At 42.1% G+C, this 288,358-nt stretch overlaps 1 protein-coding gene and 1 pseudogene across 1 annotated transcript; one reads left to right on the plus strand and one right to left on the minus strand.

Moving 5' to 3' along the window:
• The first annotated feature begins 17,102 nt into the window (after nt 1-17,102).
• TMCC1 (transmembrane and coiled-coil domain family 1) lies at nt 17,103-222,206 on the plus strand. Its single transcript, XM_044078627.1, has 4 exons — nt 17,103-17,277; nt 33,769-34,700; nt 175,561-175,696; nt 221,205-222,206. The coding sequence occupies exons 1-4, from the start codon at nt 17,239-17,241 to the stop codon at nt 221,517-221,519; spliced, it is 1,422 nt and encodes a 473-aa protein (XP_043934562.1). The 5' UTR covers nt 17,103-17,238; the 3' UTR covers nt 221,520-222,206.
• A 35,026-nt stretch (nt 222,207-257,232) lies between these two features.
• On the minus strand, nt 257,233-257,940 carry LOC122807563 (annotated as a pseudogene).
• Between the last annotated feature and the right edge of the window lie 30,418 nt (nt 257,941-288,358).

Genomic DNA, 288,358 nt, shown 5'->3' on the forward strand with positions numbered 1-288,358 from the left:
AGGGAATTGTTATGGCTAGGCTTGTATAAGCCCTAGGGCCGATAGCCTAGTACCAACCTATGAACCTGTATTTCTTCAGCAGTTCACATCTGAGTCACCCGAGCTGTCCAGTACACCATCTTCCACCTCCATAGGGCTCTCCTTTGTTTCTGCTTTTTTCTTTTTTTCTGCTTGATTCTCTCTTCTGAGAGCTTTCTTGTCCTTCTGTTCTTTTGATATTTCTCTCTTCAAAATAGAAAAACTAAACGTCTGGGAACCAATGTGCTCCATAGACTAGATACAAATATAACATAGAAACAGCAGGGAGCACTCCGTCAACTAAAGTGTTAAATTACAAATAAACCACAACAGCAAAGCATTCAAGCAAGGCTCTTTGTCGATGCATAAGGACTCTGCAACAAACACACTTTATACTCTTCACCAGCCTATTAACCATTAAAATCAAGTCACATGATAAACTATATTAAAGTGCACTATGCCGTAAATACTTATATGAAAAGACAATTATAAAAACATATGTAAAACGCATATAACGAATATACATAACTAAGCTACACATACTTAATAAAATATATGTACAGACAGCCCAGATATAGTCATATACAATCATGCATATTTTTAACTACAGATACTGTTCTGATAGTTAAGACCAAGTTTAGTGTCTGCTCTAAAATAATTAATCCATTTATACTCTGCCATTTCTGTTTTTATAAAAATACCCCCCCCCCACAGACACTCCTAAATAATCTGTAGAATCCGAAACTAAAATTTATGATTACTTCCCATATTCTGTATGTATTTATAAAGAACATTAATTTCAGTGCCTGTTCTAATACCTGATAAATGTGAGCGAATGAGTTCTTTCAATTTTTGGTTTGTTTTACCTATAGAAAAAACATTACATGCTACACAGTTCGCAAGGTAAACAATGTTTTCTGTAAAACCGGTAGCATATACATAAAACTTAAATATTTTCTTTGTGATAGGATGCTGAACGTAGTGTTCCGTGTTGATATCATTACAAAAAGTGCAATTATAACCAGGATAACCTCCCCTCTTCTGAACAACTTTATTCCTACTACTGCAGTGCATATCTTTATAACATAAAAGCTGCTTTAAATTTCTCTCCCTCTTATAAGCAGGTCTAGGGTTTTTTCCAATATTATTTCTAATATCTGGATTCAACTTCAGTATAGCCCAATTCTTATCAATAATTTATTGCACACTTCTAGTATGTCTGTTGTATTTCATCAGATATCTAACATGACAAAACTGTGGTCTATCCTTTTTGTCAAAGCTATTAAGCATATCAGCACTTTGATTCATTAAAGGTTTACTTGCACCATCATACTAATCTAAAATTAAACTAAAATCACTTACTAATTGGTCATTATAACCTCTTTTTTCAAAATCATTGTCCATACTATCTAAATCTCTTCTAAAGTCATCTTCACATGTATTTAATCTACTTGCTCTTAGGAGCTGACTTTTAACCACACTTTTTAACGTGTGTCTAGGATGCGTACTGTTTGCATGAACGTAATGAGTGGCTTGAACCTTTTTTTAAATAGTTAAAAGTCATTCCCTTGTACTATAATAGTGATATCTAAAAAAAATACCTTAGTATGTGAAAATTTCAAATCAAACTCCAAGAAATTATTAGTAGTGTAGAGCAACTTAAATTCTTTTAAATCAGTGGCATCACCAGTCCAAATAAGAATGACCTCATCAGTGACATAATTCGGTAGTTTATGCTTCAGCCATATGTGCTCCCAGTTTTCTACATTTGAACCTTTGACTTTTGGCATCAGCAGTGCTCTCTTTGAACCACTGTGCATGGAATAAAAATCAGATTAGCTAATCTTGTTCCTGTTATATTCATTTTGTGTTCCGTATATCAGTTGTACTTTGTATGCTAGTGTTTTCTGCTTACGTTATAGTGATTGGCTTAACTGGCTCCATTTGCCTTGTGGCCCAAGTCCTAGCTTAAAAAGGATCAGCTTGGACTGGTCTGACTATTAAGTTAATAAACACTAGGTAAGTAAGAAGGTAAGTAAAATGTTGATCAGAGCAGAACCCCCAATGAGAATGAATTCATGTACTTCCTGTTGGTGGTATAAATGCACATCTGCATCTGTCAGATGGGATCCTGCATCCCATTAACCCAGTTACTTTATTCATTACAGCTCTAAATTTTGGGTGCAGTTTAGATGTGGCATCTGAGCCTGGATTAACAACTACATTTATGTCTTCCTGTCATGTTATAGCACCCTGGAACGCATCTGTTTTACTTTTCTAAGCTTCCAGGTGTGTTTTGATTATCTGCTGGAAAATAAAAATGTGCAACTTTTATTAAGTGTCTTCTCCAAGAAATCATATGCTGCAGAGAGAGACCATTTCTAAAAAAGACAGGATAATCTGATTATAAAATTGTTTTACATCGGAGTTAGTAAATTAAGAAGCTGTGTGAACAGTAAAAGTCCAAAGGACATAGCCTTCATGAACTCTCTAAGTACTTAAGAGATTGCCTTGTGTGTTTGTATATTGTATAAAGGTTTATTTTAGATAATTTGCTGTCTTGTTGCAGGCTGTCATGAGGATTCTAGGTTAAGTGCAGCTGATTTATGAGAATTGATTTAAAGTGTCAGAGGCCCTTTTTAGGTGAAAAATAGGGGAAGCCACCTCAAGCAGTAGACCCATATTGAGTGGCGTACCCCTGGGTTCGGTCTTGGGGCCTCTGTTATTTGGGATATACTTTCCTGAGGTACAGGCCAAAACCAGTGGGCTATGGGGTGACCAAGTTTGCAGATGACTGCAAGTTGGGAGCTGTCATCAATTCCCCTAGTGACGTGGACATCCTCCAAGAGGGTCTCACCCAAACAAATGACTGGTGCCAGAAACATGGCCTCAAGCTGAATACAAAAAAATGCATCATCATTCCCTTTGGGGAGAGAGATGTCCCCACAAATTATCACATTAATAGCAACGTTCTAAGCACGTTGTCAGTCGTGAGGGATTTGGGCACCCAGACTGATAGCAGCCTGACTTTTGACCACCATGTTGCTTCCATTGTACAGAAAGCTTTCTACATGGCCCATCTCATAAGTAAGGGTATCTCATCCGGGGACAAGGAGGTCATAACATCCCTGTATTCTTCCCTTATAAGGCCCATTAATTGAGTACAACGCCCCATTTGGCATGTACCTCGCAAAGCACATGCAGCAGCTGGAGAGACCACAGAGGTTCCTCACCAGGAGAATCCAGGGCCTCAAAAATCTACCATACACAAATAGGCTAACAGCCCTATCCCTTTACTATGTTTCATACAGACACCTCAGGGGTGACCTCTGTCTGGCATTCAGGGCAATCTCGGACCCTGCCTTGATGGAACTGCTGCATATCTGCAAGTCAAGCTCCACTCGAGTAACCTGCACACGCAGCCTCACCGAGGTCTGTGACATCAATAGGACTTGCTAGTGGGACAGATTTTGTCCCAGAGACTCCCCCATCTGTGGAATAGACTCCCTCTCCACATCAAGCAGAGACTGTCACAAAGGACCTGGATGAGGGAAAGTCAGTACATACAGCTTACTTTGACTTGGCCAAGGCCTTTGACACAATCTCCCACTTGGGCATCATTAAAAAGCTAACACAACTTGGCGTAAATCCCTATCTCATCAAGGGGGTGGCCAGCTGGATCACTGACAAGACCCTCAAATTCAAAATAGGCACCTTCACCTCCGATAGCAGACCTGTCAATAGTGGAGTTCCCCAGGGATCTGTCCTGGGCCCCCTACTGTTTGGCATCAATTTCTCAGAGGTATAGGCAAAGACAAAAGGCCTATGGCTGACCAAGTTTGCTGATGACTGTACGTTGGGTGCTGTCATTGACTCCCCAAATGATGGTAACACTGCAAGAGAGTCTCACAGCAACTAATGACTGGTGCCAAAGTCATGGCCTCAAGCTAAATGCAAAAAAAATGTATCATCATACCATTCGGCAATAAACACAACCCCTATTGATTACCACATCAACGGCAGTCCCCTAAGCACACAACCTGTTGTGATGAGAGACCTGGGCACTGAGGTTGATGACCTCACATTTAGCCATCTTGTAGTGGCAGTGGTCAGAAAAGCCTTTTACTTGGTTCATCTCATAAGTAAAGGGATTGCATCCAGAAAAAAGGGGTTATTACCTCTCTATACTCCTCCCTCATTAGACCAGTAAGTTGAGTATAACGCCCCATTGGGGATGTACCTCTCCAAACATCTGCACCAACTGGAAAGGCCACTGAAATACCTCACAAAGAGAATCCATGTTCTCCAACACCTGTTCTATCCAGACATGCTCATATCACTAGCACTCTACTCAGTATCTTACAGATTGTTCAGGGGTGATCTGTGTCTCGCCTACAAGGCAATCTTGGACCTTGCCCTACTAGAGATGCTCTATATCCGTAAGTCTAACTCCTCACGCACTTCCTGCTCAAAAGGCCTGAGCCTAATGTGTGACATTAACAAAACCTGCTGGAGAGACAGGTTTATCTCCCAGAGGCTGCCCCGTCTCTGGAATAGACTTCCCATACACGTCAAACAGACCACCTCGAGTGGATGGGAAACCACAAATTTGTCCCAGGGGTTCCACCAGTGTCCCTCATTGACTTTGGCAACAGGTGCTGACTGAGGTTTCTTTTGGGGGGTAAACTCTGGCTAGGCTTGTAAGGGCCCCAGGGCCATTAGCCTAGTAACCTCCTGTGTGTCATTTGTTTATAGGACTTTATGTACTTCTACACATTCTTCTACACATTTTTCATTTCTGATTTTTTTTTTTGTCTCCATATGACCCCCCCAGCTAGCTACTGTGCCATATTGTGCCGTGGCAATAAAAGGAACCTGGAGCCACCCTTGCCCATTGTATTTAGGGATATGGAATGTGCTCCCATGTGTGCATAATCATCTTTCCATCTCCAGCATGTGGAATGCTACTTCACATGATGTGGAGCAAAAGGGCAAAATATGGAACACTTTCTAATAACTTCAACTAGCAAGCTCACAGCATGGTTATTAACCATTTTTCCATACGTAAAAGTTAGTTTGATGAATTAGTGTGGTTCGGTAGTCCTCCATTATTATCTAACATGGATATTTGTTAAAGTTCTTAATGAATATTCCCAACCCTTTGTGTGGATGCAAATTTTTTAACAGTCCAAATAAGGAACATTTCTTATGAAGTACAGTTGAGAGAGGTATGTCAGGAAGGAACTGTTAGGATATAACAAAACAGAAAAACATGAAATATTGAAATGCAATAATACAACCAATGATTATCCTTTATGATGGTTTGATTCTCGGGAAGGTATGAAAAGCACAGGCATCCTCTAGAAACAGACTCATATATGTATTTGAGCTTTGACATCCTGTTTAGTGGTGGGTTGTGTGTGTGGATCATGGTTGCCACCTTTGTACATGCCCAGTGTGGAACATTTGTTTTGTACAAAAGCACAAGCCTTATAGTAAACACCTGTAAATGTATCAAATGGCAGCCGCATTGTAAGACGGTGCGAGAGAAGATGTCAGGCTAGCATAATAAATGAACTAGTTAGATAGGGTTTTGTTTCCTGATAACTGCATTTGTTTTGCGTGAGACGTTCATTTGCACTGGATCCCTTCATAGGCATTTATGTGAATTAGCACATCAGTTAAAAGTTTGGATTGAAATTAATTATCTGTCGATGACTGACCTTTTAACAAGTTGTATAATGAAGCGTTAATATGAGCACATGGGGAATAGTAAGATATTCTGTTGCCTGCCTGGTTTAGGCATGTTTTTTTTTGTGCAATAGTCATTAACAGTTTGTGTCAATCAGTCCTGTTTATTTTTCTTAAAGGCAAATACCAATCAATTTGTTTAACTGAATGTTTTCAGCTGTTTATAAGAATCCTATAAGTCTTTGCTCCTTTATTTATTGATTGATTGACATTTGATTATCAGGAAAGTACAACTGGATAGGTGACCATTTTCAGTGGAAGCCTGGAGAAAAAAGCTCCAAAGTATTGCAAAAACATTTAAGAAAAATAATTTTACAAACTTCAAAATTAATGCAAAAACATCTACAGTTTAATTACACCAGATTAGACATAATGGTTAAACATAGATACCACTAATAAAAGTAATGTCTTTCGGCTTTTCCCGGTTATGGGTCGCCACAGCGGAATGCCAGACCGCTTATGATCGGCAGTAGATTTTTACAGTGCAGAGGTGCCAGCCCTACGGCCAACCTTCAACGAAGGCACACCCATTCACGCACGCACCTACCTGCATGTCTTTAAACGTCACTCAACTGCGGGGAGGACATGCAGACTCCACACAGAAGGTGCTTCAGCTGAGAATTGAACCGGAGAACCTCTTGCTGTGAGGTGACAACGTTAACCGCTGCAACACCGCGGCCTCTTATAGATACCACTAATATGACAATAATTTAATAGATACCACTAATATGACAATTTAATATTTAGAGAAAGTTTTTGCCATTTCAGACAAATAAAAAGTAAGTTAGTTTATTACAAACAGGAATTGTGATGTCAAGTTAGAGGGGAAAAACAGGGTTATGGCATATTTAGATAGTCAGGGAAGTGAAGTTAAAAAATGTGTCGTCATCCCCTTTAGGAAAAACCCAGTTCCTATGATTTACCATATTGATGGTAGTCCACTGAACACAGAAGGCGTTATAACAGATCTGGGAACACAGGTTGACAGCAACCTCTCTTTTGATCACCACATTGCCGCTGTGGTCAGAAAGTCCTTCTGTGTGGCACATCTCATTACTAAGGGTTTTGCATCCAGAAAGAAAGAGGTCATTGTCTCCTTCTACTCTTCCCTGATTAGGCCAGTCATCGAGTACAATGTCCCATTTGGCATGTAGCTCACAAGACACCTGCAATAACTGGAGAGGCCACACAAATACCTCACAAAGAGGATCCTAGGCCTTAAACACTTGTCCTATATGGACAGACTCAAAAACTCCAACTATTCTCTGTCTCATATTGCCTACTTAGAGGCAGTCTCTGCTTGGCTTACAAAGCCATGTCTGACCCAGCTGTGCTAGAAATGCTACATCTAAAGAAATCCCAATCTGTCCGCACCACACGCTTCAGAGACCTCAACCTCATTACCACAATTAACAGAACATGTTGGAGGGACAGGTTCGTAACCCAGAGACTGCCCATGCTTTGGAATAGACTTCCCATACATGTTAAGCAGAGCACCTTGCTGACCGTCTTCAAGAGAAATCTTGATGAGTGGATGGGAAACAGAAAATTCACCCCAGGGATAACTCCAGTGGTTCTACTCGACAGAGGCACTGGGAACTTAGGCTGGGTGGCACTATGCCAGGGAAATCCTATGGCTAGGCTTGTAAAGACCCCATGGCCATTAGCCTAGTACACACCTATGAACCTATAAAGAAGGGGGAGCAAGGAGTTGTAAGGTACAAATAAGAACTTATTCATCTTTGGGGATTTAGTTTATCCTAAGGTTGGAAAAAAGCAGAGCCAGATTTTTGCTAGAAGTTTTGCAGACTGCGTTTAAAGGACTGGAGAGGAAGGGAATTGACCTGATGGCTGTAGGTACGAATTTCCAGGCCTTAACAACATGGTATAGTCAATATGTTGCTGAGGTGTGTGTACGCTCTCAGGTAAAAACAATTATTCCAAATTCTAAACACTCCTCCCAAAAATACTTTGCTAAGAAGCAAGTTTGCTCCGGGAAAAAAACGCTTCTCCCAAATTCTAAACACTGCCCCCAAAAAAGCAACATAGATTAAAACAACACTTTTGCGTATTTTGAATATTTGTTTCAGTGATCTTTTTTTTTCAGAACTTGTTAGTACGCTGGCAAATGATTATTTTCATTGTGTTGCTGATGGGATACTAGGTGATTTGAAAGTATTTCTCCTAACTTTTATTTATGTTTATGTATTTTTGTTAATCCAGTGGATATAGTGAAACAAACTGGACTTTTTGTTTTTTGTACAGCTTGGACACAAGGAAAAAGTACTATAGATACAGTGGTGTTAAACATTTGCAAAGAGGAGGAGTAACTGTATAAGATGTGAAGATTTTAAGCAAGGTTCAAATGACAAATTCACCACTATAACAGGTACAAGCAAGCAAAATCTGAGGGTAATGCTACTCAATGCTAGAAGTCTAAACCTCAAAATGCATTCACTCGAGGCACTCCTTAAAATGGAGAACATCGACATCTGTGCAGTGACAGAGACCTGGTTCATGGCTCCAGAGAGCACCCCTGCATTACCAGGCTGTAATTCATACCACACCTTTCGGCTACCTAACCTGGACCAAAACACTAAAGGCCGAGGTGTGTCCATATTCATTAAGGATATCCACACCTCCAGGGTAGTTGCTCAGCATAATGCATCCAAAATTATCCAAGTGCAACGAACTCTGGGCAAGACGGCAATCCAAATTGTAACTTGCTACAGATCCCCCACCATGCCCCAGGATTCCCACTCCTCAATTGTTGATACACTGGAAAATATTAGGGTACAACCCAACACCGTAATAATGGGCGATTTCAACTACCCTACCATTAACTGGGAAAACTACTCATGTACCACCTCTTTTACTCAACATTTTCTCGAATTCATAAATTCCAACGCCTTGGATCAACTTATCCACACCCCCACCAGGGGCAGCAATATCCTAGACCTGATTATTACCGACATGGGCGACCGGTGTTCCACACCAGAGGTCAGTTCCTCATTGGCCAGATCCGACTACAAGCTAATCACCCTAGACATCCTCATTCCACCCCCACCCCCCAATTAGGGAAACCACCGTAAAATATTTCTCCAAAGCCAACTTCATGCTTCTTAAGACAGAAGTGGCAAACTTCACAACACCCATGCAAATGGACAATAGAGGCACGACTGCTGAATCCTACACAAATGCACTTTATAAGCACTTACACGAGTGCATGGATCATGCTATCCCTAACAGAACCAAGATGTTATCCTCCAAAAAAAGGAAGCCAATCTGGTGGTCCCCTGCCATAAACAAACTCTACAATAGAAGAAAGAAACTGTTGCAAAAAAGAGTAAAATCCCATGATTGGAGGAACTCCCTGGTCAGTCTCGGTAAGAAGCTGAGATCCCTCATAAAATCCTCCCAAGCTAGTTACGAAAACAAAATTGCCACTGATTCTAAAGACAACCACAAAGCATTCTATAGCTATGTCAAGAATCTTAATGGCAACACTCAGATCTGCTGTGAGTTACAGCACAATGGCACTAAATATACAGAACCAACTGATATTGCCAACATCCTGGCAGATAGGTTCAGTGCTAACTTTACTCCCCTCTCACCCCTGGAAGAATGCAAAGTTTGTGTAATCACAGCTGCACAGGTAAAAATTACACTCTCCAAAGCCAAGAACACAGCATCCATGGGACCTGACAACATCCCAGGCTGTGTTCTACATGAACTACAGAATGAACTGGCACCCCACCTAAGCACCATGTTCATTCATAGCCTCACCTCAGGCTTTGTGCCCACTGAATAGTGCACAGCGACGGTTATCCCACTCCACAAAGAGGGAGCCACCACGGACCCTGAGAAATACCACCCCATTAGTCTAACGAGCCTGGTCTGCAAGGCCATGGAACGTATCATCATGGAATTTATAAACAAAGACATTGGTAATCTCCAAACTCTGGACCCCACCCAGTTCGGGTTTGTAAAAGGCAGATCATGTCTCCTAAACCTGCTAGACTTCTTTGAAGCAGTCACCAAAGCCGTAGGCAAAGGTAAGGTGGTTCACACAGCCTATCTAGATCTCACCAAGACTTTTGACACCATCCCTCACTCAGGAATTATAGATGAACTCACTAAACTAAGTATAAATACCTATGTCACAAGATGGGTTGCCAACTGGCTCACTGACAGAACCCACACTGTGAAAGTAGCAGACTCCAAATCCAACTTCAGACCAGTGACAAGTGGAGTACCACAGGGTTCAGTTCTTGGTCCTCTCCTGTTTGGTGTCTACTTTTCTGAAGTACAGGCTAACACAGAAGGTCTTTGGCTGATGAAGTTCGCAGATGACTGCAAACTAGGAGCCATAATCAAAACTCCTAACGATGTGGACATCCTACAAAAGGGCCTCACTGAGACAGATGCCTGGTGTCAAAGCCATGGCCTCAAGCTCAGTGCCAAATAGTGCATTGTCATCCCCTTTAGTAAAAACTCTGTACCCATGAGCTACCACATAGGTTGTAGTCTACTTAACACCAAAAGTGTGATGAGACCTTGGGACACAGGTGGACAGTAGTCTTTCCTTTGATAATCACTTTGCCACAGTAGTCAGGAAATCCTTCTACGTGGCACACCTCATCACAAAAGGTTTCTCATCCAGGAAAAAAAGAGGTAATTATTCCCCTCTATTCGTCACTTATTAGACCCATTATAGAAAACAAGGCTCCTTTTGGTATGTACCTCACAAGACATCTACAGCAACTGGAAAGGCTGCAGAAATACCTCGCAAAGAGGATTACCGGCCTCAAACAGATGCCCTACGCAAACTGTCTCAAAATCTCTAACTTTACTCCATCGCATATCGCCTACTCAGAGGCGATCTCTGCCTAACGTACAAAGCTATGTCAAACCCAGAGCTGTTGGACATGCTTCACTTAAAGAAATCCCAGTCCCTCCGAGCTACACGCTCTAGGGACCTAAACCTTGTCACCACAATAAATGGAACATGCTGGAGGGATAGATTCCTGTCCCAGAGACTTCCCATACTCTGGAACAAACTACTTATCTATATCAAACAAAGCTCCTCATTAGCACTCTTCAAGAAAAATCTTGATGATTGGATGGAAAATAGATAATTCACCCTGGGGATCACCTCTGTGGCTCTGCTCGACAGGGGCACAGGAGAATTATTTTCTTGGGTGGCAAAAGCCAGGGTACCTTTTTGGCTAGGCTTATATAGGCCCTAGGGCCAATATCCCAGTACCTACGTATGAACCTATAAGATGAAAGTGGCAGCACTTTGCATATTTGATTTGATTTAATTTAATTTATCTGTTACATTTGCATTTATTTGTATTGTCTGGGTTTGCAGACACCATCCCTCCAGTCTTGGTTCAGTGCAGAAATCAACTACTGACCATCCTTTATGATAAGTTTGATTCTTGGTTGCCACCTTTGCATATGCCCAGTGTGGAACACTTTTTTTACAAAAGCACAAGATTTCACAAGGCAAACCATGCCCACAACAAGTGCAAAAAACTTTGTTTTTTTTGTTTTTTTCAAAATAAAAAAAATATGTATTTTTACAGAATTTGTATTGTCTGTATTTTTTCATATCATGTTAAAAGTGTTAAAGAAACAGAAAAAAATGTTATGCAACATTTAGAGGAAGAGAAACAATGTTTTATTCTAAAATCTTTCAAAGTTTGCCCCCCCCCCCCCCGACACGACACAACTGACCAAGGAGATAATTTGGGGACTAGAGGGATGTGTTGCTGCTACAGATCCCTCTCTATGCAGAAAAGTCCCTAGATTCTCTCTTTGGGCATTATCTATATGTGATAAATTTCTTCCTAAATCTTCAGTATATCATGCATTGACGTCATAGAGACATGCATATTACTACATTGGCCCTGATGATATGTTTGTTACACATAAAGTTTGACTCTGTGCTGTACCTGTTGTCACCATCAAAGGTACAACATTTTTGTGAAGGATACCCTTCTCATGAGATGGTAAGTAAATTATTAAACCATTGATCTATCTTGGACTAAATAACCATCTGGCAGTTTATCGAAGCTGTACCACTGCTGTCTCAACCGTGTGTTGCCAGATCTGTGTCACTGCTGTCCCCAACCTGTCACCCATACCCATTACCAGTCCCTGATTTTGTCTCAGAATTTTGCTTTCTCCCTCCCAAAACCTATTGATTTGGGGAGAACATTTAGTGGATTACATTTAAATAATGACAATTGTTGTAGAAATCTTTTCTTCAAACAATGCACAGTAATTCACATTTTGTTATTCAGTCAACTTTTCAAATTAATGTTTTTAAGTGTGTCCCTGATTTGAGATATTTGTTCCTGATTATTTCTGTATTTGTCTTGATTGTTGGATTTCACATGTAAAGTTTTTTTTTCTTCTGAGCTTTAGTACCTCAGAAACAGTGTTGTCATCAAACAGAAGTGCCTTGAGGTTGTCAGCTGCTCACATCCTAACTGAATTATGAATGCAGTCCAACTAGAATAGCGGGCTGATTTTTAGGCATAGGTAGGAGTGTCGGTCTTTCAGCAGATCCTTTGTAATTCTTCAAGTTTCCTGATGGTGACAGTGAAACTAACTCATTAACCCCCCCCCCCCTCCCAACAGCTGTAAAACAAGAAACAGGAGAGTTGGATGTCTGCATACTTGAGTAAGTGATAAGTGTGAAAGCTTAGCTGTTTGTACATTTTTCTTTCAGTCCTTTGTTGACTCACTGGCCACTCCCAGCAGAAACTAGCTTCTGTCAAGATGCTGGCAACTGATATACTCTCTGACTCAAACATTATAGTAAGTGCACATGGGGCTGCTCAGAAGTTTAAGACGGTTTCACATTAGTGAGTTTATAGTACTGTTTATACTGTAGCACACACCATTCTTTAAACAGCACTAGATAATGCACATAAAGGTAGGGTTACCACCTGTTCCTGTTTGCGAGGGACAGTCCCTCTTTGGGCAGTTGTGTCCTGCGGTGGGAAAAAAATAAAAAATGGTAAATGTCCTGAGATTTTAGGACAAAAAATTCATATGTTTTCTCTAATAGTTGCATAAAACAGTTATTTTGTATCTGAAACACTGAAATATTGTATGAAATAGCATAAACAACTCAAATGCTACAAGAATAATCTTTTATTTTGGCAAAACAGTGAAGTTCTGTCCTTTGCACTGGCCGTTGGTATGTTTTATCCTTCAAAATTTCACATTTCTACAAATAATGTCCCACTTTGGGCATTTGAGAAGGTGGCAACCCTACGTAAAAGTAGATTTTGCAGTGATCTGCTCACTTTCCTTTGCACAGCACTTACCTGACTATCCTGTTTCCACTGCACTGCTGCCCAGCAGTTTGCTTATTTTCACTTTTTATTTGCGTTGCCTCCATTTACCTATTTTACATCTGGCTTTGGTAGCCAGGTAAACTGCATAGTAATGATATGTAAACAAAAGCCTAATTAGACTGAAAGTCTGCAGACTGGATGTTATTATTTCATACATACAGAAGAGCGGAGATAAATAAAGCAGAGAGTGCTGCAGTTTCATTGTTAATGGTAAGTAGTGCTGAGTGGTCCTGAACAGTTCTTTAACCAAACTCCCACTCCCAATTATTGGAACCTGTGATGAAAAAAAAAAAAGTTTTTGACATTGCTTTCAGTAAAATTCTCAAAAATATGTTTTTATGGAGGACAGGTGGACAAGCCGCACTGCAGTCCAGGGGACCTCAGCTGCTGGTTTCCTACCAGTACTGGGTGATATGGCTGAGTTTCTTGGTGGTCACTTTTGGCTGTAAGCTTAGTAAGAACTATGAACTCTGCATTCACAGACTTTAAAATTGTCTGCGTACCTTGGAATATGGGCAGTGTCTGTACCATAGCTGCATTTATCCGCTAATGCACAGTTCAGACAAGTGTTGCTCGACCCTACCTAGTCTTCCTTCCCTTTATGTACCCTCAAAAGGACCATACTTAGTACCTCATTACACCTCTCTCTCCAATGTGTCTACTATGCATTTTCACAATTTTATACAAACAAAAAATGTTTATTGTTGACCTATTGAACTATATCAATGTAAAATTGTTACTTAGCTATTTTTTTAATGCAACTTTAACTTTATGCATGTAACCCAACATATGTGAATCATTTTGCTATAGTGCTATTATATCAATATTGCTTAAAATTGTACTTGTTTTAAAATGTATTACTGGAGCTTTTCTCCTCGGGTCTCCACTGAAAATGGGCCACAAGCCCAGTTGGACAAACCCGGTTAACAAATGTCAATAAATAAATAAAAACAGACATTTGTCAATCACACAGTTTGTCTGATAACCATTGCAGAGTGCTAAAGAGGTTAGGAGGCATGAAAACTTCCCTTTCCCGAAGCAAAAGGCTATGCTGATTGGACCGGTTGTATTTGTACACTGTTACTTCAGGTATTTCACAGGTTGAATACTCACACTCCTGTCACTCTCTAACCTGTGAAGTACTGCGACAATGAAAAATGCTCACTGCTCAGTAGTTCAAAGTACCTATATTGCTGAATTGCTGACTCCCAAACTGTTTCGTTACCATGACAGACTGCACCTTGAGCACTATGCTACAGTCTGGTGATAAGCAGTTCAGACTACATAGCACAGTTGGAGGGAGGGTTCCAGGAGTTAAGGACACACCTGAGGTGCAGCTGGACCCTTTCCTGCATCCCCTTTCACTGGTAGTCTTTACAACAGAAGAGGAGCCATGGGTACAGGGTTAAGATATACAGCTGTTACCACGTGGTCCCCTGTGCTACATTTAATTGTGGAGAGGGCAACTGTTAGTATGTGGCCCCCTCTGTAATTACAAGTTCAGTCGACCACAGAGGAATGCTCATTTGCATCTTAGTAAATCCCACCCAAAAACATTTTCTGAAATTTTGGAATTGTAGTAACTAGCAGCAAATTTGAAGTGGTACAGTACTGACAATGTAATATCAGTGAGGTAGACATAAACACGCACTACAAATAAGCCTGTTCTGTGTTACAGATGTGCTGTTACACATTAGCAGTGGCAGCATAGTGGATGGTGTAGAGCTACCACGTGTCCATGTTTAACAGGACATTCTCTGTTGTGTACTGCAGTGGTGGTGGCAAATGTCCTGGGATTTTTTAGACAAAAATATTTCATAAGTTTCCTGTAATAGTTGCATAAAACAATTAACTTTTATCTCAGACACCTAAAAATATATGAAACCTCTTAAACTCTAAAAGAATATGATTCTATTTTTGCCAAAAAAAAAAAAATAAGCCTGGTCCTTTGCAGTTGTTGAGTGAATAAATGGCTTGTCCTACAAAAGCTCACATTTTTTTAAAAAATGTTCCACTTTTGGCATTTGAAAAGGTGGCAACCCTGGGTTGATGCATATTTGTTTATAAAGACCCACAAGGCAGGAGAGCATTTTTTTCTAATTTAAAGGTTGCCTAGAGCACAGGTCGGATTAAATAAGTTGCGCAGTATGCATGTGGAAGTTCCACCACATGCACAACAATTAGCAAGGCGTATCCTGACTTTGGATTTGGAAGTGGTGTTATAATGATATTTAGATGTAATGGTAGTCCATCTCTGGGCCTACCTTTTGGAGAAGAGCTAAAAATCTCCATTTCTGTCACTGCATTTTCTTCAGCATGTAGCAGAGTCCATGAAATGCCCCATATTGCTTTTTCTCTGCATTATGTTGATGCAGCTGACAGAGACGAATGCTGTATCAGTGGCTAGTACCAGAGGTTCTGGCACATGCCAAGATGGCCCTTCCTTCACCTTCCAGCATAAGAGTTTGTCATCTAACCTAGTTCCCCAACAGCACAGCTAACCGCCTTTCACCAGTGGTCTTTTGCCATAAGCCTGAAGTCTGAGCATTATTAAATCATGCTCCTTCAAAGTTGCTTCTCATATAATGTTGTTTGGTTAGCTGTAATGACAGTGCACATGGATTTCCTTTTTAATTATGCCAGCAATACTTGAAAACAGTGCTAATGTGCTGCATTGTCCAACACTGACAAAGTAGCAGCTTCTTAGTTCGACAAACAAGGGTTGCATGCTGCCATGTACGTCTAGCACCTGCAAAAATAAGTAAAAGTTGTATTGCTGAGCACTTGAAGTGTGGTGAAGTTTAATTTGCTGTTTGTTGGAGTGGGGATATGTAGTATAAAAATAATAAAGAAAAACTGTGTAAAAACATTACCCCTCCCCCAAAATTTATGGAGTCTGTCTACAGAAACTCAAATGTGCTTGTTTAGTCACTGCAGAAAAAAAGCTTTCAACCTGAATCTTGCCAATTTTTAATTAGTGTAGTATGGAAGTCTTGCTCCTTCCACGCTGGACACGAGTTTCAGTACCTTGTCCTTTTACTTTCAGATCAGTGTGTGGCACACAAAGAATTTTAGGAGGGAGTTGTACTTCACGTGTTTAATAATTTCACTGTCCACCTTACTCTCGATAGTTGAAATGGATGTATTTGAATTGTACATTACAGGTCACATTTTTCCTTTTAAATATTTTGGTGAGAAATTACTACCATCTTCCTTGTCTCGTGTAAGATGTAAAATGGTAGGAATTTTACAACATGATCATAGGGCATTTGCAGGTAGGCAGTTTTCTTCAGACTTGGTTTTCTTAACAGATTTCCAGCATTAAAACATTTGTACTCCTTTCTCAGTACACTACTTCCTTAAAGCTCACTGCTGTACGCTGAAGTAAGCACGCGGCAATGCAAGATTTAAAGGTAGGGTGTTGATGAGGTAATCGGCTAGTGTAAGGCTTGGCAGATTGCCTGGCCTCTCCTGCAGTCCACTCAGTGCCCATTTTTCAGTGTCTCTGTGTTATAACTTAGCTACAAAAGTTGTTCATATCTGCACAGCAGCTTTGCAAATACGAAAGATGAGACTAAGAGTTTTGAGTCAGGTAATAGCACTTCTGCCTTCCTTTGCAACATGGTATCACTTAGACCGGAATGTTGCTTGACACTAAGATACCCCCCCCCCCAAAAAAAAACAAATAAAAAAAAAAAAAAAAAAAAAAAAAAAACTAAAACACACACACAATTATTGTACTCATTTTAGTTAGAGTTTCTATCTTCCACATAAAACTGCTTGCAGAACCATCAAAATGTTAGGGCCATTCTTGTGTAAACTGACCTTTGTTACTTTTGAAACATTAAAATAAGTAGACTTGGTTTTCTAGGGATGATGTCATTGTTTATTTCTTTTTTACTGGTGCATGCTTTGATCATAGCACCTCCCCTGGGGGAGGAGGTAAGCAGTGAAAAGTAAATGATTCATAGTTTCAGGTGTAGCTGCTTTCACTGGTACATGGAGCATTTGTTTAGCTGTGTTTGGAAGTGAAACAAGGCAACACTGTTACTGCACAGTGGTAGTTGAGAGAGTCTTTCTCCTGGAGGGGGACATGCTCTGGGAGAAGATTATTAAGCAGAAGAAAGGAAAGGTAAGATAGAAAGAAGTGTTTTTTCCCCAGAGTTTGGTAAATTTGTTTTGTGCTCTTTAGATGTGTATCTGTATAGCATTAAACAATGAAAGAAACACTGTCCTCTGTACAGTGTCTATGATGAAGCCTACAGTATAATAGTTTTTTGTTGACTTTGTTACTTTCATTATCCATTCAGTGTTGTATCCATTATTTATGCACAAAATGAAACTGCAAGTATATTCTGTGACCAAAAATATTTTTCCGTTTGAGAATTTTAATATTTTGCATTAATTTATTATTCATTAATTTATTTTACTCTGAGACGGTGATACCTGTGCTGTGTAGATGGAAGTACTGTTTTGTCCTTTGACGTTGTATCATTCTTTTTTCAAGAAACTGCTCTGGCCTCAGGACTTTCTACAAATAGTGTTGTACAAACCTTCCCACAAGTAGGATAGTTTTTGTTAAATGTGATCTAATGCTATTAACCAAAGTAAATGCAGGGCATGTGCTAGTGTAGTTTGTTGCAACAGTCTTTTTTTTTGTTGTTGAACTGTTAGCTGAGTGAATTGTTTTTCTTTGGCATAGTGAGTCACTTGTTCACTTTTGATGTTAAATGCTTTCATGCCATCCAGTTTACAGATGGAATTTTACACAAGCTAGCTCATAGTGAAAGTGTGTGAAGTCTGTAATTCACACATGTCATGGGCTGCCCTGTAAATGTATTTTTGTTAACTGCAGAGCTCCTATAAAACTGATATTTAAGTCATTCCTGTCTTGTGGACATCTGTATTTGTAGGTGGTAAGGTGTTTCTTGGTTGATTGACATCTCATTCAGGATATGACAGGCAGTAGTACTGTACCTGTTGAAGATATTGTTACCAGACTGGTCATCTGAAAACTTCTTTCAGCGTGGCTGTTGGACAGTGAATCTCAAAGGAGAAAAATCCAGTGGGAGTTAGCAGGAAATTGCAATAAAAACATGCTCATATCTCGACAGCTTTGCAAGTGAACTGACTGAAACTTCAGAAGTAGGTTAATTGAAACCTTGCTTATATTTCCAGAGGTGTGCTATTCAGCTCACATCTCAGTACAGTGAATGTATTTCTAATGAAGGTTGCCAGGTTGTAGCACATCATATTCCAAGCACACTGACATCTGCATATCACTTGAGTTCCTGCCGGGGAGGTGCTACTGCTGCAGAAAAGCTAAACGCAGTCCATAATTCATAGGTTCATAGGTGTGTACTAGGCTAATGGCCCTGGAGATTTTACAAGACTAGCCCATAGGATTACCCTGGCATTGTGCCACCCGACATTAGTTCGCAGTGCCTCTGTCGAGTAGAGCCACTGGAATGATCCCTGGGGTGAATTTTCTATTTCACATCCTCTCATCAAGATTTCTCTTGAAGAGGGCCAGTGAGGTGCTCTGTTTGACAAGCATGGGCAGTCTCTGGGTTATGAACCTGCCCCTCTAGCATGTTCTACTGATTGTGGTAATGAGGTTGAGGTGTCTGGAGTATGTGTGGTGCAGAGGGATTGGGATTTCTTTAAATGTAGCATTTCTAACAGAGCTAGGTCAGACATGGCTTTGTAAGTCAAGCAGAGATTGCCTCTAAGTAGGCAATATGAGACCGTACTTTTGCGACCTCTCCAGTTGTTGCATGTGTCTACTGAGGTACATGTCAAATGGGGCATTGTACTCAATGACTGGCCTAATGAGGGAAGAGTAGAGGGAAACAATGACCTCATTCTTCCTGGATGCAAAACCCTTAGTAATGAGATATACCACATAGAACGACTTTCTGACCACAGTGGCAATGTGGTAGTCAAAAGAGAGGTTGCTGTCAACCTGTGTTCCCAGATCTCTTGTAACGCCTTCTGTGCTCAGTGGACTATCATCGATGTGGTAATTCATGGGAACTGGGTTTTTCCCAAAGGGTATGTTGACACGTTTTTGGCATTGAGCTTAAGGCCATGGTTCTGACACCAGTCATTGGTCTCAGTGAGGCCTTTCTGTGGGATGTCAGCATCACTTGGGGAGTTAATAATGGTGCCCAACTTGCAATCATCTGCAAACTTTGTTAGCCAGGTTCCCTTCGTGTTGGCCTGGACTTCTGAGAAGTCAATACTAAACAGGAGAGGACCCAGGAATGATCCCTGTGAGACTCCTCTCATGACTGGTCGGCAGTCTGACTTCAAGTCAGCTACTTTCACCCTGTGGGTTTTATCTATGAGTCAGTTTGCAACCTACGTAGTGATATAGGGGTTGATACCTAGCTTAGTGAGTTTTTCTATGATTTCTGAGTGGGGAATGGTATCAGAGGCCTTGGCCAGATCAAGGTAGGCTGTATGAACCACCTTGCCTTCATCCACAGCTCTGGTGACTGACTCAAAGAAGTCGACCAAGTTGAGCAGGCATGATCTACCCTTCACAAAACCAAACTGTGTTGGATCCAGAGTTTGGCAATTTCCTATATCCTTGTTTATTAGGTGCATGATGATGCATTCCGTAGCTTTGCATATCAGACTTGTCAGGCCAGTGGGGCGATAGTTTCCAGGGTCTGTAGTCGCTCCTCTTTTGTGGAGAAGGATGATTGTAGCGGTGCGCCATTTGGTAGGGGCAAAGCCTGAGGTGAGGCTGTGATTGAAAAGGGCATACAGATGAGGAGTTCACTCTGTAGTTCATGTAGAACACAGACAGGGATACTGTCAGGCCCTATAGAAGCTGTATTCTTGGCCTTGGACAGTGCTGTTTTAACTTGTGCAGCAGTAATACTGGGTGCCTGGCAATCTACTGGTATTGTGCTTGGTCTTGGGGGGGGGGGGTAAAGTTGGCACTGAATCTGTCAGCTAGTATATTGGCAATATCTGTTGGGCTGTGTATAGGAAGTACCATTGTGCAGTAGCTCAGAGCAAATCTGGATATTGCTGTGGAGATTCTTTACATAACTATAGAAGGCATTGTGGTTGACTTTACTATCTGCTCCAATTCTGTTTTCTTAGCTAGCTTTAGAGGATTTGATGAGGGATCTCAACTTTTTGTAGAGGCTGATAAGGGAGTTTTTCCAGTCTTGGACTTCACCTTATTCCGCATCAGTTTCTCCTTCTCTTGTATAGTTTGTTTATGGCAGGGGACCACCAGATTGGCTTCTTTTTTTTGGAGGAGAGCATCTTGGTTCTATTGGGTATGGTGAGATCCATGCATTTGTGTAAGTGTTCATACAGTGCATTGGTGTATGGTTCGATGGTCATGCAACTGTTCTCCATTTACATGGGTGCCGTGAAGTTAGCCACCTCTATTTTTAGGAGCCCAAAGTTAGCTTTGGAGAAGTTTTTCATGGTGGTTACCTTTGTGGGTGGGGTGGGTGGGAGGGATGTGGATTTCCAAGGTGATTAGTTTGTGGTCGGATCTAACCAGGGAGGAGTTGACTCTTGGTGTAGAGCAATGGTCACCCATGTTAGTAGTGAGCAGGTCAAGGATGTTGCTACCTTTAGTTGGGGGTAAGAATGAGCTGGTCAAGGGCATTGGAAATAATGAATTGCAGAAACCGTTGGGAAAGTGTATTGATACATGAATAGTTTTCCCAGTTAATGGAGGGGTAGTTGAGGTCACCCAGTATGAGAATGTTAGTTGCACCCTAATATTCTCCAGGGTGCTTAGGAACATGGAGTGTGAGTCTTGGGACATGGTTGGAGACCTATAACATGCTACGACTTGAATTGCTGTCTTACCCACTGTTAGCTGCACCTGAAGTATCTCTGATACCTTATACTGGGCTGCCAGTCTGGAGGTGTGTGCATATTTCCAAGCTTCCAAGTATTCAGCTCACATCACGCTTCCAAGTACAATGTTGCCAGTTGGCTGTTCATTCCATCTGTTCATCAACCCTTCAGCATTTGGGCCACTAGTAAAATGCCTTGACTATTCCTCATTGAGGCATTCCATGCTATACATTCTAGATACAGATCATGAAGGATGTACAGTAGCCATTATAGTCAAAATGTACAACCTCAGCTTAATTATCTGTCTTATTCTCCAAGTATGTGTACACACAAAATGTGAGTGTAGATTTTTGAAATTATTGTTGAGAGCACCTGTTGAAATACCTAGTTTCACAGGTAACACATCTGCAGCTATCTTGCCTTTCTTCTACCCCAGTAGGGTAGCAGCCATCCAGATTTACCTGCTTTATTTCTTCTGATTTTCTGTTTCACTGCATGTGTCTGTAGCAGTGTCATTTTTTTTTCAGGCTGTTCTTACTGGGGTGCCCATTTTTTGTCCATTGTATTAATTTTTGCAGTGTGCTTTACTCATTCAGAGATATGATCTCTAGAACCAAATGCAACATTCAAGACGGAGTCATAGCACATGTATGTAAAGTCATCATCAGTTGTGTTTTGCTTGCTGAAACTCCTTCCCTTGCACCAGTATTTCACTAATTCTCTCAGTTCCCTGACTTGCTTGTAGTTTAATATGAGCAGCTGACCTTGTTGATTGAGGATGTTGTTATTGCACGTTTACACTCTGCCTTTCTGGTTCACAGTTTTGTACTATTTTACATCAGCAATCAGCTTCCATAAATTTGTTGATCACTATACCTTTTTCAGTTGTATTTTCATTCTTTGAGTTATTTGAAATCGGGTGCTGTTTTTACGGTGAGGCAGCATAGATCCCAGCACTGCACTGGTCTTTCTTTCCTTGAAAAGAAACTTTTTGCCTGCCTCATCTTAGCAATCTATTTGGCTGATTACTTTGTCATTATAGCGTTTAAGCTTGCTTCCACATTATCCATGCATTTCTGTAGGGGGGGTGGAAAGTAATAGAAATTCCCTTGGAGGCGGAGCACCTTGCATGTCCTTGACCCAATCCTTTGGGTTAGTTGCTAAAGAAGTGGAAATCATTTGGTTATGATCTCCTGTGAAGCTGTACCACCTTTTTTTGTTTTGTTTACCAGTTAAAATATTTTTCTGTGTTGTTTTTGAAATCTTCCTGTCATAATATATGTTCTTCATATTAATCACTGCTGCATTAGCCTTAACTATATATGGGTTCTATCCTACCAAGGATGTAACAGCCGGTCAGCTTCCAAAGTTTCAGGGCACCTTCCACCTGCCCAAACTGTCAAGCAGCTCAAGCTGAACTGACTAAAAGAGAAGTTCAGGCACGAAACCCTTCAGATCTTTACTGCCACCAAAGGCTGTGCTCCTTTGAGGCTCTTGAGGATTGACAGTCTGCTTGTGCTGTCCTCAGCTGGATAGATGGGCTCCCTTTGGGGGAAAAACTTCCATGTTTTTTTATTTTTTAATGATGTTTTATTACTTTCCTCTTTAGGAAAGTTATTTTAAAGCTGGGAGTGTTGTGTTTAACGGTTTGCCTCGAGACTGTAGCATACTTTTAAAAAGAGCACTTATTTCTTTAAGTTTAAAAGTAGTGATATCTATCTGATAAACTATTTTCTGTGGAGCAATTGTGGTTATTTTAAGGTTGTAGGGCTGCCATAGTGTTTGAAAGTGCTTTTTACCATGCTTTTATGTCAAAAAATAAATAAATTACAGAACTTTTTGTAGAATGGTAATTTTATTTGCATTGTTCCTTGTTTTCCCCAGGATAGTGGCACCATTTTTGGATTGACCATGAAACATATTGTCACACCCACGGTGTGTCCTTTTTCCTGCCATAAAAAGAAAAAGTTTAGCAATTTGCCTCAGTTGCAGGTGGGTGACTTTGGTGTGGCCATTCTTTGTACCTCAGACCACTCATCTTTTACCCCAGGTCCCTCTGGTGTAACACCTAGAGCCACTATGGACCCAGGGGTTAGCCACGTCCTCTGCAACTGTTGGGGTCCCTCAGTGATGAGCAAAGGAAGACCACTCTTGTCGGTCCTGGGAGAGGGAACAGGGAAGGTTTCCCTGTTGTGTCAGAGTGCTGTACCCATCCCTGAGTAAGCAGCGACTGCTGTTAGTAACATACCTGGTCCCATTTTTCCTGTCAAAAAGAAACCGAAAATCAAGGATGCATCTACTCCTCCTCAAATTCCTTTGTGTAGGAGTAGCCTACTGGCTCAGGGTTTGATTCAAGCTGTTAAATCTTTATTGTAGAGTAGTTTACAGTAAAAGAAAGAGAGCTGCCACATTTCCTGAAGAGAGTCTAGAGTCTGATTCTGAAGAGGAAGATGTAGGGACAGATTCAGGGTTTTCTGCTTCAGTCTCAGAGGAGAGCTCTATTTCTGATTCTTCATTTGGGAGCTTCTCTTTCTCTGAGACCATTGCTAGAATGCCAGTGTTTTCAGTAAGAGAATACTGAGATTTCTCAGTCCCTCAAAAAGTACTGAAGAGTTGTTACAGAAGGATTTTTCAGAATCAACACTTGTTCTTCCTGTCCTGTCTGCTTTAGTGGATGTGTGTGTTACTGCCTGCAGTTTTCCTGATAGTCAACCAGCTGTTCATAAAAGGCAGCTAGGATGTTTAAAGTTCCTCAGTCTTTTAAATTTTTATACACTATTCCCAAACCTGTCTCAGCAGTTATAGTCTTAGTTGACTTCTCTGCTGTAAAGCATGTTTTAGAAAGAATAGGACTGGAATTAATCAAGGATTGAGAAACTTATGGATAGATAGGGGAAAACGTGTATACTTCTGCATCTTTGAACCTCAGAATTTTAAAAAGTTTATTCTGACATATTGTGAAAGTATGAGGGATGTTTTATCTTCATTTTCTTCCTGCGAGTAATCTAGTGTGCTTAAATAACATAGTTTCCTCATTTGTACAGGGGAGACAGTTATCTGAACTATCTTTGGTCCCCGGGACCTGTTTAAGTGATTACAGACAATACCACAGTGAATGTGGTACATCAACAAACAAGGTTGAACCAGGTAGTACCCTCTTTACAGACTAACCTCTACAAGGATCCTGCATTCCATCAGAGCAATATTGTCTGGCAGACAAACTGAGTAGGACCAGGGCAGACCCTCATAAATGGAAACTAATTCTGACTGGGGGGGGGGGGGGGGGGTCTTCCAAGATTTGATCCATTTATGGGGATTTCCTGAAGTAGACCTCTTTTACTCCAAAATTCTGTTCCAGGACTCCATGCAAGAAGGGATGGAAATCAAATGCCTTTTCATTTTTTGGACAGGAATGTTCCTGTATGCCTTTCTACCCTTTCCCCTAACAACCAGGCTATTTCTGAAAATCCGAATCTCCAAAAATAATTGTGATGCCTCCCCTCTGGCCCAGGCAACCGTAGTTCTCCTTTCTTTTGGTAATGTCCAGGGGCAGTTACTGCAAGGCTCCTCACAGAATGGATCTACTCACACAAGAACAAGGGTGTTTGATACACCTCGACATCAGTTATCTTCAGTTGACTGCATGGATGACAGGGCCTTAATTCCTTTTAGGCACCTGTGTTTGGAGGACGTGTAGCAGATACTAATGGAGGCAAAAATGCCTGCTACTAGAAAAGGGCAACAACATAACCAGCACCCGTTCAGGGCTACTACTTCTCTGTTTTCGCGATATTTGTATGAGTTACTATCTTATAGCCTTTCTTATTCCTCTGTCAGCGTTCATTTTATCACACATTTCAGCATTTCTGCCCATTGATCCTCCTCTTTCAAGGCAGTCACATGTCAAAATATTGTTAAAAGGGGTTTTGTATAAGAGGCTTCTAAGTAAACTGGTTGCTCCTTTTTGAGATCTTAATTTTGTGTTAGAGAAGCTGACACTTGCTCCTTTTGAGCCAGGTGATCTGGCTGTCTTGATGTTCTTAACATGGAAACAGTTTTATTGATTGCTCAGACCTGTGCAAGAAGTGTATCTGAGTTGCAAGCTTTTATGGTGAGTCAACCCTACCTCATTTTCCGCAAGGACAGGATTTCTTTGAGAACTAATCCTTCTTCTTTTATGTCTAAAGTGGTATCAAAGTTTACGTTAAGTCAGACTATCCATCTCCGTTTTTCTTTTCTGAACCTAAAAATGAAGGATAAAGGATATAAAGTATACTTCATGCCTTGGATGTCCACAGACAGCTCAGGTGCTGTTAAGTATTTTAGCTCATCAGATCAGTAGTTAATTTCTTGTGAAGGTAATAAAGGGACAACTGGTGTCAAAACAGACCATTTCCAAATGGTTGTCTAAGGCCATTGCCTTTGCTTATACACACCATGACAAATCTATTCCAGACAGTGTCAAGACCCACTCTACAAGGACCTTGTCTTCTTCTATGGCTTTTTGGAAAGGGTTGGATTCTAGAAGTGTTCTGGAAGCTGCTAATCGGTCCTCTGTGCATACTTTTACAGAGCAGTTTAAGCTTGATTCTTTCTGTAGGTTTAGATTATGCTTTGCTAGGACCATTCTCCAGAGTCTCTTGGACCTTCTCTTTCCACCTTCCAAATACAGTTAACTTTGGTGAATCTACTCAGATAGCTAAGGTTACTGCAGCAGTACTCAACATGGAGAACATAGTACACTTGTGTAAGTTGAACTTACCATAACAGCAGATGTTTGAATGATCACTGCTGCAGTAGCTGCTCCCTGTTTCCCTCCATTCCCCCTTTTTGGTGTTTTTTTTTGTATGCCAGGGTGTGGCCATTTATTTTTAGTTATTTCTAGCCTTGTCTTTTCAGGGCTCAGCCTCCCTCCCTCTCTCTGCTGGCAAGAAAGCTCCGAAGGGCTTTGCACCAAAACTTGTGTTTTAGTCAACTCTGCTTGAACTGCTTGACTGAGTGCATGGAAAGTGCCCTGAAACTTTTGAAGCTAGTCAGCTGTTATGTCCTTGGCAGAGATGACCCATACAGCTTGGGGTACTGCAGCAGTGATAATTCAAACTTCTACTGTTGTGCTAAGTTCAACTTGTACAACTGTAATTCAGGCTAATCATACTACATTTCAGGGTTACATCTATCACCCTGCACTGTGAAAATTAGAGACCATTTAGCTGATACTGCAGGAGCCCCTCCTTGGCCTTCACCTTGTCTGACTCTGTTGCTTGGCCTCCTGTTATATTTCTTCAGGTATGTTACCAAAGAAGCACTACTCCCACCCCTGACCCCCCCACACACTTCACTGTACAGAAATATTAAGGAGTACTTCACCCACCTTTTACCACGCAAGCGTACCTCTTGACCTCTTAGCATAAGAAATCTGGATAAACCCAAAAATAACGGGGGACACAGTCCCCAAAATAGGGACAAATTTTAAATATTGCTGTTATAAATGTACAAAGTTGCTAGAAAGAAGATGTTGCACAAGTGCATTTTCTTACAGATATGAAGTCTGAAACTGAAATGTCATGAAGTGTGAAACTGAAATGTCTTGTCGTTATTTAATGACTTCAGTCCTCAGTGATGTGCCAGAAAACCACAAATTTTATGAGGGGAAAAGGCCAAAAAAATATGAGTCATAAATCTGATTATTCTTTGAAAATCAGGACAGTTGAGAGCTATGCTTGCAAGAAATGTTATCCCCACCCATGCCTCGTGCACTTCACATTTAATGGTCTTTTTTCATTCTCTATGAAAGTTGAAGTTTACTTTAAGAATATCTGTCTCTTCCTGGTTAGCTGTATCCCCCTCACATATTCCTTCAATTTTTTAGTTTTATTATTTTTCTTTTGTATATCTTGGCTCTTTTTATCTTGGGTGAGCATTTGATATTCTAAAAGTCATGAATGACTGAAAATGCAGACTTGTACAAATACTGAGATTGAGGTTTCTCGGAGTATTCCCTTTTCTTAAGGTATGCCAGTCTCACAGTTGATATAATTAAGTTTTGGGAGTGTGGGAGGCTTTCTCTGCTCCCCCAAGGGAAAAAAAAAAGATTAAAGGCAGCTCTCATCTTGTCCCATTTATTATTCCCTGCACATTCACAGTGTTGTATTTTTTAATTTTTCATGTACCAGTCTCCTTCCATATGGTGTTACACTTTTGGACCCTTTCATCCTTTTTGTTTTACACTGTAATGTCTTGTTTATACTCATTTGCTTAATGTTTATGGTTAGATGGTGAAGGCTGATTGCATTTGATTCATTAAGTCTTCCAGAATTTTGCAGCTGGCTGTTTGTAGCTGCTCTTTACTATTCTTATTTCTCCGTTTCCGGACATTATTAAACTCCTTTGTAGAACTTAATTTCACCACCCCTTCCAGCAGAATATTCATTATGCCTTGGTTCCCTTTGTGAATATGTCATGCTTTTCAAGTTTGCTAGTGCTGTACCATAATACATAGTACTTGCATACCTCATCCCAGACACACACCTCACATGACTTCTGAAGCATTGTTGTAATTACCCAGTACCATAATCTCCACTTTGTTCCAGCCTTCTTATTGTTGGTGTGTTTTTTCTGAATTGAAAGTGCTCATTTCACTGAGAAGTCTGAAGACAATGCTCACAGTCAGTACCCTCTGGTTTAGTTTACAGAAGTATTAGACTTATTTAATAATGTTTCAGAAATATTGAAATGACTGACATTAAATCACTTCATGTATTACATATTTTATTGACTTAAATTTAGATGTGACTGGCCCCGTGTTATCACTTTTATTTTAAACATTTTAGTTGCTGTGTTTTTAGTTGAAGGCATTCGTTTACCCTTTACTACTTGATTATTCTGTTTTTCTTCCGTCTGCAGCATATCTGATTTGCAGGTTTGCAGTCTTTAGGTCATGCCTTATAATGAACAATGACTTTGCCTATCTTGTCCATAACTCTGCATATCTGCAGTATTGCCATTACTGTATGTTTCTCCCTTACAGCCCTTATTTCCTGTCCATCTCCTCTGAACAGAAGCTAACCTGGTATTACCATTTCATAGTTGCCTATATGTTGTTGTTTAGTTTTGCTGACACCTTGACCAGTATTTTTACTGATTGTCTGTGGGTCTTAAATTTCTCTCTTAATGTGCTAGAAATAGCAAATGTGTTCTTACAGATTTTGTTGGTACTTCATATCCGCCTTGACCATCTTTACCAAATGGCGTTTATTTTAGTCTAACTTTAGAAAAGGAAAGGTTTGGTAAGTGGCAATCACTTACACTCTTCGACTTGTAAATTCTACTTTTAGTTACTAACAAAGCTGCAGTATGTCAAGCACGTATGCATGCTTTTGTTTTCTGACCATTTTGGTATCAATATAGCATGTAGCGCAAACCAACACATCCATTTGCTAAAGTATTCCTTACGTTGCAGTGAACCTTTTCCTCCAACTGCATGTTCTTTATAAAGTGTTGTCTTTCTCTGCCGTGTTAGCACAGGTTGTGTTAGGTTTACTTTTGTACCCTGCTGCATTGCTTATTGTTTTGCACCAAATAGGGTTCTTGTATTTGTTTACTTCCTCCTGTGAATGGACCGAATCTCATCCCTAGTCTGAAATACTATGAGTAAAGATGCACTGTCTGCCAAGGGCTGTGTTTTCCCTTCTGGGACATGTATGCATGCTATTGGTAGTTGAAAATACCCTTATCCAACCAGATGAAGTCCCAGACATTTACCATCCTTTCTTTAAACATTTTTTCAGTCATCACATACAACTTGAAGGGACACATCTATAACCATGCCCCACACCCCTTCTATTGACCACTGTCTCCTTTAGAAATCTTGTTGCTAAGTGCTTTGCATCACTTTAGTAGCTGCAGGCATAGTCTTGCATCTATTCATGTTCTTGATCTTTTTGGGGGAGGGGGGGGGGGCTGAGTTAATATTCTTGTCTGATTCCATCCCATTATTTGCTTGTTATCTCTCCATCCTAGGAAACTATGTATGGTGTTTGTGTCTCCTTACATCCATTTTCAGCCCGTCTTCTTTTCAGTAGTATGTCTTTGTAAAGGTTGTGTCTTCCTCCTATAATATTTACTCCCCACTAGTGTCCTTGCTAAAAGAATCTCGAACTGCTGGCTTAATGAGCCTGTCAGTAGTCCCCCAATATGGTAGTGTTCTCTGTAGAAGTTGCTTCTTTCTCTCCGCCACCCACTTTCAGTGGAAACCTGACATAGTTATTTACACAGACCAGGGAAATTTTGAGCAGGATACCTGGGGAAATCCCCTGCTATGTTTTTGATAATGTCCCTGGAATCTTTAACTTTTAACTAGGTCAGGAGTATGAGCACATCGTCCTTTAATGCAACATTGACGGTATTACAAGAACAACTGGTGTGAAGATAAAGCCACAGCCTTTGAATCTTTGGAGCATCAAAGACGAGTTTACACCGATAATGACTTGGTCATATGACTTGAAGCTTTCCTTGTGTTTTTATGTGAGAAAGATTCATCAAAATTGCAGACATAGTTCCCATTTCTGTTTTATTTATTTTATTCTGTATGTGTAATTATGTAGTCCACTAGCTCATCAGTACTGGTGCTATAAAAAGTTTATGCTGCAGTTGTTTCTTAGAGAGGGAAAGAAAACCCCACAGCTGATGCTTGTATGCCTCAGTTATAAAGATACTGGCAAAACAGAGGTGAATTTACACAAAATTGCTTGCACAGCCATTTCCAAGATATGCAAACCTCTCAATTGTCCCTATTTTGGAGAAATGTTCAGGCCTCGTAGGATGTCCCCCTTTTTGGAGGTATATCCCTGTTTTCAGACTTGACTTACCCCTTCACACAATTTTCAAAATCCCCCTCATCACAAACAATTTTTGAAGCTATCTTGCACACAGAAAACCATTTTACCTATTCATATTACTGGTGGTAGCAATAATTTAAAGAAAGTGGTTGCACATTTAACAAATCCCTTTTACTAAAGCAAAAGTAAATGACCTTGTGTGGTAGAACTTTTCTGTACACTTCATGGAAGTGTACAGATTTTACACCATCTGTTCAATAATTTGCTTATATTTTCCCATCATTTTGCCACTCTGTTTTTAAAATATGTTTGACTAGTATCCCACATTCCTACCAAAAGTGGGAAGAGTCATATACTATATGGTATTCAAATGTTTATGCTTATTAGATGTCCAGATTTTGAGCTGGATTCTCCTGTTTTTCAAGGGCCTTTCTTCTTCTTCTTCTTCTTCTTCTTCTTCTTCTTCTTCTTCTTCTTTTCGGTGTCTACAAGGTTGTGAAGTATACATGGGAGCTGTGTAATTTTCCCATGGGGAAGAATTCAGCACCTCAGAATTTAAATGCACAGTGACACACAAATCCTTAATTGTTCAGTTAGAACAGTAAGCCAGACAGCTTAGTGTGTTCCATGGTCCCAAACTACCTTCCAGTGGAAACTGTATTTTGCTTAAATGCTGCCTTATTTACATGTTTTTGAATGGAGGCTAGTCTGTTTTGTGTTTAAAGTTGGCATGCCTTTTTGTAGTTTTTGCACAACTGTTTTTCCCGTGTCCATGTTCTTGATGTATTGCAAATGTGTGTATTTTCTGTGTGTGTGTGTGTGTGGGGGGGGGGGGGGGGTAACTTCTAAAGAATACTATGTATACCTTTGTGATTCATACCTCTCAAATGTCCAGATTTTTCCCTCATATTTTTGGTCTGTTCCTTATAATATTTATGGTTTTCTGGCAAATCACTGAAGATTGAAGTCAATAAATTTCAGACTTTATAGTTTTCAGAAAATGCATGCAGTACAAGTCCTGCTATTTTAACAACTTTCTAAGGTTTTAAGAGCTGTATATAAAATTTGTCCATATCTTTTGGCACCCCATTATTTTAGGCTTTGTCCAGATTTCTTATGCTGAGAGGCCGAGAGGTATGTAGTGCATTTTTTTTTTCTCAAACTCAAATGAACTTGAGATACCCATGAAGCCAGATGACATCAGCATCTCATTGCACATTTAAAGAATAAAATACACAATTACTCTTAAGTACATATAGTGACATACATAAAAAAAACCTTATCATAAACAATTCAATTAGAAAATAACTAACAATGGACCCTTGTCATAATATCGAAGTCCCAAAAGATCAAGCCAGGAATATCAAATACCTTGAAACTTGAACAGCAAACTACAAACAGAACACCTGCTTTTTTGTAGGGGCAAGCTCTATGCTAATTATATATACAGTCTCTGAGATTGCACTACAGTGGGGAAAGGAACAAAAAACCCAATCCCCACTGTACAGTGATTCTACACAATGACCGTTCATGTTGTTCGAGCTTCTGGGTTTTCGATATTCCTGGCTCAGTCTTGTAAGGTACACTCTAGTGGGACTTCAAGAATATAACAAGTATATATCTGTTTCTCTCTCTTTCTCCCCTTCTATCTCTCTCTCTCTCTCTATATATATATATATATATATAGGTTGGTACTGAGCTATCTGCCTGAAGGCATATATTAGCCCAGCCACGTTGTGCGGTATTCACCGCCCCTTTAGTAGTTCCCTAGACCCTTGTACTAGCAGCTAGTACCCTTGGCCCCTATCTAGTAGTGCTGTTGGTGTGATCCCCGGTGTGAACTTTCTGTTACCCATCCACTCATCAAGGTTCCTCTTGAAGAGTGATAGTGAGGGGCTCTGTCTTTTATGTAGATCGGGACCCTGTTCCATAGTAAGGGAAGTCTCTGCGAAGGGAATCTATCCCTTCAGCATGTTCTATTCATTGTTGTGTTGAGGTTTATATCCCTAGAGCGTGTAGCTCGAGTAGATTTGGTTTTGCTAAGATGGAGCATGTTCAACAATTCTGGGTTGGACATGGCTCTGCACGTTAGACAGAGATTGCCTCTGAGAAAGCGGTATGCAACAGAGAACATTCTTAGCTTTTTCAATCGTGCTGCATAGGGCAACTGTTTGAGGCCAGTAATTCTCTTGGTTAGGTACCTCTGTGGTCTCTCCAGCTGCTGGAGATGTCTAGCCAGGTACATTCCAATTGGTGCATTGTACTCAATAATGGGTCTGATGAGGGAAGAGTAGAGGGGCACCATTACATCCTTAGATCTTGATGCGAACCCTTTCATGATCAGATGGGTCACATAGAAGGATTTTATAACCACTTTGGCAACATGGTTATCAAAGGAAAGCTGGCTATCTACTTGGGTCCCTAGATCCCTTATTTCTTCTTCAGATTTCAGGGGATTACCTACTGTGTTGTAGTTTGCGGGTACTCTGTTTTTTTCCAAAGGGGATTACTACACATTTTTTTGCATTTAGCTTGAGACCATGGCTTTGACACCATGCATCAATCTCATTTAGGCCCTTCTGGAGGATCTCCATGTCGGCCGGAGATTCTATTATAGCACCCAGTTTGCAGTCGTCTGAAAACTTAGTCAGCCACAGCCCTTCCGTGCTTGCCTGTACTTCTGAGAAGTAGTATATGCCAAACAGGAGGGGCCCCAGGACAGAGCCCTGAGGCACACCACTCGTTACTGGTCTGGATTCAGACATAGATCCTGCTACTCTTACTTTATGGGATCTGTCTGAGAGCCAGTTTTCGATCCATCTTGTGATGTAAGGGTTTATGCCCAGGCTGGTGAGCTTATCAATAATACCCGAATGGGGAATGGTGTCAAATGCTTTAGCAAGGTCAAGGTAAGCCATGTGTACCTCCTTTCCCTTATCTATAGCCTGAGTAACTGTCTCAAAGAAATCCACCAGGTTCAGGAGGCATGATCTGCCCTTGACGAAGCCGAACTGTGTGGGGTCCAGACTGGAGGTTCTCAATCTCTCCATTTATGAGTTCCATAATGATTCTCTCCATAGCCTTACAGATCAGACTGGTCAGGCTTATTGGTCGGTAGTTCCGGACCACCGTTGCCGTGCGCCATTCTCTGGGCACATATCCTGTGGAGAGGCTGAGACTGAACAGGGTATTAAGATGCTGGGTTAATTCCTTTTGGAGCTCGCGTATGACACAGCCTGGGACACCATCTGGTCCCATGGAGGCAGTGTTTTTAGCTTTAGATAGAGCCTTGTTAACCAATGTATCAGTAATAATTGGACTTACACAATCCCCTGGAATGGTAATAGGCCCTGTAGGTGGTGAGGGGGGGAGAAATTTGCACTTAACCTGTCAGCCAAGATGTAGGCAATGTCAGAAGGGTCAGTGTATTTTGTTCCATTTATATGCACATGCTTAGTATGCCAATGGGGAGGGTACCTTGGGTATGTATGAGAGTTTTGTAGATTGCACACATCTGCGTTTACTTTGATACACTTGTTTTTGCTATTAGTTTAAGCTGTTTGCCTGCCATTTGTATTGCTTCGCTGTTTTGGTCATAAACTTTGGCATACATTACCCCGTAAGTGATCTTCATTTAGGTGTTCTGAGACTTTTTAACATCTGTAAGGAAAAATGTGGATTAAAAGTAATTCTGGGTGAGCTGTATGTAAGGACTGTGTTGGTTATTTTTCTACATGTCTTACCTGGTTATTTTTAGTTCTTGTAACCATTGCTAACTATCTGAAAACCTGGACTGATGAAAATAAAAGAAGCTTCCTTTATGCATGTAATACTTTGAATAGATTTCAAAAATTTACCTGTTTTGATTTTCTGGGATGTTGAATTATTCTTTTTATAGCAGGCATGAATTTAAAGCTGACATCTGACTTTGTTCCTTTTTCTTTTAGATTGAGCGATTAGAAGTAAACAGCCTGGCACAGGCAACAAATGCTGTGGCCTGCAGTACTGATGGAAACGTTAACGTGGATTGTGTTGATGGAACCCCAGACCCCCAGCGGACTAAAGCCGCCATAATGCAATTACAGCAGAAGATTCTTAAGCTTACTGAGCAGATTCGCATTGAACAAACAGCCCGGGATGACAATGTCGCGGAGTATTTGAAACTTGCCAATAATGCTGATAAGCAGCAGAGCACCCGCATCAAACAAGTCTTTGAAAAGAAGAACCAAAAGTCGGCACAGACTATTCTGCAGCTGCAGAGAAAATTGGAGCACTACCACAGGAAATTGCGGGAGGTGGAGCAGAATGGGATCCCCAGGCAGCCCAAGGATGTCTTCAGAGACATGCACCAAGGCCTGAAGGATGTAGGTGCAAAGGTCACAGGCTTCAGCGAGGGGGTAGTGGACAGTGTGAAAGGTGGGCTTTCCAGTTTTTCACACGCCACCCACTCAGCTGCTGGTGCAGTGGTTTCCAAACCTCGTGAAATTGCATCAATAATTAAGAACAAGTTTGGCAGCGCAGACAACATATCAAATCTCAAGGATGGTTTGGAAGATGTGCAGCCAGAAGATGCAAATAAATCTTTAGGTGTCCTTAGTAATTTGCCGAGCCTCAAGTATGGCAGTGAGGATGATGACTGTTCAAGTGCCACCTCTGGTTCTGCAGGGGCTATTAGCACTACAGGTGCACCAGGGGGACCCCCTAGCTCCAAAACAAATACTCTGGAAATGCAGAGCTCAGGGTTTGATGCAATATTGCACGAAATTCAGGAGTTAAGAGAGACACAGACCCGTTTGGAGGAGTCATTTGAAGACCTGAAAACTCACTATCAAAGGGAAAATACATTAATAATGCAGGCTTTACAGGAGGAACGGTACAGGTAAGGATTTGTTTAAAATGTATTATGTAAGACATTCCACATTAAGATCCTTATGCTGTTTTCCATTTACATGTCAAGAGTTGTTCATTAGTGGTGGGGTGCTGACACAAGACCAGGAAAACTGCTGTCAATCACCAGGAAGTTACTGTCTTTCTTTACTTCCATACATTACTTTACCATACAATACTTCCGTAATGTTTAGATGAGTGAAATGGGTAGAAACAGCTTTGGCTAGTGATTCGTCCAATAAGAATAGGGTTTGGGGGAGGGACTGCCAGCAGAAAATATGATCCCAGAAAGGATAGTTTTATGGTACAAGTGGTAGTAGAACAAGGAGCAATTTGTACTGTTTTTATTTACACATATTTCAGCCATCTTCTTCACTTACCTGCATGCCTGCTGGGCTTGCTAATGTTAGGGGTTGCATACTGTACACCACTGTTTCCCAGATTTTCACTAATCATGTACTTCTTGTGAGATTTCTTACCAGTGTATTCAGAGATAATTTGGGGATAATGATACTAATGCTAGTTTATCAAGACTAGAGCCAATGCTCATGTCCTAAAATATTATACATGCATACTACATTGGAAATCATGTTAAATAAAAACTAAAATAAAATAGCTGTGTTAAACTGTAGAAAGTAGTTCCTCACTACACTTCGTAAGATACACTTAATTGCATTTCTTTCTTGTTTTACTTTCTGCTGAGAACCATTTTTGGTCTTCATCTTGAGTCCTCAGTTTTGCTATAGCTCTGCCTGTTACTAGTGCTGAAGGGCAACACTTGAGCCCGTTTTGCTTGGTACTCTACTGGGGCCTTGTGTCTCTTAATCAGTGACATCATGGCCACACTTTTTTTTTTTTTTTACACTTGGGACAACATTTCTTGCAAGCATTAGCAGTGTTATCAACTGCAATAAAAGTGTTTTTAAAATGTAGGTGCGTATCCAAGTATCAAGAATAATAAATGCCTGCATGCACCCCCCCCCCCCCCCAAACCTGGTACACAACCATCTTGCAAGCTTATAAGTCATGTGATTTGCATTCTGGTCCAGAAAGTTGTGTGCCCTAGATATAACCCAAGTTCTTTCTTAGAACTAGTTGTGGCTTCTGGTGCATTCACGCTTATTCCAACACACCAACTCCAGTCCAATTTATTTACTTGAATACAATTTTCAACTTTAAAAATAGTTTCTAGAGTTGTATGTCCAGGCATAGGATGACAGAATAAAAGACTGTCATGTATTTCTTTATGTAACTCATGCCTAGAAAACACTTAAAGCAATAGCAAAAGTCGTAGTTCCAGTGGGTACATCATCTTTTTAGTATGTAGTATTGACTCTAACTTGTGCCAGTGATATGCCATTTCTGTGATTCTGGGATGATGAGTGTTACTTGAAAGGGAAATGCAGTTTATAACTTTAGTCGGTTTATCTCCATTCATCACTTGTCCCATTAGTTTATCTGCAGGTTTTCTAAAGTTTCACAGTCACTCCAACAGGTACAGATTTTACTGTTAGATATGTCACACAGTGTGAAGCTTCCAAAGCTTTCAACCCCCCCCCCTTCCATCAAAATATGCATTATTTCTGAGAAATTTGGGAATCTCTGCATCTGTTTTTGAAAAATGTGTATAGGCCTTTACTGGTATTCTTTTTTTTTATGTCAAAACATCATTTGAGGTTGAATTGTTTCATACTTTCATTTGTGATTTGTAACAAATCACACATAGCATAATAGAGTTTCTTCATAAGTTAGTACTAGGCTATTGATTTGGTGGATCATTTGTTGCCTAGCTGCAAGATCCTAGTTTGTAAGTACATATCAACATGAATAGTTACTAGTTTTTACCCCTTTCAGTGAGGGTTTTACGGGGGACATACCTGCGGTGTATCTGCAATTTCCCATCCATTTGTCCAGGTTATGCTTAGTATGCCAGGGGCACTGTTCCATAAAAGATTGATTGTCTGGGAGAGGTACTTGCCAGCAGATCCTGTTTATGTTTTGGAGGATTTTTGGATCTCCTGAGCAGGCATTTGTTTTGTGTGCGTGCGCAGGAGGTCACTTAGGACCGAATCCTTCTAGGCTCTGTAGGCTAGGCAGATGACGTCCCCTCTAAACAGTCTGTATGAAACAGAAGAGAGATGTTTAAGGTGGTCTATGTAGTTCAAAAAAGACATGCCCATTATTGTCTTAATGAGGAAGGGCTGCAATCTCTCAATCTGAGTCATGTGCTAGACAAATGCATCCCAAAGGGAGGAATTGTTCTCTTGGGTCTGATGAGGGAGGAGTAGAGAGAACTGATTACTTCCTTTGACCTAGGAGATGTACCCCTGGTGATTAGTCTGGCAAGATAAAAGGAGTTCCTGATTACAGTGGATACATGGTGATAAAAGGATAATTCAAGTTTCTAATGACTGAGTCAGTTTTCAAAGGGGTAGGTGCATGGGTTCTTCATTCTCAGTCAGCAGAAGTCCGAATTTTGAGTAATCATCATATTTGCAGACTTTTTTGTATATTCTTTGCAGTCTTTTTTGTGCTTGCTTTGCAGGCAACCCTTTTGTCTCTCTCATGATTCTCACTTTTTAATTACTTTATCATTGCAAATGTTTGTACATGTATTATCACATTCTTTCCCATTGTCATTAACGTTTGCATTTCCTTTATTATTTTCTGTTGTGCACTCCAATCATTCCTCTGTTATATACCAAAGGGTTTAAGAAGGACAAAGGGGAGAAATTTTGTATATTGACAGACTGCACTGTAAAGGCAAGTGTCTGCACTACATGTGTACAGTATACACCCAAACAGATGTTACTATGGAACGACTATTAGCTGTGTTGTTACTGACAACACCAGCTGTACAACATGGAAACTCTGCCTTTGAGACGGTCTGTATATGTTATAAGCTTTGAGTGATACCCATTTCTGCCCCCTGCTTGCAGTGCAGACATGCAAAATAGGATGTTTGTTGCAGTACGTGGTACCAAAACTTTAAACCTGTTTCTACTGTACTGCTTTCTAATATATTCAGTTTTAATTTGTTTTTCTGTAACTAAAGTCAATGGGGTAAGGTGCAATAGAAAAAGTTGCTGTGTACCCCATGAAAACCCTTTGCATTTCTCAGTTTTAGAAATACTGTTGTAGTTGTGCAACTTGTCCAAGAGATACGTTTACAAAGATTTGTCAGAAACAGGGCAAAAAACAGAATTCTCACATAGGGAAACCTCCTTTGTAATTTGTTATTATAGCCTGCTAAGTGTAAACTCAAAGCATGCAGTCTTAATTTTCATAGTGTCAACTCAAAGCATGCAGTCTTAATTTTCATGTTACTGAAACAATTTACAAAAACTGTACTTTTTTCATCTGTCTTTAAGAGCTGAGTCCCTTTACAGTCCTCCATACTCCTCTGTTCTACTGTTTTGTTTTGATAAGCAACCATTATGTCAATAAGTACATTTGTTCACACACCTGTTCTTCAGCCGTTTGAGTGGGTTGTAGGAGCTAATAGGTCAGCAAGTACCACTTGTTAGTATTCTACTAACTTTCTACATAAATGGTGTGATGGGCTGAGCATTTTTCAAATATAGCAATAGATACAAAATGTTGCATTCAGCTAAGCCAATCCAACCTGCAGGTTATAAAAGGAAAAAAGTCACTCAGATCAGACCTATCAACTCTCCAGATTCTTGTAGAATGTCCAGATTTTTACCTTATATCTTTGGTCTGTTTCTCATAAAATGTATGGTTTTATAGCAAATCACATGTAGGGGTCAAATGAGGATTAAAGTCACTAAGTAATAACATACATTTGAGTTTCGGACTTCGCATCTTTAATCTAGCAACTTTCTAAGTTTATAAAAGCATTATTTAAAAGCTGTCCCTATTTTTGGGCCTTTGTCCCCTCATTGTTTTAGGGTTTGTACAGATTTCTTGCTGTGAGAGGTTGAGAGGTATGACTAAGATGCAACCTGTAGCTGAGACATGGTGAAGCTGATATTCTAACTTAAGTTTAGCTGCTGCATATGTATAATACAGTGACTGCACCAACAGCTAATGTGAAGTGTTGCAGACTGAAAGGTGCAGTTTCTATTCAGGATAGTAACGTTATAATTTACTTCTCTTAAAAAGGGTTTTCATTTCTGTAGACTGCAACTGTAAGTATAAAACTGTATCTCTGTGTCTGAACATTTTATCTCCACAGAATCATACAGTTTGGTAAAAGGTTTGTGGATGTTGCAGGCCAGATAGTTATAATTATGAATTTTTGGAAGCTGCTTGCCGTTGATTGTAGCTCTTTTTTTGTCACAAGCATGCATCCATCCTTGAATACACGTAGTGATTGTTTGATGCTGATGATTACATACCTCTCAGCTGTTCCTAATTTTGATTTAAACCTTGGATTACACTTGTATGACAATAATTAGAGTCGTCACAGACTTCTTTCACTTCTGAAAATCCATGCAACTGGATTATACTAAAGCATCTCCCCTTAGAGGAAGCTGTAACCTATTTTAACAACAAATTTATTGAAATCCTAGACCTACATGCTCCTGCCCGCCTAATAAGAACAAAAGGTAATAATGTACCTTGGCTTTCCAAAGATACAAGAACAAAAATTAACAGTAGAAATAAACTATGGGCTACCTGGCGATCTACCAAAAATCCCCATGATCACAATAAATATAGACATGCACGGAATGAAACAAAAAGACTTGTCCTACTGAATAAAAAACACTACTACTGTAGGCTACATATGAATAATCAAAACAATCCTCAAAAATTCTGGGCTGGGATCAACAAATTACTTTATCCAGGTAAAACATCGACACCAAACCCGGCTGCCAACTCAAATCAAACCCCAGAACAGGTTGCAGACAGCTTCAATCATTTCTTTACTGAAACTATTCAAACTCTAGCCACCCAACTACCTCAAAGCTCCCTTGATGAAATGAACACTAAATCTAAAAGCCAAAACCTATTCTGCTTTCAGTCTGTATCAACCTCCTTTATATGCAAGCTAATCAAAAAACTAAAACCCACCACCCTATCTGCTGACCAACTCCCAGCTGAATATCTACAAATGACAGCAGATGCTATCGCCTTTCCAACCTCTATCCAAATCAACTGGACCATATCTGAAGCCAAAATTCCCAATATCTGGAAAACATCTTATGTTATTCCATTACATAAAGGAGGTCCCTCTACTGAATACTCCAGTTATAGGCCCATAGCCATACTCTCCCCACTTGCTAAGATCATGGAGAAATGTATCCAATATGCTGATGACTCCACTCTGATCTGCTGAGCCACATCTCCAGATGACCTAAAAATGGATACTCAGGCTACTTTTACTGTTATAGAAAACTGGCTATCCAAACGTCACCTACTACTAAATCCCAAAAAAAACAAAATGCTCATATTTCCACCAACCCAAAGGTCTATACCCTACTCCTTTACCATACAAGCTATTGATGAGACAGTAATTTCCCCGGACCCCAATACCAAGCTACTAGGTGTAACCATAGACAATTACTTAAAATTTGGCCTCCATGTAAGCCAGATAATCAAAACCATCAACAAAAAACTTGCTTCACTCTACAGAGTTAAAACCTTCCCCACCCCCATAGCTAAAATAGCCATTGCACGCTCGCACCTACTCTCAACACTCCTATATGCCTCCCCCCTTCTAGCAAACATAAGTAAATCTGAACTAAATAGACTTACTACCTGCTATAATCACATTGCCAGGTTTGCTATGGGCTCTCCTTTTAGAACCCACCACTGCATTAACCTCAAACAGCTCGGATGGTTGGAATTTCCCAATCTCGTCAAGTATAACTTTCTAATATTGGCTAATAAAATCCTAAAGAACCCAAATAATACTCTAGTCCTTAGTAACTACATCCTCCCCCATAAAAACACAAGACTGCTACGTTCATCCAATAAGTTACATATACAAACAACTAAAATTAAGAATGCTGCTGGCATGGCCCTATTTGCAAATTCTGGAAGTAGAACCTGGAACAAACTTCCAGGTGCCATTACCATGCTCTCTTCCCCAGACCAATTTAAAGCCTCAATCAAACAACATCTGGAAGTAAAACGGATATGCCACTGTGACAAGCCTGACTAAATCAACATAATGTATGTAATTACTTATCTAATCTGATATTGTTATCTACAACTAACCTCAAAATGGAAATTTGTAACACTGGCTGTCTGAATGTACTTCTACCTGTATTCCCTTCTTAACTACACCTTTAACTAAAATTATAATATTATATATAATCAATGTTTTTCTTTTTTTCTCAACTGCTTTTTGTTCTTGTATTGTGTCTGGAGCTTATCTCCCCGGGCCTCCGCTGAAAATGGACTTTGCTTCCATTTGGACTAACCCGGTCAACAAATGTAAAATAAAAATAAATAAATGTTAGTTCACATTCTCTTACTCTGTCAGCTTTTAGTTAGCGGTACTAACTAAATTCCTCCTTAATCCTGGAGGCAAGTGGTTTGCAGCTATGGTTAAGAGGTATGGGTGATGATGTAGGAAGAGCAGACACACAGTTTGAGTCACCAACTGTTCAAACCAGTGTCTGAGTGAATCTGCTGACAGACCAAAATGCCTTCCTTCCCCTTAACACTTGTGGTCAGTGTGCACACAGGCCAAAATGCCTTCCCCTTAACATGCGTAGTTGGTGTGTCCACAAACCAAAATGTCTTCCCCTTGCCATGTGTAATTGGTGTGCCTGCAGACCAAAAAACATCACCCTTACCACATCTAGTCTGTGCGCCTGTGGTTCTACTGCTATGAATCATTTCATGTAGTGGCACACGTTAAGGCTTTAATGTATGTTATTATTTAGTTGTCTTTACCCCAGTATACTGAGCATTGTTGGGACCAGTGGCCCTTGAAACCGTGTAATATGGTGCTTTTTGGTGCAGTTAATCAAAATATCCTTCAGGAAAGTCAACAGTACATGATATTAACAAAAATAGTAAAGGTATTTAGATAGACAAGCAGACTGCTGTGAAAAAGATATTAATCAGGTATCCTTGCATGGGAATGAAGAGCATTCCAGACTGGTAATCCATAGTTGATGCGTACATATGAGATCACATGTGTATATATATATAATAATATGGGGGACTTTTGTCATATTCTTTGATAGTGCGAATTGCTTGGGAAATTTATCAGATGCTAACTCAAAAGGAGAAAGGTCAAGTGATTCTGTTGCAGTGTGTGTGGGATTAGGTTTTACTGCCAAAGCTTTCATATGTATCAAAAGCTGCTGCATTAGGGGTGGGAGAGTGTGTGTGTGTGTGCGCACTGCTGTATGTGATGTGCATCTGAGTATTTTGTGGAGTGGTAGTGTTATGGAAAATGTTTCTCCTAAGATAAGTTGTATGGTTGCGGTTGGGTTTAGGGGCAAGGTTAAGATTAGCACACAGTATGGATGGATGGGGAACAAATCCCCCTGCTCACACCCTTAATAATGTTTGCTAACCCTAATCCTGCTCCTGCCCCTAACCATACCTGTTAACTTCTTTGCACAAGACATCTGGAGATCAACAAATGCTGGAAATCTGGGTCAGTTTATAAATAGTAATTCACTTAAAAAAGTTAATAGAACAGCAGGTTTTGCATTAACATGCATTTTCTCAGTAATAAAGCACATGATACTCCAGTGTCTCTCATTATTAATTGACTGTAATGCTCAGTGATTTTCCAGAAAAATAAAAAAGTATACATGGAAACATGCAAAAAATATGAGGCAAAATCAGGGACCTTCAGACACGTTAGCAGTTGAGAGGTATGTTCTTAGTGCAACCCTGTACCGTACCTTAGGGGAAAAAAACTTTCCATAGCACTTGCAGTATTCAGGAAGTGTGTCTTAAGTTATTGGCAGGGTTGATTTTGGTTATGTGATTGCAAGAGGAAACTGTTGTATGAGGAAATAGACAAAAAAATATGAAGGAAATATCTGGACATTCTGCCAAATTCTGGGCAGTTGAGAGATGTGTTTGTATCATACTTATGGCCTGTTCCTTGTAAAGTTTGTGTTCTTCTGACAAATCACTGAGGATTGAAGTCACTAAATGATGATGGACATTGGTTTTCATACTTCATATCCTTTAGAAAATGCATGCAGATGCAAAACATGTTGTTCCAACAACTTTCAAAGTGCAATGTTTAAAATCTGTGCCTGATTTTTGGGCTTTATTATTTTTTGGTTTGTCCAGAATTCTTCAGCTAAGAGGTTGAGAGTTGCGCGTTAGACACTTGCAAAAAATGTTTATTATAGGTTTATAGGTTCATACTAGGCTATCTGCCCTTGGGCATTTATAAACCTAGCCAGAGTGTGTTTGGCTTTCGCCACCCATTTTAAATTAATTTTGCTATACCCTTTTTCGAGGTTAGTATACTGTGCCTCTAACAGTGACACAGAAGTGATATTAGGAAGATGAAAGTTTGTGTCCGGCATTAGGTCAGGAAATAAGCATTTCTTAGAGGAAAAGAGTACGAAATCAGAGTGGGGGAAGTAACTTGGGGGGGGGGGCAGAAATTCTAAATAGATTGTTTTGCATCAGTGTTTACTAGACTGGCAGAAGAGGGTAACAGGCTGGGACAACAGGACATTAATAAGTCAAGGATGGAGTGATAATGGGACAGGGGCAGAAAAGGCACTGAAGGGGGCTAAGTAAAGATGAGGCACAAGGACCAAATGAAATTCTGCTAAGATTTCTAGACATGGTTACAAGGATATGGGCAGGTCTCCGAAAAAAACTTTTTAGCAGGTCTGTTAGAGGAGGAGTTAGATCCAGGAGGAACAGGTAGGCAGATGGTAGGAAGGAGTTAGATACAGGAGGAAATTATAGGCAGGCGGTAGGGTTTCTACTGTTCAGGGCAGTTAGTCTGACCTAGTGGTGTTGCTGATGGAAATTTTTGCCATTTTTCTAGAGAAGAATAGGCTGCTTAACAGTTTTCGCCATGGATTCACCGAAGTAAAATCCTGCCCTGCTAAACTGATTGTACTGCTTTTACTGGGTTATCAGGGATAAGGACAATGGGTAAGTCATGTGGATGTGATCTCTCTGAATTTCAGAAGTCTGACTCATTCCTACACTGCTGAACCTTGCAGTGATGGAGATAGTAGGATTGGGCAGCATACTGTTTAGACAAAGAAGTGGTTAAAGAACAAGGAACAAAAGATACATTGTTTGTTGGTAGTTATCAGGGTCATAGAGGGACAAGTGCTATTCTGTAGTGTTTTGTCCTGGGCTTAGGCCTTTTCAAAGTATATTTTCCTGACCTCTTACAGGTTATGGAAAAGTCCATCAGTTTATTTGCTGATGCCATCAGGGTTTATGGAGGTGGGTGACATCAAATGTAGAAACAGACATGAGAAAGGACATCAAAAGACTGTGGGCATGATGTTGGCAGTTTTGTCATTGTTTTAGCCCTTCTAAGTTGTGTGTGGTTATGTATCTGTGCAACAACGTGTTTAAGGCAGACTACCCAAATGGAAGAGTCAGGCTACAGAAAAAAATACTATGTAGTGCTGCTTCAGAGGAGCAGTACTTCAGGGGCAGAACACTGAGCGTGAGGACTCCGACTGAGAAACCCTGTGTATAGTGTGGCATCCAAGGAGCAGTAACTTCAGGGGCAGAATGCGCGATGGTACTCATTTGAAATGTCGGGACCTGTTTGAGTCCTGAAACACAGTGACTGACTGGCTGGCTGAAAAAATGGACTTAAATATATTAAGTCTGAGATGGCCATTTTCCAGAATGTTCCCATTTCTCCTATGTATGTTGATCTTGGAGTTGGTATATGTAAGTTTGGGAGGTGCAGGGGGCTTGTCCATCTGCAAAAAAGAAGTTTAATGAAGAATGGCGATCAAGATTCATTCTTCTCCTGGATTTTCACCATTTTTGTTTGCTGTTTTGGCAGCGTTCGGAATAATGAGTGCTGAAATGCCAACATTCTGAGAACTGAAAGGCCAGTGGGTTATACTGACAGGAAAACAAAACCAGAGTGCTTATTCTGAAGGTGCAGTAGCAAAAACAAGTCTAATCCTTTTGAGTATGTCCAAGGTAGTGAAATTCTTGGTTAGGAAGGTAGTAATGCCTTTCTGTCAGGCATTGGTAAGGCCTCGGTTGCAGTATTGCATGTAGTTCTGTAGGCCTTATAGGGAAGTCACAGTTCAGTAGTTGCTGAGAAAAATTACTTGGCTGGAAGAGAGACTGAAGATACAGTAAATAATGCCAGGCTAGGAGATCTCATTCTTTTTCACATGAAAAGTGGAGGTGTATATGATACGGCTACATAATGCACCAAAGGGGAAGTATGGGAGGTACATCATAAAGGTAGGATAAGGTGGCGGAAAAAGGACATGACCATGCAAATGAAGGACAGAGTGTTATGCTTGATGTTGGAAAATGCTGCTTTTTTACTGAGTAGGTGGTTTGTAAGTGGAAACGTTATTAGAATGGAATGTCCCGAGGACAACTGAGGCTTTTAAACAGGCCTAGGACATAAAGGAGAAAGCAGCTGATTTTGGTTGACTACAGCAGTTGGAAGAGACATGTTAGTGAAATGCCTCCCTAATGGTTGTTTATGGTAATGTTAACATCCATCCCCACAAGACACACACACACACACATATGCACATTTCCATAGTCTCTCCTTCTCTTGCCTACATGACTCTGTAATAACAGGAATTTAAAAATTATTTTGTGGGCTACACAAACACAAAGTCTACCTGATATTATCCTGCTGGTAGGACATTTTTCTTAGTGTAGTCCTGGACATAAAGACTATGAGCATTATTTTTTGCATATAGTCATACCATGTGGCTCCATTGGTAGCATTAATATTGAATACATATTCCTAGAAGAAAAACAAAAAAAAAAAAATGAAACTGTGTACCCTCCTTTTTCAAAATTTCCTTTCTTGCCTGGCAGGAGCACCATCCTGAACCATTACTGTGCTTTTTGATGGTATCAGAAAGATTAATTACCACATATAAAGTTAGCGCTTGAGACTCCAAAGACTGTTTTTCCTTAATTTTCACAGTAGCAGTTTAGAGACTGTAAAATGTGTGTGTGTGTGTGTGTGGGGGGGGGGGGGGTACCTAGGCACATAATAAAGGGTAAGAATATCAGTTGTGAAATTGTGAGAGAGAAGGAGAAAGAGATCAATTGTTAATGTTGCAGCAATATATGCTCTCCACATGGGGCATGCTAGATCATCTGGGATGTGGTGACATTCAATATCGTAAACATAATTGACTTTAACTCTTGAAAGGCTTGGCAGTTGTTTGCAGGTCGATTTAGCAGCGATCGTTGTAGCTGGTAGGGTTACATTGGTGATGTAGTAAAAGGCTTGCATGAGTGTGTTGATTCTGGTGATACATTCTTGTTGTGATTTATGACTTGGGATTTTTGTACTTTTGTGCAAAACACTCTTATGTGAAGTAACACTTGCTGTGTGTTTTATGCAGTTCTCCAGCCAGATACCGGAGTAATTCATTTGGTAGAACAAATTCCCCTTTATTTTAACAGCACATTCCATATTGTTAAAACACTTATTTTATTCTGAGTCATCAGTATGTATTTTTGAATACTTACCCTCACAGCCTGCAGTCTTTTCAGAAATAGTTGCTAGCAGTTGCCTGCTACTTCAGTGCTGCTACTGCCAGGACTTGGGTGTACCAGACTAAATTTGTTACTCATGTAATGCTTATTGAAAATGTAGAGTGGGTGTCATTGTCTTAATGCACCCGGATTTGCAGGAAATGGATAATCCTAATTTCTCACTAATATGAGCAGCTTTTTCTTTTCTGCTTACAGGTTACAGTCTGCAGTAAACTGTCTGCAGTAAAGGCAGAGGATAGAAAAATGTCCTGTGGCTGTCATCACATCTTTCATTGATTTAGCAAAGTCTATTTTTTGAGGGTTTGATGCCAATATTTGTTTATGTACTACTGTTTATGTTGGCATGTGGGTAGTGACATGACCATGTGGACTGTAATTCATGGCCATTGGATATTCAAGATTTACCTGAAGCATGCAGTTGTGTACTTGACAGTGCAAGGAATTTTTTTTTATTACTCTGTTGTATTGAGAACAACTAACACCGTGGAAGAAGAAGTACAACATGGTGGAGCTCATTTAAAAAAAAACAAAAAAACAGTAGGGCATGATTACTCTGTGTCGTAAATTGGAATGCACAGTTCTTGGGAATGACTTTTCTTTTTTCTTCGCTTGTCAGGGCTGTCTTGTACCATTTGAACACCAAAACATGTATAACTAGGTTCACGTGACAAAGTATTTAAGGTACCACAGCAGCCTAGATTTTCTGTTTAGATCTTCTTTTTCTCTGGTTTTGGTGTGTACTTTTTGATTAATTGATCTGATTAATGATCCAAGAACCTACATCATGCTGTTTACAAGTTTTTACTCTGCATGGTTGTGCCACACTATCGTTTGCAGATTATTTTTGCAGCAGGCTAATGTGACCAAACTACAGATGTCTTGGTTCAGCCACAAAACACTTTAACTGTTAAATAAATAAGGAAACTCATACTGCAAACAGCAATTATTTAAAATGTCTGTAATCAGTTTAAGCCTGTCTGTTGGAGGGATGCCTGCTAGCGTATCAGCGGGAGTGGTAAGCAATAGGTAACTAGCCCAGAAATTGTAGTTGTTGGCCGTTTGGACAGTTTTTCCATCTCTCTGAACTTCTGGATTTAAAAGCCCGCATTTGCACTTGTTCCCTCCTTCCTTTAACTAGTCTAGTCCAGATACAGATTTGCTGTTTCCAGGGCTGTTTGTAAAATCCTGAGCACCCCAAGCCTTTCTGTGTTGGAGGGAAGCCTTCTAACTTATCTACCACATAAGGAGTGGTTCTGGCCCAGGAATTGTAGTTACTGGCCTATCTACCACATAAGGAGTGGTTCTGGCCCAGGAATTTTAGTTACTGGCCTTTTGGGCAATTTTTCCATCTCTCTCAACTTTCTGATTTAAAAGCTACATTTGCACTTGTTTGTTTCCTGTAACTAGTCTACTTCAGATACAGATTCTTGGTTTTAGCACTTGAATTTGCTTATTCATGCTCAGCACTTGTTCAGAAATTGTTGTAAGCACTAAGTAACCTACAAATTACTACAAAGAATGTACCACCAGAATCAACTTACTTAACCTTCCTCATTACCTAGAAGAAACAGTGTTTGTGCTTACTTTCCTCACTTGCTTAGAGAAAAACAGCTCTTGTACTCGTCTAGAGGAAAATAGTTTTTTATTCAGGCATGTCCAAGGGTCAGCTCTCAGTGTTCTCTCCTGTCTAACTGATGAATCTGGGCATCTTGGGGCAATGTAGCAATTGCCTCATGTACACAGACAACCCTGTCCTCCTACCACCCAACGCTACAACCTGTGAGAGATGCACTTATCTAGCCAAACTGGAGGTAATGCTCTCTCCATCCAAGACTGAACTTGACAGTCAAGAGGACACTTGCACCACACCACACTCATCACATAGTCTCACTAAACCTACACCACCAAAATCCACACACAGAAACACAAAAACATTCGTGGAGGCTCTCAATAATAATCTTCTCAAGCAACAGAGACCTCCAATGCAGAAACCCAATCAACCTCCACCCCGCAACACAACCAAAATCACACATAGCCCACAGACTCAGTGTGCCACTCAACCACAGCCCATAAAGGCAAAACAACGTACCCAACACACTAATCATAGGTGACTCTGTAGTCAGGCACACTGATGTCCCACTCACCAGGCTAAACAAGGAGAAAGTTACTGTCAGCTGCCTGTCGGATGCCAGGATCTGCCACATAACCCATGCACTTAAGTGACTATACAACAAGTACAAATGTCACTCTGTCATTGTCCATGTTGGTGTGAACAGCCTGAGATGTACCTCCGTAGACTACATGAAAAGAGACATGGAAGAGCTCTCCGATCTTGTAGCCCAGGCAGGTATGACCCTAGCCCTGAGTAGCATCCTGCCGTCGCCCAGAATTATACCGCAGTACAAAGACAAAATGATTGACTTCAACAATTGGCTAAGCTTCTGGTGCCATTCTAAGGGGATCCACTGTCTGTCTGCCTGGGACGACATGGTCGACAGACCACGATGCTTTGCCAGAGATGGCCTGCACCTGTCACCCCTGGGATTCCGGATACTGGCTAAGGCTGTTGCCACCCCTATAGTGCCTTTTTTAGGCAAGGTTCAAATGACAAATTCACCACCATAACAGGAACAGGCAAGCAAAAACTGAGGGTAATGCTACTCAATGCTAGAAGTCTACATCTCAAAATGCACTCCCTCAAGGCACTCATTAAAATGGAGAACATCGATATCTGTGCAGTGACTGACCTGGTTCAAGGCTCCAGAGTGCACCCTTGCATTGCCAGGCTGTAACTCATACCACACTTTTCATCCATTTAACCTGGACCGGAACACCAGACAGAGGTGTGTCCATATTCATTAAGGATATCCACACCTCCAGGCTAGTTGCTCAGCATAATGAATCCGAGGTTGTCCAAGTGCAACTAACTCTGGGCAAAACTGCAGTCCAAATTGTAGCTTGCTTCAGACACCATGCACCAGGATTCCCACTCCTCTTTTCTTGATACACTGGAAAATATTAGGGTTCAACCAAACACCCTAATAATGGGCGATTTCAACTACCCCACCATTAACTGGGAAAACTACTCATCTACCAACTCCTTCGCTCAGTGCTTTCTGGAATTCATAAATTCCAATGCCCTGGATCAACTTATCCACACGTCCACCAGGGGCAACAGCATCCTAGACCTAGTTATTACCAACATGAGTGACCGGTGTTCCACACCTGAAGACAACTCCTCGTTGGTCAGATCCGACCATAAGCTAATCACCCTAGATATCCACATCCCACCCCCACCCCCCATTAAGGAAACCATGGTAAAAAATGTATCTAAAGCCAACTTCGTGCTTCTTAAGACAGAAGTGATGAACTTCATGACACCCATGCAGATGGATAATACAGTTACGACTGCTGAATCCTACACAGATGCACTCTATAAGCACTTACATGATTGCATGGATTGTGCTATCCCAAACAGAACCAAGATGCTATCCTCCAAAAAAAGGAAGCCAATCTGGTGGTCCCCTGCCATAAACAAACTGCAACAGAAGGAAGAAACTGTTGCAAAAGAGAGTAAAATCCCATGAGTGGAGGAGCTTTCTGGTCAGCCTCAGTAAGAAGCTAAGATCTCTTATAAGATATATATATATATATATCCAATAAGATCTTCCAAAGCTAGCTATGAAAACAAAATCTCCACTGATTCTAAGGACAACCACAAAGCATTCTATTGCTATATCAGGAATCTCAATGGCAACACCCAGATCTGCTCTGAGTCACAGCATAACGGCACGAAAATTACAGAACCAACTGATACTGCCAATATCCTGGAAGATAGGTTCAGTGCTAACTTTACCCCCTTCTCACCCCCTAAAGGGCCCTTACCTATATAGGAAGAATGCAGAGTCCCTGTAATCACAGATACACAGGTAAAAGATGCACTCTCTAAAGCCAAAAACACAGCATCCATGGTACCGGACAACATCCCAGGCTGCGTTTTACATGAACTTCAGAATGAACTGGCTTCCTACCTAAGCACCATGTTCAATCATAGCCTCACATCAGGCTTTGTGCCCACTGAATGGCACACAGCAACAGTTATCCCACTCCACAAAGGGGGAGCCACCACTGATCCCGGGAACTATCGCCCTATTAGCCTAACGAGCTTGGTCTGTAAGGCCAGGGAACGTATAATCATGGAACTCATAAACAAAGACATTGGTAACCTCCAAACTCTGGACCCCATCCAGTTCGGGTTTGTGAAAGGCAGATCATGCCTCCTGAACCTGATCAGTTTCTTTGAGGCAGTCACCAAAGCTGTAAACGAGGGTAAGGTGGTTCACATAGCCTATCTTGACCTCGCCAAGGCTTTCAACACCATCCCCCATTCTGGAATTATAGATAAACTCACTAAACTAGGTATAAATTCTTACGTCGCAAGATGAGTTGCCAACTGGCTCACTGACAGAACCCACTCTGTAAAAGTTGCAGACTTTAAATCTAACTTTAAACCAATGACAAGTGGAGTACCACAGGGTTCAGTCCTGGGACCTCTCCTGTTTGGTATCTACTTCTCTGAAGTACAGGCTAATACAGAAGGCCTTTGGCTAATGAAGTTTACAGATGACTGCAAACTAGGAGCCATAGTCGAGTCCCCAAATTATGTGGACATCCTACAGAAGGGCCTCACTGAGACAGATGCCTGGTGTCAGAGCCATGGCCTCAAGCTCAATGCCAAAAAGTGCATTGTCATCCCCTTTGGTAAAACCCCCTGTATCCATGAACAACCACATAGGCGGCAGTCTGCTTAACGCCAAATGTGTGATAAGAGACCTTGGAACCCAGGTGGACAGTAGTTTCTCCTTTGATAATCACATCGCTACAGTAGTCAGGAAATCCTTCTATGTGGCACACCTCATCACAAAAGTGTTCTCATCCAGGAAAAAAGAGGTCATTGTTCCCCTTTACTTGGCACTCATTAGATTCATTATAGAGTACAATGCCCCTTTTGGAATGTACCTCACAAGACATCTGCAGCAGCTGGAAAGGCCACAGAAGTATCTCACAAAGAGGATTACTAGCCTCAAACAGATGCCCTACACTGACTGTCTCAAAAAACTCCAGCTTTACTCCAGAGCAAATCGCCTACTCCGAGGTGATCTCTGCCTAACATATAAAGCTATGTCAAAGCCAGAGCTGTTGGACATGCTGCACCAAAAGAAATCCAAATCCCTCCAAGGTACACGCTCTAGGGACCTAAATCTTGTCACCACAATAAACAGGACATGCTGGAGGGATAGATTCCTGTCCCAGAGACTTCCCATACTCTGGAACAAGCTACCCATCTATGTCAAGCAAAGTTCTTAATTAGCACTCAAGAAAAATCTTGATGAGTGGATGGGAAATAGGAAATACACCCCGGGGATCACTTTTGTGGCTCTACTTGACAGAGACACAGGAAAATAACTTTCTTGGGTGGCATAAGCCAGGGAACCTTATTGGCTAGGCTTACTTAGGCCCTTGGGCCAATAGCCTAGTACCTACCTATGAACCTATATAAGCATAATTCAGACCAGATCATGAAACAAAAGCAGAAATGCTTTTGTGAATGCAAGATGTGAAAGTGACAGAGGGGAGTTCTTGCCCAAGTGATGGGGGATAGTGTTGCAGGTGGGAGACAGTTTGTACTTATTTATTTAACATTTGTTTACCGGGAATGTCTGACTTGGAATAAAGCCAATTTTCAGCGGAGGCCTGGGGAGAAATGCTCCAGATGCATGTCTTTGTAACATGGGAGGAAACCCACATGAACACAGGGAGGACATGCAGACTCCTCACAGAAGGCACCCCAGCTGAGAATTGAATTGAAGAACCTCTAGCTGTGAGGCAAGAATGCTACCATTGTACCACTGCGCCGTCCATTTTATAAATGAATAAACTTTATTTATTTTATTTTATTTTACATTTGTTTACCGGGAGAGTCCAATTGGGAACAAAGCCCTTTTTCAGTGGAGGCCCGGAGAGAAAAGTTCGTGTACCTGTAACAGTTGATGAATATAATTTAAAACATGCAACATTTTGAGACAATAATATACAACAATAGAAATATATACAAGAATGTACAGAGATTTATACAATATGGGGATGTAGGGATATCTAAAAATTATATTCTTTGTATTCATTCTTACAGAGAATGACAAAGAGGGTATACAGAGAGTATGAGAAAGAGGAATAATACAGGTTAGAGGGTTGATTTACTAAAATAAGTTAAAAGCAAGGCTTTTTTGGGCTGGTACATGCCGGTATGGCATACTGGCACTTCTTTTGCCCTGTTTCTTTAAAAAAAAAAAAAAAAAACAAAAAAAAAAAACTTTCTTTTTTTAAGGGCGTTTTTCTTTAAGAATGCCCCTTGCGTCGGGTCGCACAGATGTGCAACCGATTGTCTACATCTTCCTGGTCCACGCGTGCAGAATTTGAATTTCAGCGTTTTTGCTGTTTTTGCAAATCTCTTTTCCCTGCAATCACACCTTGAAAAGACATCATCTCTGAAAGTTTGTATTTTCTGATACGAGTGTGGCAGCTTGTGTATTTTTCTGTTCAAAAATCGTTTGAGTGCTTTATCAGTTTATTTTCTTCAGAACTCGTTTGTGTACTTAAGCATAGCGCAACAGAAAAAAATAGTTTATTCTGTCATATTGGATTTACTGGGAATGAGGAGCTATGTGCATCTCTATTGGATGTCTCCCAGCAGATTGCTTTGGAAGTAGTCTGACCCATTCTGGCAGTCCAGCTGTTGACACTAATTCCTGCAAATAAGTTGAGGGTAAATCTTCCTCTAGAAATCTACCTCCTAGTATAATCTGAGAACCACTGACTGTAAAACAAATCAGTGCTGTAGAAAACCTTGCTTTTTGGAAGAAGCCGCAGTGGTGCAGTGGTAGTGTTGTCGCCTCACAGCAAGATGTTCTCCCGTTCGATTCTTGGCTGAAGCGCCTTCTGTGTGGAGTCTGCATGTCTTCCCCACAGTCGAGTGGCGTTCGAAAGACATGCGTGAATGGGCATGCCTTCGTTGAGCATCGGGCTGGCACTTCGGCACCATAACAATCTACCGCCAATCATTAGCGGACCGGAGTTCCACTGTGGCGACCCCTAACCGAAAGAAAAACAACTGTAAAGAAGAAATTATGATTGTGAACATTATTCACTAAGCCATGTGTAGAATTTTAATTGGGTTGTATTGGCACATATTTGTTTCTGACCAAGGTCGTTTACATGTACAGCATAAACATGTCAGACGTTTTTAGAATTTATTTAGAATGCAGTTAAATTACTGACTACTATTTTCAGAGCCTAAATATTAAAGTAGGATCTTTATATTTAAGTGTCACAGTATAAATACACAGATTTGATCAAACACAGTTTTGTTTTTGTGTTTATTTGGGGGGAATTACAATATTTTTACAGTTGGGGAGATTATACTGCAGGTTATTTAACAAGTGTTGCAATATTGAAATGTGATTTATAATATAAGGTATTTTGATCTGGTGATAAAAAACAAAAATGTATTATTTATTCTAAAAAGTTTTGTAAAGTCTTTTATTTTGAAGTTTGTAGAATCGTTATAAATAGATTTGATAACATTTTTACATATTTTGTCAGGTATTTTGGAAGTTACAAGATGACTCTGTCATCTTAAAAAAAAATCAAATAATAGCGGACATTTGAGCTTTAGACTTCATATCCTCCAGAAAGTTCATACTAATGCAAAACTTGTTGTTCTATCAACTTTCTAAGTCTGTAAGGGCAATATTTAAAAGGTGTACTTATTTTTGGACATTTGTCCCCCCCCCCCCCCCCCACTATGCGTGCCTTTGTTCAGATTTCTTGCTGTAAAAGGATGAGAGGTATGGGGGAGGGTCTAAGAGAGAGGTAGTGGAGGATGTATGTGTAATACCTCTCAACTGTACAGATTTTCAGAGTGTCCACATTTTTGCCTTATATTTTTGGTCTGTTCCTCATAAAAATTCTTTTTTTTTTTGAGAAATCACCAGGATGATCTAAGGATTAAAGTAACTAACTAATGGCATGCATTTAAGTTTAGTTTCAGACTTCATATCTTTTAGAAAATGCATTCTAACACAAATCCTGTTGTTCTAGCAACTTTCTGAATTTATAAGAGCAATATTTAAAATGTGTCCCTAGTTTTGGGCCTTTGTCCCTCCATTATGACAGGCTTTGCCCAGACTTCTTGTGCTAAAAGGTTGAGAGATATGGTGTCTGTGTGTGTATGTGTGTAAGAGATGGGTAACATACCCGTCAACTGCCCATGTTTTTGCAGAATGTACAGATTTTTGACCCATATTTTTGTTTTTCCTCATAAAAAGATTGAAGTTGCTAAATAATGACAGATATTTGAGGTTTAAACTTCATATCCTTTAGAAAAAAATGCATACTAACACAAATCCTGTTATTCTAGCAGTTTTCTAAGTTCACGAGAGAAATATTTGTAATCTGTTCCTATTTATTTTAGACTTTGTCCAGATTTCTTGCATTAAAAGGTTGAGGTGTGTGTGTGTGAGACAGTGAAATGCCCTAGTTAGGGTTAGCAGGTGGTTAGTAATTTGCTTAGGCTCAAGCCCTGTACCTTAGCTACAGGAAACAAGAGCCTGAATCCTCTACCCAAAATATGCAACTGTTTTGCTTAGCAAATGGTATCACTGTTGTGTCTTGAGTTTTAAAGCAGTGTTAGTAGCACAGCAGGTAGCATACTTGTGTTCCGATGCAGAAGGCTGTGGGTTGTATTCCCAGAGCATGTAGATGAATTGCTGATACTGTGTTGGATTTTAAGAGGGTGGGGTGTTGCAGTTCTGAGTATGTCCTTTTTTGGATAAGATGCCAAGTAACCATGAACCTGTTTTAGTTTGCCATCCATTCCCAATTGCAATATTACCAGCTTACATTTTTAATATAACACAGACAATTTATTCTTCACAGGCAGCAGGCAGTGAATTTGTAGATGAAATACTTAAATATACATTTTTTTGCTAGCAGCAACCTTTTCATTAGTTACAGTCAGATCTTTTTAATGTGGAATTATTCAGATGACCTGCAGAGACTGTGTATATTGACTGATATTGGTGGACTGTAATGACAGAAGTTTGAGTGGCCTTTTAGGGTTGAAATGTTCTGAATTGGGCAGTTTTGGCATTATTGGTTCATATGTTTTGTTTCTTTGCTTACTGGCTATAAATTTAAAACGGGCTGTAACAAGTGGTGATGTATTATACTAAGGGTATAATTTAATTATTATATATTATAATTTAATGCAATCAGGAAGGTGAATCAAATAAATTTTACATGGTCCTAAAATGTGTGTAAGGGGTCTATGATTTGAAAACAGCCCAAAGGTAAACTTAATTTGCCACTGGCCAGATGCATTTTCTTTGAATGTGGGTTTCAATGAATGTGAGTTTCAAAGTCACAGAAGTGTTAATGCTAAATCTGTTTTCATTGTGAGACTATATTGCTTTGTTTAGCATATGTCTATCAGTGTTTGGGGTGGAAATTTTAAAATAAAAGTTTTAAATTAAATCCAAATATTTGAAATTGTTGTAGATGTACATCAGAAAGCAGTATGTACACTGAGAGTTTTGAACAGTGTTTATGGCAACTGGGGAGAAATAGCCAAATAATGGGACACTGGAATGGCTGTATGGGGGGGGGGGGGGGGGGGGGGGTGACCCAAGTGCAACATATGCATACCACCAGCTGTTTGTTTACAAAAAAAAGGACTGGTTAAAAGAGTTTATTATAGAAGGTGTTCGTAGAAAATGGTTGGAGAAGGAGGAGAGGGAAAATTTGAGATCTGAGGGGTTAATTAAAGAAATTGGTCTAAGCAAAAGTGTGTGGGGGTAGAGAAGGATTTAGCAAGGAGTGTTACATGAACAAATCCAGTTTTTACTAAGGCATTTAAGACATTAGGTAGTTATATGACCAAAAAGTGGAAGTATTCACACTTTATAGAGCATGGTAGGCTCAGTAAAACACGATTTGATGTACTTTTATGGCTGGATGTAAGGACAGACAAATTTGGTCATCTAGGGCATCAGCTTTCTAGTCGTCAAGAACACAAGCTGTCCTGGATGGTACAAAGTTTTGTAGCGTTTTTGTTGAAATGCAAATGCTCTGTGTTGAGATTACACGGTCAGGATCACTTGGGTCATTGTTAGACACGCAGCATCCAGAGGCTGCGCTGTATATCCAGTTGTTCGTGTCTGTGTTACTGAGCCGCAGACTGTTATGTGGCAGAACTGCTTCAGAAATGAATGTAGGTCATTTCTTTTTTTATTTATTTTTTTATTTTTATTTAAATTTTTTATTTAATTTCTTAGCAGCATTTACATTCTTTACCCAAACGTGTGCCTATGTTTGAGAAGTTGTTTGCACATGAGTATAGTAATTCATGCAGAGGCTATGAATTGACAAAAGTATATCTTATGGTAGTTGATTAGGAAAAGGACCTCAGTGGTGGTGTCCTTGAATCTCTAGGTGCAGACTGAAAAGTTGATAGCTAATGCCATAACTTAGAGGGTACACAAGTTATGATACCAATCTGTAGGTCACTGTTGAGGCTGCCATTGGTGTACTGTGGAGACTCCATAGGGATAAGACGATCCTAGAGTTCATAGGTTCGTAGATTTGTGCTTGGCTAGCTGCCCTTGTGGGCCATTTTAAGCCTAGCCAAGAGGAAGACAATGAGGGCAGTTAGGGGGTTGGAGGTAAAACTGGAGAAGAGGACTGTATTTTAATGGAAAAATGCTGATACATAGTTTTTGTGTAATACATAGGACAGTAAAATGAGACTGAGACCAGTTATAAACAAAAGTGATAAAGTATTATTTTTTTTGGGGGGGGGGGGGTGGGTAGCATCATGCATAAGTGGTAAAGAGCAAGAAATCACACTGTTTCAGGATGACACGAGATGCTTGGACGAAGGGGAAATGTGTAAAGCTGTGCACCTGGGTAGACTACACTAGTAGTTGTCACTTTTTGCTGGCTCCAATGTGATTTTTTTTAAGAGACTTTCATATTTGTACATGTGGTACCAGAAAAACCATGGCAGCACCATCTAATCTAGGTTTGTTGAGCAAAATGTATTGTCTTTATTGTTTTATACATATTGCTGTAATACTTTTTAGCAAAAAGTACAGACACCAATCAACTAGCAGGTATAGGGGGTGAGTTTATCTACCCTCTGAGGTGTTCCTTGATAATTATACCTTAAGGGTTTAGAATGAGGAGTTTGTTTGTGGGACAGCAGAGAATATGCATGTGGGAATAAAATTATTTTGAATTAACTCCCTTGTGCTGTGTTTTACATAGCTACATGGAATGTTTGCTTACAGGGCAGATTTGTAAAATTAAACTGAGATTGATGCTTCAAACTGTGGTTGCTCTGGGTTACTCATAGTGATCCTTGATTCAGTGGTAGAAGTATCAGTGGCTCAATGGATAGCACCGTGTATTTGGTGCTGTGAGTTCTATTCCACCAACATGTACTTGGATTAATTTTCTAGTATCGGCACTGCAGTGTAACGTGGGGGGGGGGGGGTGCTGCACACCTAAGTGTGCTATCCTTCAGAAGATATATTAAACCAAGATCCCATCTGCTTGAGTTGGCGGTTGCCCATGTAGATTTGAAAGATCCCATGGCACATACTGGAGAAAAAAAAAAGTAGAGGAAGTTCCCAGTACCCTGGCCAAATTTCTTGAAGTCCATTTGAATACCACCTCATGTTTCTCTAGTAGAGAGGATGCTGGCCTATTGGCACTAGCCCAGTCAATAGATAATAAAATTAAATGAAATCAGTACATTTTCTCAAATTAAAATATCTGAGCAGTTAATAAGAGTAGTTGTAGAGGCAGTAGCACTTCTGAAGGATGGTGATGCCACTTGCTCAGAGGGAGGCAAACTCGGTGCTTACTCACAATCATATAGCCTGTGGTTATAAAGACCAGTAATAACCTAGTTCTTCATGGTTGAAAAATTATTTGCTTGATATTCATGCAGAACGCCTCTTGGTTGTTTGTAAGTTGCAGTATCAGAATGGATTGTGGACCATGTAAGAATAGCCTTACAATGTTGCAAAACTGTTTGACTAGTGAAACGTGTCCACCACAGTAACCTGCTGATTGTTGTAGGAGTATTGTTAGATGTGCACATTGAGTTAGCATTGCACTATTTCACTGCATGCGCACATTGTTTACATCAGAGCCATAGCTGGTGCTTCTCGCACGTGGTGTAGCTCACCAGTCTGGCACCCTCAACTATAACTTGAGGAGCAAAAAAACAAGGACCACAGTCTGGCTGGTGATCCTACAAAAGTTTAAGGAACAGCCAGGTCCCTTTTTTGCACCCGGCTCCTCAAGTGAGCTAGAAAAAAATACAAAGACTTTTTTCTGCTTTAAACTGTAGCAAGCCGCTTGCTTACTGGAAAAGAGCAGTATTGAAGTTAATTTCTGACCAGCTTTCAGAAGTGCCGGTACAGAAATTAATACCAGTACTGCGCAACACCTAACATCTTATGCCCTGAGCAGCTGCCCCCTTGCCATTCTAGCTACACAACTGTTTTACATCTCCCCTCTCATCTCCATAAGGTCCTCTGGCTGTTATCTTGACTTCCATGCCCACCCATCCCCTGAACCCCCAGCTGCTCCCTCCAGGTACTACTGGCGTAACTGTTCAAGGGTGGATTCCCTAACTCCTTGCAGTGATCCATAATTCAGTGATAAGTGTAGTACCTCAGGGCAAGAGGTCTTAGATTCAAGCTTCCCATGGAGCTTAGAGTCATCATCCTTGTAATGGCTGGTCAGAATCCCTAACAAGAGGAGCGACTTGAGTGGAGTGGCAAGTACAGAGATGTCAAGGACTTTGCCGCCCCCCCCCCCCAAATAATCTTAATAGATGCTTACAAGGCTCCTAGTTTCTACCAGCTGTTACACAGGCATTGGGCTTCCTTAAACCCTTCCTGAAAGATAGAAGAGCTGTCTGTTGCCAGTTTTATCCGGATGTTCTTCGTGTTTCACTGTTGCAGTCATCACACTTGGAGGTTATCTGCCTGCAGGCAGCCCTCAGTCGGCCCGAATACTAGAGACTTAGTATTTCTGCGTCGGATGCTGTCGCTCCAGGAATTATGTCAGGTCGTCAGGGTTATAAAAATAGGCAGCCGACACCATTACATCAGTCTTTTTTGCTGAGGAGCCCGAAGCAGAAGCAGTTCGCAAGTGCTGGTCGGCCGCTACCTGAATTTTTGTTTACGAATTTAATAATCCTGAAGTCTTCTAAAGCTAAGTACCCCGTTGGGGATCCTTTTTTCTTGCTCAAACCAATGTCAGAAAAAGTTAACAATTGTCTTGCCTGAGGAAACAAATACCTCACAGAGATTTTCATTCTTACTGCATCACCTGTTTCGGCCCAGACCACGACGTCCCTCGCTGTTGGTTTTGTGCCATATTTAACGCACGAACCATTCGTCATCAGGCTCTGTTTGTTGCTAAATTCTTTCGCTGTTGATCTCCGTATTCTGAAATGGCTTTAGTAAGCCATCTGACTAACGATTTTCTGAAAAACTTAAAGATAAAGCCAGAGACAGACTGCATAGGTCCAAAACTGCCAACGATGATTCCGTTAAGCTAGTCACCAGTCCACCAATACTCAGTGAGGTGCTTTCACAGTCCCTGATGCCCGCTTCAATGGATTTTCAGGCCTCTACTGAGACCCATTCAGAGTCCGGTATGCCACGAGACTCTTCATCGACTATGGAACCTGCGGATGTCTCTACCTTGGATGGGTCTGGAGCCACTGAGTAGGCACCGACTTCTGAGGTAGTTATATGCTCAACCAATGTTAGACTCAAACCAACGACTTTTTTAACTAAAACTACCGAGTTTCTTAGGCCCAGAGTACGCACTATGCCTAGAAAACCAACAACCAAAGTGCATGCACCTGCTCCCATGCCACAAAAACAAATGCTTAGAATGGCTGAAGACCTTGTTATGCTGATTAGGGGAAGTCAGCCTTCCCCTGCTAAGAGACAGAGTCCAGTCCCCTTCAACTTCTACAGACCAGGAGTCCGATGACTCTGAAATTTCTGGTTATGAAGACATGCCCTTATCTGCTTGTGAGGATTCAGATGCAGAGGAATCCATTCCATCTGCCTCCCCTCCAGAGGATTTTCTTTTGGTGAAACCTTGCATACCTTACGAGAGCATTTCCACTGGGAATGCCAAGACTATCCTCAGTCCAAAAAGAGACTCAGAGAATTTCTAGAGCTGCCTTAACACAGGCCCTTAGCAGTACCCCCTGTCCTGGATGTTATGGATGATGTTTTTATGGAATCCAGTCTTATTCATGACACACTACCTCCTGCCCCTAGGAAACCCGACAGGTACTACAAAGTACCTGACACTCACAAATTTCTTTTCAAGAATCCTACTGCTGACCGAAAGATGATTTCCCAGGGGCCTAAAGGTATCAAGGCTACTACAGCCAAGAATCCCACTCCTTCGGACAGGGATTGCAGAGCTTTGGACAGATGGGGTAAGAAGTATACCTCTGCAACTCTTGCTATTAGGGCATTGAATTGTCAGTTTCACATGCTGAAGTACCAGCAACATATTATAGAACTTATTAAACAAAAAGTGGCAACCTTTTCAGACTGTGCAGAAAGTAAAGAATTGCAGGAGCTTATGCATTCTGCAAGCCAAGTCAGCAAGCATACTTTGCAGTGTGGCTTTGACGCCCTAGAAGCATCTTGCTGGGCAGCTGTCACTGGCTCTCTACTGAGAAGACATGCTTGGCTGAAGGAGCAGACCTTGCCAGACCATGTCAAATCAAAGTTACTAGACGCTCCTTTGAATAAGGACTGTTTGTTTGGCACCAAAGCAGAAGAAGTTCTTAAAAACATGGAAGAAAAAGCTAAGTCTATGCTGACTGTTAAAGAATTCTTACAAGTGCAACCCCCTAGATTCAGTAGGTGTTGCCATTCCAAACACTGGTCTTTTCCAACCCCCTCCAGGCCTTCTCAAACCAGACCCAGGGGAAACAGACCACCTAAACTTCAGTCTCAGGGTATGCAGAGATCTAAGCAATGGAGTGCCCCCACTCCTAAAGCAGGGAGTGGTAAGCTACCTCCTTATGGAAGAAGCTCACATTTACTTTTTTACTCCACTCCCCAGCCCTGCCCAATTGCTTGTGCCCTTAGGAAGAAAACTTGCCCTTCATGCAAAAATCTGGATGTCCATCACTCAGGACCGGTGGGTCCTCAATATTGTATCCCAGGGGTACAGATTTTATTTCCATTCATTGCCAACTCCAACTCCAAGCGGGTTTCCAGACCTTCCTCCAAACCAGTGGGCAGAGGCTCAAAAATAAAAGTACTTTCCCTGCTCAATATCGGAGCTATTCAGCCGGTTCCATTAGAACAGAAGGGTCAAGGATTCTACTCCAGACCCTTCCTGGCACCCAGGAAAGAGGGCTCTTGGCACCCAATCCTGGGTCTTTCCATTCTCAACACCTTCCTGGTGGTACCAAAATTCAAAATGCTTACCCTGCAACAGCTTCTTCCTATGCTAGCCAAGGATGCATAGTTAGTCACCCTAGACTTAAAAGATGCCTATCTGCATATCCCCATATGGGAATCATGCAGGAAGTATCTACATTTCAGGGCAGGGTCTATGCATTATCAGTTTTCTGCACTTCCCTTAAGCTTATCTACTGCATCCAGAGTATTCACAAAATGCCTGGCTCCAGCCATTGCATACTGCAGGCAGAGAAATATCCAAATTTTGTACTTGGACGACTGCCTGATTCAGGCGGACGGTCAGGAATTGCTGCTGCAGCACCTGACATTTGTGAAAAACCTTCTTGCTTCCTTGGGGTACACCATCAATTAAAAGAAATCAAAACTGGTACTCAGTCAGAAGATTGTATTCCTGGAAGCAAGCTTGGACACAACTTTCCAGATGGCATTCCTCACCTCAGAAAAACAAGTTTATCTGACAGACTATGTCAAACAAATGGCCACCAGAACTCAGCTAGCCGCAAGAAAAATACTGCAAGCCCTAGGGTTTCATGGCTTCATGTATACTGCTGATTCCATATGCAAGACTGCATTTGAGGAAACTCCAGTGGTACTTAAAAAGTCTTTGGTGCCAACATTCTCAGGACCTGGAAACAGTCAATGTTAAGTTGTTAATCTCGCCTTCATTCTTGCTGGATGGGTTCAGAGCCGAACCTCGGCTCTGACTCAGCCTATTACTAAAGCTCGAGAGCTATTTTTACCGGCTCGAGGCTATCCTATGTCCCATAATGCTAGGCATGATATACCCAGATCTCATTTGCCGCTTCAGCTACGAGGGTGCGTCTTTTTGCCGGCTCAGGTTGTATTAAAATTTTTTCTTGGTTTTAGTCAGCTTTTTGGGTTAAAATATTAGCGATAGTGTTGTATAGTTACTACCCTTTAGATCCTTGTTTAGGATTCCCTCTTAGGTAGTTTTGATAGTTTTTTTTCCCTCACCTAATTAGGCCCTAGGCCAATCCCCTTTCATACCTTTTGTCTGCAGTTCTTTGTGTGTGCCTAGTTAAATTGTATTAATAAGTGTGAGGTTTTGTTATATTACTGGTCTGTTACAACTTTTTTTTGTGTGTGTGTGTGTTTGGTGATTGTGACTAGACACTCCCTTAGTTATCCTTGTCTGCCAGGGATGTCTAAAGACACTAAGTTCTCGGGCTTCAAGAAGTGTGACTCGTGCTGTCAGAAGATGTCTCTGACAGACGGTCACACTTCTTGTGTATATTGCTTGGGCCCTCAGCACCTGCAGGACTCTTGTTCTGTCTGCCAGGCGTTTAGCCCAGGAGTCCTGCAGGAACGCAGAAACAAGCTTATTTTGAGAGGCTTGTTAAAGCCTGAAGGTTCCCCCGGCTAAGCCTTCGTCGGGTAAACCTAAGCCCGCCAAACCGTCGGCTCCATGTTCGGAGCCGTCGCAGAGCAGCGCTACTACTATCACTACATCGGTTCCAGCCGGAACCGATGATTCGAGGCCTCGGTCGGCTCTGACACTGCTGTCGGAGCCGTCTTTGAGCAAGAAGCGTTCCAGGTCTCCTTCCCTGGAATCGGTCCATTTGGCTCAGAAGTCTCCCTTGCTATTGGAGCGGAGTCACAGGTCTCATTTCTCTCGGTCTTCCAGGCTGTCGGACCATGACCTCGAGAGGGTGGTTAGCAGACTACTTAAGTCGCAGGCGCTGGCCCAAATGTTGCATAGGCCACCTCATCAGGCAGTGGCTTTCATTACTCCCTCTTCGATTCCTCCTCCGACTCTTCCTGTGAGTTCGGAGCCGGAGATCGTAGGGGTCGGGAACGTCGGAGCCGATACCACCCCTTTCGGCTCCCTCGTCGGCTTCGATCTCTTCCTTGGTTCCATCCTTGGAGGGATCCGGGCGCTGGGACTCTCTCATCGGCTCCGAGGGGGCGAGTGGCATCGGACCCTTGTCCGACCCCGTTCTCCCTCTCGGAGCTTCGGCGCAGGTGAGTTCGGCCCTGACATCGGCCTTGGAGCCGTCCCTCTTGGTGCCGGGAGGAGTCCTTGTCTCTTCGGAGCAGGTACCCCCTTCCCTGCCTGATAGGGGCACCTTTGAGGTCGTGAGTGTGCTGGCCCCTGTGCCTGCTCCACGGTCTGCTCCTTCTGCTCCTCCCTCTATGGTGCCTGCTTCAGTCTCTACCCGCTCTCTTGATCCCGAGCGTGGAGAACCGATGCTACAGGTAGCCCCATTGGGCGTATCCTCCTCTTCCAAGGCCTCCCCTGATCCTTCAGGGGAACCCCCTCGAAAGAGAAAATGCAAGAGGAAACATGTAGACTCCCCTGAGTCAGTCACTTTGGACACTGACTTGGATGACTCAGAAGGGTCCCCAAGGTCCCCCTCTGAGGATGTCTGATTTTCTGACATCCTAGAGATTCTTAAGCAGAGGGGAAACTGGTCTGCCCTTAACCCTTCTGAGGACGAGTCGGTGTACCTGGATGCTTTCGGTTCTCGCCCTTCCACCTCCTGGGTGTCTCCACCTTTCGACCCGCTCATGGATGTGGTGGCTTAAAAGGCGTGGACGGCTTTGGATACTATGGAACCAACTCTCCGGAGGCCTACATAATTTATTACAGCCCCTTCTGACAAGCAGTTTCTAACTAAGGGCGTCCCTGTTGATGCCATGGTGGTGGCGGTGGCCACTAAAAAGGAGTTGGCTCACCCTTCGGTACCTGTCCATCCTCCTAATAAGGAATCTAGGACTATGGACAGGTATGGCAAGCGGATGTTTTTCTCAGTGACCTTTGCTATGCGGTCGCTGAATTATTTGTGCCATTTCACCCGTCTCCAGAGAGACCTTCTCAAGGAACTGGGCGATACCTTACAGGACCCATCAGCTGCGGTGCATCAGGAAAAGATCAACTCCCAGCTGGGGACCCTAAACTCTACTGTCAACTCCTCCATGCGGCTCATTTCCTATGCAGCCGATGGAGCGAGTAGGGCTGCAGGCATGGGCGTCGCTCTAAGGAGACACGCCTGGATGCGGCTTTGCAATTTTGCTGACCCCTTCAAGGCGTCCTTCACTAGCACCCCCTTTGATGGTTCTGCCTTGTTTGGACCTCAAGTGAAGGATACATTGACCAGGTGCGAGCAGGAAGGCAAGACTCTCTCTGCTGTAGGAGTCTGTTTTTCTACCCCTTCTAGACCAATACACTAAGGGTCAGAAAGGTGGGAAAATGTGGTTCCGCAAACCTCAGGGAGTACTGCCTGACGCACGTGGTGAGCTTCCCTCCAGAGGCAGAGGAGGAAACAATAATAGACGCCGCCCGAGGGGCAGGGGGGGTCCGCAGAATCAGGGTAGCAGAGAATCTTTCTCTGACAAACCCTTCCAGCACCCCTGAGGAGCTGCCTGAATGTCCACCTTCGCAGGCAGTCAGGGGAAGACTATCACTGTACCCAGAAGCCTGGCATTCCCTCACGCAAGACAATTGGGTACGGTCGATCATATCCGAGGGTTACAAAATTCCCTTTATTCATACCCCACAACCACCAAAAGGGCTCCTTCCAGACGTTCCACCCGGTCTGAGGGATCAAGCAGCACTAGAAATTTCAAAGCTGCTAGAAAAAAGAGCCATCCAGCCAGTCCCAGCAGACCAGTAAGGATCCGGAGTCTACTCCAAGTTCTTTTTGGTACCAAAAAAGACAGGGGACTGGAGACCTATTTTGGATCTCAGCAGGCTGAACAAGTCTGTTCAAAGAACGAAATTCCGGATGGTCACACTTCAGTCCATTCTACCCTTCCTGGGTCAGGACAATTGGATGTGCTCTATAGACCTTCAGGATGCATACTATCATATCAAAATGAACAGGTGCTCCAAGAGGTTTCTCCGCTTTCGGCTGGGAGCCAGTCACTACCAGTTCTGAGCCCTGCCCTTTGGCCTCACCACAGCCCCCAGGGTGTTTACCAAATGCACGGCAGTGGTTGCGGCTCACATGAGACGAAAAGGATTCCAGGTGTTTCCATACTTAGACGACTGGCTCCTTACTGCCACCACCAAGCGTCAGCTACTTCATTCCAGAGATTATATCCTCCAAATTTGCAACGAGCTAGCTATCTCTACAAACTCCGAAAAGTCTGCCTTGTCGCCTTGTCAGTCTATTACCTTCATAGGCGCCATTTTAAATACTGTGGAACTGTCAGCAAAACTGCCTGTACAAAGGATTTCAGACATTCAAGGTCATGTTCAAATCCTACTACAAGAGAGCAGAGTCCAGGCCAGATTCGTACTAAAAACCCTAGGTCTCATGGCAGCAGCAATCACATTACTTCCCCTAGCTCGCTTTCACATGCGGATCCTGCAATGGATGCTGTTTTCCCAGTGGTCCTTTCAACAGATTCTAATGTCACACAGCATTCTAATCACTCAGTCATGCAAAAGACACCTTTCATGGTGGATGGTCTCCCCTCAGGTCAGACTCTTCATCCTTCCTCCTCTTGTGGCTGCTGTGACAATGGATGCCTCCCTGATCGGGTGGGGGTGGGCATTTTCAGGGCAGGACAGTCCAGGGCACATGGCAGCCTTTCGAAAGCCACCTGTACATAAATGTCTTGGAAATGAGAGCAGTGCTTTTAGCGTTGCAGGCCCTTCAAGACTCTCTACCCACCGGGACTGTTGCAATTCAGACAGACAATATGTCTGTAGTGTGGTACATCAACAAGCAGGGCAGAACCAGGTCCTACCCCCTATGTCGAGAAGCACTCAGACTGTGGCAGTGGGCAATCTCTTCTCAACGGTTTCTGGTAGCAATGCATATCCCCGGGAAGTCCAACATCATAGCAGACAGGCTGAGCAGAGCCATTCTCATGCCCCATGAGTGGTGTCTCAACCAGCTAGTAGCAAAAAAAATCTTCAGGAGGTGGGGTCAACCTTGCTGCGATCTTTTTGCAACCCCTCAAAACAGCAAGAGCCCAGACTTCTTCACCCTCTTCCAGGTCTTCCCCCAGAGATGCTCTAGTCCACGATTGGCCCCGGGGTCTTCTGTATGCTTTTCCCCCTTTCCCTTAATTACTCAGCTAATCCAGAAAGCAACTGTTTTGAGATCCAGAATGATCCTTGTTGCCCCCTACTGGCCTCGACAAATTTGGTTCCCGTTCCTGCAACGCCATCTACTGGAACAGCCCTGGCATCTGGACCCAGTGCCAGATCTTATGACACATCAGTCGGGCGGGCTGCATCAATCTCTCCAATCTCTCAACCTCACAGCTTGGTTGCTCCACTTCCAACCCTAGCCAGGCTTCCCTCAATCTCTCATTCAGTTCGTGACATCATCCTTGCTTCGCACAAGTCTACTACCAGAAAGACTTATGCTAGCAAATGGAAGCGTTTCTCTGTTTGGGCAGGGGAGAAACAAGTTGACCCTTTTACAGCCCCTGTCCATACAGTCTTAGATTTTTTGGCAGAACTTTTTCAAATGGGATCTTCTTCAGCCACCATCAGAGTTCAGTTGGCAGCCATTGCGAATTTTCACGTTGGATTGTCAGAGACCAGCATTATGTCACACAAACTTTGTAAAGCCTTTCTAAAAGGAACCCTCTTACTTAGGCCCCCGATAAAAGATCCTCCCCCACCATGGGACCTAAGTTTGGTGCTGTCGTCTTTAATTCTCCCTCCCTTTGAACCTGCAGCTTCCTGTTCATTAAAGTTGCTCTCTTGGAAAACTCTGTTTTTAGTAGCCATCACTTCAGCGAGAAGGGTATCAGAACTTCAAGCCCTTTGTGTTCGCCCTCCTTACCTTGTTTTTCACAAAGATAGAGTGTCACTTAGGACTAATCCGTCCTTTTTACCCAAAGTACTCTCTGAAAAAAATCTGAATCAGACCATCGATCTTCCTGTTTTCTTCCCATTTAATACCAATAGGTCTGAATGGAAGTTACATTGTCTAGGCGTTCACCGTCAATTACGCTTCTACCTAGATAGAACCAAACAGACGAGGAAGTCTGAACAGCTTTTCCTGTCTTACGCGGAAGGGAAACAAGGCCTGCCAGTTTCCAAAGTAACCTTGTCCAGGTGGTTGACCTCTGTTATCATGTTGATTTACCAACTGAGGCATAAAGAGCTCCCTATTAAGCCCAGAGCTCATTCAACCAGAGCATTAGCCTCTTCAGTAGCCTTTCAGGCAAGATTGCCAATGGATTCCATTTGTGCAGCGGCCACATGGGCCTCTCCTCATACCTTCATTTCTCATTACAAGCTGGACATGACCTCTAGAAGTAGGGCTGATTTTGGTTCCACTGTACTCAAGAGTTTGTTCCATTGAACCACCCAGGACTAAGGTGCTAGGGACGCTGTCCCATCCAGCAAGAATGAAGGCGAGATTGACAACTTAACATTGAGAAGTTATGGACTTACCATAACGTTCCATGTTAGTTGTCTTCTTTTCGCCTTCTTTCTTGCGTCCCACCCTCCATCCCCCTAGCCTGGCAAGACTGGGAGTATCCTCTGAGATGCGTTATCATGAGAGTTATCTCCTTAGCTACCTCTTTCTTTCTCTTGGTAGCTCTTATAAGAGTTTTGTATACCTACATGTATAGAGGTAGATTTATATATATATATATATATATATATATATATATATATATATATATATATTCTCAGTTATGGTGGGGACATGTATGTCCATAGTGTTAGCTATCAAACGAGATCTGGGTATATCACGCCTAGTATTATGGGACATAGGATAGCCTCGAGCCGGTAAAAATAGCTCTCGAGCTTTAGTAATAGGCCGAGTTGGAGCCGAGGTTCGGCTCCGAACCCATCCAGCAAGAAAGAAGGCGAGAAGAAGACAACTAACATGGAACGTTATGGTAAGTACATAACTTCTCATTCCTATCATACCCTGTCTAAGGACAGAGTTCCTCTGGTGGGCAGAAGCATGCAACCACAACAAAGGACTGCCATTTACTTAACTCCAAGCCACCCAGACCCTAACCACAGATGCATCAGACTGTGCCTGGGGGGCACACATGGACAGAATATGTATTCAGGGCCACTGGAGCCCAAGTCAAATTCATCTGCACATCAACCAAAAAGATGCTAACTGTACAGAATTCCCTGACAGCTTTCAAATCCCTAATCTTTCCAGGACAACTGCTAATAAAAACAGACAACACCACAGTTATGTGGTACATCAACAAGCAGGGGGGAACCCATTCCTACCCATTCTGCAGGCTAGCCATGGCCCTGTGGAACACGGCCTTGGTCATTCAAGTCCATCTGCAAGCTCAGTTCCTGCCAGGCAAACAAAACTTACTGGCAGATGACTTGAGCAGAAATCTCCTAGACCCACACGAGTGGCAATTGGAGCACAGCACCTTCAACCTTCTGATCCAGAAATGGGGGACCCCAGAGGTGGATCTCTTTGCCTCCCCCTACAACTACCAGCTCAGCAAATTCTGCACCAGGAATCCTCACAGCGGGGCCTGGAAAGTGGATGCCCTATCTTTTTAGTGGGCAAATCTCTCAATCTATGCCTTTCCCCCTCTGCCCCTCCTTTCAAGAGTATTACTCAAGATAAAACAGGACAGACCAAGGACAATTCTGATTGCCCTGGACTGGCCACATCAGCACTGGTACCCACTCCTGTGCAGCCCAACATCGGTGCCACCCTGGCACCTACACCAGAATCCAACCCTCCTCTCTCAGCAGGAGGGACAGATTATGCATCCACAACTGCAGACCCTAAATCTTGCAGTCTGGCTTATTCCTTGAATTCACCCCCAGCGACCTTAAGCAAACAGGTGTTGGACCTCATTCTTGAAGCCAGAAGACCCAGTACAAGAAAATCCTATGCTGATAAGTGGAAAAGGTTCTACTCGTGGATTTAGTGTAAAGAGGAGGACACGACATTGCCCTCTCTGCCTCTTATCCTGGATTACTTAGCAGATCTACTCCACAAAGGCCTGTCCTTCTCCTCCATTAAGATACATGCCTCAGCCATTTCTTCTCATTATAACACTACACTGAGCCACCTCTCTTCTTGTACCCTCTTATCAAACAGTTCCTGAAAGGGGCAAACAACTTAAGGCCACCAAGGAGAGCACCCACCCCTGCTTGGGATCTTAACTTTGTACTGGAAAAGCTCACCCCCCCCCCCCCTTTGAACCTGTTGCATCAGCAGAGTTAAAATTCCTGTCTTGGAAAACAGCCTTGCTTCTAGCCATCACTTCAGCTAGAAGAGTGTCTGAGCTACAAGCACTGATGGCTGTGGAACCCTTCATTATTTTCCATGCTGACAGGGTTTCCCTCAGGACTAACCCTTCCTTTATGCCTAAAGTGGTGTCCACTCTGGCTCTCAATCCATCCATCCATTTGCCAACCTTCTTCCCTAATCCTCAAAGTAAAGGGGAAAGGATCCTGCACTCTTTGGATGTGCACAGGCAGCTCAGATTTTACCTTGATAGGACTAAGCTCTTCAGAAAATCTGACCAGCTACTAGTCATCTTTGCAACAGGGCCAGAGGGCAAGGTAATTTCAAAACAAACTATTTCCAAATGGATAGCACACTGCATCCATTTCTGCTTCAAGCACCGTGGGAAACCAACACCTCAGGCAGTCAGAACACATTCCACTAGGGCAACATCTACCTCTACAGCATTCCTCATGGGAGTCCCTACCAGGGACATCCTGGAGGCTGCTACCTGGAGTTCTGTACACACCTTCATCAAGCATTACCACTTGCCTATCTTTTTCAAATCCAGGGCAGGATTTGCTACAGCAGTCTTGCAAGGCATACTGGCCAGCCCTCTCTCTTCTTGACTGCCTCCACCCTTCTTCAGCTTTGGGAATCCACCCAAGTGTGATGACTGCAACAATGAAACACGAAGAACATAGTACAGTTGTGTACACTTACCATAAATGTAGATGTTTCAGTGTATTCACTGTTGCAGTCCTGGTTTCCCTCCCTCCAGCCCCTTGGTTTTCTCTCTCTCTCTCTCTCTCCCTCCCTCTCCTATCTATGGCTATTACTAACCCCTTCTGGGGTATTGGTATTTACTTTTTACTGGTGGTGTTTTCCCCACCATAACCTAGCTCCCTATTCGGGGGTCTTCTGACGTTTGGGGCAAGAAAAACTGACAACATCTGACGCAGAAATACTAAGTCTCTGGTATTTGGGCCAACTGAGGGCTACCTGCAGGCAGATAACCCCCAAATGTAATGACTGCAACAGTGAATACACTTGAACATCTACATTTATGGTAAGTGTACACAACTGCACTTTTGTTACCCTGCCAGTGGTTGAGTTTGTTCTTGAACTGGAGTCAGCAGTGACTGAAGTGGCCACACTGCTTCTGCTCTGTTAGGCAGACTTGGCGTGTCCTTACTTGTTAATTATACTTGTTTACACATACAGTAAAGTTCAGTAAATTGAGTTAATCTTAAAAGCATAACTAACTGCTTTATAGAGGCTTTTAGAGGGCAAGTGAATGCCTTCATGTGCAGCTGTAACTTACTGGAGTGATCACTGCCATACTGTCATAAGTGGTAGAACGATGCTAAGCTCGCTTATTTCTAGTTAGTAGTGATGATCACTGTCTCACAAGCAGAAAAGAAGAGATTTCATTTTGTTCAGACCATGCTTGCTTCCCTCAAATACATCAGAAGCTTGCTTGTAAGTTAGGGGATGCTAAATTAGGGTACACAGCAATTGAAAAGAACCCCAAGGCAGTCACTGTACTAACAGTGTATCATTCGGCATTAGCAGAGAGGACAGCAGTAATAGCCAGCAAATAGCTGGGCTGTGTTCTGTGGGACATAGATTCTATTTATAAGAAAGATATACTCCCACTGTTTTTCTAGTGGTGAGATCACATCTAGAGAATTTTATGCTGTTCTGGAGACCTGACCGGGAAATGAATGGGAAAACATCCAGGAAATGATCACAAGAGTTATCAGGAGTGCGTAGAGAGAGAGAATTATGGAACTAATTAGGAAGTTCTGTGTTTGTTTCTGGTGTCAAATCAGTGTACAAGGTATTATTGTGAAAAGTGAATGGTTGGAACTAAGGCACATGGAGAGAGGATGGAGGTGATGGTATGAGATTAATTTGCGTATACTTGTTTTAACCTGATCTGATCTGATAGATATTTTTAAGGGAGAGAGTTGTGGATCCTGAGAGCACAGCTCTTATGTGGGTGGTTAGTTGTGAATCCTCTCTGTACCTTTAAGGAGGCATGAGACAGCTGAAACATGGAGTGATTCTGGCTGGGAAGATACAGCATCCACGTGTTAGCTCCTAAATGAGCAGGCTAGATATATTCCTTCCATTATCATATTATGTAAAACAGTTATCAGCTGTGTTACTGACAATAATTCTTTCAACACTATAGACAAATTGGGTTTGACTACGGTTTAAATGTATTCACCTTCCACCAGCACTTTATAATGTGCTTTAAATAAATACTTTTGAGATGCCACATTATGTTTGCATTGCACATTTCTATTGTTTCTCCAAACTTTGCAGACGTGTCCCATATTAATGTGATTACTGGCATCTAATTAGTTGGACAGCAGTGGTGGTGCAGCAGTTAGTGTTGCCGCCTCACAGCAAGAGGCTCTCCGGTTCGATCCTCGGCTGGGGTGCCTTCTGTGCGGGACACAGGTACATCACAGAACCATTGGCCATATTTGTAGATTACCACCTTAAGAGATTTTTAGGTACATTAAAGCATATTCCCAATGATTCATGGGATTTTCTTAGGAATATGACCAAGGAAAAATTCAGTGACACAGTAATTATGGTTACACTTAACATGGTTGAATTATTACCCAGTATTCCACACGGGTTAAGCCTTGAATGGTTCCAGGAAGTATTGACAGAAGTCAGATATTTGGATGCCAGTACTATTAATTTGATCATGGAATTTTTAGAAACTACATTGCAAAGTAATTATATGTTTTTCAATAGAACTAGTCCCAAAACCAAGGCGAAGGCAAAATATCAGACAAACTGCTCCAGTAGTATTCACCAAATGTTATTTGTGTAAGCGCTTTCATAACACAATGTTACTTCCTCAGACGCATTAAAAACAACTACTAACTGCTTAATATATATAAATAAAACAACTGAGTCATCCAATCACACTGCGCAGATTTCCCTCCATTCCATGAACCAATTTAAAATTAGTAGTAATAATAGTAGTTAAGACCGAATCATATGAGTTGAAATGGATCTTGCGTCTAGGGGCACATCGGGGCTCTGGACTGAATGATATGGTACCCCTTAAACCAGTATTGAAGGAATGAGAATCAAGCGTTGATTCATCTTATCATATATTTATTATTATTATTTGTTACTATGTGTAAGGTTGATTATTTATTTTGTTTTATGTGATGTATTGGTGTTATAAAAATGCTAAATGGCAGTGTGTCATTCTTCCAGATATGTTTCTTTAATTTTAAATTGGTTCATGGAATGGAGGGAAATCTGTGCAGTGTGATTGGATGACTCAATTGTTTTATTTATTTATATTAAGCAATTAGTAGTTGTTTTTAATGCCTCCGAGGAAGTAACATTGTGTTATGAAAGTGCTTACGCAAATAAAATTTTGGTGAATACTACTGGAGCAGCTTGTCTGATATTTTTGCCTTCTCCTTGGTTTTGGGACTCGTTCTGTAAGTTTATATTTGCTCATTAAACCCTGTTCTAGGGATCTGTCTTGGGATTTATGCTGCATATGTTTTTCAATGGTGAGTACTACAAAAAGGAGAGTGGTGTGGCTATGGTGGCGGCATGTGCCCCCCTATATGCCAACCTAGTGCTATACCATTGGGAGAAAAGGTACATTATGGAATCCAGTTAGTTCAGGTATATAACATATTGTACAAGATTCCTAGATGATCATACCACACGTTTAGGCCAAAGAACACGGGCCGAAACACAAAAGGAGGGGGTGTATCCATATTCATCAAGGATACCTACACCTCCAGGTTAGGGCGCAGCATGATACCGCTGAGATCATCCATGTGCAACTAACATTGGGCAAATCTGCAATGCAAATTGTGGCCTGCTACATATCACCCTCCATGACCCAGGTACACCACTCCACCTTTCTGCAGACACTGGAAAACATGAAGGTCCTACCAAACACCCTAATATTGGGCAATTTCAATTACCCTAGCATTCGCTGGAAAAACTACTCAAGTACAAATTCCCAGGCCCAGCGCTTCCTGGAATTCATCAACTCAAACGCCCTGGATCAGCTGGTAAACTCCCCTACCAGAGGTGAAAACATGTTGGACCTGGTCATCACCAACATGGGCGACAGGTGTTCCACACTGGAGGTCAACCCGTCACTGGTTAGATCAGACCATAAACTAATCACTCTGGATGTCCACACCCCACCACCACCACCCCCAACTAAGGAAACCACAGTAAAAAACTTTTCTAAAGCAAACTTCACCTTACTTAAGACAGAGGTGGTAAGTTTCACAGCCCCCACGCTAAAGGATAATGCTGCCCAAGATGCAGAAACCTTTACAAATGCACTCTGTGAGCACCTACAAGGATGCATGGATCGTGCCATCCCTAGCAAAACCAAGACTCACTCCTCTAAGAGAAGGAAACCAGTTTGGTGGACCCCTGCAATAAACAGGCTATACAATAGAAGGGGAAACTAATTCAGGAAAAAAAAGCAAATCCCAAGAAGGAAAGACATCCCTGATCAGTATCAGTAAGAAACTGAGGTCCCTCATGAAATCATCCAAGGCTAACTTTGAAAGAAAAATAGCCAAGGATTCAAAAGATAACCACAAAGCCTTCTTTAGCTATGGTAAGAATCTAAGTGGCAACTCGCAGATATGCACTGAACTAGTGCAAAATAGCACAAAATATACTGAACCCACTGATATTGCCAACATACTGGCATATAGATTCAGTGCAAACTCCCCCCCCCCCTCACCTCTAAAAGGGCCCACAACAATACCGGAAAAGTGTAGTGTCCCAAAAATCACAACCGCACAGGTGAAAACAGCTCTTTCAAAAGCCAAACACACAGCATTAGTAGGACCAGATGGTGTCCCAGGCTGCGTCTTGCACGAACTACAGAACAAACTAACCCCCCACCTAAACACGCTCTTCAACCTCAGCCTTTCCACAGGCTACGTGCCCATAGAATGATGCACAGCAACAGTTATTCTTCTCCACAAAGGAGGGGCCACAACTGACCCTGGTAACTATCGCCCCATAAGCCTGACTAGCCTGGTCTGCAAGGCTATGGAGCGCATCATCAAGGAACTCATTAACAAAGACATTGGGAACCTCCAAACACTTGACCCGACCCAGTTCGGCTTTGTTAAGGGCAGATCATGCCTACTAAACCTGGTTGACTTCTTCGAGACAGTCACCAAGGCCATAGACGAGGGAAAGGTGGTTCACACAACCTACCTTGACCTTGCCAAGGCTTTCAACACCATTCCCCACTTGGGTATTACAGAAAAACTCACCAGCCTGAACATAAACCCCTACATCAAAAGATGGGTTGCCAACTGGCTTACAGACAGAACTCACACGGTAAGAATAGCGGGCTCCAGGTCCGACGCTAAACCAGTCACAAGTGGTGTCCCACAAGGCTCAGTCCTGGGACCCCTACTATTTGGCATATACTTCTCAGAAGTACAGGCAAACACAGGAGGTCTATGGCTAACCAAGTTCGCAGATGACTGCAAACTGGGAGCCATAATTGACTCTCCGGCTGACACGGACATCCTCCAAAAGGGCCTTACTGAGACGGACACCTGGTGTCAAAGTCATGGCCTCAAGCTAAATGCCAAAAAATGTATAGTCATCCCATTTGGGAAAAACAAAACACCCACGAGTTGCCACATAGGTGGCAGCCCCTTTAATACAGAAGAGATAATAAGAGATCTGGGGACCCATGTAGATAGTAATCTCTCCTTTGACAATCATATTGCCAAAGTAGTTGGGAAATCCTATGTGGCACTTCTAATTACTAAAGGGTTCGCATCTAGAAATAAAGAGGTTATAGTGCCCCTCTACTCGTCGCTCATTAGACCCATCATAGAGTACAATGCCCCATTTGGGATGTACCTCACAAGACACTTGCAACAGCTGGAAAGACCACAAAAGTACCTCACCAAGAGGATTACTGGTCTCAAACATATGTCCTATGCAGTCCGACTAAAAAAACTCCGGCTGTACTCAGTGGCATATCGCTTACTCAGAGGTGATCTCTGCCTGACTTACAAAGCCATGTCCAACTCAGAACTGATGGATATGCTCCACCTAAAGAAATCCAAATCACTGCGAGCCACACGCTCTAGTGAGCTAAACCTCTCCACAACAATAAATAGAACATGCTGGAGGGATAGATTCCTGTCACAGAGACTCCCCATGCTTTGGAACAAAATTCCAAATTGCATCAGGCAGAGCCCCTCACTAACACTCTTCAAGAGAAACCTTGACGAGTGGATGGGTAACAGAAAATACACCCCTGGGATCACTTCATTGGCTCTGATTGACAGATGATCAGTTAATTAATTAATGGGGCGGCGAAAGCCAACACACTCTGGCTAGGCTTATAAATACCCTAGGGCAGATAGCCTAGTACCTACCTATGAACCTATATTTGCATTCTTTGGGATGGACCCATCGAGGAATTAAATGTCTTTTTGATGTACATGAATAACACCACCCCTTTTTTGAAATTTACCCACACTGTATCCCCTCAGGAGATTATCTGGATGTTAGATTATACAAGGATTTAAATAAGAATTGTATTCAGTCTGCCATTTTTAGGAAACACATTTTCTAACTCATACCTTCATTATGAGAGTAGTCACCCATTTTATCAAAAAGAAAATGTATAGTCAAGGGTCAGATTATTAGGGTTTCGAGGATGTGTAGTTATGAGGGGATGTTCAAAGAAGTAGTAAAGTTTATAAAGGAATTATTCATTCAAAGGGGATACCCCATGGTCATGGTTGAAACCTTGGGAGATGAGGTTATTAAGGAAATGGAATTCAAATACCCTCCATTTTTAGGCAAGGGTAGTGTTATTTCTACCAACCAAGAACTTACTCAAGAAGAATATGATAGTGCTTTTTGTACATACCTTCACTAGTAATTCTTCGGAACTTGAGGGGATTATTAGAAAACATTGGGCTGTACTTAAAATACATGAGGAAACAGGGTGTCGGATACCAGAATTCCCACAATTGATTAGAAAATGAGACACTAATTTGAAGGAGAGGTTTGAGAAAGGTATTACACACAACAGTAAGGGTACCAGAAGTAAGAAGGGCACATATAGGTGCGACATGTGTAATCAATGTAGGGTCATTCTTAGAAAAGAAGAAATTTTTCTAACATCTAGGAATTACAGGGTTAGAAGTAATGGTTACTACACTTGTAACAGTGTTGGGGTGGTATACATGGTAGTGTGTGTTTCATGTTCCAGTTTCTATCTTGGGAAGACAGAAAGGAATCTGAAGAGAAGGATATATGAACATTTTTATGACATTTCTAAACAGAAGGAAATTAGTGCACTCTATAAACACACATTAAATTGCCCCAACTATAATTTTAAGTTTATGGTTATAGAACAGATAGTGGGTGATGCCAGGGGGGGCAATTGGGAAAGTAAGCTGGAATATAGGGAACTATACTGGCAGATAAAACTTGATGCTGGAAAGCCGCCCTGGCTTGAATGACTGCATCAGTATTTTTAGTATTTTGAAATTGAGATCTGCTAAATTATGACAATAGTTAGTATATCTTGTAAATAAAATCTCTTTGCAGTATATATGTATTACTGAAGTTACATTTGTATGTTGTAATATGTAATATCTTAACAATGTGTGTTTATTTGTGAAATGTGGTATGTCTTTTTAAAACTGCTGTCAGAGTTAATTGAAGTATTACTATTGGCTCATTTGAAAATATGCACCTATATTAGCAGGACTTAGAAGTTACAATATTGTTCTGAAGAAGCCTGACATTTGGTTAGGTGAAAGCGCTTAACTTCTATTGTGTACCTTGTGGATTTATTACTGAATTGGTGTGAATACACTTGTGCCAGTGAATTATTCCTCATGCTCTGTGAGCATTTGTGGCTGTTTTTTATTCTGCTGGAAGTGTTTTATCCTGTTGGAGCTGTGCTGAGTCGAATGGACTGCACAGGTAATAAAGTGCTGCTTTGGAAGCTGTGGTGTCCTATTTTCTGTTAACTGTACAGCGAAATGTAACCAATATCAGCTGTGTTACTGACAATAATTCTTTCAACACTATAGGCAAATTGGGTTTGACTACAGTTTAAATGTATTCACCTTCCACCAGCACTTTATAATGTGCTTTAAGTAAATACTTTTGAGATGCCACATTATGTTTGCATTGCACATTTCTATTGTTTCTCCTAACTTTGCAAACGTGACCCATATTAATGTGATTACTGGTATCTGATTAGTTGGGCGGCCACGGTGGTGCAGCGGTTAGCATTGCCACCTAACAGCAAGAGGTTCTCTGGTTCGATCCTCAGCTGGGTTGCCTTCTGTGAGGAGTCTGCATGTCCTCCCTGTGGTCACGTGGGTTTCCTCCAGGTGCTCCGGTTTCCTTCCACATCCTAAAGACATGCTGTAGGTCGATTGGACACTCTAAACTAGCCCTAGGTGTGAGTGCGTGCGTGTGTGTGTGTGCCTTCTGTGGAAGGTTGGGTGCCGGGCTGGCAACTCGACACCGTAAAACTCCACTGCCAATCATGAGTGGATAAGGTGATCTGCTGTGGTGACCTCTAACTGGGAAAAGCTGAAAGAAGAAGACTGGCAACTGATTAGTTAATGCCATTTTCATAAGGATTTAGTAAACTTAACCAGATTTTGAAGAAATAAGAATGTGCTCGACCAAATGACCCTTAACCTGCTCAGATATTTTCCTTGAATCGTCATTGACCAAATTAACCATATTTTGAAAAGCACCACGTTTTTTTTCCTTTTGGCTTGCAGCACATGTACAAGCCAAGTCATTTTGTCAAGCAGTGTCCTCCTCAAGAATTCAGTTAGTTGCCATACTGTCTGCTGTGCAGGCATAATGATTGATCATCAGAGCAATTACACTTTCCAAACCTAAGCTTACAACTAAAATCTTTACTCTTCAAACACTGTATCTGCTAGAAGCTGCAGTGACTCCCACAAAAAAGATTAAGGGCCAGCAGTAAGACTACCAAAATAATGTGTGTTCCACTTCACATGGCCTACAAGTGCTCCGGACTGCCCAATTATCCCATTCATTCCTCTTTAGGGAAAAAGTCTACCATCCAGTTCATTCATGTCGCAGGTCAAGAGCGTATCAACCCATTTGTTCCTTTACTGAGTTGTAACAAGCTACTGGCAGTGGTGGTGCTATCTGCCATGATGTCTTATTTTTTTTTTATGCGTCTATGTCTCCACTTCTTGTGGTACTGACATCTACAGTTCATTCTTCGGTGGGTACATGTGGTGTTTCCACACATGCTATGCTAATCCCCCTTGGTATGAAGGGCACAGTTGTGTAATGATAAACCAGAGTTGTAGCTAGCTTTTCCTGTGCCCTGTGCCATCTCCTGATGTGGCACCCCACCACCACCAACTTCAAAATGAGGAGCGAAAAAAAAAATACTCTCTCCTTTCTAAGTTTGACAAACTGCTTGCTACATCTGTAGTAAGAAACTGCTTTACTTTATGCCATACATGTTTGTGTCTTTCGGCTTTTCCCGGTTAGGGGTCGCCACAGCAGAACTCCGGTCCGCTAATGATTGGTAGTTGATTTTTACGTGCCGAGTTACCAGCCCTGATGCACAACCTTCAACAAAGGTACGCCCATTCACGCATGTCTCAACGCAGATGACGCTCTAGCTGAGAATCGAACCGGACAGCGTCTTACTGTGAGGCGACAACACTACCGCAGCATGACCACTGCAGAGACTTTATGCCATACATGGAGTGTTAAAATACTTTTGGCCGCAGAATTCATTAATGATATTCAGAAATTAATGCTACTATTGAATCTGCAGTCATAACTGCAGCACTTAATCAGCATGTGCTCATCATACCACTAGCACTTTATGCCAGGGGTGGCTGCCCCTATGCCCCACCATAGCTACGCCTCTGGTGCAGACATCACCATGGTCAATGTGCTTAGTTTGGGTCATCAGGGTCACAGTCAGGGCTTTATCTATCTACAGCACAGAGAAGGGCTCCGTCTTTTAATATTGTGTTATTTAGTGACGGTGGTGGGTATTTTAAAAATAAAAAAATAAAAAAAAACTGTCCTCACAGAGATGCCAAGTCCAAATGCAAGAGTTTCAGTTACTTCCCATTCCAGAAAGGTTATCCAACTCATAAAGTTTAAAACCTTCAAACAAAATAATTTTTATATGACTGAACCACATTTCGGTTAGTAATTTATTACTATGTATTGAGTATAGCATTTGTCTTAATTGTACTGTTTATTGTCATGTTAAAGGCATTATAGGCACAATTACATTGATTTGAATTATTTCTGCTGAATACTTCTCTTAAAACTCCTGACAATCAGAGGCAAATACACAATCATTTTATTAACTTGAGTGGTATAATGTTGATCAAAACATCAGTGGTAATTATGTTCAGGACTGCTGTGTACAATCAATCTTTAACAGTTGAACCATTTTGCAGGGAATGGCAGCGTAATTCACAGCATTTGAAAAGTGACCCAAGTTTACTGGTAGATAAGGATTTTTCTCAAGGTTTGCCTGTGTGCTATAAAGCACCTAGTTCAGTGCTCTCACTTTAATGAAGGGTGTTACTGTTTTATCATCACCACATAAACCATCCTAGTTCACTGGGCTAATACTGTTGGCATAGTGAGGTGATAAGCTGTGTCACTGTTTTTTTTTTCTTTTAACATGTGTTTTATCGTTGTTCCTACTGTTAAGGAATACTTGATTATATGATATAAGCATAGTTAAATGGCAGTGCATTAGTGGACTTTGTTCTCCATTAACAGTATATCGCAGTTTGCTGTTACTTGATTTTGGTTTTCTTCATATTTTCTCAACTGTAACAGGATGGAAGCCATGAAATGTTAGTTTCAAGTAGTTGCAATATTTCATCTATGCCCTCTTGTGCCAAGTTATTTAGACTTGTAGGTGATGAGTCTGGGTGGTGATTGGGTTAAATTTGGTTCTTTTGCAAGTTCCAGGCTACATAATCAGTTTTCCTTTCTGATTTTGATTTGATTTGCACTGACTAATAGTATGCTTTCTTATGGATGAGGGAGAAAAAAAGTGCCCAAGTCATGTGTATTTGGTTGTGAGGTAACTGGAGTTATGAAATGTTGTTTGTGGATAGCTATGGAGCAGGAAATCATGTACAGCATTTGCAATTAATCTTTGAGGAATGTGTAAATGTGTGCAGAAACCTTTTAATGTGGCACCCAAAGAGAAGCATTCCCTGACTTTGCATGCCAGGTATTCTTCAGTAATGTCAGAATACTTACTTAAACTGTCACTTGCATCTATTTACCATGTCCTGCATATTTTACAAATCTGTATTGGAAATATGAAGGGAGGTGATAAATTTAGGGTGTGTGCTACTTTACTAAATCGGGCATGTCAAAGTGACCTGCAGACTAGGTGACCATGAAGCTTCTGTGTTTAAAGTTTAAGGGGTCTGTTACTGCATTTGCCCTCTGAAGGGAGACTCCATTTTTGATACTGTGTATCTGACTGCACCAGTAACTGACATCTCATTGTTCATTTCTAAAATCTGCTACAGTATAGCAATGCATTTTCTGAAGTTTTTGTAACCTGCAGTTATAACCCAGCACTTGGCTAGTGCATAATTATAAAGAAGTATGTCCTCAAGATATGGGTGTCAAGAACACACAGCAAGGGTTATGGTAGGAGACTCTATCGTAATCCTTTGTAGTGCATGGACGCTTAATCTGCACAATGTAGTTACTACCAGTTACTAGAAAAAAAAAGTGTAGAAGTGAAAGGTGTTTTACTGGCTTTGAAAAACATTAAATCACCTAGTGCTGTCAAACAGCATCGTACCTGTCAAATTCTTTGCTTAAGAATACTGGACAGATACAAAAATAATGGAGGAGAAAGGATGAAAATCATGGACAGTTAAATAGTGCTGTAGTTCACTTAAATTTAATAGAGAATCAGGTTTTGCATCAGTGTGCATTTTCTGAACAACAAGAAGGACAAAACTCTAATGAGTGACATTATTGACTGAATAATCCTTAGTGATTTGTCAGAAAACCAAAGATTGTACAAGGAAGAGAGCAAATATATGAAACAAAAGCTATTGGATGCTTCAATCTGATGTTATCTTTTTCATCCGTTCTCAGCCATTGGGTTTCAGATCTGACTATATCCACTTCTCAGACTTTGGATACATAGCCCAAGCTCCTTCCCTTACCCATAATCCTCTCCCAAGACCCAGGTCACCTCAGATCTCAATTGCCACTTCTAGTGACCAGACATGGTTTTCGTGGCTCAAGCCCCTGGGACATCTAGTTTTTTTGGTCTTCAGGGTCTTTCATCTCTTTGTTTTTCCTCCTACCTCCCATGTTGTTAAAAATATATATATATATATATTGTTTTTTGAATAATAGTTAGGGTGGTTGTTTTTGTTTCCTCTAGGCTTTGCGCCTTTCCATTGCTTCTCTCTGTTTTCTTTCTACTAGCTTATAGTAGTCTCCTTCCCACTCGGACTCTGGAGTTCATAGGAGCTCGTCTGGATACAGTTTCTCAAGTGGCTTGGCTATCTCATTCCAGATTGTCCAAATTACAGCATCATGTGACAAGCCTACTGTCTTTTCAGTCACCACCAGCCAGGATGCTATTTTAGTTTTTTGCTTCAGTGGCAGCCTCTGTGTTGATCTGTGCCAGGGAGAATTGGGCAGTGCATGTGTAACGTATGCCAGCTTAACTAGCTGGAGTTTTGCAAAGAATTTTATCATTTGACTATCACACTGATTTGTACAGATGCTTGTGTTAAAACTGCATCAACAGTACTATTAGAACTGATTAAATATTTGTTTAAACAAAGAATTCTGGAAGGGAAGAGTAGAAGTTTTTGAAATTGTTCTGTAGCTTTCAGATACTGCAACAAATCTTAGCAAAGCTCTGAGTGTGTATTGTACCAGAGTCAGGTGATCAAATGTGATGTAATTCTGTAACCAGCACTGAGAGGATGGAACTCGCACAGCAGTTTGTTTTCTTTGGAACCTGATGTAAAAGATCTATGTCAGTTAATTCAGTTTAGTTTAGTTAGACGCTCATCACCTTGTTTTGTGAAAGTAAGCATCTCAGCATCATATATTGACTTTCTGTATCAATTAAGTTAGCTAGGGAAATGTTAGTCTTTAGTCAGTCAGGAAATAGTGAGATTAGTTGAGTATTGTTTTTTTTTCCTGCATCTGTGTGTATCTTTCCAACTGTTATTTTTATTTCTCCTGTGATTGAAACTCTAGTGTTTATTGTACTTAAAATAGATATTTAGTATTCTCATGTTTTCTATCATTTAGTATTAAATGTACTTATACCGTTCACTGTGGCTGGTCTTTTATAGAATACTTTTAATAGCGTGAAAGTGCTTATGCTTATTTTAGTGATGACTTGGCCACTCAAAAAATCCTTGCTGATTTGGTTACACTCTGCCATTAATATTACTATTAATTTTACTCTGTATAATTGGATACCCTTGTAAGAGCCTTAGAGTGGCTGATTGGTGGCATAGTGGTTACCTTATAGTGTGGGCAGAAGGGGCTTGTAAATCTTTGCCAGCCTTTTCCAGGAATGCGTGTGTGTGTGTAAATCAAATACCCAGGTGTGGCTGTGTCGGCTACTTGGAACTGGGACACAGTGCTCAAAAGTGAGTCTTGTTTGGGATCTGGAGAAAGAGAGAGTGTCCAGTCCCAGGTCTGGAACATGTTCCCTGTGTGCTCTTGGGGAAAACTGTGCTTGAAGCAGAGAACTACATCTGAAAAATGTCTAAATCCATTCCTGTTTTCAGTGGCCGTCTCTCACCTGTGTCGGTGGTGAGGATTGAGATTCCTTGATTACTGGCCTGGGGTTGAAAGGCCATCACAGCCTTCATAACGCTTCTACCTTTAGCAAGATACTACATAAGAGTATTACAGTGAACACTATTTATTTATTTATTTATTTTATTTAACATTTGTTACTAGGTTCCATAGATCCTGTTTTCAGCGGAGGCCCGGGGAGAAATGCTCCAGAAGTACAGTGGCCTATGAATCGACATCCCATGACATCACCCATTCGAATCCCAGATATCTGCAAACGTGTATCCTGGTGGATTTGTTTTACAGGGCCACCCTTTTATTCTTCCATTGCCCAAGGCCACAGTGACTACAGACACTTCCCAATTGGGGGCTAAGAGCATTACTTGGAACAGACAGTCCAAGGCACGTGGTCCACTTTTACATCAACATCATAGAGATAAGGGCAGTTCTGTTAGCTTTGCAGGCCTTTCCAAACACCCTTCCTCATGGGACAGTTGTCATACAGACAGAAAACATGTCAGTGGTATGGTACATTAACAAACTGAGAAGAACCTGCTTATACCGTGTGCCGGGAGGCAATGATAGTGTGGCAGTGGGTGGTCTGTTCCAAAAGCTTTATTTTCACAATGCATATTTCAGAGAAGTCCCAACGTTTTAGCGGGCAGACTAAGCAAATCTGTTCTTGAACCTTATGGGTGGTCTCTCAACCCTTCATTGCCTAAACAGATTTTTTTCACCAATGGGGCCAGCTGTGCTGTAACCTTTTTGCCTCTGCCCGCAATTTCAAATGCAGGTACTTTGTCCTAATCCCCCCAGAGGGGGAGTGACCGAGGGGTGCTCTAACTCCTACCCTAAACCATCTGTCTTATGCAAGCCACTTCTATCTTGCGTCTTTATTGATATCAGCCACATCTGTCTGATATGTAACAAAAGTCTTTATACTCCCTCTCTAAGACCACAGAGTATGTAATTTTGTAAATAAGCTGTAAGTAGCTTGTAAATAGTTTCTACTTCATTATGTGCTGCTTAACAACTCTAGCATATAACCCTGCTTCTACCATATTCAACATGTATTTTGCAATCACTCTCATTTTTGTGTAAGCCCCCTCTAAGGGGACACCTCTCTAAGCACTGTATAGATATTATTGTTTTTTATAAGTGGATTTGTTTACTTTTGTAACCTGGAGCTTTTCTCCCGGGCCTCCGCTGAAAATGGACATGTATCCAGTCGGACTTTCCCGGTCAACAAATGTAAAATAGATAAATGATTGGTGCCCCAGTCTCCTTTATGCTTACCCTCCTACACCTGTCATAGCAAAGTTTTTACAGAAAACTTGTTAGCAGAAGAGCAGGGTAGTCCTCACTGTCCCATTCTGGCCTTTCCAAGTGTGGTTCCCATTTCTTTGGACTCATCTGATACACCCTTCTTGGGTTTTGGATCTTCTGTCTCACCCTTTGGACTGCCTCACCCAGACTTACAAGCCTCAGGTTGACCGCATGTTTTTTCCACTTCTTATGGTAGCTAAACAGTCCTGGCTTTCTTCCCAGGTCTTACACATCCTTACATCTTCTCAAAAAGACTCCACTAGGAGGATATACAAGAGCAAATGGAAGAGATTCTGTAGCTGGGCCAACGAGAGACACCTAGACCCCATTTCAGCACCCATTCCTGCAATTTTAGAATTTCTGCCCTCCATTTTCCATAATGGAGCAAGTTACTCTACAGTTTTCATGTAGATAAAGATCATTTGTCCTTGGCCTCCCTTAGGTTATGCAAAGCCATTCTAAAAGGTATGATGTGAAGTTGTTAAATCTCGCCTTTTATTCTCACTGATGGGTTTGGAGCCGATCCTCGGCTCCAACATGGCCGATAGCAAAGCTCAAGGTTTCCTAGTAGCTCGAGACCAAGACCCTTATCCCACAATGCACTGTTGGAATTACCTCAGATCTAGTTTGCTGCGGCAAGAGAGATCTCGGTGATCCAGCTATCTTGGATCATTTGTGAGAAAAAAAACAGCAAGTTTGATTAAAAAAAAAAAATTTCTTTTTTCTAGATATTTTCACATAGATAGTTGTGTGTTAGTGTTAAAAATTGTATTAATAGAATCTGTAGTTTCGGATAGTTAATGCCCTGTTGGCTTAATTGTTTTGTGTGGGCCTTTTAGCCCTATTTAGAGTTATTAACCCCTTTTTTCTAATAGTCAGGGTTTTTCTCTCTAGCCCTGTATTTGTAAAATATAGTTTAATTATTATAGCTAGTGCCCGGGTTGGGCTTAGGTGCTTTGTGGGTCTTTACAAGGAAAGTAAGGACTTTACTTTATTAGTTTTCAGTATACTGGTCTTTGTTTTACTTTTACTATGTCGGATGACAAGGAAAAGTCTCATCCTAAATCGGGAGTCAAGAAATGCCCAGATTGTGGGCAGAAAATGTCCTTCACTGACGGACACATTCAGTGTGTCTACTGTCTGTGGGCTAAACACCTCCAAGACATTTGCAGCATTTGCCATTCCTTTTCTTCAAGAGTCCGATTGGAGAGAAGGGAGAAGCTAATAGACAGGGGATTACTGCAGCATTCCTTTTCTGAGGTGTTGAGTAGCCATGAAGGTACTAGCACATCTTCTAAATCCTCCAAATCCACAAAATCTTCAGGCAAAGTGGCAAAAAAGACAAAAACTTCAGAGGGATGGTCATCAGTTCCACAGACCTCGGAACCGAGTGTACCTTTGATTTGGAACCAGCTCTCAGTATTGGAGCCAGTCTCTGAGGTTCCCTCTTCTCCTCTGCTGCAGTCAGCACCTCCGGTGCATTCATCTAAGTTCTCAGTCAGCCTTTCAAATTTGGACATGGATCGGCTAGTGTAGAAGCTTTTACAGGCACCAGGACTTGCCAAATTGTTGTCGGCCCCGACCAGCTCGTCGGTGCCGAAGACCATGGAACCGGATTTGTCTACTCCTCCTCTGAGCCATACTGGACCCTCGGAGCTGAAGGAAACCAAACCGATGATTATCGAACCCTTGGAGCCGATACCCACACCGGTGTTATCGGCTCCATCTACTCGGATGTCCTCGGTGCCGACCGAGGACTCTAGGAGCCGACGCTCTCCCATCGGGTCCGGGGAGGATAGTCTGACTGATTTGTCGGTGCCAACTCTTCCTCTCGGGGCTTCGGCTCAGAAGAGCTTGGCTCCTACCTCGGGCTCGGAGCCCATGGTTTCGGTGCGGGAAGATCGGATGATACTTTCGGGTCCATCTACTCCTCCTCATCTGAGCCATAGTGCCTTTGATGCTATGAGGAGAGTTCGGTCTCAAAAGACAATGTCAGCATCGGTTCGGCCTTCCCTCTCTCCTCAAGCTCCTGTGTCTCCTTCATCTGCAGGTCCCCCTAAGCGTAGAGACCCTGAGCCTCAAGTACCCCCACAGGGCTTCCCCTGCTCTTCTGAGACCTCCCCAGATCCCCCCACTGAGGAAGTGCCCAGGAAGAGACTGTGCAAGAGGAGGCACTTAAACTCCCCACAGGAGTCTTTGACATCTGACACGGACTTGGATGAGTCAGAAGGGTCCCCTTGATCCCCCTCTGAGGATATATCCTTGGAAGAGATACTATAGATCCTTAGTCAGAGGGGTGATTGGCAGTCCAAGACCCCCTACTGAGGATGAGTCCTTGCTCTTGAAGGCTTTTGGGTCTCAGCCTTCCACTTCTTGGGTGTCTCCGCCTTATGATGAGCTCATGGAACTGATCTCTCGTAAGGAGTGGGAGTCACTGGAGGCCATGGAACCTGTTCCTCGCAAGCCAAATAAATTCATGTCTGCCCCCGTGGACAAGCCATTTTTGACCAAGGGAGTGCCTGTTGATGCCATGGTGGTAGCTGCAGTCACCAAAAAGGAAGTGTTTGAGACATCCGCATCTATCCATCCTTCTAACAGAGATTCTAGGATCATGGATAGATAGTTCAGCGACTTTTTCTCTGTGATCACTAAACTACTTAACCCATTTTACGAGACTACAAAGAGATCTCCTGAAAGAGCTAGGAGATGCTCTCCAGGGTATGGTAGCTGCAGGGGTGGCCGACAAAGTCATTGCACAGCTCGCTGCCCTAAACTCAGTTGTAAACTCATCCATGCGTCTCATATCTTATGCAGCTTATGGTTTGAGTAGAGCCGCTAGTTTGGGCATTGCTGTCCGAAGACAAGCCTGGATGCGTCTCTGTTCTTTTGCGGAACCCTTAAAGTCTTCCTTTATCAACACCCCATTCGATGGCTCATCACTGTTTGGGCCTAAAGTAAAGGAAACTTTAACCAGGTGTGAGCAGGAAGGCAAGACCTTATCTGCCGTTAGAGTCCGTTTTTCTAGCCCTACTCGGCCCTACCCCAAGGGTCCTAGGGGAGGGAAAATGTGGTTCCGGAAAGCATAGGGAGCCTTTCAGGACACACATGTAGAAACCCCCTCTAGAGGCAGAGGAGGGGGTTATAATAGAAGACGTTGCCCCTGCGACAGAGGAGGTCCGCAGCAACAGGGTGACAGGGGTCAGTTCTCTGGTCAACCCTACCAGCGCCCCTGAAAGGGGGGCCCAGCTGTTTGGCTCTGGAGGCAGTTGGTGGTCACTTGTCTTTGTACCCAGAAGCCTGGATAAACATAACATCAGATACATGGGTACAAAGTATCATTTCCAGAGGATATTTCATACCGTTCTCTACCCCTCCCATTCCTGTAAACAGAATCCCAAATGTTCCACCCAGTCTCAGGGAAAAAGCAATCGTAGAGGTCCACAGATTGCTAGAAAAAGAGTCATCCAACCAGTCCCAGCAGACCAAGTTGGATTCGGAACTTACTCAAGATTCTTTTTGGTACCAAAGAAAACAGGGGACTGGAGACCTATCTTGGACCTCAGCAGACTCAACCAGTTTGTAAAGAAAGAGAAGTTCCGAATGGTCATGCTTCAGTGCATTCTTTCCTTCTTAGGGAAAGGCGATTGGATGTGCTCCATAGATCTCATGGATGCGTACTATCACATAAAGATGAACAGATGCTCCAGAGATCACCTGCGTTTCTGGCTGGGAGCCAATCATTACCAGTTTCGAGCCCTGCCCTTTGGTCTCACTACAGCTCCCAGAGTGTTCACCAAATGCATGGCAGTGGTCACGGCTCACCTGAGACGTCTAGGATTCCAGGTGTTTCCATACCTAGATGACTGGCTCCTCACCGCTACCACCAGGCATCAATTGACTCAGGCAACACAATACACTCTGACACACTGCCATCAATTAGGCATTACAATCAACTTCAAAAAGTCTGCCTTATCGCCATCGCAGCATACTGTTTTTATAGGAGCAGAGTTAGATACCTCAACTACCACTCTGCATCTTCCAATCGAAAGAGTCTCACTTCTCCGCCAACACGTCAGCTCACTGGTGTCAAAGAACAAAGCTACAGCAGCAGAAGTCTTAAAGATGCTAGGTTTGATGGCGGCAGCAATCCTGGCTATACCACTCGCAAGGATGCATATGCGAATTCTTCAATGGCTCCTCTTTGCTCAGTGGTCTTAGCAGAAACTGCCGATGCACCACATGATTCTCATCATGGATTCTTGCAAGAAAGACCTTCGGTGGTGGTTGACATCTCTTCATGTCAAAATCGGAAGACCCTTTGTCCCCCCCCCAGTAGCCACTGTGACCACTGACGCTTCCCTGATAGGGTGTGTGGGGGGGGGGGGCATTTTCAGGGAAAGACTGCCCAAGGCACATGGACAGATCAAGAATCACATCTGCACATCAGTGTTCTAGAGTTGAGAGTGGTACTTCTGGCATTGCAGTACTTTCAGGACTCTCTTCCACTAGGAACTATTGCAGTTCAGACGGACAACATGTCAGTAGTCTGGTACTTGAACAAGCAAGGTGGAACCATGTCTTATCCCCTTTGTTGAGATGCCCTCAGGGTCTGGCAATGGTTTGTGTTGTCCCAGTGTTTTCTGTTAGCAACGCACATCCCGGGGAAATCCAATGTGATAGCGGAGAAGCTAAGCAGGGCGATATTGCTCCCTCACGAGTGGTCTCTCAAACAACAGGCTGTGGAGTTGATTTTCCGCAAATGGGGCCAGCCTTGCTGCGACCTCTTTGCCAGCCACATCAATTCAAAATGCAGAAGCTACTTTGCCCTAATACCACCTCCGGGTCATCCCCCGAGAGATGCACTTTTACACGATTGGCCCCCTGGTCTCCTTTATGCATTCCCACCCTTCCCATTGATACACAGATTTTTACAGAAAGCTTAAATCACTGGGAAGGACCGTTATCCTCATAGCCCCCTACTGGCCTCGACAGATTTGGTTCCCGTTTCTCCACCATCATCTGTTGGAAGATTCATGGATCCTGGACCCAGTTCTGGACCTTCTGACGCCCCCGTCAGGGGATCTCCATCCTTCACTGTAGTCCCTGAAACTGACTGCTTGGCTAATCCACTTCCCCTAATTGCCAGGCTTCATTCAATTTCAGAAGATACAAGACAAATTATATTGTCTTCTCACAAGCCATCTACCAGGAAATTATACGGCAGTAAATCTAAAAGGTTCTCAATTTGAGCCAACACGCAGAAAATTGATCCTTTCTGAGCTCCGCTATCGTCCATTTTAGAATTCTTGACAAAGATTTTTAAGGAAGGGGCAGCAGCTGCTACAGTTCGAGTCCAGTTAACTGCCATCTTAAATTTTCACCTTGGGTTTGGTGGCTCAAATGTTATGGGCCATAAATTGTCTAAGACTTTTCTTAAAGGTGTTCTTCACATGAGACCTCCTGTCAAAATTCCCTATTCTCCCTGGAATTTAAACTTTATGCTGTCTCAAATTATTCTTCCCCCTTTTGAACCAGCATCTTTTTGTGATCTCAAATATTTATCCTGGAAAACTATTTTTCTAGTGGCCATCACTTCTGCCCGCAGAGTGTCAGAACTTCAAGCATTATCTGTCAGACCACCTTACATGATTTTCCATGCTGATAGAGTATCTCTCAGAACAAACCCCCACATTTTTACCTAAAGTATGTTCTCATTGAGCTGCCAGTCTTTTTTCCCAACCACTCTAACAAATTGGAATACATGCTGCACAAACTTGATGTACACAGACAGCTCAGATTTTATCTTGACAGAACTACTGATATTAGAAAATCAGATCAACTTTTTATATCCTTCTCAGAAGCCAGAAAAGGCAATCCAGTGGCTAAAACAACTTGATCTAAATGGTTATCAGATTGTATATTCTTTGTTTGAGAATGTGAGCATGCCATTGACACACAAACCTAAGGCTCATTCTACCAGAGCCGTTTCTACGTCTTCTGCCTTTCATGCTAAATTGCCCCTTGACAATATTTGCGCTGCAGCCACTTGGTCTAAGCCTCATACCTTTATCACGCATTACAAAGTAGATAAGGCTTCCAGGGACATTAGGTTCCACGGTACTGAAGAACGTACTTCCATGAACCACCCAAGATTGAGGGTGCTAGGGACGCTACCCATCAGTGTGAATAAACGGCGAGATTTAATAACTTCACATAAAGAAGTTATGTACTTACCATAACGTTCCATGTGAGTTGTTTATCTCACCTTTATTCTCACGTCTCTCCCTCCTTCCCCCTCCTGGCTGACTTTTGACTTAGAGGCTAGTACCATCCTGGTTATTCAATGTTTCTTCTTCCCCTTCAGGAAGGGTTTCTTTGTAGAAATAAATAAAAGGGTATATATATTGTTACTCGCAGCAAACAAGATCTGAGGTAATTCCAGCAGTGCATTGTGGGATAAGGGGCTTGGTCTCAAGCTACTGGCAAACCTTGAGCTTTGTTATTGGCCGTGTCGGAGCCGAGGATTGGCTCCGAACCCATCTGTGAGAATAAAGGCGGGATAAACAACTCACATGGAACGTTATGGTAAGTATATAACTTCTTTTTTTTTTACTCGGGGGGGGGGGGGGGGGCTGTCAAGGACCCAGTCCCTCCTTGGGACTTGACAATTCTTCTTCAGGCTTTAACTCTGTTTCCATTTGAACCTGCAGCAAAAGTTGATTTAAAATTTTTATTCTGCTAAACATTTTTTCTAGTTGCCATTACGTCTGCTGGTCAAGTATCAGAACTTCTGGCTTTGTCTTGCTAGCCACCTTGTATAATTTTTCATAAAGGCATGGTTTCTTTGCACACCAACCCCTCCTTTCTTCCAAAAGAAGCTTTTGAATTTGCCCTTAAACCAGTCCATTAATTTACCAGTTTTCTTTATGGAAATTCTGCAGTAAAGGCGAATAGTTTCATATGTTTAATGTACACATACAACTGAGGTTTTATCTCCATAGGAAAAAAACTTTCAGGAAATCTAACCAGTTATTTATTTCATTCTCAAAAGCTAAATTGGGGCAATTTGTATCTAAAGTTACATTAGCACAGTGTCCCATTGAATGTATTCTTTGTGTCTATAAACAAAAAGGTTTGACTTTACCAAGACCACCATGTGCTCATTCTACAGGGTCAGTCTCCACTTCCTCTGCTTTTCTGTCCACGATGTCTGTAGATGACATTTGTGCTGCTGCTTCTTGAACCATTTTTATACTTTCATAAAGCATTACAAATTGGATATTCTTTTCAGGAATAGGGCAACTTTTGGTTCTGCCATACTGTGGAATATCCTTCCATGAGACCACCCTGGGTTTTACTTGTTGAGACTCTGTCCCAGTGGTCGAGGATCAGGCAAGAAAGACAACACCAGATAACATAGATGCATCATTATGGAAAGTACATAACTTTATCTGTTTTCATCCTTCCTCAACCTGCTCTCCCTTCCCCACTTTCATTAGAAGAAGGCATTTATATGATCTCCTGGTATGACCTCTGGCCTCTTCCCTCTCTCAGCTCCAGATACTTTTACTATCGTGCTTCTAGATATTTACAGAATTGTTTCCTTTCTGTATGTTGATATCATTGTGGCAAACTCTATCTGAGGTGATCTGAAGTTTGGGAAAGGATTATGAGTAAGGGGAGGAGCTTGAGCTATGGATCCAACATCTGAGAAGTGGCTGAAGTTGGATCCGAGGTTGGATGTGAAACCCAGTGGTTGAGGAATGATGAAATAGACAATGGATGTGAAACCCAGTGGTTGAGGAATGATGAAATAGACAACATAAATGCATTATTATTATGATAAGTATAAAACTTTTGTTACTGCCACACTTTTTATTTGTAAATGTGGCAATTTAAAGTTCTAGCAGCTTTTAAAGGCTGTTTTACATTCTGTGAATGTTTTTTGCTGGCCAGCACTGTCCCTAGCATGAGAGTCTATCATAACAATGTTTAGGGGTGTGTACCCCTAAGTGCTATTATAGTTGGGTCTCATGCTAAGTAAAGTGCTCAGGTTTATAGTTTTCCCAATTATCAGTGCATAGTCGTGGTGGTGCTGCGGTAGCATTGTCGCCTCACAGTAAGATGCTGTCCGGTTCGATTCTCAGCTAGAGCGTCTTCTGCGTGGAGACATGCATGAATGGGCGTACCTTCGTTGAAGGTTGTGCGTCAGGCCTGGCAAGCCGGTACTTAAAAATCAACTGCCAATCATTAGTGGACCGAAGTTCTGCTGTAGCGACCCCTAACTGGGAAAAGCCGAAAGACACAAACAAGTCATGGCACTCCATGCACTACAAGACATTTTATGCTCTTTCTTTAACCTACAGTACAAACATGCATTTTTGAAACTTTGTAAGCATACATTATCAACTGTCCCAGCTACGATTAACAATGCTCACCCCCACAGACACTGTACATATTCACTGGATAAAGCAATGCAAATGGAATGAAGTTAAACAGTTCTTCAGTTTTTATTGCTTGTCTACTATTATGTTAGCATCTTGTAGAACTCTCACCATGCACACAGAAAGTGCATTCACTAACTTTTTGTAAAGGTAGTTCTGATGCACACACGGACAAATGCAAGTGAGGTAAAATTGAAGCAATTATTTTTCTAATGCTGATAAGATATTATGAACTAAACCCCTCAGCTTGTTCAATCCATTCATCTGCCTACAACCCCTTTTTCCATTTTTTTTGCACAGGGTGTTCCTTCAACAGTGGTAATCATCTATACCCAAAGTTCACATCACCGGGTGGCTAGACCTGCTCTGGCTGTTCTTTCATACCACAGATTTGCATACACACTCACACTTGTGGCCAATTTAGAATGTCCAATCCATCTACTGAATGTCTTTAGAATGTGGGAGGAAACAAGAGCACCTGTATGAAACCCATGCAAACACAGCAAGGACATGCCGACTCTGCACAGGAGGCACCCCAGCTGAGAATCAAACTGGAAAACCTCCTGCTGTGAGGCGACAACACTATCCGCTGCACCACTGTGCCTCCCACTGTGACTTCAGGCATTTCAGTGCTAAAACAAAGAGGAAAAAAATACATTTGATACTGAACATGCTTGACAGTGAACTGATTTTTAATACGATAAGCATTGGGTGGTATCTTTCTCTATAGAGACGTGTCTCTTTTTCAGTAAGAGTCCAACATGGTTGGTTTTCTTTGAACTGAAGTTTTTTAATATGATTGCAAATATTAGTATTATCGATAGCAAGTCAAGAGAAGTAACATTGCATACCAGTCCACTAATGTATTTTTAGTGGGTCTTCAACGATTGTAACTGTAGAAGAAACTGGGGCATAAATAGGGAAAATTCCATTCCTTTCACAGGTATTCAGGTAAACATTTGTATGCCCATAAGGGATAGTTTGCATAGTTCCCTTGGGCCTCTTTCAAAGGAGGTATGAAGTATTACACACTGTGAAGTCTCTAGTTTGCCAGGATCTTTTTCATTTTTGTTTTTGTCTGAGGATTTTCTGTGTGACCTTCTCACTTAATGTTATATTTCTCCTGATACCAGTTATGTTATATGGGTTGGAGACAGTGGCATTGACAAAAAGGCAGGAGTCAGAGCTAGATGTGACAGAGTTAAAGATGTTAAGATTTGCAATCGGTGTGACTAGGATGGATAGGATTAGGAATCAGTATATTAGAGGGTCAGCTCATGTTGGACAGTTTGGAGACAAAGCAAGAGAGACGAGATTGCGTTGGTTTGGACATGTGCTGAGGAGGGATGATGGGTATATTGGGAAAAAGATGCTAAGGATGGAGCTGCCAGGTAAGAGGAATAGAGGAAGGCCTAAGATAAGGTTTATGGATGTGGTGAGAGAGGACATGCAGGCGGTTGGTGTGACAGAGCAAGATGCAGAGGATAGGAAGAAATGGAAAGAGATGATCCGCTGTGGCGACCCCTAACGGGAAAAGCCAAAAGAGAATGATGATGACCATGTAAAAGCTGCAGCAAAGCTTCTGTATACTGTATACTGTATGATGAAATGGTCAGTGCTTGACCTTAATGAATAGCATTTGCATGTGAAAAATTGGATCAAAAAGTATATTGCTGCTCCATTGATCTTGTAGGATATAGCATGTTGAATGTACTAAAAATCACTTGTTAAGTTCTACTTGCCATTTGCTTAATCATAGGATCATAGGTTATGAAACAGTTAAAAAGAGCACTTTGGAAAGAAACCCCACGCTACTGAGTGTAATTCTTTAATTCCACAATAAAACGACATGCATCCAGACAACAGACCACATGAACCCTCACAACTTTAAAATTGCGTTTTCGTCACCATAAGGACTTGATGAAGTCACAAAGGAGTGGGTGAAGCTAACTGGTATGGATATATTGCAGCAAGGACAGGTTTGATCATGGTTGCACATTTGCAAAATAAGTTGTTATACACTACTGCGCTTGCTAAAATAGTCTTTCAGCAGTAATACTTTTCAGAACACATGCCAGAGCTACATTAAGGTTTATTTCAGACATAAGAGATTGTTATGGGCACTTTATTGACCCTACTTATCTGACTATTAGCAAAAAGAAAAATGTGGCTACAGTGATGTTTTTCAACTTGTTTCCCTTCAAACTACAGTAGCCCTGCCATGCCAGATCAGTGACTACTTAACTTTGATCAGAATCTGCAGAAGTGTGTCACTTTCATCCAAAAACTGCCTCATTTCCTTGCCACTTGACTGCATACACCTCCAATATTTGTAATCAAATAAAACATAGGAAGTGTCACAATCATGTAGTTATTTGTTTCACTCAAGCAAACATTAGCTGTGTTAAGTCATGTCAAATCAGTGGCTGTTTAAATGTGATCAAAAACATCAGAGGTCAGGCTGTTTCTTCCAGAGACTGCCTCTCTACCCACCAGTTGCAAATGTTTTGTAGACTATGTACACATCAGATGTCTGACTGTGATCAAGTAAATTAATAAAATAATGCATCAATAAGTAGTGACAACATTAATGTATTTCAGTTCATAGCTGCCAGGCACACAGGGAATGCCACAGGTTGCAGCCCTATGTTACACATGTGCGCACACAAACACACACACACACAGATATAGATGTATGTGCTTTGACTGTGTAAACAAGTCTGACTGGTATCAAAATAATGAATAATGGCAACAGAATTGGATTTCATCTCACTGCTTTTGGACATGTACAGTGCAACCCTGTCCTACACACACTTTCACACACAATATTAACTGTATAACATAAATAAATGCATACTGACCTATAGGTTGGTTGGCAGAGGCACTGGAATTGTTGATCATATTCTTGAGTACACCAGCATGTTATTAAATTTGAAAAAAAGTCTCCTGCACTCTTACTACCTGAATCCAACCCTACATCTGATTGATTCAGGCTTCCTCTTGCACCACTCACCTGAGACAGCATAAGCCAGTGGGAAAAGCTGCTTCATCTGGCAGCCCAGACATCTCCCACTGAAGCATCATTTTGACCCCCCCAATACAACAAGAGTCCTGTATCAAGGTATAATCTCATTCTGTACTCTGGGGGTGTACCCATAAAAGCTGGGCTGTTTTAAAAGTAGCACAACCCTGAATAAGACAGCTTTTTTGTCTATAGAAAGTGCAGATGCTCAGTATTCCACATCCCAAAACTAGCATTCCAGGACTATAAGCCATCCCTGGTCACTTTAATGAAATGGTCAAATAGTACTTCTTCCAGCAAATGGTCAAGTGAAAGGAGACAGTTTTAGATTTGTTTCACAAAACTTCAAAGAAAGCATTATTTGTATAGTCCCAGAGAAGCAGCGACTCCAGGAAACACCACTTTGTTTTTCTTATCAGAGTATGTTTACAGGATTTGCTGTTCATGAGATAGGTGAGTGAGTACTTGTTCAGATCACTTCGTTCCCCAGACATTCCATTGACAGGGACCCCCTTTATTTTTTATGTTTAAATCCATTTGGTTTGAGATCTTAACTGCATGGAGTGTAAGACTAGGAAAGAATGTCATCTCTGTATTGTTGTGGAGTGATTCTCTAATAGTGTCACACTTCAATTGACCATTTGCTGGAATAAGTATAGTGTGAGCATTCCATTAAAACTTCTCTTCTGTCTTTGATAACAACCTCTTCTCTAATTCTGGTTCTTTAGTTGTTTAATGCAGGTCTTGTTTTCACCATTTTTGGAGAAGAGCTCTTTTCAATCAGCATTTCTGAAGATGTCCTTCAAGGATGCATCTGCAGTCCTAACAAATGGGTTGTCCTGTCGTCAGGCAGCCCTTCGGTCGGCCGGATTCCAAAGTCTGGGTCTGGCCTCGGCTGGTGTCGCACTTCACCCGACGTCATCTCTGCTGGTCTTCGGGTATAAAGGCATCAGCCGACGCCATTTTCCTCAGTCTTTCTTGCCGTGTGGCGCCCGAAGCAGAAGCTGTTCGCAAGTGCCGGTCGGTCAGATCCAGAGATTACTACTACCGAATACTACTTCGAAGACTTCTGAAAAGCTAAGTACCCCGTTGGGGACTCTTTCTTGCCTCAGCCGATGTCAGAAAAAGTGAATAACTGTTTAACTTGTGGGAAACAAATACCTCATAAAGATTTCCACTCTTACTGCTTACCTTGTTTAGGCCCAGACCACGACGTAGCAGCCTGTTTAGCCTGTGCTTCCTTCAACCGACGAACGCTTAGGCGTCGTTCGGAGTTTGCAGAACAGTTTTTCGGCTCAGATTTTGCGTACATTATGCCGTCGGATCCTCCGACTTCTCAAATTATTATGAAACGCAAAGAAAAAGACCGACACTTGCGGTCCGCGGTTTCGGCCGAAACCACGGTTAAGCAAACCGCAAGTGTCTCGGTTTCGGCCGAAACCGAGCAAACGGGTCAATCTTCAGCTGAATCCATGACTACTACCGAGGCTCCTGCTACCCTAGTTGAATCGGCCTCTGAAGTTTTGCCTACTAATGTGGTTTCTCTAGAATTATCGGACACCATCCCTTTGGATGTCTCTACCCCAGCACGTGGTGCTGCTAGGCCTCCTGCAGCCATGTCTATAAAGGCCTTTGCCAGGGCTAAAGCAGCCAAAACTGCTAAGTCTGTGCCTGTTAAGCCCCCCTCTCACAGGCCCAGTTCCAGTTCCCAAATGCTTACTCTGGCAGAGGATCTCATCTCTTTAATAAGGGGATCCCAATCTCACCCAGACAGGGCCTCTCAACCTCCAGAAAAGAGACCTAGAGCAGAGCCCCTTGAGCCACTGTCCTCAGATGACTCTTCTGATGATTCAGACAATACAGACCATCCAGAGGCTCCTTTTTCTACTTATGAAGATTCCGATGCTGAGGAATCTATTCCTTCTGCCTCTCCACCAGAGGAATTTTCCTTTGGGGAAACCTTACATGCCATGAGAGAGCAATTCCAATGGCAGGGACAAGATTTCTCAGATTCAAGAAAAAGGCTTAGGACCTTTCTACACTTACCGCAACATAGGCCCTTAGCTATACCTCCAGTTCTTCCTGTTGTGGATGATATATTTAATGATGTTTGCACTGCTCCTGATACTTTACCTCCAGCCCCTGCCAAGCCCGATAGGTTTTACAGGGTACCGGACACTCATCACCACCTATACAAGGCTCCCCTTGCAGATCCTGAGACTATCTCCCAGGGGCCTAAGGCAGTAGCTTCAACCTCAGCGAAAAACCCTCTCCCTTCTGAAAGGGAATCCAGGTCCTTAGAGAGATGGGGTAAAAAAGTGTACACCTCTGCTACTCTCTCAGCTAGAGCTTTGAACTGTCAGTTTCATATGATCCAATACCAAGAGTTTATGCTTGATCAGTTAACTAAGAAACTGTCCTCTGATGATTCCTTAGATAAGAAATTCAAAATGCTGACCCTACAGCAACTTCTTCCCATGCTGGGCAAGGAGTGTTGGCTGGTAACTCTAGATCTCAAGGAGGCATACCTGCACGTCCCCATACGACCAAATTGGAGAAGATACCTCAGATTTCTTGCAGGATCAGAGCATTATCAATTCTCAGCATTGCCCTTTGGCTTATCTACTGCGCCCAGAGTATTCACAAAATGCCTGGCATCAGTAATCGCTCATTGCAGGCTACAGGGAATCCAAATTTATCCATACCTGGACGACTGCCTGATACAAGCGGACAACAAAAGCAAGCTGACACAAGACTTACAAAGAGTCATTTGCTTACTACAAGCCCTGGGATACACAGTCAATTTAAAAAAGTCAAGACTGATACCATCCCAAACAAGAACATTCTTGGGTGCAGAATTGGACACAGTAAAACAGATGGCATTCCTAACTGCAGAAAAACAAGAACATCTCCCTCTTTACTTCTTGGCATTAACAAAGCAGAACAAACTAACAGCAAGGAAAGTTCTGCAGGCCTTGGGCTTCATGGCATCATGCATAATCCTGGTCCCCCATGCCAGACTGCATATGAGAAAGCTACAGTGGTACCTAAAGAATTTATGGTCTCAACACAGGCACAGCTTAGAAACCGAAATACCACTAATCCCATGCCTGAAACAAGAGTTCCTATGGTGGGCTCAAGCATGCCAGTCAAACCCAGGTTTGCCCTTCCACAACATTCAAGCAAGCCAAACCATCACAACGGATGCCTCAGACCTAGGTTGGGGGGCCCACATGCTGGACAAATGCATTCAAGGATTATGGACTCCAGATCAGCTGCACCTGCACATAAATCAAAAAGAAATGCTGGCAGTGAAACTAGCAATCCAGAATTTCAGACCATTCCTCAAAGAAGGCCAATTAATGATAAGGACAGACAACACCACAGTCATGTGGTACATCAACAAACAGGGAGGCACTCATTCATACCCCCTATGTCGAATGGCTCTGGACCTATGGAATATGGCTCTGAGCTACAACATCCAGTTACAGGCAATATTTGTACCGGGAAAAGAAAACATCCTAGCAGACATGTTAAGCAGAACTACCTCGGATGCCCACGAATGGATGCTACACCCCGACATCTTCAAGGCCATCACAAAAAAATGGGGAATGCCACAAATAGACCTATTCGCATCCCCACTCAATCACCAGATCAAGAAATTCTGCACAAGGACATATACCACCCACTGGCTTGGAAGGTGGACTCTCTATCCTTCAGTTGGAAAGACCTGACAGCATATGCATTTCCACCTCTTCCTTTGATGCACAAGGTACTACTGAAAATCAAAGAGGAACGTCCAAGGATAATTCTGATAGCTCCAAATTGGCCAAGACAACATTGGTATCCTTTGCTGAGGAACATGTCTCTGGGAGGAACGTGGACACTACCCCTGATTCCTTTGATGTTAACTCAGAGCGACTACAACATCATGCATCCAAACCTGAAAACTCTACAACTGACTGCCTGGGACATTACATAAGAGCAACTAACCCAGATTTATCCCAAAGGGTTAAAGACATTATCCTTGAAGCCCGCAGACCTTCAACAAGAAGGAACTATGCAGGAAAATGGAAAAGGTTTGTCATTTGGAGTTCTGAAAGAGGAAAAGATGTGTCAAAGATAGATATTGCCAACATCCTGGAGTATTTGGCAGAGCTTCTCCATACAGGCCTGTCCTATTCCTCCATCAAGATACATGCATCAGCTATTTCTGCAGAATACAGCTTCGATCCCCCTGTCTTCTCACACCCTCTACTCAGGCAGTTCCTCAGAGGAATCAAGAATGTAAAACCTCCTAGGAAACCACCATTACCAGCATGGGACTTGAACTTTGTACTAGAAAAATTGACACTCCCTCCATTCGAACCAGCAGCAACAGCAGACCTTCAACACCTATCCTGGAAAACTGCTTTCCTACTGGCAATTACTTCAGCAAGGAGGGTTTCGGAACTACAGGCCTTAATGGCAGTACAACCCTTCCTAATCTTCCATCAAGATAGAGTGTCCATGAGAACTAATCCTACATTTATGCCTAAGGTGGTATCCAGAGTGTCTCTAAACCAGGCAATCCACCTACCTACCTTCTTTCCCAATCCACAGAACAGGGGGGAAAGACTGCTGCATACCTTGGATGTACACAGACAGTTACGCTACTACCTGGACAGAACCAAGGGCAATAGAAAAACTGACCAGCTTCTAGTAGCTTATGCAACAGGAAGGGAAGGAAAAGCAATTTCCAAACAGACAATCTCCAAGTGGATAGGAAATTGCATAAGATTCTGTTACTCCTACCATGGAAAGCAAATTCCACAGAACATAAGGCCTCATTCTACAAGGGCTACAGCCACTACCACAGCTTTCTTACGAGGAGTGGCTACCAAGGACATTATTGAGGCGGCTACTTGGACCTCCGTGCATACATTTGCCAAGCATTATAACTTACCTCTATACTCTAGATCCCGAGCAGGCTTTGCCACTGCTGTTTTGCAAGGGATCCTAACTACACCATAATTCTTCTTCCTCCTCCCCTAGTTTGGCTATGGTATTCTACCCATTTGTTAGGACTGCAGATGCATCCTTGAAGGACATAGTACAGTTTTGTACCTACCATAAATGTAGATGTCCGAACAGGATAGCATCTGCAGTCAGGATTACCCACCCTCCTTCCCCTCTGTGGTACTCCTAGGGTATTTACCCTCCTAATAGCTAGCTGGGGGGGGATCTCTTATGGTGTATTTGTTTGTATATATGTACATACATGCTTATTTTTTGTGTTTGCCTTCTACTTTTGGAAGCATTGGCATTTATCCAAAATTTAGCTTTCCAAGAGGGCAACTGGCATCTGGGGCAAGAAACACTGAGGAAAATGGCGTCGGCTGATGCCTTTATACCCGAAGACCAGCAGAGATGACGTCGGGTGAAGTGCGACACCAGCCGAGGCCAGACCCAGACTTTGGAATCCGGCCGACCGAAGGGCTGCCTGACGACAGGACAACCCATTTGTTAGGACTGCAGATGCTATCCTGTTCGGACATCTACATTTATGGTAGGTACAAAACTGTACTTTTTATTGCTTCTTTTCATTTAACTTTTATATGACCCTTGAGCATTCTGGATAGATTCTTTGGCAAATATAGTCTCTCTTCCTTTGTGAAGAACAGTTTATGATGTGTGTTACAGTGCAGTCAACACAGTATCTTCCTTTTTTCTGCTAGATTTTGATTATACCTGTTGAGCTTTTCAATGTCTCACTCCTTTATCCTTTCAAAATTGATCAGGGGAAAAAAATGTTTGGCTACTGTTGTTCCAGGAGTTTGACAGTCCAGGATTCTTTTCTCTCTCTCTCTCTCTCCCTCTTTTAAACAGTAAGGATTGGTGTAAATACAAAAGCAATTGAGAAGGACAATAACATTTTGGGGAAACACACAATAGCTATTTGTAAAAGGAACTTTAAAGTTCAAGCATCACTGCAGAACTTTTTAGGTGTTAGGGTTTTGTCATGTGTATAAGGAAAAACCCCTTCAGTCTGTTTTTTTTTTAATGTTACTTGTAAACCTGTATAGTAATTTCCCTTTTTTGTATCCCAATAAAGTAACCCTGCTTTAAAATGTAGGTTTCCTCCACTCTTTCTTCTCTGATGAGAACAAGAAGTTGTTTGCTGTCTCTCTTAAACAAGCCATAATCTTAGCTGTGCTGTGTAATGTAGGGAAGATGGTCCATGTGTTTACAAGGCAGTGAGAAATGTGCTGGCAATCATTCTTATTGCATGTTTTATAAATGTATTGCACGTCTTCCTTTCCCTGAAATGTATTTTCTGTGTAATGTGAACATACTTTAAAACTACAGAGGACAGCCTGAAGCAAACTGACTCCGAGTGTTGTAACCAGGTAAAACCAGGATACTGATACAAGAGAGCACAGTAACAGCAGAAGTGCAGCAGAACTTGAAATTCTTGGGTGTGTTTGCCAAGTCAAGTCATGTGACTTTTAAACAGAGCTGCATAGCTTTTCTTGTCTTATTTAAATGCCTTTATTTGCATTTAAATCTGCTAAAATTTGCAAGGTACAGCCAACTGTGTTCTTTGTGTTTTTGCAATCTGAATATGGAAAACAGAATAAAAAAGACTGAGGAAGGCTGCAAATCTGCATTTGAATAACATGATGGCTCTTTTCCTCCCCAAGTTTTATAGCTTTTAACATTTTGTTTTAATAAAGTGTGAATATGTGTGATGCTTCTGGAAGCATGGGTTTGAAACTCCCATCTGTTGCTTACTGTCATTAATCAAGTTAGTTATTCACCATGTACTTCTTCGGTGCACATGACAGTGTTGCATTGAAGTCCACTATAGAAGAGCCCACTAACTGACTTGCTTTTATTAGTTATTTATGTTTTATTTTTGGTCAGCCTGGGTCCACCAGGCACATTTACATTACATTGCATCCACTTGTTTATCTGGTTTGCTCTTTCAAGAGCCTTAACATTCTACCTCCCCTTCAACAGTACCTTCCTTTTTACCACCTGCCCTGTACCCTCTTGAATACTGTTTTTTTGTTCTTTCTTTCTTTCTATCACCCATTCTGGAGGTCCATTCCATGGTTCTACAACCCTTTCTGTGAGAAGGTACTTTTGGAGATCCGGTGAATAGTTATAGTTAGTCCTTACAGTCTGATGTCTGCATCCTGTCCTTCCTGTGGTTTTTTCCTGTTCATATGGACTGCTTCACTTCTCCTTGACATGATCTTGTGCACTAGTGTCATTTCCTGCTATTTTGTTGTAGTCTCATATAAGATGCAGTCAGGGTGCTGTAGCCTCTCCTCATATGACTTTCCACTCCACAGAGCTTTCTTCTGAATTTCTTCCAGTAGCTTGAAGGTCCTACATTGGGAGCTTCATCTGTCACGTTTAGGACCAAGACTGGCAGGTACTTGACCAAATTGTCTCATAAAACTTTGCCAGGATATTTTAGTCCCTCCCCTTACCCATAATCCTTGGTACCATAGGCTTCCTCTTAGAATTACTTCAGCTGCACCTTGAAGTAGCTCGTTCACAAAACACTCCCAGGCTATTTCTGGTTATTGAGACCTTCTGTGTGGTAAAGCCACTTTGTTTGCTTCCTTCTCAAACAGATCACGTCTTTTCCTTTTGTTGATCTTCAAAGTTTAAGAATTTGGATTTACAGATGATGTTCATCGTGTTTCACTGTTGCAGTCATTACACTTGGTTATCCTGCTGGCAGGCTACCCGCAGTCGGCCTGAATTCCAAAGTCTAGGTCTGGCGTCGGTTGCTGTCGCCTCTTCCCTGATGTCAGTGCGCCAGGGTATAAAAGATGCAGCCGACACCATTTTCTTCAGTTTTTCTTGCCGCGTGGTGCCCGAAGCAAAAGCAGTTCGCAAGTGCTGGTCGGCCGACTCCTGAGATTTTCAAATTCGAATTTCAGATCCGAAGTCTTCATTAAAGCTAAGTACCCCGTTGGGGAAACCTTTTTTCTTGCTCCAGACCAATGTCAGAAAAAGTTAACAATTGTTTTTCTTGTGGGAAGCAAATACCTCATAAGGATTTTCATTCTTACTGTATTCCTTGCCTAGGCCCTGATCACAATGTTGCTAGCTGTCTGTTTTGCGCTAGATTTAACCAACGCACTGTTAAGCGTCGGTACGATTTTGCCTTTCATTACTTTGGCTGAAGATTCAATTATATAATGCCGTCGGAACAACCGACGACCGGAGTTAATAAAAAGCGCAAGGAAAAGGACAGGCACCCGAGGTCCAAAACCGATGACGAGGCTTCCGCTAAGCCAGTCGCCGGTTCTCAGTGAGGTGCTTTCGCAGCCCCTGACGTCCACTACCTCAGAGCCACAAGCCACTGCCGATTCCCACATGGAGCCAGCTAGGCCTCTGGATACTGAAGGTATTGGACACTCGGAAATTATTCCCTCAGATGGGTCCGGAGCCGCTGAGCAGGCATCGGCTTCTGAGGGTGTTTTCACACCTCCACAGCTATATGTAAAGCCTACCTCAGCTTCCAAAGCAAAGACTAAAGCAGCTCTAAAGACAAAGAAACAAGTACAGCATTCTCCTGGACAGACTTCCATGCCTAAAAAACAGATGCTCAAAATGACCGAAGACCTAATTACCTTGATCAGGGGTTCCCATCCCCCTCCTGATAAGAGGCCTAGGCAAGAGACAGAATATGAATCTTCAGATCAGGTTTCCATTTCCTCTGACTCCTCTTCTCAGCAGGAATACTCTCTTCCTCCCTATGAGGATTCTGATGCTGAAGAATCTATTCCTTCAGCCTCTCCTCCTGAGGATTTATCTTTTGGGGAAACCCTGCATACCATGAGGGAGCACTTCCACTGGGAGAGCCAAGACTACTCAGAATCAAAGAAAAGGCTTAGAGATTTTCTTTTACTACCTCAGCACAGGCCGCTTGCTATTCCCCCTCTGTTAGACATTGTAGATGATGTATTTTCAGAGTCCGCCCTTTCTCCTGACTCTTTACCCCCTGCCCCTGTAAAACCAGACAGATACTACAGGGTTCCAGACTCACATAAATTTCTTTATAAAAACCCTGCTGCTGATCCAGAAACTATTTCTCAGGGTCCCAAAGGGGTCAAGGCTTCTACTGCAATAAACCCTATCCCCTCTGACCGGGATTCTAGGGCACTTGACAGTTGGGGGAAGAAAGTTTACACTTCTGCTACTTTGGCTGTGAGGGCTTTAAACTGTCAATTTCATATGCTTAAATATCAGCAATACTTAATGTCACTGCTAAAACAGAAAATGTTGGCAAATTCTGATTGTGCAGAAAATAAGGAAATGCAGGATTTATTGCATGCAACTGAACAAATGGGAAAGCATACATTGCAATGTGATTTTGATTCTCTAGAGGCCTCTTGCAGGGCCGCAGTTACGGGTTCTGTCATTAGGAGGCATGCTTGGTTAAAGGAACAGGTTCTACCTGATCATGTTAAGGCAAAATTACTAGATGCTCTATTACAGCATGATACTTTATTTGGTGTTAAAGCAGAGGAGGTGTTGAAGAAAATGGAGGAAAAGCGAAATCTATGCAAACAGTAAATGATTTCTTACAGGTACAGCCACCCAGATTTAGCAGAAACTGACCTACTAAGAATTGGCCCTTTCCAGTGTCAGACAGACCACAAAGGGGCAGATACAGATACCCTAGAGGAAGATCCCAGCCCCAAGGCTCATACAGGCCTAAACAGTGGGCCGCTTCTACCTCCAAAAGTGGAGAAGACAAATCACAGCCATACAGGAAACGGTCCCAATGACTTCCCCCTGCCAACACCAAGCACTTATCTTTTGGCAGCTCCCTAGGGGGGAAAACTAGCACTTTTTTCACAAAACTGGCACATGATCACCCACGACAAATGGGTCTTGAATATAGTGTCCCAGGGCTACAGGTTCCACTTTCACATCTTGCCAAAGGCAAAAGGTATGCCAGACCTGCCACACAATCAATGGGCAGAGGCACAAAAACAACTTTCATCCCTCATGGATATGAGGGCCATTCAGCGAGTACCACAGCAAGAGCAGGGACAAGGATTTTACTCAAGGCTTTTCTTGGTACCCCGAAAGGACAAAGCCTGGAGGCCAATACTGGACCTGTCTATTCTGAATACATTCCTGGACGTTCCAAAATTCAAAATGTTGACTTTGCAGCAGCTTCTGCCCATGCTGGGCAAGATGGCTTGGCTTGTAACTTTGGACCTAAAAGAGGCATACCTGAATGTACCAATCAGACAATCTTGCAGAAGATACCTCAACTTCATAGCTGGCTCAATGAACTACCAATTCTCTGCACTGCCCTTTGGCTTATCTACTGCGCCCAGGGTCTTCACAAAATGCCTGGCACCAGTAATTGCACATTGCAGACAAAGAGGAATTCAAATATATCCTTACTTAGACGATTGCCTTATTCAAACAGAGAACAAAGACATTCTACTAGAGCACCTGGCGTTTGTAAAAAGATTATTGATTTGTCTAGGGTACACAGTAAACGAAAATAAATCAAAATTAGTACCCTCTCAAGAGATAATATTCCTGGGTGCAAGCTTAAATGCAACTGCCCAGATGGCTTATCTCACGCCAGACAAAGGCAACTGACTTCTTACTTCACAATGTTGGCAACAAAGACCCAGTTAACTGCAAGAAAAATTCTGCAGGCCTTGGGCTTCATGGCATCCTGCAGTCTGCTAATTCCATATGCAAAACTGCATATGAGGAAACTACAATGGTATCTAAAAAGTGTTTGGACTCAACATTGCCACAGCCTGGAAACTTTGATTATCCTCATTCCTTGCCTTCAACAGGAGTTTCGATGGTGGGCACAGGCCTGTCACTTCAACAAGGGACAGCCATTCAACCTACCCACAGCCAGGCAGTCAATAACAACAGATGCTTCAGATTATGCCTGGGGGGCCCACATGGCAGGAAAATGTATTTAGGGTACATGGCCCTCAAGCCAAATGCATCTTCATATCAATCAAAAAGAGATGCTAGCTGTTCAAAATGCCCTGACAGCTTTCAAGGACTTTCTTCATCTAGGACAACTACTGATAAGGACAGACAATACTACAGTCATGTGGTACATAAACAAGCAGGGAAGCACACATTCCTACCCCCTCTGCAGACAAGCCATGACTTTGTGGGACACAGCATTGACTTATCAAGTACATTTGCAAGCACAATTCCTGCCAGGAAAGAAAAATACTCTGGCAGACAAACTAAGCAGAAACATTATGGATCCACAAGTCTTCAGCATGATAACAAAGAAATGAGGATGCCCAGACATAGATCTTTTTGCCTCCCCTCACAACTGCCAACTACAGAGATTCTGCACAAGGACTTCTCACAAGCAAGCATGGAAATTGGATGCTCTATCATTCAGCTGGAAATCCCCAAAGAGTATACGCCTTTCCTCCTCTGCCTCTCCTTCTCAAGGTACTCCTAAAGGGCAGACAAGAGAAGACAAAAATGATTCTGATTGCCCCAGACTGGCCCCGCCAACACTGGTACCCAATCCTAAAGAGCTTGTCTCAAGGCCCAGCCTGGACATTGCCTCTAATTCCTCACTTACTGACCCAACGAAGCAATCAGATCCTGCACAGCCAACTCAGGACCCTAAATCTGGCAGCATGGCGAATAATGTAGCCATTCAGAACACAGTGATGGATGTTATTTTGGAGGCGAGGCCAAGTACCAGAAAATCTTATGCAGAAAAATGGAAGAGATTCTGTGCTTGGAAACCAGGCACAAGGAATTGACACGCTTGTACCAAATATTCCTCAGATTTTACAATACCTAACTGAGATGCTGGACAAAGGCCTATCCTTCTCATCAATTAAAATCCATGCCTCTGCCATTTCAGCTCATTACAATATGGAACCACCTATTTTTTTCCTCACCCATTGCTAAGGCAGTACCTCAGAGGGGTCAAAAACATAAGACTTCCAAGGAGAGCACCAATACCTACATGGGGCCTCAATTATGTCTTGGAGAAACTTACACTGCCACCTTTTGAGCCAGCCAATACAGCTGAAATAAAGTTCTTATCTTGGAAAACAGCTCTGCTCCTAGCAATAACCTCTGCAAGATGAGTTTCAGAGTTACAGGCTCTCATGGCTGTGGAACCTTTCATCATTTTCCATCCAGACAGGGTTTCTCTGAGGTCTAACCCTACATTTATACCTAAGGTAGTGTCCAGTGTGGCCCTTAACCAAACCATTCATTTGCCTACTTTTTATCCAAACCCACAGAATAAGGGTGAGAGACTCCTGCATTCTTTGGACATACACAGACAGCAACGCTTCTACTTGGACAGAACTAAAGCTTTCAGAAAGACTGAGCAACTTTTAGTGGCATATGCTGCAGGATCACAAGGAAAGCCTATCTCAAAGCAGACTATTTCGAAATGGATAGGCCACTGCATTCGATTCTGTTATTCACAACATGGCAAATCAATTCCTAAGGACATTAGGCCACATTCTACCAGAGCAGCAGCCACTTCAGCAGCCTTCCTCAGAGGGGTACCAACCAAAGACATTTTAGAGGCTGCAACTTGAAGTTCAATGCACACTTTCACCAAGCACTACCATTTACCTCTCTGCTCTAAATCCAGAGCAGGCTTTGCCACTGCAGTTTTGCAGGGCCTTATGGCCTCTCCTAATCCTATTTAGACCCAGCCACCCTACCTCAGCTTTGGGATTCAACCCAAGTGTAATGACTGCAACAGTGAAACACGATGAACATAGTACAGTTGTGTACCTACCATAAATGTAGATGTTCGAGTGTATTCACTGTTGCAGTCCAGGTTACCCACCCATCCCCCTTTTCTTTGCTGGGACTTATCTGTACTTCTCTATCCTCTACAACCTATGTGGTGTATTTGCTTGTAGATGAAGGAAATGTTTATGTTTTTGCATGCATACTTATTGGTATAAATTTTTAGCCTACCATTTTGGGGGCACCTGACATCTGGGGCAAGAAAAACTGAAGAAAATAGCGTTGGCTGCATCTTTTATACCCCTGGCGCACTGACGTCAGGGAAGAGGCGACAACAACCGACGCCGGACCTAGACTTTGGAATTCAGGCCGACTGTGGGTAGCCTGCCAGCAGGATAACCCAAGTGTAATGACTGCAACAGTGAATACACTCGGACATCTACATTTATGGTAGGTACACAACTGTACTTTCTTCATGTTTCACTGTTGCAGTCATTACATTTGGGTTATCTGCTTGCAGGTAGCCCTCAGTCGGCCTGAGTAACAAAGTTTTGGGTCCTGCGTCGGTTGCTGTCCCTTCTTCGATGACGTCAGGTCATCAGGGGTATAAAACATAAAGCCGACGCCATTCCATCAGTCTTTCTTGCCATGCAGTACCGAAGCAAAAGCAGTTCGCAAGTGCTGGTCGATTGACTCCTGAAATTTTCGTTTTCAAGTTTCAGAACCGAAGTCTTCAACTAAAGCTAAGTACTCCATTGGGGAAACTTTTTCTTGCTCCTTTCCGATGTCAGTAAAAGTTAATAATTGCATTACTTTTGGAAAGCAAATACCTCATAAAGATTTTCATTCGTACTGTATTCCTTGCCTAGGCTCTGACCACAATGTACCTTGCTGTCGGTTTTGTGCTTTATTTAATCAGCGCACTATCCGTCATCGGTATATTTTTGCCTCTAAATATTTTGGTTCTCTGTTTAATTATCCAGAAATGTCGTCAGTTAGCCATCCGACTACCGGGATTCCGAAAAAACGCAAAGATAAAGACAGACAGGCCGCTGAGGTCCAGAACTGCCGACGACGCTTCCCCTAAGCCAGTTGCCAGTTCGCTGGATCTCAGTGAGGCGCTTTTGCAACCCCTGATACCCGCTACTTCTGATTCGCAGGCCTCTACTGAGACCCATTCGGAGTCTGGTATGCCTCGAGATGCTTCAACTATGGAACCCGTGGATGTCTGTACCTTGGATGGGTCCGGAGCCACTGTGCAGGCACTGGCTTCTGAGGGTGTATTCAGGCCTACGGACTTGCATTTTAAACCGATGCCTCCTTCTTTACTTAGGCCTAAATCTCGATCCATACCCAAAAAAACGATGCTCAGGCCTCTATGCCTAAAAAGCAAATTATAAGAATGGCTGAAGATCTATTAACTCTAATCAGGGGTAGCCACCCCCCCCCCCTCTGCCCTCTAAGAGGCCTAGGACGGAAGTTGAATATGAATCTTCTGATTAGGATTCTGTTGTTTCTGATTCTTCTGATGATCTGGATTTGCCCTTATCTACTTATGAAGATTCTGATGCAGAGCACTGCATTCTCTCTGCTTCCCCTCCTGAGGATTTTTCTTTTGGGGAAACTTTACATACTCTAACAGAGCATTTCCACTGGGAAAGCCAGGATTTTTCTGATTCAAAAAAGAGGCTTAGGGATTTCCTTCTATCTCAGCATAGGCTTTTAGCTATTCCTTCTGTACTGGACATTGTTGATGATGGTTTTTCGGAATCTAGTTTGGCCCCTGATTCCCTGCCTCCTGCTCCCAGAAAACCTGACAGATGCTACAGGGTCCCTGAGTCCCACAAGTTCCTTTTTAAAAATCCTATTGCAGATCCAGAGACTATTTCACAGGGGCCCAAGGGCATTAAGGCTTCTACTGCTAAAACTCCTACCCCTTCTGATAGAGACTCCAGGGCACTGGATAGATGGGGTAAGAAGGTTTACACTTCTGCAACCTTGGCCATTAGGGCTTTAAACTGCCAGTTTAATATGTTAAAGTATCAGCAACATGTTATTGGACTGCTTAAACAGAAAATGATGTTGATTCCAGAATGTGTGGAAAATAAAGAAATACAGGATTGAATGCATTCTGCTGAACAAGATGGAAAACATACTTTGCAATGTGGTTTTGATTCATTAGAGGCCTCTTGCAGGCTGGCTGTTACTGGGTCTGTGCTCAGAAGGCATGCTTGGCTTAAGGAGCAATCTTTGTCTGATCATGTTAAAGCTAAATTGTTGGATGCTCCTTTAAATCAGGACCGCCTGTTTGGCAACAAGGCTGAGGAAGTTCTTAAGATGGAAGACCAAGCTAATCTATGCAAACTGTTAAAGATTTTTTACAAGTTCAGCCTCCTAGATTTAGTAGACACTGGCCCTCTAAGAATTGGTCCTTTCCAGCCCCTTCCAGGTCTTCTCAAGCTAAACCCAGACACAGCAGTAACCCCAGGTTTCAGTCCCAGGGGAGACACAGAACTAAGCAGTGGGGGGCCTCCACTTCCAAATCTGGGAATAAGACCCCCCCCTTCTATGTTAAACTGTCTCAATGACTTTCTTTTAAAATTTCCGAGCACTTATCAACTGACTGCCTGTTTGGGGGGAAAGATTGCTCTTCATGCAAAGAATTGGGAACGCATTACCCAGGACAAATGGGTTTTAAATATAGTGTCCCAGGGATACATATTTCACGTCCACACGTTGCCAACACCAAGCGGGTGGCCGGACCTACCCCCAAATCAGTGGGCAGAGGCCCAAAAACAAGTACTTTCTCTCTTAAGCATGGGGGCTATTCAACTGGTACAAGAAGCGGAAAAGGGACAAGGTTTCTACTCAAGACTTTTCCTGGTACCCAGAAAAGACAATTCATGGCGTCCTATCCTGGACCTGTCTACTCTAAACACCTTTTTGGAGATTCCAAAATTCAAGATGCTGACTCTTCACCAATTACTTCCTATGCTAGGCAAAGATGGTTGGTTGGCAACACTAGATTTAAAAGAAGCATACCTGCACATCCCAATCAGGGAATATTGCAGAAGATACCTACGCTTCAAAGCAGGCTACCGCACTATCAGTTTTCTGCACTGCCCTTTGGCTTATCTACTGCGCCCAGGGTATTCATAAAGTGCCTAGCTCCAGTTATTACATTTTGCAGGCAAAGAAATACTCAAATATACCCATACCTGGACGATTGTCTAATTTAGGCAGAAAGCTAGGACATACTTTTGAATCATCTGGCATTTGTACAAAGGGTTCTTACTTGTCTGGGATACACCATAAATGAAACAAAATCACACCTGGTACCCTGTCAATAAATTATATTCCTGGGAGCAAGCTTGAATACAACTTCCCAGATGGCTTACGTCATGCCAGAGAAACAAATTCATTTGACAACCTACTTCAAACAAGTGGCCACAAAAACACTGCTATCTGCAAGACAAATACTGCAAGCCTTGGGGTTCATGGCCTCCTGCATTCTTCTAATTCCATATGCAAGACTGCATATGAGGAAACTACAGTGGTATCTAAAATGCCTATGGTGTCAACATTTTCAAGACCTAGAAACAATGATTCCTATCAGAGGCTTGACACCAAAACAAGGGACTACCTTTCACACCATCCCCTGCCACCCAAACCCTAACAACAGACGCATCAGACTATGCATGGGGGCTCACCTGGCAGGGAAGTGCATTCATGGCAAATGGAACCCAAGTCAAATGCACCTGCATATCAATCAAAATGAAATGTTAGCTGTACAGAATGCTCTGACAGCCTTCAAGGACCACATTCTTCCAGGACAACTAATGGTAAAGACGGACATCATCACTGTTATGTGGTACATAAACAAGCAGGGGGGGTACACATTCTTACCCCCTCTGCAGACTAGCCATGGCATTGTGGAACACAGCCTTGAGCTACCAAGTGCACCTACAAGCTCAATTCCTGCCAGGAAAATTAAATACACTGGCAGACGGACTAAGCAGAAACCTCATGGACCCACACGAGTGGAAACTGGAACCAAGGATTTTCAACATGTTGACAAGCAAATGGGGGAGCCCAGATATAGGCCTGTTTGCCTCTCCCCAGAACTACCAATTGGACAAATATTGCACAAGGACTCTCCACAAACAAGCCTAGAAAGTGGATGCTCTGTCCTTCAGCTGGAAAAACCTATCAGTCTATGCCTTCCCCCCTCTGCCTCTGCTCTCCAAAGTACTACTAAAAATTAAACAGGACAAACCAAGGATGATTTTGATTGCTCCAGACTGGCTGCGCCAACATTGGTATCCCCTCCTTTGCAGTGTGTCACTGTTATCTCCATGGCACCTGCCTCAGACTCCTTCCCTGCTGTCTCAGCAGGAGAACCAGATTGTGCACCCTCCGCTTCTAGCACTCAACCTTGCAGCCTGGCTAATTACTTAATCTCTCCTTTACCATCCCTCAGCAAACCTGTGATGGATATCATTTTTTAAGCAAGGAGGCCTAGTACTAGAAAATCTTATGCTGAAAAATAGAAAAGATTCTGTACCTGGAACCAGTCTCAAGGGATAAGCACAGCAGCGCCCAATTTACCTCAGATTTTACAATACTTAACTGAGATTCTTCACAAGGGCCTGTCTTTTCCTTCCATTAAAATCCACGCCTCAGCCATTTCAGCTCATTATAACACAGAACCTCCCCTTTTCTCTCATCCACTGCTCAAGCAGTTCCTCAGAGGGGCCAAAAATGTGAGACCACCCAGGAGAGCTCCAACCCCAGCCTGGGACCGTAACTTTGTCTTGGAGAAACTCACTCTACCTCCTTTCATGCCAGCTGCTACTGCAGACTTAAAATTTCTATTTTGGAAAACAGCTTTCCTTTTAGCAATCACTTCAGCTAGAGGCCCTTATGGCAGTGGAGCCTTTCGTCATCTTTCATGCGGACAGGATGTCCCTCAGAACCAATCCATCCTTCATGCCCAAGGTGGTATCCAGTGTGGCTCTTAATCATTTCATTTGCCAACCTTCTTTCCCAATCCACAGAATAAAGGGGAATGGATACTGCATTCCTTAGATGTGCACAGACAACTTAGATTCTACTTGGACAGGACTAAACCTCAAAGGAAATCTGAACAACTGCTGATGGCTTTTGCTGCAGGAGCAGAGGGGAAGGCTATTTCAAAGCAAACCATTTCTAAATGGATAAGCCATTGCATTCTGCTATAACCACCATGGAAAACCTATCCCCCAGGGGATCAGACCTCACTCCACCAGGGCTGCATCTACCTCTACAGTCTTTCTCAGAGGCGTCCCTACTGGGGACATAGGTTCATAGGTTGGTACTAGGCTATCGGTCCTAGGGGCCTATACAAGCCTAATCATAACAATTCCCTGGACTATTTCTTCCCACACTATTTACTTCCCTGGACCCCTGTCTAGAAGCTGCTACCTGGAGTTCTGTACATACTTTCACCAAGCATTATCATTTGCCAATTTTCTCTAAATCCATAGCTGGCTTTGCCACTGCAGTCTTGCAGGGCCTTATAGCTGGCCCTAATGCTATCTTAATTCCTCCTCCCAACCATAGCTTTGGGAATCGACCCAAATGTAATGACTGCAACAGTGAAACGCGAAGAACATAGTACAGTTGTGTACACTTACCATAAATGTAGATGTTCGAGTGTATTGACTGTTGCAGTCCTGGTTACCCTCCCTCCAGCCCCCTAACTTCTTTTGACTATACCTCTACTTTACTTTTCTATGCTTAAAAGCCTTTTTGGTGTATTTGCTTTTTTGTTGGAGGTATATCTTTGTACTTTTATATTTAATTGCTTCCCATTAGGGGGGCACCTGACATCTGGGGCAAGAAAAAACTGATGTAATGGCGTCAGCTGCATGTTTTGTACGTCTGACGACCTGACGTCATGGAAGAAGGGACAGCAACTGACGCAGGACCCAAGACTTTGTTAATCAGGCCGACTGAGGGCTACCTGCAGATAACCCAAATGTAATGACTGCAACAGTGAATACACTTGAACATCTACATTTATGGTAAGTGTACACAACTGTACTTTTTCCTGTTAGTGTTTCTTGACAGGCTTTCATCCACCTCCCCACTTAGGCATTATTTTGTACAGAGTTGTGCTTTACTGTTGCAAAGCACTTAGTTGCTTTAGTACTTAGATTTGCTGCTGGTTTGTCATTGTAATTTATTGCTGGGTATCTTTCTGTATCTGTTGTAACAATAAGTTGTTAGTATGGATACAAGCAAGGAATCTCATGCTTTTAAAATGCGCCCCTACAGAGCAAAGATTCTGTCCCAGGACAAGCTCTTACAATGTGTAAAATGTTTGTGAGAAGCTTGTTTCTATGACTGCTCTATTTTTGCCTCATTTAAGCCCGCCACCATTATGAAATGCAAAAAACTAACTGGAATTGTTAAAAAAAAAAAAAAAAAAAAAAAGTACAGTTTTGTAAAACTTGCTGTAACAGTAGATGTCCTTCTCTTCAGTGTTGCAGTATTATTTACTATAGGGATCTCCCACCCAGGGCAGCCCAAAGTTCAGCCAGAATAACAAACCCTTATGATCTTGTGTGCACTGTACGTCACACACATGCTCCCCGCAGAGTATGTAGGGCATAAAAGTGACATACAGACACAGTTACCCAGAACAGAATTGCCCCAGCAGAGAGCAGTCTCCATAGGACAAAGGAGTCCATGCACATCCAGGAGGAGAACATGCAGAAGGAAAAAGGGAGACCCTCATCTAGAAGGGAATCCAAAACAAAACAAACAAAAAAAAAAAACAGAACAAACAAGAGGGTGTTGGAGGGAGAAAGTGAATATTGCAAGAGTGAAGGGAAGTGACATCTACTGTTATGGTAAGATTTCTTTCCAGGTATGATGTTGCAAATAATAATAATCTGCAGTATCAGAAGGAGCCTGAGTCAATTTTTTCAAAACAAAATTAATGTCCCAAGGAGGAGGAATAGCTTTCCTTGGAGGCCTAAGATGCAGGAGGCCTTTAAGAAATTGTTTGATCTCAGAATGAGAAGCCAAATGAGTATTCAAGGGCAGACAAGCTGAAATGGCTGATAAATGGGCCTTCACAGAAGAGTAGGCCAAGCCAGACTGGAGCAACTCACACAAAGAGAGGACCAAAGAAAAGAAAAAAAAAAACAACCCCAATGGGGTACTTATTTGATGGCTACATATTCAGCACAGCAACAATGTGTTCAGACCAATGGGCAATAATGGCATTTGGACTGGCAGCAAAAATGTTCTGGGTAACCTCATCCATTCATCCCTTTTTATGCCCTACGTCCTGTGCGGGGAGCATATATGTGATGTACAGTACATACAAGATCATAAGGCTTTGGTGCCCTGGACAGGAGATCCCTATAGTAAAGAATACTTCAACAGTGATATTGAAGGGCATCTCAAGTCTGCTCCTAGTGATGATGACAGGGCTTCTTCCACATCCATAGGCAGTTCCCTCAAAATAAAGCATTCTAACAAGGGTGTTCCTTTCTGTAACTAAGAAGACCAAGGTAGTTAAGTCTAGTAAAAATAATTCTGATGATGGTATCTCAGCTGCTGTCAAGTGAACCAGCAGTGTGGCTACTCTCAAAAAGAATCTTCTATCCCCCTCCAACGTAAGTGGGTTGGTTCTTCTGCCTCAGAACCAGAGCTCTGAACTTCTAAGCCTTGTTACTATGCATCCCTGAACCATACACATTTCTCTTATTTCAGTTGGACTATAAAAAGATATGACAGGCCTTCTTTAAAATATAGCAGATATTGTCTTGTCTGTCTTTCTTCACTAGCTCTAGGATAAGTAGAACACAACTTCTGCTAGATTTTTCCTGGTCTACCCAACCTCTACAGTTTCAACATCAGTGGCTCCTTTCAGGTTGATGCATTTATCTTCCTCTACGATAATGTCAACAGAGCTGTCATCTTCAGGGATTTTTAATCTTAACCTCCTCTGAGTTAATCCCCTTCTCAATGTCAGGGGTTTACGTTTTGAGATGAACTAGGATCTCATGATCTTAGACCTGAGTGTTCTATCACAAGACGTAGTATTTCAACATTTCACATTGGGAGTTTTGACTGAGATGTTGGTGAAAGGCACTCCTGACGGTGGCTGGTACTAGCCCTGTGGCCTCAGGTTTCTTTCCTTTGGTCTTGATGTTGGGGTCGACTTTGGCTGGTCTCAGCCTCTTGACTGTGGTGGCCCCCTGTCTTTGTGCCAAAGCCATGGCAGGTCCAGATATCGATGATGCAGGCATCCTTGTATGAGTCTGTTCCATGAAGTGGTTCAGTTCATAGCACTCCTGAGACCTTCTATTCTTTTTTATGCCTTTCTTCCCATTCTAACCCAGAACAAGGCTTTTAGGTAATATTATAATATCATCTCTTGCATGCAGTCTTCCTTCTCCTCCTTGGACCCCCCCCCCCCTGCATTCAAGGACTGGAGGTAAAGTGATATTTAAGATGAAGCATAGCTTCCTCTTTGGATTCTCTTACCTAAGATATGGATGACAACCAACAGTCTGATTTCCTTGCCTGCTGTTGACTTCAAATTTTGAGGAGCTGCTGGAGCTTCTCCCAATCGAAGCTAAATAGCCCTAGCACTCTCTCTCTCTCTCCCTCTGAGGCCTTCCAATTGCTCTGGTCACCGTCTTACAAGTCATTCCTTGGATGTTTACCTCCCTCCAAAATGATTCTTATTCAGTGAATAGACTTAAGTAAGAATTGCTGTCCTCCATCTTCTGTCTAACGTTATTAAACTACTTTTTGTATGCGCAAAGGTTCCATATAGACTTGCTAGATGAAATTGTTGAGACTCTTGGGAGTTACAAGATTTGGGTGTCAAGACTAAGCTTCAGCTGGCAGTCAGACCATCGATCTTATCAATAGAATGATAGATGGCTTTGCTAGGAAAGTGGGTGGTGCATGCTTGTTTGCCATCATGCTTGGCTCCACTCCAAAGCCGTTTATGAATGCCCCTTGATGGATATTTGCTCTTTACTGAGTTAGGCAGGGGAGATTTAGGGCACTACTGTCACTAAAGTTGGGGTAAGATTCCAGGCTTGTAACCCATCTGCTTTTCAGGGTGGATCACAGTCATTGCCAGCATTGGTTTTAGTGCCCCAGTGGGACAACTTTCAGGACTGTGGAAAACATCACAGGGTTGCAGCAAGTTTCAGAATGGGCATGCTCCCAGAGAGTGTTCCTTAGCAGAACAATCAGGGGTCATGGGTCATGCAGCCATTCTTCTGACGGATAGTTCTCTAATCCTTGAATAGTTAACTGACTGCTGCATAATGGAGGCAGTCAGTTGTCCTCTCTTCCCCATCTGTGAGTGTGCAAGGCCGTCACACTAAACAAGTAAATAACAGACATACCCAGAGGTATTGAATTGCTTTTTGTTACTTTCTTGTCTGTAGTATTTCACCTTCCTGATGTCCTTGTCCATCAAAAGTTGAGGCAAAGCTACAAGCATGCAACCATTTACTAAAAAGAGCCATCCAAGAGGTCCTGCCAGACCAAAAAGGTTACAGCTTTCATTCAAGGTTTTCCTTTTTTAATTCCCAAAAAGAATCATTATCTTAAGCCCATAATCTATTTGAGCATTCTAAATTGTTGAGAGACAACCATATTGTCAGAAATATCTTTTAAATGATCGTTTTACAGTCTATCCCTTAATGTGTATCTGAAGAAGACTAAATGTGTTCTCTGTACCTACAGGATGTATACCTGCATATGAGAACTACAAAGAAAATCCAGGAGGTTCCTTTGCTTCTGCATATGGGTCAGCCCTGTTTAGTTTGGGACTCTGCTTTATGGGTTTATCATAGCCCCCAGGGAGTTTATCGGGCTGATGTCTGCAGTCATGGCAACTCTCCAACTTCAAGGGTTCAGGAAACTCCCTTACTTTGTAGCTGGCTTATTTAAGCAGCGCTGTCCGTCAGAGCCCAGTTTGTGTCCTGGGATTCACTTCTCTATGTATTTCAGTCACTGAAATGTTGACTGTTATGCCCAAAGTCTCAAATGATGCCCTTCCAAAGCATAACATTCATAGGCTACACTTTGAACACTCTAAATTGTTGCTATCTTCCATCAGAAAGATTCTTCTCATAAAGTCTGCTTTTCTGCATTTAATCAATGACAGTTTGGTTCCAGCACTTTTTTGAGTGCTGGTTATGTGATGGCTTCAAAAGTCTTTGTGGTTTCCTGTGCAAGACTTTGTCTTCAGTGTGCTCTAACAGCTCAGTATAATTAGCTGATGTTCATCGTGTTACCCTGCTGCAGTCATCACACTTGGGTTATCCTGTCGTCAGGCGGTCCCGCAGTCGGACGGATTTCCAAAGTCTTGGTCCGACGTCGGTTGCTGTCGCCTCATCCCTGACGTCAGTGCGCCAGGGGTACATATATTGCAACCGACACCATTTTCTTCAGTTTTTCTTGCCCCAGATGTCAGGTGCCCCCAAAAAGGTGATCCAAATTAGTAGCAAAAGGTGTGAACACTGGACAAACACAAAATCCCTTCATCTATAAGCAAATACATCAGAAAGGCATAGCAAAGATTTAGCCAGTAGATCAGAGGGGTTGGAGGGAGGGTAACCTGCACTGCAGCAGGGTGAACACTCGAACATCTACATTTATGGTAGGTACAAAACTGTACTATGTTCATCGTGTTACCCTGCTGCAGTCATCACACTTGGGTTGAGTCCCAAAGCTAAGGTATGGTGGAGGCATCATAGAGGGTTAGAGGAGGCAATGAGGTCCTGCAGAACTGCAGTGGCGAAGCCTGCCCTGGATTTAGAATAAAGAGGAAAGTGATGGTGTTTGGTGAAGGTGTGTACAGAACTCCAAGTTGCAGTTCTAAAATTTCCTTGGTAGGAACCCCCCTGAGAAAGGCAGTAGAGGTAGCTGTTGCCCTGGTAGAGTGGGATCTAATGGTAGGAGGAACTGGTTTCCCATGATGGGTATAGCAGAATTGTATGCAATGGCCTATCCATTTAGAAATGGTTTGCTTGGATATGGCCCTCCCTTGAGAAGCTGTAGCATAGGAAACAAAGAGCTGGTCAGTTTTTCTGAAAGCCTTAGTTTTATCCAAGTAGTAACGAAGTTGCCTGTGAATGTATCAGTCGAGGTTTTTCCTTTCTGACATCAGGGATGAGGCGACAGCAACCGACGTCGGACCAAGACTTTGGAAATCCGGCCGACTGCAGGACCGCCTGACCACAGGATAACCCAAGTGTGATGACTGCAGCAGGGTGAACACTCGAACATCTACATTTATGGTAGGTACAAAACTGTACTTTAGGTTCTATAGATGCTCACATAGTGATTTCTAGGAAATGTAGAGACAGTTTTCATTGCTGGACTCCTCAGTCCAGACTCTCTCGTGGCAGACCCTTTCATAGCCTGACCCCAAGTTGACAGTGGTCATGGACACTAATGCACTGTAGTAGGTGAGGGACATTATGCAGAACAGACAACCCAAGGCACCCAGGCAGCCTGAGAAACTACTCTGCACATCAGTATATGAGAAAAGAGGGCTGCTCTTTTCACCTTGCTGGTGTTTCAGGACTCCCTTCCCTCAGTTGTGATTAAATTTCACAAAGGCAACTTGGCAGTGGTTTGGTACTAACACAGGTGTTGGGGGGGTCCAGTTCTATCCCCTTTGATGGTAAGCCATAAGAGTATAGGCTGTTGTCTTCGATCTCTTCCACATTGCTACCTATTTCTCAGGCCAGGCCATTTCCCTTGTAGACAGGCTCAGTCACTGCCTGTTCATGCAACAAATTGCTCCATCAGTTCAGTGACAGCTCAGACCATATTCATTTGCTGGAGGAAACCTTTCTGAAAAGATTTCACATCCTCCTATGACCAGATCACAAGTACAACAGTTAGTTTTCCCTTATTCTACCCTCAGGACATTTCCACAAGGATGCACTGGTGCAGAAGTGGCCTCTGGGTCTTCTTGTTGCATTTCCCCATTACATCTTATTCTAAAATGCATTGAAAGCCAAGATAAGCAAAGACAGTCATCCTGACCACCTCTTTTTTTACTCTGTCAAGTTTGGTTCCCTCTGCTTTTGCCTTATTTGTTAGACAGGCCTGTACTTTAGAGATCCACCAAAATATTAATATTAATATTCATCCATCCAGCTAGTGTCATTGACCTTCACCTCCTAAAGTTAATTGCCTGGTTTCTCTAGTTTTACTGATAATTAGGGACCACTTTGGTCCAGATGTTGATTTCTGCCCAGAGGCCTGGTGCAAGAAAGACTTGTTAAGTGGGCTTGCTTCTTTGCATGGGGCACAGCAAGACAACTGTATCTGTTTATTTCTCTTACATCCGTCATTTTAAAAAATCTTGCTTAGATTTTTTACTAGATTTCCTTGTTAAAAGTCTAATACCCATTTTCAGTATCCACTATGGTGCAAATTCTGCTTCTCCTTCCTTTCTTAAGATGTGCAAAACCTTCTTGAAAGTCACCATCTGATGTCAGCCTTTATTCATTCTTTACTGTTGGGTCTCTGTTCCCACCCTCGGAACCAACTCAGCTGTTATGGCAGCCTTGCACTAGCCAGAAACTCTCAAGTCAGGGCTACTCAAACTGCCTCATAGATTCATAGATTAGTACTAAGCTAACTGCCCTTGTGAGCCATTTTAAGCCTAGCCAATTGTCCCTTGTGAGACTTGAACCCTGTACCATGTGTTTGTAAGGCAAACACCTTAACCATTAGGCCACCCTCCCAATCCCTCCTTTCCCCTCAGATCTCATTTGCTGGGTAGAAAATTGGACGGGTCAGCCGTGCTCTCAGCTAAGTGCTAAACCTTTTCTTGATTATATACCTAATATATATTTCCATTAACTTTTGTGCATGTGTTTGTGTGCGTGCGTGTGTGTGTGTGTGAGGTGCACATGCCCTTCTTGTTGTTTTTGAAAGATGGCAGAAAAAGGGAAAGGAACCACAGGGTTCAACTCCGATGGGCATCTTTCATGTGTTTATTGTTTGGGGGTGCCACAACTGGAAATTCAACTGCCATGTGAACTCTGCAAGGGTTTCAGCGCTTGAACCCTTGCAGAGAAGCGAAGTAAACTTATCCTCAAAGGGCTACTCAAATGCCCTTTTAGTGAGGCTTTGTCTGAGGTGGAGACATCCAAATCTCCCAAAAAGGAATCCAAGAAAAGAAGTCATTCTGTTCCTACATCACCTAAAATACATGAAGCTAATAAGGCCCAGGTGCTGACTCATCCCTCAGAACCGAGGCCTAAGATATGAAAATCTGCACCAACTTCTGCTCCGGCACCAAAATCTCTCATGTTCCTCACAGTGCCGACAACTGCTGAAATTACCAAAACTCCTGCGGCACCAACCATTTCATCAGTACCAGTGACACTCTCGGCACCAACAATAGTCTCCCCAAGAATTCTGGTTACTCCCTCCCCTGCAAATAAAATTATTGGTCAACTGACGACTGTGCCGAAGGTACACCCAGTTGTAGGCACTCTTCATCTACAGACCCCTTCTTGGGTCAGCAATTAAGTCCATTTCTTGAAAGGCCAGAATCGCCTTCAGGGATGTCTGTCTGTTCCACCAGGTGCCTTACAGAGCTTGATGTAATCAGATTAGTGGATCATCTCTTGGCGGCCAGAGGCCTTACTGCCCCCCTAGGACCTCTCTCCCACCTGGAGCCAAGGGTTACCCTCCTAGGACTCCCACTTATCTTCCTCCTTCAACCTCTCTGCAGGTCTTGGAGCCCTCAACTTTGATGTTCCCGGTGCCAACTTATTTGGTGCAAATGGTGAATCTCATCTTCGTTCTGGAACCGACTCTGTGGTCAACCCATGGGACCGTGATTTGGCTGCTGGCTCTGGGATCCCTGGATCAGCTCCAATTTTTTCCACAGCACCGTCCACAGTTCCTGGTGCCCTGGCAGTTATGAGTCCTCTCATGGCTGCTACTCTAGAGGTGGGCTCATCTGAGCTGGGTGTGACCCTGGTTCTGAGGTTGTCTTTCCCTGTTCTGGGCTCCCTTCCCTCTTTGGGTGGACCTGCATTCCAGATTATGGAGAGAGCCCTGGCCTCAGCAAGCTCACAGCTGGCACCATCCCCATCGGAGTGTCATATTTATGTATCCTCTGGCTCACAGCTGTCACAATCTTCTTTCCTGAGGAAGCAAGCACAAGAGCAGCAAGACACCCCATTGCAGGGTCCCCTCTCTTCAGAGTCCTACTCAGATTTTTCCCATGAAGAGCCACCCCGCAAGAGATCGTACAAGAGGAAGCACCTAGATTCTCCAGTAGAATCTGTCACTGAGGATACAGATTTAGATGAAGGAGAAGGGTCCCCTCGGTCACCCCTTAAAGATGTCTCCTTTGGAGACATCCTGGAAATTTTAAAACAGAGGGGTGACTGGAAGCCCACAAACCCATCCTCCAAGGAATCTGTTTTCTTGCAGGCTTTTTGTGCCCAGCCTACTACTTCTTGGGTGATCCCAACTGCTGATGAACTGGTCAAACTCATTGTGCAGCGTCATGGAAAGGTCCAGATACTATAGGCCCAATTCCCCGGAAACTGGATAAAATTCTTTCCACGCCCGAGGATCAGCCTTACTGGTCAAAAGGTCTAACAGTAGATGCCATGGTGGTGGCGGCTGCCACAAAAAAGGAATTTGCAGAAGAGAGTCCAACTGTCCATCCTTCAAACCAAGAGTCATGGATGATGGACAGATTCGGGAAGCAGGTCTTTGCTTCATCGACGTTCGCCATACAGTCCTTGATTTTTTTGGCACATTTCATGTGACTCCAAAGGGATCTGATAATTGAGTTTTCAGAGACCTTAGCAGGAGCAGTGTCTGACAAGGTCCTTGGTAAGGTTGCCACCCAGCTTGCCATCCTAGAGTCCGTCTCCAACTCGTCCATGCGACTCATTGCACATACAGCTGAAGGGATGTCCAGGGCAGTGGGTACGAGGCTTTGCCATTAGGTATCATGCCTGGATGCACTTATGTGACCTTGCTGACTCCTTCAAGTCTTCCTTTATCAATACTCCCATTGATGCTTAGTCGCTATTTGGCTCAAAAGCAGACACACGTTAGCCAGGTGTGAGAAGTATGGAAAGACCCTTTTTGCTGTCGATATGTGTGTTTCCAGTCTTCAGCGACCTTACTTCAGGAATCAGAGGAGTGGAAAGATATGGTTCAGAAAGTCCCAAGGGCCTTTTCAGGACACGTGGTGAGTATTCCTCCTGGGGAAGAGGGGGAACCTCTTCCGGAAGACACCCCTCCCATGGCACAGGGGGCCCTTGTAACCAGGGTTTCAGTGATTCCTTTTCTGGACAACCCTACTAGTGCTTCTGAGCAGCGACCCAATTGCTTACCTCTGGAAGCAGTCGGGGGAAGTTTCTTTCTGCACCACGCAGCCTGGCACACAATAACATTGGATTCTTGGGTGCAGACAATAATTACCAGAGGTTACTATATCCCCTTCAGTATTTGTCCTAGATCACAACGATGAGTCCCCGATGGTTCTACCCAGTTAGAGGGATATAGGAGCACTCAAAATCTAAAAGCTGCTTCAAAAAAAGTCATCCAAACAGTCCCACCAGACCAGATAAGATCCGGATTTTACTCAAGATTGTTTTTAGTGCCAAAAAAGACAGGAGACTGGAAGCCAATCTTAGACCTCAGTGTACTGAGCAAGTTTGTTCAACAAAGAAATTCTGGGTGGTCATGGTTCGTTTCTGGAGAAAGATGATTGGATGTGCTCCATAGACCTTCAGGATGTGTATTACCACATATAAATGGACAAACGCACCAGAAGATACCTCCGCTTCCGAACAAGTCATTACCAATTTTGAGCACTGCCCTTTGGTTTCACCACAGCCCCCAGGGTGTTCACCAAATGCATGGCAGTGACAGCAGCTCAGTTAAGTCTACAGGGATTCCATGTGTTTCCATATCTAGACAACTGGTTCCTCACCGTCCCCACCAGGCATCTGCTGCTTTCTGCCTTGGACTCTGTTCTAAGGCTTGCAGAGTTCTTAGGCATCTCGATCAACAGGGAAAAGTCAAAGGTATCCCCCACACAGGACATAGAATTCATCAGAACAAGACTAAACACACAGTCTTGCATGGCTGCACTTCCACTTCACAGACTGGAGAAATTGAGGTTCCAGCTCACCAGGTCTTACAGGTCCTTGGGTCCATGGCAGCGACAATCACCTTAGTTCCTCTGGTGAGATACCACATGAGGCTACTTCAATGGCTTCTGGCATTGCAGTGGTCAATGTTAACTCATCCAATGTTCCACCCAATCTGAATAGCCAACTGGTGCAAGCAGGACTTATATTGGTGGATAAAGCCAGAAGAAAATTATGGAGCCACCCCTTTTCCCCTTCTCAGCCCAAGGCCATAGTGACCACAGACACATCCCTGATAGGATGGGGGGGACACTTGGTCCCCTTCAGAGGCCAGTTTGCATATCAACGTCTTAGAACTGAGGGCAATGCTCTTACCATTGCAAGCATTCCAATCTGCCCTCCCTTCAGGGACAATTGCTATTCAGTGGGACAACATGTTATTAGTCTGGTACATCAACAAACAGGGGGGAACCAGATCCTACTCTCTTTGTTGGGAAGCACTTTCTGATAGCAAAACACATTCCGGGGCACTCCAGTGTGATTGCAGACAAACTGAACAGATGCATTCTCCTGCCTTATGAGTGGTGTGTCAATTCGGATGTTGCAGTGAAGATTTTTCATTAATGGGGTCAGCCTTGCTGCGATCTGTTTGCCTCTCCCACAAACCACAAATGCAGCAGCTACTTTGCCCTGGTCCCCCTCTCAAGGGGAGTCCCCGAGAGATGCTCTTCTCCACAACTGGCCTCCAGGACTTCTTTATGCCCTTCCACCAATTCTTCTAATTCCCCAGTTTCTGAAGAAAGCCCAACGGTTGAGAAGCAAAGTGATTCTCATTGCACCTTATTGGCCCTGTCAAGTCTGGTTTCCCTTTCTCTGGCCTCACTTAGTTTACTGTCCGTGGATTCTAGATCCAGCCCCAGACCTGTTGTCTCATCCACAAGGCCTGGTCCATTCCAGCCTACAAAATCTCAAGTTGACAGCTTGGTTTCTCCACTTCCAGTAATTGCCAGGAGAAATAACTTGTCTTCCCCAGTACAAAAGATACTTTTGGCTTATCATAAACCATCCACCAGAAAACTTTATCTTAGCAAATGGAAAAGATTTGTGCTTTGGTCTGATGAAAAGGGTATTGATCCTTTTTCAGCCTTGATCGATAAGGTATGGGAATATTTATCCACCTTATTCCAATTGGGAGTCTTTACTTCTACCGTTAGAGTTCATTTAGCTGCCATTTCAAATTTCCATAATGGTTTCAATGACCTTTCCTTGATGTCCCACCATCTCTGCAAAACCTTCTTAAGGGTGCTTTACATTTGAAGCCATCTTTCAAAGATCCCATTGCACCTTGGAATTTAATATTGGTCTTACAAAGTTTGGTCCATCAGCCTTTTGAGCCAGCAGCCAGCTTTGATATCAAATTTTTATCTTGGGAAAACTATATTCCTGGTTGCTATCACATCGACCAGGAGGATCTCAGAATTGCAGGCTGTGTGTGTAAAACATCCGTATATCATTTTTTTACAGAGAGAGAGTTTCACTCGGAACTAATTCCTCCTTTTTGCCTAAAGTAGTGTCAGATTCCAGTATTAATCAGTCTATAGATCTGCCAGTTTTTTTCCCGAATTTCTCAAACAAAGGAGAATATTGTTTATATTTGTTGGACATACACAGACAATTGCATTTTTATTTGGACAGAACAAAATCTTTTAGAAAATCGGACCAATTGTTCCTATCCTTTTTGGGTAATAGACTGGGCAAACCAGTTTCGAAAGTTGCTCTGTCAAAATTGTTGAAAGGTTACGTCACCTTTATTTATCAACAAAATGAGCTGGACTTGTCAACAAAAGATAGGACACATTCTACCAGATCTGTTTCCATTTCAGAAGCCTTTCATTCCAGAGCTTCTATGGATGACATATGTGCAGCAACTTGGGCTGTTCCCCATACCTTTATCACTCATTACAAATTGGATACGGTCTCCAGGGGAAGAGCATCCTTTGGCATTATGGTGCTCAGGAATATCCTTCCGTAGGGCCTCCCAATGTCTAAAATAGCTAGGGACTCTGTCCCAGCAGTCAAGAATGAATAAAGAATTGACAACATCAGATAAAGAAGTTATGTCTTACCATAATGTTCCATCTGTGTTGTCGATCTTCATTCATTCTTGACATCCCACCCACCTCCCCCTCCAAAAGACTCCTGGAGTTTCAGAACTAGTCCTTGGGTCCTAGTAGGGTTGCTGCTCAGACAAATCTTCTGTCATTTTCTACTCTATGAGCAAAACTCAGTCTGAGGGGAAGGGAAGAGAGGCAGTATGGGTAGCCTTGGCTTGAAAGTTTCTGGCTGGCACTAGCTTGATATAATGGCTGAGTCGGTTCTGAAGGTCAGAACCAAGACCCAACAGTCAAAAATGAATGAAGATCGGCAACACAGGTGGAATGCTATAGTAAGAACATACCTTCTTTTTTTTGGTGCATCCATCTTTTAAGTGTTGTTCTGTTTCTCGGTGGGACCTTAGTTTTTATGCTTTCTGTGCTTGAACCAGCTTGACTTTTCTTGCCTGGAAGACTCTTTATGGTAGCTATTACCTTAAGGATTTCAGAGATGAAAGCATTCTGTCTTCATCTACCTTATACCTATTGTAACAAGGACTGTACAATTCCTTCTTTCTTGCCCAAAGTTGCAATGCAGTTTAACATAAATCATTTATTTAGTATGGAATCTTTTTCTAAAATTATTTAAGCTGAAGTTGCATTGTTTGTGTCCACAGATGACTCAGCTATTATTTGGACAGATCCAAAAATATGAAGAAGGATTTACAGCTTAGTTTCCTTCTTTAAGAAATTGTGTTAGAAACTTTCCAAATTTCTGTCTGGCTTTCCCGATGCAATAGGTTTGCTCAGTAGATCCTTGGCTACATCTTAAGCATTGCAAAAATGCTTCTGTGGATGACATTATTGCAGATGTTTTATGGGCATCACTGAATACCTTTCCAAAGTATTGTAAAATGGATATCCTCATCAGGTCAAATCTGCCTTTGGGTCTGTACAGACAAATTGATGTCCATCCCCATTCCCACTCCCTGTAATTAGGGGGCCAGGTGGATGCTGTCCTCCTTGGAGCTAGTCTTGCTTTTGTTGTTTAGTATTTTCTCTTGAACACACTTGTTTGTCAGCTTGTATGATTTGGAGAAGGGCCCTTTGATTCTAAGGATGGATAAGGCAAAAGAATAAGGTAGTCTAGTAAAGTTTTATGAGCCAAGCTGTCTACTGGTGTTAGTCCCAAAGGTGACATAGTTGAAATGGCCAGTGCAGCTCTGTCATTATGGTAAGTAGGTGAGTTTAATTTATTTTCCTTATGGGGCCTCCAGAACTGCATGTAGCACTCAAGTTATATTATGACCATAGCCATCTGAATTGCATCACTTAAGGTGTAGTGTAACTAAAGCCTTGTAGAGTGAAGAATTGCTTTTAGGCTGTCTCCTTTTTAAGATACAGCCTGAGGACACTCTATCAGTGGTCACATTCAGGTATAATCAACACCTCCAGAGCCTTTTTCCTTCTCAGCCATCAGTTCCACTCTTCTTGGCTGATAACTTGACTATAGCATCACTATGACCCAAGTGCAGTGCTTTGCATTTATTTGCATTGAAGCACAAATGCGACCCTTTTGCCCACTTGTTTAGCCTGTTCATATCCTTTCTGTGATTCATCCCTCCCTCCACTGCTTCACCTATTTCAGTGCCCATCTGGGAAATTTGGATGGTTTGTACTGGTAGAGGTTTTGGAAAATTAAACATAGATTTTCAGGCTATAGATTGATGGCAGTTTATTTTAGCTATCCATCTTTAAACTTGTGATGTTTTTCAACTCGTAGGCTGCTAGTATGTACAGTAGGATCACACTCATTTTTTCCCCAATATATATATGCATTTTATTCAAAGACAACAGGTGTATACCCATCAATTCATCATCATTCATGTAGATAAAGCATTCCAGATTAATATATATATATATATATATATATATATACACATGTATAGATATATATATATATATGTGTGTATATATAATATATATTTTGCCTAAAATTCCAAATTCCAGAGTTTGGGGTTCATTACTAACCAGTTTAAAGTTGTGAGGGGTATTAACATGTTCTTCCCATGTGTATGTAGGTTCTGGGCACTCCAGTTTCCTCTCAAAAACATGTTTGATTTACTACAGTAATTGTCTATATTTATGATTATTGTTGCGGCTGGGTAACTCGCTGTGGAGGACTAGTTCACTGGTCAGCAGTTTAAGTTAAAATGCACATTACGCTTATTTGACAGGTGTGTAACTAGCATTCATCTATTCCAATTGAAACTTCCTTCAGCTTAGTTTCATAGATTTAAGTTTTAGAACCTGCTTTTGCCATGGGCACATCTTGATTCAGGTTTCTTTTGCGCCTGTGGGGAGCTCTTATAAACTGTTTCACAACTGTTAGGTTTACTGTTTCTAGAATGTCATCATGAAATCATCTGGAAGTGTACCTTCTGCTAAATTAAATTTCACAGAATAGTAGTGGGATGGTGACAAAAGAGGGAGTGGAGTTTAGCTTTTAAGATGTACTGTCTGTGAGTAATTTGAGCTTTCAGTTTGCAGGAGGCGCTATAAACCATTTTTGAGGGGTGGAAGGTTTAGACTAATTCAGACTTTGAAAATGTCTTTGTGAAAGGACAGAAGGTTGCACTCAAGCTAGATCAGCCTGCCTACTGCCACAGACTTGGTGCATCACAGACCTGACACTTTTCTGATAACTTTAAAGTAAACATCACTCAAGCTTGGCTTATCTGTGTGACAGAAGAGCATTATTAGAAAGCTAAACTTGGTAAACCTTCTCACATTGGCTGAGAATGAAAGCCTGTGATCATTGTGAATAATGGTGACCTAAAATTGCTGCCTAATTTGCAGTGGTTTATCAGAATTCGTTTATTTATTCACTGTTTCATGCTAACTGTGGGTTAGTAGTATAAAAATACAACTAGCTTAGCAAGAAATCGCCATGTGTAACCTCAACTGAACAATAACTAAACAACACACACAGAATGTCTGGTTTATCCAAACCAAGTGTGATGCACTAAAATGTTAAGTTTTTCCTACCAAATACGGGTAAACGAATATCTAAAAAAGTCCCATGAATAGGTTCCAGCTGTGCATGGTCATTGGCACTGTATTCAGGTAGAAACAGAGAAGTAGATGTCAGAATGCAAGTCAGGTATGTCAGAAAAGCTTTTGGTTAAGGGAAGAAATAGAGTAAGGTAGTATAGAGTTAAGCGACATAGTGGTAGAGGTGGTTACAGCAAGGAAAACTGCAAGGATATGCTTTGACCAATTAGTCGCACAAGAGCCCCTTCTACAAATAATGAGCAAAAGACATTTATTGTCCATTTCCTCAGGGTTACAGATGGGCTTTTGCAGTAAAGTATAGCCTGAATTTTAGTTTTTTTTTTTTTTTTTTTTTTTGCTTAAAGTGATTTGCAAGTTTTTTTTTTTTTTTTCACGTACATCAAGGCATAATTTCTGCTTGCCGCCTTACTTTTTTGGGTCATTTTTAATAAAAAAAGCTTTGTAAACTCAAAAACTATGACCCCAGAAATTTAGCTTCTCCAGTTGTGACGTTGCCATAGGGTAATGTGTGAGCTACATCCATAGACTTTAATGGGGCACCTTTGCATATTTGCAGTGGCATGCACATTAAAGTCTATGGATGCAATAGACGCTTTTCTTATGCCTACATCACTGAGGTTAAAGTTCATTGTTTTTCATCAGTGACATCAATGCAAGGAAACAGCTTATTTTAAAATTAGTTTTATATATCGAGGAGATGCCAAAAGCATTTCCTGATGGGGAAAGTGCTATTCGACAGTTTATGCACTGCACACTATAGTGCTAAGATACATTTTAAGAACTTGACAAATCACTTTAAACTGATTTGCTGAAGGTCAGAAGCTTGTCTTTGCACAACAGCATTTGGTAAATAAACTGTTGAACTGTAAATTTCCCATCAAGGAACTTTCTGGCATCTTCTTCACCAAGAAAATGACTTTTAAATGTGTGTGTTCCATACACTGACCTACCTCACTGAGTAAAAAAATGGAACTTTAACTTCAGCAATTAAAACCTGAGTTTTGTCCATAGATGTTGATGGGCATACCAACGCACATGCAGTGAGATGTCCCATTAATGTCTATGGCTGCATCACATTAACTCAAGGAAGGACAGGTGAGAACATACATCATGACACTTGACTCATTAAATGCCACAGTGCATAGAAAAACATCAACAAATCAATAAATGTACTGACATTCCATAATAATAATTAAAGGTACTTGGATATTACTGCATTATATTATATAGTACTGCAGTGGTGGTGCTACGGTAGTGTTGTCCTCACAGTAAGACGTCCTGTTCGATTCTCAGCTAGAGTGTCTTCTGTGTGGAGACATGTGTGAATGGGCGAACCTTCGTTGAAGGTTGTGCGTCAGGGCCGGCAACTCGGCATGTAAAAATCTACTGCCAATCATTAGTGGACCGGAGTTCAGCTGTGGCGACCCCTAACCGGGAAAAGCCGAAAGACTCAACAACAACAACTCAACATTATATTGAATATTATATTTGTAATGGTGATGGACAGGTTGACAAACGAGGTCAGACAGGAGTCCTCGTGGACTATGATGTTTGCAGATGACATTGTGATCTGTAGTGAGAGTAGGGAACAGGTGGAGGAGACCCTGGAGAGGTGGAGATGTGCTCTAGAGAGAAGAGGAATGAAGGTCTGCAGGACTAAGACAGAATATGTGTGTGTGAATGAGAGGGAGGATAGAGGAATGGTAAGGATGCAGGGAGTAGAGGTGGTGAAGGTGGATGAGTTTAAATACTTGGGACCAATAGTTCAGAGTAATGGTGAGTGTGGAAGAGAGGTGAAGAAGAGAGTACAGGCAGGATAGAGTGGGTGGAGAAGAGTGTCAGGAGTGATTTGTGACAGACGAGTACCAGTAAGAGTGAAAGGGAAGGTCTACAAGAGGGTAGTGAGACCAGCTATGTTATATGGGTTGGAGACAGTGGCATTGACAAAAAGGCAGGAGTCAGAGCTTGACGTGGCAGAGTTGAAGATGTTAAGATTTGCACTGGGTATGACGAGGGTGAACAGGATTAGGAACAAGTATATTAGAGGGTCAGCCCAGGTTGGAAGGTTTGGAGACAAAGCCAGAGAGGCAAGATTACGTTGGTTTGGACATGTGCTGAGGAGGGATGCAGAGTATATTGGGAAAAAGATGCTAAGGATGAAGTTGCCAGGTAACAGGAAAAGAGGAAGGCCTAAGATAAGGTTTATGGATGTGGTGAGAGAGGACATGCAGGTGGTTGGTGTGACAGAGCAAGATGCAGAGGACAGGAAGAAATGGAAACCGATGATCTGCTGTGGGGACCCCTAACGGGAGCAGCCGAAAGAAGAAGACGATATGGATATTATCGCAACTAGATTTTTTCAGGGCTATACCGGCTGGCTGACGATCAGGAAATATGTTTGTTAAAGACACCTTGGAAGACCGTGTTAAAAGAAAAAACCCCAGTACAACAATTACTGTAAAAATATAATTTCCAAATTGCAGGAAAACAAATCGGTCAAACCTATGAGCAAGCATCACAAAAATACAAGCCTGACCCTATTACTTAAATAAATAGTTATAAGTCCAAAATAACTCATGTAAGTTAATGACCACAAATTCAGAAAAGCTTCTTTCTTCCCTGTAAACTCAGTGCCTGTAACCCTCACACTACCATCTTCTGAATACGCTACCCTCACTACACTGAGCTGTGTATGTAAAAAAAATGACAGCAAGACAGATACTATGCATTTCCTATTATTTCTGCACAACTACGAGGGTAAAATGGGGAAGAAATATATGAAGACAACAGATGCTAGGTACATTGAGGGAATGCAGGGAATTTTACACAAGTGAAAATCAGCCCAGTGACTCGCATCTTCTGTCTTTAATCTGACTACAGTTGTTAATGAAGAATAAAGACAGAATTATAACCGTTATTTAATGACATTTGCCAACACGAAAAAAGGAATGTTCAGCGGCCGGACTTGCAATAAGCGACATGCTGGCAGTCAACTGCATAAAGAAACAACAACAGTATGTTTCTTGCATTTCACTGATAACACTCCCCAAAACAACCTGTGTTAAAAACATTACCGAACATATTTCTCGATTGTCAACTAGCTGGTATTGCTGTGAAAAATCTGGTTGCAATAATACGCAAGTACCTAATTAACTGTGAGGATTAGCTTTAAAAAATGGATATAGACGATTGAGTGAATGGATGCAACATGGAAAGGTAATCCATAGTTTGAGATGATTGTGTTAACAGGCAACCCCATGGCTATTATATTTATTTATTTTACATTGGTTGACCGGGATAGTCCGACTGGATATATGTCTATTTTCAGCCGAGGCCCGGGGAGAAAAGCTCCAAGATAATAATACACATTGAACATTTAGTAAATGCTAGTTTCAAGCATAAGCAATACCAGCGTTTAGCACATATAGTACTAACTTATGATAAAACACTTTACAAAACATAACATTATTTTCAAAGTTATATATACATAACATTTACATTCAGGTTTAAGACACATTGAGCAGCAGTTATACAATTGACCCTTCCTGAAACGGTGTGGAAGAAAAAAGTTATAAGTAGTTGAAGGTAAGGCACCTAAATAATAGAGAGGTCACTAGTCGGGGTTAGTGCAATGTTGTATATCATAGTTGTCTGCAGCATCAGGCCAGTGAAAAGGCAGATTTCTTGTTGTGCTGTGTAGGGTAGATGATTTACCATGGCTTTACAAGAACACTCCAAATTGGCCCTAGGTGTGTGTGTGTGCCTTCTGTGGAAGGTTGGGCGCCGGGCTGGCAACTTGACACCATAAAACTCCACTGCCAATCATGAGCAGACAGATGATCCGTTGTGGTGACCCCTAACTGAGAAAAGCCAAAAGAAGACTCTCTAAGTAAAAGTGAACAGAGTAATACTTACTAGGAATGTCTGTTTAGCCACCCCTGACCTTTGATGTCTGATGCAGTGATGTGACTGGAAGGGTTACTCATTGTTGGCAGTTCTGTGAAAGGATGTATGTGGCATGTAGCAAGTTTTTCAAAGTATTTTCGCCTAGGTTAGTGAGTGTAAGTGCATCATACAAATGTTTTTTTTTTCCGAGGAAGGCAGTAATGACATTGCTTGTGGAGTCTTGTGCATTGACAGGAAGGGAAACCTAAGTAGTTCATGGTGTTAAATGAGAATGCCTGACATATGACTTTCTTTCCAAGTTTCGATAAAGATTCTCGTAAGAACTAACCCTAACATGACAATAAAAGTTTGTGCATGTGCTCGGCCATAGTATTGCTGTTTATCGTTATGATGTGATTCTTTTAAAATGCCTTAGAATGTAGGGAATAGATTTTTTTTTATGTGAAACAAGATGCAAGAACAGTTTGACATTTTCATGTAAATGCTTATTAAGAGGAATAAGTGAGTGAATATTCACATAGTATGCTATTGGTGCTATTTATTCTTGACTTAGCCAGCCAAAGATTTAATTTCTGTTGCAAAATGATTTGTAGGAGTTAGTGTAGCATTTGTCTGCTATAAGGAGCGTTCCTATAACAAGGTGGAGTAGGTGTACGACACGGACTGCATCTCGAGGCTGATAGCCATATAATTGGTGCTTTGTGTTTAGATTTAGAAGCTGCCATTTTGGAATGTCTGCTACCTGCCCCAGTGTCAGAATCATGTGACCTTGAAGTAGCAGAAGTGCAGCAAAACTTTGTAAATAGTGTGTGACCCTGATGACTTAAGAGTGTGGAGGCAGAGCCTTCCAAACAACAAACAGAAACAAAACTGAACCTTTAAATTATTCCAAGCCACAGTTTTTGTTTCCTTCAGCTGTTCTGTATTCATTGTGGTTACTCAGGGGTTGCTGCATTGCAGCAAGGATATTTTTTATTAAAAAGGTTTGGGGATATTGTTCCTCAGACACTGACATATGACATAGCAGCACCCAGTTGCCTTCAAGTATCAACAAGTACTACACCTGTAAACAGTAATTAGTAATACAACTTGTGTTAAACTTTTCATAGACTATATCATATAATTAACTAGTTACAGTACACTAATCGCAGACATGTTTCATAACTTAATGAATGTTACATGTTGTGTTTTAAGTACAGAACTTGGTAATTGTTTCAAGAGTCCCCCATTGGGCCAAGACTAAGGTATGCTACTGCTAACAGAGATTACGAAGTATGAAGTTTGGTCGAGGTTTTAATGACAGATGTTTTCATCCCATGAAGGATCAATGGTGGACTGTTGCTTCCACATTGTGTCTGCCAGTCTGGACTGAGTAGTAATCATTTTTATTTATTTACTTTATTTTGGTAGTTAGTATTTAACTGTGATGGAACACTGATCAATATGGCCCTTTTTCATACTCAGGCTGAAAATGACTTGCTCAGAATTGTACAGTAGGCAACTCTAGGCTGTGGGAGTCAAACCCTGGACGCACAGGAAGTAGTCCATTAACAGCTTATAGCCTTAGTCAACTGCACTAACTACCAGACAAGATGGCCTTGTCTTTGTTGCTAATTTCTCTACTGTTAGACCTCTTGATATATGATCTCTGAATTTACAAGGTCTAGTTTATGCTAGGAATAGAGAGTGATGTAATCCGAGTTTTCAAATTCGTACAAGCTCTCTCAGGTGCTATAACCAAGAGTAGTTTGTGTTATAGAAGTAAGTAAATATGTAATGAACATTTTCTTATGGTTTGTATTCCATTTTGAAGGTAGGACAACATATTGCTACCTTTCAGAAAACAAGACTGTACACCATGGCTTACGTGGCATTTGCTTGGCTGCACCAGTGTGCATACACTGTGCCATTTGATACCATTGTAATATAGTGATTACTAAGGGCTAAAGTAACCTAGCAAGGATTAGGCAGCACATTCATTCAGTGGTTAAGATTTTCATCACGTGTTTCCAAAGATCAGTCGTGATTTCTGTTTACTCTTTGTATGGAAGTTTTGCATGTCACTGTCTTAAGTTTCCTCTTAGAAATGTGCTGGTTGAATAGCTACTGTAAGCTTCCACACTGGTATACTTCTGCTCTAAGTTGTTTTTGAAAAGTATTCACAGTGGGTCAGTTTGATTGCTACTGTTTATATTCTTAGTAAATAAAATCACTGTGAAGTACTTGGTTACTGATCTGTTTAGGTATGATACCAGACTTGGCCTATTGTCCAGCCATTCTGCATGTTTACTTTTTAGGCTGGCTGTCAGAAATAGTTTAATTAGGTGCTGATTTAGTAATTTCTTCCTTTTATGTTTTGTTAAAGGAGGTCTCCACCCTCCCATCGCCTTTATCTTGCCCAAGAAAGGACCCCCCTTTTACAATAATGGCTTTGTATAGGTAAAAACACTAACACGAGTAGTAGTCACCTCTTAGTTCATTCATTTCCCATCACATGAGGCAACAGCTGGCCATTGCCCTGTGGCTTTTTTTCTTTTGCAAATGAAATTTTGCATTGTTTTATGTTAAGACTTTTTTCTCCCCGCAGGAATTATTTAGGTCATCAGTCCAGACTTTTGATACTGGAAAGCTGTGAATTGTTGGTCACAAATGGCTGAGAAGTCAGCTGGAGAAATGAGAGGTGATGTCACACCTTAGCAGTTCACTGAGGCAAGTAACTCACATCACTGTTATTTTAAGTTAATAAAGAGATAAATCAAATTAAATCATGGAGTGTAGGCATTGTATTTTTGGAACTCAAGGTGCATTGCGGAAATACTGACAAACTGAAGAACACAAATCATGGCAGTATAGTACCCCCATCATGCTGTTGGGTAGTATAACAAATTATAAAATAATTCTATCCACGTAGATAGATGCATATGAGTAATGCATAAATGATCAAGGTGTAATGAAATATGTATGCTTTCCTGTTTGTGTGGAGTTGTCCTTTTGATAGCTGGTGAGAAAATTGAAGCTTATAATGTTTCATGGTGATTAATACAGTTATTTTCAGTCCTGGAATGTCACAACTTACCTTTTAGTGCAAGAAATCCAAACAAAGTCAAAAGTAATGGTGGGGGGGCAAAGGCCAAAAAATTAGGGGCCGATTGTAGATATTGGTCTTATAAATTTAGAACATTGCTAGATTAACATGTTTTGTATTAACATGCATTTTCTGAAAGATATGAAATCTGAAATTCAAATGTCTCCTTATTTATTGACTTAAGTCCCCAATGGTTTTCCAGAACAGCACAAATTAGGAACAAACCAGACTTGAGGGAAAAATCTGGATAGTCTGTGAAATTCTGGACATTGGAGAGGTATGCGTCAGAAATTGGGCTGTTAATGTATGTATTTTTAAATAATTGTTTGACATCCATGTGACCAACAAGTCCATATACCTGCTGGTGTGTTCATTACTTCTGACCTACTGGCATCTTGGGACACTGGGAGAAGAAGACAAGAGCTCGTAACAGGGAGCCAACACCCTTTTTTTGTATGCTCAAGTTGGCTGGAAAGCAGGGTGCTGTGCCCATTGTGTGCACTATAAGCAAGTGCTTGCTTTGCTTACCTACAATCCCATTTAGGGTCCATGCACACCCTGATGGGTAATGCTGCTGGTTTCAGAGTCACTAATTACAAGTGTTGTAGTTCCAGGCATCCATATCAGCCACTCACTTTAATCCATCCCATCCTGTTTTGGTCATATTTACTACGAGTAGAACCCTGGTCATTGTGTGCTGTTATTCTGTAGTACTGCCTTTTTATGGCCTTTTATTGTTTGAGGCAAGTTCAAAGGACTGCATCCCTTCAGGAGAGAGCATTTCCACTCACTTGAGTGAGACTTTCAATTTTGATTCAGTTCATACAGTATGTCTGTTAGGCTTTTTCAAAAGAGGTGAATCAGCAGCCAAGTCTTTCAGATACCCATTGTACTATCAAGAATGCAAAGCCCCTGTTAGGTAGGCTAAACTTAATTGACCACCCAACTCCTCTTGCTGATGTCTTAAAAGGGATCACTTGGAAATATTTCTTTATCTGTCTCACTGATCATCATTAAATGCATTTTCTAGTTTGATCTTTTAAGGATGCACTCCAAACCCTTTGCTTGGCTCATGGAAAACCTGTTAGTAGTATTGCATGATTATTTTTCATAAGTTAATCAAGTACAGCAAAATAGCATCTTCTGTAGGAAAAAAACATTTTGTCATCATCTATGTAAAGAAAGGTGCAGGAATTCTACTTGTACTTTTTTCCTGCTGTCCAGAAAACAAGTGCATCTCAACCACTGTCTAGAGTGGACTGGTTTAAATGCTTAACAGTGTTGGAGCTTTCTCTTTAATATAAAGATTACTATTTTATTTTTAGCCCATTTCCAATCATTAACTTCCCATTGATTCACAGATTGACTCACATTTTATTAATAAAGAAACGCCCTCCTACAAAACAAAATGAATGCAGTTTTCCCACTCCAATTACTGGAGCCACAGGAGACCTTCACACATACTCTAGTGCTAACATCTATATTTAAAAATACCTACACACCCTTAAGACAACAACCACTGCACTTGACTAGCTTCCATGTGAATGCCTTAGACTCACTGCAGATAGTCTTGCGTATTCTATCTCAATTCTAATAAACCACTCTGTCAAAGAAAAATGTCCCTGTCCTATGGAAAAATCCTATATAATACCCCTGTGTAAAAGTAGCTTATCAATTGAGGTGTCAAACTGCAGACCATTCTCTCATCCTGATTACGTATATTATTTCTCTTAACATCCTCTCTCCCTCACAGTATGGTTTCAGACCTAATCACAGTACAATCACTACCCTTCTAAGGTTCACAGATACAGTAAATCACAATAGAAATTCAGGTCTTCTAACCTCAGCCATGTTTCTAGATCTAAGACATTTGATGCAGTCAGTCATCAAATTCTCCTAACTAAACTCTCTTCCTATGGGCTAACACCCTTCTCACTTAACTGGTTTCTTAGTTACCTCACTAATAGGTCTCAAGCAGTGAAATGGTAAGATGATGTCTCCTCTTTCCTTCCTATATCTGTTGGAGTCCCAGAAGGCTCCATCTTAGGACCACTACTGTTTAATTTGCTTACCAATGACCTGAACACAGCAGCCAAAGAGGCAACCATAATACAGTGTACTACATCTCAACTGTCCCTGATTTTCAGGGAAGTCCCTGATTTTGACTCAAATTTTCTCTCTGTCCCTCTTAATCCCTCTCAATATTGGTGCCTTTCGGACAACAGGTGGTGAATTGTACTTCATAAATAATGACAATAATTAAGAGCTGAATACTTATTTTACTTCGGGAAATGTATATTCACATTCTCTAATTCTGTTAATGTCTCAAGTTAATAGAACTAATATTTTAAGTGTCCCTGATTTTTTTTTCTTAATTTGTCCCTGATTGGTTGAGAGCTATTACTGATGAGTCCACTCTAATGTGTGCTGCTAGAACTACCCTTGCTCCAAACACTCACCCAGAAATCCTTCTCCACCATAGGAGATACTCACTTAACTATGTTTACATAAATTATAACAATCACAAGGCTCAATCTCTTCTAATTAGATCAACCACTGTCTTACTGTCTTTTTCTGTCACAGTTTCATTACTTTCTCATCATCTATTGCCAGCTTATACTCCTTATAACAGTCCAAGTAGCTCAAACCATTTTCACTTTCCTAAATATTTTGGTTTTCAGTCTTAAATGTAATGATATTTTCATTTTTTGCTGTACTACTAACGTATCATATTTCATTATCAACCCACCCCCCTTTTAATATTTTTATAGTTAAGTTGCCTGTTTTCATTATTTTAATTGCTAGAAACTGCACGTAATATTACAGTATCTTTTACAATAGTATGTCTCTCTCTGTCTCTGTTATGTACAAGCCTGTGTATTACTAATGAACAACACTGCATATACCTATGCAAGCTATTTGCTCTCTCTTTCTAAATGATGTTTATGTAAGCTGTTGTAAAGCTTTTTTCCCCTCATGGATGTACACTTTCCTATATTTCCTATATCAAGTAGCTATATTTTATGTATATGTCAAAACTGGTGTTGAATACAGAGCTTTTCTCTCCGAGCCTCCAGTGAAGAGGGATTTATTCCCAGTTGGATGTTCCCTGTAAACAAAGATAAATAAGCTTGCTTCAACAACTTGCAATTCATCCTGGTTCCAAAAAATGTATACTACTACTGTCCCCCCCTCCCAACTCTCTCCTTTCCCATAAAACTACCTTTAATGTACTATCATCCAACAAGACCAATGTAGAACTGGTATCCTACACCAAACTACTAGGTGTGATTATAGATGACCCCCTAAAATTTGATCTCCACCTTCAGCAAACCAAAAAGAAGATACACCAAAACCTAGGCTGCCTCTGTAGGGTAAAACACTACCTTTATTAACTCTGCTAGACAAAACATAGCCACTTCTTTTCTACTCCCCTTCCTGTTATATGCGTCTTCTATCCTAACCAATCTCAACTCTCTGTCAGCCAAGCTAGAACAATGCTAAATAAAGTAGCCAAATTCACAACCAACTAACCAGCAACATAGATCACATCACTGCTTCTCTCTTAATTAAACTGGCTTGAACTAAATAATTTCCCATTGTACTCACGAGTAATTACAACCTTCAAACTACCGCACAACGCAGAAAAATTCCCATCTCAACTCCACTCGGTTTTGTACTGCTTAGAGACCTCTAGATTCCACCAATAAGTCATTACTCTCCATAACCAAACAGGCTTTGTATTAGAACATTACCCCACTGCGATTTACGCACAGGAATGGGCACGGCCTACATGACTGACAGGGCTGAGTGACAAGCCATGCAGATTATACAGTGTCACGGTGAATATTTGTAACACAGGCTTCATGCTTTTTTATGTTATTTTTAATTAGAGTTACCGCAGCTTTTAATATGCAATATGTAAAACACAGATTAAATAAACTTATCCTTATTTTCTACATTTGTAAGTGCTCCATCGAAAGCACCGCGTGTCCTGGGTGTCTGACTTGCTTTGTCACTTTGAACTTAACCACATACTGTGTTGTAGGGTAAGAAGCAGGTCAGAAGGCCAGTATGTATGCAGTACCCACAAGTTCCCGTTTTGCACTCCGGACCCATAACCTGTGCAACCCCCTCCTTTCTTTGGTATAACGTTGTGCAGTAATTGCTTTTGCAGGGGGGCAAGCCCCCCTGCACCCCCCACCTTTCTTTAAACATTTTTCTGGCGATAAAGCAACAAGCAATATTCTGAGGCATTGGGACAGTAAATAAATTCAATAAATGCAATAAAAAAGACCAGAAAGGTCCCCCCCCCCCCGCACCTTTACAGAATAGGAATTTTAAGTCTGTGTAATAGTTGTTATACATGCAGCATATTATGTGTTCGCATCCCTCCCCTTTATAGAACTGTAATTCTCAGTGTAATAGTGAAATACTTATAAATGCAGCATTTTCTCTGTTCGTTTGAATAGGTAACTCTGATTGGATTGGTATAGCATTTGTAAGTACACATTCTGCCAAATTGTGTAGTGTAAAATGTAATATATCGAAGCTTTTGATCACTGGAAATTGGAAATCCTGGTACCAGAAAATAAGGGAGAAAAAGCTTTGTATTGAAATAATTACAATGTTTAGCATACTCATTTTTCTGCGAATGGTTTTCCCATGTTTATTCAAAGCAAACGTCATGCTCAGAGTGCTGGGCAGGGTTTGGGCAGTCCTTGCTACTGCCTATCTCTTGGGTAATGTTCTAATACAAAACCACTAAACCTAACAATAACACAGGATACCTTCTGTGTTCACACTGCATTACTAATATCTGGAATACCATCCCACTCCACTTGAGGACAGTCTGCAGCCTGAAAGACTTTAAATGCCAGCTGAAGCAACACCTGATAGATAAATGGCTCTGCACCTGCATCACCCCTGGTTAAACTAATTTTGTCTCATAACCCTCTGCTAAAGAAAACTTAATGTACTATTATCGTAACTATACCCTCATATAGTCTCAAATCTCCTTTATCTTCCTGGTGCATCCTCCCCTTCATTTCTTTAGGCTGGTATCATTTTTTATCTTAAAAAAAATATATTCATATACAACCCATGTAACTTATTGTTAATCAAAATTGTAAGTGATGTACTGATGTCAAGGATGTCTTAATAACAGAACTGTTGTTCATGAATGAAACGGAGTGTAAATGATGAAACAATGCAAATGATGTCCATAATAGACCTTTTCTCCCCAGGCCTTCACTAAAAAGGGGCACTGCTCAGCCAAACTATCCCAGTAAACAAATGCCAATAAATATATGTGGTGTTTAACTAAGGTATTTAGTGTTTCCAGGGATCATTGTGTTTTTTTGTCATCTTATTATCTTTATGATCTTTATCAGGCTCTTAGTTCTGAAAATGGCTGAGTGCTTGAAAGTTTTCAGTTTCATCTTCCTTGTTTAAAGGAGAACTACTTTCTGTAGATCATAGATTGTTTTATCTTACTGGTTAATCTGTGTGTAGACAGAAGTTTTGCCTCCATTCTTATCTTGAGTATTCCATTCTCGATCTACACCCAACTCAACTAAGCAAGGAGAGTAGGCATAAATTCTTTTCAATTGGCTTATGGTGGTTGTAATATTCCTTTGCTCCTATGCTCCACTGGATTCTTGCTAATGAGCTAAGCGTTTTTTTCAGAATTTCCCATTTAGTTCTTCTCCTATACTCTTTTTTTGGTAAAGGTTTAATAATCCACCACTCCCCTTCTTTTAACCTAAATTTGCTGAAGATTAAGAGCACACTTCCTGGTTTGTTATATACTGCTGTGTTTTTGTGGATTTTATCACTTCGTTTTCTTTCCCTCTATGTGTGTGTAATGTACTTTCTTTCCAAGATCCTTCAATGAAGGTCTGATTGTTAGGCTGTTTAGACGGCATCTAATTAGTTTCTTCAAACTCCCAAGAATGACCATTTACTTCATCTTGGGTTCCTCTTCAACCTGTTGAACTTGCTGATTTTTCCATAAAGTGCACCTGTACCCCAGTTATTATGCCTCCTTTCAACCTGAGAAACTACTACTGAATGAAATACCACGCAAGATGTTTTCCATGTTTCACTAATCTCCCTCTGCCTAAGGCTGGTGGATGTCCTATTCAACGTGCGGTATAAAGGGAGCCAGCCAACACCATGACATCTGTCTTCTCTTACCATCGGAGCCCACAGCAGTGTTTCAGTGCATTGGTCGGTCCACAACAGCGATAAGTTGTCTGAAAGCTAAGTACCCCATTGGGGAACTCTTCTTCTTGCTTTAATCCATGTCAGATAAAGTTAACAATTGTCTCCACTGTGGTAAGCAAATCCCACACCAAGACTTTCATATGCTGTGTGTCACCTGTCCAGGCCCTGTTCACAATGCCCCTAGTTTCCTATTTTGTGCCCATTTCAATTCTAGGACTATCAGGCATAGGGTTCAAAGCTAGGCATCTTAGCCTGCCATCTACCTAGCATCTGCTGATGGTATCCATCGGTCATCCTGAGGTTAAGCTCCTTAACCATAGGAAGGACAGGGAAAAGACCCAAGCTTAGGGCCTCAGATGACAACTGTTTACCAACTGTCATTTCCTCAAGGCTCGTTATCGCTGAGGAAGGCTAGGCACTTTTGCAGCCCCTTTCTGCGACCAAGGTGCTGGAGCAGGTGTCTGTTGAGACCCGTACAGAGTCCGACATGCCATTGAGTCCTTTGACTTTTGCACAAACTTCAGCTTTCAGTTCATTGGTTGGGTCCAGAGTCGCTCAGCAGACCTCTGCTTCCGATGTGCAATCTTTTACTGGCAATGTTCCTTTGAGGCATTGACCTGCATCGGTTCTTCCTTGCAAAGAGACTGGCGTCAGGATTGCAGATGTACCTAGGCCCAAGGCCAGAGTTACCTCTAAAAAGGGTTCTATGCCTAGGTCTACTGGCTCCCATGCACAAGGATATCAGCACGACCTAGTCAGGTTAGCTGAGGACCTTATCTCCTTAGTCAGAGGAACACCCTTTGGAGTCTTCCCAAGGGAAAAGTTAGAGGGATCCTACACCTGAAGTTTACTCTGATCCTTCTGATTCAGATGAAGATTTTGACCAGGAGGAGTCTGACTTTGAGGAGGGGACCCTTCCTTAATTCTTTAGAAGATTCAGTTTCTATAGAGAATCTGGCTTCAGCTTCGCCTACTGAAGACATCACTTTTGGAGAAACACTCCATGCCATGAGGGAACATTTTCAGTGGGAGGCACAGAATACCCACAATCTAAAAAGAGGGTTAGGGAGTTCTTTTACCTCCCATAACACAAACCTTTGGCTATTCTCCCCTGTACTGGAGGTGGTAGAGGATGTTTTTTTTATGAATTCTTCCCTGAATCCAGATTCTCTACCCCCAGCTCCTCAAAAACCAGACAGGTTTTACAGGGTGCTGGACTCGCATAAATACCTCTTCAAAAATCCATCTGCTGATCCAGAGATTGTCACTCCAAGACCCAAGTGAGCAAGAACCAGCTCTTCAAAAAACCCTTTACCTGCTGACAAAGAAAGCAGGGCCCTTGATAGGTTTGGTAAAAAAAAAAAGTCTACACTTCTGCTACCTTAGCCTTGAGGGTGGGCCCTTAACTGCCAGTTCCATATGTTAAAATACCAACAAACTATCCTCCCTGGGGGACAAGAACATTTCCAAGGAATTGTTGGATCTTTGCCATTCCAGCTTCCAGGTGGCTAGACACTCATTACACTGCGGCTATGATGCTATGGAGGTCTCTAGCTGAGCTGCAGTATCTGGTTCTGTCATTAGAAGGCATGTTTGGTTTAGGGAACAGACCCTCACAGACAATGTCAAATCCAACCTTCTGGATGCACCCCTGGATAAGGACTTCTTTCGACCAAAAGCTGAGGCTATTCTCAAAAAGATGGAAGATAAAGCAAAATTTGTGCAGACTGTCATGGACTTCCTCCAAGTTCAGCCTCCTAGGTTTAGTAGGCATTTTTCCACTAAACACTGGTCTGTTCCCTCTAAATCAAAAGCAGGGAAAGGCCTCAAAGGCAGCATCAGTAACAAAGGCCCAAACAGTGGTCCTTGGAAACCCCTAGGCAGGGGAGTTCTAGGCCACAAGGGCTCTGGCAGAGAGCAACAATGACTCTTCATTTCCCCTCACCACCCCTCACCCTCTCCAGAAAAGATAGGAGGAAGGCTAACTCTGTTCAAAGAAAATTGGTCCCTTATTACTCCAGAGAAGCTCACTTTGAGAGCCATTAAGATACTCTGGTTACCCGCATGTTCCACAAAATTAAAGACACAGGCCCTTTCTCAAATTCACAACCTATGCTCCCAGGGCTCTTGGCGGCGTATTATAGCCCGGTCTACCCTTAATCAGTCCCTCCTGGTACCAAAATTCAAAATGTTGACTCTTCAAAAACTGCTTCCCTTGATAATCCCTCAGGCTGTAATGGTCACCTTGGACCTAAAAGATGCTTACTTGCACATTCCTATAGAGGAATCTTGCAGAAGTGTTCCACATTTTACACCAGGTGCCAGTCACTTTCAATTCCCTGTACTGCCTTTTGGCTTGTCTACTGCTCCAAGGGTCTTCATAAAGCGTTTAGCCCCTGTGATCGCCTCCTGCAGAACAAGAGGGATTGAAATTTACCCCTATCTAGATGACTGCCTTATTCAAGCCATGAGTCAGTCAAAGCTCCTCAAGGATCTGGCCTTCACTCAATACCTTCTCACCTCCTTGGGGTTCACCATAAATCATCAAAAGTCCAACACAGAACCTTCCACCAGGATAGTATTTCTGGGGGCTGTTCTGTATTCCTCCCTTCAGAAGGCCTTCCTCCCTCCAGAAAAGATCTCCTTTCTGACTCATAACTTCCAAAACATTATGCAGAGAGAATGCCTTCGTCAAAGCATTAGGCTACATGGTATCCTCATGATCCCTCTGGCCAGGCCATACATAAGGAAGCTCCAGTGGTACCAGCAGTCACAGTCCCTAGAGACAGAAATTCAGCTGATCCTTTGCCTCAAGGAGGAATTTGCATGGTGGACATGGGCATGTGCCCAGAACCTGGGGCTGCCCTTCAGGTTCACCCCTCAGGGCCAAACTTTTAACCACAGATGCTTCAGAGACAGCCTGGGGGATTCATTTCCAACACCTTCAATCCCAAGGCAGATGGGAAATTCAGCTCAGAGATAAGCACATAAATTGGAAAGAACTGATGGCAGTTCAAAAGGGCCTAATAACAGTCATATGGTACATAGACAAGGAGGCACTCAGTTTTGCCCTCTTTGTTGATTAGCTATGCGGATCTTGGAGACAGCTCACACTCTGGGGTTGCTACCTCATGGCACAGTATCTTTAAGATGCTCAAAACACTCTAGCAGATCATCTCAGCAGGAACTTGATGAATCCCCATGAGTGGCATCTGCATAGGGAAACATTTCTCTGCATAGTCCAGAAATGCAGACCTCTTTGCCACCAAAGAAAATGCTCAACTAAAAAGATTCTATTCCAGTAGCAAACTACCCACAGCCTCCAGGACAGATTCTTTCTCCTTTCTTTGGATCCACCTTTTCCTTTATGCATTTCCCCCTTGCCTCTTCTTCCTTAGGTCCTCCTAAAAATCAGGGGAGAAGGCCCAAGTGTCATTCTGATAGCCCCAGACTAGGCCAGGCAGCATTGGTATCCACTGGTACTAAGTTTAACCAATGAAAATCCATGGCAGTTACGTCAGAGAGTAGACCTTCTGACTCAGGACAAGGGGAGGTTTTCGCATCCCAACTTACAGACTGTCAGCCTGGATAATCCCCCAACATCCTCCTCTCAGCATACCATAAGCAACTAAGTTCAAGAAATTCTCAAGGAGGCTAGAAGGCCTAGTACTAGGAAATCATACTCAGTCAGGTGGAAAAGATTCTCCATTTAGTGCCACCAGCAAGGCCTCAATCCTAACTAGGCTAATATCTCTGCCATTTTAGATTACCTGGCTACCCTGTTTGACAGAGGCCTATCCTTTTCTTCCATCAAAATTCACGCCTCTGCCATTTCAGCCCACATCCCTACTCTTCCTCCTATCTTTTCTCACCCGCTGATGAAACAATACCATAGGGGAGTGATTCACATCAGACCTCCCAGAAGACCACCCACACCTCCATGGGACCTTGTTTTTGTTCTGGAAAAATTGATGCTACCCCTCTTTGAACTGGCAGATTCTGCAGAATTAAAATTCTTAACTTGGAAGACTGCCCTTTTACTGTCTATCACCTCAGCTGGGAGGGTCTCTGAGCTGCAAGCTCTCATGACAATGGAACTATTTCTCATATTCTACCCAGAGAGAGTACCACTCAGGACTAATCCATCCTTTATGCCCAAGGTGCTCATGGACACATCCTTGAATCAAGCTATACACTTGGCCACCTTCTTCCTCAGTCCTCCGAAGCAGGGGGAGAGAATCCTTCACTCCTTGGATATGTACAGATAGCTCTTCTACTATCTTGACAGAACTAAATTTTTCAGTAAATCGGACCAACTCTTTGTATCTTTTGCTGTCTCTGAAGGGAAACCAGTTGCCAAACATGCTATCTACAAGTGGATCTCTCAATGTATTTCTTTCTTTTACAGTCTTTATGATAAAAAGCCACCTGAAACTGTCGGGACTCAATCTACTAGGGCCACTTCTACCTCTGCTGCCTTCCTGAAAGGAGTCCCTACCAAAGATATTTGGAAGCTGCTACCTGGTGCATACCTTTACCGAACAGTACCACTTATCAGCCTTCTCCAAGTTGAGGGCAGGACTTGCCATTGCCTTCCTACAGGGCATTTTCTCTTCTCCAGCTTTGGGAATCATCCCACAAGTCAGGACTGCAGCAGTGAAGCACGAAGAACATAGTACAGTTATGTACACATCATAAAAGTAGATCTTATGTATTCACTGGTGCAGTCATCTTTCCCTCCCTCTTTGCCTATAGTAGTAGTCTGCTTCTGTCTTCTTCATTAATCAGAGAACCCCCTGATATTTTACCTTGCAGGGCCCATTTTCTGCCTTTGGCCTTTGCTTATGGTTCATACTGGGGGCAAGAAAAAAACTGATGTCATGGTGTTGGCTGGCTCCCTTTATACCCAAGTGTACTGATGTTGGATAGGATGTCCGACAGCCTTAGGAGGAGGGAGATTTTTACTCTGGTAGTCAGGCCAGACAAGGGCTTCCACAGCAGGAAATCCCACACGTCAAGACTGCAACAGTGAATATACTCTTTAACATCTACACTTATGGTAAGTGTACGCAGCTATACATAATGAAAACTGAATTCTCCTGGATCAAACTCATTAATTTTCTACGTTAAAGCTGCTGTTAGAGCATTTTACAGTCAAGCTATCTATTTTTGACTTTTTGTCTTTAAAACATTTTGACTGCAACTTGTATTCCTCTTTTTTGTTGAATTCAGTAACATTTCATAATAATGTTTTACTTCCATATCTTCACTCCATCTCCCCATACATCCGTCTTACTTTGTTCATGACTTTAAACTTTCCATTGCTAATTTTACAATAAACTTGGTATAAAAAATAGATATGCGCTAATTCTTTAGTATTTAACCAATCTAGCATAATCTTCTGGTTGATATTTTCTTTCAGCAGACCACTTGTCATCCTTCCCAAATACTTCATCTCCTTAACAAGAAATGAGCACTTTTACTTGCCAGCTAACCGGATTAATGCTTTATAGTTCGGCTGCAGTGGTAAGCTATGCAGACCCATTTTAGTCAACTTCCACTTCTTCCATTTCAGTGATCAGTTTCACACTCTAGGGAAGATATAATGTTTCTTTGTTGGTTCCAGTACATGATGTTCATCGTGCATACAGCTGCAGTCATAACAGATGGGTTCTCCTGCCGTCAGGCGGGTCCTCGGTCGGCCGAATTCCAAAGTCTAGGTCAGGCGTCGGTTGTCGTCGCTTCTTCCCTGACGTCAGTGCGACAGGGGTATAAAGGAACCAGCCGACGCCATTTTCTTCAGTCTTTCTTGCCGCGCGGTGCCCGAAGCAGAAGTAGTTCACAAGTGCCGGTCGGCCAGCTCCTGAAATTACGAAAATTTTGAAACCGAAGTCTTCTTGAAAGCTAAGTACCCCGTTGGGGAAACTTTTCTTGCCTCAGACCAATGTCAGACAAAGTTAATAATTGTATTTCATGTGGGAAGCAAATACCGCATAAGGATTTCCATTCCCTCTGTATTCTTTTTTTAGGCCCAGACAACGACGTCTCGGTCTGTCGCTTTTGTGCTACATTCAACAAACGCACCATTAAGCGTCGGGCGGAGTTCGCCCAGCATTATTTTGGCAAAACATTTAACTATATTATGTCGTCGGATACTCCGACTCCAGTTTTGTCTAAAAAACGCAAAGGTAAGGACCGACACACGAGGTCCGCGGCCTCTACCGACACCATGCCAAAGCCGACTACACGTGGTCTGGTTCTCAGCGAGGCGCCTACACAGCCCCTGACTACCGACGACACTTCATTGGCGGTGTCTCCTGTGCCCGAGGTCGCAGGCTCCTCGGCCCACACCCCGACTACAGATACCGAAGCCACTCTTGGCGTTGAATCTCAAAATGTGGACAGGTCTACCTCCTCTCAAAGTGTCTTCAGACCTTCCTCTTCTTTTTCCATCAAGGCTTTCACTAAGTCTAAAGCAGCCATGCATTCTAAGAGACAAGCTACACAGGGCCCATCTCCAGGCCCCATGCCTAAAAAACAGATGCTTAAAATGGCTGAGGATTTAATTACTCTTATCAGGGGTTCCCCACCGGACAAAAGGCCCAGAGTGCAGGAAGAATCTCCCTCCTCTGATCAGGGCTGCATTATTTCAGAGCACTCTGATAATCAGGAACATTCTTACTCCCCTTTTGAAGACTCTGATGCAGAGGAGTCCATTCCTTCTGTATCCCCCCCAGAGGATTACTCATTTGGGGAAACTTTGCATACCTTAAGGGAACACTTCCACTGGGAAGGCCAAGATTATTCAGATTCCAAGAAAAGGCTTAGGGAATTTCTCTTGCTACCTCAGCACAGGCCTCTGGCTATACCTCCTGTCTTGGACATCCTAGATGATGTTTACTCGGAGGCCTGCCTTAACCCGGATTCTCTACCTCTAGCCCCAGTCAAGCCTGACAGGTACTACAGGGTTCCTGACTCACACCAATTTCTATACAAAAGCCATGCTGCTGACCCAGAAACCATCTCACAGGGCCCTAAGGGAATTAAGGCCTCCACTGCTAAAAATCCATTACCTTCCGAGAGAGATTCCAGATCCTTAGAAAGGTGGGGAAAAAGGTATATACCTCGGCTACCTTAACCATGAGGGCCTTAAACTGTCAGTTCCATATGCTAAAATACCAACAGTTTTTGTTATCACAATTGAAAAGTAAAATGTCACAACCTGAACAACCAGACTTGAAGGAGTTGCAGGATTTGATGCATAGTGCAGAACAAGTGGGTAAACATACCTTACAATGTGGTTTTGATGCTCTAGATGCCTCATGTAGAGCTGCTGTTACAGGATCAGTTATACATAGACATGCCTGGCTCAAGGAACAATCCTTGCCAGATCATGTCAAAGCAAAATTACTAGATGCCCCTCTACAAAAGGATGTATTATTTGGTGCTAATGCTGTGGAGGTATTAAGGAAAATGGAGGAAAAGGCTAAATCAATGCAAACTGTGAAAGATTTTCTACAGGTACAACCCCCACGTTTCAGTAGAAATTGGCCTTCCAAAAATTGGTCCTTTCCAGCCACGGACAGACCCCAAAGAGGTAGATACAGGCGCCCGAGGGGCAGAGGACAATCCCAAGGATCATTTAGAGGCAGACAATGGCAAGCTCCTACACAAAGAGGTGGTGAGGATAACTCGCAACCATTCAGAAAGCAAGCCCAATGACTTTCCCCTTTGCATGCCAAGCAAGACTCAAATGGCAGCACCCTTAGGAGGAAAACTGGCATTATTTTCAAAAAATTAGCATATTGTCACAAAAGACAAATGGATCCTGGACATTATAAACAGAGGCTACAGATTCCATTTTCACACCCTTCCAAAAATGAGAGGCATGCCAAACCTGCCACACAATCAAAGGGCAGAGGCACAAAGGCAAATTACAGATCTCATGGACATGAAAGCTATTCAAGAGGTACCTACGCACGAACAAGGTCAAGGTTTTTATTCCAGACTATTCCTGGTACCAAGGAAGGGAAAAGATTGGAGACCTATTTTGGACCTATCCATCCTAAACACATTTCTACTCGTACCAAAATTCAAGATGCTCACTCTACAGCAGCTTCTTCCCATGCTGGGCAAAGAGTCATGGCTGGTAACATTGGACCTCAAGGAGGCATACCTGCATGTCCCAATCAGACAAAATTGCAGAAGATACCTCAGATTTCTTGCAGGTTCAACCCATTATCAATTCTCTGCATTGCCCTTTGGCTTATCTACTGCGCCCAGAGTATTCACGAAATGCCTGGCATCAGTAATTGCCTACTGCAGACTTCAAGGGATACAAATATACCCCTATTTGGACGACTACCTGATCCAAGCGGACAGCAAGCACATTCTTCTGAAACATCTGGCTTATGTAATAATGTTGTTGAACTCTCTGGGATACACAGTCAACAAAAAGAAATCAAGACTAATACCCTCTCAGAAAATAATTTTCCTGGGTGCCAACTTGGACACAAACACCCAGATGGCCTACCTCACGCCAGAGAAGCAGGGGCAACTAACTCAATACTTCAGAGCACTAGCAAATTGCACCAGGCTGACTGCAAGGAAAATCCTGCAGGCTCTGGGATTCATGGCATCTTGCATCTTACTAATCCCATGTGCAAAGCTGCATATGAGGAAATTCAATGGTACCTGAAAAACCTATGGTCTCAACACAGCCACAGTTTGGAAACAATAATACCACTAATTCCATGTCTTCAAAAGGAATTTCTGTGGTGGGGTCAAGCATGCCTAACAAACACAGGTCTTCCATTCAGCAAGCTTCAAGCAAATCAAGTAATCACAACAGACGCCTCGGACTATGCCTGGGGGGCGCACATGACAGATCGGTGCATTCAGGGCAAATGGTCCCAAAAAGAAAAGCACCTTCACATCAATCAAAAGGAAATGCTAGCAGTAATAAATGCTATTATAGCTTTCAAAGACCTTCTGCAACCAGGTCAACTATTGATAAGAACGGACAACACCACAGTTATGTGGTACATAAACAAACAGGGAGGAACACATTCATACCCCCTATGCAGACTGGCCATGTCGCTTTGGAACATGGCCATGGACTTGCAAATTGAACTACAAGCACAGTACTTGCCAGGCAAGGAAAACACGCTGGCAGACAACCTAAGCAGAAATATGACAGATCCACATGAATGGAAGTTGCATCCAAAAGTTTTTACAGAGATAATCCAAGCATGGGGAAGGCCAGACATAGATCTCTTTGCCTCCCACAAAAATCACCAATTGACAAAATTCTGCTCAAGGATTTTCCATCCAAAGGCCTGGAGAGTGGAAGCTCTCTCTTTCAGTTGGACATCAATGACAGTTTGCCTTCCCACCTCTTCCCCTGCTGCCCAAAGTTCTATTGAAAACCAGAGCAGACAGACCAAAGATGATTCTCATTGCTCCAGACTGGCCAAGACAACACTGGTACCCACTCCTGAGGAGCCTGACGCATTCCCCACCATGGACCCTGCCTCTAATGCCTCTTCTCCTGACTCAGCACAGCTTCAAAACTCTTCACAGCCAGCTAAAAACACTCAATCTAGCCGCATGGAAGATTCCTTAGCATCACAGCAGACCCTACTCTCCAAGGAGGTGCAGGATGTCATTTTGGAGGCCAGAAGGCCGTCAACTAGAAAAGCTTACTCCACAAAATGGAAACGGTTTTGTGTCTGGAATGAGAAAAAGGGCCAGGATCCTGGAAAACTGAATTTACCTCAAATACTACAGTATCTAGCTGAGCTGCTAAGCAGTGGACTTTCATTCTCCTCCATCAAAATCCATGCCTCAGCCATTTCTGCAGAATACAACACTGATCCACCCTTATTCTCTCACCCTCTCTTAAGACAGTTCCTCAGAGGGGCTAAGAATCTGAAACCCCCAAGGAAACAACCAATACCTGCTTGGGATCTCAATTTCATTCTGGAAAAACTGACCTTGCCTCCTTTTGAGCCAGCTGCCTCATCAGATGTGCAATATTTGTCCTGGAAAACAGCTTTCCTTCTGGCTATTACCTCAGCTCGTAGAGTTTCAGAACTACAAGCTCTCATGGCTGTGCAGCCTTTTATCATCTTCCATCAGGGCAGAGTTTCCTTACGAACCAATCCGTCATTTATGCCAAAAGTGGTATCCAGGGTAGCTTTGAATCAGGCCATACACTTACCTACCTTTTATCCTAATCCTCAAAACAAAGGGGAGAGATTACTACATTCCTTGGACATCCACAGACAACTGCGTTATTGTTTGGACAGAACAAAGCCTTTCAGAAAATCAGAACAGCTCTTTGTGTCCTATGCTATAGGAGCTCAAGGAAAGCCAACTTCCAAACAGACAATCTCAAAATGGATAGCACACTGCATACGCTTTTGCGTTCCTTTCATGGCAAAACTGTACCTACAGGCATCAGATCTCACTCCACAAGGGCCACAGCTACCTCTGCAGCTTTCCTCAGAGGAGTTCCTACCAAAGATATTTTGGAAGCAGCCACTTGGAGTTCTGTGCATACCTTCTCCAAGCACTACCACCTTCCATTATACTCCAAAACTAGAGCAGGCTTTGCCACTGCAGTCTTGCAGGGCATTCTGGCTCCTCCTAGTTCCACCTAGTGCCTACCACCCATTTCTTAGCTTTGGGATTCTACCCATCTGTTATGACTGCAGCTGTATGCACGATGAACATAGTACAGTTTTGTACCTACCATAAATGTAGATGTTCGAGTGCTAATACAGCTGCAGTCCAGGTTTCCCTCCCTCCTTCCCCTCTTGGGACAGGCCTATTGGCTAACACCTCCTCATACAACCTGATTGGGGTATTCATTTATGGTGTATTTGCTTGCAACTACTGTATTTTGATTATATTGCATTGCTTTATTACACAAATTTATGTATTGCCTTCCTTCTGGGGGCACCTGACATCTGGGGCAAGAAAAACTGAAGAAAATGGCGTCGGCTGGTTCCTTTATACCCCTGTCGCACTGACGTCAGGGAAGAAGCGACGACAACCGAAGCCGGACCTAGACTTTGGAATTCGTCCGACCGAGGACCCGCCTGACGGCAGGAGAACCCATCTGTTATGACTGCAGCTGTATTAGCACTCGAACATCTACATTTATGGTAGGTACAAAACTGTACTTTTTGTGACTCGGCCATCTTTTTTTTTTTTTTTTTTAAGTAAGAAGGTGTTTTACTGATAGCTGTCCACTGTGTGCCCTACGGAGGGTCAGTTTACTGACGCAGGGCTGTTCTGGGACACTTCTTACATCCAGTTGCTTTCTTGAATTTTGAAGGAATTTCTGTAGTTCCTCAAGGGCTTGTTCAGTTTCTCTATATGACTTGACACAACTTGGAAGGAAGATCTTGAATATGGTGTGATCGTGTTGAATTTGAACCCCATTTTGTTGCATTTTTGAATTGCTAGTATATATTATTTCCTCTTCTATCTTATTTGACTTCAGTAATCATTCTCAGCAAATAACTGTTGCAACCCCAGCTTGCAAGATCTTCTCCTTTTGACACATTTTGGATAGTAGGAGCTGTTTCTGCTGTTATATCTGCATTTTGACAAGAACTAATCTGGGTTGTTTCCTGACCGTAGCATTTGGAATATAAACTAGGTGAGGTGAGTCATCTCTATCAGCATGCCTTTTTGTGATATTCCTGTCCATTAGCTAAAGCACTCCCTCATAAAACATAAATTGCTGGGTCCCTCTGGTATGTTTTTTGGTATGGCAGTAAACGTCAAATTCTCTCCCTCCCCTGAATTTGTCTTCAGTTTCTAACAGAGGGGTGTTTTACTTCTTCCTGAATCACGTCATGTTCAACCAGTCTTTCTTCAATTTCTCTCTGACTTCTAGTACCACTGTTAGCTCATCTCTGTCCACAGAACTTCCTCTATTCCCTATATTTTCTTGTTTGTTTTAGTGCACTCGTCCAGCAATCCACTGATTTTTAAAAACTTTAATATGCGTTTGGTCTATTTTTTCTTCTGGTGAAGTACCAGCCATACTTTTTCACCACATCTTCCACATCAGCAGTTGATGCATCGGCCATCTAGTCTTTGCCTGCCTGCACTTTTCTTTCTTTCTACTAAGTTATTATTCTGTCTTCAATGTCTGTTCTTCTTCTTTGACGACATCCAGATAGATCCCAAAGATAGCCATAAGCCAAATATTACTATAAATGACATTCATTGCTGGCTTTTTCATGGTTAATTGCCTCTCATTGGGTTATTTTTAGCCTTCTGTTCCGACAGTTCCCATACTTAAGTCATAGCTTTACATACCCTGATTGTACAGACTCTCTTTGTTTATGTCACTTCCTTCGCACCCAGCCACACCAGATTTTGCTGTACTTGCCTGCCTAAAGGATACTTGTCATTTAATATGCATGTGGTAGCCATGTTTGGCTGTCTTTAGTGGGCAGCCGAGCCCTTCCTGAGCTTGTATGTCATTTTTATTTGGAGATTCTTACTTGACACCCACTTCTCCTTGAGCTGTATCCTTCTTTTAAAACTACTTTAATAAACATGTTATATTTTTGACATTGTCTCTGTTATAGCCTGTGCTGTTCTAACATGAATTATTTTCTGTTCTTCTGGCTCTGATGTGTAGTGAAAGCCCTGTTTATTTTCCATAAGGACTGGATGTCATTGAGAAACACTAATGTTTTTTCCCCAGTGAAAGTTATTTCAGTTAATTCATATACCTGCCATTTAAGAAGAAGCTGTGTTTTAGACTTCAGAAGTGCACCGAGTTTCCACTACTTCACCCGTTACGTCAGTAAGGTCATGGAATCTCACAAGCCTTTTTTATATTATCCTTCAGGCAAGATAGGGACAGTACTCTGCTGTTTGCATGGTAGTCATTTTTAACCTATATACAGAGCTGACCATTACTTATCTATTCTAATAGATTTACCTTCGGGAGTTGCATTGTATTATGTAGTAGTTTGGTCATTTTTCCCTCTTTTTAATGGGACTAGATTTTCCAACATAGCCATTTAGATGGCTCCAGTTGCAAGAGCCTGTGTCCGGACTGTTTTTTTTTTTTTTTCTAGCCAGTATCTAAAACAGAGACTTGTTTTTGTAGTCAGATGATGGCCTCTTGACAAACAAAAAAAGTCACCTGATCTTTCTCTATCTCTGGAGGCGGGACTTCTCTCCACTATTCCACTTCATTTCAATCTAACTTGCCCTGTGGTTCCATTAACTCAACATTTGGTTATCCTCTCTTCTTTTCGGGGGGGAAGAGCATTTTGTTGGGTTCCAGCTGAAAGCCCTGTATTATGGTGGGTGGGGTTGTGGAAGTTTGCTGTAGTTCAGTCAGTAGTAGCTCTGCGGTGAATATTTAGATCTGAGTGAGGAGGCATGTTTTTCCCCATTATGTGAGTGGCTTTGATGGAGGAGCAGTATGGAGGGTAGAAATTGGAAGAGTGTAGGGATGGAAAGTTGAGTGTTTCATAAAAGAAGAAAATATGTGTAATACAGTCCTTTATCTGTTTGAAGTGGTCTTAGCCAAAGTTCCTTGACCTCATGCCTTTGTCATGAATTGGAAGCCTTTGCAGACCTTCACATCTGTGCTTCTGTCACATTTTTATGCAGGCTTGGTCTCCAGTAAAGTTTCTTTGCCAGTGAAGTCCCTGATTCCAGAATAGCATGGTAGGCTATTATAAGTCAGCTCAACAAAATGTAATATAATGAGTTTAACCCCCTCACCAAAATATGTAAAACTGTTATATGGCAGCACTGGCTACCTCCCTCAAGTTCCCCAAAGTGCAGTCATCATCCTAACATAAACTCTGTAAGGTCACCGTAATGTGTGAACAGGGGGTTAAGTCTCACCAAATTGGGTCTCTCTGAGTTTAGCATATAACAACCTAAATGCTTCCTCCCTGAACACATTCCCTTTGCACTTACTGTTTGTGACTCTTTTGTCACAAAAATGTGTGAAAGATGTATACGGCTATCCATGACCGGGGTAGTCGATGATGTTGCATTCACAAGGATGTTCTTCGTGTTTCACTGTTGCAGTCATTACATTTGGGTTATCCTGCTGGCAGGTTGCCCTCAGTCGGCCTGAATGCCAAAGTCTTGGGTCCTGCGTCGGTTGCTGTCACCTGTTCCCTGACATCAGGTTGTCAGGGGTATAAAGATGCAGCCGACGCCATTTTATTCAGTCTTTCTTGCCATGCGGTGCCCGAAGCAGAAGCAGTTTGCAAGTGCCAGTTGGCCGACTCCTGAGATTTTCGTGTTCGAATTTCAGATCCGAAGTCTTCATTAAAAGCTAAGTACCCCGTTGGAGAAACTTTTTTCTTGCTCCAGACCGATGTCAGAAAAAGTTAATAATTGTATTTCTTGTGGGAAGCAAATACCTCATAAGGACTTTCATTCTTACTGTATTCCTTGCCTAGGCCTTGACCACGATGTTGCTAGTTCTCGGTTTTGTGCTAGATTTAACCAACACACTATTAAGCGTCGGTACGATTTTGCATTAAGCTATTTTGGGCGAAGATTTAATTATACAATGTCATCGGATAGCCATCCGACTACCGGAGTTCACAAAAAACGCAAAGAAAAAGAAAAAGACAGGCAACCGAGGTCTAAAACCAACGACGAAGCTTCTCCTAAGCAAGTCACCGGTTTGCCGGTTCTCATTGAGGAGCTTTCGCAGCCCCTGATGCCCACTACTTTAGTCGCAGGCCGCTACCGGCTTCCACGTGGAGTCAGACAGGCTGCTGGAAACTCAAGGTATTGGAACCTCGGAGACTGTTCCCTCAGATGGGTCCGGAGCCGCTGAGCAGGCATCGGCTTCTGAGGGTGTATTCAGACCTAAGCAATTATATATTAAACCAACTTCAAAGACTAAAACACCTTTAAAGGCAAAGAAACAAGTTCACCAGCCACAAGGACAGGCCTCCATGCTCAAAAAACAGATGCTCAAAATGGCTGAAGACTTAATTACCTTGATCAAGGGTTCCCATCCCCCTCCTGATAAGAGGCCTAGGCAAGAGACAGACTATGAATCTTCAGATCAGGTTTCCATTTCTTCTGATTCCTCTTCTGATCAGGAATATTCTCTTCCCCCTATGAGGATTCTGATGCTGAAGAATCAATTCCTTCAGCTTCTCCTCCTGAGGACTACTCTTTTGGGGAAACCTTGCATACCATGAGGAAACACTTCTACTGGGAGAGCCAAGATTTTTCAGAATCTAAGAAAAGGCTCAGAGACTTCCTTTTACTACCTCAACACAGGCCTCTAGCTATTCCACCTGTGTTGGACATTGTAGATGATGTGTTCTCGGAGTCTAGTCTGACCCCTGACTCTTTACCTCCAGCTCCTGTTAAGCCGGACAGATACTACAAGGTTCCTGACTCTCATAAATCCCTTTTCAAAAACCCTACTGTAGACCCAGAAACTATTTCTCATTGTCCAAAAGGGGTCAAGACTTCTACTGCAGAAAACCCTACGGCCTCTGACAGGGATTCTAAGGGCACTGGATAGATGGGGAAAAAAGATTTACATGTCTACTACTTTGGCTATAAGGGCCTTAAATTGCCAGTTTCATATGCTCAAATATCAGCAATATATCATGACACTGCTTAAACAGAAAATGATGGCAAATTCTGATTGTGCAGAAAACAAAGAAATGCAGGATTTATTGCATGCAGCTGAACAAGTTGGAAAGCATACTTTGCAATGTGGGTTTGATTCTCTGGAGGCCTCCTGGGTTCTGTCATTAGTAGGCATGCTTGGTTAAAGGAACAAAATATGCCTGACCATGTTAAAGCAAAATTATTAGATGCTCCATTACAACATGATACCTTGTTTGGTGTTAAGGCAGAAGAGGTGTTAAAGAAAATGGAGGACAAAGCTAAATCTATGCAAACGGTCAAGGATTTCTTACAGTTACAGCCACCTAGATATAGCAGACACTGGCCTACAAAGAATTGGTCCTTTCCAGTCTCAGACAGAGCTCAAAGGGGCAGATCTAGATGCCCTAGAGGCAGATCACAGCCGCAAGGATCCTACAGGTCTAAGCAGTGAAGTGCTTCTACCTCCAAAGGTGGAGAAGACAAAGCACAATCATACAGGAAACAGTCCCAATGACTTCCCCCTGCCTGCACCAAGCACTTATCTTTTGGCAGCACCCTTATGGGGAAAACTAGCACTTTTTTCACAAAATGGGCACATTATAACCCAGGACAAATGGGTTCTAGACATAGTGTCACAAGGCTACAAGTTTCATTTCCATACCCTGCCAAGGGCAAACGGTTGGCCAGACCTGCCAAAACAATCAATGGGCAGAGGCTGAAAAACAAGTTGCAGCTCTCATGGACATGAGGGCCATTCAACAAGTGCCACAGCAAGAACAGGGACAAGGATTTTACTCAAGACTGTTCTTGGTACCCAGAAAGGACAAGACATGGAGACCAATACTGGACCTATCCATTCTAAACACTTTCCTGGATATACCAAAATTCAAGATGTTGACCTTACAGCAGCTTCTGCCCATGCTGAGCAGCAAGGCTTGGCTTGTGACTTTTGACCTAATCAGAAAATCATGCAGAAGATACCTCAGATTCAAGGCTGGCTCAAAGCATTACCAATTCTCTGCACTGCCCTTTGGCTTATCTACTGCACCCAGGGTCTTCACAAAGTGCCTGGCACCAGTAATTGCTTACTGCAGACAAAGAGGAATACAAATATATCCTTACTTGGACGACTGCCTCATACAAGCAGAGAACAAGGACATTCTATTACAGCATCTGACGTTTGTGATAAGATTTTTAACATGCCTGGGGTACACAGTCAACAAAAAGAAATCAAAACTAGTACCCTCTCAAGAGATAATATTCCAGGGTGCAAGCTTAAATACAACTGCCCAGATGGCTTATCTCACTCCAGACAAACAAAGGCAACTGACTATCTATTTCAAGGAAATGGCAACAAAGGCCCAGTTATCTGCAAGAAAAATTCTGCAGGCTTTGGGCTTCATGGCATCCTGCATCTTACTAATTCCATATGCAAGACTGCATATGAGGAAAATTCAATGGTACCTAAAAAGTGTCTGGACACAACATTGCCACAGTCTGGAAACAATGATTACTCTAATTCCCTGCCTGCAACAGGAGTTTTGATGGTGGACAAAGGCTTGTCACCAAAACAAGGGACAGCCATTCTCACTACCCCCAGCCAGGCAGAGCCTAACGACGGATGCTTCAGATTATGCCTGGGGGGCACACATGGCAGGAAGAGGCATTCAGGGCACCTGGTCCACAAACCAAAAGCATCTACATATCAATCAAAAAGAGATGCTAGCTGTTCAAAATGCCCTGACAGCCTTCAAGGACCTACTTCATCCGGGACAACTACTGATAAAGACAGACAACATCACAGTCATGTGGTACATAAACAAGCAGGGGAGCACTCATTCTTATCCCCTGTGCAGACAATCCATGGCTTTATGGGACACAGCATTGACTTACCAAGTTCATCTGCAGGCACAATTCCTGCCAGGAAAGGAAAATACTCTGGCAGACGAACTAAGCAGAAACCTCATGGATCCCCACGAGTGGCACCTGGATCCACAAGTCTTCAGCATGATAACAAAGAAATGGGGACGCCCGGACATAGATCTATTTGCCTCCCCTCACAACAATCAACTAAAAAGATTCTGTACAAGGACTTATCATAGACAAGCTTGGAAAGTGGGATGCCCTATCTTTCAAATGGACAAACCTATCAGTATATGCCTTTCCTCCACTGCCTCTCCTCCCCAAGGTACTCCTAAAGGTCAGGCAGGAGAAACCAAAAATGATTCTGATTGCCCCAGACTGGCCACACCAGAACTGGTATCTGATCTTAAGGAACTTGTCCCAATGCCCAGCCTGGACCTTACCTCAATTCATCTACTGTCCCAGCAAAACAATCCGATTCTGCACAGCCAACTCAGGACTCTAAACCTGGCAGCATGGCGGAAAATCTAGCCATACAAACAACACCTCTCAGTAAAGCTGTGATGGATGTCATTTTAGAAGCCAGAAGGCCTAGTACTAGAAAATCCTATGCTGGGAAATGGAAGAGATTTTGCCCTTGGAACCAAGCTCAAGGAACTGATACAGCTGTCCCAAATATTCCTCAGATTTTGCAATACTTAATTGAGATGCTGGACAAAGGCCTATCTTTTTCATCAATTAAATTCCATGCCTCTGCCATTTCAGCTCATTACAATACAGAGCCACCTCTCTTTTCTCATCCTTTATTAAGACAGTACCTCAGAGAAGCCAAAAACTTAAGGCCTCCAAGGAGAATGTCAATACCTGCATGGGACCTCAATTATGTCTTGGAAAAACTCACCTTACCTCCTTTTGAGCCAGCTGCTACTGCGGATATAAAGTTCTCATCTTGGAAGACAACTCTGCTCTTAGCAATAACTTCTGCAAGACGAGTTTCAGAACTACAGGCTCTCATGGCTGTGGAACCCTTTATCATTTTTTATCCAGACAGGGTCTCTCTGAGAACAAACCCTACATTTATGCCTAAGGTGGTGTCCAGTGTAGCCCTTAACCAAACAATTAATTTGCCAACTTTTTATCCAAATCCACAGAACAAGGGAGAGAAAATTCTGCATTCTTTGGACGTACACAGACAACTTAGATTCTACTTGGACAAAACTAAAGTTTTCAGAAAGACAGAACAGTTACTAGTGGCATATGCCACAGCATCACAAGGAAAGGCTATCTCCAAGCAGACTATTTCAAAGTGGATAGGTCACTGCATTCAATTCTGCTACTCACAGCATGGCAAACCAGTGCCTAAGGGCATTAGGCCACATTCAACCAGAGCTGCAGCCACCTCTGCAGCTTTTCTCAGAGGAATACCAACCAAAGACATTTTAGAGGCTGCTACTTGGAGTTCAGTGCATACCTTTACAAAACATTACAATCTGCCTCTCTACTCTAAATCCAGGGCAGGCTTTGCCACTGCAGTTCTGCAGGGCCTCATAGCCGCTCCTAATGCTGTTTAGCTCCAGCCCCCCAACCATAGCTTTGGGACTCAACCCAAATGTAATCACTGCAACAGTGAAAGACAAAGAACATAGTACAGTTGTGTACACTTACCATAAATGTAGATGTTAGAGTGTATTCACTGTTGCAGTTCAGGTTACTCACCCGCCATCCCCCTTATTTTTGTTGGAACTTATCTTTACTTCTCTAATCTATACAACCTAGGTGGCATATTTGCTTATAGATGAAGGTAAAGCTTATTTTGGGGCATGTGTGTTTTACTTACATAATTTTAGCCTACCCTTTTGGGGGTACCTGACATCTGGGGCAAGAAAAACTGAATAAAATGGCGTCGGCTGCATCTTTATACCCTGACGACCTGACGTCAGGGAAGAGGCGACAGCAACCGATGCAGGACCCAAGACTTTGGAATTCAGGCCGACTGAGGGCAACCTGCCAGCAGGATAACCCAAATGTAATGACTGCAACAGTGAATACACTCTAACATCTACATTTATGGTAAGTGTACACACCTGTACTTTCTAGAATCTCTCAGCTGTGGTGTATTCACTTCACAGTAGTATGTCTTCCTGCTTAGTTATTTTTTTGCAGGGCTTATACACTTTTTTTTCCATAAGCAAATATATTATACTCATGTTAGAACTTGAAATTGTGTACATCTTTAGTGTCAATTTTGAACAGATTCAACAGCCTTTCCTTTGAGAGTAAGATGGTCAGTCCTAGGAACACTCTGTCGTACATTGTTCTCCAGTGTCTGAATTTGTTCCCAAATACTACCTTTGTTATCTTTGGTATTAGTGAGAGTAACAATAGTGGCAGAAAACGGCTTGAGGCTAACTTGATCACTTCTGGATTCATAAATTTCCATAACAAAGCAGGCCTTTTGGGGGGGGGCTTTGAAACGTGAAATTAGGCTTAACCCTTATATGTGAAAGTTAGCATAACAGAGATGCTCAGGATTTCACTATAGATGCACCATGGTGTAGCCAGCCAAACTCTTTTTTATACTCTACTGAGTACATTTTTTCTGAGCATCATATCAACATTTTTTTTAAGATCCTAAGATGTCTACAACTGTCTAGATGAATACCTTTAACAGCAGGTGCAGTATTGCTAATCTAAAAGCAATATTTTGAATAGTTTTAAGGGGAACAGCTGAAATGTTACTTATATTTATTAAGTGCTGGGGGGATAGCATTTTGAGAGATGTGTCCATTTATTTTTAAATGATAGTGTCCAAAGGGGGTTAACACTACTAAGATCTTGTAAATACAAAATGGAATTTGCTACACACAATAGTATTTATAATATTACTGGTGCCAGTAAGCCAGAGGTAGTGCTGGAGAAATGTATAACCATGGGTTTTTGTCACATAAGATACTGGATCACAGTCGGTGCTGATGTAATAGCATGGAGTTTAAGAAGTTTGTACAAGCTGGGTGATGAATGCACTGACTCCTGTTGTCACTGTTACTGGTGTTTGTCCTCATGGAATATCTTACAGCAGTTTAAAAGCAACGTTAACCAGTAATTCCAACTGGGTTACATCACATTTGTGAAATGGATTCCTTTTCTTATTCATATGTCATTACCATCATGAAAGGAGCTCAGTGAAACACGTGGGAGCTTGTATACTTTAATTAGTTGGTAAAACTATACCAGAAGTGTGTTTAAAAAGTCCGCAGACAAAAATCACCTGTACGCTGTTGAGAATGTGATATGGTGTATGAATAAATGTATGTTGTTATGGACATTATGGCTTTTGTAAACCATAGTGTATGTTGATGTTGACCCCCCCCCCCCGACCAACCCTGGTAGTATTGTGCACTTCCTCTGACTGTAGTTCTTGTAGGTGAATTGGGCATAAAAGTACTTGTGTTTTGTGAATGAAACTTGCAGTGAATGTTTATCCACAAAAAGTGTTGAGGTAGTCCACAATGCCCATCCAGCATACTTTGTGATTTTCTAGCATGGTTACGCCTCTTCTAAGAGTTGGTCATCTCCCTCTTTGAGTAAATGTTACCTCTGTGATGTGTTGTGCAGCACACCGGTTAGCACAATGGATGCAAAAATACCTTCATAAAAGTTGGGTGTCTTATCTCTTTGAAGTTGTAAGCTTACCCTTACAGTTTTGTCCATTTTTGCCTAGCTAATCTGTTTAGTTGTCTGTAGTTCCAAGAGCAGGTAATACTAAAAGCCTTTGTTGCATGTCTCACTTGTGGTGCATAATTAGGTGCTTTTTGTAGAAGAGGAGTAGTAGTTCTGGGGACCCTGGCCAACATACCATCTAATCAGTGCTGAGTGAAGCTTTTCTCAGGACTTTGCAGAAGTTGAACTGTTTTCACACAGTATGAATCCACTTTAAGCAAGATACAAATACACCCCACTTGTGCAGGTGATAGATTAATGACCCTGCTTCCTTAACTAACAAACTTGTCTAGGAATAGGAATTGGTTCTGACCCCTTCTGGAGGCTTGTTCATTTATTGCGGAGAATTGATAGTAAAGTATTCTGGTTTGTCACAATGGTTTCTAATCTTGTGTGTCCAGTTACAGCCATCACCTGAATAGTTTTTTTGAGATCAGCTTCTGAGAAAGCTGCATTGCATAGATCTTGAAATTGTGAGACAGACTCATAGCTTGAAAGGGAGAAATAAATGTGCAAGGAAAAATGTCACAGAAGGTAAGTAAGTGTTTGAGATAAATGTGGCCAAGTAGAGTACCTTTGGTATCTAATTCCCAGATACTCAGTCTTGGTAATTGCAAGACTATGTTACTGATTTGCATTAGGATGACTGGTGTAATTCTCTTACTGAGAACAAAACTGTCCACCAAAGCACTGCCTGTTCATGTCCTGGTGATACTCTCAGTATCCATTTGGTGAAAGATTTAAGTAACACTTAAGAACTCGGTTTCATTGAAAAAATAATAATTTCTTCTAGGGTGCCCTCCAGATCTTCCTAAGATAGTGTGTGGGCAGATCAACTTAACATATACTCTGACTACGTATTACATTAGTGCTTTTCTATGCCATATTTGAGGGGCAATTGTAGGAATTGCCATAATTTAAACTGGAATATTAGCAAAGAGGCTTCTCATATAGGATCTATTCAGTATAGGTTTCATGTCAGCAGATGATGGTTTTCAAACCTGTTAAGTGGAATTTTCTTTGTCTTTTGCTCATTTATCCCAACTTTTAAATGCTGCTGATTTATACTTAGGCCATGTGTATGTGCAACATATTAACAAAAATTTGTGCTATGAACCTACTTACAGATAAGTGAAAAATTTACAGGGAAGTCTTTTTTTCCTGGAGCTAAAAGAATTAAAATGACATCATCACCCTGCTCTGTCTACACTTATTGGAATAAAAATTGTCTTTATTATACTTATATTTCAAACAAGTGAAATTATATCAACCCATTTTGACATATGAACATAGATGTTAAGTATTTATCCTACCAGGTACCTATTTATTTATTTAACGTTTGCTTACTGGGAAAGTCCGACTTGGAACAAAGCCAATTTTCAGCAGAGGCCCGGGGAGAAACAGTCCAGATGCATGTCTTTGTAACGTGGGAGGAAACCGGAGCACTCGGAGGAAACCCACATGAACGTGGGGAGGACATGCAGACTCCACAAAGAAGACAGCCCAGCCAAGAATCGAACTGGAGAACCTCTTGCTGTGAGGCAACAACGCTACTACTGCGCTGTCCAACTTGCACACATTTGCACCTATTTTTCTTCTAAAAAAAAGTTAAACTTTATAAACAACTTGGGGCTCCATAAGTAATCACTGGTACATTCTTTTACGTAGTAATTTTAATGCAAGTCTTCTGTTTAGTTTTAGATTATTTAAGGGGGTAGTCAGTAATAAAAGTGTTGAGTTCTGTGTAATTCTTCATTATAACTCAATCCAATTAGTCAGTCTTCACAAATTAGTAAAATTCTCAATGTTTATTTAGTGCGTCCTTACACATTTTCTATGGTAACCACCTTACTACATATTTGTCCCTTGAAGTGTAACTTTCCCTGTTATCCAGTTCATCTGTAAGTGACATCACATCTCTTGTTGCTGGAATTCCCCATAGTTTCCATGACTCTTTTAATGGTTGTCTTTGCAACTAACAATAAAAACAGCACTGCTTCCTCTAATTTAGTAAGCAGTTCTTTTTTCATATCCCCAAAACATTAACATCTTTGACAGCTTTTTATTTTTTGCAAATATACTTTTGACGGATTTTATAGAAATTAACAGCACTGCACAAAAATCAATAACAGAAATCAAATGGCGCCAAACATAAATATAATTATTGCAAGCTAACTAAACTACATTAAATTCTCCCTTATTAACTATGTACACTGCATGCAAATATAAAATAACAGGGTTAATAAACGTAAGATTTCTCCTATATTTAATACTAAGTTATTAAAAATGTTACACAATAAATTCAAATGTTGTCTATAACTCGAGTTTATCAAACGGGCAAAATAGATAGTAACTGGAAAAACATTTGCTTAATTTATTGCAGCTCATGTTGATCACAAAACAGTTAATGAAAAATAGGTTAAATGGGTATAATCGTTAATGATGATTTTAATTTGATAGAACTTTTTATTGATTTTTGCCAGTTTTGTTTATTTTAATATTGAAATGGTGCTTAGCTGAAAATTTGAATGCTGTTAAATGTTCGGTAGACATATTTATGAAATTACCCCAATTCTAGGATTTAAATGAAGTTAAACTTATTTTGAGAAATGAATAGATGGGTAAGGAGGAACAGCTAGTCCGAATAAACAAGTTATTTCTGTGTCTGGGTAAGGATGGGATATGGAAAATTGTTAATTGCCATGGTATAGCCATTACTTCAGGAGTCATTTTTTTGTCTCTCGGTTACTAAGATGGTCTACAGTTTTTTGGGATATATGTATTTCCAAAACCATGAAGAATATCTGTGTTGCCTGAAGTGCATTCCTCACAGTTTTTTGAATAGAAAGAAAAATGTGAAAAATGTTTAACTTTTTTTTTAACAAAAGTAAGATGTGCATTGTTTAAGATAAAGTGTGTAAAATATTTTTTGACAGGGTTGTATTTTAAGGAGACATGTATGGATTCTTAATGTGGTTATTTTCCATAGTATCAAAAGTGGAACATATTGTTGAAGTAAGATAGTTATGGTTAAATGTATTCTTCTTGCTTATGTATACATTTTAGGTAAAGCTTTGTTTTGTAATAAAGTGGATAAAAATCTTTGTAGTAAATCAATTTTAGTTGCATATTGTTCATTGTATAGAATTAATGATGTTTAAAATTGTATTGATTATTATTACGCAATTTGGTTTTTGAAAGGTAGATCATGCCTGCTCAACCTGGTTGACTTCTTTGAGTCAGTCACCAAGCTGTGGGTGAGGATAAGGCAGTTTATACAGCCTACCTCAATCTGGCCAAGGCCTTTGATACCATCCCTCACTGAGGAATTATTGATAAACTCACCAAACTAGGCATCAACCCCTATATCATTAGGTGGGCTGCAAACTGGATCACAGATAGAGCCCACAGCATGAAAGTAGCGGACTCCAAGTCAGACTGCCGATCAGTCACGAGTAGAATCCCACAGGGATCGGTTCTGGGTCCTCTCCTGTTTGGAATCTACTTCTCAGAAGTCCAGGCCAACACGAAGGGACTCTGGCTGACCAAGTTCGCAGACTAATGCAAGCTGGGAGCCATTATTAACTCCCCAAGTGATAGACATCCTACAGAAAGACCTCACTGAGACCAATGATGGGTGTTGAAACCATGACCTTAAGCTTAATGCCAAAAAATGCATCAGTATCCCCTTTGGGAAAAGCTCAGTTCCCACTAATTACCACATCGATGGGAGCCCAATGAACACTGAAGGCATTATAACAGATCTGGGGACACAGGTTGCCAGCAACCTCCTCTTCTGACCATAGTGGCAATGTGATGGTTGAAAGTACTATGTGGCACATCTCTTTACCAGGGGTTTTGCATCCAGGAAGAAAAAGGTCATCACCTCTCTCTACTCTTCCCTCATTAGGCCAATCATCGAGTATAATGTCCCATTTGGCATGTTCCTCACTAGACACCTGTAACTGCTGTAGAGGCTACAAAAGTACCTCATGAAGAGGACCCTAGACCTTAAACACATGTCCTACATGGACAGACTCAAAAAACTCCAGCTATCCTCTCTCATATTGTCTACTAAGAGGCAGTCTCTGCATGACTTACAAAGCCATGTCTGACCCAGCTCTATTAAAAATGCTACATCTAAAGAAATCCCAATCCCTCCACACCACATGCTCCAGAGACCTCAGCCTTATTACTACAATCAACAGAACATGCTGGAGGGACAGATTCATAACACAGAGACTGCCCGTGCTCTGGAATAGACTTCCCATACATGTCAAGCAGAGCACCTCACTGGCCCTCTTCAAGAGAAATCTTGATGAGTGGATGGGAAATAGAAAGTTCACCCCAGGGATCACTCCAGTTGCTCTGTTTGATAGATGCACTGGGAACTAACGGGCGGTAGGATGCCAAGGCACTTCTATGGGCTAGGCTTGTAAAGGCTCCAGGGCCATTAGCCTAGTACACACCTATGAACCTATATAAATTATAAGTAGTTGAATTTTGATTCTTACTATTTCTGACAGAGTTATGTTGCAAGACATAAAATCCCAAAATCTATTTCTACTTAAGGAGATGAAATCTTGACAAGTCTATCATTTGATTGTTTAGAAAATGTTGGGATTATAATCCAGTGGTTGCAATAAATTGTAGCAATCTTGATATCACTTGAGCACTAAAACCAGCCATCTTACATTGAGGGCCTCTCTGTACCCTTGTGGCAGAAGTGTGTATGTAGCTCAGGACCCATCTGATTTGGAGATTACTGGAAAAATGGCTCAGTTTTGGGCTTTTCTGTTGGCTAATTTGTATTAAAACTGTTTAACTCCTCTTGTATATAAGCTTTGCATTTGTGCATACCTGGATACCGTGCAGTGGGGGTTATCAGTGCCTTGTATAGACACAAATGCCTAGAATCACTTTTTTTTCTGTAGACTCCAGTTAGTGAAACCCTCCCAAGCTTCCCTGCTGCTCTTTAGGCAACTCACCTGCATACTTCTGCACTGTAGGCAGCTCAGCTGAGCACTGTCGCCCAACTTTTCATCCCTGATCTTCTATAGAATAAGTCCCCTTTTTTGCCCCTAAGTCCCCTTTTTTTTTGCCCCTGAGCAATAGCTGATCTAACTTGCCCTCTCGTAAACTAGTACTTAGGAATTACCTGCTTCTATGGACAGTCAGTTTCCCAACATTTCTTCAACTAACCTGATTGCTGTGTCCATCCTTAGGCAATGTAGCAATTGCCTCATGTATACTGACAACCACCTGCTCCTAAAGCAAACAAATACAGTATGTGAGAGATGTAACTATACCATGAAAATTGAATCAGTTCTCTCATACAGCAATAAACAAGTCATCAAACAGGTTTTCAGCATACACACCTCTCCTGTTATACAAGAGAAAGCCAAGACGCACAAACCCACATACATGGAGGTACTTGACCAAGAGCCTACCAAAAGACCAGAGACCTCCAAGTGCAAACTGCCCACACATACTGGCACACAAACATAATCCACCACTACACATAACACAATATCAGTGTCTCAGCAGTTAAGCCCCTAAGGAAAAACACCTCAAAACCAAATGCTCGGGTCATAGGCGACTCAATAGTGAGACACACAGATGTTCACCTCAGCAATTTGGACAAGGAGAAGGTCACGGTCAGTTACCTGTCAGGTGCCAGGATCCATCAAGTCATGCATGCACTCGTTACTCAGCAACAATCACCGTTATGACTCTGTTGTAGTACAAGTTGGAATGAATGGCTTGAGCTGTACCTCTCTGGGCTATATGAAGAGAGACATGCTTGAACTCTCTCAGACTGTGTCCCAGGCAGGTATGTCCCTAGCCTTAAGCTGCATTCCACCTTCACCTAGGATGATACCAGAATACAGACAAAAAATGATTGATTTCAACAATTGGTTTAGCTTCTGGTGTCACTCCAGCGGGATCCAGCATCGGTCAACCTTGGAAGATATGGTCGACAGAGCACAATGCGTTGCCGGAGATGGCCTTCATCTGTTTCTTCAAGGCTTTCGGATACTAGCAAAGACGTTTACCACCCCATGGTGCCTTTTTTAGGTTTTATCAAAACAACAATACTTCTGCTGTAAAAAAAATCCATTAGAGACAAAGACAAACTCAAGATCATGCTGCTTAATGCTAGGAGCCTAAACAGTAAACTGCAGTCCCTGGAAGTAGTCATTGCCTTGGAAGATGCTAATGTCTGTGTAGTCACGGAGATTTGGTTCAAGGCCAGAGAGAGCACCCTGGCTGTACAGGGCTATAATGCTTTCACATATTCAGACCCGAGAGCGAATTTGAAAGAACCAAAGGTGGATGTGTGTCCATCTTCGTTAAATCCAAGTACATCTCAAGACTAGTGAAAAAGTGAGACTCTTTTTGAGCTACTCCAGGTCCAAATAACTTATAAGTATAATATCAGTATCATAGCTAGCTACAGGTTCCCTAGAGTCACGCAATATACAGCCTAACACCTTGGTCATGGGATATTGTAACTACCCATCTGTCGATTGGGTGACTTACATGAACACAAACATGACTTCTCTGAGGTTCCTGGACTTTAATTCAAATGTCCTGGAACAGTTAATCTGCACCCCCACAAGGGGCTTAAATGTCCTAGACTTAGTACTCGCCAACATGGGGGGGGGGGGCACTGCACTACCCCAGTTGTTTTACCCTCCCTGGTTAAGTCAAACCATAAATCTGTCTTGTTTGAAGTAATGATCAGACCTGACATCCCTACAGGAGCAAAAATCTGAAACATTTCTCCAAAGCAAACTATAACCTTCCTAAGTGATGGTATAAAAGGCTTCAAAGACCCTGCTAACACAGCCAACAATGACTCCTATGCAGAGGAGTACAAAAATGCCCTGTATAGCCACTTAAACAAATGTATTGACTCGGCTATACTTGTCAGGACTAAAACTAGGTCCTATTGAAAAAACAAGGCACCATAGTGGATTGCAAGTATAAATACATTATATAACAAAAGAAAGAAACTGATATCTACGAACAAGAGGGAAGTTACTCAGCAGAGGAAGATTACCCACCACAGCTTAAGCAAGTCAGAAACCTTTTTAAGTCCACTAAAGCTAGTTATGAGACTAAACTAACGCCCATAGCTAAAGACGGTCATAAGGCATTCTATAGCTACATATGGAACCTAAAAGGGAATGCCCAGCTGTGTGCCGAACTTATAGTGGATGGCACCACTCATACTGAACATGAAGAAATTGCCAACCTGCTAGCTGACAGATTTGATAACTTTACCCCCCTGGCCCCACCAGTCACACCCCATAGCATTCCTGACACCAGTCCTATACCTAGTATCTCCAAAGAACTGGTCGTCCAAGCACTCTCCAAGGCCAAAACTTCAGCCCCTATGGGACCAGACAACATCACAGGCTGCTTACTAAACAATCTAAAACGAGACCTAGCGGAATAACTTTCTCTATAACCATAGCCTGAGCACTGGCTTTGTGTCAGCAGAGTGGAGAACAGCAGTAATTCCATTGCACAAAGGGGGTCCATCAACTGACCATGGGAACTATAGACCCATTAGTCTGGCCAGCCTTATCTGCAAGGCCATGGAAAGAATCATGGACCTTATCAACCAGGACATAGGTGACCTTCAAACTCTTGACCCAACACAGTTTGGTTTTGTCAAGGATAGATCTTGCTTATTAAACATGGTGGACTTTTTTGAGAATGCCACCAAAGCACCGGATGAGGAGAAGCAGTACATGCTGGCCTGTATTGATTTTAGCCAAGGTGTTTGACACAGTTCCCCACTCGGGGATCATTGATAAACTCTCCCAGCTGGGGATTAACCCATACATCAGTAGATAGGTTGCCAACTTCCTCACCGATAGAACCCACAGTGTCAAAGTTGGGGAGTCCATATCCACGAGTAGACTAGTTACCAGTGGTGTACCACACGGATCCGTACTGGGCTTTCATCTGTTTGGAATCTGTTTCTCTGATGTCCAGGCAAAAGTAGATGGCCTGCGGCTTACCAAGTTTGCAGATTACTGTAAACTGAACGCAGTCGTAGAGTCCCCCAACAGTGTTAATATATTACAAAAGGGACCAACACAGACAAATGATTGGTGCCAAAGCCATGGACTAAAATTGAATGCAAAAAAAGTCTAATTATCCCCTTTGACAAAGAAGTAGCCCCTGCTAATTACAGTATAGATAGCACCCCTCTAAGTTCAAACCCAGTGGTATGAGACTTGGAAACACAGGTTGATAGCAATCTGAACTTCAATCACCATGTGTCCTTAGTGATAAGGAAAGCCTGTTATATTGCGCATCTCATAAACAAGGGCATCGCATCCAAGACCTAAGAGCTTATAACTCCACTGTACTCAACCCTTATGAGATCACTAATTGAGTACAATTCTCCCTTTTGTATGTACCTCACAGACATCTACACAACTGGAGAGACCACAGAGTTTTCTAACCAGGAGAATCCAGGGCCTGCAAAACATGACCTACATGGAAAGACTGAAAGCCCTATCACTATACTCTTTATCATACAGGCTGCTGAGAGGTGACCTGTGCCTGGCCTATAGAGCAGTCTCAGACCCTGCCCTAATGGAAATGCTGCACATCTGCAAATCCAATGGGACAAAAGTCACTTGCTCCACAGATCTTAACCTAGCCTGTGACATTAACAGAACATGTGGGAGAGTCAGATACATCTCCCAGAGACTGCCACTCCTCTGAAATAAGCTCCCACTTCAAATGAAAGAGAGCTCTTCAATAACCTTATTTATGATCAGCCTTGACAATTGGATGGGTAACCATAAATTCACCCCGGGGATGGCACCCACGTCCCTCATGGACAAGGTCAGTTGGTGGTGATCATATGTACGTGCTGCTAACAATGACCACCTAACTATGGTACACTTGTTTTTTTACAAGGCTAGGTCATTAGCCTATTAACCTGCTATGAACCTCTATTGAATTAACCATTTCATTAGATTATAAAAAGAATGCATCACATCAAGAAAACATGTATGTATTTTGAAGCTTTTAGCTATCCTGGTATTTAAGAGGGGGGAGAGATAATGGATTGCATGAGGTGGTAACATTTTTGAAAGCTTTAGCTCTTAGTGCATTGCTGCTATCACTAATCTTTCTAATTCTTCCTTAAAATGGATAAACTTGTATAAGGCCAAGTGATATGGTCCCATGTCTTCTAATACCTTCTTTCACATCACCAGTAGTCAGACTGTACATTCACAATTATCCTTAATCGTTGTGGAGTGGAAAGTATTTGTGCAAGCAGTTCCAAGTAAATATTCATGATTTTGTGGCATGCCTTGATAATAAATAAGTACATTCCCACATTGTTACATCTGCATCTCTCTATCTCCAGGGAATTGCTCTAGTCATATCCAAATTTCTACATCACGTCTTTTTCTTAAATCTTTAAGCACCATACATGCCCTGCTTACATCTTTTTGTCACTGGCTTTTCACCTTTTACTTCTAATAACAGGAAAACCATCACCAGTGGAGTACGTCCCAAGCTACAGTTCTTTTGAATGCTAGAAACTGAAAAGCTAATTGAGTCATTAAAGTCCCTCCCAAGAGGGATTTGTGCTAGTAATTGACAAGTTAGTTTTCCAACAGGTATGTTGCCCATTTCTGCTCATATCTTTCGAATTATTCTTAGTACACATGAACTACTGAACAGGTATTGGTAAAAATGAACAGTCTGCTCCCCTTTTCCAGTACTGGGCATGAAGTTTGCAGTCCAAAACCGTATTGATAGTGGACGCGTAACTTGATAGTCTTCAAAGGTTACCTTGAGTGTGGGTGAATGTCCTGAGAGTGAGGGATATATGGGTACCATGCAACTATCTCCCAGTAATGTCACTGTGTTTGCACTCCTGGAGAGTAGGCCCATACCAAAATATATAGTGTCCATAAGTGCTAACCTCTCTCAAATTTTGTTAACTCTCTTTGGTTGCCTCATTTTCTTGTGCTTTTGAATTGTGGGATGCAGCTATGATGTATTACTGTTGGTATAGAACAGGTCAGTGAGGGTTGAGAGAATGAGTTGATGACAGGATGGGCAATGGTTGGTGTCATGGAAAGTAAGATGGCACCAACCAAAGTAGTGCGAGTATTTCATATTGTTTATTCTCTTTCTAAGTCTGGATCTGTCTGCTTTGCTAGGTGTGAAAGACTGGAAGAACAGTTGAATGACCTGACAGAACTGCATCAGAATGAGATTCTGAACCTGAAACAAGAGCTTGCCAGCATGGAGGAGAAAATTGCCTACCAGTCCTATGAACGAGCAAGAGATATCCAGGTTTGTACTCTAAGCACTACACTTTGATTAGTGTCCATCACAAATTCACATCTCTACTATTACAAATGAGATGTCTTGAGTTGTAGTAAATTAATTATGATTGATTCATTGAAGTATGATTGATTTAATGAAAACTGTTAAATGGGACACGCCAAGACAACAAGACTTTCACTCATTTGTTTTCCTTCATAATGTGTTTTGAAAGACTTGACAATGTGTGTGTGTGTGTGTGTGTGTGTGTGTGTGTGTGTGTGTTTGGGAGGGAAGCCGCCATTGAAAACAAAATGGTTTCATCAGCTTGTTCCATCTTAACTTCATACAAGTTAACTGATGTTCTTCATGTTTCAATGTTGCAGTCATTACATTTGGGTTATCTGCTTGCAGTAGCCCTCAGTCGGCCTGATTAGCAAAGTCTTGGGTCCTGTGTCGGTTGCTGTCCCTTCTTCCATGACGTCAGGGGTATAAAACATGCAGCCAATGCCATTACATCAGTCTTTCTTGCCGTGCAGTGCCCAAAGCAGAAGCAGTTCGCAAGTGCCGGTCGTCAGACTCCTGAAATTTTCATTTTCGAGTTTCAGAACCAAAGTCTTCAACTAAAGCTAAGTACCCTGTTGGGGAAATTTTTTCTTGCTCCTTACTGATGTCAGTAAAAGTTAATAATTGCATTACTTGTGGAAAGCAAATACCTCATAAAGATTTTCATTCGTACTGTATTCCTTGCCTAGGCCCTGACCACGACGTAACTTGCTGTCGGTTTTGTGCTTTATTTAATCAGCACACTGTCCGTCGTCGGTATATTTTTGCCTCTAAATATTTCGGTTCTCCGTTTAATTATCCAGAAATGTCATCGGTTAGCCATCCGACTACTGGGATTTAAAAAAAATGCAAAGTTAAAGACACACAGGCTGCCGAGGTCCAAAACTGCCGACGACGCTTCTCCTAAGCCAGTCACCAGTTCCCCAGTACTCAGTGAGGTGCTTTCGCAGCCCCTGATACCCCGCTACTTCTGATTCGCAGGCCTCTACTGAGACCCATTTGGAGTCTGGTATGCCGTGAGATGCTTCATCTGTGGAACCCGCGGATGTCTCTACCTTGGAAGGGTCCGGAGCCACTGTGCAGGCACTGGCTTCTGAGGGTGTATTCAGGCCTACAGACTTGCATATTAAACAGATGGCTCCTCCTTCCTTTAGGCCTAAATCTCGAACCATGCCTAAGAAACTGACACCCAGGCTGCATGATAAGAATGGCTGAAGATCTTATAACTCTAATCAGGGGAAGCCAACCTCCCCCTTCTAAGAGACCTAGGACTGAAGTTGTTTATGAATCTTCTGACCAGGATTCTGATTTTTCTGATTCTTCTGATGATCTGGATTTGCCCTTATCTACTTATGAGGATTCTGATGCAGAGGACTCTATTCCCTCTGCTTTCCCTCCAGAGGATTTTTCTTTTGGTGAAACCTTACATACTCTAAGGGAGCATTTCCACTAGGAAAGCCAGGATTTTTTTGATTCAAAAAAGAGGCTTAGGGATTTCTTACTCCTGCCTCAGCATAGGCCTTTAGCTATTCCTCCTGTATTAGACATTGTTGATGATGCTTTTTCGGAATCTAGTTTGGCTCCTGATTCTTTGCCTCCTGCTCCCAGAAAACCTGACAGATATTACAGGGTTCCTGATTCACACAAGTTCCTTTTTAAAAATCCAGTTGTGGATCCAGAGACTATTTCACAGGGACCCAAGGGCATTAAGGCTTCTACTGCTAAAAATCCTACCCCTTCTGATAGAGACTCCAGGGTGCTGGATAGATGGGGTAAGGAGGTTTACACTTCTGTAACCTTGGCTATTAGGGCTTTAAACTGCCAGTTTCATATGTTAAAGTATCAGCAACATGTTACTGGATTGCTTAAACAGAAAATGATGTTGATTCCTGACTGTGCGGAAAATAAAGAATTACAGGATTTAATGCATTCTGCTGAACAGGTTGGAAAACATGCTTTGCAGTGTGGATTTGATTCATTAGAGGCCTCTTGCAGGGCTGCTGTTACTGGATTTGTGCTCAGAAGGCATGTTTGGCTTAAGGAGCAGTCTTTGATGATCATGTTAAAGCTAAATTGTTGGATGCTCCCTTAAATCAGGACCGCCTGTTTGGCAACAAGGCTGAGGAAGTTCTTAAAAAGATCGAAGATAAAGCTAAATCTATACAAACTGTTAAAGATTTCTTACAAGTTCAGCCTCCTAGATTTAGTAGGCACTGGCCCTCTAAGAATTGGTCCTTTCCAGCCCCTTCCAGGTCTTCTCAAGTCAAACCCAGACACAGCAGAAAACCCAGGTTTCAGTCCCAGGGGGCACACAAGACTAAGCAGTGGGGGATTTCCGCACCCAAATCAGGGAGTAGTAAGACCCCCCCCCTATGGAAAACTGTCTCAATTACTTGCTTTTAAAACTTCCAAGCACTTCCCAACTGAATGCTCCTTTAGGCGGAAAGATTTATCTGCAGGCCAAAAACTGGGAACTCATTATCCAGGACAAATGGATTTTAAATAGTGTCCCAAGGATACAGATTTCACTTCCACACCTTGCCAACACCAAGCAGGTGGCCAGATCTACCCCCAAGTCAGTGGGCAGAGGCCCAAAATCAAGTACTCTCTCTCTTAAGCATAGGGGCTATTCACTTGGTATCAGAAGAAGAAAAGGGACAAGGTTTCTATTCGAGAATTTTTCTGGTACCCAGAAAAGGCAATAGATGGCATCCTATCCTGGCCTTTCTACTGTAAATACCTTCCTGGTGATTCCAAAATTCAAGATGCTGACTCTTCACCAGCTGCTTCCTATGCTAGGCAAAGATGAATGTTTGGCAACACTAGACTTAAAAGAAGCATACCTACACATCCCTATCAGGGAGTCTTACAGAAGATACCTGTGTTTCATAGTAGGCGACATGCACTATCAGTTCTCTGCACTGCCCTTTGGCTTATCTACTGCACCCAGGGTATTCACAAAGTACCTAGCTCCAGTCATTGCATTCTGCAGGCAAAGAAATATTCAAATATATCCATACCTGGACAATTGTCTAATTCAGGCAGAAAGCCAGGACATACTTTTGAATCATCTGGCCTTTGTTCAAAGGGTACACCATAAATGAAAAGAAATCACACCTGGTACCCTGTCAACAAATTATATTCCTGGGAGCAAGCTTGAATACAACTTCCCAGATAACTTTCCTCACGCCAGAGAAACGGACTCATTTGACAACCTACTTTAAACAAGTGGCCACAAAAACCCAGTTATCTGCAAGGCAAATACTGCAGGCCTTGGGGTTCATGGCCTCCTGCATTCTTCTAATTCGATATGCAAGGATGCATATCAGGAAACTGCAGTGGAATCTCAAAAGCCTATGGTGTCAACATTCACAGGATCTAGAAGCTATGATTCCTATCATACCTTGTCTATGCCTAGAGTTCCTTTGGTGGGCAGAGGTCTGCCACCAAAACAAGGGACTACCATTCACACTACCCCCTGCCACCCAAACCTTAACAGATGCATCAGACTATGCATGGGGGGGGGCTCACCTGGCAAGGAAGTGCATTCAGGGCAAATGGAACCCAAGTCAAATGCACCTACACATAAATCAAAAGGAAATGTTAGCTGTACAGAATGCTCTGACAGCCTTCAAGGACCACATTCTTCCAGGACAACTAATGGTAAAGACGGACAACACCACAATTTTGTGGTACATAAACAGGCAGGGGTTTACACACTCTTACCACCTCTGCAGACTAGCCATGGCATTGTGGAACACAGCCTTGAGCTACCAAGTGAATCTACAAGCTCAATTCCTGCCAGGAAAACTAAATACACTGGCAGATGGACTAAGCAGAAACCTCATGGACCAACATGAGTGGAAACTGGAACCAAGGATTTTCAACATGTTGACAAGCAAATGGGGGAGCCCAGATGTAGACCTGTTTGCCTCCCCCCAGAACCATCAATTGGACAATTTTTGCACAAGGATTCCCCACAAACTAGCTTGGAAAGTGGATGCTCTATCCTTGAGCTGGAAAAACCTATCAGTTTATTCCTTTCCTCCTCTGCCTCTACTCTTCAAGGTACTACTAAAGATCAAACAGGACAAGCCAAGGATGATTTTAATTGCATCAGACTGGCCACGCCAACACTGGTACCCCCTCCTGCGCATTGTGTCACGCTTGGCCCCATGGCACCTGCCTCAGACTCCTTCCCTGCTGTCTCAGCAGGAGAACCAGATTCTGCACCCTCAGCTGCAAACCCTGAACCTATCAGCCTGGCTAATTACCTAATCTCTCCTTTAACACCCCTCAGTAAATCAATGATGGATATCATTTTAGAGGCTAAGAGGCCTAGTACTAGAAAATCTTTTGCTGCAAAATGGAAAAGATTTTGTACTTGGAACCAATCTCAAGGGATGAGCACAGCAGTGCCCAATTTACCTCAGATTCTACAGTATTTGACTGAGATGCTTCATAAGGACTTGTCCTTTTCCTCCCTCAAAATTCATGCTGCAGCCATTTCAGCTCATTATAGCACAGAGCCTCCCTTCTTCTTTCACCCACTGCTCAAGCAGTTCCTCAGGGGGGGCCAAAAGTTTAAGGCCACAGAGGAGAGCTCCAACTCCAGTCTGGGACCTTAACTTTGTCTTGGAGAAACTCACTCTTCCTCCTTTCTAGCCAGCTGCTACTGCAGATTTAAAATTCCTTTTCTGGAAAACAGCTTTCCTTTTAGCAATCACTTCTGCAAGAAGGGTATCTGAGTTACAGGCCCTTATGGCAGTGGAGCCTTTCATCATCTTTCATGCGGACAGGGTGTACCTCAGAACCAATCCCTCCTTCATGCCCAAGGTGGTATCCAGTGTGGCTCTTAATCAGTCCATTCATTTACTACCTTTTTTCCTAACCCACAGAACAAAGGGAAACGGATACTGCACTCCATAGATGTGCACGGACAACTTAGATTCTACTTGGACAGGACTAAACCTCAAAGAAAATCTGAACAACTGCTGGTGGCATTTGCTGCAGAGACAGAGGGGAAAGCTATTTCAAAGCAAACCATTTCAAAATGGATAGGCCACTGCATTCATTTCTGCTATAAGCACCATGGAAAACCTATCCCACAGGGCATCAGACCCCATTCAGCCAGGGCTGCATCTGCCTCTACAGCCTTTCTCAGGGGCGTCCCTACAAGGGAAATCCTAGAAGCTGCTACCTGGAGCGCTGTACATACTTTCACCAAGCATTATAATTTGCCAATTTTCTATAAATCCTGGGCTGGTTTTGCCACTGCAGTCTTGCAGGGCCTTACAGATGGTCCTAATTCTATTTAAATTCCTCCTCCCAACCTTAGCTTTGGGAAGCTACCCAAATGTAATGACTGCCAACAGTGAAACATGAAGAACATAGTACAGTTGTGTACACTTATCATAAATGTAGATGTTTGAGTGTATTCACTGTTGCAGTCCTGGTTACCCTCCCTCCAGCCCCCTTTCTTCTTCTTTGGCTGTAACTCTACTCTCACTTACTATGCTCAAAAGCTTTTTGGTGTATTTGCTTTTTTGTTGGAAGTATATCCTTGTATTATAGATTTAATTGCTTCCCATTAGGGGGTCACCTGACTTCTGGGGCAAGAAAAACTGATGTAATGGCGTCGGCTGCATGTTTTTTACCCCTGACAACCTGACGTCATGGAAGAAGGGACAGCAACCGACGCAGGACCCACGACTTTGTTAATCAGGCCGACTGAGGGCTACTGCAAGCAGATAACCCAAATGTAATGACTGCAACAGTGAATACACTCTAACATCTACATTTATGGTACGTGTACACAACTGTACTTTTTCTGTTGGGCTATGACTTCAAAAACTGCCTTGAACTCGGTTATTGGATTTGACTCTTAACAACAGTCCCATATTATCTATGAAGTTAACTTTTTCATTGTTTTATATGTTAAAGGGTGCTAATGCTGATTTAAAAGTTTTGTTTGTGTAGTGGTAGTTCTGCATTTTAAATTGGTCTAGCTGGTTCCCCCTCCTTCCACTGTGAAAGAAGGGCTACTGCTACTGTTACTGTTTTTGAGCCTGAATGGCTATTGATTACATAGTAGTGTTAATATTAATTGGCTTTTGTGCTGTTGTGGTCTGCTTTAAACTGATCTATTGTGTTGTGCTGTGATGTGACAAACTTGTCTTCAATGCTGCTACCAGGTATTTCTTGATAAACAGTCCCGTAGAGTATAAGTAGTGCTGTGCTTAATGCAGCAGGTTTGCCAACTACACAACACACTACCAGACTGCATACCACAGTAGCAACTGTCTTATTCCTCCTAATGCCTGTTATTTGGATTGTTACACTCCAGTGCTTAGCTGTTTGCATGTGGCAGCAATCTACAACAGTTTCTGTCTGTCAGTGATTTTGGATTTAGCATTGCTAATTGTCATGCCTTGCTGTACATATCTCAGCTGTGGCTGATTGGTTATCTCCAGGCTGTGAATTAGTACACCTTGCTGCATTGCTTCTGTGTTTTTTCTTTCTCCGCGCTGCATTGTATACTATGGAATCTGAGCCTGTTCTTATAGATTCATAGGATGATACTAGGCTAATGGCCCGGAGGCCCTTATAAGCCTAGCCAAGAATTTTGCCCATATTCCCACAAAGTCAGCATCTGTTTCTCCTGTCCAGCAGGGACACAGGTGAAACAGGTGCTGACTTTGTGGGAACATGGGCGCAATTCCTGGTATCTTTAAGTACTGTACTGTGGCACCTCTGTCTGTTGTATGTAATACATCATTGTTAAATAGTCACAAATAAGACATGACAGGAGTACAAGTACGGTCTTAGAAAACAAAACAAACCATAACAACATTTCCTTCATTTTCATGCAGTTTACATATTTTCTTTTAACAATTTTTATTCACTCCCAACATTACATCAATTGCTAAGTTCTTACCTTAATCCTCACTCCTCCTGAATATTTATTTGCATGTGTTGTTCCCACAAATTCCATTTATTTATGTGAGTTGTTCCTCCCGTTTTCTAAAGATGTCACCTTCAGTTATTTCATCTCATGTACAGTACTTTGTAGGGAATTTTTAAAATCTGCCATCTCATTACATTTCAGAAAAAAAAAAACAATTCCCAGTTACCTCTGTCTTAACCATCACACAGCCAGCATTTGCTTTCTACGTAAGGGAAACAAAGTCACTGAAGTCTGCTTGGGGTATAAAGATATGTATGTAAACACTTCCATGCAAAAATGGTAAACCTTTTGGACTTTGTTGCATACTTGGAGATATCCAAATGTTCTTCCATCGTTTCTTTACTGCAATTCCACTTTTTTTCCAGTCTTTTCTGACTTCCACAAATTGTTTTTTGCTGTTATCATGCAAAGTTTTATACACTGTACTAATTTTCCATTTTTAACCACAGCTTCTGTTCTAGACTCTTCTAAGATCTACACCAAAGTTGCTCTTTTTTTCACTTAACATTCCTCTATCCCTGTCTGTTGCCTATACCTGTTATCAGTCCCTGGTGAGAAAGACGGTCTCAAACCTCTGCTTAGCCTCATCCCATTTTGTTACCATTTTCCTCTCTAGTTATTTGCTTTGCAGTGTATATTGACACTTTGCTAATTTCTTCCAGAAAATTCCGTTGGCAATATTATCTACTTTCTTTACCCCTACTTGCAGTCATCACTATTGGTAAAGTTTCCTTTTACCAACCTGTGTTGTTTTAGCTCTCGGAATACTTTTTTCTGCTTTATGAATATAATGTTCTACATGACTGATATTATTCTCCTTAAGGACCTGCATCCAGTATCCTACTGTCTTCTTAGTTCATGAATTCCTCCACGTGTTTCATCATTCCTTTCCACTTTGATGTATAACCTTTGATTGTGTTGTATGTGTGAGCCTTAACTGTGTTGCTCTAAAGTATCCATTCAAAGCAGGTAATCATAAACCACCTTTTTTTATGAGAGAAACATCTTAACCTACTTAACCTTTAACCTCTTTCCCTCTCAGAAAAATTCCTTCAACTCTTTAATTGATATCCACAACTTCTCCTCTGTTTGAGCTTTATATAAAACTAAACTCAAAAGCCTGTAGGAGACGGAATACAGTGATAGGACCTTGAGGCAGTCAGCATAGGACTTATTACTTTTACGCCCTGTATTCTTTTAGTGCGGAACTTCTGTAGATGTTGCAGTTGTTGGGTATGCCTGGTTAGGTACATACCAAAGGGGACATTGCACTCAATGATATGTCTGATGAATGCAAATGCAGTGGAACAGTGACTTTTTTGGACTTAGATGCCATACCTTTGTTTAAAAGTTGCATAACATAGAATTATTTCCTCACCACTGTAGACATGTGATGATCAAAGGCTAGATTACTATCTGTGTGTGTCCCTAACTCCCTGACTACTAGGTCAACTCTAAGGGTGTGTTGTCAATATTACGCATTTCTTGTCATTTAGTTTTAGTCCATTGCTCTAACACCAGTTGTTTGTGTCTTCCCCTCCTGGAGAACAGTTGTGTCAGTGTGAGATTCAATGACAGCTCCTAATTTGCAATCATCTGCAAATTTAGTCAGCCAAAGATCACTGACATTGGCCTTGACTTCTGAGAAGTAAATTCCAAAAACGTGGTCCAAGGACTGATCTCTGAGGGACTCCACTCATTACTGGCCTCTTTGTAGAGGTGGACTCCCTATTTATAACTTCCTGGGTCATGTCTTTGAGCCAGTTGGCTATCCACTGGGTGACTTACGGGTTTGTACCAAACCTCTTGAGTTTGTCAATAGTGCCCAAGGGAGTATTGTGTCAAATGCCTTAGCCAAGTCAAGGTAGGCCGTGTGAACAATTTTTCCCTCATCCATTGCTTTGGTGACCTTCTCAAAGAAGTCCACCAGGTTGAGTAGACATGATCTGTCCTTGACAAAACCAAACTGGGTTGGATCCAGTGTCTGGAGGTTTACTATTATCTCATACAATAAAAAACTTTTCTTCTTCAGCTTAAGAGTGCTCGGGTCCAAAGTTCCACAACCAAAAGTAAAAATAAAGACCACTAGCTCAATGTCCACACAGTTTAATATTCAGAAGCAAAAGTAAACATTTAATTATGCATTGAAGAAGAACCTGTGACTCGAAAGCTTTGCCGTTTTACCATTAAAGTGTGTGGACGTTGAGCCAGTGGTCTTTATTTTTACATTTACTATATACCTATTGATCATCTCCATGATAATTCTTTCCATGGCTTTACATATAAGACAAGTGAGAGTTATGGGTCTGTAGTTTCCATGGTCTGTAGTTAGCCCACCTTTGTGCAGAGGGATGACTGTTGCCTTTCTCCATTCATGAGGCATGAAGCCTGTTTGGAGGCTACAGTTAAATAGCAATTCCAGAGGCCCTGACAGGTCATGTTTCATGGTATTGAGAAGGCATCCTGGGATATTGTCTGGGCCCACTGATGCAGTGTTCTTGTTCTTAGAGAGAGCATTAAGGACCTGTTCCCTAGTTGATAGTACAGGGAGTTATAGTTGATGATATTTCGTGAGGGGCGGGTGATGGGGAGAGAGGAGTAAAGTTGGAGCTGAATTTGTCAGCCAGGAGGTTTGCTATATCTTCTGGCTCAGTATAGGTGACTCCATTTGCAATGAGCTCTGCACACAATTGTGTATTGCCTTTGAGGTTGTGAACATAGCTAAAGAATGCTTTGTGGTTATCCTTGGCCTGGGAGGCCAAACTTACCTCAGATTTGGCTTTGGCAGACTTTTTGTCCTCTGAGTTGTTTGTTTAGTTCAAGAGTGCTTTTATCCTGCTGGGTGCTGCACCTCCTAATTTTTGCCATGATTTTCTTTCTCTCGTTATAAATCCAATTGATTTTGTGATTCCACCAGGGTGGCTTATTTTTTGAGTTAGTTCTGTACTTCCTAGTGGGGTACAGCTGCCTTTGTGCAGCTGTTAATATGCTTGTACAAGGTTTCTGTGAACAGTTCTGCATATGCAGAAGTTTTCTCAGGGCTTATAGGGGCTTGACATTTTGCCAGGTTCTCACTTAATAGCAGGAAGTTAGCTTTAGAATAGTTCTAGAATATTCCTGGTTTAGCTGGAATCCAGGTTTTATTTTTTCTTCAAAGGAGACCATTTTGGGGTCTGACATTGCATTGCAGTAGGAGTGTGCAGTACTCTCCCATATTAGTGAGGACCAGGTACAGTATGGTTGCACCCCTGGTTGGGGTATTGACTATCTGGTCCAGGAAGTTTGTGTTTACAAAATCCAGGAATCTCTGTGTATGTACATTTGATGTCGTATAGAATTTCCAGTTAATAGTGGGGTAAGTAAAGTCACCCATGAATATGGTATTGGGTTGGATGGTTAGCGTTTCTAATAAGTTTAAATACATGGTATGAGGTTCCTGGGTCATAGAGCAGCACCTATAGCTTGCAAGGAAGTGGTATTGGATTTTTCCTATGGTTATTTGAACATAGAGCAGCTCAAGTGCATTGTCCTGTTTGACCAGCCTTGAAGTATATTTATTTTTTATGTAAATAAAGACACCACCACCTTTAGTCCCTGCCTGTGAAGTAATAATGGACACGTGTTGGTCAAAGGTTTGGTCACTGTCCACATAAGTTCCCAAATCCCAAACCACTGGATTAATTCTTGGTGGTGTATTGTCAGTGCGGTAGTTCCTTAGGGTAGATGGATTCCAAAAGGGTACATTAATTCATTTTTTGGCACTTGGTTTCAGTCCATTATTTTAGCACCAGTTATTTATTTGGGACAAACCTTCCTGCAGGATGGCTAAATCATTTGGTGATTTAGTGACTGCTCCTAGCTTAGTCATCTACAAATTTGATCAACGTCTACCTGTTGGTATTGGCTTTTATTTCAGAAAAGTAGATGCAAAGCAAGTGGGGACCTAGCAAAGATTCTTGGGGAACTCCACTGGTAACAGGTCTCTTTGTGGAGGTAACTTCCCCTTGATTATCTGTATCCTATCTTTGAGACAGTTGGCAATCCGTCTGGTGATGAAGGTGTTTGTTCCCTTTTTTTTTTTTTTTTTTTAACTTCTGTACTACGCCTGATTGGGGAATTGTCAAAAAGCTTTGGCCAGGTCAAGGTATGTGGTGTGTACTGCTTTGCCTTCATCCATTGCTTTGGTGACCTTTTCAAAAAAAAAAAAAAAAATCCACCAGGCTGAGTACGCATGACCTGCCCTTGATGAATGCAAACTGAGATGGGTCCAGTGATTGGAGGTTGCCTATATCCTTATTGATTAGTGAAATGGTAAGTCTTTCCATATTAGCTGTTGACTGTGTAAACACATACAGACCCTAGAAGAATACACATAGCTCTCAACCTTCTGTCTCCAAAATGTGAAACACTGCCTATCACAATGTGGAACAGATGGATAACATGTCTTCTGAGTCAGTTCCCTGATGCAGAGGAAGAAATCCCTGATTGTGACTAGAGTCTTGAAGGGTTGGGTGGGGAGACTCTTTAGGTTCCCTGAGAGAACATAGAATTTTGAAGACCCAAAATGAAGAACATTCTTCATAATGATTGTATATCAGAAAATCCTCACAAGCAATATGTTTGATGCTGAGGATGGCTTAACCTTTCCCCTACAGCTCTCAGTGCTTGCTAAAACCTTCATGTAATAGATTCACAGCATGGTTAATAACTGTTGCTTCATATTTGCAAAACGTTCTTTTGAGGAGTTAATATAATTATTTTATTTACCATGGTTACTTCTTAAAAAAAAATGTCAAAGAATGTGCATCAGAACCTTTCAATGTGGAACAGTGAGGACATCGGATTTTGAAGGTGAAAGCTGCACTCTCTAAAGCCAAAAACACAGCATCCATGGGACCGGACAACATCCCAGGCTGCGTTTTACATGAACTTCAGAATGAACTGGCTCCCCACTTAAGCACCATGTTCAGTAATAGCCTCGCATCAGGCTTTGTGCCCACTGAATGGCGCACAGCAGCAGTTATCCCACTCCACAAAGGGGGGGGGGAGCCACCACTGATCCCGGGAACTATAGACCTATTAGCCTGACGAGCCCTGGTCTGCAAAGCCATGGAACGTATCATCATGGAACTCATAAACAAAGACATTGGTAACCTCCAAACTCTGGATCCCACCCAGTTCGGGTTTGTGAAAGGCAGATCATGCCTCCTGAACCAGATCGACTTCTTTGAGGCAGTCACCAAAGCCGTAGATGAGGGTAAAGTGGTTCACACAGCCTATCTTGACCTCGCCAAGGCTTTTGACACCATCCCCCATTCTGGAATTATAGCTAAACTAAATAAATTAGGCATAAATCCCTACATCACAAGATGGGTTGCCAACTGGCTCACTGACAGAACCCACACTGTAAAAGTTGCAGGCTCCAAATCTGACCTCAAACCAGTGACAAGTGGAGTACCACAGGATTCCGTCCAGGGCTTCTGTTTGGTATATACTTCTCTGAAGTACAGGCTAACACAGAAGGCCTCTGGCTAACTAAGTTCGCAGATGACTGCAAACTAGGAGCCATAGTCAAGTCCCCAAATGATGTGAACATCCTACAGAAGGGCCTCTCTGAGACAGATGCCTGGTGTCAGAGCCATGGCCTCAAGCTCAATGCGAAAAAGTGCAGTGTCATCCCCTTTGGTAAAAACTCTGTACCCATGAACTGCCACATAGGCAGCAATCTACTTAACACTGAATACCTGATAAGAGACCTTGGGACCCAGGTGGACAGTAGTCTCTCCTTTGATAGTCACATCGCCACAGTAGTCAGGAAGTCCTTCTATGTGGCACACCTCATCATAAAAGGGTTCTCATCCAGGAAAAAAGAGGTCATTGTTCCCCTCTACTCATCACTCATTAGACCCATTATAGAGTACAACGCCCCTTTTGGAATGTACCTCACAAGACAACTGCAGCAGCTGGAAAGGCCACAGAAGTACCTCACAAAGAGGATTACTGGACTGGACTCAAACAAATGCCCTACACTGACAACCTGTAAAAACTCCAGCTTTACTCCGTAGCATATCGCCTACTCCGAGGTGATCTCTGCCTAACATATAAAGCTATGTCAAACCCAGAGCTGTTGGACATGCTACACCTAAAGAAATCCCAATCCCTCCGAGCTACACGCTCAAGGGACCTAAACCTTGTCACCACAATAAACAGGACATGCTGGAGGGATAGATTCCTATCCTAGAGACTTCCCATACTCTGGAACAGGCTACCCATCTATGCCAAGCAAAGTTCTTCATTAGCACTCTTCAAGAAAAATCTTGATGAGTGGATGGGAAATAGGAAATACACCCCGGGGATCACTTCTGTGTCTCTGCTCGTCAGTGGCACAGGAAAATAACTTTCGTGGGTGGCATAAGCCAGGGAACCTTGTTGGCTAGGCTTGCATAGGCCCTTGGGCCGATAGCCTAGTACCTACCTATGAACCTATACAATAAACATTCTTTGTAATGGATTATAATTGAGGTAAGAATGGGTTAAAGTTAGGGCTTTCTTCCTCTGCACCATGGAACTGACTCACAAGACATGTCATGTGCTGATGCCATACAAGGGAAAGGACCTGCTTTTCTATATATTGACTTATTCTAGATGTGTGGTGAAAAAATGTGTACTTCTCTTCTGTGTCAGTCAAAGAGCAAATGCAGATACTAGTAGTGGCAGGCAATAAGGTTACTTAAATCATGCAGATACACTAATGACATTTTGACTATATCAAAGTATTTATGACCAAAAGTTTATTTTACCATTTGATTATTAAAAGCTTAGGGTTGTATTACATTGGCGTACTGTTTTGTTGCATTTATATTACCTCGTCGAAATTTTACTGCATCGAAGCAGTAAATGTCGAACACAATTGATCAATGCAGTAAAATATCGAATGAGGATAAAATAACAAAAAAAAAAAAACTAAAGGGAGTAGGCAGGGGGTGCAAGCCCTCCTGCACCCCTCGCTACTTAAATATACCAACTCCGAGACCGCACTACATTGAGATAAACGGAAATCTCCCCCTAAGGAGATTTCCGTTAACCTGGACGATATTCTTCACTTTCGATATTGTCGTGCCGAAAATATCAGATTCGATATTGTCAGCTTGCGACAATATAATATAGACCCGTTTTGTTGTTCATTGCTGTGTAACCTCCTGTTATACATGTGATAGATTTTTTGGGTTATACTGAGAGATTTTAGGTTTCCAGCATTTGAAAAAAGGCTGTTGGTCTAACTGATATTACAGAGGCACCTGTTTTGCTATACACCATGAAAATGAAGTTTACTCCAGCCGAGTAACACACACAGCGTCAGGATGTCCCTCTGTAGTGTTAGAGGTCTGGTTAGTTTAATATTCTGAGTCTTGCAGAGTTAGATGGGGGTGAACTGGGATTTTCAGTGCATCTCATTTTCATTAATGTTTATCACATGGTAGAGACTTGGGAGGGTGCGCTAGTCCTATTTAGAACCATCAGTGTGAATCAAAAATGCCACACACACTTGTTTTACTTGCTTGTATGTGTAATTATGCAATGTATTTTTATGTTCGATGCTGTGTATGCAGCCTAGATTAAGGCTTCAAACACCAGCCAGGCTGATGACCCACAGACCACCTGTTCTCACTAGTGTACCCCCTTGAAGCACCATGTGCTGCATTTGAAACTTGATGAATGTCTGTAAAGTGAACTTGCATATGATACAATTTGTGCAGTTTGAGGTAATTGATGGGTCTAGGGGCATTACTGTCACCGAAGAAGGTTCATAGGTAGGTACTAGGCTGTCGGCCCTAGGGCCTATACAAGCCTAGCCAAAAAGGTACCCTGGCTTTTGCCACCCAAGAAAATTATTTTCCTGTGCCCCTGTCGAGCAGAGCCACAGAGGTAATCCCTGGGGTGAATTTCCAATTTCCCATCCAATCATCAAGATTTTACTAATGAGGAGCTTTGTTTGATATAGATAGGTAGTTTGTTCCAGAGTAGGGGAAGTGTGTGGGACAGGAATCTATCCCTCTAGCATGTTCTGTTTATTGTGGTGACAAGGTTTAGGTCCCTAGAGCGTGTAGCTCTGAGGGATTGGGATTTCTTTAAGTGGAGCATGTCCAACAGCTCTGTGTTTGACATAGCTTTGTATGTTAGGCAGAGATCACCTCTAAGTAGGCGATATGCAATGGAGTAAAGCTGGAGATTTTTGCGACTGTCTGCGTAGGGCATCTGTTTGAGGTATTGCTGCGGCCTTTCCAGTTGTTGTAGATGTCTTGTGAGGTAAAAGGACGTTGTACTATATAATAGGTCTAATGAGTGACGAGTAGAGGGGAACAGTGACCTCTTTTTTCCTGGATGAGAAACCTTTTGTGATGAGGTGTGCCATGTAGAAGGATTTCCTGACTACTGTAATGATGTGATTATTAAAGGAGAGACTACTGTCCACCTCTGTCCCAAGGTCTCTTATCACACTTTCAGTGTTAAGTAGACTACCACCTATGTGGTAGCTCATGGGTACAGAGTTTTTACTAAAGGGGATGACAATGCACTTTTTGGCATTGAGCTTGAGGCCATGGCTTTGATACCAGGCATCTGTCTCCGTGAGGCCGTTTTGTAGGATGGCCACATCGTTAGGAGTTTCAGTTATGGCTCCTAGTTTGCAGTCATCTGTGAACTTCATTAGCCAAAGACCTTCTGTGTTAGCCTGTACTTCAGAAAAGTAGATACCAAACAGGAGAGGATCCAGGACTGAACCATGTGGTACTCCACTTGTCACTGGTCTGAAGTCGGATTCGGAGTCTGCTGCTTTCACAGTGTGCGTTCTGTCAGTCAGCCAGTTGGCAACCCATCTTGTGACATAGGGATTTATACCTAATTTAGTGAGTTTATCTATAATTCCAGAGTGGGGGATGGTGTCAAAAGCCTTGGTGAGATCTAGATAGGCTGTGTGAACCACTTTACCCTTGTCTACGACTTTGTTGACTGCTTCAAAGAAGTCAATCAGGTTTAGAAGACATGTTCTCCCTTTTTACAAAACCGAACTGGGTGGGGCCCAGAGTTTGGAGATTACCAATGTCTTTGTCTATAAGCTCGATGATGATACGTTCCATGGCTTTGCAGACCAGGCTCATTAGGCTAATGGGGCGGTAGTTCCCAGGGTCCATGGTGGCTCCCCCCCTTGTGGAGTGGGATAACTGTCACTTTGCGCCATTCAGTGGGCACAAAGCCTGAGGTGAGACTATGACTGAATATGGTGCTTAGGTGGGGTGCCAGTTCATTCTGTAGTTCATGTAGAATGCAGCTTGGGATGTTGTCAGGTCCCATGGATGCTGTGTTCTTGGCTTTGGAAAGTGTGTTTTTTTAGCTGTGCAGCCATGATTACAGGAACTTTGCATTCTTCTGGTATAGAGATGGGCCCTTTTGGGGGGGGGGGGGGGTAAAGTTAGCACTGAACCTTTCTGCCAGGATGTTGGCAATATCAGTTGGTTGTGTATATTTAGTGCCATTGTGCTGTAGCTCAGAGCAGATCTGGGTATTGCCTATGAGATTCTTGACATAACTATGGAATACTTTGTGGTTGTCTTTAGAATCAGTGGCAATTTTGTTTTCATAACTAGCTTTGAAGGATTTTATGAGGGATCTCAGCTTCTTATTGAGGCTGACCTGGGAGTTCTTCCATTTTTGGGATTTTAATCTTTTTTGCAACAGTTTCTTTCTTCTGTTGTAGAGTTTGTTTATGGCAGGGGACCACCAGACTGGCTTCCTTTTTTTTGGGGAATAGCATCTTGGTTGTGTTAGGGATAGCACAATCCATGCACTTGTGTAAGTGCTTATAAAGTGAATTTGTGTAGGATTCAGCAGTCGTACCTCTATTGTCCGTCTGCATGGGTGTTGTGAAGTTTGCCACTTCTGTCTTAAGAAGTGTGAAGTTAGCTTTGGAGAAATTTTTTACGGTGGTTTCCCTAATTGGGGGTGGGGGCAGGATGTGGATGTCTAGGCTGATTAGCTTGTGGTCAGATCTGACCAACGAGGAATTGACCTCTGGTGTGGAACACCAGTTGCCCATGTTGGTAATGACCAGGTCTAGGATATTGCTGCCTCTGGTGGGGGTGTGGATAAGTTGATCCAAGGTGTTGGAATTTATGAATTCCAGAAAACGTTGAGCAAAAGAGTTGGTACATGAGTAGTTTTCCCAGTTAATGGTGGGGTAGTTGAAATCAACCATTATTAGGGTGTTGGGTTGTACCCTAATATTTTCCAGTGTATCAAGAAATGAGGACTGGAATCCTGGGTCATGGTGGGGGATCTGCAGCAGGTTACAATTTGGATTGCAGTCTTGCCCAGAGTTAGTTGCACTTGGTCTCGATATTCCTGGAGAAGAAAAATCCTAATGGTCTTTGTATGAGAATAATCTTATATCAATGGGAGATAAAAGAAGACTTGAATACCTCAATTAGTAAATGATAGCTTTCCATTTCAGAATGCTACTGGTCTTGTTATGAGAATAGACATGGATCAGCGGGTGATAGAACTGAATATTTGAATTTATAAGTAAATGATGGCTTTTTATTTCAGAATGACACGGGCTGCGTTTCCTCAAGCATTTACCATGGAAATTGTGTATGCTGGAAGTGGACCTTTTGAATGAGAGATGTCTACATTCTAGTTCATCAAAGTGTCCATACACTGCCCATGTACATATCCAGATATGTGAAAATGACAAGCCATAGGTTAATAGGGAGACTGACCTCACTAGTAGGTACTTCACCAGTGCATACCCAGCAGAGAACCTAGCATTTGCTGGTGGGCTGCATTTGTACAGACCAGTTCATCAGGTCAGTATGCAAAAAATATTTAAGTAAACAGCTGTCATGTTGTCATACCCAGTCTCTGGTGGCATAGGAATATGGCAGATTAGTGGAGGTGATGACAAAATAAAAAGAGAATGCGTGTTTCCCCACAGAAGGTAGATAACCTGTGGAGCAAACAAACATAGATCTCATACAAGGGATCTTAAGAACCTGAACTGGATGCTCATTCCCTGTTTAGGAGCTTTGATTTTGAGTGTTTTCCTTTTGTCTCTGTTTCTGCAGTTTGTCAACCCTTTCAGCATTTGAAGGACTGTCGTGCTTTTTAACTTGTTTGGGGGTGCTTTTGTAGTGCTGATACTGATTGTGAGGCTTAGAGGATGAAGTGAAAGGCTCCTTCTCCATGCAGGGCTTCTCGTTATCACATTGTCAGCCACCTGCAGACATCTGTAGGTGTCTCGAGGACCCAAACAAGCTGGACACCGCAGGTGTTTATCTGCATAAGGAATCTGTTATGAGGGTGTCTTTGTATTAGAAATCACAGCTGCAACAGGGTCTGAGGCCTGCAGAGTTAATGGGGTAATTACCAAGTGAAAAATGGTAATAATGTTACTAGACAAAGCTAAAACAATACAAAAACCCTAGCAGTCAAAGGGTAAGTTGAAAGATGTCAAAACAGGGTCTGTGTTCATGGATTGAATAAGAATTGCAGCAAATGCCTTATAATTGAACATTAAACAGCAAATGTTTAAACTACCAGACATACTTAACATCGAAAAGTAATTCATCGAATGGCCATAGTTGGCCAAGAACCAGGAAGTACTGCAATGCATAAGGTAAGCGAAGTAAACTTTTTTTAAGTTTTCCCTATTCCCCATTGTAGTGAAATCTCAGAGTTTATATATATATATATATATATATATATATATATATATATATATATATATATATATATATATATAAAATATGTATAACTACACAATCAAAACCAGCACAACAAATAATGTAGCAGCCGAAAAAGGCACACAGAAGTCCAGAAATAGATGTTTAGCCAACTTTAATAGCCAACAGGTCAAGTCATCTCACCAGCAAACCAGGTTTTGCCTTAGCGTCATCAGTGCATGTGTTAGCGAATGTCCTCCCCCTCCTTTTATACATATTCATGCACTGATGACGCTAAGGCGAAACCTGGTTTGCTGGTGAGGTGACTTGACCTGTTAGGGGTGATGCAGCCCTACCTTGGCTGATTACGTTTGTGATGTTGGCCAGTTATGGCGATTCAGTTAATTACTTTATGATGTTAAACTTTCACTGTTTAACATTCGATTATAAGGCATTTGCTGTAATTCCTATTCAATGAGTGAACATAGACCCTGTCAGAATACATAATAAAATAAAGATATGTGTCCACCTGTGTTTTCTCTCACTTGTCTTGCTGCCCATTATCAGAGCACAGCTTAGCTTGTTTGCAGTCAGGTACATAAGTGAGTTAGCACAGCAAATATCGGTCTGTATAATGCAGACAATCATTTATTTTACTTTTAAAATATAAATAAAAAAAAATAAAAAATGTGAGTGTTCTTTGTTCCTTCTGTTTCACCAGTGTGAGCATTTAGTGTGTGTGTGTAGGGACTTGACTCGAACCTCAGAGCAAGCCCTGCTTGAAGATGAGCCAAATTTATTTATTTATTTGTTTGACATTTGTTTACCGGGATGGTCTGACTGGGTCTACAAAACCCGTTTAAGCAGAGGCCCGGGGAGAAAAGCTCCACATATAGTACAATACAAATACAGTATAATCCAATGCAATAAAGATTACATTAGAAATACTGTACAAAAAATAAGTTGAAAGAACAAACTGCTACAAGATGTTGAAATATATTACTACACATCTAGACAATGCTATACAGTTAAAACATTACAGACCATAATAGTCACTCTCACCATACATGATGTAGATAGTGTCCAAAAAAAAAGTACATTGGTAGTGCAATGTGTGACATTGACTGTTATAGTACATGCAGAAATAGAATGTTAGTTTCAGTTAGGAAAGTAGCAGCCAGAAAGGTAGTGATGCAGATATATAGCGAGAGAGAGTTAAGAAGAATAGAAGCAATAAAGTCTGAGCAGTAGCTTAAGGATATGATATAGAAGCAAAGAAGGAGTTAAAAGAGCTTTAGGATCTTGCAGTCTTTGATGGATTTAAATGTGATATAAAGAGGAAGACTTGAGCAATAGGCAGGCTTTATGCAGGAGTAGAGCCATGTATTTTTGAGATGATTTTTTAAAGAGGTGCTGAAATGGGTTAGGCCAGGCATAGACCTGGTAGCTAGAGATAGTGAATTCCACTGTATAGAGACAGAGTATGAATACAGAGAGTGACTAGGTTTTCTTGTGGGTTTTGAGATAGCTAAGAGATTTTTGTCTTCTGATTGTAGGGATCGATTTGGTGTATAAGGTGTGACTAGGTTGGCTAGTGCAGGGCAGGCAGTAGGCTTGAAAATAAGGTTGTGCAAAGTGGATAGCTGATTAAAGGGAAGTTGGTTGGTTAGTTCAAGCCAGTTTAATTCTAGGAGTGGTTTACAGTGGTGTGTGATATTTAGAGTTTGTGGCAAAGTTTGCAGCTTTGTTGTAGCACTGTTCCAACTTGCTTAGGGTAGAATTTTGTAAGTTAGTTAAGATAGGGGCACCATAAAGAAGGAAGGGACATAAAAATGTTTTTGCAATGGTAGTTTTGGTTGCTGCAGTAAAGAAATGTTTGTTTCTATGTAAGAGTCCCAGTTTTTGATGAGTTTTCTTTATATTTTGCTGTATATGGGGGTCAAATGAAAGTTTATTGTCAATGATAACACCTAGAAGTTTGGTTTCCTGCACTGTTTCTGTGGCAGCATTGTCAGATGCAAGGATGTTGAAATGATCAGTGACAGGGAAGGTGTTTTGGGATGAAAGAGTACTAGTTTTGTCTTCTTTGGATTAAGAAAGAATTGGGCATTTCATTTGACTTCTGTAAAGGACTGTTGAGTTGTTGAGAGTAGTTTTGGTAGTGATTGAACAGTGCAGATTATGGGGGAATCGTCAGCATATTGAATGAGGGTCCCAGGGTGAGAGGCAGTGTGAAGGTTGTTTGTGAAAATGTTGAAGAGCAGGGGGTCCTAAGATGGAGCCTTGGGGGACTCAAGTAGGGTTGTGGAGAAAGGGTGAGAGTTTGTTGGCCCATTTCACTACTTGTTTACGATCCTTGAGTTAGCTTTGAAACCATTTTACTGTGTTATGTGAGAAGCCTAAGTTAGATGCATCTCTGGCCTTGTTCACGGTGTCTGTAAAAGATAATAGGACTGTAGCTTTGCTGTGGCTAGGTCGGAAGCCATGTTGGGTTTTGGTTAAAAGATTGTTTTGCAATAGATATTGCATTACCTGCTGATGTATACCTCTCTCGAGAATTTTGGATATGGATGACAAGAGGAATCAAGTTGATCTGGATCAGGTCATCAGGACCAAGTAGGAAGACTTAGTACCTGGTTGGCTAGCTCAGACTGCTGCAAGGCAAGTCAGGTTTGGCCTTAATTCCTTTCACTTTCCTTCAGAAATGTCAGAATTGCACCTAGTGCTTATCTTTGATGGTCTGACAGGAGCAGAATGTTTGTGAAAGCATCAGCTTACTGGCACTATGGTAATAGAGAGTGGCAATGTCATCTCACATGATCTGTTCTGGTTGTGGCGTCTAATGCATGGCCTCTGCATACCCTGTCTGTCACTTTGTTAGTTTATCCATGTGCTCTGGTTTCTTCCAAACACCCCAGAGGTATGACATAGGTGAACTGTCTAGTCACTGTTGCAGTACTGAGTCTTGAATGTTCATGCCAGCAGGAGTCTATGGTCAGCTTAAATACAAGAAAAAGTTACCTTAACTACAGGTACTAAAGAGTCTCCATCCAGTGCCATTGTCAGATCTTTCTTGCCATGTTGTTCATTGTAGAACACTATCAGTTGCATTGTCAGGCCTTTGGTTAGACCTGAACATGTCTGTGTGTCTGTGTGCGTCTCTGTGTGTCTGTATGTATGTGTGGATGTGTCCTGTTGAGGAACCTTCTTATATTGGTTATTTCTGTAAATCTTCCTACTTGAAGTCAGTGAAAGTCAGTAATTGCCTCTTGTGTGGATATCAGGTTTCACATAATTTTCACTCCACCTGTCTTTTTTTTTTTTCCTTATGCCTAGAACACAAATTCCCTACTTGTCAGTTTTGTAAGTTTTTCAGTAAAAAAAACTATTACATGTCCAAAGGTACTGCTATACATAGGAATTCTGTGTCATCCACTGGTCCCTAGGCTGACATCCCTAAGAAGAACAAGAAGTGCCCAAAGGGGAAGGAGGTTAGCAGTGCTGAAGACACCCCTAGCAGCAACCAACTCCTCACTTCACCTCAAGGTTGTTGCCTTGGGTGAGGCACATTCACTGCCCTAACAACTGTGACTGATGAGCCCAAGACTTCTGTCATGATCCTTTTGGAGGCCATCACGTCATCAGACCCTCCCACCTCCCATGTCCTTGTGAGTCAGGACCAGGACAGCATTGGTCATGTCCAGGGCTGCTATTCAGGCTCTGGTTTCCAGTGCGTCCACTTTAGGAAGGTGAGGGCAGAATCCTGGTTACTTCAAGTCAGGAACTTCCTCCTGGAGGGCACAGTCCAAGGCCACAGCTACCCATCTGCCAGAACAAGACCCTGCACCTTAAACTATAACAACATGTAGGATTGTCTGTCACTGCCAGTGTTGATGGCTCTTTCTACGCAAGTCATGTCCCAGGACCTTGTCAAACTGGATGAGGAGTTCATGGCTGCCCTGGAAAAGGATCCTGAGGCAGGCACATCCTACTGGAAAAGAAAAAGGGATATCTCTCCCCTGAGGAACTCTTTTTTATTAGAATGCTTTTTATTGAAATTGGCTTTGTGACTGTGTCCCTCTGTGGTTCTGTCTCGCTAAGTCACTTTCAGTAAAAAGCATTGTAATAATTAGAGGGACAATATTTTAGTCTTTAAGTAAAATATTGGCCCCTCTGTCATTAGCGAGACAATACACACACACACCAGATCCATTCAGAGTAACACAGAGATATATAGACATGCGTGCGCACACACATTCACATCTCCCTACATCATTTCCTCCACACGCACACATATCTCCCTACATCATTTCCTCACACATACACACACACACACACACACACACACACACACACACACACACACACACACACACACACACGTGAACACTGCATTTTGTTGATGATAATAAACATTCTGTACTTGACTGGAGGAAAAGTAGATTTCACAAATTTGCAAGGATGAACTTCAAGCCCTGTCCATCTCTTTAATGTCACCATACCATCATATCTGATGTCACTGGCATTCCTGTACTTGTTGTTGTGTGACCAGTGCAAAACATTGAAGAGATGTCATTGGGGTGAACCCTTAAGTGTATTGGAAGGTCGCTGCAGGCGCTTTACTCTTTATATTAATATCTCGTAGTATATATGGTGCTGGACATCTAAACTGACACCATCTGCTTTCCTGTTAGCTGACTAGCAGAAGAATATGTCTGTACCACTGTCTGGGGGAACTATGTAGTACGTAAGGCTTAACCTTTAAAGTGAAACTTCTGTTTCCATTCGCCACAGTCTTCCCCCAAAAATTAAGACTGAATGTTTACAAAGTGGTGGAGCAATGTCAGGGTCAGTTGCTTAGATATAGATCTTTGTATCATGTAAAATTATTTGAAAAGATAATTCTCATTGTAAAGCACTCGGATGAATGGCTTGACCCTGTACTTCATCCATTAATGTATATAGACATAGTTAAAAACAATAAAGCATGTTGCAGGTTTGTAGTGCCAGAGCTTTGGTTTAATGTAGACAAAAGATATTCTCGTTAGTTAGGAACATCAGTTTTAAATAGCTACCTGCTCTTGCTAGTTAACTTTTTAATGTACATCAAAACACAGTTAGCCTGCATTTAGATGTATACTGTTACAGGATTAAAAAAAAAAAAAAAAGTCTGATTCTGTTCTAAACTAATGATGGAGGGACAGTATTTTAGTCTTTAAGTAAAATGCTGTCCCTCTGTCATTAGCGAGACAATAATTATTAATATTTAAGACATAATTAATATTTTACTTAGACTAAAACATAAAAAATAAAAATAAAAAAAAGATAAAAAAAGAATGCTTTTTATTGAGTCGCTCTAAAAAGTAAAAAATAAGGAAGAAGAGTGAAAATGTTGCAAAACAGACAAGCTGATTTCACAAAAGCATTTGAGGTTGATTTTGCTGATTCCTGCAACTACTTATGGTACCTCATTATCACACAATCAGCAAAACCAACCTCAAATGCTTTTCTGAAATCAGTTTGTGTTTCTTTTGCAAAGTTTTCACTCTTTTTCCGTATTTTTACTTTTTAGAGTGACTCAATAAAAAAATATTCTTTTAAAAAAAATCTGTTATTTATATTTTTATTTCCTGTGATTCTGATGGAGGAATTGACTTATGTAGGGCACCTTCCCCCATACCAGTACCTCAACTCTGATTCTTAACTTCGCCCCCTGAAGATCTTTCATTTGGGGACACATTACATATGATAAAAAAGTCCTTAAGCTGGGGCTCAGAGCATTTACAGTAGACTTCAGAGCCTGCCTGAACCATGACCTTTGTTTATCCTTCTGGTTTATGTTGTCTTGGATGATGTACTTGATGATATATCCCTGCAGCCCGATTCCCTACTGCTCCCTTCTACAGGGTGGTGGACAAATCCATAGCCTTGGTCTTGCCTTTTCAGGACAATACAAGTGTCCTCATCTGGTTGTGATTGGCTGACCAGAGTGTCATGTAGCCCCAACTTGCATAGGGTAATGGGTTGAACAGAGAATACTTCCTCCTCCTCCATAATGGGCAAGCTAGTATCAGTTGGTCACTTCTACCTTTCCCTACCAAGATCTTCCAACACTGCAGCCATTATTTGAATTCTGGTAATGTAGGTTATAGTCCTGGTTTTTATCACTCTCCTTCACAGAGCTTGGACATGCCTGAAATTTTTCACTGAGTCAGGTCTTTTTTAGCTTGAAGGAAAAAAAGTCTTTATACATAAAAATGATGCAAATAGATGTCATAGGTATACAGCTTAGGTTCAGTGGTGTTTAGGAAATGAGCTTACAAGGTTGAAGACACAAAGTGTATAAACTGCTCATAATTATAACAGCATACAACTTAAATACAGTGGACAAAGTAGTTCCAACCAACTTTTACGCCATATTTCCTGCTGTTTACATAGTCCATACTATAATGAAGTACAAAGTCCATCTTAATTATTTAATACAACTGTTTAGGTACAGGACATGCTTGATTAAAATTCATATTATTCCTATCTCTCCCAAATCGTCATCTGTTATGCTGTGACCTTTAAGGTTTTGGTATTTGCAAGACATTTTACTGAGTAGGTGGTTTGGTGGAGCCTGTTTGAATATTTGTGTGTGGTGTGTACATGTTCGCTTGGAATATGGTGAATGAGTTTTGGGAGGTTGCCCTACTGCTTTGATCTACACACTGTAAAAGAGAAATTACCATACCAGCTGTGAAATTTTTAGATCATGGCCTCATTTTGTTTCTTTATCTCAGTTTTCAGCTAGGAGTTTACTAAGATATTAATTTTATTCATTTGAATTTGCTAACTGGGTAGGTGGAGTGGTCTGAGGACCCTTTTTATCCATGACACAAATAACTACAGCAGTAACAACTTAAATCAAAAGTATGCTGCCCATATCATCATAATCATCAACCCCCTTTTTCTCATTTTCTGCATGGGCTCAGGGTGTAGTGTCAGTATTGCTATCTGTCTCGATTCACTGCCACTCTCCGCCTTCCTTGACAGTCATGACTGTTGCAGGCCTGCTGCCACACAATCCATCTCTTTGCTGAACATTTTCCTTTCCTCGTGCCTTCTTCCTATCTCTCTCAGATCACAGTCATAAAATAATTTTCTGCACATTGATCTGAACCATCATAATCTGATCTCTTTGACCTTCTGTGCAATTGGAACTTCTTTGGATTCTGCTCTAATGTCCTAATTTCTTTGTCTGCAGCCTACATTGTCTGTATCAAGCACTTTATCTCCACCACCTCTGGCTTCCTTAACAGCTCTGCCTTCACTATCTTGGTTTCTGTACATTACAGAAGTACTAGTCACGCCCCTGTTTTGCACACCTTACTTTTCAGCTTCTTTAGCATTCTTCTGTCATACACAGCCTCAATCTCTGTGTTCCAGTTGGCTGCAGCCCTCTGATTTTATCACTGACCTACTTATTCAGCCCCCCCCCCAACCACCCCTCCCAGATAACTGAAACTTAACCTGTTCCATTATGTTCCCATCCTATATCAATTTTCATCGTTTACTGATTTGTTTCCTCATATTTTTCAACCTCTCAGTTCAAGAAATCTGGACAGAGCCAGAAGTAATGGGGGGACAAAGGCCTAAAAATGGGGACAAATTTTAAATATTGCTCTTATAAACTTAGACTGTTGCTAGCATAACAGGTTTGGAATTATTATGTATTTTCTGAAGGATATAAAATCTGAAACGCCAATGTCTGTCATTATTTAGTATCATTTAGTGACTTCAGTCCTCAGTGATTTGCCAGAGAGCCACAGATTTTATGAGGAACAAACCAAAAACTTGAGGCAAAAATCTTGACAATTGAGGTATGTTCCTCATTTGCTGCTATGACAACTGTGTCTGTATTCAGGATGTTTTTCAAAAATGCAACTGCAGTCATAACATATGGGTTGTCCTGCTTCAGGCAGCCCTCGGTCGTCCGAATTCCAAAGTCTGGGTCCGGCGTCGGCTGGTGTCGCCTCCTCTCCGACGTCACAACGGCTGGAGTATAAGGCATCGGCCGACACCATCTTCTTCAGTCTTTCTTGCCGTGCGGTGCCCGAAGCAGAAGCAGTTCGCAAGTGCCGGTCAGTCAGCTCCTGTGTTTTCAGTACCGAAGTCATCTAAAAGCTAAGTACCCCGTTGGGGAACATTTTTTCTTGCCTCAGCCGATGTCAGAACAAATTGAGACAATTGAGGTATGTTCCTCATTTGCTGCTATGACAACTGTGTCTGTATTCAGGTTCATCCTCTATCTATGCCTTCCATTCCCCCTGTCATTTGCTGAAGTTCCTGTTCAGAGTCTGTATGATGTAGTACCACATTGTCTTTATACAGCAGCTTTGTTCCCTCCAGCATGTTTTCTAATGTAGGCCATCAGTATGAACAGCAGTGGGCTCAGAACTGATCACATACGCACTCCCACTGGGAAATGAGCTAAAGTTATGACAGAGTTTGTCCTAGATTGGGATGACAGTTTATCTAAAGATAGTTGTTTTTGTAAACAGTAATAAAAATAAAAAAGCAAGCCACCAAGGCAGTATTTGCATAAAACACTAGTTTATTTAACATTAAACACTGTCAAAGTAAAACCAACTAAGCTCTTTCACCAAGAAGCATGAATTGACTTCATCAGAGTCACTCAGTTATGATGCAACTTCCTTTATGTACACTAATTACTTAAGCAACTATTCATGATTTTGCTTGCATCAATGAAATTACCCTGACTAAACTTAAAGGCATACTTCCCCTGAATATGTAATGTACATAATAACATGTTGTAAATCAAAATAATAAGTGCATTCAAGATAACAATATTAGTTGTCGCCTCACAGTAAGACGCTGTCCGGTTCGATTCTCAGCTAGAGCGTCTTCTGCGTGGAGACATGCGTGAATGGGCGTACCTTCGTTGAAGGTTGTGCGTCAGGCCTGGCAAGCCGGTACGTAAAAATCAACTGCCAGTCAATAGCGGACTGTGGCGACCCCTAACTGGGAAAAGCCGAAAGACACAAACAAACTAATAATGAACATAATATAAAACATACTTAAAAATTCAAAACATAGTTGATCTGTTTGTTGCAGTCAGATAAGTGTTTTCACAGTGCACTTAAAATTAAACTGCTGATGCTCTTTGATTCAAAAGGGAAGCTATTGAACAATAATCATTTAAACCTGGCTTACAACCAGCATTTAGTTTCGGTTGCCATTTAGTTTCTCTGGCTTCTAATTCTAATTCATCATCCCCACCCCTAGAGTCGCTCTGTACTCTGTCAATGACAAATAATTAAAATGTCATGTAGTTTGGACATTCTAGAGTGTGAACATGTAAAGCATTGTTCATTTTAAGAATATTCTTGAAAGTGTCAACAGAAAACAAGGCAAGCACAGGTCAATTATGTACAAGTGTGGTGCTTGCAAGACCTGTAAAAGTATAAATGATGGTACGTATGTCTATAGGAAGTTTTGAACGTGTACTATAGAATGCCCGGGCAGGTGCAACTGCAACACCACTGTAGTGGTTTATTTAGCTATATGTTTGTCATGCCCTGGTTTCTACGTAGGCAAGACCAAAAGAAGACTAAGGGATTGCATTATTGAACACCTTACAGTCATTAAAAATAAAAAAAATGAACAATGCTTTGTATGTTCACACTCTAGAATGTCCCAACTACAAGAGATTTTTATTCTTTGTCATTGATAGGGTACAGAGTGACTATAGGGGTGGGGATGATGAATTAGAACTAGAAGCCATGGAAACTAAATGACAGCTGAGACTAAATGCTTGTTGTAAGCCAGGTTTAAATGATTATTGTTCAATAGCTTCCCTTTTGAAGCAAAGGGCAGCAGAGGTTTAATTTTAAGTGCACTGTGAAAACACTTATCTGACTGCAACAAATAGATCAACTATGTTTTGAATTTTTAAGTTTATTTTTTAAGTATGTTTTATATTATGTTCATTATTAGTACTATTACTAATATTTTTATCTTGAATGTACTTGTTATTGTGATTTACAACATGTTATTATGTACATTACATATTCAGGAGAAGTATGCCTTTAAGTTTAGTCAGGGTAATTTCATTGATGCAAGCAAAATCATGAATAGTTGCTTAAGTAATTAGAGTATATAAAGGAAATTGTGAGTGACTGATGAAGCCAATTCATGTTTCTTGGCGAAAGCGCTTAGTTGGTTTTACTTTGACAGTGTTTAACGTTAAATAAACTAGTGTTTCACGCAAATACTGCCTTGGCTCGCTTTTTTTATTTTTATTACTGTTTACATAGTTTTGTCTTTAACAGTATAGTGCTAGAATTTCCTGTCAGTACTGAAATTCATAGTTGAGGGTAATTTAAACGTGTGTTTCAAAAGAATATTGGTTTACTGTTTCTCATTCTGAGTTTTTAAGCATGAGGGCATTTTTATTTGGCAAATGCCCCTTAGTGCTTGTAATGTTAACAAACTGAAATGCAAATTTTAAATTAAATCCATATCAATGTGATCATTGTATAACCATATACGCAACAAAATAATATGCATGCTCTGAAATTTTAACATTTTCTGTGGTAACTGGGAACAGATGGCCAAGTAAAATGATTTTGGTATATTTGAGGGAGGGTCTTATCCATTACTTTACCTAGAGGTGCATGTGACCATGGTCTGGCTCTGGTCAGTAGTACAGCAAAGCACAGCGACCTTGAGGGCAGCAACCTTATTCAAAAATGTATGGGTCCATGACTGGCAGCAAGTAAGATTTCAGCTGCACTAGTTTGTAAATGTTTCTATGCAACAAAAAATATAAATGTGTATATAAAGCAGATAGCTGAGGGGAGTTTAGTTGAAAAGAAAATAAGAACTCTGTAGACTGACTTTGTTTAAGCACTGCTGTCTCACTGCTTGAAAATTTTAGATAACTCAGCTAGTGGCCAGTAATTATTTCAGATAACAAATGGCTAAACAAAGACTAATTGCTGTTATATGTTTTCTTGCTTGTACACTGTTTATTCCACAGGGGTATTTTTCTACATCTTGTGCAGTTTCATATCTCCCTGTATATTTAACTGTTAACTGTATTTCTTAACTCTTTCTTGTCTAAGTATTGTATTTATTCACTTTCAACAAGTGTGTGATTGGTCATCTGTTTATATATTTATTAAATAACCGTATATTTATGGCTGTTGACAAGCTGCTGGTATCTACTTGTAGTGGTCAGTCTGCTCTCCAGACTCTCATGCGTATTTATAATTATTGCTATCCAAAAATGAGATTGGACAGCCCAACCAGCATGCCCATTGTAAATCGAGCTTATACCAATAGAAAAAGTTTGGCCGCTAAAGTATCATTCTGCGGCCAGACTGCTGCTGGAATATGCTACAAAGGACAGTCCAAAGTACAAGAAAAATCAGGGGTATTTGCCAAAAATAGTAAAAGATGTTGTGATTAGAAATTCATTAAAGACCATCCACATCAGGAGGAAAACCAAGTGATCACTGTAACATGGGCAGAGAGAACAGTTTGATTTTGGCCATGTTGTGGTTAAAATAAATATCCGTTTGTGCCAACCCACCTTCCTGTTACACATAAAGTAAATATGTAACTTTAAAAGGTGTGGTCTCTTTAGCAGAGCTTTTAGATTTTAGCACTAACCTGACAACCTTTGATGTGGTTATTTTGTTACATTTGTAAAACTTGCAGCTAGAGAGTGTGGAAGTCAAACCAGCCTTGATGGGTTGCTGGTAACTTTGCTGTTCCATCTAAAGTAATGAGATTGTGTGTGTAATATCCATAACAACAGTGACTTTTTTGGTTCTATCCGGACACTGGAAACCAATGAACTAATTGCCTTTGGCACCTATTCTGCCTGACATCAAACTACTCACAAGCACTTGCTCCTCCCCCAACTAGTCCTGCCCAAGCTGTCTAAATCTCATTGCTGCCAATAAGTCACAAAGTCATTTCTGAGCAGCTTGAAATGAAGAAAGGGAAGTAAACTATTTATCTGGTCAGATAAGTGCTTATTTACTCAGATTTTCTGAGCAATTTGATAGCTTTCATAGTTGAGGCTTCTTTAGCATTGCCCTAAACTATTTTCTTCCATCTTCAACCCAAGTATTCTACCTTTTTCCCTCTCCACCCCTTTTTTCATTGCTCTCATTAACTATTTTCTGTTGTTCCTTAACAAAAAAAAAAAGAAGCAGCAAAGTGTGTTTTATTAGTGCATTGTTGCTAGGGTAGTGACATTATGTGCATGTCATACTGATGTCCTTACAGTCACTGCTGCAATATTCTAAACAAATGGGATTCACTGCCGTGGAAACCCGAACATCCAGCCAGTCTACCAAAGACTACTTGTTGCTTTTAAAAGGTACACCGAACATCACCCAAATGCTCCTTCCATAGTGTAGGGCATAAAGGTCACGTTCAGGGCTACCGTAATCTGAACTTCTTTGCAGCCAGACTAAAGGTACGACAACTGGCACACGGGCTCATCCTGCTTAGGCTACTCAGTTTTCAGGGACTCTGAAGCTTTCCTTTCCAGACAAACCAGGTGCTGTATGACTATCCGTCTATTCCCAGCCACATTCCTCTTTCTCTTTGTCTTTCTCTTTCTCTTCCCGTTTGGCTTCAGATCACTCAGGATTCTTGGGGTTTGGCTTCAGATCACTCAGGATTTGGGTTTCTATCAGTTGTTCGTCAGGAGTACTTCATAGTGTTGAAATCCAGTCCTCTTTTTATGGGCAGCCTTCAGCCTCCTCGGGAACAACTTCCCTTTTTCCAAGAGGTTCTTCATAGTCTCTTGACTCAGGATACTATTCAAGGGGTGCCTGTGTCCCAAAGGGGGAAAGGGTTCTACTCCAGACTATTTCTAGTGCCCAGAAAAGAGGGCACTTGGAGACCTATTCTAGACCTCTCTCATCTAAACATTTTTCTAAAAATGCCTTCCTTTCGGATGTTGTCCCTTCAGGTTCTATTTCCTCTCTTGCTTCCTCAGGCCTATATGGTGTCTCTGGATCTCAAGGATGCTTATCTCCATATTCTGATCCATCCTTTTTTCAGGGAGTTTTTGCATTTCTCTGTTGCTTCCTGGCATTTTCAGTTCTTTGCTTTGCCCTTTGGCCTTTCTACTCCCCAGGGATGCTCAGCAAATGCCTTGCTCTTATGATTGCTTTTTTGCAGGCTTCGAGGGATCCCTAATATTTCCTTGCTTAGATGATGTATTAATTCAGGCGTCCTCTCCAGAGACCCTTTTGCAAAATATTTATTTTGCCATTTCCCTTCCTCAGAGCCTGGAGTTCACTATAAATTTCAAAAAGTTTTCTCTGACTCCTTCTCAGGATTTTGTTTTTCTGGGTTGCAAGATTCAAACTGTGCCAATGCTTGCTTCCCTGTCCCCTCCAAAGGGACCTTAACTCTTTTTCTTTCTTTCTTTCTTTCTCACTGTCCTTCCTCTGGCTTCCATTACCACAAGAGAGTTTCTGAGAGCTCTGGGTTTCATGGCATCCACCATTTCAGTGCTCCTTCTGGCCAGACATCACATGAGATAGTTTCAGTAGTTTCTGAGGTCAGTGTGGCTCCAACATATGCAAATCCTCTAGGCTTTATAGTCCCTCTTTTTCCTTGTCTCAGACAGGAACTTCACTGGTGGATTCAGCAGTTGTCTCTGAATCCAGGGATCCCTTTTCACCCCCCTCTTCCCTCTCAGGAATTGTTCACATATGCTTCAGACTTGGGATGGGGATGATATTTGGTTCCCTAAAAGTACAGGGGGTGTGAGCTCTGGGTTTCATGACATCCACCATTCCAGTGCTCCTTCTGGCCAGACTTCACATGAGAAAGTTTCAGTGGTTTCTGAGGTCAGTATGGCTCCAACATATGCACATCCTCTAGGCTTTAAAGTCCCTCTTTTTCCTTGTCTCAGACAGGAACTTCACTGGTGGATTCAGCAGTTGTCTCTGAATCCAGGGATCCCTTTTCATCCCCCTCTTTCCTCTCAGGAATTGTTCACATATGCTTCAGATGTGGGATGGGGATGACATTTGGCTCCCTAAAAGTACAGGGGGTGTGGTCATCCCATCAACAGAAGTAGCTCATCAATGTCAAAGAGATGGGAGCTTTTCTCCTGACTCTTCACACCTTTCATCCTCCTTTCTCTCCAGGGCCAGTCAATGTGTTCACAGATGATACCACAGTGATGTGGTATATCAACAAACAGGGAGGGACGAGATGTTACCTTCTTTGCTGGTTGGCACTTCTGCTATAGGATCTTGCTGTCAATTATCAGGTGACTCTTCAGGCATTGTATATCCCTTCTGGTCAGAACATTGTGGCAGACACTCTCAGCAGGTCCTTAACTCAGTCCCATGAATGGACACTTCACAGGGATGTCTTTCTGAACATTATCCACCAGTGGGGTAGTCCTCAAGTGGATTGTTTTGCCTCCCCTCTGAACAATTAGTTTCCTCTGTTTTGTGCCAGAGTCCCAGGTCCTCTGGTGTTGAAGGTGGATGCCCTCTCATTTTCTTGGAAGAGGATGTTTCTTTATGCATTCCCTTCCCTTCCTCTCATTCTGAAAGTACTGTTCAGGATTCAACAGGATGCTCCCAAAATCTTGTTGGTGACTCCCTTTTGGCAGCGACAGCACTGGTTCCGTCTACTTCTGCATCTAGCCAAAGGCAGTCATCACAAGTTACCTCCTGACACTGTGGACAATAGGATTTTGATTCCTCACATACATCTTTTTTTCTGAGGATGTGGTGCAAGTCCAGGAGGAGACCAGGAAACCTACTACTATGAAATCCTACTTATCCAAATGGACTGAGTTTTCCATTTGGTGTTTCTCTCATAACCTGGGCCCACTTACTATGAATGTTCTTTTAGTTCTCTCTTATTTGTGTGACTTGCTCAATGCTGGTTAGGCCTATTCTTCTGTTAGGGCCCAATTCTTCTATTAGGGCCCACTTATCAGCTGTCTCTGCTTGTCTGTCTTTTTCTCTTCCTTTAGCTTCTAGATTTGAGGTTAAACAATTTCTTAAAGGTGTCAATATTAGACCTCCCAGGAAGCCTGTTCCTCCTCCCTGGGATCTTAATTTTGTTTTGGAGAAGTTGACTCAGGCTCCTTTTGAGTCTGCTGCTTCAATTTCCTTGCTACATTGTTCCTGGAAGACTGTTCTTTTGTTAGCTCTTACTTGTGCCAGATGGGTGTCTTAAGCTGAAGGCCCTTATGGCTTGTCCTCCTTTTCTGGTATTTCATGAGGACAGGGTGTCCTTGCGAATGAACCATTCTTTTATGTCTAAGGTGGTTAATGAGCTATCACTGAATCAGTCTATTAATCTGCCCACTTTTTTCCCCTGTTCGCAATCTGATAGGTTCATAGGTAGGCACTAGGCTGTCTGCCCAAAGGCATTTATAAGCCTAGATGTAATGTGTTGGCTTTCGCCGCCCACTTAGATTAGTTTTCTGTGCCTCTGTCCAGCAGAGCCACTGAAGTGATCCACGGGGTAAACTTTTTGTTTCCCATCCACTCGTCAAGGTTCCTCTTGAAGAGTGTTAGTGAGGAGCTCTGCCTAATGTAGATTGGAATCTTGTTCGAGAGCATGGGAAGTCTCTGGGACAGGAATCTATCCCTCCAGCATGTCCTATTTATTGTGGTGAGGTTTAGATCCCTAGAGTGTGTGGCTCGAGGGGATATTGTTTTCTTTAGGTGGAGCATGTCCATCAATTCTGGGTTGGACATGGCCCTGTATGTCAGGCAGAGAACACCTCTGAGTAGGCGGTATGCAACCGAGGACAGCTGGAGTTTCTTCAGTCGAGTTGCATAGGGCATCTGTTTGAGGCCAGTGATCCTCTTGGTGAGGTACTTCTGTGGTCTTTCCAGCTGTTGCAGGTGTCTTGTAAGGTACATCCCAAATGGGGCATTGTACTGTATGATGGGTCTGATGAATGATGCATAGAGGGGCACAATGACCTTTTTTGATCTGGATGCAAACCCTTTTGTGACTAGGTAGGCCACATAGAAGGATTTTCTAACCACTTTGGCAATGTGATTATCAAAGGAGAGATTACTATCTACTTGGGTCTCCAGATCCCTTATTACGTCTTCAGTATTTAGGGGGCTACCACCTATGTGGTAGTTTGTGGCTACTTTGTTTTTTCCAAAGGAGATGACTATGCACTTTTTGGCATTTAGCTTGAGGCCATGGTTTTGACACCAGGCATCTGTCTCAGAGAGACCCTTTTGGAGGATGTCTGTGTCAGCCGGAGAGTCAATTATAGCTCCTAGTTTGCAGTCGTCTGTGAACCTGGTCAGCCATAGTCCTCCTGTGCTTGCCTGTACCTTTGAGAAGTATTTGCTGAACAGGAGGGGTCCTTGGACTGAGCCCTGGGGAATGCCACTTGTAACAGGTTTAGAATCAGACCTATCTCCTGCAACACTTACCATGTGAATTCTGTCCATGAGTCAGTTGGCAACCCATCTCATGATGTAAGGGTTTATGTTCAGGCTGGTGAGCTTGTCTATAATACCAGAATGGGGAATGGTGTCGAAGGCCTTTGCGAGGTCTAGGTAGGCTGTGTGGACCACCTTTCCCTCATCTATAGCTTTGGTGACCGTCTCAAAGAAGTCCACCAGGTTTAGGAGGCATGATCTGCCCTTAACAAAGCCAAACTGGATAGGGTCCAGTGTTTGGAGGTTCCCAATGTCTCTGTTAATGAGATCCATGATGATGCGCTCCATAGCCTTGCAGACCAAGCTAGTCAGGCTTATAGGGCGATAGTTCCTGGGGTCTTTTGTGGCTCTACCTTTGTGGAGTGGAATAACCGTTGCTGTTTGCCACTCTATGGGCACATAGCCTGTGGAGAGGCTGAGTTTGAACAGTGTGTTTAGGTGAGGGGTTAGTTCATCTTTGAGCTCATGTAGGACGCAGCCTGGGACACCGTCCGGTCCCATTGATGCTGTGTTTTTGGCTTTAGAGAGGGCTATTTTAACCTGAGTGTCTGTGATTTCCGGGGCACTACATTCTTCTGGTATGGTTATGGACCCTTTTGGGGGTGAAGTTTGCACTGAAACTGTCTGCCAGGATGTTGGCAATATTGGTCGGTTCAGTGTATTTTGTGCCATTCTGCACCAACTCCGAGCAGATCTGAGAATTTCCACTTAGATTCTTGACATAGCTAAAGAATGCCTTGTGGTTATCTTTGGAGTCCTTGGCAATTTTTCTTTTGAAGCTAGCCTTGGATGATTTTATGAGGGATTGTAGTTTCTTGCTAATACTGATCAGAGATGTCTTCCCTTCTTGGGATTTTACTCTTTTCTTTACTACTTTCCTCCTTCTATTGTATAGCTTGTTTATGGTAGGGGTCCACCAGATTGGTTTCCTTTTCTTGGAGGAGTGAGTCTTGGTTTTGCTTGGGATAGCACGATCCATGCATTCTTGTAGGTGCCCGTAGAGTGCATTAGTAAAGGATTTTGCAGCTTGGACGGCGTTATCCTTTAGCATGGGGGCTTTGAAACTTTCCACCTCTGTCTTAAGTAACATGAAGTTTGCTTTTGAAAATTTTTTCACGGTGGTTTCTTTGACCGGGGGTGGGGGAGGAATGTGGATGGATATCCAGAGTGATTAGTTTATGATCAGATCCAACCAGCGAAGGGTTGATCTCCGGTGTGGAACACCGGTCGCCCATGTTGGTGATGACCAGGCCCAATATGTTGTCACCTCTGGTGGGGGTGTTGAACAGTTGATCCAGGGCATTTGAGTTTATAAATTCTAGGAAATGTTGGGCAAGGGAGTTAGTACTTGAGTAGTTCTTCCAGTTAATGTTTGGGTAATTCAAATCACTCAATATCAGGGTGTTTGGTAGGACCTTTATGTTTCCCAGTGTTTCCAGAAATGTGGAATGGGGGTCCTGGGACATGGTGGGTGATCTGTAGCAAGCTAGAATTTGAATTGCTGTTCTGCCCATTGTTAGTTTGCACGTGGATGATCTGTGAAGCATCATGCTGTGCCACTAACCTGGAGGTGAGGGTATCCTTGATGAATATGGATACGCCCCTGCCTTTTGTATTTCGGTCTGGGTTTTGTGGCTGAAATGTATGGTATGAGTTGTAGCCTGATAGTGCTGGGGTGCTCTTTGGAGCCTTAAACCAGGTTTCTGTTACTGCACATATATCGATTTTCTCCATACTGAGGAGTGCCTCAAGTGCATGCATTTTGAGGTTTAGACTTCTGGCATTGAGTAGCATTACCCTCAGTTTTTTGTTACTTGTGCTATTTACTGCGGTGGGTTTGTCTTTTGAGCCTTGTCTAAAAAAGGCACTATGGGGGTGGCAAGAGCCGTGGCCCAGTATTCAAAAGCCTAAGGGTGACAGGTGCAAGCCATCTCTAGTGAAGCAGCGTGGCTTGTCGAGCATGTCATCCCAGGATGACAGACACTGGATCCCCTTTGAATGACACCAGAAGCTTAGCCAATTGTTGAAATTGATGATTTTTTTCTTTATACCGTGGTATCATTCTTGGTGAGGGCAGGATGCTACTCAGGGTCAGGGTTATACCAGCCTGGGCTACGTGATCAGAGAGCTCTTCCCTGTCTCTTTTCATGTAGTCCAGGGAGGCATGGCTCAGGTCAGTCACACCAACATGGACAATGACAGAGTCATATTTGTACTTGTTCTGGAGTGACCTGAGTGCTTGTGTTATGTGGCGGATCCTGGCACCTGACGGGCAGCTAACAGTAACCTTCTCCTTATTCAGCCTAGTGAGTGGGACATCAGTGTGCCTGACTATAGAGTCACCTATTACTAGTGTGTTGGGTATGTTATTTTGCTTTAAGGGCTGTGATTGCATGGCACACTGGTTTTGTGAAGTATGTCTTTCATGGTTTGTGTTGGGGGGTGGAGGTTGCTTGGATGTCTGCTTTGGAGATCTCTGTTGCTTTTGCAGATTTTTATTTAGAGCCTCCAAGTATGTTTTACTGTATTTATGTGTGTTTTTTGCCAGTGCTGGTTTCATAGGTCTATGTGAGACTGGTGCTGGTGTGATTCAAGTAATTCCCTTCTCCTCTTGACTGTCTGGTCTTGGGTTGAGAGAGCCTGGCCTCCAGTTTGGCTGTATAATTGCATCTCTCGCATTTATTAGTGTTTGGTGGTAGGAGGGGAGGGTTGTCTGTGTCCATGAGGCAGTTGTAACATTGCCTCAAAATGCCCAGATTCACCAGTTGGACCGGAGAGTACACCTGAAACTGCCCTTTGGACATGCCTGGATAGGTACAGTGAGCTGTTTTACTGATTGGCTGGAAAGGTCGAATAGAGAGCCTTGTCCTTCTCTACAGTATAGGGGGGGGGGGGTCTAGTGCTAAGGTTTATTAGTGTTGCTATGAGTTTTGATCAAGTGCCGGGCTGAGAAGTGAGTAGTTTGAGTGCTTAAGTTGAAAGTTTGTCTAATTCCAAGGGAAAATTGAAGAGTAGACTTTGTGGAGCCGGGAATACTGATGCCCTAGATAAACTGTGCTGCCTGGCGTGCAAAACTGTGCTAATGCGGGTCTTACACCAGGGAAATGAAAGATAGAGGAATTAGCCCAAAATGGCCAATAACCTACTAATTTCTGGGCTGAAACCACTCCTCTAGGGACAGCTAAGGTATGGGTAAACGCAGAAACTTGTAACACAGCCCTGAATTCAGCACTAACCTGAAATCTGGACTATACTAGCTTAGAAAGGCGGGAAAACATGTATATATATATTTTTTTCAGAAAAGAAAGCAGATACAATCAAAAAACACTTTAAATGCACAGAAATGGCTATCACACTTGAGTGTGTAGCCTACAACAGTTAAACAGGTAATTTAAATACAAAAATTACTTTGTTAAAGTGCAGGCAGTAAAATAAATACAATATGTAACTGAAACAAGCTTTTTAAATCACAGAAACTCTAAAAAATCGGCATTTTAGGTGGAATTAACTGAAGGCAGCATGAAAATGCAGAAAAATGATACTTAATCACTCCAAAGTCTTTCTTTTGTCTCTGTGCTGCCGTAGAACTCTGCAGGGCACTGGGCAGAAGCTTGCTGAGCTGTATACAAGCACAAAAAACTTGGAAATGTGGGTTTTATAGTAGGGAAATGAAAGAGAAATTTGCCCAAAATGGCCAATAAACTACTAATTTCTGGGCTGAAACCACTCCTTCAGGGATAGATAGGCTGTTCAAAGCGCCCCTCTCTCACAGGTGAACAGAGAAACTTCCTTCTATCCAAGTAAGGTATGGGCAAGCACTGAAACTTGTAACACTTGATAGTGAGAGGGTGATGCATACTTTGGATGTGCATAGGCAACTCGGGGTTTATTTGGATAAGATTAAGGCTATTAGAAACTCTGAACAGTTATCGGATTCTTTTCATCCTAGATCTTTGGGACTTGACATATCCAAGCAAACTATTTCTTCTTGGATTTCTAAGGTTGTTTCCTTTTGTTACACTTTTCATGGCAAGAGCTTTCCTTTCAGTTAAGGCTCATTTTGCTAGAGCTGTGGCTTCTTCGGGTGCTTTTTTCAAGGGCTTAGATACTACACTAAACTGTGTTAACCAGAACTCAAGCAACCAGCACTTTCAAGCAACCAGGAAAAAAAAAATGAAGAAATACAGTATATTATCCGGCATCTATCAATCCCCATGGGTGCCAGTTACCTGAGTGTTTACTGTAATTCTATTCTTGAGGCAGCTACCTGGACTTCTGTGCATGCCTTTACCAAGCACTACAAGTTGGATGGGATCTGTAGAGCTAAAGCTGATTTTTCTAGTGCTGTTATTCATGGCTTTTTAGGGGGCTCTTCTGCGCCTTCCCTATCCCAAGTTTCCTCTTGAGCTTTGGCAGTCTCCCATCTGTTAAGAATACTGCAGCAGTGACTGTAAGGACGTAGTACGGTTGTGTAAAATCTTACCATAACAGTAGATGCCCTTGCCTTCATTGCTGCAGTATTCTCTCCCTCCATCCCCCTAGTCTTTTCCTTTCCTGGATGTAAAGGTTACCTCTTGGGGTTCCTGGACTGTGTTCCTACAGGGCATTCAGTTTTGATTATGGTGGGCTTGAATATTACTTTTATGCCCTGTGCTATGCAAGGAACATTTGGGTGACATTAGGTGTACCTGTTAAACACAACAAATAGTCTTTGGTAGATTGGCCAGACATTCAGGCTTCCACAGCAGGGAATCCCATCTGTTAAGAACAGGGTTGGCCTTAGGTCAAGTGGTGCCCTAGGCAAAAGGGCTCCACAGTGCCCCCCCCCCCACACCACCTGGTGCACTCATCGTGTTCTGTTTACACCATCCAGTTTACTGGAAAAGCACCCCTGCTAGAGCAGCCCCTAGGCAGACGCCTAGTTGGCCTATGTCTAAGGCTGGCTATGGTTAAGAATATTGCAGCAGTGAAGGGAGGGACATCTACCGTTATGGTGAGATTTTACACAACTGTATTTTCCTTAAGGGTTTTTCTGTCAGTTAACCTTATTGTCCAAGTATAGAGAAAGAAGCAAAATAAGGGTTTAAATATGAAAAAAAAAATGCAGGTATAAGATTCCTCCACAACACCCACATCATCTTTGTGTTGTGTGCTTAGGAATTTCCCACGTAGATAATGATTGCACCCTGTATAAAAGTTTTATTGCCTGCACATTGACTGACAGAATGAGTAAGTCATCTCTGAAGAGCCGCCTTTGTCCTGAAGAGGCAGTGGCAGAGATTTCTTCCCCTTAGGAGGCTGGGAAGTCTCTGCATAAGACCAGGCCTGAGAAAAGAATGGCGGATGTGGTCTACCAGTACTGGAAAAGCTGACCCCACTCTCTCAAAAAGCACCTAGGCTCACTTCTTCTTCTTCTCCCAGACCTAGACTGTCATCATCCACCCTGGTGAGTTTTTCCCCCATTTGCAGGAGTCATCCAGCACCATGGACTCTGAGCAGTGGAGGAGAACAGGTCGTTTTCATCTGAATGCGAGCTCTCTAGGCTCTGTTTTCCAGATCTACTTCAGCATCTTCTCTTCGCTCTTTCAAGTGCCACAGAAGCCCTACGCCCTAGATTGGGAACAAATGGTCTGATGATGAAACCTGACACCAGTGACATCAGCTTAATGAAGAGTTGTCTCTATGGCTTAAAAAGTCTAATTTAAATGCTGTTTTGAACTGAAAGGCTTATTGCAGTGTGTATAAAACATGGCAAAGAAATTAACCAGTGTCTCAATGAAAAAAAGTTACACCCTCTCCAGAGATTTCCAGAGTAAGCACTAATTCTCTAAAAACCCAGTGTGTATCACTAAAAGAGTTGCACACTTTCCAGACACTATTTCGAAGTATTGTAATTTCTACGTAAAGATATTGAATAAAGGATAGGCCATTCTGTCCTGTTTTGATGGCAGAAGGTTCAGTGGAGGATAGACAAAGTTGGTTCACATTAGTATGCCCACACCGTTGAGTCATTTTGGGTTAGGGCAAATTAAAAATTAAGAATAACAGGTTATAGTACTGCATGGCATTATTGTGGCATAGAACAACAGTAATTTTTGACTATAATGGTCCTTTAAGTGCTCTGATGAAAAAGTGTCTGAATATACTAAACCCTATCTGCTGTATAATTCACATATTTTCAGCAGTGTGGTAATTCAACTTTTGTCTTCTGCAAAGAGGGAAGAACTGATGTTACCTGGTTCTTTATTTCTTTAACACTGAATGCTTTTTCCTTAACATCTGTTTAGCACCATCCAACAGAATACCTAGGTGAATGGCGGAATTGTTAAAATTAATTGTAGTAACCTATCACACAGCTGTTTGCTATACGCCATTTGCAGTGCTTTCTTGTTTTCTTTTTCAGTAATGACTGATTTTATGTATTAATTTATTTGCTTTACAGCAATCCTGACATTGCTGTTTAAATTTGGAACTCCTATTATTCATTGTAAAGTAACAATTTTTGCCACCATTTAATCTGTTTGACACTTCACTCTTGTCATTTTATTTAATGCACAAAGACTTGCAGAAAATTACAAATAAGAGCACTTGATGAAGAAGTACACCAGTTTTGTGATGACAGTGAAATGGGATGAGGGAGTTAAGCTACTATAAAAAACGAAAGTGAAGGCAGTGGATAATTCAGGTAGATATGTTAATGTTTCGAAATATTTAAAAACTGACAGGGAAAATTGGAAAAAATTAATGTAAATATAATTTGGATGTACAGTTGTACTGTTTGTACCCTTACAAAATAGGGAAACCATTAGCCATACAATATTACCAACATCAGCTTTGTAACAGTACAGTACACGCACAGGATGATTGGGTAATAATTTGCCCAGTCAAGAACAAATTCTTTGTTACATATGTTTTTTTGTTGGAAATGTCTTTGCCATTTATGATATGTAGTACCACTTTTAATTAAGCTGTATTTTACTGAATTTATTTGCTGAGCAAAAAATATCCAGCTATAATTGCTGCTCTTGATGCAGGTTCTTGATACTTACTGTACAGGTAACTTAGCATGGGCTTTGTGTGCTCACCATACCTCTCAACTGTACTGAATTCCAAGATATTTACCAGTTTTGAGGGCAAAATAATGGAGTGTCACCACGCATCATCAGCCTACAGGGGCATGCATGATGACATCAGGTTCGTAAGGCAGACTGCCTGTTGGACTCGGTCAGATATTTATTTTGAACTGTTTTGGAGGGAAATATGGAATATAGCAGTAGTGGCGTTAGTGGAGCAGAGATGTGCACAATTTAAGTTTTGCAGAGTCTGCCCCTTACCCACCCACATGTGGGCTCAGCCTCCAGGTAAGAAAAAAGTATAAAAAATGCAGTGTAATTGTATTTTATCTGATATGCTAACAGCCCCAGCTAAAGCTTATGAGGTTCCTGGATAGAAGCTGTTTTACCCTTTTTGTTGTTAGTCAGTAGCATAGCTTGATTTACTCTTAAGGGGAGTTAATTGCTGTGTGTGTGAGTATGTAAGTCTGTTCAATTCTGGCCGCTCCATTCTATTCAGAAGAACAGCAAGTGTGTGCAGCCTGTTCAGAAGAACAACAATAAGTGTGTGGGCTGCTCCATTCTATTCAGAAGAACAATAAGTGAGTGTGTGTGTGTGTGTGTGTGTGTGTGTGTGTGTGTGTGTGTGTGTGTGTGTGTGTGTGTGTGTGTGTGTGTGTGTGTGTGTGTGTGTGTGTGTGTGTGTGTGTGTGTGTGTGTGTGAACTAGCTTCATTATTGAGCACCCTGTTCAACCACAGCCTAAGTACAGGCTTCATTCCAGCAGAGTGGAAACTGCCATTGTCATCCCTTTACACAAAGATGGTGCCACTACTGACCCTGGAAACTTATCAACCCATTAGTTTGACAAGCCTGATCTGTAAAGCCGTGGAGCTTATTATTATAGATCTCATAAACAAGGACGTAGACAATCTCCAAGCACTTGACCCCACCCAGTTTGGATTTGTCAAGGGCAGATCTTGCCTGTTGAACATGGTCGACTTCTTTGAGACTGTCACCTAGGCCCTGGATGAGGGAAAGTCAGTACATACAGCTTACCTTGACTTGGTCAAGGCCTTTGACACAGTCCCTCACTCAGGCATCAAGCTAACATAACTTGGTGTAAATCCCTATCTTATCAGGTGGGTGGCCAGCTGGCTCACTGATGGTACCCACAAGGTCAAAGTAGGTGTCTCCACCTTCAACAGCAGACCTGCCACTAGTGGTGTTCCCCAGGGATCTGTCCTGGGACCCCTACTGTTTGGCATCTGCTTCTTAGAGGTCCAGGCAAAGGCAAAAGGCCTGTGGCTGACCAGTCTTGCAGACAACTGTAAGTTGGGTGCTGTCATTGACTCCCCAAATTGATGTTAACATACAGCAAGAGGGTCTCACAGCAACAGATGACTGGTGCTGAGGTCATAACCTTAAGTTAAACACAAAAAAATGTGCCATCATACCATTCAGCAAAAACATGGCCCCTACTGATTACCACAGCAATGGCAACCTCTTAAGCACACAACCTGTGATGAGAGACCTGGTTACTCAGGTTGACAACAATCTCACATTCAACCGTCATGTGGTAGTCATGTGGCAGTGGTCAGAAAAGTCTTTTACTTGGTTCGTCTCATAAGTAAAGGTATTGTATCCAGAAAAAAAGGTTATTATCTCTCTACTCCTCCCTCATTAGGCCAATAATTGAGTATAATGCCCCATTTGGTATGTATCTCTCCAAATATCTGCACCAACTGGAAAGGCCACAGAAATACCTCACAAAGAGAATCCATGGCATCCAACACCTGTCCTGTGCGTACAGGCTCATATCACTATCACTCTATTCGGTGTCATACAGATTGCACAGAGGTGATCTGTGTCTCACCTACAAGGCAATTTCAGACCCTGCCCTACTAGAGGTGCTCCATGTCTGTAAGTCTAACTTCTTGTGCATTACTTGCGAAAAAGGCCTACATCTAATATGCAGCATCAACAAAACCTGCTGGAGAGACAGGTTTGTCTCCCAGATGTTGCTCTGTCTCTGCAATAGACTTCCCATACACATCAAACAGAGTACCTCACTGACCCACTTTAAGCACAACCTTGATGACTGGCTGGGAAACCACAAATTTGCCCCAGGGGTTCCACCAGTTTTCCTCATTGACAGGGGTGGCAGGTGCTGACTGAGGTTTCATTTTTTGAGGATAAACTCTTGGGTGGGCTTGTAAAGGCCTCAGGGCCATTAACGTGATAACCTCCTGTGATCTGCTTAGCATGCCTTTCTTGTTACCAGTTGTTCTTGTTGTGATGAGTAGAAAAATGCATAATACAAGAGTGTCTTGTCCTTTTTCTATACCTGTATCTACTGGTTTATTGTGATGCATCAATGCAACTAGTAGAGTCTTTTTCATTACACGACTGATTAGCTTGTCAGTTCAGTATCAGCAATACTGAGAGCATTTTTCACACTGCATTTTAACAATATACTTCACTCATCTGAATGAAGTGAACTGGTGGCAGTCTGATGTCATGGGATGCCTGTGAAGATGCTTAGTATTGTGAGCCTTAGCTGTGGTAATGCTAGGAAGTACAGTATAGTTTGGAATAAAGTCCGTAATGTTATGGCATGCTGTGTGCAGTCATGCATATTGTTATAGATACTAGCAATCTCCATTCATCATGGACCATGGCTGTAGTGATGCTAAATGTTTAGCTATGTAGTCCACTAAAACCGACTTTCATGTTACAGCATACAGTTGTGCAGTTGTGGTAAAATGCACTTTGCAGTGTGCATTATTTGTCTATTGGAATTGGAAGGAAAGTAGCAGTTACCAAACTAGCAGAAACCAAGTCAAATAATAAATGAATGCAGTGTTAAACAGTAAGGTGTACATGTGCAAGTTTACCACATGATGTATATATCATATCATATTGACAGTGCTTACTGTAGAAAGTTTACTTTATGTTGAGAATTCAGCATGGGTAGTTAGAAGCAAACTGGGTATGTATGAAAAAGATGGTAAGCATATAAGAAACTGAAAGTAGTTGTTTTTCAGGGCAGTTAATGATTCAAAGACACAAAAGTACTTTAGTAGTAAAGGGTACTGGATGTATCTGTACGTTTCTGTCTAGCTTTTGCTAGTAGTAGAAAATGAGTGCTTCACTGTGTGTTCAGGTCACAAGCCTTGAACTAGCTTACTCCAACATAAACAGATTTGGGGGACTTATTCAAGTGTCTTATATTGTCTTTTCTTCTTTATTTTTTTAGGAGGCATTGGAAGCTTGTCAAACACGGATCTCAAAAATGGAGCTTCAGCAGCAGCAACAGCAGGTCGTTCAGTTGGAGGGACTGGAAAATGCCACAGCCAGGACTTTGCTGGGAAAACTGATCAATGTACTGCTCGCCATTATGGCTGTCCTCCTGGTTTTTGTCTCAACTTTAGCTAACTGTATAGTCCCGCTCATGAAAACTCGCAACCGGACATTTAGCACCATCTTCCTCATGATCGTAATCGCCTTCTTGTGGAAGAACTGGGACACCATAGCAAACCATTTGGAACGCTTTTTGTTGCCGCCGTCATGATGGCAGAGTTTGTTCAGTATGAATATAAGCAGATGCCAGCTCTGATGATTAACTGTTTCAGCATCTGAGAGGATTTGTTTACATTTAGAAAAAAAAAAACTTGTCTAATAAAGACGTGTCGCAATAGTGTTTTATAGAGATTGGTTGAGGAATCACTCCTTTTGTTTTGCAACTCCATTGACTGACTTAACTAGTAAGATTTCCGTGGATGGGAACTTTAACTCTTTGACCAGAAACCTAAATAATGAAAAAAAAAAATGAAAAAAGGAGGGTGTCTGGCTGTATGAGAAGTTTAAGTTATGGTTTTGACGTCGTTACTGCATATTTAAGCTTAAATTTGAATCCCTTAAGATTATTAATACAAATATTTAATATATGTGTTTATATATAGTTTACTTATATAAACGTACATATAGATGGGTGTGTAAAGGATGCATTTTCTGCATGTCTATTACACATCTTTATGTGACAGCACTACACTGAATCTGCAGAGGTATGCTTTCTGTGAAATCCGTGCACATTCTCTATCAGAATGTATGATTCAGGGTTATGCTTTCTTTGAGGAGGAGAAGACCTCATATTTTATACTCTACTAATGATCCCACACACGAATCTAAGTGACTGTACTGTAATGGGAAAAAAAACATTTATGTGAATGGTATAAAAGAAGTACTGCATGTTTTAACATATCGGCTCTGAGCTCTTTGTAGGAACTGATCATGCCTAACTCAGTATTGTGAAGTAGCCCGAAAACATTTATGCAGAGCCCTTGGTTGCACTTTTTTAAGTTTGATTTTTCACAAAGAAAAGAATAAGAACATACTTGAAGAGTGTGATACTCAAAGACTTAGTGCTTCCTTACTGTTTGTAGAACCTTTTTGAGTTTTTATGGGGTTTTGTGTGGTGAGGGGCGGGGGGTGGGGGAGTATGTTTTCTAAACAAAGAAAATCATTACTCCTATTGAAGTAATGCATAGTAATCATCTTCCTGTTTACAGTTAGAGTGAAATGTTAGTCATGCACAGATGGCAGCCTGAAAGTTGACTATTCTGAGCAATTGTGCTTAACATTTTCAACTCCCCAGCTCATCACTTTGTTTCATTTCTCACCTGAGCCAGAAAGCTTGAGGAGAATCAGTCGTGGAAAAAAATGTTTGTGGCCAGTAACTGTGAGAACAAGTGCTCTTGGCAAGTGGATTTTGAAAGTAAATGTCTGAATCAGGCACCTGTTCATGAAGAAATGTCTCTGCATCCTTGTGGTGACCCAAACTATGTTAGCAGATTCCAGAACGTGATCAAAGTGAATGCTTGTTTTGTACACTGCATTTAAGTCAAGCTCAGAAGTGTAGTGCCCTTGGTTGTAGGAATGCATGTGTGCACTTGGAAGTAAAAGTGGTGGTCATTGCTGTTGAATACTTGCTTACTTCCTATGTCCAGGCATTTGGAACCATTGCAACAGTCAAAGCTGAGTGATCAGACAGGATATGCTTGAACTAGTGAAAGAGAAGTACATTTTGCTGCTAAACAAGCAACTTTTAGAAGTACCACACTATTTCTCACTGTTGCTGTATTTGTATGGAATATAGTCCTATCATGTAAAATAATGAAAAACATGCAACTGTATAAAGAGGATTTTCTTCCAGCAGTGGCATTTTTTTAAATATGTTCTTCCAGTCCAATGTATATTATTTCAGAATTTTTATTGAACAAAACAATACCTGTGTAGTGGGGCAGCTGTAATATTGCATATACATGTGGCTGCAGGAATTTAAGACTAATCACTTGGCGTATCCAAAACTGTTAGTTCACAACTTCTGCTGCTCCACATTATGTTTTTTACTATTAACTCTGTGAAATAGCTGTTTTGTAGTGAATACAAGTCCACAAAGTGCATTCAGCTGTTTGCTGTGTAGAGCCATATGCACTCAATAACTTGTACATATGTGTTTTAATATATGTCTATGTGTTGCACACACACACACACACACACACACACACACACACACACACACACACACACATGTGTGTGTATATATAGATAGATACACACACAAACACACACGTGTGTAATATGTATATATATGTGTGTGTGTGTGTGTGTATATGTATTTATATATACATATATATATATATATATATATATATATTTATTTGTGTGTGTGTATGTATGTTTATGTGTGTGTGTGTGTGTGTATTCTTTTATTTATTTATTTTTTTTGGTAGGATTTGTTGCCTTGATCATTAGGTACAGGAGCCAGTAAACACCAGATTTCCAAGGGTGTTGCTAGGCAAATGTCATACATGCTGTGGTACACTTTTAAGAGTATTTTTTTTAAATAACTAAATTTTTGCAACGCTTGTGCTAGAATTGAAATAAGAAAGTTTTGCATAGTTGTTATAGCATATGGGTATTTATTTTGCTAACTCTTACTTGTGCAGTGAATGCCTACATTTATTTTTTTGCCAGAAGCCATTATTTTAACCAGTGTCACCAATTTAAAGTCTTTTTTTTTGTGTGTGCGTGCATGTGTGGACTGGTAAATGGGGTGGGGGTGATTACATTACTGAAATTTATTTACAAATTCAAGAATCCTGGTTATGACCCTGAGATTTTTTGATCGGTATGCACAATATTTTTTCTAAGTGCTCCCTCATTTCACTTGGCCATCAAGCTTTCCCTAGTTGGACTAGAGTAATATTCACTCCTCCATACTGTGAATCCCTTGTACAGTAGAGAGAGCCACCCAGAGAGAGGCCATTATTTGAGCAGCTTGTACTTCTTCCTTTGCATGCTTGCTGTGGGAAAGGGGGGAGTCCTTGTCCAATGCCCAAGTCAGCTGGCTTACCTCTCCAGACTGTCACCTTATGGTGAGAATAACTAGTGTCTGCAGACTTGGTACCACTTCCCCTCAGTTATCAGCTCACATCACACTTGGCAGACTCATTTTTGTGGCCTTATTCACAGAAGCCCCCTATGCCCTCTCCTGACGTGCTTGCATCCCACGTTCATACCCATTATTAACAGCTTGGGAGCACTAAACTCATGTCTCCTGGACAATGGCCATTGGCATCTTGCAGTCATCTGCTTAGTTGGGAACAGTCAACCAACTGATAATCACCACTAGCCCCCCCCGGATGGTTGAGCTAACCTAAGCTATTATATCTCCCACTCTCTCTGTATCTCACTTAGGGGACAGACATTTCTGTACAGTGAGTAGCTAAACGCTGTCCACTGACTTGCATTTAGTATGAAGTAGTATTGCATTCTGGGTTAATCATAAAAGTGTTTGTGGATGCAGTGCAGATTTAGACTTCAAGTTTCTGAGAAATCTTAGAGAAATTTAGTAAAAGTAATGTCTTTCGGCTTTTCCCGGTTAGGGGTCGCCACACCGGAACTCTGGTCCGCTAATGTTTGGCAGTAGATTTTTACGGTGCCGAGGTGCCAGCCCGATGACCAGACTTCAAAGAAGGCACACCCATTCTCACACGCACCTACCTGCATGTCTTTAAACGTCACTCGACCATGGGGAGGACATGCAGACTCCACACATAAGGCTCTTCAGCCGAGAATCGAATGGGAAAACCTGTTGCTGTGAGGTGATCACGCTAACCGCTGCACCTTAGTGAATAGCATTAATTCCAGTTCCCTGAGGAGAAAGGTATTTGCTTAACTGCAGGTATTGCATCATATGCATTTTGCTCTTTGTTCAGTAAAAATGTGTTTCTGGTAATTGGGATTGTCATTGGAATTTTTTATACTCTTAATTTCTTTAGTTTTATTTGCTTTGCATGATTTTTTGTGCCATTGTAAGTTTACCAGTGCAATCAAGGACTGGATGGATTTATTTTGAAAAAACAAAATGATACTAGAAAATACTCTTTATACACTTCCACACTGTATTTAATTTGCATGCTTTGCACGGTTTTATACAAGCTGGCCATATTCCATACAGCCCAGCTACAGAGAGCATTAGGTTGGGCGGTATTTCTGAAAACTGATTTGTGTAGCCACATCATCAGTTCAATTTCTGCATTTCCTGCATGCACTGATCATGTAATTTATGTAGCTGTAAATTGTTAATTTAAAACAATCCATCTCACTGTGTGTGAGTTCTACAAGGCAGTAATTCCACATCTTTGAATGTATTGCAGACTAAATAATCATTTTAATCGTTTCAAGTCCGTAAAGGTAGGTAGGAGAGTCATATGGGACTACTTAAGTCCTTAGTTTCTTGGCCTGTCCATACCTGTATTAGACCATGTTTGCCCTTATCAGAGTGCTGTTTGATTTGAGGGGAGTGTATGTTTTGCTACCATGTAGAATACTAGGCCTGACAGAGAATACAATTTGTTTACACAGTTGCACAGTTTCTAGCCCTATAGTAACTCCATCCTTTCAGTGTCTGAGTCCTCACACTGGTTTCTTGTTACATATCAGGGAACGACTTCATGTGTTTTTCATGTCCAGGAGTTCTGTATTTTATTGCATCTTTGAGTCGTTTTTTTTTCTCTTGCACTGGGACTCATTTTAACTGCCATGATTGCCCCTTTTCATCTCTGCTTGTGCTGACTGGTTCATCTGCTCTGTTTTGTAAGGCTGTCTGTGTTATTTTGGCTATTTGCCTGGATAGGTATCTGAGGTTGCTTCATTTGTTCACAAGGGGCTGTTGTCCTCCTTGGTTCTTTCAAATGTCACATATATTTGACAGACTGAGTTGATCATCATAATTGTTTTTATCTTTCCATTGTCATTTTGGCCACTCATTTCAGGGGATTAACATCTAATATCAAATAATTGAGCTCGGTTTTTATGTTTTACTTTTTCCTTTTTTCCCCAAGCAACACTATTTTTTTTATGTCATAAAGTTTAGGATCAGTGACGTATTCAGTCTTAATGATTTGAGGTTGTCTAACTGAGCCTTCTCTTTTTTTTCTGAATTACTGGGGTCGATTTAAGAACTTAATATGCAGTGAATAAAGAGTTGCTTAAGTCGCTCTTGTTCTCCATTGTGTATTTGTTTCTGGATGGTGCCCTTGTGGTCTTACTCTCTGGATTTTGTTAAACATTTCCTTCTTTTTAGGTCGTCATTTGCATTTCAGTTTATGTATTGTATCAGTAAAACATTTTTAAGTGTTGCTGTCATCCAAATAAAATATCTTTGGACTTGCACTGCTACATATATTTACTTTTTTATTTCTTGATTTAAATACAGATCTCAGTTGTTATGCCTGAGGTGATATGCCCCAATTCCTTTAAGCTCTAAAAATGACTGTGTGCAATTTTAGTTGATATAATTTTAGAGAAACAATCATAAAAATAAAACAAAGCTGATATTGCCAATGTAAAAGCATTTATTTTCATGCTGATAAATAGGGTTACCCTTGCTTTATTTTATTTAGAATAATCTCTCACAAAAATTCATGATTTTTACAAAGCAGTTCTTTCTAAAATCCTTTAAATAAAGGAAATATGTTGGTACTTTCTTCTGAAATTATCACATTAGAGAAGAACTGATTATGGTAGCAACATCTGCTTTGTTTTTTTAATGCTATCGACAGTGTTTAGCAGCTGTGTGTGTGTATATCTATATATGTTTATATAAAGATACACACACACACATGCACACAGTACATGTCCCAGAAGGGGAAAAGTGTTATTTCCTTACAGGTTTACTAAGAAGTGTGTTTATGTTGAGTAATTTAATGATCCTCATTCTGTAAATATTAAGAGAGCATTTGCTTTCTCTCTGCCCTTTTGTGAAGAATCCGAGATCTAATCTAAGCAGTGAAGAGCATTTATTAAATTAAAGTATGTCTGGCAGTGTATCATAAAGGAGGTAAGACTACAGGCTGTTAATGATTCATCTCGTCGTCCTGGGTTTTGAGTTCCTTTCTCTGGCTGCATACTTGTGTCCTGTTCAAGTCATACAATGAGTATGAGACACTGTCACGCCTTGAAAAAGTCTTATGTTCTTGCTCAGTTAAGACATGAGAAAACCATTGCTAGGCGTTAAAATAAATACAGAATATAACTAACGGTTACTGCTCCTATTCATGTTAACTGATTTCAGTTGTGCTGGTCCCCTCCCCACCATCACCAAGTTGTAACATTCAGCTACTACTGGATAAGCTTTTGTTATGTTTGACAGATCCTTACCTCTGGGCTGTAATGACACAGGTTATGTTACTCTCATGACACTGGATCCAAAAAAGAAGTTTGACCAATGAGTCTGAATTTTCTGAATGCTTTCATTTCAGTGGTACTTGAATCATGACTACAGATGACTAGTCTGATATATGTGGATAAGCCATAGAAATGATTGCTATCCAATACTAACTGTGAGACAAACAAGATGCGCTGCCCATTAGGGTGCATTTTTATAGAAATGTAGAATTAGTAGGTAAGCTGGCAGTAACAGATGCCTCCTGTCTGAAATAAAGAATAGGCCTGTGCATCTGTGAAGCCTTGTGTGATTACTCTGGTGGTGGTGGTACGTATTTGTAGGTCTGTTTAGGTCCATCATATATAACAATAATGCTCAAAGTCTGCATTAAGGGCATTCCTGATTTCTGCCTTGCACATTTTTACTATCTGAATGCAGAGCTAGTGATGCAATTCATAGGAGGCCTTTTCATACAGTCAATGGATAATAGCTTCTTTGCTATTCACGTAGAGAGAGAGTCTCTGGATTAAAAACTGAGCTGAAGTACTTCTAGGTCTCCCAAAGACAAGCAATCATGTTTCATTGGTCTACTCTTAATGATATTGTCCTTTGGGTTATTTGACAGAGGTTTTCACTTTAGCCCATGCAGTTTATCCCTTTAACAGAATTAAATTGTTTGTCTTGCTAATAGTGGATTAAGATCTCATTTTCCAAATTACCCACCACCACACAAACCTTTTTCATTACCTCATTGTCACTTAAACTTGCTTATTCCAAATTTAATATGGGAGAGTCCAAATCATTATTTACATACAAATAGATGCAAGTCCATGGTGACTAGCAATCATTGAGAGGGAGAGATTATGTATTACACTCTTGAAAGTTATAGGCCATTGGCTATTGTAGATGGTTAAATTGTCCAGTCTGTAGTGCAGAACCTGGATAGTACAGTGAGTTAGCTGTAAGTTCTATCTCAGCTCTAGGATTTGGGATTCCAGCCTGAACTCCAATCACTGTGTGTGTAGATTTGCATATTCTTTCTGCGTCTTTGTGGGGTTTCTTATGGTACTCCTCTTTTTTATAGTTTCTTTCTAACTTTCAGAAATATGTTACTTGACTTGCTATATTAAATATTTTTATATGTATGTCTGCATGGTGCATGTATGCGTGCGCGAGTGTGTCTCTACATCTATATATACAGTACTATTATTTATTCAGTATTGTTTGCCAGTAATTAAGAGTGTCTCCTGAAACAGCATTTTTATGCAACCCTCCAGAAATTCTTTCCAACAGTGAATTTTGGTATATGACACATTAAGTTGTATATTTGTGGGAAGGTCCCTATTGCAAAACTGCTCTGTTTAGGTACCTTTGGTCATACTGATGCTGTGGCCTGTACAGAAGCAAAATGCCTGTCTGTAGCACTTGTGACCTGATCTTGAGGAGTAACCCAGGTCACACAGTGACAACTTGGAGACAACAAATGGATATCCTTAACTTTTTTATGAGCAAAGTCTGCTGTACCATTATTTCTGCAAAAGGTGATAGGAATTAAAGCTGCAGGTGTGTTCACTTCATGGCTGTGATGCTGGAATAAAGAAAAACAATACCCACAATATGATGTTTGATGTTGCTTCTTATTACCCTTTTGTGTAAGAGATGGAAAAAAGAGGGGCTGCGTACAGGAACAATGACAGAGATGTTTTAGCTGAATTGGAACTGAATGCAAAAAGTAACCTAAAGAATGGCAACATTTGGATGAGATAGTGTTAAAGATCAAGTGCAGATGTTTCTCTTCAAACTTTGTTTCTTAACAAGAGTGTGTAGGCACGGTATATTTTTAAGAGTGTTAGTAGTAAAAAAAAGTTTTTTTTACAAAAAGTGTTTGCATGATTGAAGATGCATGTGAACACTCTAGTTGAAAAGCTAAGTTTACAGGGAATCTCTCACTCTATCTTTAACTTTCATACAAAAGGAAGATTTAGGTTTTTGCCCCTCCTGACATTCAGATCCACTCTTGCACTGTGCCCATTTTCTGTTCTACAGGATGAGGGGTCATCATCCAGGCAGGCATCAGAAATAGTCATAGTGTTCCGTTTTTCTCCCTGTCCCCACTGTATGTTCACTGCATTGGGGATACAAGGGAGATGATGTCCAGCGGGCTGACCATGGAGTTAATGCTTCACTTCCTCAAGGGGGGTTACCTCTCCCCTGCAGCAGGAGCAGTGATCACTCCAGTTTCAACAAGAGAGAGAGAGATCACACTACCCTGTGTGCTTCCATATGCAAGCAAACCACCCCACCCCTCTGAGAGAGGTGAGCGGACAATGACCCTTCTCTCCCTTTCTGCCTGCCTCTTCCTGTCTTGGGGCCACTAATCAAACCCTGGTCACTGGTTGCAGTCAGAGCTTCATCATCTGCTCCATGGAGCCAGACTGTCATCTGAGAGGAGAACTGATATGTAACCCCACTTAACTCATCAAAGCCTTTTCTTCAGATCATTTTAACTTTGGTTAACCTTTGGTCAGGTACTACAATCTTCATGTAGATTGTGACCTCTCTGAAGACACCAGAGTGGGTTGCTGGTTATCTCCTTGGTTTGTCATCCATATATGATATGCAGGGGCAGGAACATCTGTCCTGTTTGTCTTATTTTTACCAGAATAACAGGCCTCTTTCAGACTTTACTGTTGGCCAAGTCATCTTTTCTGCTTTGTTCACTCCAGTGGCTGTTTGAACTGTTCTCGCCCCGTCTGCATTCTCTGTTCCAGCTACTGTACTGTTCAGAGAAGTTTAGGTCAGTAAGACTTGCATTGTAATGGCCCTTTAAATTTAGCAAATCCATCATCTAGCAGCTGGAGTGCAGAGTATGTTGCAGTGTTGATCACTCTCTCAAAGTTTGGGGTGGACTAGAGGACACTGAAAATATTTTGATCCTTCTAACAGTGATGGCCTCTATTTCAAGGAGTAAATTTTAACTGAAGGGTTCAGAGTGGCCCCTACATATCCATTAGCATGTTATTTCCTGTATCATAATGAGTAATTACTGGTATCATGAAGTCAGATAGATGGGCAAACTTCTCAGCAGGCTAGACTGCTAAAACTAGTAAAAGTTCTGCAGACAGAAAGTTCTTCCATCTTGTTCATTGGAAGAGTGGTTTAGGTAACGGAAGAGTCTACACATATCCCAAGTGACTGCTGGGTCACAAAGAGAAATGAACATCCCAAGCTTAAAATTAAGTGGATATACAAAGTGTTAATTTTGAGAATTAAATGTTGAGCACCCTCTTCATATTACGGGGAGAACACCAATCAGCCATTCCGTATTAGAGAACACAATGTAAGGAACATCAGTACAACTTTTCTGAAAGAAAGGTTGTAGGAACATGTGGCCAATAAGCAATGTAATGATTTGTTTACGACACATTCCTGAGACATTTTTCCTGAGGAAAAAAGTGGTTTCATACACAGTGGATGAATTGAAGATTAACAAAACAGACTAAAGCAATTCTAGTAAATGGGGGGGGGGGGGGGGACTCAAGCAGCTAGTTATTCAGAAAGTTTATCCAACAGGCAAGGAACTGTGCAGACTTGTAGCAGACAGAGTCTCTTCGATATACAATTGGATGACATCACTTATTGCTATTACTTCTACTATGTATTTATTAATCCCACCCAAGTTAGAGAAGACACATAGTAAAAACTTAAGAAATGAAATGGGTATAATGCAATGCCCCAGTGGTTTGTGTTTCTACATCACAGTTCCAGGGTTGTGTTTCAGTCATGACTTCTGGTCCACAGCATGTCTGTTCTTGTCTGAGTGTGGTTTCTAGGTACTTTAGATTCCTTCCAGAAATGTACAAGTTGACTTGGTTAATGTAAACTATTGGTTAATAAACACTCTTCATGGCTCATCTTAACTCTCCTTGATTTTGCCTCATAATTTTGCCTCATAATTTTGCCCTGAACCTCGTAAAATTTTTGGCAAATCACTGTTGATTACAGTGGTCAGTAATGCCAGACATATTGCTCAAAAAATGTATTTTGATGCAAAGCCTAAAATTGTATTCACTTTTTAAGTACACTGCAGTAAAATTTAAAAACTGTTCATGACTGTGGGCCTTTGTTCTTCCATTAGTTTTGGGTTTGTGCAAAATTCTTCAGCTAAGAATTTGACAGAGATGGTTGAAAATGGGTATATGAAGTACAGTTTGCCCAGTTAATGAACAAATAAAAAGAAGCCAGAGGGCACTGCTTTCTATTCATGTAGTGATTGATTTGGTCAGTAGAAGAGAGTCTTTATGAATATGGAAAAGATATTGTAGAGGTGCGAACAGAAAATCCCAAATTTAGGCTTCCAGAACAGCTAATCAGAGAAAAGGTGAAGTATATTTTGAGAGGTAATCAGGAAGTGCACTGATGTACATCTCAGAATGCTGGAGCCGCCTGTAAAGCAAGCAGCTAATCACTTTAAAAAGCTGCAGCTAAAAGTCCAGCAAAATAGTTTGTTTAGCCATTTCACCCTTTCCTCTTGAGGGAAAAAGCTTTGAAAAAAGCAGAGAGAATTTGGGCCTCTTATCCTTCCTTTGACAGACCACTCTGAGAACCCACACGCTTCTGCCAGTCTTTTATGTATGCACAGCTGACTCGCAAAGAGTGATCTGTAGTTACTTGTGATGGAGGAATAGTACTCATTAATTTAATAGAAGGAACTAAAGTCAGTGTTGCTGATGGGCTATAGGTAGTGTGAAAACTGAAAGTACATGTTTCTACACTTCTGTCTCCTATCCCATTAAACTGGATTTGTGTACTTTATCATGACATAGAACTCTGCATTTTTCCTCTGCTGTCATAACATAGGACTCTGCATTTTTCTTATGCTGAATGAAAGATAAAAAAAAAAATGTCTTTTATATGTAAGACACAAAAAATGAGAAAGCTCTTGGATGTTTGGTTGCTGATGTCACCGTCATAAATGCCTCATCCATTCATCCATGCACAGGTACTTCCTTGTCATGGTCTGACCACTGAAGGCACCTCGTAAACCTGCATTTCAACCGGAACACCTAGCAAAGTATCATTCAGTGCTGCCAATAATCAGTAAAGAAAAGGTAACTACAGTGACCAAACAAATAAGCCATAGAAGGCCCTGTTAATAACTTTGTAAAGCTTTTTCTCCTTTGAGTTGTGTACGTTTGTGTTTACACTTCTTTGTTTTGCATCTTCCCCTTTAGTGCATTAACCATGCAAGTTACGTGTCAGTCTACCTCATTTGTCATTCTTTACCTTGATTGCCCCCTGACAATTCTGTTGTAGCCATAGTCCAGTCTTAATGCCTGGTTAGCTGATTACCCCCGCAGAGTATCTGGAGGGCTATTCTCTGAACTTGCCCAGGTATTTGTCAAATTCAAATTATAAACTTGCAGTGCAAATGAATGCTCATACCTCTAGAGCTGTATTGCAAAATAAGTGTAAACAGCGCAAACCTATTCACCACAAAGTCATCTTTGAAGTTGTAATAGTCATTAAATCCAAATTCTTTACATTTTATAAGTCACAGTAAACACGGTAGATATTCAATTTTTTGAATCTTTGACATTTTTTTTTATTTCTAATACCACATCACTGACTGTGCTTCATAATTTTAGTGTTCATTGCCTGTGGAAAAATGCTTGCACAGTGACACACGGCAGGAACTTTGGATGCTCATAACTGAAACAGTAGTGTAACATGTACCGTTAGTGGAGTGGATTAACAGTTTTATAGCTTGGGTCATTCTGCATTTAGGCTACAAGGTCATCAAAAGTGCAGAATCCTTTAACCCATGCATATACTTTCTAATTCCAATATAATCATTTAGCCTTGTTTTAAAAACACTTAAGTGATGTAACTATATGCTCATGTATGCCCAGATTTTATGTTTTGCTAGTAGCTAAGTTTTGTTTTGACCGGTAAAGGCTTTATTGAAGACTGCAACAAATTACTTATCACCCTGACAGACATTTCATTTCTTTACATGGCTGTTCATAATTTGCAAATTTTGTTGCTTCAGTTTAAGAAGTTGTGTTGAGTCTGTGTAATACAGGTATGCTCCCTTGTTTTCATCAGATCATTCACCATAGCTAATTTCTTGTATTCTGCCAATTGTTACAAACCTCTCTAAGCATGGTCAAGGAGGGTGTAGGAAGACCTGCTCGGATACTTGGATTTTGATAGCAAGTAACAGCCATGTAATGCGTGAAGAGCCATTATTACACTCCTTTATCAGTTAAATGACATCATAGTTCAGCACTACTGTAGCACAAGACCAGACCTTAACAACTCTTAGAAGGTGCATCTGGCACTATAGTAATGTTGAGCCAAGGTGTAATCAGTAATTCAACTGGTATCTCACTGTAGGTAGCAGCAGCAGAACATGAAATGGGTTAATTTTAACTTCATTTCTGTCTGCTTTCTATATTGCACTCACTAAAAATGTATTTGGGAATCAGCTGCTTACTGTGGTTCACAACTGCATTTCAGAATTTTTCAAAGCCGGCATGACACTTCCTGTTTTTTTTTCCTCCTTTCTTTTTTAATTTGTTGCTGATTTTGTAGCTAGTAGTACATAGAGCAGATAAATCTCCATCCATTACAAATGTTTGGATCTCCGATCATACCTTAAAATAATATGTTTTTGACATGGATGCCATGATTCACCATGGGAGAGAATTTCTTGACAACCATGTCTTGAATAAACAAGTTACGATCAGCAATCCAAAAATAATCCTCGTAGTGGTCCACCAAGACTATCCATTGTTTATTGAATAATTCAGTCTTAATCTTTGTTTTGTTCCACTTTGCACTCATTGCCTGTCTGTCATTAGTCCCCTCCCAGCCAGTCTGGTCATTCCTTCTCCCATCACTGGGGGCAAGGGTTGCCTGGGAGGGGAACATCATTTAGGCAGCCATCAGGAGTGATTTCAGTTACACTGTGGCCCCCACCCTGTGTGCATCTCCCAGTGACAGATCATTAGCAAGTTGTGCAGTCAGTGCTGAACCACCCCACTTCCACAAGGGGCTTAAAATCAGCAGGACTGTGTCACCCATCTACACGTGGCACCATGTGGTTGTGTTCTAAGTCTCTACCAAATCAGTTTGCATGCATGTGTACCTCGGCGCAACTCCACCAAAGGATGGCCACACCCATTTTTCCAACACAATGTCATAACCCAAGCCACTACTTGAACTGGGTTTCACCTGGGTCATAAGGTTTTTATCCCACTATATCACTGGTTTAGGATGTAGCCCTCTTCATTTACAGCTTCCTATCTGTTGTCTGTACTCCTAAGAATGGGTGGTCTTAATCTGATCATTATTTTGGTGAGAGGGTCTCTTACCGTGACTTGGGCCTTATCCATGTATTGTCCTTTTTCAGGATTTGCACAAAAACAGTGAAACATATTCCTTTTTGATTGCTGCTATGAAATACTACTGTAGAAGCCGGAAGACTATATTCTGCTGTTTTCTCTTGATCCAGTCTTGCATATTTTCTGGATAACTGTCATGAGTGCTTTGTTTTCTTTGAGAGACTCCATTGAGTGAGGTTATTCATACTGCCCTATATTCCCATTCATTGCATCATAAGCTGTAAATATAGTTATGTCAGTTTAAGCCATTATTTCCACATTAGGGTGATGACTTGCTTACATGTGCCCCTGTAGCTTGCAGTACTAACACCATGTTGGTTGGGTTATGTTGTCTTTTGTTTTTCATCTTCTGACAGTGGGTTTCAGGCTCCATTCCATTTGGAACACAAAGGTAACATATTAGGTGCATGTGTACACACACACACACACACACACACACACACACACACACACACACACTTTTGCATAGACGTACCTGCAAGAAACCTGTCTACCTCTTCATCTACTGTTTGTATACAAAGATAAACACAGTATTAAAACAGGAAATAAATTATGTAAACTGCTGTGAAACATCCTCTTTCTCTAAACAATATGCAGTCATGTACTGATTTATGTGCAACAGTAAATGTCGGAGTGAGTGTGTGTGTGTGAAATTGTAAATTTCTAAGTACATTTTTTAAGCTTAATTATTAATGTACAGAATCCTAGCTTGTTACAGGACAGTTTGTCTTATTAAATTAGCAAATGCCAGGGAAGAGGTACACAATATATTTTAGTCTTCTTGTAGCTGTAAACTAAACTTTAGAGAAATGAGTCACAAAAAAAAAAAGTACACCTTCACAACAACATTTCTCTTAACCTGTTGTCATGTTAAGTGTTTAATCCGGCTCCACAGCTGGCCGTTCACATGCTGGGACCCCCGGTACTGTCCATCTCTGCTTAAAATGCCTTTGTAGTAATCAAAAAAAAATGATTCAGATTACATTCAGGTGATTAGTAGATGCTACCAAAATATAATGGCCGCAGTGATGGTAGCATCACCAGGCACATTCTGCCATCTGTTGGTCAATAAAATATTGATTCATACTATTTGATGACTAGTTTGTAGGTGTGAAATATAAACACATTTTGCAGTTTTTGAAGCAACTATAAAGCAAAAAAAGCACATTTTGTACTGTAATGTAAATAATTTTGAATACCCAATTTGAAAGAAGAGCAGCATCTTTCCTGTTTTCATGTGGCAGAAGGCAAAATTAAGTTTTGATTTTTAGTCGCTTGTCATGTCTAAATAGTATTGTGATTTTATTTTAATATCTCCTTACAGGCATTTCAACGCTGTAATTGCACTGTAACTGTTAAAACTATATTCAGAAGCTTTCTGCAGCAGTGGGTTCCAAGCAATAAAATTGATGTAACATTATATATTACATTCAGTATAATCACTGGATTATTTTATTGACGATACTTAGCACAGCTGTGAGAGAAGCAATTTCAGATTTTTCTCAGGTACTAGTTCTGCACGACAGAAAGTGTGTATTAGGAGATCCCTTAGGATAGCAAGTCCACTCCTGTCATATAGTGTGTTCCATGCTTTTGGACTTCACTTATTGTAGCTAAGCACTTTTAACTGTTGTTTTACTGGGATTCTGCGTTATGGGACTACTTGGTAAATGGTGGGGTCCTAAATGTTCTACTGGCTTTAAAGTAAAAGGTGCACACTTGTAAAGTATAACGTATAAGTATGTTTCTTGAGTTTATTGTGGTCAGGTGGAATTCTTGTCTTAAGAAATCTTGATGTCAGTTTCCTTGAACTGTCTAAAAGCTAAGCATATTTTGATTTGTTATATTGTTCTTTTGACAATGGCTTCATAAATGTTTGATATTCTGAGACTTGTAAATGCAAACCCTGTAGTAGCAAGACTGAATGAATGAAAATGCAGGCTTTTATATACCGAGTCTGAGATTACTCTTTTTCAGAGTATTTCCTTTTCTTTGAAGTATGGCAATCTTGGAGTTGATGTAAACAAGTTTGTGGTGTAGGGAGCTTGCCCCCCCAACATTGAGAGGTACAGGGAAGTTGCTCCCCTTGAAAAAGAACAGTGTTGATGTTCTTCGTGTTTCACTGTTGCAGTCATCACATTTGGATTATCTGCCTGCAGGTAGCCCTCAGATGGCCTGAATACCAGAGTCTTGGATTCCTGCGTCAGATGCTGTCTCTTCTTCCATGACGTCAGGTCGTCAGGGGTATAAAACATGCAGCTGATGCCATTACATCAGTCTTTCTTGCCGTGTGGTGCCCATAGCAGAAGCAGTTCGCAAGTGCTGGTCGGCCAACTCCTGAAATTTTCATTTTCGAGTTTCAGAACCGAAGTCTTCAAAAAAAGATAAGTGCCCCGTTGAGGATCTTTTTTTCTTGCTCCAACCGATGTCAGTTAAAGTTAACAATTGTCTTACCTGTGGTAAGCAAATGCCTCCTAAAGATTTTCATTCATATTCTCAGCTAGAGCATCTTCTGTGTGGAGGCATACGTGAATGGGCATGCCTTCGTTGAAGGTTGTGCGTCAGGGCTGGTAACTCGGCATGTAAAAATCCACTACCAAACATTAGTGGACCAGAGTTCTGCTGTGGCGACTCCTAACTGGGTTAAGCCGAAAGACGCAACAACTGCATTCCTTGCTTAGGCCCAGACTACGACGGCACTCGCTGTCGGTTTTGTGCCTTGTTCAACCCCCAAACTATTCGTCATCAAGCTATATTTGCAGCAAATTATTTTGGTACTCTGTATCCGTACTCCGAAATGGCTTTGGTAAGCCATCCGACTACCAATCTTCCGAAAAAACATAAGGATAACGACAGAGACAGACCGCATAGGTCCAAAACTACCAACAATGCTTCTGTTAAGCTAGTCACCAGTCCGCCGGTACTTAGTGATGTGCTTTCGCAGCCCCTGAGACCCGCTACTTCAGATTCGCAGGCCTCTACTGAGACCCATTTGGAGTCCAATATGCCGTGAGATGCTTCTTCAACTATGGAACCTGTGGATGTCTCTACCTTAGATGGGTCCAGAGCCGCTGTGCAGGCACCGGCTACTGAGGGTGTATTCAGGCCTACAGACTTGTATTTTAAACCAACGCCATCTTCTTCATCCAGGCCTAAAACTCCACATGGTCAGGCCCATATGCCTAAAAAACAAATGCTTAGAATGGCTGAAGACCTTATTACCTTAATTAGGGGAAGCCAGCCTTCCCCCTGTAAGAGACCTAGAACTGATTCTGATTTTTCTGATCAGGAATCTGATATTTCTGTTTCTTCTGATTACCAGGATTTGCCCTTATCTACCTATGAGGATTTTGATGCAGAGGATTCCATTCCCTCTGCTTCCCCTCCAGAAGATTTTTCTTTTGGTGAAACCTTGCACACTCTTAGGGAGCATTTCTGCTGGGAAGGCCAGAATTACTCTGACTCCAAAAAGAGACTTAGGGAATTCTTACTCCTTCCTCAACACAGGCCTTTAACTATCCCTCCTGTTCTGGACATTATAGATGATGCTTTCTTGGAATCCAGCCATTCCCCAGACACTTTACCTCCAGCTCCCAGAAAACCTGACGGGTATTACAGAGGGCCTGACTCTCACAAGTTCCTCTTCAAGAATCCTACTGCGGATCCAGAGACCATTTCCCAAGGACCAAAGGGCATTAAGGCTACTGCTGCCAAAAATCCTACCCCTTCTGATAGAGATTCTAGAGCCTTGAACAGATGGGGTAAGAAGGTATACACTTCTGCTACTTTGGCCATTAGGGCTTTAAATTGCCAGTTTCATATGTTAAAGTACCAACAGCATATTATGGGACTAAGAAAATGATGTTGATTCCTGACTGTGCTGAACACATAGAATTACAGGATTTAATGCATTCTGCAGAACAAGTTGGTAAACATTCTTTGCAGTGTGGTTTTGACTCTTTAGAAGCATCTTGCAGGGCTGCTGTCACTAGGTCTGTACTTAGAAGGCATGCTTGGCTTAAGGAGCAAAACTTGCCAGATCATGTTAAAGCTAAATTACTGGATGCTCCCTTAAATCAAGGCCACCTGTTTGGCAACAAAGCAGTAGAAGTCCTCAAAAAGATGGAGGAAAAAGCTAAATCTATGCAAACTGTTAAAGACTTCCTCAAGTACAGCCTCCCAGATTTAGTAGGCATTGGTCTTCAAAGAATTGGTCCTTTCCAGTCTCTTCCAGGCCCTCTCAATCCAAACCCAGGAACAGCAGACCACGTAGGTTACAGTCTGAGGCTACGCACAGGCCTAAGTAGTGGGGGGGGGGGCTCCCACTTCCAAAGCAGGAAGTAGTGAGGCACTCCCCTACAGGAAAATGGCGCAATGACTTAAACTTAACCCTTCCAAGCCCTGCTCTACTGCCTTAGGAGGAAAGCTCGCCCTGCATGCAAAAAACTGGGAACTCATTACCCAGGACAAATGGATTTTGAATACAGTTTCCCAGGGATACAGATTCCACTTCCACACCCTACCAACCCTAAACAGTTTTCCAGACCTACCCCCAAATCAGTGGGCAGAGGCCCAACAGCAGGTTCTCTCTCTTCTAAGTATCAGGACTATTCAACTTGTCCCAGCAGAAGAAAGGGGACAAGGTTTTTATTCAAGACTTTTCCTGGTTCCCAGAAAAGACAGCTCCTGGCTTCCTATTCTGGACCTCTCTATTCTAAACACCTTTTTGGTAATCCCAAATTCAAAATGCTAACACTTCAACAGCTGCTTCCTATGCTAGGCAAAGATGCTGGTTGGCAACCTTAGACTTAAAGGAAGCTTACCTGCACAATCCAATAAGGGAATCTTGCAGGAAATACCTACGCTTCAGGGCAGGCTGCATGCAATATCAGTTCTCTGCACTTCCCTTTGGCTTATCTGCTATGCCCAGGGTATTCACAAAGTGTCTAGCTCCAGCCATTGCATTTTGCAGGCAGAGAAAAATTCAAATATACCCATACTTGGACAATCGTCTGATTCAGGCAGAAAGCCAGGACTTGCTATTAAATCATCTGGCATTCATAATGAAACTTCTAACCTCTCTGGGGTACACCATAAACAAAAATAAATCTCACCTATTACCTTGCAACAGATTGTATTCCTGGGAGCAAGCTTGAGCATAACTTCCCAGATGGCTTTCCTCACTCCAGAAAAGCAAGTTTATTTGCCAACCTACTTCGAACTATTGGCCACAAAGACCCAGCTATCTGCAAGGAAAATTCTGCAAGCCCTGGGGTTCATGGCCTCTTGCATTCTACTAATTCCATATGCAAGACTGCATATGAGTAACTACAATGGTATCTAAAAAGCCTATGGTGTCAACATTCTCAGGATCTGGAATCAATGATTCCTATCATTCCTTGTATAAAGACAGAGTTCCTTTGGTGGGCAGAGGCCTGCTACCACAACAAGGGGCTCCCTTTCACTCTAGCCCCTGCTGCCCAAACCCTAACAACAGACGCATCAGACTATGCATGGGGAGCTCACTTGTCAGGGAAGTGCATTCAGGGAAAATGGAACCTGAGATAGATGCACCTGCTTATCAACCAAAAAAAAAAATGTTAGCTGTACAGAATTTCCTGACCGCCTTCAAAGACCGAATTCTTCCAGGACAATTATTGGTAAAGACAGACAACACAATTATGTGGTACATAAACAAGCATGGGGGAACCCTCTCTGCAGACTAGCCATGGCTCTGTGGAACACAGCCTTGAGCTACCAAGTGCACCTGCAAGCTCAATTCTTACCAGGCAAGCTAAATTCACTGGCAGACAACCTAAGCAGAAATCTCATGGACCCACACGAATGGAAACTAGAACCAAAAATATTCAACCTCTTGAGGAACAAATGGGGGACTCCAGAGATAGACCTTTTTGCCTTCCCTCAGAACTACCAATTGTACAAATTCTGCACACAATGACTTCCCACAGTCAAGCTTGGAAAGTGGATGCCCTGTTCTTTACCTGGGAAAGCCTCTCAGTTTATGCCTTTCCCCCTCTGCCTCTGTTCTCAAAGTTTCTGCTAAAGATCAAACAGGACAAGCCAAGGACAATATTGATTGCACCAGACTGGCCACGCCAGCAGTGGTACACCCTCTTGTGCAGTATGACACTATTGGAACCAGGGCACCTGCCTCAGACCCCTTCCCTGCTTTCCCCGCAGGCGGGCCAAATTCTGCACCCTCAGCTTCAAACACTGAACTTTGCAGCCTGGCTAATTTCTTGAGCTCTCCAATAGCATCCCTCAGTAAGCAGGTGCTAGATGTCATTCTGGAGGCAAGGAGGCCTAGTGCTAGAAAATCCTATGCTGAAAAGTGGAAAGATACTGTTCCTGTAGCCAGACTCAGGGGATGGGCACAACGGTGCCCAGCTTACCTCATATTCTTCAGTACTTAACAGAAATGCTACACAAGGGCCTATCCTTCTCATCAATTAAAATTCATGCCTCTGCCATTTCAGCACATTATAATATTGAGCTACCCCTCTTTTCTCACCCCCTGCTAAAGCAATTCCTTAGAGGGGCCAAAAACGTAAGACACCCCCCCCCCCAGGAGAGCCCCTACTCCAGCCTGGGACCTTAATTTTGTATTGGAAAAGCTCACTCTCCCTCCCTTTGAGCCAGCTGCAACCACAGAGTTGACATTCCTTTCTTGGAAAACAGCCTTCCTTCTAGCCATCACTTCAGCTAGAAGAGTGTCTGAATTACAGACCCTTATGGCGGTGGAACCCTTCATTATCTTTCATGCAGACAGGGTTTCTCTCAGGACCAACCCTTCCTTTATGCCCAAGGTGGTGTCTAGTGTGGCCTTAAATCAGTCCATTCATTTGCCTACTTTTTTCCCTAATCCACAAAACAAAGGAGAATGAATACTGCACTATCTGGACGTGCACAGACAACTTAGATTTTATTTGGACAGGACTAAGCCTCTCAGAAAATCTGAACAGCTGCTAGTTAGCTTTGCTGCAGGGGCAGAGGGGAATGCCGTTTCAAAGCAAACCATTTCTAAATGGATAGCCCATTGCATTAATTTCTGCTATAAGCACCATGGAAAACCTACCCCACAGGGGATTGGATCACATTCCACCAGGGCTGCATCTACCTCTACAGCCTTTCTCAGAGGAGTCCCTACCAGGGACATCCTAGAAGCTGCTACCTAGAGCTCTGTACATACCTTCACCAAGCATTACCACATACCTATTTTTACTAAATCCAGAGCTGGTTTTGCCACTGCAGTCTGGCAGGGCTTAATAGCTGGTCCTAATGCTTTCTAACTTCCTCCTCCCTCCCTTAGAATTGGGAATCTACCCACATGTGATGACTGCAACAGTGAAGCACGAAGAACATAGTACAGTTTTGTACACTTACTATAAATGTAGATGTTCGAGTGTATTCACTGTTGCAGTCCTGGTTACCCTCCCTCCAGCCCCCTGACTTCTCTTGGCTCTACCTTTCCTTCTTGTTTGGTGTATTTAAGCTTTCTGGTGTATTTGTTTTTTTGTTGGAGGTGTACCATAACATGTAATTGCTACCCATTGCGGGGGCACCTGACATCTGGGGCAAGAAAAACTGATGCAATGGCATCGGCTGCATGTTTTATACCCCTGACGACCTGACAACATGGAAGAATAGACAGCATCCGATGCAGGAATCCAAGACTCTGGTATTCAGGCTGACTGAGGGCTACTTGTAGGCAGATAACACAAATGTGATTGCAACAGTGAATACACTCTAACATCTACATTTATGGTAAGTGTACACAACTGTACTTTCAGCATTGTGTCTTCCTGTATTTTCACATTTTGTTCTCACAGTTTTGAAACTTGCAGTTATGATTCTTGGAATTACAGTAGAGAGCTATTGATTTTCAGTAGATTTTTGCTAAATTAAATAAAAATCTTATTTCTGGATCACTACGTAATTTGCCTAGTTTTCACTTGGCAGTTAGTTTAAAAACAGATTTGTTTTCATGCGCAACCTTTCTAAACTCTTAATACGATCTACTTTATTTTCTACAGTAGGGAAGGTTTTGTATTACTACTCACTGTCACTACCACGAACTGCGGTGGTGGTGCTGCGGTAGCGTTGTCGCCTCACAGTTAGACGTTGCCCATTCGATTCTCAGATAGAGCGTCTTCTGTGTAGCGACATGCGTGAATGGGCGTTCCTTCATTGAAGGTTGTGCATTAGGCCCGGCAAGCCAGTACGTAAAAATCTACTGCCAATCATTAGCAGACTGGAGTTCCGCTGTGGTGACCCCTAACCGGGAAAAGCCGAAAGAAACAAACAAACTCACTGTCACTACCACGCATAACCAGCCAGTCATGGTCACATGTCCCTAATGTTTTCCTTTAGGTGGGATTTAATTCCAGTAACTTCACATTAGAGACAGAATTAACAATGGATACACAGAATAGTATTTGTTGTTTATTTTAGATCACTGCAACAGCAGCAGAATCAGTGGCTCGATTTTTTTGTTATTTTGGGTTCTTAGCACATTATTTTGATGAAAACAAATGCTTTTTGCTGGAGACTACTTAGACAGTTTGAGATATTTGTTTGCAAAACATTACCCAGCTCATGTTTTCAGCAGTTTTAAAGTACCAATATTTGAAGTATTCCTTTTCACTCCAAAAATGGAAATAAAATCACTTTTTTGCCAGTGGAGGCTGGCTACTTACCTCCTGTGTTTACTTCCATGCCCATTTTGTTTACAAGGTCATCTGTAATTGCTTACCAGTAATTTTGCGTTGGTCTTGCATGTATTTAAACACCTATTTTTGTCTGGTACTTCGATTATTTTTCATTCAGGCATGTGAAACTTTCAGTGATTTTTTTTTTTATTCTTTCACTGTAAGTACATACTTCATCTTGTATCTATTTTGTTCTCTCTCTCATAACTAGACACAGTGTCCCTTAACTCTGTTTAGCATTGCCTACAATTTTCAGATGCACTTCTGTAGTAAGAGTGGATATTCCTATTTTTTGTGTTGTCTTTAAAAATAACTGGTCTCTCAGAATTGCAATAAGAGGCCACATGGCAAACTGCTTAAGGAGTTGAAATGAGTGCAGGTCATAACTGACTTTTACAATATTTGGTTGTGTTTGAGTGTAGCACCTATTTACTCTGTTCCAGGAATGCCGGTTTCAAAGGGAATCTTTGCTAATGATGAGACTATTACACTCTTACTCAGTACAAAATCTGTAATACTTCGGAGGGATTTGTTTCTCACCCATCTACTCTTCGTTTTTCTGAACAGCAGCTTTTGTTTGTGAGTGTAGAATTTTACCCATTTTCTGCAGTCTGTGCACTTCTGAGTGTGTTGTTCTTCAGACGAGACATTAAACTGAGGTCCCATTTGCTTGAATTTGTTAGCAGCTCAGGTGGGTGTAAAAGATCCCACGGCATCTATCAAAAGTAATAGGGAAAGTTCCTAGATGCCCTGGCCAAAGTTCCTGTAGTAGTAGAAATACTAGCTTGGGTTTCCCTGGAAAAGAGGTCATTAACCTGGTCAACAAAGGATTAAACAACAATACCTTGGATTTATATCCCTTTACCATGTTGCAGAAATGATTTGTTGAGGCCTGACTGAAAATTGTTCATATGTCCTAATTTGGAAGGAAATTAAATGGATTACAGAGGAGTGAGTTTGCATTTCCTTTCATTCATTACTACCAGATAATTTTTGCTGTCTGGGAAATGGCATTCACACTGAGATCTCAGTTTCTACTTCAAAAGCCAACATATCTTAACATTGAAATAATTCCGAAGGTGAAAAGGGCATCATGTACAGTGACCAGTTACAAGAAATGCTGAGAATAATAAAACTGAAGTTTGCCCCAAGCCAAATTGCTACTTATTGTGACAGCAGACTAACATTTGCATCCTTTTCAGATTGCTTCAAAGACTAATTTGCACTCTGTATTTTGAAAGGATTGGGGGTCACATCACTGATATATTCTGTGAATTTTAAGAGGGGGCACTCCATTGCTAAATATTTGTATTTCCAAAGTCATGAAACAGACGGAATTCTTGAATTTCCCACAGAAAGAGTATTTATTTTTCTCAGAGGTTGAGAGAGTTAAAGCAAGTATAGTGTAGTGGTACAGTCCTTTAAAAATATTTTGTCTAGTTTTCTATATCATTGTTTTTTTTTATACATTGTTAGTATTTTTTAATGTTATTTGAAGTTTGTCTTTCACAGGATTGTATGTTTCAATATTATAGCATTTGGGTTTTCAAGGCAGACATAATATACATGATAATTTCTACTGTGGCTACACTTGCTAGATAGTTTTACATTGGCTTTCAGTAGAAGGATACTGAGACACTGTACTGACATTTCCTTTTCTGTGGACCACAAGAGACAATGTTCCAAAGTAAGCCAATGGCTGATGCTGAAGAAGGTGCCCACTTTCAGTTTAGTATAGATACTTTTTACCTCCCAAACCAAGTCAACAGTTTATCACTGTGGGGTAGTTCAGTCACTCACCGTCTACTGAGGTGTCTTCTAATGAACGGAAGATGATGAATGTAGAAGTGCAGCTTATTTCAACAGTAAGGGAACCCAGGGCATTTAAGTAGCAACCAATGCTGTATCACTTGGATTATTTCTGAAAGTGGAGCACAGATTATGATCTGAAAGTATTGTAATGTAATTATAGCCTCAGTGTGATTTTTAACTGATCTGGTAACAAGCCACTTTATTTAAAATTTTCTCAGCATATTGTAAAGTTTTGAGTCTTAATTGTCACCACACTTTTTTAAAGTCTGGCTGCACATACAGTATTTACAACAGAAATGTCTTAATTTCTCACAAAACACATATTTTGGTACTGCACAGTTTCAAATTTCACTTTTATAGTATGATAAATTGTTGAAATGTCGCACTGCTTCAGAATGCATATATTATTTTTTTCCTAAATAATTTATGTTAAAAAGCTGTAGCAAAATGAAATTTTCTCTGTAGCAGACTGTTAATGGTGTGATGATTTGCCAATGTGTCTGGTTTAATTATGGAGGTAACAAAGAAATGTATTCCCGTTTGTCAGTTTGTATTCTGTATGACAGGTGGTCACTGTGACATGTATCAGCTTTGCTGTGTGTATGTGTGTGTTTAACTTTCAAAAAATGCACTCACCCAAACAGGTTGAAAAGGCTGATTTAGGATATGTGAAAGTAACACTGTAGTTCATAGGCTTCAAGCTGCTAATTAGAGACAAAATTCAGATTGTCACATTTTAACTGCTGTAACCTTTCTCTGAGCAGCAGAACCTATATTGTATATTGAATAAAGACCTCAGCTATTAATTTTTGCTCATTGTGTCTTTTGTGTTGACCTGGACTCTGTGTAGCACCTTGTTACTGTAACTAAATAGAAAGTACAGGCCAGTCATGTAGCAGTTGGAGTGGATTGCAGATTCATTTTTATTTATCATTTTGTTGACCGGGAAAGTCCTACCAGGACAGAGCCTATTTTCATCAGAGGCCTGGGGAGAAACACTCTAGACGCATGTCTTTGGATTGTGGGAGGAAACCGGAGTACCCGGAGGAAACCCACATGAACACAGGAAGAACATGCAAACTCCACACAGAAGGCACCTCAGCCAAGAATCGAACCAGAGAACCTCTTGCTGTGAGATGACAACGTTAACCGCTGCACCACTGTGCCACCCAAGATTCATCTTTTATTGAGGATAGAAATTGTGATGCTTTATGAAATAAAATATATAGGAACATTCATTCTTGTTAGCTTAAGTCATGGAGAGGTTCACGAGGTAAAGGCTGGTAGCTTTTCAAGAGGGCATCAGTCTTGAGGACAACAACCAACAAATAAACTCAGTAGGAGAGCACCAGTAGATATGTTGAACCCTGATATCATCAAAGACCTTTTTCTTGGTCCTGCATAGGAGACTGATAGGAAATTTATAGGGGCTTTGGGAGAAGGACCATGACTGAGGAAGTGGACTGCCACACATTTAAGTGGCAGAGCACAGAGGACTGTAGTAAGGGGGATGTTCGGAATTAAGAGAATGGTTAATGGAGCACGACAAGGGTTTGGCCTATGTTTAGTACTCTGCAGTGTTTGTGTAGACAGATAATATAATCATTCTGTTTACTGATAGAACAATGATAGGTGCAGCTGTGAAGGTTGGGGGACAGTATAGGCTAGGGTTTGGAAAGACAGACTAGGTGGGCAGAAGGGGAAAATAAAATACAGTGGAAACAAATGCAAGGTACTGTACTTTGGTCACAACAGCCATGGTCTGAAGTAGCGGCAGCTGGGGACTACAGTTGATAGCAGAGCAGGGGGGTGTTGATCACACTTATATTGGACTGTTGACAGCAGGGAGGGTAATGGCAAGATCAGATAGAGTCCTGGGATGTGTCATCAGGGTGCTAGACTTCAGAAGCAAACAATGCTCCAGACAAAAGCCAATAGAAAGATCAGTGGGTTAGAGAGGAAGGGCTATAACCAGAGAATAGAGAACCTAGAGTCTTTCTTACCAAAGACTAGAAGTTAGGAGCATATTAGTCTACAGGCTTATCTCAGGGAAATGTGAAGGAATTTTCCTGAAGAAAAAGGACAGAGTGGTAAAGTGGAGGAACAGGCAAAAGATTGTAGTGATTACTATTCTCTGGATCTCCAAAACTACTTTTTTTCACAGAGAACATTGTAGACCAATGGGATCAACAGCTTTAACTGTCCCATCCCCAGCCTTTGCCAGAAGTTTCTCATCTGTACCATGCATTCTTTAAGTAGTAAGCAGCGGTGTAGACTAATGGGATCAACAGCTTTAACTGTCCCATCCCCAGCCCTTGCCAAAAGTTTCTCATCTGTACCATGCATTCTTTAAGTAGCAAGCCGCGGTGGTGCTGCAGTAGTGTTGTTGCCTCACAGCAAGAGGTTCTCCCATTTGATTCTCGGCTGGAGCACCTTCTTTGTGGAGTCTGCATGTCCTCTCCGCGGTCGAGTGGCGTTCGAAAGACATGTGTGAATGGGCGTGCCTTTGTTGATGGTTGGGCATCAGGCTGGCACCTCGGCACCATAAAAATTGACTGCCAATCATTAGCGGACCAGAGTTCTGCTGTGGCGACCCCTAACCAGGAAAAGCCGAAAGAAAAACAACAACAACCATGCATTCTTTAAGTGAGTCACTTCAAATATTTTTCCAGTTTGTATTTCTGAGATGTAGTACTACTTTCTGTCTCATTTGGGCTGTTTGCCTTGTCTCTCCACCTTTTTTCCTTCTTGTTTTTCATTCTTTCATAGGTTGGTACTAGGCTATCTGCCCTAGGGCCTATACAAGCCTAGCCGTAACATTTCCCTGGCTATTTATTCCCAGAATATTTACTTCCCTTGTCCCCTGTCTAGCAGTACAACTGACATGATCCCCGGGGTGAATTTCCTATCTCCCATCCAGTCGTCAAGGTTCCTTTTGAAGAGGGCCAAAGAGACGCTCAGCTTGACATGTATGGGCAGTCTATTCCAGAGTATGGGGAGTCTCTGGGTCAGGAACCTATCCCTCCAGCATGTTTTGTTCATTGTGATGACCAGGTTTAGATCCCTGGAGCGTGTGGCTCTGAGGGATTGGGATTTCTTTAAGTGTAGCATGTCCAACAACACTGGGTTTGACATGGCCTTGTATGTTAAGCAGAGATCGCCTCTGAGTAGGCGATATGCGACAGAGTATAGATGGAGTTTTTTATATGGTCAGCATAGGGCATCTGCTTTAGGTCTGTGATTCTTTTAGTGAGGTATTTCTGTGGCCTTTCCAGTTGTTGCAGGTGTCTTGTGAAGTACATACTAAACAGGGCATTGTACTCTATAATGGGTCTAATGAGGGATGAGTACAGTGGGACAATAACCTCCTTTTTTTCTGGATGAAAAGCCCTTAGTGATGAGGTGTGCCACATAGAAGGATTTCCTGACTTGTGGCTATGTGGTTATCGAAGGTGAGACCACTGTCCACCTGTTGTCCCTAAGTCCCTTATCACACTTTCGGTGTTTAGTGTACTGCCACTTATGTGGTAATTCATGGGTACTTGGTTTTTCCCAAAGGGGATAACTGTACATTTCTTGGCATTGGGCTTGAGCCCATGGCTCCGGCACCAAGCATCTGTTTCTGTAAGGCCCTTTTGTAGTATAGCCACATAATTTGGGGATTCAATAATGCTCCTAGTTTGCAGTCATCTGCAAACTTTGTTAGCCAGAGTCCTTTACTGCTGGCATGTACTTCAGAGAAGTAGATGCCAAACAAGTGTGGTCCCAGGACTGAACCCTGAGGTACTCCGCTTGTCACTTGTCTGGAACTGGATTTTGAGTCAGCTACTTGTACAGTGGTGGGTTCTGTCAGTAAGCCAGTTGGCAACCCATCGAGTGACGTAGAGATTAATGCCCAGCTTAGTAAGTTTAATTATGATTCCAAAGTGGGGGGTGGTGTTGAAGGCCTTGGCGAGGTCCAGATAGGCTGTGTGGACTGCCTTACCCTCGTCCACGGCTCTGGAGACTGATCCAAAGAAGTCAATCAGGTTGAAGAGACAAGATTGGCCATTTATGAAGCCAAATTGGGTGGGGTCCAGTGTTTTAAGGTTGCCAATGTCTTTGTTTATAAGTTCCATGATAATAGGTTCCATGGCTTTGCAGATCAGGCTCATCAGATTGTAGCTGTGCGCCACTCATTGGGCATGAAGCCTGAGGTGATGCTATGATTAAATATGACAGGTGGGGTGCCAGTTCATTTTGTAGTTCATGTAGTACTCAGCCCGGAATGTAGTCTGGTCTCATGGATTCTGTATTTTTAGCTTTGGAGAGTGCGTTATTTACCTGTGTGGCCATGATTACCAGAATTTGGCAATCTTTTGATACTGAGATGGGCCCTTTAGTGGGTGAGAGGGGGGTGAAGTTGGCACTGAATCGATCTGCCAGGATATTGGCAATATCCTTGGGATCAGTATATTTGATGCCATTCTGTTGTAGCTCAGAGCAGATCTAAGCATTGCCATTTAGATAATTGACATAATCATGGAATGCTTTGTGGTTGTCCTTGGAACCTTTGGCAATTTTATTTTTATAACTAGCTTTGGATGATTTTATGAGGGATCTCAGCTTCTTACTGAGGCTGGTAAGGGAGTTTTTTGCATCCTGGGATTTTCCTCTTTTCTGCAACAGTTTCTTCCTTCTGTTGTATAGTTTGTTTATGGCAGGGGACCACCATATTGGGCTCCTTTTTTTGGAGGAGACCATCTTGGTTCTGTTTGGAATGGCATGATTCATGCACGAGTAGATGTGTTCTTACAGTGCCTTAGTGTAGGATTCAGCAGTCAAACTTTCAGTTCCTGTCTGCATGGGTGTCATGAACTTTGTCACTTCTGACTTGAGTAGTATGAAGTTGGCTTTGAAGAAGTTTTTTATGGAGGTTTCCCTACTGGGGGGTGAGGGTGGGATGTGGACATCAAGGGTGATTAGCTTATGGTCAGACTGACCAACGAGGGGGTGACTACTGGTGTGGAGCATCGATCTCCCATGTTGGTGATGACCAGGTCTAGGATATTTGAGCCCCTGGTGGGACTATGGATTAATTGGTCCAGGGCATTGGAATTTATGAATTCCAAGAACCGTTGGGCAAAGGTGTTGGTACCAGAGTAGTTTTCCAAATTAATGGCAGGGTAGTTGAAATCACCCAGTATTAGGGTGTTTGGTTGTATTGTAATATTTTCTAGTATGTTTAGAAAGGTGTAGTGAGAATCTTGGGGCATGGTGGGGGATCTGTAGCAAGCTACAATTTGGATTGTAGTCTTACCTAGTGTTAGTTGCACCTGTAGGATTTCAGATGCATTGTGTCGGGCAGCTAGCCTGGAGTTGTGAATATCCGTGGTGAATGTGGACACTCTTCCACCTTTAGTGCTTTGGTCCTAATTTGGTGGCCGAAAAATGTGGTAAGAGGTGTAGACTGGCATTGCAGGGGTGCTCTCTGGAGCCTTGGACCAGGTCTCAGTTACTGCACAGATATCGATGTTCTCCATTTTTAGAAGTGCCTCGAGAGAGTGCATTTTGAGGTTTAGACTTCTAGCATTGAGTAGCATTACCTTAATATTTTGCATGCTTGTATCTGTTACGGTGGTGGTTTTGTCCTTTGAGCTTTGCCTAAAAAAGGCACCATAGGGATGGCAAGAGCCTTAGCCAGTAACCTGAATCCCAGGGGTGACAGGTGCAAGACCGTCTTTGGCAAAGCATAGTGGTCTGTCGATCATGTCATCCCAGGCAGACAGATACTGGATCCCCTTTGAATGACACCAGAAACGTAGCCAATTGGTGAAGTCAATCATTTTGTCCTTATACTGTGGTATAATTCTGGGCAAAGGCAAGATGCTGCTCAGGGCTAGAGTCATACCTGCTTGGGCCACATGATCCGAGAGCTCTTCCATGTCTCTTTTCATGTAGTCCAGGGAGGTACGTCTCAAGTTATTCACTCCAACATGGAGAATGACAGAGTTGTATTTGTACTTGTTGTGGAGTGACTTGAGTGCATGCGTTGTGTGGTGAATCCTGGCACCCGACAGGCAGCTGACAGTAATTTTCTCCTTGTTCAGCCTGCTGAGTGGGACATCATTGTGCCTGACTATAGAGTCACCTATGACTAAAGTGTTGGGTACGTTGTCTTGCCTTAGGGTCTGCTGTTTGGTGGCACACTGATGTTTTGAGCTATGTGTCACTTTGGTTGTGATTGGTGTTTGTTTGCATTTCAGCTTTGGAGGTCCTTGTTGCTTGGGCAGGTTAATGTTAAGGGCCTCCACATAAGTGGGTTTAGTGTTACTGTGTGTGGATGTTGGTGACATGAGTTTTGAAGGGCTATGTGTTGCTTGAGGTGTAGTGCAGGTGTAAACCTTCTCCTCTTGACTGTCTAGCACAATCTTGGCTGGAGAGAGTTTTGCTTCCAGTTTGGTTATGTAAGTGCATCTCTCGCAGGTTGTAGTGTTGGGTGGTAGGAGGAGAGGGTTGTCTGTGTACATGAGACATTTGCTGCATTGCCCCAGTATGCCCAGATTCAACAGGTGAACAGGAGAAATCAACAGAAGCTGACCCTTGGACATGCTTGGTTCGGTGTTTCTTCTGTAAAAAGTACAAACGGTGTTTTCCCTTACCTTGGCAAGGTACTTTGCAATTATAGGCTGTTTAGTGCCTACGATTAATTTCTCCTTATTAACAAGGAGAACTGAGTGCTTGTATCAGTTTAAGGCTTTCTAGTGCTTTTCTGCAGGTTAGTTACAAGAAAGGTGGGAAACAAGCAACGGGTGTGGGCTTTTGAACCAGAAAGTTGAAAGAGATGGACAGACTGTCTAAATGGTCAATAAACTACAATTTCAGGGCCAAAAACCACTCCTCTTGTGGTAGACAGGCTACCTAGTGCTTACCACTCCCACTAATAAGCTAGAATGCTTCCCACCAACACAGAAAGGCTTGGGGGGGGGCTCAGAAGCTTACCAACAGTCCTGGATACAGCAACTCTGTATCTAGACTAGGCTAGTTACAGGAAAGGTGGGAAACAAGCGCAAGTGCGACTTTTAAACCAGAAAGTTGAAAGAGATGGAAAAACACTGCCCAAACGGACAATAAGCTACAATTTTTGGGCCAGGAACCACTCCTCTTGTGGTAGATAGGCTACCTAGTGCTTACCACTCCCACTGATAAGCTAGAAGGCTTCTCTCCAACACAGAAAGGCTTGGGGGGCTCAGAAGCTTACAAAGAGTCCTGGATACATCATATCTGTACCTGGACTAGACTAGTTACAGGAAAGGCGAGGAACAAGTGCAAACGCAGGCTTTTAAGCCAGCAAGTTGAAAGAGATGGAAAAACTGCCCAAACAGCCAATAAACTACAATTTCTGGGCCACAACCCACTCTTCCTGTGGTAGATAGGCTACCTAGTGCTTACCACTCCCACTGATAAGCTAGAGGGCTTCCCTCAAACACAGAAAGGCTTGGGGTGCTCAGAAGCTTACCACCAATCCTGGATACAGCAAATCTGTACCTGGACTAGACTAGTTACAGGAAAGGTGGGGACCAAATGCAAACGCAGGCTTTTAAACCAGAAAGTAGAAAGAGATGGAAAAACTGCCCAAGCGGCCAATGAACTACAATTTCTGGGCCAAAACCCACTGTTCCTGTGGTAGATAGGCTACCTAGTGCTTTACCACTCACACTGATAAGCTAGAAGGCTTCCCTTCAAAACAGAAAGGCTTGGGGGGGGGCTCAGAAGCTTAACAAAAGTCCAGGATATACAGCAAGTCTGTATCTGGAGTAGACTAGTTACAGAAAAAGCAGGAAACAAGCTTAGAATTTTTTTTTTTTTTTTTACAGAAAAGAAGCTACAACAGCAGTAAATGCAATTCAAATGCAGTGCAGGCTAGCACACTTGAGTGTGTAGCAATATTACGGCAAATACAGTTGAAATAAATGCAATTAAATTAACAAACGACTAAAAAGTGCAGAAGGCAGTAAATTAGAAGGCTACTAACAAGCAGTAATAAGTGCAGAGTAAAAGCAACTGAACAGATAACAGCATGCAGAACAGCAACTAAGTTACAGTAAGAGCAGCTGATTTTTTTTTTTTTTTGGGGGGGGGCAGAGCAGGATGAAGAGGCTACAGGGGTTGTCCTTCCAAAATGCTCTCTTTGTACACAGTAGGAGTGCCTGAAATCAGAATATGATCTCACTGCGCTCAGTTGAGTGAGCAAATGAGATGGGCCCAGAAGGAGTATCCAAATACAAATTTACAAGAGGGGCGTGCAATTTCAAAGCCACCAAGATTAACACCAAAACAAGAATGGGGGGGGGACTAACTGTACAGACACACAGCCGCAATTTTCAGTTCAATTAATATTCAGTGAGAAATAAAAATAAATAAAATAATGTACTATATGAAAAAGTGCAGATAAAAGTGTACTTAAATTCTCTTATAGGTCCAGTTGATTGCAGGTAGATCTTAGTCGGCCAAAGCTCACATATTTCATCTTCTTTTTTGAAGATACCACCCTTTGGCCTTTACTAAGCCAAAAATCAGGAAAAATGTATGTGTACACCTTATTGTAGAACCAATAAGCAAAATCATCCCAGACTGATGCCATGTGATTAAAGGTACATTTCATCAATCACTGCTATCCAGTGCCTGAATCCATTAATCTGTAGCAGATTGTGCAAGTACACAGTTGAGGCAACAGCCGGTATTGCATAGTATCAACTGTTTCCCTTTCACTTTGTGCTATCTTGGAGCCACAGTGAAGCTGGCAACACAATCAGCAGTGTGTTTTGCAGGGGTAAGCACTCCTGCACCCCATTCATACTGTGTACATACCATCACTTGAGATCACTCCAATTTGGGAAAAATGCAAACACCTGTCCTCAAAAAGTAGTGGCTTCCAGAGGAGAAGCTGGTTAGATGTTTCAAGAAACTGTCTTTTAAAAGCGACCATATGATATAAACCCATATCTATATCTCTTATCTGTGTGTGTGTGTGTGTGTGTGTATATATATATATATATATATATATATATATATATATATATATATATATATATATATATATAGATAGATAGATCCTAGTAACTTTGTGGTGTGTTACTTTGGTTGACAACTGTTTAATCGACACAATTTGGTCGACTAAACAGATGGTCAACAGGCATGCAAGATCAACAATCCCTGGGTAGGGTAATGTACCCCTTTTCCTTGGGGACTGTGCAGTTTCAGATTTAGAATATATAATGAGCAGGGATTTGGGGAGCCCAAGCCGTCACATGGGGAAGTGCAGGGGGGAGGGGCTTGTCCTGCAAAAAACAAAGCTTTCTTTTTTTTTCTTCAGGTTTTGCATGCGCCGATATTAATTCTTGGCACATGCATTTTAGGATGTTGTCTTGCATAATATTGATCAATTTCTTTCGACATTATGCACATTGACATAAATGGTATTTGACTGATTTAAGTAATTCCATGTATGTAGTCCCCAAGTGAGTGTTTGAAATGGAACAGGCTGTACAAAAATGTACAAATGTACATTTTTTATATTTTAAGTGTGTTATTTTGTGTGTGTGTGGGGGGGGGGGGAGGTGCACACATGTAATTTGCTCAGAGACTAGGGTTTTCAGTTTGTATGGTCACCTGGTGATCAGTGCATGTTTAATTGTGATTCAGTGGAGATTCCCATGACAAGGTGTATGGGATCCTGGATAAAAGACCTACATTGGGAAATATTCTTTAAATATTGTTACCATTTAGTTTGCTAGAATAATGGGATTTACTTGACTACAGATTTTTTGAAGAATAAATCTTTACCTGTAATGTATGGCTTTTTATTTTTTAACTTTACTAGTTTAGATGGAACAAAGGAAACATTTGAGGTAAAATCAGTAACAGTTGATATGGGCTTCTTTGTGTGGAGGAATACTGATGGCATTCCTCACATCTTTCTTCAAGGGCGGGCATGCCAAGCTCATTAGGGCATTTCTCTGTGTTTTTCTGTATGTAATGCAACTGTGCCACAACCATGAACTTGTGTATCAGCTTTCATGGACTGCATCTATTACTCATACTCAACTGTGTGTTCAGGCAGGGTGTTCAGCAACAGGGACAGAGAGTGGCGCTGCCAGCTCCTGCTGGAACATAGCCAAGTCTCAGAAAGGTAGGTGTGGCAACCGAGGACACTGGGAATCAGAGGTTGTTTGAGTTTGGTTGGAAAGTTTGAGTGGCTGTAGGGGATTTAGGCTTAGAGTTAAGGAGTTTGGGACTAGATTTAGGAAGCAATCAGGGAATTTAGGATTAAGTCTTCAGGTTTATTGTTAGGGTTAGGGACTGCATGGAAGTTTAACTGATATTGTCAGAGTTCTGGGAGAGCCATGTATTTTTTTTTTGGAAAAAATTTATTTCAAGTCAAATAAGATTCACATAGATCATGAGAAAAAAATCGCATATACTTTTTTGAAAAAAAAAGTCAATATCTTGAGGGTTAACTATATGCATATGTAAAAAAAAAAAAAAAAGAGAGAAAAATGTTAGCCTGTAAGTAAAGAGAATGGGAAAGAGTAAAAAGAGGACCAAGCAATACTTTCTATAATACTTAGACAAATTGTTCTAATAAAAGCAGTAGCAGGTATTAGCTCTTATTTGAACCACAAAACTTTAAAATGTCCTTTAAATAATTTAGCAAAAACTTTTTACATGAATGGAAGTTATTGTAGCTTAGTCCTTTAGTTGAGCTAGATTCTTCATGAGCTCAGTGACTTTAGCATGCCAGGCCTGTTTGTCAAAAACTGTTTCTTTCAGTTCTTGCAAATTCATATTCATTGCTTCAGTAATGTTGTCTATCCAGCTTAACCTTTGTCTTCCCCTTCGTTTTCTGCCTTCGATCTTTCCCACCGTAGGTGTTTTCTCTGTTGAACACTGACGTTGCATAATGTTTCCTTCCAAAGTATGCGAGTTTTAGTTTTATTGTTAGGTTTTCCAGTGAACAGTCTGGGTTTATTACCTTGAGTACTGACTGATTTGGTGATCTTGTAGTCCTTGGATTTCACAAATGTTTTCTCCATCTTAGTCCAGAAGCATCAATTTTCCTGTGCATAGCCTTATTTGTAGTCCAAATCTGACAGCCAAATGGTATCACTGGAAAATTCATAGCTTTAAATATGTTGATGATTGTTGACGTGATGTCTTTGCACTTTAAAATCTTACCCAGATTTGCCATAGCTTTCCTTCAAAAAGCACCTTTTGATTTCACAGCTGCAGTCACTATCTGCAGAAATCTTTGAGTCCAAGAAAGAGATCTATCATTGCATTTGCTTTTTCCAGGTCTGTTTTCAAAGAGCTGACAGGACTAAATTTCATAATTTTAGTTTTTTGATGTTGAGCAACAAGCCAACTTTTGCACCTTCTACTTTTACCTTAATTAACAGGCACTTCAGCTCTTCCTCACTTTCAGCCATTAGAGTGGTACCATCTGCATACCTAAGTTTAGAATTTCTCCCAGTTATTTTGATTATTTCTGTATTCTGACTTGAGTCATCTAACTCAACATATTTTGCATTCGTCATATAAGTAGGATAATAATATACAGACTCAACCCAATCCATATTCAGTTCTAACTGCCGGTTCTTCTTCTGCATGCAGATTCCTTGCAAGGCAAGTAATGTGACTTGCAATTCCCATTTCTCCAAGAACTTGCAACAGTTTAGCATGGTTGACACAGCCAAAGGCTTTAGAAGAGTGAATAAAGAAAAAGAGATTTTTTTTTTTCTAGAACTCCCTTGCTTTCTGTATTATCCATTGGATGGATGTTTGCAATGTGATCTCTCTACCCTCTACCACTTTTAAAACCAGACTGCACATCTGTTACTTCTTGGTCCATATATTGTTGGAGTATAACTTGAAAGATCTTGAGCTTTAACTTGCTAGCATGTGAAACCAGTGCGATTGTTCAATAATGTGAGCATTCTATATCATTGCCCTTTTTTGGGATTGGAATATAAACTGAACTTTTCCAATCCAATGGCCACTGTCTTCTTTTACAAATTTGCTGCAAACTCCATGCAGCACTGTTAACAGCATCTTGCAAAATTTTAAACAATTCACCTGGAATTATGTTGCTTCCTACAGCCTTGTTATTAGCATGGCTTCCTAGGATCAATTGAACTTCACTGCCAGGATGTGTGAATCTGGAGCAGAGAAAACACTGTCATGTTTGTCTGTGATGTTGGGGTCCTTCTTACATAGTTCTGTATATTTATGCTACCTTTTCCTAATATATTCTGTTTCTGTGAGGTCCATCCCAATTTTACCTGGAAAATGCTCATCATTAGATCACTGCTGCAGTCATCTTAGTGGTATGGGTTATGTCCTACCAAGTGTATAACAGCTGGAAAACTTCCAAAACTTAATGGCACCTTCCTTGCACCCAAACTGTTGATAGTTCAAGCTAGGCAGGAAAAAAAAAATCAGCTGTCTGGGTGCCAAACCCATCAGAATTTTTACAATTGCCAAAGAGTTCTCCTCTTGTAGGCTTTTAAAGATCAATGGTCTGCTAGCATTTCTCCCTTGGGGGAAAAAAACATCCACGTTTAAGATTTTGACTAAAACAGTATTTTTATTACAAGAACTGTTTTTTGCTAGGATTTCATTTTTGGACTGTTGTGAAAATTTTGTCATTTGAAAATGCGTGATTCTTTTATTTTTATGTAAGCTTTTGATGTTCTTCGTGTTTCACTGTTGCAGTCAGCACATTTGGGTCATCCCTGCCAGGGTAGCCCTCAGTTGGCCCGAATACCAGTGTCTTAGTATTTCTACATCGGTTGCCATCGCTCCAGGACTGATGTCAGGTCATCAATGTTATAAATTAAGGCAGCCAATGCCATTACATCAGTCTTTCTTGCCGAGGAGCCCAAAGCAGAAGCAGTTCGCACGAGTGCCAGTCGGCCGCTACCTGAGTGTTTCATTTCCGAAATTGGAGTTGAAGTCTTCTAAAGCTAAGTACCTCATTGAGGATCCTTTTTTCTTGCTCTAACCGATGTCAGGAAAAGTTAACAATTGTCTCGCCTGTGGAAAGCAGATACCACACCGAGATTTTCATTCCTACTGCATCACTTGCTTAGGCCCAGGCCACGACGTCCCCTGCTGTTGCTTTTGTGCTCTGCTCAATGCCGGAACTATACACTGTTGGGCCCTTATTGTAGCTAGATATTTTTGCTCTCAGTCCTCGAATTCCGATATGGCTTCAGTAAGCCATATGGCAGCAGATGATCTGAAAAAACGTAAAGATAAAGTCAGAGACAGAGACCGCACAGGTCCAAAACTGCTGACGATGCTTCCATTAAGCTAGTTGTCAGTTCTCTGGTCCTCAGTGAGGTGCTTTCACAGCCCCTGATGCCCGCTTCTGTGGATTTGCAGGCCGCTACTGAGACCCTTTCGGAGTCCGGTATGCCACGGGACTCTTCATCGACTAAGGATTCTGCGAATGTCTCTACCTTGGATGGCACCAGCTTCTGAGGAAGTACTTCGCACTACTGATCCTCAACATAGACCGATGACTTCTTTCGCGTCTACCATTCTTTTGAAAACTACCGAGTTTCTAAGGCCCAGGGTATGAACCACACCCAAGAAACTGACGACCCAATCTCAGGCACCTGCTTCCTTGCCTCAGTCTCAGATGCTTAAAATGGCGGAAGATGTTATAATGCTTATCAGGGGAAGCCAGGCTACCCAGACCAAAAGAAAAAGAGATTTGTCCCCAGTAGTTTTATCTGAACAGGAGTCCGATGACTCTGATGCGTCTGATTACGAAGATATGCAACCCATCTCAGCTTATGAGGATTCTGATGCAGAGGAATCCATCCCTTCAGCCTCTCCATCCAAGGACTTCTCCTTTGGGGAAACCCTACATACCTTAAGGGAACATTTCCAATGGGAATGTCAGGACTACCCTCAGTCAAAAAAGAGACTCAGGGAATTCCTAGATCTTCCACAGCACAGACCTCTGGCCATTCCTCCTGTCCTGGATGTTGTGGATGATGTTTTTATGGAATCCAGTTTGACTCCTGACACCCTCCCTCCTGCTTCCAGGAAACCAGACCGGTACTATAGAGTCCCTGACTCTCACAAATGTCTATTCAAAAATCCTACTGCTGACCCCGAGGTCCTCTCTCAAGGACCTAAAGGAATTAAAGCAACTTCTGCTAAGAATGTCACCCCCTCAGATAGGGATTCCTAAGCATTAGACAGATTGGGTAAAAAAGTATACAACCTCTGCTACTCTTGCTGTTAGAGCATTAAATTGTCAGTTCCATATGCTGAAATATCAGCAACATAACATGGAACTCCTCAAACAAAAAATGTCTTCCTTTCCTGCTTGTGCAGAAAATAGAGTTTCAAGAGTTAATGCATTCTGCAAGTCAAGTAACGAAGCACTCCTTACAATGTAGTTTTGACACCCTAGAAGCATCTTGCAGGGCAGCAGTCACTGGTTCTGGCCTTAGAAGGCATGCTTGGCTAAAGAAACAGCCCTTGCTAGACCATGTCAAATCCAAATTATTGGACACACCACTGCACAAAGACAACTTATTTGGCACCAAGGCAGAGGAGGTCTTAAAAAAGATAGAAGAAAAAGCTAAATCTATGCAGATAGTTAAAGACTTATTGAAGGTTCGGCCACGAGGTTCAGTAGGCATTGCCCCCTCCAAGCACTGGTCCTTTCCTGCCCCCTCCAGGTCAACTCAGCCGAGACCCCGGGGAAGTAGGCCCCCCAGACAGCAGCCCCATGGAGAATGCAGAGATCTAAGCAATGGAGTTCCTCCTTTTCAAAACCAGGGAGTGCTAAGCCACCCCCTCATGGTAAGAACTCACAATTACTTCACGCTTCCACCCCCTCCCTCTGTAGACCTGCTCTTGCCCCAGGAGGAAAACTTTCCTTCCATGCAAGCACCTGGGTCACCATTACCAATGGCCGCTGGGTCCTCAACATAGTGTCCCAAGGATACAAATTTTATTTCCACACTCTACCAACCCCAAAAGGGTTCCCAGATCTTCCCCCAAACCAGTGGGCAGAGGCCAAAAAGCAAGTCCTTTCCCTGCTCTCGATGATGAGAATAGAGCATGTTCCTGCAGAACAGGTAGGCCAAGGTTTCTACTCTAGACTCTTCCTGGTACCCAGAAAAGATGTCACCTGGCGCCCCATCCTTGATCTATCCATTCTAAACACTTTCCTGGCGATACCAAAATTCAAAATGCTCACCCTCCAGCAACTTCTACCCATGCTCTCCAAGGATGTTTGGTTAGCCACCCTAGACCTAAAAGAGGCCTACCTACATGGAATACATGCATATGACCGAGTGACCAATAGTCGAATCTCAGCTTCCCCGAACCTAAATGTCGAAGCTCCAGGTGTCGAATGGTCAGAATGTCACATGAAATTCCAACTTCGACATTTCCGACAGCTCTACCACCTAAACAAGTGCTACCATGGGTCAAAAAAGGGGAGGGGGGTGTTTTGCAGTTCGACATAATTGTGTTCGCAATTATGCGAAGTCACCGTACTGCTTTCGAACATTTTCCAGTTGGCCATCCGCCAACAGACCAAATGCATGTATTCCTGCCTATACATCACAATCGGAATCTTGCAGGATATATCTCTGTTTCAGGGCGGGATCACTGCACTTGTAGTTGTCTATGCTTCCCTTTGGCTTATCCACTGCTCCCAGAGTTTTTCAAAAAATCTGGCTCTCCCGCATTGCTTTTGCAGACAAAGAAATATTCAAATTTAGCCATACTTAGACGACTGCCTGATTCAGGTAGATAGTCAGGAAAAGTTGCTAAAGCACCTGACCTTTGTAATGGACCTACTGACCTCCCTAGGATATACTATCAATGAAAAGAAATCCAAACTAGTACCCATGCAGAAAATTGTATTCCTGGGAGCAAGCCTGGACACGGCATCCTAAATGACATTCCTTACACCAGAAAAAACAAGCCTACCTGACAACCTACTTGTCTCAGCAAGCCACCAGATCCCAGTTATCCGCAAGGAAAATCCTGCAAAATCTGAGGTTCATGGCTTCTTGCATTCTACTCATTCCATATGCCAAACTGCATATGAGGAAACTACAATGGTACATAAAAAGCCTTTGGTGTCAACACTCCCAAGACCTGGAAACTCTTATACCAATGATACCTTGCTTAAGGAAAGATTTCCTTTGGTGGGCAGCAGCATGCAACCACAACAAGGGACTACCCTTCTCACAACCTCATGCCGCCCAGACCCTCACCACAGACACATCAGACTATGCCTGGGGTACACACCTGGATGGCAGGTGCATTCAGAGCCAGTGGAGCCCAAACCAAATACATCTGCACATCAACCAAAAAGAGATGTTAGCTGTTCAGCAAGCTCTGACAGCCTTCAGACCCCTACTCTCCCTGAGGCCTCTACTGATCAAAACAGACAACACCACTGTGATGTGGTATATCAACAAGCAGGGAGGGACTCATACCCTCTGTGCAGGCTCGCCATGACCCTTTGGCACACAGCTTCAGCCATGCAACTACACCTGCTAGCACAATTCCTGCCAGGCTGTCTAAACTCTCTGGCAGACAACTTAAGCAGAAATCCTCTGGACCCACACGAGTGGCAGCTAGACCAAAGAACCTTCACCCTTGTAACCCAGAAATGGGGCACGCAGAAGGTCGACCTCTTTGCTTCCCACTCCAGCCATCAGCTCAGCAAATTCTGCACCAGAGAACCTCACAGTAAGGCCTGGAAAGTGGATGCTCTATCCTTCCAGTGGGTCAACCTCTCAGTCTATGCATTCCCCCCTCTACTGCTCATTACAAGGGTACTGCTCAAAATAAGGGAGAAAAAAACGAGGACAATCCTGATTGCCCCAGACTGGCCACGCCAGCACTGGTGTACCCTCTGCTGTGAAGCCTGTCACCCCTGCCACCATGGCATCTCCCTCAGATCCCAATACTCCTGACCCAGAGGAATGGAGAATTCATGCATACCCAATTGCAGACCCTCAATCTGGCAGCCTGGCTTATTCCCTGACCACTGCACAAGCTGTTAATGTAAGCAAACAAGTTCTAGATGTTATATGTGAGGCCAGATGCCCTAGCACTAGAAAGTCTTATGCTGACAAGTGGAAAAGGTTTTGCACCTGGATCCAGGCTAAGGGAGCTGGAACTGCACAGCCCTCCCTACCTCTCTTCCTGGATTACCTGGCTGACCTGCTACACAGGGGTGTATCCTTCTCTTTCATTAAAATTCATGCCTCTGCCATCTCTGCTCATTTCAGCACAGAACCACCTCTTTTCTCCCACCCTCTCATTAAACAGTTCCTAAGCGGGGCTAACGACTTGAGGCCACCCAGAAGAGCACCTACCCCAGCTTGGGACCTTAACTTTGTTTTGGAAAAACTCACTGTCAAAGAAAAAACTTCAAAGACCAATTCACGTTAGGTTCAAGCAAGGCACCCTTTATTACTTGCAGCAAGGAGACAAAGCATGTAGGCACAAGGTTTGTCTGAATTACTGGGGATTAGTATGTTATTCTTATACAGTTCTCTTCCTGTCACACAGAAAATGTTACTATTCTATTGCTGATGTAGTTAGACACAGCTTTCTGTATGTTCTGCAGAAAATGTTACTAGACTTATTGCTGACTAGGTTAGATTATTTGCTAGCTTGCAAAACATTTTGAGAAAAACAACCTGGCCTTGGGCTTATTTTAGCCCATTTTAACTTTTCAGTTCTTCAATTGTACTGTTCTAATACATGTGTTACATTTTGTCTGGATTCAAGGTACATTTCTAGCTTTAGTACAAGTAATGCTGACTATGGTTTATACTTTCAAGCATCTATTGTTTTCTTTATCAATGCTTCTAGCAGCTGCATACTTTCTCATAGCATAAGCAGAAATTAATATCTATTTAAGTTTCATGACTTTAGTAGAAATGAAATGTCTCTTGTTATTTTCATGACATTAGCAGAAATGAAATGCCTCTTGTTAAGTTTCTGATAGCTGTGCAGATTCATGCAGTGTGAACAGAATAAATGTATTAACCCTTTTAAACCTCGAATGCACTAAGCATGCATATTATTATTATATATTTTTCTAACATTTCCCCCCTTTTAATACTTCTATTCTACTTTCAAGATAAGCATAAACAGTTTTTTCTTCCCCTAACCTCTTCCTACTCAGGATTTGCAGTTAAGAGAGTCATTCAGTTTAAACTTATGAAAGCATTTTCAGTTTTTTAGCAATTCTTCAAGTTCAGCACCTTGGTATAAGGTTTCTGAAACTGAAATGTCTATAAAGTCTTTAATCAGTCTTTTTATGGAGGGGATGCAGCAGCACACACATACCACCAGTAGGATTATTCCTACACAGATGGCAATCAGAATGTTCATCAGGATACTGCCCCACCCCCCAAACAATTTCTGGAAAAAGTCCATCAATGGATTTGGTCCTGGTTTGGTCATGGCTGACACCTGCTGAATTACCTCAAGATGGTTGTCTATCTCGTGTTTGTGGTCAGGAATATAGGAACAGCACTCCTCCTAGATTAAAGCACACGTACCTCATCTCACCGCTAGGGTGAAGTCAAGAGCCATGCGATTTTGAAGCACCACTGTTCTCATGGCAGTCAGTTCATCAGTCACCAGATCTAGGGCAGAAAAGGTTGCATTGCTCATTATTTCGAGAAGCTTAGACAATTTTCTCAGTTCCCAGATTGATTTTGTTGCTCCATATGCTGGCATTACACCTGCCCACGATATAACAGTAACACTGAAGTCCATGTGTGCCTGTCCATTGCCCACAGCATGATAGTTTTTCCAGCGCGCATTGATTTGCCCCACTGGATTGATAGGTTTCTTGATTTCTCAAACATTCTGAAGTTTCCCTTGAGGTAAAACTGCTGTGTGTCATATGGCCGGAACCAGGTAACCCAAAAAACAACTGCCGGACCAATTCTCAGGTAACCATTTATATGCTTTTCTACCATATACAAAGTAACAATCTTCGACTTTAGTAGTAACTTTACTATGCCCTGCCTCTGCATGAACCATTTCTTTGTCGATTATAGACAGTTGCTTATAGAGATCAGCATTATGTTTTACTTCTTCAGTTGTCCTATGAATCAGTTCAAAAAATGTATCATAGCTTGTGTTGCAATAGGATCTGGTGTTATCAGGTTTAGTGTAGCATCTATAGGGAACAGTCACATTGCAATTGCTCCAACCCACCTGAACTGTATCATTCTTGTAAAAACACACAGTTCCCTTCTGTCAAACAGACAAGTGCAATGCTACTTTATCTTGTGATGTGACATAGGAACTGAAGTTGACAGTATCCCCCCATATGCTGTTGGTAAGGCTATGCAAATCCAGCAATTCGAAACATTGAAAGTTTCAGCATACATATATTTGATTGCCTGTTAAGTGTTAAAGTTCGGGTGCCACTCAGCACTCTTGTTTAGTTGAATTTGTGTGGCTGAGAAAAGGAATGGCCACAACAAAAAGATTATTGTCACTAGTACAGTCAACAGGATGGTTATGCAATACTTTTGTGGAAACGGTTGTTCTGCATTTCTGTTTTCTCCGACTCTTCCGAATAGGTTTTGGATCTTACTGGATTTCATCATCTTTTCTTTGGACACGTGCCCTAATAGGACCTTCAGCACCGATGTTTTTTTCACTGGGGTTGAGACGGATCCATCCTATTGATCTGACCCTCCTTTGTAGCCAGACTTTGTGCTGAGGAACCTGATGGAGAGGTAAGATTTTTGTCCAACTCAAAGTTCTTAACCAGCTTTGCAGTGTGTCAGGTGTATCCACGAAGCTCGTTCTGCTATCTTAACTGCAGTGGGTGTCAAAAGAAGCACGTGGTAGGGACCTTCCCACCTTGGTGATGACCAATTCTTCCTCTTGATGTTTTTGATCCACACCCAATCTCCAGGCATCACTGCCACTTCTGATGTCTCGGTTTGTTTTCTGTCTTAAACAGAATTTGACTGCAACAGATGTTTAGAACTCAACAACGTTTTCATATATTCAGCTAGTGTGAAATCAGCTTCCTGGTCTGATGACATGGGAAGTTTCCACTGGGGTGTATAATAAGCCCTTCCAAATAATTTTTCAAAAGGAGTCCATCCTTTTGCAGTAGGGACAGTTCTCATGCTCAACAGTGCCAGGGGCAAATAGTATAACTAGTTTTTCCCTGTCTCAGCTATTAATTTTCTCAATTTGTTTTTTAGTATACCATTATGCCTTTCAACTAGCCCTGCAGATTGTGGATGGTATGCACAATGATTTTTTAAAGAAATACCAAAATGCTTACTCAACTGCTGTATGGTTTGATTTACAAAGTGTGTACCATTGTCACTGTAGATCCTTTCCGGAATACCAAACCTAGGAATGATTTCCTTGACAAGTACTTTTGCCACCGTAGCTGCATCTGGATTTTTGGTTGGAAAGGCTTCCACCCATCTGGAAAACATATCTACAATGACAAGACAATACTTCTTATTTTCACATTTGTTCAATTCTATGAAATCCATACAGATAGTGTGAAACGAATATGGTGGTGTAGGGAAACTCCCTTGCTTGGGCTTTATCGCCCCCTGTGCATGATGTTTGTTACAAATCTGACACATCAAACAAAAGTTTTTAGAGTAGTTTGTAAATCCATACATTGTGAACACCTGGTTCACCAGCTGTGCCATCCCCCCTGTTGAGACATGGCACTGCCCATGTCTCAATAAAGCTGCATATCGAAACAAATTAGAGGGTAGTATCGGTTTTCCTTCTCTAGAGATGTACAGCCCCTTTTCAAGGATTGCTCCTCGTTTTATCCATCATTGTTTTTCAGCTTGCGTAGTGAGTGTCTGCATTGTTTTTAACGTATCTAAATCTAAAATCTCAGAGGGTTGTAATTTCTCATTTAAAAGAAATACTTCTGTGGCTGCTTGTTTCAGCTCTCGCATTACCTTTTGAAATCCTATCTTGTTGCTTGGTGTGAGCTGTGCATTTACAAATGGCTACTTTCTGAGGTAACTGAATAGATTCTAAAAGATTTAAGATTTTAAATAAACTGTGCATGATTTATAGGTTTGCCAGTAGATGTTATCATTCCCCGATTTTTCCACTGTTGCGCAAAAACATGTACAGTAGAAAAAGCATACTGGCTATCAGTAAAAATGTTTATACATTTACTCTTTGCTAAGGTACATGCCCGTGTCAGGGCAATCAATTCTGCTGCCTGTGCAGATAAGTTGTGTGGTAAAGGTTTTGCTTCTATAATCCCAGTATCAGAAACTACTGCATATCCTACTAGGTTCTGTCCTGCAGGACCCTTTTGCATGAAACATCCACGTAGTATGTCACCTCGGCATCATCCAAGGGGACATCCATGAGATCTTTTCTAGGTAGTGTCTTTTGCTCAATTACCTGCAGGCAGTGGTGTGGTGTGCTGTCTGCAGGGGTCAGGAGCAGAGTAGAAGGGTTTAAAGTCATGCATCGCTCAATTGTCATATGAGGTTGGCTCAACAATATAGTCATACAGGAAAGATGCCTAGCAGGGGAATGATATGCCACCTTTTCTTGCAGTAAAAATAATCGCGACTGCATGAGGTATTCTCAAAGTGAGAGGGTGGAACAAATCTACTGAGGCTGAAGCCTGTACTGCCATTGCAGCTGCAACTACTGCTTGTACACAGTGTGGTAAGGATCGTGCCACTGGGTCTAGTTGTGAGGAATAGTAAGCAATGGGGCCTTGCTTATCCCCATGCTGTTGTGTTAATACTGATGTCATGTAACCCTGCTTACAATCTACAGTTTGGAAAAAACGTTAATGGTAGTTTGGCAATCCCAGAACTAATGAGGATGCTATTAACTGCTTTAGTTTACAGAAGGCAGATTCTGCCTCTGGTGTCCATTGTAACAAATCCTGCGCTGCCATAGGCTTTTTATATATAAGGTCAGTCAGAGGTGCAGATTCCAAGGCATAGTTTGGAATCCAGCTCCGGCAAAAATTGGTTGTACCCAGGAAGGACATAATTTCCTTCTTGGTAGTGGGTTTTGGTGCTTGCAAAATTGCTATTTTTCTGTCCTCATCTAATGTTCTACCTTCCTTGGATATTACGTATCCCAGGTATTTGACTTGTTTTTTCCACAGCTGCAGTTTACTTTTATTTACCTTATGTCCTTCAGCGGCTAAAAATCATAGAAGTTCTATGGTATCTTCTCTACATTCCTGCTGGGTGAGGGCTGCCAGCAAGATGTCATCAACATAAAGTAAAATCTGATTGCCTCTTGATGGGGTGAATCCCGCCAAATTGCTTGCCATTTCTTGTGAGAATATTGTTGGACTTTCACAATATCCCTGTGGTAGTCACATATATGTATACTTTTTCCCCTGAAATGTGAATGCAAACCAATACTGGCTATCAGGGTGTATCTGTATCGAAAAGAACGCATTGCTGATGTCTACCACAGAAAAATACTTCTGTTGAGGTTTCAGATCATTCAACAGGGTGTGTGGGTCTGGCACCGTAGGTGCTCTTGGTATTACTGTATCATTTACAGCTTGTAAATCTTGGACCATACGCCATTCTCCATTGGCCTTTTTAACTGGAAATAAGGGTGTGTTACATGGTGAATTGGGAGATTCTACTAGTATCCCTCTTTTAAGTAAGGCTGCTATAATAGGCTTTATCCCTGCCTCTGCATTTTTTCTTAAGGGATACTCTCTTTTTTGTGGTCTGAATGCTGACTTTGGCGTGATAGTAACTGGTCCCGCTGTACGAATGAGTCCTACATCTGATTTTCCTGTTGACCAGAGGGTCTCTGGTATATTTCGTAAGGCATTCTCTTCCTCCTCTAACAGGAGTGTTAATCAGCTGTCCTCGCTAGACTGCAAGTGCACAGCAGAGTTGGTTTGAGTTATCCAATTCAACTTCTGTATTTGTATTCCCTGTTCTGACAGTTCTAGTTTTGTCTGTTTCTCCCATCTCGTGACTTTTTCTCCTAGGTCTGCCCATTCTATATTTCTGTTTTTTGTTAAGCTAACATGTGGTAATTGATTAGATTTATAAAGTGCAAAGAACTCCTGGGGCAATGAACAGCTGGCTACACTGTTCCCTTCTGTGTCCCAGTACAGGTTACACAATATCAATCTGTTTGCATGATTTTTAAATAATTCTTGCTCATATTCCTTATCAGGTCCTGGTGTGTTATAATAATACAGGGTACAGTGCAACAGGTATTGCTTATCAATGTCAAGGGAGGGGAACTTGCTGATGGCTACATTCACTAACTCTTTGGTCACAGTCCCTAGACCAGTCATAACCAAGTCCTGGCTGTACCAATAAAATATTTCACCCTCCGATTGCACTTCAAAGGTATTAATTTGTCACTGTACTTCCATACCCTGCATGGTTGGGACTACTGCTATACCAAATAGCTGCATGAGGTCTCTGCCCAAGGGGTTTAGTGGGCATTTTGCAGAAACAACAATTTTGCTTTTCTGCGTCAATCCTGAAACTGGATCAGTTATTGCAATGTTACGGGAGAGAGGCTCCCAATACAGCTGTCCATTAGCTGCTTTGACCAGTATGTAATCAGGTGACTGTGTTTTCTGGCAGTTTGGAGGGATGTATCAGGGTTCGTGATGCCCCTGAGTCACACAAGAATTTGACTTCCCTCCCTTCTAGCAAGAGTGTAACTTCTGGTTTCATGTCTGCTAAATAAAGCTCCAAGCTCAATAAAGCTAGGTCCAATATTTCATTTTCTTTATTGTCACTAACTTCCTACACTTCCTCTACTCCCTCTATCTCATTCTCATTTGTCCTTTCTTTGCTAGCCCCTTCTAGTGATTTCTGACTACCATATAGTCAGTCCTCACCCTCCTTGTCTTCCGTTGTTGCCTTCTTGTTTTTCTTGCAATCCCTTGCCAAATGTCCCTTTTTACCGCATTTAAAATACTCTCCCCTTTTCTTCCGCCCTTCAAAGTCCTCTGATCTTTGATCAGATTGTTTGTTTCCCTGTGCGTTTCTCTTGCCCTTTTTCCCGGACTGTACTACATAAACTTCTGCTCCATCTTCTACAGAAAATACTTGAGCTTTCCTTTTGCTATTAAAATGCCTTTCGGCATGCCTAGCATATTCAAGTAATGATTGTAACCTGCTTGTACGATGGTCTACCGTATGTTTTGCAATAAAACTGCTTATAGGTGCAGTACTGCCTTTTAAGAATGCATTCTTTAATTGCTGTTCATATGGGGAATCTTGTGTTTGATCTTCAGGAACTTGCATTCCACAGTGGTTATTAAAACACTCTAATAATCTGGCATAGTACCGGTCAATTGTTTCACCTTCTTGTTGGATGCATTGATTAATGCAAGTCCAGTCTGCCCTAGGTTTCCATTTTTCAGAGATGCAGTCTGTCAGACCTTTTACTCTGGTGTCTAATTCTGCACTGCTATATGGGAGGGGTCTTTGTGCAGTGTCACGGGGATTCCAGTTCCCACTAATCATGTACCAATCTGGCCCTACAATCTGTCTAACTACCTTTTCTATTTCTTCTCCATTTAGGTTATAACTCAGCCTCATTCCTTGTAAATCTTCTGAGAATTTTCTAAAATTAACCTTTGGATGGGGAATTCCCTCAGTGGCTTTCCGGATGTCTTCCAGAGTCCAAGGTCTATACACTAAAATAGTTGGTCCTGATTGTCTTGATCTGCCTGAGGATTGGGTACTTCTATAAGTGGGCATATTTCTTCTTCTTCACTTATAGATCGTGAATTCTTAACCATCTGCCATAACTTGATGCCTTCATCTGAGTTACCTGCCTTTGTTTGGGACCTGGTCCTGATGGGATCTCTAATTTTAGTCAGTTTTAGTTTCATAATATCTCTATCTTCAGTGACTACAGGATATCGTGGGGGTGGACTAACTTGTTCACTTGCTTCATATTCTGGTAAGGGAGGCGGAGGTGCTGATGCTATTTCTAAGTTATTGTCCTCCTTATCTAAAAACATTGCTTTTGAATTTTTGTTCTTTTGTTCCCTACGGTTTACTTCTTCAAGCCACCTGTGTGCCTGAGGAATTCTTAATCGACGTTGCTTTTTTACCCGACCTATGGAATCGGTTTTGAGCTGTTTGATAAGTTTGATAAGTGAGGATTTTTCTAATTTTCCGTCAAATTCATATTTATTAACCCATTTTGAATAATATCTAATATTGTCGGCGCGCTGCGACTGCATATATTTTGCGTCTTCTGTTAAAGGCGGATTTTGGGGTCTTTTTGTGCAGTTATTACCCATTTTGTTCTACCCTTTGATCGTTACGTAACTTCTCTTAATTTTTAACGTGGTACCACGGATTTTGTTATAGTCTCTTCAGAATGACTGCCTACTTATTCTGTTTCTCCTGATCTATGACAAGACAGTAATCTTTTTTGTCCCTGACTTGTAAGAAAAATACAGTCTGACAAAAACAATACACATCTAGTCCCTGATCTAAAACAGAAAACAGAAAAAAGTAGATTCACCTTACCTGAGCCCACGTGATTGATCACCAATTCACAGAGACCCATCCTTCAGTCACAGATCAGAAAGTGGCTGGCCTCTTTTGAATGACAATTCAGTCGGAGGACTTTCCATATAAGAAGAACCGATTTGGTTTCTTCCCCGTACAGTTTCAACCACCTGGCCATCTGATCCGAGGTGAAGAGAGGATCTGAAGTAGTTAACTTCATTTGTGCATCAACCTATGGGTCTTTGGATCCGAGCCGGCAGTTTCCTGCAGCTAAGATCCGAGCTCCAAGCTCCTCCCCCTTACCCATAACTCCCTGCCATCCCTTCCTGATCTCAGATCTAGTTTGCCGCGGTTTGAACAGCAGCTTGATCCTAGAGCATTCGAGTTTCCAGTGCTTTTTCTGTGAGAAAAATATTTTCCTTTTTCTTAAGTTGAGTGATTTTTTGAATGTGGAACTAGTTTAGTTTTAGTTTAGAGTGTTCCCTTGGGTTTTCCGTTCCCTCCCCCTTGCTTTTCTTTTCTAGAGTGTTAGGGTGTGTTATGTGGTGGTCTTGGGGCCTAGTGCTTGTGCTTAGTTAAAATGTCTGAGGCCTCTAAGACATTCTTTTCTAAATGTACCGAGTGTGGCCATAAGCTTTCCCCAGCTGATGGCCACGCTCGGTGCGTTTTATGCCTTGGGGTTGAACACCTTTCTTCTGGCTGTACTATTTGTGCAGTGTTCAATCCCAGGGCTGTCAGGGATCGGAGGTCGAAGCTGATCCTGGCAGGACTCCTGCCCCCGGATTCGGCTTCATCCTCCGGCCCTTCCATGGTCCCTGCCGCAGCCGTGGCACCATCCACAGACCCTTCCCTTCCTCTGGCCGGTACTCAACCTCCCTCTTCAGGCCAGGAGGATAGGGAAGCTAGGAGGGAGAAGCGCCGTGAGAAGCACAAGCGGCAGGCCGAAGCCTCTGCGTCGGCCCCGCCTGCTAAGCGGGTCTCTCCCCCAGGGACAGCCGGGCCTTCTCGGATCTGTTCTCCCTGCTTTTCGCCGGGGCCAGAGGAGGAGGAGACCCGGTCTCCCTCGAGGTCATCAAGGCGGCACTCCCATCCCACCTCGGTGGCCTCTTCCAGGTTGACCAGAAGCCTGATGGATGCAGACTTGGACCGGATGATGAGAAGGTTCCTCCAGGTCCAGCTGGAGATGGGAGTGCTCCTGCCTCCTCCCCCCCTCCGGGGGGAGCTCGACCCCCTTTTTCGCTCCAATAGCTCCTTCCCCAACCCGCTTTCCGGGTTTGGGGTCTTCGGAGCCGAGTAATGTTGGAGCCGGGGGGATGTCGGCGCTGGTAGTCTCGGGTACTTTGGCACCGACAGTTCCCTCAAGTCTGTTGTGTCCCTTTTCTACGGATCCTAGCTCTCGGAGCCGAGAGCTGAGCTTCGGATCTGAGGCGGTCAGTGTGCCTTCGGCTCTGACTAGGTCGGAGCATACTGGCCCTTCGGATCTGATGGCTTTGGCTCCGGCCCCCGATCTGCCCGTCGGATCCGAGGGAGGGTTGGCTCTCAGATCCTAGGGGGGAGCGTCTCTCCTTCGGCATTCGATGTGGTAGAGAGGGTTCTGTCAATGGAATCCAGGCCCCCGGCTTTAGCTTCGGCTCCACCCTGCACTCTCTCGCAGATGGGTCCGACTTCTATCACCCGACTCCAGAGACAGCCTGCTCAGACGTCCCATATAGTTCCCTTGTTGGAACAAGATGTGGCTGGTGAGGCCTCCTCAGACAGCCCCCCTGAGGAGGTTCCTCACAAGTGCAAGTGCAAGAGGAGGCACTTGGACTCCCCTGAGTCCTTGACTGAGGACATGGACTTGGAGGAAGGGGAAGGCTCCCCAAGATCACCCCCCGAAGATGTCTCATTTGGAGACATCATGGAGATGCTCAGGATCGGGGGGGGTCTGCCCCAAAGCCTACCTCGGATGAGTCCGTGTTCCTGGAAGCATTTGAAGCAGGCCCGTCTACCTCTTGGGTGTCCCCTCCGGCCGATCCCCTGGTAGACCTGATCACTACCAGGGCCTGGAAGGAGCCAGACACTGTGGAGCCCGTCCCCAAGATGCCTGACAGAATTCTCAGCCCGCCTTCGGACAGGTCCCATTGGAGCAAGGGAACCTCTGTAGATGCCATGTTGGTGGCGGCGGCCACCAAGATGGAACTGGCCCAAGAGAGTCCCTCGGTTCATCCCCCTGACAAGGAGTCCTGGGCGATGGACCATTTGGGAAGCGGATGTTTGCGTCAGCCACCTTCTCCATAATGTCGCTGAACTACGTGGCACATGTCATACGGCTCCAGCGGGATCTTATCAAAGAATACACTGGGTCACCCCAGAGTCCATGTCGGCAGAGGACAAACAGGTGTACTCTACCCGAATGGCCACTCTCAGGTCGATTTCCAATACCTCTATGCGGCTGTTGTCCCATGCTATGGAAGGGGCCGCTAGAGCTAGCAGAGCGGGCGTCGTCCTAAGGCGACAGGCCTGGCTCCGCCACTGTGATTTTGCGGAACCCTTCAAGGCATCATTCACTAATGCCCTGTTTGATGGTTCTGCCCTTTTTGGCAAGACCGTACGTGATACCTTGGTCCAGAGCGAGAAAGACGGGAAGACATTGTCTGCCGTCGGAGTCCGCTTCTCTGCTCCCCAGAGGTCCTTCTCGAAGAACCAAAAGGGACAGAAGAAGATGTGGTTTCGAAAGTCTCAGCAATCCCGTTTTGCTCCGGACTCCCCGTTCTTCAGAGGCAGAGGGGGACAGGGTGGCCGCCGCCCTAGAGGCAGAGGGGGCCCAAAGAACTTTGGGTCCAGAGAACCTTTCTCTGATCAGCCCACGCAGCAACCCTGAGGGGTCACCCGACTGCTCCACTCTGGAGGCAGTCGGGGGGCATTTCTCGAAGCACCTAGCAGCTTGGGAGTCCATCACGACAGACCGCTGGGTGCTTCGGATTATATCCAGAGGCTATGAGATTCCGTTCCTCCATCCCCCTGTCAGACCCAGATTCCTCCCCAATGTACCACCCGATCAGAGGGAGGCCGCAGCTATTGAGATTCGGCAGCTGCTAGAAAAAGGAGCAATCCAGCACGTCCCCCCAGACCAGTACGGATCGGGCTTTTACTCCAGGTTCTTCTTGGTGCCAAAAAAGATGGGGGACTTAAGGCCTATCCTCAACTTATCCCTACTGAACCTGGCAATAGCCAAAGAAAAGTTCCGGATGGTCACTCTTCAATCCATTCTACCCCTCTTGCAGGAGAACGACTGGATGTGCTCCATAGACCTCAAGGATGCTTACTATCACATCTTAATGGACAGACGATCCAGGAGGTTCCTCCACTTCCGGCTAGGAGCCAGTCACTATCAGTTCAGGGCCCTCCCCTTTGGTCTCACCACAGCCCCCAGGGTGTTCACCAAGGTGTTAGCAGTAGTAGCGGCCCACCTGAGACTCCAGGGAATTCAGGTCTTTCCGTACCTGGACGACTGGCTCCTGACCGCCCCCACACAGCATCTACTCTGCGCAGCCAGGAATTTCTTCCTTCGCTTAGCTCCCCGGCTGGGGATCACAATTCATGCTGGGAAGTCCTCCCTGCTCCGGACTCAAGTCATAGATTTTATCGGAGCCAGGGTAGACACAAACCAGCTCTTAGTTTTCTTAACTCCGGACCAGTTGCGATCCCTAAAACTACATGTGCAGGCCATTCTTCATTGTCCGAACCCACCGGTGGAACTGGTCCTGAGGGCCCTAGGCTCGATGGTGGCTACCATCAATCTCCTCCCCATGGCGTGCCTGAATATGAGAATTCTGCAATGGACACTCCAAGCCCAATGGTCCTTCCTACGTTTTCCCCTAAGCCATCCTGTCCCTCTCAGCAGGGTTTGCAGGAGTGCCCTCTTGTGGTGGCTCCAGTCTCCGGACCTCCTGAAGGGGCGCCCCTTCTCTATGTCCCCTCCTCTAACCACAGTGACCACGGACGCCTCTCGCCTCGGGTGGGGGGGGCATTGTTGCGGCAGGACCGTCCAAGGCACGTGGAACCAGACAGAGACCTCACTGCACATCACTGTCCTGGAGATGAGGACTGTGCTGTTTGCATTGCAAGCACTTCAGAGCCTTCTTCCCATCAGGACGATTGCGATCCAGACAGACAACATGTCCGTCGTTTGGTACATCAACAAACAGGGGGGAACCAGGTCCTATCCTCTTTGTCGAGAGGCCATGAGAGTTTGGGAATGGGCGATTTCCTCCAACCGCTTTCTCGTAGTGATGCACATTCCGGGTTGGTCCAACATCCTAGCAGACAGACTGAGTCGCACCATCCTTTCCCCGTATGAGTGGTCTCTGAATCCCAAAGTAGCGAAGCAGATCTTCTCCAAATGGGGTCAACCTTGTTGCGATCTTTTCGCCTTTCCTTCAAACATGAAATGCGACACCTACTTCGCTCTACTTCCCCCACCCGGGGAATCCCCAAGAGATGCTCTGGTGCATGCTTGGCCTCCCGGTCTTCTTTATGCTTATCCACCCCTTCCCCTGATGCTCAAATTTCTGCAGAAAGCCAGACGATTGGAGTGCATGATAATCCTCATTGCCCCATTCTGGCCTCGTCAGGCATGGTTCCCTTATCTGTGGTCTTATCTAGTGAATCCTCCCTGGATTCTAGATCCCCTTCCGGATCTGATATTTCACCCCCTGGGCCTACCAACCCCGAACCTGGACAACCTCAAGCTCGCAGCTTGGTTGAGCCAGTTCCACTGTTAGTTCAGACTTCCGGTATCTCTTCCCAGGTCAAAGCGATCCTAGTGGCCGCCCATAAGCCGTCTACTAGGAAGGTTTATCATAGCAAATGGAAACATTTTTCTATTTGGGCTGAACATCAGAACCTGGATCCTTTCACAGCTCCGTTACCAGCTGTGCTGGATTTTCTGTCGGGGCTGTTTGATAAAGGGGCTAGCTCTTCCACAGTCAAAGTTCAGTTGGCGGCTGTCGCTCATTACCATGTTGGATGTGATCTTGGCCCTCTAACTTCATCCATATTATGTAAAGCCTTCTTAAAAGGCACCTTCCTCCTAAGGCCTCCAATGAAAGATGTGATCCCTCCTTGGGACTTATCACTGGTGCTCCAGGCCTTAACAGCTTCTCCCTTTGAGCCTGCTGCTTCGGTTGATCTCAAGTTCTTATCCTGGAAAACAGCCTTCCTTGTCGCTATCACGTCGGCAAAGAGGGTTTCAAACTTCACTTTTTGTGAAACCTCCGTGCTTGGTTGGTTTATAAGGATAGGGTTTTCCTCAGGACCAATCCCTCTTTTCTCCCCAAAATTGCTTCTAAAGCTAATATTAATCAGTCTATTAATTTGCCGGTCTTCTTTCCCAACTACCAAAATAAGGGCGAATACAAGTTACACTCTTTGGATGTACACAGACAGTTGAGATTTTATCTGCACAGGACAGCCGGTCATAGACGTTCTGATCAGTTATTTGTGTCCTTTGCTAAATCCAGTTTGAGGAAAGCTATTTCTAAAGTCACACTATCCAGGTGGGTTTCCCAGTGTATTCTTTTGGCTTATGAGAGTTCTGGCAGGCCTGCTTCTCAGGGAGTCCATGCCCATTCAACTCGGTCTGTTTTTACCTCTGCTGCTTTTTGGGCTAGAGTTTCGTTGGATGACATTTGCTCGGCTGCCACGTGGGCCTCATCTCACACCTTTATAAACCATTACAAGTTAGATCTGGTTTCCAGAGGGAGAGCATCCTTTGGCTCTGCAGTGCTCCTGAACATCCTTCCTTGAGGGTCTCCCAAGGTTCAGGTAGCTGGGGACTCTGTCCCATAGGCTGATGCACAAACAAAGTTAACTACTTCAGATTAAGAAGTTATGTACTCACCATAACATTCCATCTGAGTAGGTAAACTTAATTTGTCAGCAACCGTCCCTCCCTCCATCCCCCTGTCCCTTTCGGATGTTCTTGATATTCCTGCTTCACGGTAGTTGTACCCGGTTACTTAGACAGGTTATGATGTCAAGCTTTGTTTTAGGCAAACTCGATCTGAGGTCAGGAAGGGATGGCAGGGAGTTATGGGTAAGGGGGAGGAGCTTGGAGCTTGGATCTTAGCTGCTGGAAACTGCCGGCTCGGATCCGATATGGATCCGAAGACCTATAGGTTGCTGACAAATGAAGTTTACCTACTCGGAACGTTATGGTGAGTACATAACTTTTTATTTCCGGTCCGAAGGACCAATCTGTCAAAGAAAAAACTTCAAAGACCAATTCACATTAGGTTCAAGCAAGGCACCCTTTATTACTTGCAGCAAGGAGACAAAGCATGCAGGCACAAGGTTTGTCTGAATTACTGGGGATTAGTATGTTATTCTTATACAGTTCTCTTCCCGTCACACAGAAAATGTTACTATTCAATTGCTGATGTAGTCAGACACAGCTTTCTATATGTTCTACAGAAAATGTTACTATTCTATTGCTGATGTAGTTAGACACAGCTTTCTATATGTTCTACAGAAAATGTTACTAGACTTATTGCTGACTAGGTTAGATTATTTGCTAGCTTGCAAAACATTTTGAGAAAAACAACCTGGCCTTGGGCTTATTTTAGCTTTTCAATTCTTCAGTTGTACTGTTCTAATACATGTGTTACATTTTGTCTGGATTCAAGGTACATTTCTAGCTTTAGTACAAGTAATGCTGAGTATGGTTTATACTTTCAAGCATCTATTGTTTTCTTTATCAATGCTTCTAGCAGCTGCATACTTTCTCATAGCATAAGCAGAAATGAATATCTCTTTAAGTTTCATGACTTTAGTAGAAATGAAATGCCTCTTGTTAAGTTTCTAATAGCTGTGCAGATTCATGCAGTGTGAACAGAATAAATGTATTAACCCTTTTAAACCTTGAATGCACTAAACATGCATATTATTATTATATATTTTTCTAACACTCACCCTGCCCCCCCCTTTGAACCAGCAGCATCAGCAGAGTTAAAGTTCCTCTCTTGGAAGACAGCCTTGCTTCTGGCCATCACTTCAGCTAGAAGAGTATCAGAATTACAAGCACTAATGGCTGTAGAGCCCTTCATCATTTTCCATGCTGACAGGGTCTCCCTCAGGACTAACCCATCCTTCATGCCTAAAGTGGAGTTCAGTGTGGCTCTCAACCAATCAATTAATTTGCCCACCTTTTTCCCTAACCCACAAAACAAGGGGTAAAGGATTCTGCACTCTCTAGATGTGCACAGACAGCTCAGATTCTACCTAGACAGGATTAAATCATTTGGGAAGACTGATCAATTGTTAGTCAGCTTTGCTACAGGAGCAGAGGGCAAGGCCATATTCAAACAAACCATTTCCAAATGGATAGCACACTGCATCCATTTCTGCTACAAGCAGCACTGGAAACCTCCCCCAAGGGGGTCAGAACACATTCTACCACAGCAACCTCCACCTCTGCAGCTTTCCTCAGAGGGGTCCCCACCAGGAACATCCTTCATCAAGCATTACCACCTGCCTATCTTCTCGAAATCCAGGGCAGGCTTTGCCACAGCAATCTTACAGGGCATCCTAGCCAGCCCCCCAGTCTTCTTGACTGCCTCCATCCTTTTCTTCAGCTTTGGGAATTTACCCAAATATGACGACTGCAACAGTGAAACACGAAGAACATAGTACAGCTGTGTACACTTACCATAAATGTAGATGTTCGAGCGTATTCACTGTTGCAGTCCTGGTTTCCCTCCCTCCATCCCCCTTGTCTCTCTCTCTCTCTCTCTAACCTTACAAGGATGTTTTGGTATTTACTTTCTACTGGTGGTGTTCTTCCACCATAATCTAGCTCCCTCTTGGGGCTCCTGACAGGGCAAGAAAAAGTGATGTAATGGCATTGGCTGTGTTAATTTATAACACTGACAACCTGACATCAGTCCTGGAGCGACGGCAACTGATGCAGAAATACTAAGCCTCTGGTATTCGGGCCGACTGAGGGCTACCCTGGCATGGATGACTGCAACAGTGAATACACTCAAACATCTACATTTATGGTAAGTGTACACAACCATACTTTTTGCTAGGATTTACTGTTATTTTTATTGATAATAGTTTTATAAATTGTGTTTAGGAGCTGAAGCAAGTGTGTATTGTGGTTGTCATGGTGTATTTCTGGTGAAAGCAGTACTTTTTTTTGATAATTACTGTTTACTGACTGCTGCTGTTATCTCTATCCAGGTTTCAGGCTTCTTTCTCAACTTTACAATGGAGCAGCTTATTTGTATCTTAGTTCATCCTTCCTACAAAAAGAAGAACATTTCTAGATGGCCTTTGCCTCTTCAGCAGGCTGCTACATTGCCTGAGTCATAGATATCTGACCCTTCAGTGGTTATTTCATGTTCTGCAGACTACTCATCATCTTCATTGGAGTCAGACACATCCTGTGTGGCTATTTGAGTGCCTTCGGCAGGCATAGGAGAGCCAATCTTGTCAGTCTTGGAGGAAGGAGTCAGGGAGTGGTTCTCTGCCCAGCTGGACTACTGATGCCTGTTTCCCTTGGTGATGTCCCTGATATGAGTCTGCTTCTATGGATATTTCTGTCAGTAAAGAGGCAGGAAATGAAACATTTTTCTTCTCCTGTCTTTGTTATTTTAGATAGGGAAGATGTATTGGGCTTTAATTAGTTCTTAGTTCATACTCCTAACACTTGTCATTTCTGGATCTACTGGTAAGTGAAAAGCAGATTCTTCAGTTTTGAAGATTCCCAGTTTGATGAACAGGGGATAGATTTTGAGGGAGCAAATTGTTATTTCTCCTCAGGCAAATGATTCTGACTTTGAGGAAAGAGTTCTGATTTTACCTTGGAAGAATTTCTTTTTTCTGAAATCATGTATAGGATGAACCATTTTTTTTTAGTGCAGGAGCAAAATGATATTCCTGTTTCTTTGGCAAAAAAAAAAAAAACAGTGTCTGTTTTCATCCAATTCAGTGTCTGTGTTGCTGGATCCAACCTCAGTGCCTTATACCAGAATATTGGATCCGAGAGCACTGACTCCTCCCTACCCACAATTCTGTCCTTTTAAGCTGATTTACCTCAGATCTTGTTTGCCACCTGTTTGGCCAGATGTGTCCTTTGATATCTCCAAGCATTAACAATAAGTGAAAGCAAATTTTTGTTTAAAAACTTCTGCTCCTCCCTTTACCTGTAGGATTGTTAAGTAGAATTAGGTTTAACTTAGTTTGAGTTAGTTTAGGTAGTTATATGTACAACAGACTGCTACCACACTGTAGTATATAGAAAGAAGTATTACAGAACTTTCTAGCAGTTTGATATGTTACTGCTGTAGTGGGTTTGAAATATGAATTTCCCTTTGTTGTAAATACTGTTTCTTCACTGGTTTAAGTTCTTTCAAAAATTCTTTGGCGTGTATAGTATTCCAGTGATATAAATAGTGCTTGGTTAGTTTTCTGTCTTGAGTGTTGTTCTGATATCTGACAAGCAACATCTGATAAGTGCGTCTATATCATATGAGCGAATCACACAAATTGCGAACGCTCATAATATTGAAAGTACCGGACCTCGAACTTCCTATTGTGGGGGACTGTGCCCCCCACACCCCCTCTAAATATATATTCCAACTCCAAGATCGCACTACATTGAGGAAAGGGCAACTATCCCATTCTTCACTGTACTGCAATCTCAGAAAAAGCACTTTGAGGTCTGGTACGTTCGCAATTTTTGTGATTTGCTCATATGATATAGACCCCTCATAAGTGACAATCTGATATCTGAAAGGGAACATGTAAATGGAAGCACATAGACTACTTTCCTGAGTCTATCACTGAAAACATGAATTGACATGATATAGAAGGATCCCCAAGATAAGATCCCCCCTCAAGAACATCACCTTTGGAGACGTACTAAAACTGATGAAGCAGAGAGGGGAATGGTCCAAAACAACTCCTCCTCCTGATGAGTCTGTGTTCCTTGATGTTTTTGGGTCTGGCCCATTAGTGTCCTGGGTGGTCCCACCTCCTGATGCACTAATAGACCTTATTGCTAAGAAGGCTGGGAAGGAACTTGATGTGGCAGAGTCCATACCTAAAAAAATGGACAGAACCTTTGTCACCCAAAAGGATAGGAAACATTGGTCTAAAGGCCCTTTTGTAGATGCCATGGTTGTAGCAGCAGCCACAAAGAAGGAACTATCTGAGGAAAGTTCTTCTGTCTATCCACCTAACAGTGAGTCAAGGGCATTGGATAGACTAGGGAATGGACCTATGCATCAGCGACCTTCACCCATCAAATGCTGAACTACCTAGCATAACTGACGAGTTTCCAAAAAGACTTGATCAAGGAGCTTACCAAGTCTCTGTTGGGTAGCTTACCTTCAGGCATCCAAAAAGTGGTGGATGCCAAAATGCCTACCCTGCACTCTGTCAAATGTGGCCATGTGACAGATATCAAATGCAGCTGATGGCATATCAAGAGTAGCTAGTACAGGTATTACCGTGTATCTCCATGGCTGGATGCGGTTATGCAATTCATGGAAGGCTTCATGGTGTCTTTTATCAATGCCTCCTATGACAGTTCAACACTGTTTGGAACTAAGGTAAAGGAAAAGCTTACCAGGAGTGAAAAGTACAGTAAGACTTTGTGCGCCATGGGAATCTGTTTTTCTACTCCTCAAAGATATGTTTCTAGGAATCAAAGGTGAAGTAGGAAAATGTGATTCAAAAATATCATAGGGTTTTCACCAAAAGACTCCTGGACATGGATCTTCCCGAGGTAGAGGTATATAGAATGACGATGCCTGAGAGGCAGCAGTATAGCACAGGACCAAGGTTTCCATGGCCCCTTCACTGAGAAAACCCAGCATCCCTGAATGGCAGCCTGACCTCAGCATTATAGAGAATGTTTTTATTACAGACTGCAACATGTTTGACAGCCACTCTGCAGCCCCTAAGAGGGCAGATAGGTTATATAAAGTTCCTCAGTCTTGCAAATGCTTTTCTAATCCTGGATCTGACCCTGCAGTCATTTTCTTGTAAAATCCTTCTGCAGCTGAACATCTGAGAAGGATGGGAACGTGTTAGATAGATTTGGGAAAAGAATGAATTCATAGGTTCATAGAAGGTTACTAGCTAATGGCTCTAGAGCCCTTACAAGCCTAGTCATATTTATCCTGAGTTGCCCCAATTGTTGGTGGTTTGGTGAGTGAAGTTTGCAGAGATAAGGATCTATGGTAGTTAATACCTACTTTCTCTGACCAGAAGGGACATGGGTACCTCCCCAGGAGTGAATTTGTGGTCACCCATCCATTGATCTAGGTTGCATTTGAAGAGGATCAGGGAGGGGCTGTGTTTCAAGTGACTTGGAAGCTTGTTCCAGAGAAGTGGCAGTCTCTGAGAGATGTATCTATTTCTCCAGCATGACCTCCATGTCAGAGGCTAGGTTAAGGTCCCTGGAGCAGAGTGACCCTCATGCAGTTTGATTTACAAATGTATAGCATTTCCATCAGGGCTAGGTCAGAGACTGTCCTGTAAGCTAGGCACAAGTCAACCCTTAGCAACCTGTATGAGACAGAATACAGTGACAGGACTTTCAGTCTTTCCATGTAAGACTTTTGAGTACCATGTAATTTCTTGGTGAGAAACCTCTGTGGGCTCTCCAGTTGTTGCAGGTGTCTGGTGAGGTACATGCAAAAGGGAAAGTTGTATTCATTTACTGGCCTGATGAGGGCTGAGTATAATGGAATTGTAACATCCTTAGGTGTAAATGCGATGCCTTTACTAATAAGTTGTGTCATACAGAAGAATTTCCTTACTACCATGGATATGTAGTGATCAAGGTTCGGATTGCTGTCAACCCGAGTACCCAGGTCACTTACCACTGTGTCTACACTTAGGGGGGTGCTATCTATAATGTAATTAGCAGGGATGTCAGCTTTCCCAAAGGGATTAATAATGTATTTTTTGCATTTTTAGTCCATGGGTTTGGCACCAATCATTTGTCTATGTTAACCTTTTCTGCAGTATATTAATATCATTGGGGCTCAATGATTGCCCCCAATTTGCAATCGTCAGCAAACCTGGTCAGCCATAGGCCATCTCCTGGACTTCTGAGAAATACATTTTGAACAATAAGGGGCCCAGCACTGAACCCTGTGGTTACGCCACTGGAGACTGGTCTTTTGCTAGAGGTGAAGTCACCAACTTTGACAATGTGTCCTGTTGGTGAGCCAGTTGGTTACCCATCTGGTAATGTAGGGGTTATTTCCCAACTGGGAGAGTTTCTCTATAATACTTGAGTGGGGGATTGTGTCAAATGCCTTGGCTAGGTCAAGGTACATGGTATGCATCGTCTTTCCCTTGTCCAAGGCCTTGGTGACTTTCTTGAAGAAGTCAACCATGTTTAACAGGCATGATCTATCCTTAACAAATCCAAAGTGGGTTGGGTCCAGTGTTTGGAGATTACCTATGTCCTTGTTAAGGTCCATAATGATTCTTTCTGTGGCCTTGCAGATGAGGTTAGTCAAACTTATGGGCCTATAATTCCCAGGGTCAGTTGATAATGCCTCTTTGTGCAGAGGCATTACTGTTGCTGTCCTCCATTCTGCTGTAACATGGCCAGTTCACAGCTGTGGTTAAACAAAGATCCAAGTGGGTCTACTAGGTCATGTTTTAAGTTGTTTAAAATGCATCCTGGGATGTAGTCTGGTCCCATTGATGCCATGTTTTGGCCTTGGAGAGCACAGAGATAACCTGCTATCTTGTGATGATAGCCTAAGGAATGGTGGCAGGTATACTTTGGGAGATGATTGGAGTGGACAATGGGGTGACATTTGCTCCAAATGTGTCAGCTAGCAGGTTGTCTATTACAACAGCTGTGTGTGGATGGTGCCATCCACAACCAGTTCAGTGCATAGCCCTTTTAGATTCTGGACATAGTTAAAGAAGTCCTTGTGACTATCCTTAGTTAGGGAGCTAAATTTTGCTTCATAATTAGCTTTGGAGGACTTGGCAAGATCTCTAATTTGTTTGTTTAAGCTAGAGAGGGATTTCTAGCTTTGCTGAGCCAGTTTCCTCTTGTTCTTGGACATTAGTTTCTTTCTCTTGTTGTGTAGTCCGCTTATGTTAGGGGTCCACGAGGATGGCTTGTTTGTTCTGCAAGTCCTGGTTTTAATCCAGTCTGGTACAGTTGGTTCTATACAACTGCTTAAGTGGTTATACAGGACATTGGTGTATACCTTTGCATAGGAGTCCATGTTATCTGGGTTCAAGGGGGCTTTGAAACAACTTATATCACTTAGTAGGAGATAATTTGTCTTTGAAAAGGTCTTAAGATTTTTTGTTTGATGGGGTATCTGGTCTTATAATTACATCAAATTACACTGATTTATGGTCCAGTCTTACCACAGAGGACATTACATGGGGGGGGGCAATACTCTCCCTTGTTAGTGAGTACTATATCCAGGACATTGGAGTCTCCTGTGGGTGTGCTGACTAGCTGTTTCATTGCATTTTCATTGACAAAATCAAAGAACCTCTGAGCCAGCATGTTTGTGATCATATATATTTCCCAGTTGATGGTAGGATAATTAAAAACACCCATGAGTAAGGTGTTGGGCTGTGTGGCAAGTGACCTCCAGTAAGTTTAGGTTTGTGGTATGGTTTTCCTGTTTCATGGTGGGGGACCTATAGCTAGCTATGCTGTGGTTGGTGGCTTTGCCTGTAGTTAATTGGACTTATCCTTAATGAAGATGGATACACCTCCCCCTTTGGTTCTTTCATGCTCAGTTTGTGGTCTGAAGGCGTTATAGCCCTGCACGGCTGGGGTTCTTTCCATGCTTTTGAACCCTTCCAGGGATTGTAGTTTCTTGTTTATTCCTCTGTTACTTATTTTTATGATTCTTAATTAGGCTCACATGCTAAATGTTTTCCTTGCTTTTTTTGAAAGTATGAGGAACATTGCTGGCGCTTTTGTAGGCAAATCTTCTCTAAGTATTCTTATTGCTTCCATTTCTCAAGTAACCAAACATTCTTTATAGTGTTCTTATGACTCCACTAATGTGTCCTCTGGAGAAGCAGCTACTGGGTCTGTGAGCAGAAGGTTTGCATGGTTATGTTCTCAGAATGTGTCAGATGATGATAAAACTGAAATTTTGAAAATCTTCCCTTAGTAGGGAGGTTGTATTTAGACCCTCTGCTTTTGAAGTCCTGAAAAAAAATTGACAAGAGAGGGAGATTATTCAAGGGGTAACTCAGGTGTTTATCCTTCTTTCTACAGGTTTGTAAAAGGTTTTATTCCTAACTCAGGATCCATTTATAAAAAGCAAAATATGCAGACTCCATAAACTTCTGCCAAGCAGATATTCAGTAAACAATGGCAAGGAGGCTTCCAAATGAAGGTGGAGCCTCCCAGAAACAAGAACAATTCAACTTTGAATGACTGTATCAGAATTGTAACATCCCCCAACATTCTTTAAGACTTCAAAAGTCTGGTTCTCCATTTTCACTCTCTCTCTCTCTGGCAACAAATAATTTCAGGCAAATAGATTCTGAAAGTGATTCATCAGTGGTACAGATGACAATGGGAGTCCCTACACCCTATCAGGGGATTCTGCCTGATCCATTAGATCAAACATAATGTTCCCATCCTATCAATCCGTAGCTCCTGGCTCAGGGGGTAATAGAACCTGTAGTTCTTTCCCTAAAAGAGTAAGGTATTTATTCAAGAATGTTTCTGATACCAATGAAAGTAGACCATTCCTTGATCTTTCCTTTCTCGACCAGTTTGTGAAAGTCCCACTGCTGTCCCCTGACAACCTGCCACTTCTTATGCCTACTTTTATTTTTTTCTTAGGTTTTCTGTGTTTGAATTGCACTTTCTTCGAGTTATCTGCTACTCAAATGGTGTTCACAAAGCATCTAGCTCCAGTGATAGTCAATTGCAGATGGCAATGTATTCACGTTGTTTACTTATTTAGATGACTTGTTTATTTTTGCAAGAATCTTTTTCAAAATGTCAGTAATCTCTCACTTTGGTAAGAGCTCTCCCTGGCAGACTGGTTTTCCAAGAGAACATTCAAAAATTTTGTCTTACTCCTTCCCACAAGATTGCATTCCTATGGTGTCTCCTTGATACTTAGTTCAAAAAGCTTTTATTTCCAAGTATATCTGTATCTAGAGCTATTTCAGATTCCCATAATTTCTCTAGCCAGTCTCCACATGAAAATGATTAAATGATACTTGAAATCTGTATGGTTCAAACATCCACAACCCATGACTTCTCAAATTTCAGTTTTGGGATTTGTAAAAAGGTTACTGCTTTGGTGGAGGGACCAGTTTTTATCTGAATCTAGGTCTCCCAGTCTCGCTTCCATCTCTAATACAGTCTGTAATAAGACACTCCATACTTTGCTTGGGGGCTTTGTTTTGGGGGTAAAAGTGCAGGGTCATTGGAACAAAAAGATATACTAAAACTCATAAACATCAAAGAGATGTTGGCAGTAAAGAATGCACTTAACTCTCTCAATCATCTGTGGTTCCTGGGGTCTCTACGAGTGATTACAGATGACATCACAGTGATTTAGTACATAAATGCGGGGTTCCAGTTCATAACCGCTGTATAGATTTGCCATGGTAGACTGGGGATATAGCAATTCAGCACAATCTTACTCTCTAGGTGTCTTATATTCCATCAGAGTAACATATTGTGGCAAACAAGCTGATTAGGACAAGGACAGACCTTCTTGAATAGAAACTGAATCAGATAGTTTTCTAGGATTTGATCCAGCTGTGGGGAACACCTCAGATAGATCTGTTCACTTCCATTCACAACAAATAACTGGAAAATTCTGCTCACAGACTCCTTGCAAGCAGGCCTGATAAACAGATACATTCTCTTTTCCTTTGAAGGGAATGGTCCTATATGCCTTTTCACCAATATCCAGGGTTATTCTGAAGATTCATAAGGACTCTCCAAAGATCATTGGAGTGATTCCCTTCTGGTGCATGCAACAAATGGTTCTCCCTCCTTTTGGGAATTGCTAAGCACAACACAAACGTCACAATCACCAGGCTAAGCAAGGAGTGAGAGTCAGTTTCAGTTGCCTATCAGAGGCCAGGATCCGTTGGATCCGTTGGATAAAACATGCACTCATGTCATTCAACCATAAGAACCAGTAGGAGTTGATCATAGTCCATGTGGATGTAATGACCTGAGACATACCACCATGCACTATATGAAGAGATATAATAGAGCTCATGGACTATGCATTCCAGGCTGGTATGAGCCTAGCATTGGCAGCATTCTACATTCTCCAAGGATGATGCCACAGTAACCACAGAAGATAATAGACTTTAAAAATTGGCTTAGTTTTTGGTGTCACTGCAAGGAGGTACAATATTAGTCTACCTTGGAGAATATGGTAGACTGACCACATGGACTTAACTGAGATGGTCTGTATCTATCCCCCACTAGGTTTTTGAATATTTAATAAAACCCTGTCCACTCCCATAGTGCCTTTTTAGGCAGAGCCAATCTGATAAACCTACCAACATAGCTAAACTGACTCAAAATAATGTAAAGGTTTTGCTGCTCAATGCCAGGAGTTTAAGCAGGTAACTCCACTCCCTCCTAGCTCTTTTCAGCCTGAAAATATGTACAGCTCTGCAGCTACTTGAGACATGGTTTAAAGCTGTAGAGACAGCTCTGGCAGTGCAAGACTGTAACACCTTCCACACATTTAGACCAGCTACTGCACAGCTAGGTTTTAAAGGTGGAGGTGTCTGAATTTACATCAAACACACATCAAGGCTGGTCAGACAGTATGATGCACTTGATCATTTTCACATCAAGCTTAGCATAATTTAAGTCCCATTCCATATCCTTTCATGCTATAGGTCCCTCAAACATGATCCAGGAAGCCCAAACCACATATTTGAATGAACTGCAGACACTCCATTCAGCCCAACACAATGTACGTGGACAACTTTAACCACCCCAACAATAACTGGGACTCATACTTGACCTCAAACATGCATGTTCAGAGATTCCTGGAATTTAACACAAATGCCCTGGAACAGTTAAGCCTGCATGCTCATCACGGGTGCAAGTATTCTTGATCTGGTCCTCACTAACATGGGAGAACAATGCACTCCCCCAATGTAAA

The sequence above is a fragment of the Protopterus annectens genome, chromosome 7.part1, assembly GCF_019279795.1.
Source record: "Protopterus annectens isolate FY-2018-M chromosome 7.part1, PAN1.0, whole genome shotgun sequence".
NCBI classification, from domain to species: domain Eukaryota; kingdom Metazoa; phylum Chordata; order Ceratodontiformes; family Protopteridae; genus Protopterus; species Protopterus annectens.

Excerpts from the sequence above, each read along its gene's own strand:
- TMCC1 (XM_044078627.1), top strand. The coding sequence starts at position 17,239 with ATGCTCTGGGAGAAGATTATTAAGCAGAAGAAAGGAAAG. Across the intron at positions 17,278-33,768 it reads TTAAGCAGAAGAAAGGAAAG|ATTGAGCGATTAGAAGTAAA; the intron begins GTAAGATAGAAA and ends TTTTTCTTTTAG. Across the intron at positions 175,697-221,204 it reads AACGAGCAAGAGATATCCAG|GAGGCATTGGAAGCTTGTCA; the intron begins GTTTGTACTCTA and ends TTATTTTTTTAG.